Source organism: Callorhinus ursinus, unplaced genomic scaffold (genome assembly GCF_003265705.2).
Source record: "Callorhinus ursinus isolate GAN/ISIS: 27379988/994484 unplaced genomic scaffold, GSC_fseal_2.0 scaffold26, whole genome shotgun sequence".
NCBI classification, from domain to species: domain Eukaryota; kingdom Metazoa; phylum Chordata; class Mammalia; order Carnivora; family Otariidae; genus Callorhinus; species Callorhinus ursinus.
Window position 1 is genome coordinate 275,910 of NW_027397088.1, and position 273,404 is coordinate 549,313.

A 273,404-nucleotide genomic window follows, 5' to 3' on the forward strand; every position below is an offset into this window, starting at 1 on the left:
TTCCATGGCAGGTCAGGGTTCCCAGAGTGTTCGAAGAGACAGGAAGTGGAAGTTGCCTACGTCTGGAGACTGGCTCAGCATCGCTTTACCGATTTTTGTTGATCAAAAAGCCATAGAAGCACCCAGATTCAAGGGAAAGCCCCCTCTTAATGGGACAAGGAGCAAAGGATTTGTGGCCATCTTTAATCTCCTGCACTGCATAGAAGTAGCCCCCTCCCTCCGGGTGATTCCAGGTGAGCTGAGTCCTGCTTAAGCAACAGCACCTATGAAACTAGATGGCTCTGGAGAAGATACCAAGACGACCTCAAACTTGACCAGCAGTGTCTGCCTAGCTGCTGTGAACAGCACACAGGCCTTACTGCTGGGTTTACAAATGCCGATGCTCACACTCAAGAGTCCAGCTGTATTTGATGAAGGAGGCAGCAAACTGGGAGCTCTCAATAACACAAACCCATCTAGTTCATTTCAATTTTTGCAGGAGCTGGAAAATGCGTGAGATCAATGCAGGAAGCCATTAAAAGGGTGAGCAAAAAGAAAAGTCCTTCATGATTTAAATTCTGCTCCCCGACCCCTCCTCTTGAGGAGACAAGAGCGAAGATCTATGAGGAGGACACCGAGGACGGTGAGCACTGAGATGACAAAAGACCACTCCCACTTCCCTCACTCCATTCTGCAGACTCATTTCGAATGCTTACATCTTTTTAAAAAATGATTTACATAAATATAATATACATACAGAAAAACACACAACCGTAAGCGTACAGGACAATGAACTTTCACACACTGAGCACATCATGGAACCAGCGCCGAGATTAAGGAAGAGAACATTCCCAGGATGCCAGGGGCCTCCCTCATGTCCCCTTTTAGTCACTACCCTCCCCAAAGGGTAACCACTCTCCTGACTTCTACAGTCTTGCCTGGACTTGAGCTTTATATAAATGGAACCTACCAATAGGGGGCCCTTTTATGGCCAGCTTCTCTCACTCGATTTTCTGTCTGCAGATTCACCTGTGTTGTCAGAAGTTGTTGTGAAATGATTCACCTTCATCGCTGAGAAGCATCCCACTGCATGAAGCTGCTACAGTTTTTTTTTTTCTTCTTCTTCTCATTCTCTTGTGGAAGGATAGTTGGGCTGTTTCCGGTTTAGGCTGCAGCATGTTCCCCAGTAGCCGTATCTCTGTCGGGGACAGTTCTGCTCCACCGGCCTCTCACTGAGGCAAGGGCACCAGTCTGAGGCATTTGAGACCTGGCCCAGCCAGCAGCACCACACAGTGCTGCCTTCCCAAGGGCTGCAGCCTGCAGGGCTCAAAGAAGCTAGACAGGGGCCTCCCTCCTGTCCCACAATCCTTTCTGGCACTTCTACCACCTTCCCAGGGCTTAGCCCAAGGACCCCTTCCTCCAGGACCCTCAAGTGTCCCCAGGCTCATCACGTCCCCTCTGCCCCTCCAGTCCAGGGGCGCATGTTACTCTTAGTGTCCCCTTCTCCTAAGTCCTGGGCTTTTCCATGAACCCTTTCGTTTCCCTCAAAGGTCCAGTATTTAAAACTCGGGAGCCACGGAAGGATCAGCAGGCCCTATCTTTAGGTCCTTCCTTCCTCCCGTCTCTTACCTGCAACGTGGGCAGCACTATGCAGAACATGGTAGGTTTCCTGGGAGAGCCTGGCATTTTCTCAGCCTGCACCTGAGAATGACAAGCCCCCTGACCCTGAAATTCCCTCCGACTTACTTGACTGCTTCCAACAGTACAACCCCCTAGTGTTTTGAACCCAGGCAGGGGGGCTTGTGGGGCTCTCGGAGAAGCCAGAGTACACCGGTATTTGTGCAGTTAAAGCTGGAAAGGTGGCCGCAGCCTCTCTGCCAGGCCTCACCCCACTCTCCGTGCCAGTTCCTCCCCGGCCCACCTGAGGCCCAGGTAGCCACGTCCCTCCCTCGGATGCGCCCCCGCCCCGCTCCTCGCCCGGGCAGTGTCTTCCCTGAGCAGCCCTTGCTCTGTGCGTCCCCAGCCCCGCCCGCGGTCTCTAGAGCACAGGGCAAGGGCAGAAAGGGGGGGGGCGGGTGCTGGCTCTCCGTCCTGGTGGGGACGCCTGCCTGAGAGCAGTGGAGCCCGCCCACCCACCTCCCTCGCCTCTCTCCTCCCTCTGCGCGGGACTCTGAAGCTTCGGGACGTCCTCGGGACCTCGGTTACCAGGTGCGGTGGACAAAGCTGCACTTGGGGAGTGAAGACGCCGCCCCGGGCCTTCTCTCTCGGCCCCTGCCCCGTGCCGGACCACGTCAGAACTACTCCAGCCGAAGCACGGCGGGACCTGAACCGTGGCAGCAGGTCAAGTTCAATCCGTGACCTAGGAAAATGGAGGCACGGTTCAACGTGTGTGGTAGAAAAACGAAATCACCCCCACGCACCCTCCGGGAGGCTCCACGGAGACCGACCACCGCAAGATGTGCCGAGGGCTCCCCCTGGTGGGCCTTCCAGCCGCTCCTCACGCCACCGCAGTCCCAGCTCGGGCCCCCGTCCCAAGCTGAACAATCTGCCATCTCAGGCAGGACTGGAAGACTTTCATTTGCTGCAGGGCCAAGTTATGACTCCTGGCATCCTCTGTCCTGAAATGACACTCAGTTCCAGGAAGAACTGGCTTCTGGGACAAACTTGCACTGGTGCCCAGTCTGGCCAAGCAGGTAGCCTAGTGTGTCCTGCTCCGGAAGCTGGCCCATGTCTGCTCTTCAGCCCCACTGGGCCTGAGCGCAGAATGCTAGTGGCAAGGGGAGCCAGGGCCTCGGGGTGGGCAGAGGCTGCTCCTTACCGCCCCTGAATTCATAGCCAAGAAGGGACTCGAGCAGGAGCCGGGTCTGTTTATATTGCAAACAAGGCTGATGCGATTCTATGTTTAGATCCCCTTCTGAGCTTTGGACAAAACTGGTGCAGCAGGAAAAGGGAAACAAACTGGGGCCATGCGTGAGCCCTGCCTCCCTCTGGAAGCAACTGGAAATCCCCTGCTCACCCAGACCAGGATAGATCTGGAATATTGGATGATTTACTCACTGGGTCCCAAGGACACGGCTACATAATGCCCCTGATGCATCCTGCTATCACATACACCCATGACATATGACACCTCTGGTTGTCCATCCGGGGACCGTCTCCAGCTTCCAGTGTTTGCTCTCATATACTCCCTGGCACAGGATCCAGCCTGGCTTGAGACCCCTAATGAAATGTTGGCATGGAACCCCAAGCAGAAACCTTCTTCCTGTCCTAAAGCTGCCATCCCAGGGCTCCTTTCATGCATCCTCGAGTTGGGTGGGGGACAGCACCCCCTCCCCCGTCCCTATCTCAGGTGACTACTGTAGAACCTCCTCCCTGATCCAGCCTTGAGAAAGTTAGCAGAATATGCTTGGAGGAACTTGTTAGAGTAGCCCCCTACCATGTAGCATGTACAATTAATGCTTGTACAAAAGACATGGACACGCGAGTGAAACAGCACAGATAGCCCAGAGGCTTCCAATGAAGAACAATGATGTATAAAATATTGGAGAAAAAAAATCCAGGGCGCCTGGGTGGCTCAGTTGGTGAGCGTCTGCCTTGGTCATGATCCCAGGGTTCTGGAATTGAGCCCCACATCGGGCTCCCTGCTCAGCGGGAAGCCTGCTTCTCCCTCTGCCACTCCCCCTGGTTCTGTCCCTGCTCTCGCTGTCTCTCTCTCTCTGTGTCAAATAAATAAATAAAATCTTAAAAAAAAAGAAGAAAAGAAAAAAAATCCATGTTCAACAAGGGGAGAATATCCCCATGGATACTCTCAGAAATGGAATATAAAAGCAAAAAATGAATAGGGCTGAAGCAGAGGCCTGTTGGGCTCTGAGTCTCGGAACAGTCAAGGGCAGCTAGGAATTCAAGGCCTGTCAAGTGATGAGAAAGAACTCAATTGTCTGCTTGAGGTGGGGGACCAGAGTCCACGTTCACTGATCAAAACTCCAGGAGCCGCGTCTGGCCTCTCCCCACCATCTTCAAGAAAATAGATGGATAGGGAGGTCCCTGGATACCCAGATGAGTCTGCACGTGGACCTAATGCAGCCTCCTCTTGCCCGGAGTCACACCCAGGGTCATACCAGGGCAGGAGCCCTGGCTGCCTATAAGACCTTCCTCTGGACAGGCCCCAGCGCCCGAGGGAGAGCAACCACTCAGTCACTGGACAGGAGGATTGAGGAATAGGGAAGGGAGACAGAAAGAAAAAAAACAGGAAATGAACCTGGAGGCGGAGTTCCGAACTACACAAAAACACACTGAGAAAGTCAGCCAGCAGCATCAACACTCCAGAGACAGATTCGTGCCAGATGACGAGAAAAGAGCAACCAGAAAGAGGCTTCAGTATCCTCAAAGAGCCGACTGAACATATAATGTTCATTAAAAAGACAAGCAATTATGAAATAAAACCCAGCAGAAAGGTGCCATTATAAAACATTGAAAACAAAAATATCATTTGATACGAAAAAAATTCCAAATATTTTCTAATCTCTGAAAAGAGGAGGACGTGCTAAGCTGACTGGAAAAAAAAAAAAAGGCCAATAAAAGAAAGGAGTAGACTGATAGATTTAACCATAAAAATGTAATGATTATATTAATAGGGAAAATAAGGCAAGCAAATAAATTAGGGAAATATTGGCCATTTTGTAGTTTGCGCAGGCTTTGAATCCAGACTTTCTGGGTATGACCTGGGGCACAATACTTGATGTCTTCATGTTTCTGTGTCCTCCATAAACTAGATTAATCATTGCACCTGCCTCCTCGTGGGTCAGGACTAACCGACTGACTACATGTGAAGCTCTTCGACCAGTAACTAGCACATAGAAAGCACTCAATAGCTGTTTTTTTATTGTACTATGTTCGGACACAAACAGTTCAGAGCAGAGAAGCCACAGCTAATTAAAAATCACAGTAAAAAATTCAACTTCACCAATAACGAAAAAGTCAAAATAAAATTTAATTTTTACCTTTTTAGTTGGTAAAGATTGTTAAAATGACAATAGAGTATTCCTTCTGTAACCATTCTAAAATTCTCCTTGGGTGAAAGCATTGTGATTAAGGAACTTAGGACTTTATTCAAAGTTTGGCATTGGAGACATCAAAATCTTTAGTAAACCTATGTTCTGGAAAGGCTTTATGCCACCGCACACCCATCAGGATGGCCACAATCATATATGATTTCATGTGTTTGGAAAGGCCCCTCAGGTGGTTCTAGCTAAAAGTTCTAATGTGAACCCATGGGAGACGGTTGGATCTGGGAGGAGCCTTGGCTTCCGCGTGTGCTCTTCCACCATCTTGCAGTTCAGCCTTAGATGAGGGTTTCCATTTCCTGGGTTTTGATTTCCTCCTTTTGCTATAAAATGGAAGAGCTGGACTAAAGTGGGGTCCTCGTTCTATGACAGGGCAACATGACATCTCAGGAAAGAACAGAGGCCTTGCGGTCAGGCCACTGGCAGTGATGTTCTCTCCAGTCATTCTTCCTCTCCCTCGCTGTATATCTGTCCTTCCTACCCTGAAGTCTGTCCCCCTTCTGTCCCCACCTGCCCTTTGGTGGTTATCTTAATTAAAACTTCCATCAGCTCTCATTGAGACAGTTTCAATAGACTCCAGTTATTTTTCCTGATACCAGTCTTCACTTCTCCAATCCACCCCTGCACTGCCTTTTGGTATGCATCTTTCTTTCTCTGTGGTTGAAGTTTCTGGCTTACAACCAGGGCATATTTGCTCTGCTTTATACAGTCATCTTATCAGACCAAGATCCTGGTAATGATCAGGGAGCAATTTATACTTTTGCAACACGGTTCCCATTATACTGCTTTCTCCTTTCTTCAGCAAACCCTCAGTATCTTCCCTTATATAAGAAATAAGCGAGGGGTATGTGCGACTCTTGATCTCCCCGGGGTCGTGACCTCGAGCCCTACATTGGGTATAGAGATAACTAAAAATAAAATCTTAAAAAAAAATGTGCCAGGATGTTATGATGAAGGTTTGCCATTGTAATTTATTCCTCACAATCAACAAAGTTTTTAAAGGAATTTTGCCTTCAGGGGGAGTTCTGTCTCCACCCACACATCTGGGCATTGGGGGTTTCCTGGGGCCTCAGTCAAGAACCTCTCCTGGGATCTCCATCTCCCTGTGGTCTTTAGACCAAAATTAGAAAGTGCCTTAAAGCCTAGAACTCTGCCTTATTTACTATTTATCCTCAACTCCTACACTATGCCTGGTATTTTTATTGAGTAAAAGAATGAATCCAACCACCTAAGATAAATATTAGAAATAATCCTTTAGGGGTGCCTGGGCGGCTCAGGCGGTTAAGCGTCTGCCTTCGGCTGGGGTCATGGTCCCAGGGTCCTGGGATAGAGTCCCTCATCGGGCTCCCTGCTCCGCGGGAAGCCTGCTTCTCCCTCTCCCACTCCCCCTGCTTGTGTTCCTGCTCTCCCTGTGTTTCTCTCTGTCAAATAAATAAATAAAATCTTTTAAAAAAATAGTCCTTTAAAATTCCCCAGGGTCAAAAATGTATAGAAGCACAAAGCCAGCGCTGAACGTCTTTATTTTTCTCAGTTCCCTCTTGCCTTGTGCCTCCTACTCCCACCTTCTCAGCCCCAAAGACCTGTGGTGGACTCTCAGGCACTCCTTACCTTGGACTCTAGATCCCACATGTGCCAAATCCAATCTGGATGTAACCAGAAGAGAGAGGCTAATGTGCAGGGGCCAACTGTACTCATCTTCAGACAGCACAAGACAGTCAGCACTTCTCCTCACAAAATGGGATACGTATTTTAGTCCAATAATACTAATATTAGCAATAATTCCTCACTGACCTCTTCTTCTACTGCGGTATTCAATGGCTCACTGGCGAGCAGTCTATAGCCAAGGGAAGTTCATGTTAGATGCAAATAAAGATAAGCCTGCTTCCAGTTCTTACTCCCAGGTGGCTTTCTAGACACAAGGCAGGGAAGGAAAATCTAGACTAAACAGGGCCGGGAGGCCCTTATCTGTCATTTTAAGGTTAAGAAAGGAATTCGTCTGTACCTTGATGGCAAGAAAAGCACATCAAAATATCAACTGACACTTAGAACAGACACGTGAAATATGCTTTCTTGTGGGCGTTTTCAGCATCGATTACAGGTTTCCCTCCCTCTCCAAAAATAGAGCATTCCTATGAAAACTTTTGGAAGCCAAAATGGCATACAGTGAAGAAACAGCTAACATTAATTTATATGGAAAAAATTTTAACATCCCAAGACCCAAAAAATAATCTCTCTTGGGCTTTTCTGATACCTTAGGGCACATCGTGCTAACGGAGGCACAAAAGAAATCCAGATAAAGCACCTATGCGCACATAGTTCCACGGGGAGATGCTGAGAGGCTGAGTGTAATTCCCCGCGAAGGCGCTTGGTGGCGCCACTCCCAAAGCTCGTGCTGCCGGCAGTTTCCGTAAGGGCTCCCGGGAAATCAGTGCTGACTGCTGTCACTTTTCACTTTTTTTCCACAGAAGCAAATATCCTCTTCAGATTTCTTTCGGTCCGGGAAAGCAGGTACTAATGTAGGTCTTTTGAAAAGTGAAATGGCATAGCTCAAACTTTCAAAAAGCAGGGGTACCTGTATCTAGCGGGATTGCCTCGTGGTGGCTGTTAGGAACGGCCGACTTCCTCTTTTTTTTTTCCTTTCTTAAAAGCACTCATCTGGTGCCATCTGGTGGCCAAACATGCAAGTACCTGGCTTGAGCAGGGCCTTTGTAGTTGGAGAACCTGTGAATGAGTCCTTTTAGAGTTATTCCCCTTCCGTTTTATTCCCCGCCCCCATTTTCCCATGAGAATCTATCAGTCGCCGCATACGGAGCGCCAGGGCATTGAGCTTGATAGTGTCTGGATCCCTACAGGGAAAGATAAGGAAGTTTGCTCTCCGAGGATGTGCAACTGATTATGACAAAAGGACAAAGGACGAAGGGATACATCCCTCACTCATGGCCACTCATAGTGTTCCCAGATTAGAGATGGAGAGCAGAATCCTTTGAGTGCTTCCAGCTTCTCAATAAGAAGCACGGCCTTTGGGGGCGCCTGGGTGGCTCAGTCGTTAACCGTCTGCCTTCCGCTCAGGTCATGGTCCCAGGGTCCTGGGATCGAGCCCCGCATCGGGCTCCCTGCTCCGCAGGGGGCCTGCTTCTCCCTCTCCCACTCCCCCTGCTTGTGTTCCCTCTCTTGCTGTGTCTCTCTCTGTCAAAGAAATAAAATCTTAAAAAAAAAAAAAAAAGGGAAGCATAGCCTTTGAGTGGGAAGGTTGGGATGACTATTGGTAGACAGGGATCAGAACACAACACCTAAGAAAAGAAGGTAAGAGAAACTGTAGCTGCACTAAATGTGTTCAAACTTCCTATTATGAAAGGATTACATGTCAGAGTACACCCCCCCCCAAAAAATCACGTGGATACTCTTAGTATCACCACGTCACCATCAATGATCTTTGAGGAATCATGAAAAGGCAGACAGGTGTTAGAAGGCCAGAGGTACCTTTGACTTCCAAAGATGGACAAAGGTGAATGTTGAAAATTACAAATCGGTGACCTTGACAAGGACCATAGGCAAAAATCCGCAAATGAGATACAAAAAGGTGTCTTGTGAGGCCTTAGGAGAAGTCAGTGGGGCCTCAGGGGCTTGTGGGGCTCAGCAAAGGCAGGTCATGCCAGACTGTCCTCGTTCATGTTGTCTTGTCAGGGTTAAGACTGATAGAAAGAGGCACTATAGCAGACCAAGGGTCTGCATGTGATTAAGGCATTTCATGACATCTCAAATTATATCCTTCTGGAACAAATGGAGAAATCTGGAATTGGTAACTACACAGTTAGAAGACCCTGGAACTGATTAAATGACAGAATTCCAAGGTGCTGAGGGCGTTCTCACTTCAGTCCTGCCCTGCTCAGTATTTATATCATGTCTCATGTGTTACATAAAGGATGTTTAGCAAAATATGAGGATGGCACAGAGTTTGAAGGATAGAAAATCCATTAGATTCCAAAATCTACCCAAAACCCATCTAGTCAGACCAAACAGATTCTAACAGGAAGAAGTGGGTCTTTCTTTTCTCCATCCCAGATCCCATTCTCTTGTTTTATGGGTTTTGCCCATAGTTTCTCCTCTGTATATGGCTCAGCTAAAACTTGCCCTGCTTCCCCCAAATCCTCATGTGGGTGAAAGCATCTTATCCACCTGAACCCCAAGGATTCCTCCTTTCATCTCTCTAGCAATTGATCTTTGAAGTCACTGAGAAGAATGTTCCTCACTTCTTCAACTACCCCCGAAAACAATCTAAATTCACCTGATCAATATGCTCTCAGCCTCGGTCTCAGAGTGGGCAAAATATCCCTCCAATTCCAGGCCAATCACTCTTCCTGGCCATCTTCTATCTTCTCCCCAGGCCTCCCCTATTAACCCTCCTGTCCCCTTCCAGTATCTGCAAGCACTCCCTCTCAGCCTCCTTCCTCTCCTTCCTGCTCTTAAGACAAACAGGAAGAAAAAATTTAGAGACCCTTTTCTCCTTCCCAATAAACTCTTCAAAAGACTTGTTTCCACCCCCCTGTCAGAGGTTGGGGTCTCTGGAAGCAGACACCCAGATGGAATTTGGGATGCAAGATATCGGTTAGGAATCAACCTCCGTGAAGTAAAAGGCAGAACAGGGCAGAAGGAGGCCTGCAGAGTCTCTGATAGCCATGGCCAGCCCCCCAGAGCAAACCAAATTGGGCTGAACCAGCCAGGCCTTTCCAGCCCCATCCTTGCTCAGTCACTATGTGGGGCTGCCCAGAAAAAGGAAGGACCCTGAAGGAGCTGACAGCTGGTGACTGTCACCCTACCTCTGTGTCTACCATTCTCTCTTTGCTTCTCCTTCCTTTCTGGCACCTTGGAAATCCACCTTCTGTCTCCACTTCTATCCCATGCATCCCGTTCCTGTGCCCCACTCCAAATCCAGCAGGTACTTTGTGATTCTTCCCTTCCCAGAAACGCTGCTGCATTCGCTGATGCTGGTTCATTCTCCCTCTCTCTCTCCTCTCAGAAGTCTCAACTCTCGATTTCCACGATAACTTCCTCTCCTACCTAGCCTTAGCGTCTCTGGCTGGCCTTCTCAGGGGTCTTTGTCCTGTACTTACCACGGAAGGGCTGGGACCCCAACCTCCCCTTCTTCCTTACCCTCCAAGAGTGACCTCGCCCACCGTCAGGGTTTGAATCCCCACTGACATGCCAGTGACTCCAAAATCTACTCTTCAGCCCACTCCCTCCCTCCTGAGCTTCCGATTCTCACATCTAATTGGTTGCTAGACATGTCGATGCTAAAACTGTCAAGACGGGGAAGTTCTTTTCCTTTCCTGTCGTGTTCCCACCCCAAAGAAGGCTCTTCTTCTGGGGCAACAATTGAGGGATCCTTTGAGCCTGCTCCTTCAAGTTCCTTTTCTAGGCAGCTACCCTTGCTTTGTCCTGTTTGGGCCTGTGTGTGAAAGTACTCTGAACAACAGCAAGGACTCTACCTATGCAAACCTGCATCGCTGCCATATAAAGAGCTGACGCTGGATGCTGAAGCCGAAAGAATATTCATCACTTCTTCCCTGATCACACCCACTACCTACCTAACCAGGTGTGAACCTCTGACTCAGTGGGTCCCCAGGAAAGAGTTATTCAGAATTTCCTTATTACAGGTGTTGAGAGGTGATAGTGATTTCTTTTGTAGCTTGTGTTTCTCCTGAAGAAGAGTTCTCTGACCAGGTAGTTTTCAGCCATGCCTTTTTTTTTTTTCCCCTTTTCCAGTCCTATATCTGTGTGGCAAAGGCCTGTATAGGAGGCATTTCTCGAGGGAAATGATCTCCACTGTATTTAAATGCATCATGCTTAGGATGTTTGTCTTCTCTTCCCAAGTTGGAATTTCCAGTTGAATTCAATGAATACTTATCAAGCAAGTATAATGTGCCACGGGCAGGGTTAAGTACAAGACAATCCCTGTCTTAAGGAACCTAAATGGTAGTAAAAGGAGTAAGTCTAATCGAGCACATGCCAGTTTGCTGATGATCCCAGAAGCCACGGAAACTAAGTGCTGTGGGGTTCTAGAGAAGGGAAATGTCTCCATCCAGGCTGGTTTCATAAAAGCATCTGAGACAGACCTTGAAGGGTAGATCAAATTTCAGGGAGTGGGCATATGACGGAAATAAGCAAGAAATAATGATGACACAAAAGGAATAGAGAAAAAAAGAACGACAAATGACAAAAAGCTATCAGAAGAATATCTTCAGAGAACTGCAAAATGAACAAAGAATAGTAGTAAGAAAATTTTCTCAAAGCTACGGCCAAAAACTGAGACCATAGAAAATAGCCTGGGAGACAGAGGCAAGGTCATGGAAGAAAGATTAGGACAATATTATTACAAGGAGGTGGGTAAGACAGGCAAGATCACTGGCGCATTAGCCCTTCATAGACCCCAGATGAGACCCAACCTCTTTGGATTTCCCTTTCTCACCTTCGCAGGCAGGATGGGTGTTAATGGCTCAAGACCCCACCTCTATCTGGCTCTCCAAGGAGGACAGCGCTCACCAAGAAAGACATTGCTGCTGCATTGGCCCAATTCTTGTAGCTTGGTAAAATGCTGGGGCCCCAGTGTTGCCTAAGTGGCTACCTCCCACCTATACCAGTCCATCCTTCTGCCTCATGGGTGCAAGGTGGCTGTTCTGCCTGCAGGCTTCACATCCACATGGCAGGCAGAAAGGAAGAGGAAAGAGCATAAGGCATGTTGCAACAGGATCTATCTTTTCTTTTCTTAATCAGGAAAGCAATTGAATTGCTGAAAGCCACACCAAGCGGACTTCTGCTGATGACTCATTAGCCATAGAGCCAGGTGGCCACCCCTAGATGCAAGGGAGTCTGGGGAAGTAAGTGTCTTAAGTAGTACATTGTCAACCAGACAAGATTGAGATTCCATTGAAGAGGATGATGGAGTTTGGGGCAGCAATCAGCTCTGCTGATATCGGAGATACATAGCCCATCCAGATAAATAGCCAACCACAAGATGGAGGAGGCTGCTGAGAAAGGACATTCTGAGTAGATGAGGAGGAGGGGATATCTGAGTAATTCTCCACCGTAGATGCAGGCCCCTGCATGGCTTGGTCTCCTGTTCCTGTGGGTGTGGGCATGAGGCTGACAGGAAGTGAGTGGATTGCTTCACTTGCCCCAGGTCACTCAGATAGTTGACAGCAAAGCCAAAACGCACACCATTTCCCAACTTGGGAGGCTGAGCTCTTTTCACCACCCCATACATTTGCAAACGCTATACATTTGCAAACCCTATACATTTGCAAACCAAGGGTTCAAGGGATCCTTGGAGATCCACAGAAGGGCCTCTAAGGGCTCTAGTGAGTATCCAGATGGGTACACAGTGGGTAGGATTCAACTCCTTGGCCCTCTTCACCCAGAGAAGTTCCACCTCCATGTTTTTCTTATGTAGTGAGCTTCTTTCCCTATGAGATTTAATGTGATAAAAAGGCTAAACCATTATTTTAAAAACCATTCTGCTGCATAGCTGTTGCGTACGTTTATTATTTGGTGAGCATTTTGAGATAGATCTAATTATGGGGTGGCTCACTCAGTTAAGTGTCCAACTCTTGATCTCAGCTCAGGTCTTGATCTCAGGCTCGTGAGTTCAAGCCCCATGTTGGGCTCCACACTGGGCGTGGAGCCTACTTAAAAAAAGGGGGGGGGTCGATCTAATTATTTCATACATTCGTAAGTCCTCTGAGTTCAAAAGTGTGGCCAGTGCACAAGGGGTTCCAGAAACAGTTCATACTTGTTTGGTGCTGGTATCAGAAGACAGCGCTCTCTAAAATGGAATTAAAATGAAGGAGGATGGGGTCAGACACCTGCAGAGGCAATCCGGAGGGAGTCAGTATATCCCCAAGTGTCCCTCAATGGAGTACAATATGGGTTGTACCCCCTGTGAGCTTTGTAGAGGCCGCTCATAGGCAGCAGGCTTGAGCCCTGGAAATCTGAGCAAGGAAAAGGGCCTGTGGTGACCACCAGGCTGAGTGCAAACAGGCCCATCAGGCGACCCACCTCGAAATAGCCAGAAGCCCTAGCTGACCAATGGGCTACTTACACATGGGCACAGGTACGAAAAAAGGAAAATTCCATATGTTCCCACACCTCCTCGGTCCCCCATTAACTGTAGCCCCCACCACTGCCTCCTGGCAGGCAGGCTCTCCTTTGCTGCCTGTCCACTACTCCCTTGCAGGGTATTCAGTAAACTTCTGTCTCCTCTGTCCTGTCCTGGGTGAATTCTCTCACCTTGGACTCAGCGGCTTCCACAGGATCGGTTGGGTAGCCCCGCAAGTTGGCTCCATCTCTCTTGCAGCAGCACATGGTGGGGGGCGGCTTAGCAGAAGGTGATGGTCTGAATTGGAGAATGGAATGTGTCTGTCTTCAGCTTATTTTCATTCAGTAGTCACACACTGACTGGATGGAGGAAAGAAGAAAGAGAAAGAGTCAGGGTTTCAGTGATGACTCACACGCAGATACCTGACCATGGGACCCAGCAGGAGAGAAAGCTGACATCCATACAGGAGAGCTAGCTGCAGCCCGCCTACAGGGAGACTTTGTGTGCGTTTTTAAAAGACTCCCCCTCAGGGCGAATTACATAGGCACAGGTAGCCCAGAGGCATACAAGCTGGGCAACAAGGGGCAACTTTTGTGCAGGTTAGAAAAAAAGGGCCCTTCCTTTGGGGAGGCTGTCTATGCCCTGCTGGGGCATGAGGCCAAGGGAGTCGAGCAGAGGCTGAAAATTCAGCCACACTTACCACCTTTGTGAGCTCATAGGCAGGGCCCGAGTTACCCAATTCTCCCTGTGCCTCAGGTTATCTGTTGGGGTACACAGCCCTGCATTCTACACATTAAAGCATTCTCAGCTCCAGACAACATCTGCCTTGGAAGGCAGGAGGAAGAGACATGGGGAAGCTTCTTTTCTCTTCCCCTTTTTGTCCTATGTGGACACGGGTCTGTGCACGTGTAAACACATGCATACACTCTTGCTTGCGCATGCACACGTGCAAGCACACACAAAGTCAGGGGCCTGTTGGGTAAAGCTTAAGCCACTGAATGTTTCAGAAAGAATAGTGATACCTAAAATAGAATAGTTTGTGTAATAAAGGTGGGGATTATCTTACTATTCATAGTTCTTGGTTTTATATGCAAGTACATTTTAGAAACCCAACAAGTAAATGGTAAGTATGGAATTAAGGAATCACAGTGTAATGAAGTGCAAGGAAGCTGATGTTCCTCACAAGAGTAAATAAAGTAGGAGGCATAGGGCCATGGTAAAGAGCTTCGTGTAGGATTCCTGGAGCTCCAAGCCCTCAGAGTGCATCACAGCCATCTTGCAGAGACCTGATATCCATTCTCTATTCCCCCTACTGACAGAAGCCCAATTTTACTTTGTTTAGCAATACTCCTCTGCTTTAAAAAAATTTTTTTTTCTCAGCTTCCCATGCAGGTAGAAGTGGGTATGTGACACAGGTGAATGGGATGTCCTTCTAAGTCACTAAATGGGACTTTTCTGGAGCTGACTCTACAGGCTTGGGTCCCCTTGGCCCTTTACACTCCCGCTTCCCCTGCCTGAAGCGTCAGCACGGCAGCCTGGCCTCCGGTGGGCATCTCAACAGCATTCCCTCATTTACTCAACAGACACAAGGAAGTTTCAGGGCTGGGGACTCCGCATGAAGAAAACAGACAAAAATCCCTTCCCTCAGTGAGAAGAGTCAGATCATAAACAAACTGCTAGATAGTATGTCAGAATGTGGTAAGGGGTAAGGAAGAAAACAGATGAAGAAATGAAGCAAGACCCAGCCAGCCGTAGAGACCATTGTTCAGGAGGCTGCGGGAGCCAGGTTCCCACTGCACTATCAGGAGCCCTGTTCTCACCTTGAGATTGATTTTTCTTCTTAGAGAGCGTGCACACACTTGCAAGGAAGGGGGGGTGCAGAGAAAGAGAGAGAATTTTAAGCAGGCTCCACACCCAGCGCAGAGCCCGACACAGGGATTGATCTCAAGACCCTGACATCATAACCTGAGCCAAAATCGAATCAGGGACTTAACCAACTGGGCCACCCGGGGGCCCCGAAGTTTGATTTTAAATGCAGAAAAATTAAACCCCTAAACTGTGTATGTCACTATTTTTGAGGTTTCTGTTTCTGTTCTGATAATGATCCTAAAAGAAGACTGTCTCGGGCATGCTCAGTGACAGTTCCTCAGCTCTCATCCATATGAATAGGTTGTTAGCCAGATGATACAAATAGCAAGATAAGTAATAGACTGTCAATAAGATAACTACTCCCATCTATGAACATACACAAGACGCTGCTGTAAAAATACAATGATTTTTCACAGAACTTTTCTGCAGATTGAAGATTGAAAATTTCAGTGGTGGTCCGGAAGTTATTTAACCTTCCGGTGCTGCATTAATACTAATCTTCATGTGTGGGGCGCCTGGGGGGCTCAGTCGTTAAGCGTCTGCCTTTGGCTCCGGTCACGGTCCCAGGGTCCTGGGATCGAGCCTCGCACCGGGCTCCCTGCTCCGCGGGAAGCCTGCTTCTCCCTCTCCCACTCCCCCTGCTTGTGCTCCCTCTCTCCCTGTGTCTCTCTCTGTCAGATAAATAAGTAAAATCTTTGAAAAAAAAAAATACTAATCTTCATGTGAACCAAAGGTGGGAGGAGGATGTACTATGTTAAAAGTGGGGGTGAAGGGAGGGAAATGGGGAGAGGAGGCATGAGTCTTCAATAGCAGAGGTTGCAGATGTCGCCGCCTGCAGAGGCAAAGCAGGAAATGTAAATGCTAAAAGCACTCAGGGGTGAGAAAAAAAAAAAACAAGACTTGCTGTCTCTTTGTTCTCCCACTTTTGAGTAAAGATGTGGGTAGGAACAGAAATTTTTCTGCTAAAGGATAAAAAGCTGCTCAAGCTAATGACATTAAAATGTCAAGTGCTAATTGACATTTTCCCTCAGTGTGAGGGAGGTCAGGGGACACCGAGTAGACTCTGGTGACCTGACGTAGGCAGCTACCACCCAGCTCCACCAATTGTTACCAGCATTCAATGTGGGCCTCATGCCAGAGAGTCTCAATTTTTAAAAGCTAGAAATCTGGATTTTTTTTTTTACATGAAATATCCCATTTTTTAATGTTGGAAATGAATTCAATATTTTTGGTAAACATTCTTTGGCAAATTATGTTTCTGCAGTTATCAGGCAATGGGCCGTGAGTTTACAGTATGCTGAATGGACGGGATAAAAAGCTGTTGCAGTGAAAAAGTGGGAGAAAAGCAAGGAGCTGTCTGATAGTAGGTAAGGTGAGGAGATGGGAAATAAGGTGGAAATGGAAGAAAAGGCCAAAGATGGTGGGATGGAAAGATTAAAAAAAAAAAATAGGGGGCGCCTGGATGGCTCAGTCATTAGGCATCTTCCTTCGGCTTAGGTCATGGGATCGAGCCCTGCATCGGGCTCCCTGCTTCTCCCTCTCCCACTCCCCCTGCTTGTGTTCCCTCTCTCGCTGTGTCTCTCTCTGTCAAATAAATAAAATATTTTTTAAAAAATAAAGTAAAATAGGTAGAAAGGAAAAAAATGTTGAAGAATGTGATCAAGAAGAGATTGGGAGGAAGAAGGTACAAAACGTGGGAGAAGAATGTGTGAAAGGGGAGGAGAATTTGAAGAGGTCGGAAGCAGCGGGGCTGCTCTAGGCAGAGCGTGGGGGTTTGGAACCATCCCCCAGAGACACAGGATTTTGCTGGCACTACAGGGGGAGCAAGAAAGAGCTCCACCCGGTAAAGGGGAAGCCCAGCTTCTCAGCCTCTGGCCATCGCTGTCTTTTGAGAGTCACACTGAAAGAGGACTTCAACTACTTCCGTTGGGACTTCAGTCTCTACTTTCCAATTGATTAAGTTCTTGTTTCCAGCTTCTCTCTTAACTCAGGCAAAAGACCCCGTGGGCAGAGCGGGGGACTGACACTCTCCCCTCCAGCAATAAAAGCTGGCCTGAGCCAGCAAGACCCCGAGGCAATGAGCCATCTGACCTCGGCTGCCTACCAACCTTTGTCCCACATTTTCCCCCTATAAACCTGGAGGCTTTTTCAGCACTTTGGAGATAATCTTTGAGATGTTAGTCAGTCCGCTGCCGTCTGGTGTTGGCCTCACTGAAATGAATTCCTTTCTTGTTTCACCACCACCCGTGTCTCTGCCTTTGGATTTTGTCAGTGGCAAGTGGCTGAACCGGGTCTGTTTGGGACCCCCCGAGCTGGGTGCTCTTGTACCTAGGGGCCCCAGCTACAAAATGACCCAAACCCCCACTTTCCTACAGCTGTAGGAAGAAGTCTAGGACCCTGACCCAGGAAATGCCACCCGGGTCAGTCAGTAGCCCCAGTTGATACCCAAGGTCAATATCACCTCTTGCTTCTTCCTCTCACTACTTCCTGTAGGCATCCAGCCTCTTCAGCCCCTCCCTCCCTCCACAAACTTACACTGGGCTAGGGGGCAACTCAGCTTCAGCCAGAGGCTTGAACCATGGATAGGCCAATCAAGAAGGGGAATTAGAGGGGAGCCTGCATGGCTCGGTCGGTTAAGCAACTGAGTCTTGATTTTGGCTCAGGTCATGATCTTAGGGCCATGGGATCAAGTCCTGCATCGGGCTCCATGCTCAGTATGGAGTCTGCTTAAGATTCTTTCCCTCTCTCTCTGCCCCTCCCCACCACCCCTCATGTGTGCACTCTCTCTCTCTCTCTCATAAAAAAAAAAATAAAAAAAAAAAAAAAAAAAAAATGAATTACAGCCCAGAGCAGGGACATGGTAGAATTCCATAGCAAAGGTGACTGTTCCTAAAATGATTTCTGTCTCAGGGGACCCACTCTGGACATTTCTCATCTCTCTGCTCAAGGAAGACACCCTTTCTTTTCGTTGTGGTCAGCAACGGAACACCTCTTTGATCAGCCTCTCAGTTCAGATTCTGCCTTAATTTCATGTAATCAAAGGATACATTGCAGATTTTTGTCTTACGAAAGAGCAATACTCCCCCAAATTAATGATACCATCATACCCTAAAGCAAAAACAAAGGAAGGATGGAAGGAAGGAAGGAAGGAAGGAAGGAAGGAAGGAAGGAAGGAAGGAAGGAAGGAAGGAAGGTGGGAGGGAGGGAAGGAGGGAGTTACTGTCACCTTCCTCAAGGACAGAGTGGTTTCCTCCTCTGCCAGCCCATAACGTCCCATGGCTGTTATAGCCTGAATGGCACTCCAGCTCCTCTCAAGCCCTTCACAGATCATTTCTTCTTCTTTTTTCTTTTTTTAAGACTTACTTATTTTGAGAGAGAGTGCAAGTTCCCGTGCGCACAAGCATGAGCAGGAGGGGCAGAAGGAGAGGGAGAGAGAATCCCAAGCAGATTTTGTACTGAGCATGGAGCCCACTGTGGGGCTTGACCTCATGACCCCGAGATCCCAACTTGAGCTGAAACCAAGAGTCAGATGCTCAACCGACTGTTGCCACCCAGGCGCCCTCCTCTCTCTCTCTCTTTCTTTTCTTTTCTTTTTTTTTTTTAAGATTTTATTTATTTATTTGACAGAGAGAGACACAGCGAGAGAGGGAACACAAGCAGGGGGTGTGGGAGAGGGAGAAGCAGGCTTCCCGCGGAGCAGGGAGCCCGATGCGGGGCTCGATCCCACGACCCCGGGATCATGACCTGAGCGGAAGGCAGACGCTTAACGACTGAGCACCCAGGCGCCCCTCTCTCTCTTTTTTTAATGGATCTGTTACTTAACTAGGTTCTTTCCAAGAAACTTAGAACACCAGTTTGTGAGGATAAACTCCGTTTGTAAGAGAAAACACAGAGCAGAAACAGCCTCAAAGCTGAGGAACAGCTTTGATTTTTGGCAGAATTTGTGAGTCCACAGCTTCCTGGATCAACCTGGCACTGCTCTATAATTTCACATTTCTCCTTCTCCGTGTTGAAGAACTCACCTTCCTCGTGTGTAGCTTTACATGGCTTCTTCTTCTTGAAGCATCAGTGAGATGTTTTGGTGGGGGTGGCAATGACAAATTTCTGGTGTGTTCTATGCAGAGGATTGAGGGCCAGGGGTCTGGTCACAAGTAACAAGCCACAGCTCAGCTGCTTTAGGAAAACCACCCTCTTCTTCTGTGGCGCCCAGTGAAGATGATCAAAATGGTCCCAGGAGTGACACCAGCTCTCCGTTTTCTCACATGCTGGCTGAAAGGTTTTTTTGCACGGCTCAACAGCTTTTGAGACACATCTTCAGTAGGATGATACCTAGGCCTTGTGCAAAGTTTAACCATTTGGGTACCACCATTCTTGTCCCCACCAGCTGGTTTTGTGACAATAGCAAGAACCTTCTCCTTTTTCTTTTCAACCCCGGATTTAGCTGCTGACTACTTCCTCTTGCACAGAGCTCTTCTGGAATACACACCCGGTGGGGGATGTCTGGGGACGCCTTGGACTGAGACAGGTTATCTCCTGCAGGGGGTCTTCCCCTTCTTTGGTATTTTAGCCTGGAGGTTACTGTCATAACCTTGCCACCAGCATCGGCCTTCTTGGCTTCAGGTTTCTTCTTAGCATCCAGCTTCTCAGCTGTTTCGCCCACCATCTTGCAAGATGGAAAAGAGCCATTTCCTATTTTTCTTACTCACCTGTGTAGCCTCGGAGAAAGGGCTTCCCTGAAGGTAACTTGGGTGTTTCCCTGTTCTTTGCCATCTGACAGAGCTCAATACCTTCTTCACCTTACCTTGTTTGTAGAATACAGTCAGGGTTTGTGTCTGCATGTTTTGTTTCTCAGTTGAAAGACTGAGGATGAAAGTTGAGGATGTTTGAATGTGGAACGGAAATGTTCAGAATCTGAAGGATGGAAGAAGACGTGCATATTCTGCCACACAGAGGGGAGCTCTCTTCAGTCCTGGGCCCACAGTCTAGGTCATTTCCTCATGACCAAGTTGTTAAGAAATTGAAATCCGGGGCGCCTGGGTGGCTCAGTCATTAAGCGTCTGCCTTCAGCTCAGGTCATGATCCCAGGGTCCTGGGATCGAGCCCCGCATCGGGCTCCCTGCTTCTCCCTCTCCCTCTCCTCCTGCTTGTGTTCCCTCTCTCACTGTGTCTCTCTCTGTCAAATAAATAAATAAAAGTCTTTAAAAAAAAATTGAAATCCTCTTTAAGCTGCAAGTGATATCTTGTCTGTGCTTCTAAACAACAGCAACATGGGCCCCTTCCAGCCACCAGCATCTTCAGGCCCCACCGTCTTACCCCCAAATCTGCCTCTCTCCCCCTGTGCCTTCTCTACTCCTGCCCCTTAATCTCCCACACACATTCCTCTTTCCCCTTCTTTTTCATCTATTCAAGCATCCAGCAGATATGTAATCAGTATCTGCCAAGGGCCAGACACCATGCTGGGAACAGAATAAAAGCTGGCTAGCATGGGGCCCTCCTGACCACAGAACCTTGCAACCCAGCATGAGGGCCGCAGTCTAGAGGCAACCACAGTGCCCACATCTGAGCTAAGGGGATCTGGGCAGTGAGTTGGGATGAGGCTAGGGCTCAGATTGAAAAGGAAACCTAACTACAGGGTATTATAAACCTTTTATTATGGGGGCCACGGACTTAGGAGCATTGAGCCTGGAATTTGATGTCATACAGACCGAAATCCTACTACTTACCAACCGTGTGACCTTAACTCTGAGCCTCTTTTCCTTTCTGGCAGTAACAACCTCAGCCAATGAACAGGTCAAGATTGATGCTTTACTCCATTTAGCAGAGTACCTGGCAGTTGGTTGTAAAAATAGCGAGTGGGAACTGGCATTAATGATACAGAGATGTCGGGTAGCATGTGAACACAGAGGAAGAGAGGTTCCAATTTCCGTACCCCATTGCTCCCTTTTGCTGTCCACTTCTCTTCCCTCTGTCTCCAGTCTTCTCCAGTTAGAAAACTGACACTTCCTAACATAGAAACAAGAGCAGGAAGTATCTGGGGACAGGAAACGTGGGTCATTAACAACGGAACTTCCTCCCAAGTGCTCTTTGAGTGAGCACCTTCGCCCTGCTCCCATAAAGCCACTTTCACCTCCAGCAGAGCGGCCTCTGCAGGACCTGCTCCAGCTTGAATCACTCTCTGGACAGATCTTCAGCCCGCTCTTCCTAAAGCCCGAAAGGTCATCACTCCCTTGAGCTGCTGGAAAAACACTGTGCAGAAATCACAGAGTCCAGGAAAGAAAAACAGGCAACAAAATGGAACAAGTGCAGGGAGTTGAACAGATGTTTATTTTGATCCATGTCCAGTGTTGGCAAACCTAGAAAAGAATACAATGTCCAGGAAAAGGCAAGCTGAAGGGAGGGAGGGAAGAGGGCTAATGATAGCAAATCTGAGACTCTACATAAAAAAATAAATTTGATCCATTTATCATAGCATACAAAATGATAACTTCTACATAGGATATATTTTTTTTTTAAAGATTTTATTTTTTATTTATTTATTTGACAGAGAGACACAGAGAGAGCAGGAACACGAGCAGGGGGAGTGGGAGAGGGAGAAGCAGGCTTCCCGCGGAGCAGGGAGCCCGATGTGGGACTCGATCCCAGGACCCTGGGATCATGACCTGAGCCGAAGGCAGACGCTTAACGACTGAGCCACCCAGGCGCCCTACATAGGATATATTTTTTAAATTGAAACTATAGCAGGGCACCTGGGTGGCTCAATCGGTTGAGCATCCGACTCTTGGTTTCAGCTCAGGTCTTGACCTCAGGGTTGTGAGATGCAGCCCTGCATCGGGCTCCCCTCTCCCTCTCCCTCTGCCCCTCTCCCCTGCTTGCGCACTCTCTCTCTCTCAAATAAAAAAATAAATCTTTTTAAAAAATTGAACCTATAGTGGTGCCTGGGTGGCTCAGTCGTTAAGCATCTGCCTTCGGCTCAGGTCATGATCCCAGGGTCCTGGGATCGAGCCCTGCATCGGGCTCCCTGCTCAGCGGGAAGCCTGCATCTCCCTCTCCCACTCCCCCTGCTTGCGTTCCCTCTCTTGCTGTGTCTCTCTCTGTCAAATGAATAAATAAAATCTTAAAAAAAAATTGAAACTATAGAAGTACCAAAGGAAAAAATGGCAGAATTTCTCTATAACTTGAGAGAAGAGAAGACTTTCATAACTATGGCTAAAAATCCAGCTTCAATTGAAGAGAAAGATTGATAAATTTAACTACATAAAAATTTAAAAACAGGGCACCTGGGTGGCTCAGTCAGTTAAGCTTCTGCCTTCAGCTCAGGTCATGATCCCAGGGCCCTGGATCGAGTCCCACATCAGGCTCTTTGCTCAGTGCAGAGACTGCTTCTCCCTCTCCGCGCCCCCCACCCCCCGATCATGTTCTCTCTCTCTGTGTCAAATAAATAAATGAAATCTTTTTTTAAAAATGTAAAAGCAAACACTTTCTTAAGGAAAATATTACCATGAGCACAGTAAAATGACAAACATGTCACAGACAAATGGCTAACATCCCTAATATATAAAGAACTTCTAAAATTAGAGGGAAAAGAACCAAGGACTTTAAGGGGATCAGAATAGGCCACCCCAAAATGTGCCACTTTGGCATGTGAATTATTTTGACCTGAAGGTAATCGACACCCAGCAGACTCAGGAAAAGCTTTTTACCTCTTCTTCAACTGCCTAAAAGAACTTAGATAGGGTTCTGAACCACAAACAGAGTTATTACCAAAGATAACTTCTGTTTTTCAAGTAATCTCTACACCCAATGTGGGGCTCAAACTCACAGCCCCAAGATCAAGAGTCACACGCTCTACCAACTGAGCCAGCCAGGTGCCCTGGTAACTTTTTGCCTGAAAAATTTACCTGCTCGGCAAGGCAAACATATGACTACCAAACATCTGTTCTTTTTATCTTCCTATGAATTGTCCCCCTCCCCCGTGAAGCCCGAAGCCCCTGTTCCATTCCTTAGCTTAGGCCAGCATATAAGCCTCAGTTGCCTGACTATCTTGGAATATCATATTTTTATTGGGCTCTCGTATGTACAAAATTTGTTTTTCTTCTTTAATTTATGTCAATTTAATTATTAGACCAGCCAAAGAGCCTAGAAAGAAGAAGGGACATTTTTTCTGCCCCTACAAACTCAGTTTGAAGAACAGACACCTGAGTGGCTCAGTCAGTTAAGCATCTGTCCACCTCTTGGTTTCAGCTTGGGTCACAATTTCATAGATCCTCCACATGGGGCTCCATGCTCAGCAGTAAGTCCGCTGGAGATTCTCTCCTTCTGCCCCTTCCCCAACCCATGCACATGCATGTTTTCTCTCTCTCTCTCTCTCTCAAATAAATGGATAAGTCTTCGGAAAAAAAAACTGGAAGAACAGGGCACCTGGCAGACTCAGTCGAAAGAGTATGCAACTCTTGATCTTGGGGTTATAAGTTTGAGCCCCATGTTGGGTGTAGAGATTACTTAAATAAATTTTTAAAAAACTTAAAAAAATTTGGAAGAAACATGAACAAACAGTTCACACAAAGAAATGTAAAGGGCTCCGTAACATATAAAAATATGTTCAACTTTGTTTCTAATAAGAAAAATACAAATCAAAACTATACTAAAGTAGTATTTTTTACCTATCAGATTGACAAAAATCCAAAAATTTGTCAACACACTTTGTTGGCAAAGCTGAGGGGAAACAGGCATTCTATTACACTGTTGGTGGGAATGCAGAAGGAGGCAACCCCTATGGAGGGGATTTGGTTGGCAATTCCAACTATATTTGAATATATATATGTTTTTTTAAATTACATATGCATTTCCTCTTTGGTTCAGCAATACCACTTCTCAGAATCTATCCCAAAAAATTAAGGGCAAAAATATGGAAAAATGTTTACATAGACTATTTATTGCAGCCCTGTTTGTAATAGTAAAAGCATAGAAACAATCCAAATGTACAACAATAGAGAACTGGTTGAATTAAACATGAAGTACTATGGAGCATTAAAAAAAAAAAAGGAATAAAAAAATGTCACTATAGGGACACCTGGGTGGCTCAGTCAGTTGAGTGTCTGCCTTCCGCTCAGGTCATGATCCCAGGATCCTGAGATCAAGCCCTGAGTTGGGCTCCCTGCTCAGTGGGGAGTCTGCTTCTCTCTCTCACTCTCCCTCTGTGCTTGCTCTCTCTCTGTCTCAAGTAAATAAATAAAATCTTTAAAAAGAAAGTCTCTACAGACTGCCATGGAGAGACCATTACCATATATTGTCTGGAACTGTATGTAAATAACTCAATAAAATAATAATAATAATCTTTTAAATGAAAGGTGGGGAAAATCACATAGAATGCTACTATATATCCAAGAATAAATGAATATATATATATATATTTTTTTTTAACAATGAGAGACTAAGATAAATCTTTAAAATGTCTGTGGGAGAAGGAGGAAATTGAATAGAGGAGATAGAGATAGAAACTAGGTTTTTCTGATACATTCCCTGCTCAGCGGGAGGCCTGCTTCACCCCCTCCCACTCCCCCTGCTTCTGTTCCCTCTCTCGCTGTGTCTCTCTCTGTCAAATCAATAAATAAAATCTTTAAAAAAAAAATAAACCCATGACTTCATAATGATTTTTTTAATTCGTCACATTTGGAGATTTGTAGGCAGCCAACTCAATAATTTGAAAACTGGTCATAAAGAGAAATCAACATTTATCCTGCCTTTCCTATAGGAACCATACCTGATCACATGGCTGATGAGGGAATTTCTCTTACAGAAATAGTCCAGGTAGTAAATGAAGAACAGAGTGGTAGAATTCCAATACCACCAATTTGCAACCACTAAGAAAATCATGGATTAGTCAATACCTGATAACATAACCAAAAGAGAGACAAGTTGACATTATGCACCTCCTGTCGGAAGTTCACAACATTCTCTTGTGAATCCTGCAAAATAAGCCAAACACAGACTGAGGGAAATTCTATAGGACAAAAATAAAACAATCAAACGACAACAACACAGTTTCTTTAACAAATGCATTACGAGGGGTAAAACAGAATGGGTGAGAGAACTTATGCATTAAGAGAAACATAAAAATAACCAATATAATAATGTATGGCCTTTATTTCAGTCCTGATTCACAAAAACATAAACTCATTTTTTTTAAATGAGACATTTGGGGGACTCTGAAAAAGAATATCTGAGGCTCCTAAATTCCAGGATGTTTCCCCATTGGTCTGAGCCTAGGCATTGCTGCTGTTGTAAGTAAAGACCACTTCAGAGCCCAGAACTAGAGTTGGAACAGCTCCCTCCAACTGGCTCTTTGCTGTCAGAGGAAGAGTCTACATAACAAGGCCACCTCTCTTATTCCCTCTCAGCCCCCCACCCTCCCCCTCCTCCCATATAAAAGCATTCAACAGGGGCGCCTGGGTGGCTCAGATGGTTAAGCATCTGCCTTCAGCTCAGGTCATGATCCCAGGGATCCTGGGATCCTGCGATCGAGTCCTGCATCGGGCTCCCTGCTCAGCGGGGAGCCTGCTTTTCCCTCTGTCTCTCTCTCTCTCTCTCTCTCTTTCTGTCTCTCATGAATAAAGACAGGCATTTTGATCTTGATGGCAGCTTAGCTTTATTAATCCTCAATAAATGCAGATATTTGAAAAGAGACTTGTGAAGCAATTTCAGGAAATATTTTCAGGCAGCTCAAAGTTTCTCACAGAGCAAGATACAAAACTTAAGTGAAAGTAGGAAGAGCAGTTAACTCGTGGTAAAGAGACTGTAAACAGGAAACTAGCAGCTTCTCAACATAAATGCATTTGGGAAAGGTCCAGAAAATCTGGATAAGTATTTATGTATCATCTAATCTGGAGACATGCAAAGATCCCTGGTGCCTCTTATAAAGGTCAAAAGGTTCTGCTATCCTTTCTGCAAACATGGCCACTGGGTGAATACACATCAATCTCCCTTTCATTGCAGTAGCCCTCAGTCAGAACTTTCTGCAAACGGGTTTTGGAGGTTAAAAAATTCTGAACTCCCTGGAATGAGATTGTCTTGGGGGGGAGGAAGGTTGGTAAAACTGCTCCCACACCAAGCATATTGGCCCTTCCCCAAAAGGAAAGACTTCTGATTCACTTTCCAAGGGCCCATCCTCTCTACATAGATATTCCCTAGCACTGCATACACACCCTCTCCTCCCTTCCTCCTTGACTTATTATTCTACTCTTGTCTATCAAATCCAGATTTATCGTGTTTATGTCTTTTAACTACCAAAGTCCTTTTGGATATAAGCTTGGTGTACATGAATAAGCAGTAACTACCAAGTATTATAGCTATTAATTATATTAACAGTTATGATATTAGCTCTAGTTATACCCTATATAATACTGTACTATATACGATAGTTATATTACAGTAATAGTTATAGTATGAATGCTATGGTATACCATAACATTCCAGTTTATATACATTGTCTTGTATACTTACAATGTGGAGAGAGAATTTAAAGAAACAAGGCCCAGGAAACGTGGGCAGCTTGCTCAGATTCTTATAGCTAGTATGTGGTAGATTCAGAGTTCAAACTCAAGTGGGAAAGAATCTGTGTCAGGGCTTGTTCTATTAGTAAGCTGCCCCTAATGGTGCACATCTCATTATTATCACTCTCTTACCTCTCATTAATTACACAGAGCATCAGCAGTTTTATAAAAGTGCTTACCAAGCTGAAGTAAAGGAGGGTTAACCACACAACACACACACACACACACCCTTTATTCAGCTAGACTCCTTCATCCTCTCAACCAAACGTGTCCATGCCTACTGCATGCCAACCTGGCACTAGTCCACAGGTCAGTCATGGTCCCTGCCCTCTTGGAGCCTCCTGCTAATTCGGAACCTCACTACACCCTACACTTTTCCTTCATAGCACTCATCACCCTTTAATTATTTGTTCAGTATCTTTTACCCCGTTGTCCTGTGACCTCCATGGGGGCGAAATGGCTGTCCTGTTCACTGCTATATCCAGTGTCTTGGGTAGCACCTGGCACCTAAGAGAAACTTAATATTTGTTGAAGGAATGGATGTGAACAAGCAGTGGGAGCAGGTTCCCTCAAAGGTTAGAGAAGGTATTTTACCAACCAGGAGTTAGCTGATTATATTATCTGTGCCTCAGGGTGCTAATCTCTGCCTAACAGAAAGTGGCAGCCTCTGAGTTCAAGCCTCCCTCCCTCTGCACACACACCTTCGGGTGTCTGCCTTGACAGTGAGGTCTGCCCAGGCCCGCCCAGCCCGGGAGCTATACCAACGGGTGGAAGCTTGCCCCGTCAAAAGCGCTAATTAATCCTAAAAATCACATCAGTGTCCTAGCTCTGGCCGATCCAATCCCGGTGTCTCTTTGATCACAATCTCTAGCCCTAAGCTGAACCTCAAGAGAGTCTCAACACCTGGAACAAAGGACAACACCCCCCTCTACCCCTCACTGTAGGGGGGTTACCTGCTGTGCCCTGGGGGCTAAGGTCACATGCAGGCAGGATCTCTTAGAGACGGCTATTCTGGCATCAGGCAGGCATAAGTGAGCTGGGTCCAAGGGCAGGGACCTGGAACTCCGAATGGGAGCCTTAAGCAGACATGGGTGAGAATGTGCAGGGGGATTCCTTCTCCCCTTAGACTCAGGGAGCTTCTTTTGAGATGGAGGCAGCAAGCTAGGAGCAAAGGAGGAGCAATTCCTGCAGTTGTCTGTGGGCTGAATATAAATCAGCCGTGTCTTGTGAATCAGATTATCTGGTTGCCTGCTACTCAATTCTTTGATTTCCTTTTCTTAACTCTAGACCTTTAGGGAAGTATTATTTAATTATTCTGAGCCTTTTCAATGCTGATGTGGTTGCTCCCAAGCATAAAGGGACAGGGACAGTTGTGGGGACATGGCAGGGCTGCGAAGTCCCTTCCCCTGCCCATGGAGATGCTCCCTCCAACTGCACCCCCGAGGATGTTCCTCTTCTTTTATTATGGGAGGTGGCTCTTTCTTTGTAGCATCCAGACCAGCCAAGAATGGCCCCTGACTCCAGTCCTCAAATGGAGATGACCCAAAAGCACCCAGAGCTGGTTCTGGAGATTTGTTCTCCTGATGCTTAGTTGTTTTGCTCTTCACAGACTCCTGTAGCCCTGGGTAATCTGGGGGCCTTGATGGAGGAAGGTCATCACCGGGCAAGTAAAAGGATCCCAACTGTAGTCTCAGAGTCAGGAATGTGGTCTACAAATCGCCTCCCACCTCAAGACCTAGAAGCTCAAAGTTGCCTTTCCTTTCACAACCGAGATCTCCCCTCCTCTGTGTTGTGCAGAGCCCCCCACCCTCCATCCAGGGCACTCTTCTAGTTCCCACAAGAACTGGAGCTCCTCTTCCATTGCTCTGAAAGAAACGAACTCTGAATGACAAGTCACCACCCCTCCCCCCGGAAATCCCCATGATTAAAAACGTTGGTATTTTGTTTACATGTGAATAACCAATATTCTACAGCCTCTTTTCTCTCTCCCACGTGTACACATGTTCTCATTTTTCCAACTGATGTGTGTATCCTTTCCTCAGCCTGCAGCTGAAAGTTTGCGACCACTGGGGGTAGGCCCTGTCATCTCAGGTTCTCACTCAAGGCCTCAAAGTTAATGCTCTGTTAGGGCATTTGTGACCTCAGAGGAGAGTTCAGTTACAATGGTGTGCTGATAAACCAGTATGAGTGGTTAGGGGAGTAGAATCCCTGATTTGTAAAGGTTACCAGTTTCCATGATGTAAATATTCCCTTCCACCATGACCCTTTTCCAACTACAATGGTTTAACAACCAGCTTGTAACAGTTTAACAATTGCTCTCACCAGTTGGTCTGAGCTGGCTGAAGCACACCACTGTTCAAGGCATTCTTGGGCCTCAGGAAATGTCTCAACAAAACGAATAATAGATTCAGTGAAAGTGAAGGGAGGAAAGAACCTTCGTGGGCCATTTTTGCCTGCTGGCTCTCTTGGCTCAGAGTACTGGAAAAGGTATGGACTTTAGGGAGTCAAAGCTCTGGGTTCAAATCCTTGTGTAACTTGGGCAAGCTTCAGCTTCCAACTCTGCAAAAGAGGACGGATAAAACCTACCTGTGGGACCACTTTAAGAATGAAATGAGATGCCTAAATGAAATGCCTAATATATAGTCAACTCTCCATAAATATTCTTTCTTTTGTGCCCACCCTTGTCTTGATTTTTTCCTGTAGTTCACATAATTATTTTCCAAGGGGTCCAACAGGGGGAGCCCAAACTCAACACTGTCAGGGTGGGGGCTGGTAATTCAGCCCCACTCTCTCACCAGTCTTGGCTTTAACTGGGGAAGCTTTGAGGAGCAAAGCTTTTTCTCTTCCAGGCTCTCCTGGAAGAGCCTCATCCCAAAAGAGGTGAGTCCATCAAAATGTTTTAGAACCTGGGGCTTATGCCACCTGGCTTCATTCTCCTCTGAGATGGTAAGCTATACCCCGAATCAGAAACCATGGTCCATGAAGGGATAACCACGTCATGGTAAGCTATACCCCGAATCAGAAACCATGGTCCATGAAGGGATAACCATGTCAGGACCAGAGCAAGGGCAGGGGGCTTCACCAGAACTGTACTTCACACAGTGCAGAGCTCATAAAGCTTTCTGCACAGCCAAAATGCCTCCCACACCAAACCAGGTCCCATAATAAACGGTTACACCTAACACTCACGGGGATTTATGGTAAAATTGTGCAGCAGAAGGCTGTGGTCAGATATCTAGAAGAGCTTTCCAGCTATAAAACCACCAAAGAAGGAAGTGGAGTCTTTGTCTCAGTGGCTGGGAAGGGTGGAGAGAGGAGGGGAGTCAGAGTGGAAGGAACAGGAGGCTCACTAGTTTGAGAAGTGTGGCTATTCACAAACAATGGAATTATCCGAATGATACAGAGGGGGCATCAAAGGAAACTTTGAGGAAATCTGGTTTCTTGTGATAAAGAGCTTTTGGTAACCTGAGACCGTTTTGGAAACTTGGAAGCACAAAAATTCTTTATTAGAACTGAAAGGGAAACCTTGGATTTGAATCATGAAGGGCCATTTTCCAAATGACTGACCCATGCAAGTTATTTAAACTCTCTAAGTCTCAGTCACTCATATATTCATTCACTCCACCTATATTTATGGAGCATCTTATATATCAGGGTCTAAATGAATCCTGAGGAGACAAAGGTGAGCAAAACTGGCACTGTCCTTTTTTTCATGGAGTTTACAATGTATTCATCTGTAAAAAGGCGTACTAATACTGGGACAACTAGATATCCACATGCAAAAGAAAGAAGTTGGATCCCCACCTCGTGCCATATATGAAAATTGAGTCAAAATTAGATCAAAGACCTAAATGTAAGAGCCAAAACTATTAAACTCTTAAAAGAAAATATAGGCATAAATCTTTGCGACCTTGAATTAGGTAATGGCTTCATGGATATGACACCAAGTGCACAAGTAACAAAAGAAAAAACAGATAAATTGGACTTTAACAAAATTTAAACTTTTGTGCTTCGAAGGACACTAATCAAGAAAATGAAAAGATGACCCACAGAATGATATAAAATGCTTGTAAATCACATATCTGATAAGTGGCTTATATCTAGACTACATAAAGAACTCTTACAACTCTGGGATGCCTGGGTGGCTCAGTTGGTTAAGCGTCTGCCTTCAGCTCAGGTCATGATCCCAGGGTCCTAGGATCAAGTCCCACATCAGGATCTTTGCTCAGCATGGAGACTGTTTCTCCCTCTGCATACCCACCCCCCCCCGCTCGTGTTCTCTCTCTCTATCTCTCTGACAGATAAATAAATAAATCCTTAAAAAAGTTAAAATAAAATAAAATCTTGGGGCGCCTGGGTGGCTTCGTCATTAAGCGTCTGCCTTCAGCTCAGGTCATGATCCCAGGGTCCTGGGATCGAGCCCCGCATTGGGCTCCCTGCTCCGCAGGAAGCCTGCTTCACCCTCTCCCACTCCCCCTGCTTGTGTTCCCTCTCTCGCTGTGTCTCTCTCTGTCAAATAAATAAATAAAATCTTAAAAATAAAATAAAATAAAATCTTTTAAAAAAGAACTCTTACAACTCAAAATATGGGCAAAGGATCTGAATAAACATTTCTCCAAAGATATACAAACGGCCAAAAAGCACATAAAAAGATGCTCAACATCATTAGTCATCAGGTAAATGCAAATATAAACGATAATGAGATACCACTTCATACCCACTAAAATGGCTAGAATCAAAAAGACAGATTGGGGAAATGGGAACTTTATACACTGCTAGTGGGATGTCAAACAGAGCAGTCAATTTAGAAATAATCTGGAAGTTCCTCAAAAGGTTAAACAGAGGTACCATATGACCTAGGAGTTCCACTCCCAGGCATATACCCATGAAAAATGAAAACATATATCCACAGACATTCTTGTACATGAATGTTCATGCCAGCATTATTCATGATAGCCAAAATGTAGAAACAACACAAAAGTTCATCAATTGACGAATGGTTATATAAACTGTGGTATATACATCCCCAGCATGGAATAGTATTTGGCAATAAAAAGAAACAAAGCACAAGTGAAAGCAATTATGAGAAAGGAAAACAAAGCTGGAGGCATCACCATCTCACATTTCGAGATGTGCTACAAAGCTGTAGTGATCAAAATCATACGGTACTGGCACAAAAATAGACTCAGGTCATGGAACGGAATAGAGAGCCCAGAAATAAACCAGACATGAATAAATATGGTCAATTAATCTACACTAGAAGAGGCAAGAATATACAAGGAGAAAAAACATACAATCCTCTTTTCAGGCAAGGGGCCGAGCTGCAGTCTTAGGACCACCAGGCACAGCTGCCTTAGCCACTCGTGCCCAGCTTTCCCTCCACAGTGTCTTCCACGGCTCTCTTGGCAAAGAAATCCCAATACGTGGCTTTCGCAGAAGGATGCCAGTCATCTATGCGCCACGAGGAGCCTTGTAACACCCCTATCTCTCCGGGGAGGCACCCACGGGAGGGTTAGGGGCGGTACCTGGTGGTGGAGGCCGACTGTGCCAGAATTCTTCGTCCGCCTCTGTCAGCAGCTGGGCGGTCTTCCCCAAATCCTTTTCATTCTTAGATTCCTCACATTGGCTTCTTGTCAAACAACCAAAGGACCAGTATTTGTCCCCATGAATGCACCACGACTTGTGGTGGCACAGCATCTGCTCATAAAGCTGCAGCACCGGCTGCCAGCGGGTCAGCTAGGCAGAAAGCCATGATGGCCACTCACCTCCGGTGGCCACCAGGATCCCTAATATGGTCGATTTTATGTTATGTATATTTTACTACAATTAAAGATAGAAACAAAGGCAGGGCGCCCACACAGCTCAGTGGGTTAAGCATCCGACTCTTGATTTCAGCTCAGGTCATGATCTCTGGGTTGTGAGATCGAGCCCCACGTGGGGATCCGCGCTGGGCGGGGGAGTCCGCTTGGGATTCTCTCTCCCCCTGTCCCTCTGCCCTTCCCATCCCAATTGCATGCATGCATTCTCTCTCTCTCTCAATAATAATAATAATAATAATAATAATAATAATAATAATAAAGGCATAGTAGTAATTCTTACCCCATAGGGTTGTTGTGAGGATTAAATGAGATCAATATTGGGTGAAGGAATGGCTAAAGTGTGTAACATCATTTATGAACCAGGTTTGGAGAGTGAAGTTCGGGATGGTGGAGGGACACTTTAACTTCCTACTTTAATTCATGTGTCTATTTTTCAGATTTTTTATAACTGGTATACTTTCAGAATTAAAAAAAAAAGGAATGAGGGCTGTTTATATTCCTGCATTACTGATTTGTTCAAGACTTAGTTATCCACAAAAAAGTGCATGAGGATTGGGATCAACATTTTATTCTTGGCCTATGTTTGACCTTCTGTGTTTGTATCTTTGTGTGTAATTTTTTCCAGATTTCCTTAGCTTTGCCTGCCTTTCTTCCCCTCCACCCCCAACTTATTTAAGACTCTTAGTCACAGTCTTTTTTTTTTTTTTTAAGATTTTATTTATTTACTTGTCAGAGAGAGAGCACAAGCAGGGGGAACGGCAGAGGCAGAGGGAGAAGGAGGCTCCCCACTGAGCAAGGAGCCCAATGCCAAACTCGATCCCGGGACCCTGGGATCATGACCAAGCCGAAGGCAGACGCTTAACAGACTGAGCCACCCAGGTGTCCCTCTTGGTCAGTCTTAAACCTCCCAGTCTGATCATTGGCTCCTGCCCTCATGCTGGAAGAGAAACCTCAGACCTCAGGTGGGGGTACTCCATGCTCATCCCTAGACAGTGTCTTCTCAACTCCTCTCCCGCGTTTTTACCTCCTTCCCCATAGTGAAACCTTCCCTGAGATCTGATTTTCAGTCTCTCACTGCAAATTGAGAGGTCTGCTGCTCCAGGAAGCCAGAGACGGCTGGGAGCCCTGGCTGGAAGTCTGTTTCGTGGGCAGGAGAAAACTGGCAGAAATCCAGACCGCTGACGTCACCTGATCCGGACGGCGGAAGCCATTGCCCAACCATAGGAAGCCGAAGCCAACAACACATTTCTCTGTGACTCCTTCCCTCAGTTCAGAAAAGCATTTTCCTGGATAGAAGGCAGTAGGAGTGGGAAGTGTTCTGACCTTTGAACCACACAACCACACAACATGAGGCTGGCCAGAGTCTTGACTGACAAATGAGCGTGAGACCTGACCCTGGACTCCTGGCTTGGAAGACGCAAGTCTGAGTTGGCGCTCTGCCCCCTAACTTCTGACCTTTGACAAATCATTCGATTTCCTTGGTCAGTTTTCTTAGTTATGAATAACACTACCTACCTCACAGAAGTTACTGTTGCAAGGCTTAAATGAGGTCATCTCTGTGGAAGATTTCATAAACTTGAAGCAGGATGCCCAAACCAAAGTAGGCTTCTTTGAGGGCCTTCCTGACAGCAGCAGACCCCGAGGAGGCTGGAGGGAGAGTGGGTACAGGCTGATCGGAGCCAGGCAGCCTGCACTGCAATGCCACTGTGCTGCTTAGCGGCCCTGGGACAGGGAGTCATAACTGAACCTCGCAGTGCCCCGCTTCCTGGTGGTCAAAATGGGGATGATAAGAGGACACCTGGGTGGCTCAGTTGGTTAAGCGTCTGCCTTTGGCTCAGGTCATGATCCGAGAGTTCCAGGAGACTCGGGTCATGATCCCGTAGTCCCAGGATCGAGCCCTCATCAGGCTCCCCGCTCAGTGGGGAGTCTGCTTCTCCCTCTGAGCCTCCCCTGTCTCATGCCCTCTCTCTCTCTCAAATAAATAAATAAAATCTTTTTTCAATATGGGGGTGATAAGAATACGCTCATCACAGTGTTGTCAGGAGGGGGAGTAGTTACTCAACATAGAGCACATGGGCACGCAGAACACTGCCCAGCTCATGGCAGCACACATCAAGCCCTGGCTAGGCGGATTATTCGAGAGACCATCTTGTGCACTTCCAGGACCTGGGCTGGGCATTCAGTCTAATCCCAAGAGGTCTCACAAAAAGAGATTCTGCCCCGAATCCACTGTCCACACAGCAGGCAGAGAAATTCAGCTAAAATCTGACCATGTCACTTCTCTGCTTAACTACCCAAATCTGCCCTAGCCAACCCAGTGAAAGCTTTCAAGCCCCTGAGATAGGCCCTTGAGTTCCTCTCCAGCCTCATATCCTGATGCCCACTGCCTCTCATCAAGGTTCTAGCAACCCCAAACTCCCTGCACCTTCTCACTTCCACCCCCTGGCCCCCGTTACCCTTCTGCCCAGCATGCCCTCACCCACCCTGCCTTTGCCAACTGCTAGTTATTCTTCAAGACCCTTAGTTTCATGTCTTCCAGAAAGTCCTTCTTCACTCTCCTGTGCAGGGCTTGGTTCCTTGAAGGCACTTCCATCATGGCACAGGGCAGATTTTATCCCAGTTCTTCATGTGACTGTTTCACAACTGATTGGGGGATTCTTGAAAGCAGCGGCCAGCACTGGGTCGTACTTAGCTCCCTAAACCCAGCACAAGCACACTGCCAGGCACACAGCAGGTGCTCAGTAAACACTGGGTGCCAAGACTGATGGATGACCAGGAACCAATGCAGCTTGTTTGTTCAGCTACCAACCCAGATGGCATTGCTTGCCTGGGGTTGGGCTGAACCTCTCAAACAGATACAGTTTCCATCGGCCTCATCAGTTGTCTTAGAATCACCTCTGCCTGGGTCGCAGGCATCCTCCGAATCTCTCTTCGCCCTTTTATACTTTGTCTCACTTTTTTCACTTTGTTTCTCTTCCTTGTTTTGTGTCATATTTCTTACCCTTTGTTGCTTTGTATCCTTTCCTCTTCTTTCTTTTGTAGTTGAATGGATGTCTGTTCTCTTTAACAGCTCATCAAGCGCTCTGGGCCGTTAAGAGTACCCCCTTGACTCTTCAGAAAGAAAGAAAGAGATTTTGAAAGGAAGACAACCAAACCTTATTATGTCCCCAGAAATTCCATACCTTTTATTTCATTTATTTTTGGTAACATCCATAATATGGTATATCACCCAAAGAAGCTAGGTTATGCTTCTGTAATAAACATCCCCAAAATCTCAATGGCTTTATGCAACGAAAATGTATTTATTGCTCCTGCAGTATGGGTTGGCTGAGGCTCTACTCTGAATCATTGTAGTCCTAACTCCAGGACCCAGGCTGACAGGGCAGTCACTATCTAAAACATTGCCAGTCACCATAAGTACAAGGAGAGAATGTGGAAAAGCACACACTGGCTTTTAAAACTTCCACATAGAAGAGACACATCTTAATTGGCCAAAGTCAGTTACATAGCCATGCCTGGCTAATCGGTAAGAGTTAAATGGGGTGGCAAAGTACAGTCTTTCTAGGAACCTGGAAGGAGAAAAAGATTCATCTGTCTGTGAACAAGCCTGATAAAGCACAGTGGATATTACTGTTCCCACTTTACAGATGAAGTGGCTGAGGTTCCAGAAGTTGATGTAGTCTGCTCAAGGACATTCGGGAAATGTCAGAGAGGAGGGCTGAACCCATGCCTTTGGATTCCTGACACTCGGTTTTTCCCACGTAATTGGATTTTTAGCGTGCCTAGACCTTTTCTGCCATTTTCTACCAAGTTTTTGGACCCGGCATGCCAGAAGCAAGATGATAAGAAACCCTGCTTTGCTCACCAATCTCTGCATCACATCTGGTAAGGGCATCGGCATCTCTCCCCAAAGTGAGGTTTTTGGAGACTTATATTTTCTAAGACAAAACCAAGTAGGTCACAAACCTTGGAGCACAGCCCCATGATGGGTGTAGAGATTACTTAAAAATAAAATCTTTAGGGGTGCCTGGGTGGCTCAGTCAGTTAAGCATCTTCTTTCGGCTCAGGTCATGATCCCAGCATCCTGGGATGGAGGCCCATGATGACAATGATGTTGACGGGCTCCCTGCTCAGTGGGGAATCCGCTTCTCCCTCTCCCTCTGTTCCTCTCCCCCACAACTCATGCTGTCTCTTGCGCTCTCTCTCAAAAAAATAAAATCTTTTTTTAAAGGTTATATGCTACATTGTTCCATTTATGTGACATTTTTGAAAAGACAAACAATAGTCGTGGAGAATATTTCAAACTAGCAAGAGGTTTGTGGCGGATGGGAGGAAGGATGTGACTACAAAGGAATAACAAGGGAATTTTGGGGGACAGTAGAACTGTTCTATATCTTGATGTCAGGCTCCGTGCTGAGTGTGGAGTTGGCTTCAGATTCTCTCTCTCTTTCCCTCTGCTCCTCTTCTCTGCCCGCTCGTTCTCTCTCTCTCTCTCTCTCAAATGAATAAAATCTTTTAAGGCATGCCTGGGTGTCTCAGTCCCTTAAGCATCTGCCTTCGGCTCAGGTCATGATCCCAGGGTCTTGGGATCGAGCCCCGCATCGGGCTCCCTGCTCAGCGGGGACCCTGCTTCTCCCTCTCCCTCCGCTGCTCCCCCTGCTTCTGCTCTCTTGCTCTCTCTGTCAAATAAATAAATAAAATCTTCAAGGAAGGAAGAAGGAAAGAGGGACACATGGGTGGCTCAGTAGGTTAAGCATCTGCCTTTGGTCAGGTCATGATCCTAGGGTCCCGGGATCAAGCCCCACATCGGGCTCCCTGCTCAGCAGGAAGCCTGCTTCTCCCTCTGCCTGCCACGCTCCCCCTGCTTGTGCGTGCCCTCTCTCTCTCTTTCTCTGACAAATAAATAAAATCTTGAAAGAAAGAGAGAGAGAAAGAAAGAAACCAGAAAGGGGGTGCCTGTCTGACTCAGTCAGTGGGGTATGTGACTCTTGATCTCGGGGTCATGAGTTCAAGCCCCATGTAAATAAGTAACCTCCTGGTTCTCCTGCTATGCCAGTGTGACCCACACATCACGTCCTTTAGACTCCAAATCCAGGGGTCAAGGACTCAGTCTGCTTTGCTTACTTTTTTTTTTTTTAAGTAGGCTCCGCACCCAGTGTGGGGCTTGAACTTACCACCCTGAGAGGAGGGGTCGTATGCTCTACCAACTGAGCCAGCCAGGCACCCCTGCTCTGTTTACTTCTACATCCTTGTGCCTGGAAATTAGGTATGAGGTGGGTAGAACGAAGGAATGTTCTAGCACTAGCCCTGATTCATCCTGGGGTACTGCACAGTCTAGTCTGTATTTAGCCTCTTTTCCAGCTGCACTAGATACACCACAGCTGGAAGGCATCACTGGTCCCCTTCTCATAGCCCATAGCAGAATCTCCATCTGTCCGATAGTTTGAAATCTGAAGATATTAGGAATCTGATGAGTTTATTGTTGCTGTCATTTTAATTTTTGAAGTACATTTTTATTATAAAAATAACATCTGTTCAATGTTTTTTAAAAACTTGGTCAAAAAACAACAAATAAGCAGACTCAATCCTACTTCTGAGAAGCCACAACTGTTACTGGTTCCTTCTCTATCTAGAAATATTTATGTGTATGTCCATATACATGTAACAGGTGAGAATGAATTGATCCACAGCTCTTGGGGACAGGTAATGTCTTATGTCTTTATGGACTCATATCAAGTCTGGCTTTAGCCCTGACCATCACAGACTAGAATTCTAGAGTCTAACAGTTTTCAGACTGCCCGCTTGGGTCATACAAGGAAGTCAAGGCTCATGCCATCCTGAGGAAACAGAGGAGAGTCTCCTGCTCTGACCAGGGTGGTCAGCACTGCCTTGTTCCTTGCCCAGGCCTGTGGGGGCCATTAGAAGTTAAGCCGCTCAGTCAAGCCTGGGCACGTCCGAATCACCTACGCATGACACCCACAAAGCCAGAAGAGGGGGGAAAAAAAATAACAACTCTGGAAATAATTTTATATTTGAGAAGAAGGAGGAAGAGGAGCAGGAGAAGCAGATGGAGAGAGAGAAGGAGAACATGAAAGCAGTCACATACTAGGAAAAATCACAAATCTATAGTACACCCTTAAGTTGTTTTTGGTTTCATATAGCTCTTTCATTTTTAATTATATGTGTGGGAACACTGTAAAATTTTAGTGCTTCTCTGCAGTCTTGATCTGGCCTTCCCTGGGGGCTGGGGCCGTTTGCCGAGGCTCTGAAAATGCCCTATCCAGAGCACCCCAGCCCAGCTCTCATGGACCTGGCAGCCAGTCCCATCTGAGGGGCTGCTTTGGAAGAGGCCTGGACCTCCACATGCCCTGGAGAAGTTGCATCCCCTATCTTCTCTCTGAGTTCCTAGAGGTCTAAGAGTCAACCAAGGGGTAGGCTACTAACTCCACACCCTCCCCTCTCAGACCAGACATCCAGTACCTTGCAAAACCAAAGCCCACTTAGGGGTGGATTTCCTTTAGAGTCCCACTCAGCCTGATTCTTTCCTTTCCTTCTAAAATACACAAAAATCCTTATGCTTAAAGGAGCTAGAAAATGAAGAACAAACGAAACCTAAACCCAGCAAAAGGAAAGAAATCATAAAGATCAGAGCAGAAATAAATGATACAGAAACTAAAATAAAAATAAATAGGACAGATCAACAAAACCAGGAGCTGGTTCTTTGAAAAGATGAACAAAATTGGTAAACCTCTAGCCAGACTCATCCAAAACAGAAAAAAGGAAAAGAAAAGAAAAAGAGAGAGGGGGAGAGGACCTAAATAAAGAAAACCACTCCTGAAATAGGAGAAATGACAGCCAACTCCAAAGAAACATAAACAATGGTAACAGAATATTATGAAAACCTATATGCCAACAAATTTGACAACTTAGCAGAAATGAATAAATTCCTAGAAGCATATAATCTACCAAAACTAAAGCAGGAAGAAATAGACATTTTGAACAGACCAATTACCAACAATGAAATTGAATAAATAATCAAAAAAGTCCCCTAAAAGTCCAGGACCAGATGGCTTCGCAGGCAAATTCTACCAAATTTTTAAAGAGAGTTAATACCTATTCTTCTCAAACTATTCCAAGAAATAGAGGAGGAAGGAGAACTTCCAATTTCATTCTATGATACCAGCATCAACATGATATCAAAACCAGATAAACACACCCACAAAAAAAAAAGAAAGAGAGAGAGAACTACAGGCCAATGTCTCTCATGAATATAGACATAAAAATCCTCAACAAAATATTAGCAAACTGAACCCAACAATGTATTTAAAAAATCATAGACCACCATCAAGTGGGATTTATCCCCAGGATGCAAACATGTTATGTCATATCAATAAGAGAAAGGACAAAAACCATATGACCATTTCAATGGATGCAAAAAAGAGCATTAAACAAAGTACAACATCCATTCATGATAAAAACTCTCTGGAAAGTAGATCTAGAGGGAACATACCTCAACATAATAAAAGCCATATATGAAAAATCTACAACTAAAATCATACTCAATAGTGAAAAACTGAGAGCTTTTCCCCTGAGGTCAGAAACAAGACAGGGATGTCCACTCTTACCATTGTTATTTAACATGGTACTAGAAGTCCTAGCCTCAGCAATCAGACAACATAAATAAAAGGCATCTGAATAGTAAAGAAGAAGTAAAATTCTCCTTATTTGCAGATGACATGATACTATATATAGAAAACCCTAAATACTCCACCACAAAACTGCTAGAACTGATAAATGAATTCTGTAAAGTCACAGGATACAAAATCAATGTACAGAAATCTGTTGCATTCTTAAACATTAATAATGAAGCAGCAGAAAGTAAAATTAAGAAAACAATCCTGTTTACAATTGTGCCAAAAACAAAAAAATATCTAGGAATAAATTTAACCAGACAGGTAAAAGACCTATACTCTGAAACTATAAAACACTGATGAGAGAAATTCCAGACAATGCAAAGAAATGGAAAGACATTCCGTGCTCATGGGTTGGAAGAACAAATAATGTTAAAATGTCTATACTACCCAGGGGTGCCTGGGTGGCTCAGGCGGTTAAGTGTCCAGTTAGTGATTTCAGCTCATCATCTCAGGGTTGTGAGATTGAGCCCTGTGTCGAGTCCCAAGTTGGGTTCCCTGCTTAGCGGGGAGTCTGTTTCTCTCCCTCTCCTTCTCCCTCTTCCTCTGTCCCTTTCCCTGCTCTCTCGCTCTCTTTCTCTCTCTCTCTCAATAAATGAAATAAAATCTTTTTTTAAAAAAGATGTCTATACTACCCAAAGTAACCTACAGATTTAATGCAATCCTTATCAAAATACCAACAGCATTTTTCACAGAACTAGAAGAAACAATCCTAAAATTTGTTTGGAACCACAAAAGGCCTTGAATAGCCAAAGCAATCTTTTTTTTTTATTTTTTTATAGATTTTATTTATTTATTTGAGAGAGAGAATGAGATAGAGAGAGAGCACGAGAGGGAAGAGGGTCAGAGGGAGAAGCAGACTCCCTGCTGAGCAGGGAGCCCGATGCGGGACTCTATCCCGGGACTCCAGGATCATGACCTGAGCCAAAGGCAGTCGCTTAACCAACTGAGCCACCCAGGCGCCCTAGCCAAAGCAATCTTGAAAAAGAAAAACAAAATTGGAGGTATCACAATTCCAGATACCAAGTTATATTACAAAGTGGTAGTAATAAAACATTATGGTACTGGCATAAAAATAAACACATAGGTCAATGGAATAGAAGAGAAAACCCAGAAGTAAACCCACAATTATATGGTCAATGAATCTTCATTGACCTCCTTCAACAAAGGAGGAATGAATATCCCATGGGAAAAAGCTCTTCAACAAATGGTGTTGGGAAAACTGGATACCTACATGCAAAAGAATGAAACTGGACCACTTTCTTTCTTTTTTATTTTTTTTTAAATTACTTATTTATTTGACAGAGAGAGAGAGAGAGAGGGAGGGAGAGAGCAAGCACAAGCAGGGGGAGTGGCACAGGGAGAGCGAGAAGGCTTCCCACTGAGCAGGGAGCTCGATTTGATCCCAGGACCCTGGGATCATGACCTGAGCTGAAGGCAGATGCTTAACTGACTAAGCCAACCAGGTGCCCCCAGACCACTTTCTTACACAATACACAAAAATAAATTCAAAATGGATTAAAGACCTAAAAGTGAGACAGGAAACTATAAAAATCCTAGAAGAGAACACAAGCAGTAATTTCTCTGACTTCGGCCACAGCAACATTTTTCTACATATGTCTCCTGAGGCAAGGGAAATAAAAACAAAAATAAACTATTGGGACTATATTAAAATAAAAAGTTTCTACGCAGCGAAAGAAACAATCAATAAAACTAAAAGGCAACCTACTGAATGAGTAGAAGATATTTGTAGATGACATATCTGATAAAGGGTTAGTATCTAAAATATGTAAAGAACTGATGCTACTCAACACCAAAAAACAAATAATCCAATTAAAAGTGGGCAGAAGACATGAACAGACATGTTTCCAAAGAAGACATCCAGGTGGCCAACAGACGCATGAAAAGATGCTCAACATCAATGATCATCAGGGAAATGCAAATCCAAACTACAGTGAGATACCACCTCACATCTGTCAGAATGGCTAAAATCAAAAACACAAGAAACAACAAGCGTTGGCGAGGATGTGGAGAAAAAGGGACCCTCTTGCACTGTTGGGAATGCAGTGGTGCAGCACTGTGGACAACACTATGGAGGTTCCTCAAAAAGTTAAAAATGGAACTACCCTAGGATCCAGTAATCACACTACTGGGTATTTACCCAAAAATACACAAACGTGAATTCAAAGGGATACATTCACCCCTATGTTTATTGCAGCATTATTTATAATAGCCAACCTATGGAAGCAGCCCAGATGTCCATCAATAGATCAATGGACAAAGAATATATATATATATCTTCCATTGTGACACACAATGGAATATTATTCAGCCATAAAAGAGAACAATATCTCACTATTTGCAACGACATGGATAGAGCTAGAGTATTATGCTAAGTGAAATAAGTCAGTCTGAAAAATACAAGTACCATACGATCTCACTCATATGCGGAATGTAAGAAACAAAACAAACAAGCAAAGGAAGGAAAAAAGAGAAAGAGAGAGGGACAAACCAAGAAACAGACTCTTAATTATAGAGAACAAACTGATGGTTCCCAGAAAAGAGGTGACTGGGAGGCTGGGTGAAACAGTTGTTGGGGATTAAAGAGTACACTTACCATGAGGAAAAAAATACAAATAAAATAAAATAATTTAAAAATCAAATAAATAAATAATAAACACACTAAAAAAAGCCAAACTCCTAAAGGGGTCAGGAAACCCACAACTTCAAGGAAACAAAGTCCTGGCTATGCAGAGGAGGGAGAGGAGAATATCTTCATTCTTTTTTTTATCTTCAATAGATTGTTACAATAAATTCACGACAAATTGTCCTGCCACATACATACTCTTTTGAATTTGATCCTTTCTTAGAATATGCTACCTTTTGGGAAAGTTACTGTGGGAAATCAGTTAAGAATCATTTATGAAGGGGCTCCTGGGTGACTCAGTCAGTTAAGCGTCTGCCTTCAGCTCAGGTCCTGATCCCAAGGTCCTGGGATCGAATCCCACATCGGGCTCCCTGCTCAGCAGGGAACCTGCTTCTGCCTCTCTCTCTCTCTGCCTCCCTCTCCCTCTGCCTGCTTGTGCGCGTGCTCTCTCTCTGTGTCAAATAAATAAACAAAATCTTTTAAAAAAATTTCAGTCCAATTTAGACAACAAAATGCATATATGACTATCTGAGAAACTATTTGAGAACAACTCAAGCCAATGAATATTTATGGAGCATCTACTAAAAAAGCTAACAGTTTCTGATAGCCTACTAGGAACCAGGCTCTGCACTAGCCTGGGGATACTGCAACCAAGCAGACAGAGAGGCATCCTGCCCAAGGGAGCTCAGAAGGACAGACATGAAACATACAGGAATGAGGTAGTGATTCCTACAAAAGGGGGAGCACAGGCTGCTGGAGAGCCAGAGGACTAAACACAGGATGGGGTATCAGGGAAGGCTTCCTTGGAAACTGATATTTAAACTGAGACTTGAAAGTAACCAAAATACAAAGACATCTGAGCTGGCAGAGGAGGGAAGCTGAGTTTACTGCTTACTAGGCAAGCGAGAGCCATGTCCCCCAAGAAATCAGTTCAGCTGTCTCTCCAAGCAGAAATTGAAAGGGCAAGATGTAGGTCCGAAAGGGGGAAACCAATAAAGCAGGACTGAGTTCGAGTCGCTGGCTCGAGTGGGGGCTGTACACTGTACTTTGTAATTGGTCCTCTTCGGGTCTCAGTTCTCCAAAAAGCAAGCAGCTCTCACAGAGATCCAAGACAGGTACTGTGATGTCTTGGGAGACTCAGAGCCAAAGCAGGCAAAACCATATCCATTTGCTCCAAGGCTAGGTAGCTCTTTCCTTACAAAGACTAAAAATAGGAGTAGGGCAGGTAGAGAAAGAAGGGAAGGTGATGGAGGGATCAGAGCTGCAGAGAACGGAGCAAGTTCAAGGAACAAAGATTTGAGATACAGAAGCATGGAGTCAGAGAGGGTAGTGGGACTTAGAGGAAGCTCATAAAGTAGGCTAGGTTAAGAAAGGCTTGGTACGGGCACCTGGGTGGCTCAGCTGGTTAAGCGACTGCCTTCGGCTCAGATCATGATCCCAGGGTGCTGGGATCGAGCCCTGCATCGGGCTCCTTGCTCGGCGGGGAGCCTGCTTCTTCCTCTGCCTCTGCCTGCCACTTCCCTTGCTTGTGCTCTCTCTCGCTCTGTCAAATAAATAAATAAAATCTTTAATAAAAAAAAGAAAGAAAGAAAAGCTTGGTAGACCATGTGCTATGAAGGGGATTGTGTGCCCCCAAGATTCATCTGTTGAAGTCCTAAACTCCAACGTAACTGTATTTGGAGATAGGGTCTTTTGTAGGTAATTAAGGTTAAATGAGGTCCGAAGAATGGGCCCCTAATTTGATGGGGTTTGTATCCTTATAAAGGGAGGAGGAGACACAAGGGAGCTCTGTCTTCTCATGAGCACACAGAGAAAAGGCCATATGAGCACAAGGGGGATGGTGACCACCTGCAAGTCAAAAGGAGAGGCCTCTGATCCATTTGTGGTTCATAAGAGTGACGACTGGGTGTTCATGCCATTGTGGGACATATGCCTTTCCCAAACCTTATTACAACCTTGGCATGTTACTGCCTGATGGTGGGGGGGGGAAAAAAGCCTCAGAATTAAACCTGCTTGCTGGCACCTTGATCTTGGACTTCCAGCCTTCAGAACTGTGAGAAATACATTTCTGTTGTTTAAGCCACCCAAGTCTGTGGTATTTTGTTATGGTAGCCTGGGCTAATATACCATATTGGGAATTTTGAACTAAAAGCTCAATGAGGCTTTTTTTTTTTTTTTAAGATTTATTTAGTTATTTGAGAGAGAGAGAGCATGAGCAGGAGGGAGAGAAGGAGATAGAATCCGAAGCAGACTCCATGCTGGCCGATCCCAACATGCGGTTCAATCTCCTGACTCATGAGATCAGGACTTGAGCCAAAACCAAGAGTCTGATGCTTAACCGGCTGCGCCCCTCAGTGAGGCTTTAAGCTGGGGATATACATGCTTACACTTAGGCCTGTGGAGGTTCACTCTGGCTGCAAAGTAGAGAAGGAATCTGAGCAGGACAAGACTAGAAGCAGAGAGACGAGGTCGGAGGTGAGTGTCGGCACCCAGGCTGGAGACAACGGAGGCTGGAAACATGGTGGAGGGGAGCAGAGGAAAAGCAGACAGACCGGACAAACCTGTACAAGGTCAAATCATCAGGACTTGGGGATTAACAGAGTGGAAAGAGCAGGGGGGCAGATTCCAAAGGCCCCTAAGATATAGTTAGAAAGGACTGGGCTGGGAGTCTCAAGATTGAGGCTCTAATCACAGATCTGCCACCAATAAATTACCCGGTGACTTTGACCAAGTCACTTTATTGCCCTTTCACTGCCTTAGTTTCCTCACGTTGCAGGAAGAGTTGGGGCCTGTTGATCTTGCAGTTCCATCCAATTCTACTATCCTAGGATTCTATGAAGTAAACGCATTAACGAGGACAAATTAAAGCCATAGCATCATCTCCCTCAAGGCTAATTTGGGGACGCTTCCCGTATGCTTTACTTAACACTATTGATCATATATACTTATAACTGATCATCAAGGACATATCAGAATCCTCCACTTACTTGTCTGTCTCCCTCAAAAGACTGAGGACTCTTTGGGGCAAGAACCAGGTATCCTGTACCTGGAACCAGGTCTCATATGGTGATTGATTCATTATATTTGTGGCAATCCTTGTATCAGACAAATTAGATTTTAAAACAAAGACTGTAATAAGAGCTGGGGCGCCTGGGTGGCTCAGTTGGTTGGGCGACTGCCTTTGGCTCAGGTCATGATCCTGGAGTCCCGGGATCGAGTCCCACATCGGGCTCCCTGCTCAGCAGGGAGTCCGCTTCCTACTCTGACCCTCCCCCCTCTCATGCTCTCTCTCTATCTCCTTCTATCTCTCAAATAAATAAAATCTTAAAAAAAAAAGACTGTAATAAGAGTTGATTCATTATATTTGTTAAAATTGATTATTTTAAAGTGCCGAGAAGACAGATATATGGTTATTGTCTTAGTGCAATGTGTTGTATGTTTTCTGTGTACGGAGCACTGTGGTGGATGCTAGCATCCACAGAATAAACAAGCAAGTCATGGACCCGACGTCAAGTCAAGTAGCTTAGACAGACATTAAACACATAAAGACAAAAATGATGGTTTATTTCTAGCTGTGGTAAGTGCTACAGGAAAAGTTCTGGATACTGTGAGTGTGTAATAGAGAGACATAACTTGGGGGTAGAGGAAAGATTTCTCCACAAGAATGACCTTCATGATTATACACATGGTTGATTTACTCACAGAATGAAGAGGGAAGAGAAGAGGGGGAGCAGGGAGAGGGGAAAGGGAGAGAGAGAGTGACTTTTAGGTAGAAGGAATAATAAGCATGCACGAAGGCCTGAGGCAGGAAGGAGTTCTGGTGAGGAGAATACTAGAAGGAAGCCCACCAAAATGGTACTGTTAGTTAAAATCAGGTTGCAGAATGTTGGGTACTTTCAATTTTCTTTTGTATACATTTTTCATTTTACAGATTTTCTTTTTTCTTTTTTTTTAGATTTTATTTATTTATTTGACAGAGAGAGAGACAGCAAGAGAGGGAACACAAGCAGGGGGAGTGGGGCAGGCTTCCCGCTGAGCAGGGAGCCCAATGCAGGGCTCAATCCCAGGACCCTCGGATCATGACCCGAGCGGAAGGCAGACGCTTAATGACTGAGCCACCCAGGTGCCTCCATTTTACAGATTTTTTACAACAAACATGTATTGTTTAAATTATCAGAGGGGGAAAAACAACATTGTTAGTTTACACAAAATAATAAATGATGCAGAGAGAATGGGTGTCATGGAGGAGAGAGCACATTCCAGAGGGATTGGTGACATAAGCAGTGAGTAATTCCTATGTGGGAGAGAGCAATAAGCACATTGGTGGGGCCGGAACAAAGCAGCAAGGGTGACTCACAAATGATAGAGCTGAAGCCAGTCCACCAAGGTCCATGAAGGTGAGGCCAAGGAGTTGGGGGTCAGATGAGAAGTGACAGGGAGCTACCTTCAGGGGGCTTGAGTAGGGAAAACACACCTTTTAGCAGAGACAAGCAGGATGGGGAGAAACCAGAGGCATAAAGACCCCCTGCGTGGGCCCTGCAGAGCAGGTGCAGGACAGCAGGGACCTGGTAAGGGCAGTAGTCCTACAACACAGAGCCAGCTTTGGTCCTCTGTTACTTCCCAGGCGTCGAGGGGTTGGGCTGCCCCATGCTTTCTGCCCCTACAGCGGAAGTGGAAACTGTGGTTTCCAAAGGTCCTTCCTGATCTGCAATCTCTGAGAAAGAAACTGCTAGCCCGAAGACATTTCTAAAGAGATAAAGTCAAAGATGGGTTTGGGCGGAAAGGGTGGCAGGGCACAGGCAAGGTCTGGAAAATTGAGACCTGATGTAAGTTCTAAGATCTGATCCCACCCACTCCTGATCATGATAAGCACCCCCGCCACCCCTACAGGATCCTTTGCCAGAGTTTCCCCCTGAGGCTGTGAAGCATGTTTAGGGCTGGGATGTGAGTTGGGGACGGGGGCGGAAATTGGCTCCCCTCCCGTCTCTGAGCTGGACCCACAGGAACTGCCTCAGCCGCTTCCCTTCCAGCCTCCCTGCTCTGCTCTCGCTACGCGGTTACCTCAGATCACCATCTAATTGCTCTACCTGAATGCTCCTTGGCATCTCCCACTCACCTTGCACTCCTGACATGGGTGCTGCCTTACTTCCTGCTAGCACAGAGGGATGAAAAGCAACGTCATCCTGGCCTTCCGGCCAGGAAGTTGAATGCAGCATTAGGGTCTGTGTCCTAGCCCTTGACTGCTCTCCAAAGAGATACAAAATTACATTAAATCATCATATTAAATGGGTGTATCAAATGCAGGACCAGTCAATCGGTAAGTGGCTGAGGGATCTCTGTTGTTGACCCTGAGCAGTTGTGAGGATGGAGGAAGCAGGAGCACTGAAGAAACAGTCCCAGTCTCCACAAGTTTTATTTGCTCTTTGGAGGCATCCAGTTCTTAATAAAAGTAGCATCAACCCAGAAGCCCTGGGTCCATGTCACAGCAGAGCTCTTGCTGAGTCCTCTGGCCTGGCACACTTACCCCTCTAAGCCTCAGGTAGTTCCTTCCATTGCTATTATTATTGACGGTTGTTGAATAAAGGGGCCAGTCATAAGAAGTAAATGGAGAGCTTTGCAGAGTATAGCAGATGGCATTTTCCAAAGATGAGCGGCCCTCCCCTCCCTGCTCTTCTGTCATTTTACAGACTCCAGGGTGGGGTCATGTTCCTTCCCCTTGAATCTGGCTAGGGTTGTGACCGCACTGACCAACGGGGTACAGGAAGAACAATGTAGATCATAAAAAAAGGTGAGGTCATAAAAAGAATACAGTTCATGCCTGCTTCTTTCTTTCAGTAACCCAGCCACCGTGCAGGAAAAACCCAATCTAGACCACCAGGAGAGAAACTGAGGCCCCCAGCCAATAGCCAGCATCGATTGTCAGACATGTGAGAGAAGAATCCTGCAGATGGGGGCGCCTGGGTGGCTCAGTCGTTAACCATCTGCCTTCGGCTCGGGTCACGATCCTAGGGTCCTGGGATCGAGCCCCGAATCGGGCTCCCTGCTCGGCAGGAAGCCTGCTTCTCCCTCTCCCGCTCTCCCTGCTGTGTTCCCTCTCTCGCTGTGTCTCTCTCTGTCAAATAAATAAATAAAATCTTTAAAAAAAAAAAAAAAGAAGAAGAAGAATCCTGCAGATGATTCCGGGGCCCTGCTTTTGAGCCTTCCAGCTGAAGCCCCAGACATCATGGAACAGAGACAAGCTGTGCTCTATCCAAATTCCTAACCCACAGAACCCATGAACATAACAAAGGGTGTCTCACGCTGCTAAGTCTTGGGGTAATCTGTTAGGCAACATTAGGTAACCAGAACATAGAGTGAGCACATATCAACTGAAGCAGGAAGTGCCCTAGAGGAGTTAAGAACTCCTTTCTTATGGAATGGAATGTCATTAAATATGGAAAGCCTTACTAGCTCGCACCACGTGGTTTCTAAGCCAGTTCTGCTGAGAAGTTGTTCTCTCACCAACAACATCTGAACTAACAAAAAATAAAAACAAAACACCTCAACTTTTTCTCCATTCTTCTCCATTGTCTTCTTCCCTTGACTTCCAGTGATAATAGAAGTTCAACTACCACACGAACATACCTTTCTACTGATCTCTGCTTCGTTCTATTCATTGATTCCTCTTCTCCCACCTACCTTCCCTCTAGGGTAGAACCAACTTACTTTACAAAGGCTTACTCCCCTTTCTGTCTCCATGGCCCTCGAGAGCTCATTCTTTCTTGCTGAAACTATTACCTGTGTGCCAGAGTCCCTCAGGCCAGTCTCTGCCTAGCTAGCTCTATTCTACATGAACTCCTATCTGGTAGCTCCCATTTCCCACTAGTCATACACCAATACCTTACTTCTTCACCACCTCAAGTCCAACACACCCAAAATGGACCCACTGAAACAGATGCTGTCTGGGCCTCACTCAGATCCCTTTTAGCAGCTGGTCCACTCGTGACTCACAAGCACGTGGCCTAATAACCACACATAGGTGTCCCCTTTTCTGATGAATTGCCCTGGACCAAAGGGGAGCCAAACTTTCCCCCCTTACACATACTTTGGGCAGGCCTGGGTCAATGACGGCCTGATGTGGGGCTACAAAACACCAGCCCCCTTGCCTCCAGCTGGAGCCCACTCTTGTGCCATCTGTGCCAAGAGCCTCAGCCTCTTCCCGTCTGCCCCCCCGTTTCCCTCACTCTCCTTCTCCTCCCTCAATCAATCCCTTGAACAAAAGTCCCGTGCCAGGCTCTGCTTCTAAGTGACCCAATCAAAATACCTACCAAGGCAGATTTGCTCTGTTTACACTGTCAATGCTGTGTCTTGGCCGTCCCAGCCTGAAACTCCCTACCAGGCCAGACATCACTTTGAACACATTGTCTAGCAAATGCCTCTCAGATGTACTCCTACCTTGCAGCTGGATTGTGAAATCAGACTCCCCTCTGCCCTGCCTGATGCTTCCTGTTTTTCCACCCTTCTTCAACATGTCTAGCATGTAAGTGCCAGATTAAAAATGTTTAAATGCCTCTGATTGTACAGCTCCTCTACCCAAAATTCAATGCCTCCTGTTTCTAATGGTATCAGATAAAGATCCTTTTGTCTGTTTTCCTGGACCCTCACTGAGATCTGGCTTGCATCTTGTTTATTTAATCTCATTTTCAGTATTTCTAATTTTCTATTCCAGCCAACTCCTTCAGAGTTCCACAAACCACACACATTCCTATCACACCAGCAGGACTTTCCCCTGTCATCTATACTTTTCTACGTCCTGCCCATTAATGAGAGTATAACTGGAACCCACGTGAGTTCACTCCTCGGTGAATCAGAAGCTGCACCAGGTTGCCCTACAAAGGAAACTTTATTTGCAGCAACGAAGGAGATCATGGAGAACAGCTTCCAAAGATACGACTCCCTGAGCAAGGGCGACGAGTTCCTTTTATTTAGGGTTAGGATGAGTATTTAGATAGGGAAGCCTTGTCATCAAATGTAGAGGTGGGCATAAGGCCATGCCTAAGCCTTAAGGAAACATGCCTATACATACATTGTATGTTATGTAAATGAGACTGAGGCTCCTCCTTGGGTGGAGGTTTTAGTATTATAATGAGGTAAAGGTAATCGTAGGTCATTCTAGAGATCATTCCATCATCCCTCTGTGGGGGTGTGAGTTGGGGGTTAGGCTCAAACTGGTCTGGGTGGTCTGGGTCAGCAGGAGGTCCCGTCAGGGCAGTTGCTATTGCTCGAGGGCTGGTTTTGCTTTCCATTTGCTGGAGTTAAGAAATAAGCTGGAGGGGCGCTTGGGTGGCGCAGTTGGTTGAGCACCCGACTCTTAGTTTTAGCTTGGGTCATGATCTCAGGGTCATGAGATCAAGTCCCACATTGGGCTCCTTGCTACTTGGGTTTTTCTCTCTCCCTCTCCCTCTGCCCCTTCCCCTGCTTGCGCGTGCACTCTCTCTCTCTCTCTCTCTCAAAATAAATAAATCTTTTTTAAAAAGAAAGAGGGATACACTGGAAAGAAGAGCTCAAGGAAAAATGTGGGACAAAGGTTGGTGAGTATAAGCCAGTGGTCAGTAAATGTCAAGTCCTGGGTTCTAGCTAGAGACAGGAGGGATGGCCAACTGCCTCCCAGTATCCACTCGCTCCTTCTTCCAAGTTTCCAGCTGGGCACATGGCTGCGTGGAGTAAATAAACATGCTCAGGCCTCCCTTGCAGCTAGGTATGGTTAAGTGACATCACCTCAACCTATTTCATATAAGCAGAAATGTTGTGCATTACTTCTGTCAATGGCCTTAATAGAAAGGAGAGTGTGTTTCTTTGCCTTTCTCTTCCCTACTGGCTGTAATCTGGAGTTTGAGCAGTGTTAAGGAGGAAGAATTTCCTCTGCCTTGTAAGGTCCTTCTAGCTGGACTAAGAATCAAATTGATGTGAGAAAGATTAACAGGAGAAAATCAAATTTGATAGCATATGAAATTCCAAAGACAATGAGGCAACATGACACTTACATGAGCTTGGGAGAGGAGTAGTGTCTGAGGATACAAAGGAGTGAAAAACCATTAGCAGGAAGGTGAAAGGAGGTATTTAGAAAACAAAGGTCTCCCTATTTTGCAGATAAGTTTCTTAGGTAAAGAGGAATCTCTGTAAATAGCTCTCTTTGGGACAAAAGAGCTCTCCTTGTACAATCAGGCCATGAGGGAGAGGTGAAGAGCTTCTCCTACTCGGCTGCATTTTGATCGCTTTTAACTCAAAATAATGTTCATGACAAACTGGTCTATCTTGGGGCGGCTGGCCCTTGGTCCCTACAACAGCCGTCTTAGATCATGAAGTAAAAGCCATGTTTTGAGGGTGGTGAGGCAACAAACTAGAGCTGCTAGCCAAGCCCAGACTACGTACCCAAATCTAGAGAATGAACTTATATGTAGTAAACTACTGTTGTTATTGTTGTTTTTACTCAGAGTTGAATCTAAACCTAACTGACACTCAATCCTTCGTGGTTCTACTCACATTTTGTGATGAAAGAAGTGGACGCAGTGGTGTACAGGTAAATGATTAACAACTACCTTGGGCGTAAGGTAGGGGGCAAGTCCTCATTTGCAATATTTCCAATTTCCATGGCGTAAATATTCCCATCAAGGTCAACTTCAAGCTACCAATGTAATGTCAATTGGCTCACAAAAACCCCAAAAATATAACGAGTGGCGCTTGTGAGCTGGTATGCGTGGGCTCCTGCAAACCACTGGGGAAGGGCTGGGCTGGCAATGACATTTAATGGACCTTGCTACATGCTAGGCACTGTAACAGGCATTTTGCATACATTACCTTCTCTAATCCTCCTACCCAACTGCTGAGGGGCAAGGCCAAATTTCTCCAACCATTAATACCTTTTGGGAAAAATTCCAATACAAATGGATTTTTATTTTTATTTTTTTAAGATTTTATTTATTTATTTGACAGAGAGAGACACAGCGAGAAAGGGAACACAAACAGGGGGAGTGGGAGAGGGGAAAGCAGGCTTCCCGCTGAGCAGGGAGCCCGATGCGGGGCTCTCAATCCCAGGACCCTGGGATCATGACCTGAGCCGAAGGCAGACGCCTAACAACTGGGCCACCCAGGCACTCCCAAATGGATTTTTAAAAAACATCTTTTCTATAACCTTGGAAGACATATTGGTCACTCCTATTATGGATAATTGGAAATGGAGGTTAGGAAGAGAAAATGGGGTATGGTGGATATGTTCTGGGGTTTGATCAACCAGCACACACCCTCTCCTCCTCTGACAACAGTCACTGGATTCATTGGGGAGTTACCTCTTTGCGGTCGGTGGTAATGACTATCAGATAAGGTGTCCTTTCTTTCCCTAGCTCCTGCCTAAACTAGGTTAATCAGACTCCGTCTGCTGGGGCTTGGGATGATGAACATGAATGGGAGAGATGGAAAAATCTAATTGTTACTCATTCATTTCAGCAGATAGCAAGGGCAAGACTTGATTCCTGCCACTGAATCCCCTGGAGCTGCATTCATTGCTGTGTTCCCTAAGCCTAGTTCTCTAGCCTTCCTTTGATTCTGTGAGCTATCCAATATCTTCCCAATAATCAACTTTTCTGTTTAAGTTAGCCATAATGAGTTTCTGTGGCTTGAAACCAAAGAAATCCAAAGGAAGAAAGAAAGAAGCTTTAAAAAAAATTAAAGGAGCTGAGGCAAAGTGCACAGAACCTTAGAAAGACATTTCTAAATCACTACCAACAGGAAGGTGGCCATGATTATGCAAGGAGAACTGAGGCAAGCCCAGTCAGAATGCAGGGCAGGAGTTTTATGCATTCTACACTGCAGGAATTATGGGCAGAATTGACATTACATAACCCTGAGTGTTGAGTAGGTGTTGGAGCTATACCACAGGATGCTCATCACAGGGTAATTAAGTAAAGGCAACTCAAATCTTTTTACATCTAGAGGGCTGAAGTTACTCTATGTGTCTAGAATCACATGAAATGTGTGGGAGGTTTGTTGTTGTTTTTTTTAATATGTTGATCATTTGGATGGAGGATCAGAGAGAAAACACAGACCACTAAGCTCTCAGTCAACATTTTATCCTCTAGAAAGTAAAATGAATTTATAATCATCTCATTAAAAACTAGAAGCAATGGAGAATCTGACAAGTTTGTAATACGGGAAGCCAGAAGTTGTATTCGGGTTTGTGGGACTGCCCAGCATTCTTGCTAGTTCTGTGCCTCAACCAAAACTTCCCCCCTCACCCCATCGTGCAGTGATCTCACCCTGCTCTGAATTCCTAGAACGCTTGCTTTCTGTATCAACATTCTATTCATTTGACATTCATCACAGTGATTTGCTGAGGAAAAGCACCTGTAAGCTCTAATATGCCAAACAAATGTTAGTTATTATGCTAGCGTGTGTGTGTGTGTCTACACACATATATAATGTATATAATATATACATATTAGTGTATACGTGTATATATATAATATATAAATACATGTGTGTGTATGTACGGTTTTATAGTTATTATGTGTTTCTCTTGTTTGCCCTTCACTGAGTTATAAGGTTCTTGAAGCATATTTTATCCATTTTTTCTGCTTTCTACTGCTCTTAGTTGGAACACATTTGTCAGTCTACTGATGTTTTGAGTGTGGGGACTTAACTGCCACCATTTCACAAGTCCATGACTTCCGGCCACTTACCTTCCCTGCCCTTCTGTGTCCTGCAGGGCTGCTAGGAGGACCAGATGAAATAACGGGCACAAAGCACCTTGGATGGGTTCGTTTCCTGTGGCCTATGACACAAAGAACACTGTGGCTTTAGTTCCTCCTTCAATCTCTTGTTTTCATTTTCTCAGAAATTTGGGTCATGGATATGATCAGAGATATGTTTCTCAATAACAGATTTCTGAAATGACTCCTAGACCTCTGAATGAGTAGTATGCAACATAATCTAATGAGAGAGGACTGACCTAGGCTGTTTTAAAAGTGCTGAAAGCAAGGTAAAGCCATCAGCCTGTGATAAATGTTTTCCCTATGCACCATTTTTCCTTCTCTCACCTCATCATCTAACCCAGTATTGTCCAATAGAACTTTCTATGATGAGGGAAATGTGCTATATCCACTCTTCCCAATATGATAACCACTAGCCACGTGTGGTTATTGTGTACTTAAAATGTGGTGATGCAAATGAAAAACTGAATTTCAATTTTTCTTTAATCAAAATTTAAATAGTCACATGCTACCCCATGGAACAGCACAGAGCTAAACTAAGAGAATCTGGGTCTCTTTATTCATTCATTCACTCATCATTCAATCAAAATCTGTTGAGTACCTAATATGTGTCAGGTACAGTACTAAGCCCTGACAGTGGGTTGAATGATTGTCTGAAAGAGCTCAAAAATTGTTTAGGGAAAAAAATAATCCTTTGAGATGATCTCAAGTCCTTATCCTCTTGAGGTAAGTTGCTGGAGGAGATTTCTTAGGCCTGGGTCACCCTGCAGATAACTTACCTTCCTGACTTCACCTGCTGGATTAGAATCCTTGTCTGAGCTAGAGGCAGTTCTCAAGGGCTGGTAAGAGGCCAGTGATATGGCCAACAGGGCAGCCCACTAAGGTTATCCTATCCTGGGGGCTGGGTGCACAACATATTCAGAGTTGGAAAGTGAGACACAAGCAAGGATGCAAATGTCAGAGCAGTGTAAAACCCCAAAGACACCAAGAGCCAGGGCAGCAAGCCAAATAATAACATTAATAATGAGGATTGTTAAGGGACAGGAAAACATAGAGGTTGGTTGCTCTGTCTCTGGAGCCAAACTTCCTGGATGGCAATCCCAGCTCTGCCCCTCTCCTGCTATGTAACGCCTCTGTGCCGTCTCTTCACTTGTAAAAAAAAAAAAAAAGATGTTATAATGGCCCTCTTTTCAGAGGCTTACCATGAATACTAGATGAATTTGAACATGGAATTGAACCCAGGTGAAATAGCTCCAGACGCCACTCTCTGGCCAATATGCCATACTGCTGGGCTTCGGAAGGAGGTGGACCAGAGTTCCGATCTAACTCTTGAACTACTTTATAGCTATGCAGTCTTGGGAAAGGGAGCTGCCTCATTGAACCTTTCATTTTCCTCATCTGTAAAATGAGGGTATAAATAATAATAGTGGGGGGGGCGCCGTGGTGGGGCTCAGTCAGTTAAGCATAGGACTCTTGATTTAGGCTCAGGTCATGATCTCAGCGATGTGAGACTGAGCCCCATGTCAGGATCCACACTCAGCAGGGAGTCTGCTGGGGATTCTCTCTCTTCTTCTGCCCCTACCCCCCTCAAATAAATAAATAAATCTTAAAAATAATAATAGTAGGGATTTGTGAAGGCTTAATGAATTGATTTATGTATAGCAGTCAGAAAGAACAGTGCCTACAAGTCTAACAGCGTGGGCTCGTGTTACTGTACATGATGCCATGGGACCTGTGCAGAGCCACGTAGCAGAAACTGAGTGGGGAGCGAGGCAGACAGAGATACTGAGCCATATGGTGGCCTGGGGCGGGGGGGGGGGCAGGCAGGGTATGTTCCTGGAGTTGCTGCAGATCCAAGAGAAACTGCTGCAGCATCCTGAGGACATGCCAGTTCTTTAGGGGAGAGGCTGCTAACCAAGGAGATAGCTGCATTCCGGCCCATCCCTGTACCCTGAGGTAACCTGAGAACCTGTTCTCTAGGAAGAAATAATTTTCACTTGGCAGATTTGGTAGACAGGGATTTTTTGTTTGTTTTGTTTTTTAAGTAAGCTATACTTAGCCCAAAGTAGGGCTTGAACTCACCACCCTGAGATCAAAAGTTGCATCCTCTACCAACTGAGCCAGCCAGCCGCCCCTGCAACAGAGATGTTTTGAGGCAGCTTCCTTAAACAGTTCTGTCAAAGAATAAAGTGGTAAACTGCTCTGGAAAACAACATGGTAATTTCTTTTTTTTTTTCCCATGGCAATTTCTTATAAAGTTAAATCTACACCTAACTATACTACTCCTAGATATTTTCTCAAGAAAAATAAGAACACATGCCCACAAAAAGAGTTGTATAAAACATTCACAGTAGCTTCACTCATAATAGCCGAAAAGAAGAAAAAAACCACAAATGTCCACCAATGGTGAAAGAGTAGCCAAATGTAGTATGTTTATACAATGGAATACTATAAAGAAATTAAAAGGAAAGATCTACTGATTCATGCAAGAACATGGGAGAATCACAGAGATATTATACTGAGCAAAAGAATCCAGACACAAAAGAGTGCCTAGTATAATTTTATTTATCTGACATTTTAGAATAGGCAAAACTACAAAAATGGAAATCAGAGCAGGAGTTGCTGAGGGCTGGGAGTAGAGAGAGGGTATTGACTACAAAGGGGCATGAGGCAATGGAAATACTCAATATCATGATTGTAGTGACATTTGCACAATGTACAAGTTTGTCAAAACTCATCAAACTGTACTCCTAAAAAGGATGCATTTTACTATATGTAAGCTATACTTCAAAATGCTTGGCTTTTAATAAAAAGGCAATATCACGAAGCACTAGCAAATTCTATGTGAAAGAGTAGGAGTCAGAAACAGGATGAACACAACTCACAGGGATGGGTTGAGAATATTGGCTTTATACATTTCTTTCTGATTTTCTTTAAACGCTGACAATTTAATAACTTTTTTTTGCCTTGTCAAAAGTTTTCTGGCATCAAAATGGCTTCATTACAATATCTGGTGGTGGTGACCAGAAAAGGTAATAGAACCAGAAAGATCAATAGACAGGGGCACCTGGGTGGCTTAGTCAGTTAAGCGTCCGACTCTTGTTTTCGGCTCAGGTCATGATCTCAGGGTTGTGAGATGGAGCCCCAAGTCAGCTTCCACGCTCAGCAGGGAGTCTGCTTGAGATTCTCCCTCTGCCTCTCCTGATAGTGCTCTCTCTCTCAAATAAATAAATGCATTTAAAAAAAAGATCAATAGACAAATGACTATAATTGTGTTTGATGCCTCAAGAGGTTTATGTACAAAGTAGGTGGACTAATACTGCATGCGGGAGTCAGGAGACTCAGGAGATTTCTCAGGAGAATGGAGAGGAAAAAGAAGAAACCTCATGTGTGAAGGGTCCAGTGGGTAAGAGTTAGGCACATGTGAGAAAAAGCACAAAATCAGACTTACCGCTGTATCTCGGGCACTGGGACAGCTTTGTGGGAGTTGAGAGAGAAAGCCTGGATGAAGTTGCCCGGATTCAGGTTGAGAAGCCAGTGCAGCCCCACCAGAGAGTTTGGGGCACAGAAGTCGGTAGGCAGGCACTGACTTGGTCAAGTCCATCTTTTAACAGAAAGCTCTGGGGAAGACAAAGAAGATGGACTGTGGGCAGGAGAGTTAGGAAGGTTCTTTGTGGCCCATCCTTGTCATAATTTCCACTGAAATAAAATGTGCCTCTCTGGTAGTGGATTATGCCGCATGCCAAAAGTATTAGGTAAGTCTCAGTATAAAGCAGCCCTGAGGGTAGCTCAGCTGTCCAGTACTTTGGGACCCCCTGTTTCTTTCCTGAACTGGGGAACCCTAGCTCCCAAGCAACCCCTTAGTTCAGGCTCCCAGGGGTAGCACCACTCGGTCTGTTTCAGGGATACAGCGGTTACAGGAGCAAACCCAAACAGTCATGGTTCATGGTGGAGATCAACAGGCCCAAGGGACACAATATTCTCAGCCTCCCCTTGTGAACAATCCCCTTCTATGCTGGGTGGGATTTCCAACCTGAGGAAAAAAACTGACCAATGTCTGGGAAGAGAGACTGTCATAGAAGGGTAGGGTCAGGGCCACCCCGGAGCCAGGATGACGGCAATATGAGGCCCAGACACTCCAGGGAATCCATGAGGCCATGGAGAGAAAACATGAGGGAAGGCAGGGCTACAGTCTGCCCGGCCCAGCTTCCTCTTTCATGAGCTCATGGTGAAAGCCAGGCCAGGCAGGAGGGTGCCAGAGATTGAGCGAGCGTGTTTTTTCCCTAACTTGGTTCTGAGTCACACAGGCACCTACCCTTCCCAGAAAACCACTTCAGGGCTCACCCCCTGGCAGCCAGTCAAGCCCCAGCGCTAACACGCGAGACAGCCAGGCAGGAACTGGAGACCTGCCAGCCGGGAGCACTCATCCCACCCGCAGAGGCCTCTCCCAACCTTCAAAGAAAAGACCCTATGGCAGCCGTGTTGGAAGTAGGAGGGAGACTTAGTTTAACTTTTGAGAACCCATGGGAGATGTTGTTGAATCATGGGGTTGCAGAGGAGGGAGAGAGCCTTTAATCTAAGCAGTTGACTTTACAGATCAACTCATCCAGTAAATACAGGGTGTCTGAAAAAGCAGGACAAAGGGGGAAATACTTTATTTGTTGCACTTTCCCCTCCCCCCCCACCTCTTCTGTGCTTTGAATTAAATCACCATCATACTTTCCAATGCTGATATGGGAGCGCTCTACAGAGAGAGGCAAGCTGCTTCCCATATGAAGTCCCAGCTCTGCAACATTAATGGATTAAAGGGCCCTACATTCCCAGCCTTTGCAGGTGGCTGGTAGTGATGGAGAAGCACAGTTTTAGGCACTGAATACAGAGCAGTGAACAAGATGGTTAAAGTCCTGTTCTCATGAAGTTATTACCCGGTAGGAAACTGAGGCGAAAGGGTGGAGCTACAGCACGGGGCCCTGGGAAGCCAGCGTTGGCAGAACAACAGGCACACTGGGTCCCTTCTCAGCTCCCCCACTCTCAGCAGCCTCCAGGGAATTTGGGTTGAGTTGAGCTGAGCTAGGAGGGGCCAACCTGCATCCCAAGGCAGGGGATACCGTGTTCTCTTGTGACCTTACCTTGGTGCTCCACGCATTCTTGCCTTCCTTTTGCATCAGGGAAAACTGCCAGGAACTGATCTTGACCCTCCTAAGGCCCGAATCGTTGTTTCTGATGGCCATTTATTAACTCGCTGCCAAGAACTCACCACCCCACCCTACCGCCATACCTCTGGCAAGAATTGTTCCAATGAGAACGTGTGCGCATAGGGCCAGGGGAAGGGTATTTAAAATCAGTCACATTGGCCCAACAAGAACTAGGAATGCAGAAGTCTCTGCTTCTTTGGAGAAAAGAAAAAGCCACAAAACCTGCCCTGAGATGGAGAGGGAAGGAAGGGGCGGGGGATGAAAACAGAAAGAGAAATTCTATCTCCTGATGATCTTAGCAGTTGGAGGCTATTTTGTCATCCTGGTCTCCTGCTCCCGGGTTAGCTCACTGCTGCCCACATCCCCTCCAAAGCAGCCCCTCCTCGTATAATACTAATAATGGCCGTCACAGAAGAAGCACCTGCTATGTGCCTAGGAGCATACACTCGTATCCTTAAGCCTCACCTTAAACCTTAAAACCAATATGCCCACTTTGCAATTGAGGAGACATTTTCAGAGAAGTAACTGGCCCAGTATCATGTAGTTAATAGGTAGCAGAGCCGGAATTTAAACCCAGTTTCCTCTAACACCACCAGATTCTAATATGCTCTTTTTTGCTACACCATGTCTCCTGTCTATCACAAATCCATCTCAAGTCAACAAAGTTACTGAGCATCTACCAAATGTCGGGTGCCACTGAGCTTTCAGTCTCTATTTCCTGAGTCCCCTGACTCCAGCCCTCTACCTGTTTCCCTTTTTCAAATGCTCCCACTTCTAAATATCTGTCTCCTTCCCATTACCCTTGTCCCCCATTCTAGACTTCGGTCAGCAATGTAGCAGTACTCTAGGTGGGCCGGCAGGCATGACTCACTCTTATGCTAGGGATTTACAGAGTGAGAGCCAGTGCTTTGCCATCCATCACCTGCTCAGTTATTCCCAATTTAATGGCAGAGCCTCCTGAGCCACAGTTGAGCATCCAGCATCTCCTCTTTGGAGAGGAAGCATTTGGTGGGAGGTGGGTGGGGGAGGGGGAACCTCTGAAAGGACACACACCTGGACAAACAGACACCTCTGGGGGTGAAGGATAGCTCCTCAGAGGAGATGGATTTAAGAATATTTGTCAACCTCCTACTGGGTGAAAGACCAAGTACTGGAGATACCACCAAGATACCATGAGAAAAAGAGCGGACGTCATCCTGTATGTTTATGGAGATTATATTCCAGTGGGGGGAGACAAACAACAAAAAGTAAACAAATACATAAAATGATTCCCCATGCAGCAAGTGTTGTAAGAAAATGAACAAGGGGCTAAGAAAGAGGTTGGTGGGAGGTCAAGATCACAGGTCAAATGAGGGAAAGGAAGGATCACAGCAATCCTGGGGAAGATGGGGAGGAAATGAGGAGCCGTGAGAGCAGTGAAATGGAAAGGGGCCAAGGGCCCGTTTCCCTAGGATTCAGGCAGTGAGAACTGGTCCAGCTGCTGGTCTCAGCCCCTGGCCCTTCCTGGCCTTAACTCATCCCCCAGCACTCACCCCCACACCCTTTCATTGGCTTAATGATTCACTCTCAACCTTTCCCTAGCTTCCTGTATGGGGGGGTGGGGGCGGATGAGGCAGAGCCCTGGGTCTCTGAGGGTGGAGGAACAGGGATGAGATTGGTTGGGAAGGAATGGCGAGTAGTCTGAGTTTTCCGGTTCTTCTCTGTCCTATTCTGGTCTTGCTACAAAGAAAGGTCTCTTTGTGCCAGGAGGACGGTAAAGATAACTAGGCCCAGCTGGAGGCCCAGATTCCAGATGTGGGAGGTAGTGGTGAAACAAGATCCTGACATCCCTCTTCAGTTCCCCTCCCTGCCAAATGCCCTAGAGAAATTTTCCATCATAAACAAGTTGTGCATTCCTGACCTTGGGTGCCCCCCACCCTGCCTCCCACCAAGCCATGTCCTTCCATCATCACTCTCCCCCCCACTCCCAATTTATATCTGTGTGAGCATGTATGTGGGCCCATCCACATATGCAAGTAGTCTTGTATTCGTGTTAACCACTGTGTAGTGTGCAGGTTGCCTTGGAATAAGGGTGCAGGTCGGTGTGCAGGCTCACTGCTTGAGTGTAAAAACAATGATGTTGGCAGGTGTGAAAGGCAGGTATGGGAAAGGGATGTGTCTCTGTAGAGGAGGTGTGTTTTCTGCTGGTCAGGAAGAAGTAGGTAACACATGAGCTTAGATAGCAGCAATGGGTATAAAATAAAGCAACATAGAGGCCCAGGTAGCAAGTTGTATATACAGCAATAATGTATCTATTGGAGTCCAAATGTGGGGATGTCCCTATTTGCATCCCACACATCCTTGCTTGAGAAATGCCATTAGGTGTTCCTTGTTTGGTGTGTAAGAATTGTCCCAGCTGTTCTTAAGATGCTAAAAATCTGTATGTGGGGTTTGAAAGAATGTATCTGTGTCTCAAAGCTTAGGGTGACCCAGCCAGGGTGAGAATACCATATGTGCATTTATCGTTCTGCATTTCCAGCTTTCATTTAACAAGACTGTTGAGCAACTACTACAGGTAAGGCACTGTGCTGGGTTTCATGCAGGGCACAGAGACACGTGTGACACAGCCTGTAACGGAAGAGATCATACGTGTACTCTGCGTGCACCAGGCATAATATGATCTGGAGTAAAGACCTGAGCCAGATGCCTTTCAAATCCCTGGAGTCAGCCTTGATGCCTTCATGCTCTTACTGTCAGCACCCCACTCTCCACACTCCCAGGTTCTAATGATTCCCATCTCATTGCTAACTCGCTGTGGTCTTATGCTAGGGATGTCTCTTACTGCCACCCTGCCTCTTGTTTCCCTCTTCCATGGCCCATCTCAGGCCCTTGTTACCTTCCACCTGAACCCTTCCAATAGCCTCCTATTCCCTGCCTCAGTGTCTCCCCACCCAGGGCATACTTGTCATCCTACTTAGTTCCCAGCTTGAACTACCCTCCTTTTATATCCTTCCGTGACCCACAGAATCCAGCATCTAGAGTCAAACTCAATCTCCTGGCCTGGAGCTTCAGCTAAGCTCTCCCCACTCTGCCCACCTCCTTTCCAGAATCATTACTTCCCACTACTCCTTTACAGGAAACTTACTGTAAGATTGTTTTTCTTGTGATTCCCCAAACACATCCTGTACTTTTCCAGCTCAAGGCCTTTGCTGATTCCATTCTCTTCCTCACAGTCATCTTCCACATCTGACCCTGTGGGATCCCACCCTGTGAACCCACTGTTCAAAGTCATCTCAAATGCCACTCTTCCATGAAGCCTCACCTGATTGATTAGCAGATGGGAACCCTAGTTCCTTTGGGTCTCCCCTTTACACTTAGTGTTCAGCTTCCTTAAGACCCTCAGGAGAGTTCTCCTGGTCGGCGTCCCTCCCCACGCATAGGGTGAGGTGCCGCTGAGTCAGCAGCCCACACACTGAAACCAACCTCAGTATTTTCAACAGGGGCTTTTATTTTTTTTTAGGATTTTATTTATTTATTTGACGGAGACAGAGCGAGAGAGGAAACACAAGCGGGGGGAGCGGGAGAGGGAGAAGCAGGCTTCCCGCTGAGCAGGGAGCCCGATGCGGGGCTCGATCCCAGGACCCCGGGATCATGACCTGAGCCGAAGGCAGATGCTTAATGACTGAGCTACCCAGGTGCCCCTCAACAGGACCTTTAACAGGGTGCCTGGCACCAGTAAATGCTCAAAGGATGTCAAATCGTGTGTCCATGAGCAGCTGTCTCTAAGGCAGTTATGAAAATACACCAGTTCTCTTAAGTTATTACCATTACCACATTTGCATAATGTCTCACAGTTTAAAATGGTCTTTACATAGATAGTGTTATTTTTTCTACTACGACAAGGACAAATCCAGGTAGCTGCTAACCTCTTGCCTTTGTTTTGTGGCACCAGCCTTACGTGAGCTTTTCTGCACACATCTTCGTAGGTAGCTTTATTGTGTTGCCCCTGCGAAGTCTCTGCACTTTTGCTCTGTGTATGTGCACGGCAAAGGGGAGCAGGATAGGACACCCCAAAATGTGCCACCTTGGCATGTGAATTATTTTGAGCTGAAGGCAATCGACACCCAGCGGACTCGGGGACAAGCTTTTTACCTCTCCCTTAACTGCCTAGAAGAATTTAGATAGGGTCCTGAACCACAAGGACAGCTATTACCAGAGATAACTTTTTATCTAAAAGACTTACATGCTTGGCGGGGCAAACATCTGACTCCCAAACATCTGCCGGTGAATTGCCCTCCGCCCTTTTGAAGCCCCAGGCCCCTGTTCCGTTCCTTAGCTCGAGATGGCATATAAACCTCAATTGCCTTTGAATCTCAGGGCTTCTTGGGCTCCTGAAGTACATAATTAAATCTGTTTTTCTCCTGTTACTTACATCAATTTAATTATCAGACCAGCCCAAGAAGCTAGAAGGAAAGGACTATTTTTTCTACCCCTACAATGTGGTGTGTGCTGAGGCGGGCAACATCAGGTCTGTGTGTACTAGTGTGTTCGTTTCTCTGTCTTCTTGGCTATTTCTGTAATGACTTTCCTCTTGGCGTGCGTGTGTTTTCTATGTGTAGCTACAAGTGTATGAATGTGCGTGTGTAACCGTAATTCCTTGACTCTGCTAGGTCACTATTGTCCCAGCATGGCCAGATTTGTCAGTCCGCCTGCCTCCCCAGAGATGGGGCCAGTGGCCCAACCACCTCCTAAGCTCTCTGCTGGCCGCTCTCCAGCTACCGCATGCCCTGACATGTGCCTGCGCCCGGGATCTCACCCACCCCACTCACAACTCACACACTCACAACACACACTTCAGCGCCTAGGTTGCACAGGCCAAGTCACCACCCCCTCTCTTTGCTTAACCGTCGGAATTTCCAGCTTGCTCCGGCCACCGCTCCCAGCGGCGGGTGGAGTCGAGAAGGACCCGCCCAATTCTGGGGCGCACATAATTTGCTCTGCACCGCTGCACGTCCGCAGTCGGCCTTCCGCTCCGCTCGGTGCGCCATGTGTCACTCTCGCAGCTCACTCCCTACCATGACCGTCCTGCGGGCCCCGACCCCAGTCTCCTCCGCCAGCCCCGGACCCCGGCGGGGCTCTGGTCCTGAGATCTTCACCTTCGACCCTCTCCCGGAGCCCGCGGTGGCCCCTGCCGCGCGCCCCACCGCCTCCCGCGGGCATCGGAAGCGCAGCCGTAGGGTCCTCTACCCACGAATGGTGAGTGTAGTGGAAGTGGGCAGCCGGAGGGGCAGGGGGAACGGCCGGACGCCGGGGTCCTCAGCTAACCTGTCGCCTTTGTTGTCTCTCTTCAGGTCCGGCGCCAGCTGCCAGTCGAGGATCCGAACCCTGCCAAAAGGCTCCTTTTTCTCCTGCTCACCGTCATCTTCTGCCAGATCCTGATGGCTGAAGAGGGTGTGCCGGCACCGCTGGCCCCGGAGGACGCCCCCAGCGGCGCAGCTCCCGCGCCCACCCCGGCGCCCCCGGTCCTCGAGCCCCTTAATCTGACCTCTGAGCCCTCGGACTACGCTCTGGACCTCAGCACTTTCCTACAGCAACACCCGGCCGCCTTCTAACCGGGACTCCCCACATCCCCCCACTCAAGAGAGTCCGAAGAACCAAAGAAACACCAGGTGTACCTGGTGCGCGAGAGCGTATCCCAAACTGGGACTTTCGAGGCAACTGAAACTCAAAACACTGCCGCGGAGACGCCAGCCCGAGCCTGGGATGAAACGAGCGCCGACACTCCGCACCGACACTCCCGGGCTAGGCCGCCGTGGGGAAGAGCGTCATTAATTTATTTCCCACTGATCCTAATTAATATTTATATGTATTTATGTATGTCCCCCTAAGTGATGGAGGGGTGTATGTAATATTTATTTTAACTTATGCAGGGGTGTGAGATGTGCCTCCCTGCTGAAAATGCACTCTTGGTATTTGTTGAGCTTTGTGGGAAAGTTGGGAGGCTGGGCGCTTTGGTTCTCTTTCAGAACGAATGGAAAGGTCCTCGATCTGGGAGAGCGCCCGGGCTGAAAGTCAAGGATGGTGGCGGGTCGTAGTTTAGGGGCTAGTATTCCGTCTTCCAGGATTTCAACTCCTTGGATCTACTGCGTGAGGCTTTGGCGGACCATTGGGGATAAGGTCCTTGGCCTTCGATCTTCTCGAAGTTGCCCCCAAGGGGTGGCTAGGGTGTCGAAGGTCGGTGGGCTGTCAGCGGGCGGCTGTGGGGTCGCCCGGTATGTTCTGTGAACACAAATAAAGTCGATTTACTGTCCGTCATCTGAGTGTGCGAATCTTTGCTCGCGGCAATTCCCCACCCCTCCCCGCCTTCCGGCGCTAAGGGCGGGCGGGCGGAGCAGAGGCCACGTCCCCGGCAGGCGCTCCGCCCCAGGTGACCGGATGCGGTCTTCGTTGCCCAGTGTGCGGTTTTCCAGTTACCGCGGGGCAAATCAGAGATGGGTCAATCTCCCCGGCCCTGGGTTGCAGACTCACGGGGGTCACGTCCCGCTTCCCGGGGCGGAGCTCCCGGCCGGGGAAGGGGGGCGGCGGGGCAGCCGGCGTAGGCCCGGCGGCAGGCGGGCCGCTGACGCGAGCGCGGCTTGCCGGGAAAGGGGCGGGGCGGAGGGTGTCCCGCCGCGGGGGGCGGGGTCGCGTCTGCCGCAGGAACAGGGTGCGGCCGAGTGAGGGGCGCGAGTGTCGGCGGGGCTGGCTGGGAGGCCGTCCCCTCCACCCTCCGGACAGCTCCTCCGCTCCCCGACTCGGTGCGAGCCCCGGCCGGGCCGCCGCCAGCGTGCGGGAAGGTGGGTGGGGAAGGGAGCTGTAATCGGACTGCGGAGGAGCAGGCAGGGTGCCGCAAGGTCTGCGGGCCTCTAGGCGCGGGAGAGCTTTATCAGAGGAGCGAGAAACTCCTCACCGAAGGCGGGAGGGGGCAGGGGGGAAGGGAGTGGCCGCAAGCCGGCGGGGGGCGGAGGGAGCCGCTGGGGATCTGTGCGACTTAACAGGGAAATGCCTTAGCGGACCCACGGGTGCGGAAGGGACTGGGCCCTGGTGGCTGGAGATTGGGCGAGACTGACGGGAAAGAGAGAACGTTCACTCCTGTGGACCCCGCCCGCAAAGGCTTTCTCTCCCTTTCCTCCAGCTTCAACCTGAGCCATGTTTTTCACCTGTGGCCCAAATGAGGCCATGGTGGTCTCCGGTAAGTAATGTTCTCTTCTCAGCCAGTGCCCCCCAAACTTGCGGTCCGGCCTCTACCCCTTACCCTTCTCCCTACCAGCTCCCCAGGCCCGGGCCTTCTGTCCACCCCCCACCCCCTCCACACACACACCCCACCTCCATGGCTGCAAGCCACCCACTTGTGATTCCCCGTGCTACCCTTCCAAGGCCCAGACTGCCTCCCCTCCAGCTCCCAGCTTTCCTTGTGGGGATTATCCCCCCCCCCACTCTAGTTTTTCAGTCTTCCATATTCTAGCCCTGCCCCTGCCAGTGCGGTTTACTGCCCCGTACCTTGCAGGTTTCTGCCGAAGCCCCCCAGTCATGGTGGCTGGAGGACGTGTCTTTGTCCTGCCCTGCATCCAGCAAATCCAGAGGTAGGTAGAAAAAGAACCAGGGAAGGGGAACCCCAGTTTTCTCTCTTTTCTTTTTTTCTCACTGTCCACTCCTTCTTTTTCCCATAGGATCTCTCTCAACACACTGACCCTCAATGTCAAGAGTGAAAAGGTTTACACTCGCCATGGGGTCCCCATCTCAGTCACTGGCATTGCCCAGGTGAGGCTTTCAGAGCCTTTCCCCCCTGGAGTCCATTCCCTCATCACCTTCTTTGTCCCCAGACATTAAGAATCTTCTGACCATGGCCTTCCCAACCTCTGGCTGCAGAGAAATGTCTCTGCTAAGTCTCACCTTCTCCAGGGACTCCCAGGGCACTTGACTCTTCCATTCTCTTCCTGCTTCCTACCTGGTTTCATGAGACCTTCACCACATTTTCCCTATCCCTACTCTGGTTACAGGTGAAAATCCAGGGGCAGAACAAGGAGATGTTGGCAGCTGCCTGCCAGATGTTCCTGGGGAAGACGGAGGCTGAGATTGCCCACATTGCACTGGAGACTCTGGAGGGCCACCAGAGGGCTATCATGGCTCACATGACTGTGGAGGTGGGCTTGAGGGCAGGGAAGGATCTGGAAGAGATGTCAGAGTGAGTGGCACCTAAGGACCCTGCTAGTCTCTGGGAGACAGTAGACAGGACTGAGAGCTTAAGTTCCTCCTTCCCACCATTCTGTTACCCTAGGAAATCTATAAGGACAGGCAGAAATTCTCAGAGCAAGTCTTCAAAGTGGCCTCCTCAGACCTGGTCAACATGGGCATCAGTGTGGTTAGCTACACCCTGAAGGACATTCATGATGATCAGGTAAACTTAGGTGGCTGATCCTCTCCAGTTCCCTGCTCCCATCTCTTAAACCCTCCCAAGGATTCTGATTGCTGCTTCTCTCTCACAGGACTATTTGCACTCCTTAGGGAAGGCTAGAACAGCTCAAGTCCAAAAAGATGCTCGGATTGGGGAAGCAGAAGCCAAAAGAGACGCTGGGATCCGGGTGAGAGAGATTCCACTTGGGGGATCACTTGGTCACTGTGGGCTTCTTGGGCATGCAGCGGGAGAGGGGATGGAAGGGGCACAACTGAGTGAGGGCTCATAGAGCCGGGTCGGCAGAGGAAATAGATGAGGCCACATGCAGGGGAGCCTGGTGAGGAGCAGGCTCTCCCTCCTGGGGCCTTCTTCTCCCTGCTCTAATTTCCTCTCTGATCGCCGTGTGGACAGGAAGCCAAAGCTAAGCAGGAAAAGGTGTCTGCTCAGTACCTGAGTGAGATCGAGATGGCCAAGGCGCAGAGAGACTATGAGCTAAAGAAGGCTGCATATGACATCGAGGTCAACACCCGCCGAGCGCAGGCCGACCTGGCCTATCAACTTCAGGTCAGAGCTCTCACACTGGGCAGTTAGTTCCTCTCAAGCCCTCCGACTTAGCCCGCCACACTTTCTCATATTCTAACTCTGATCCCTTTATGCTGGCTCTACATTTCTGACCCAACTCCTCCATATCAGGAAGATTTGAAAGACCTAAGCATTTCAGTTGAAAAGCAAAGTAAAGGCCAAGAAGGGATATGGTCAAGGATGGGATCATATGTTTGGGCAGATTGTCCCCTGGGCAAGGGCACCTGGAGGAGTGGCTGAAGCAGAGCTAAGATCCAGCCCATGCTCCACACTCACCATGCTATGCGAGGTGGCACCTTTTTCTGATTTTCCGTGGCTCGTAGCAGCCCTGGTGATCCAAGAAGGGCATGGGGAAGGAAAACATGGACTTGGGCTTTGAATCCTGCGAAGTGAGATATGGGCAGCCCTTGATATTATAAGGTGGCATGGTCAGTCCTCATTGTTTGCAGATTCTGTATTTGAGAATTTGCGTACTCACTAAAATTTACTGGTAACCCCAGAAACAGTCCTTGTGGCACCTTTGTGATCATTTGCAGACATGCACAGAGCAATGAAAAATTTGAGTTGCCTGATGTGCATTTGAGGTTGAACAAGATGTTCTGCCTTCTTGTTTCAGCCCTAATGATATAGAGTGTCATTTTCACAGTATATTTACTGCTACATTTTTTGATTTTGCTGTTTAAAATGGGCCCCAAACATACTGCTAAAGTGCTAAGTATTCCTAAGTGCAAGGAGGTTATGATATAATTTACAGAGAAATTACATGTGTTAGATAAGCTTCTTTCAGGCATGAGTTATAGTGCTGTTGGCAGCAACTTCGCTGTTAATGAATCAACAATGTATATTACATAAGGTATCTTTAAACAGAAACACATATAGCAAGGATATATACTGGTCTGTCGTGAACAGGGGCTCACAGGAACCTAACCGTGTATTTCCCCTGATAGCAAAATAAGTATTTGCTAATTCAGTATTCATGGCTACTTTATAGAACAGATCTACCATGAATAATGAGAATCAACTGTACTTTGAGACCTTCACCCAAAGGATAGCAATATTAGGAAATTTGTTTTTGCCAAGAGTTGGTATAGCCTTAAAGGATGATGAAGTACAAAACATCTTTAGTTTATGATGTTGAGTTCCTGGTGGTTTGACAGGCAAATGAGTGTGGCATAGTACTTGGCTCCTCAGTGTGGTCTGCCTACCAGCAGCATCAGCATGGCTGTGGAGCTTATTAGATACAAAATATCCAGCTCCAGTCCTACTGACTGAATCAGAATCTGCACTGATTTTTTTATTTTTTATTTATTATTTTTTTAAAAAAAATTTTTTATTTATTCAATTGAGAGAGAGCAAGTAAGAGCATGAGCAGGGGGAAGGGACAGAGGGAGAAGCAGGCTCCCTACTGGGAAGCCCAATGCGGGACTCGATCCAGGACCCTGGGATCGTAACCTGAGCTGAAGGCAGACGCTTAACCGACTGAGCCACCCAGGCACCCCTGCATTGATTTTTTTTTTTAATTTTTTTAATGTTTTATTTATTCATGAGAGTCAGAGAGAGAGAGAGAGAGAGGCAGAGGGAGAGGGAGAAGCAGGCTCCCCGCAGAGCAGGGAGCCTGATGCGGGACTCGATCCCAGGACTGCGATCATGACCTGAGCCGAAGGCAGATGCTTAACCATCTGAGCCACCTAGGTGCCCCCCTGCATTGATTTTTTTAAAGTAGGCTCCACGCCCGACCTGGGGCTTGAATGCATGACCCTGACATCAAGAGTTGCATGCTCTACCAACTGAGCCAGCCAGGTGCCCCTAGAATCTGCATTTTAACAAAATCCCTAGGGGATTCATGTATACATTGTAGTTTGAGAAGCATTAACATAGTGGAAACCATTAGCTTGCGTGGTCCTTAACTTAAATAGACTTTCCTTATCTGTAAATCAAAGGATTGGGTTGGTTTTGGCTCTGTTCCAACTTTTATCAGTTCTTTATTTTGTGCCAGGCTTTGTGCTAGGTGCTTGGGGAATTAAGGATTCATTCAACAAATACCTATTAAGTGCCTGCTATGTGCCAGACATTGTTTTGGAAGTGAGGATGTAAGTATGAATGAGACAGAAAAGATTCCTGCCCTTGTGGAGCATATATTATAACACAGGAAACAGCTAATAAGTAAGTAAATAACTTTCATAGGTTCTAATTATCTTGTTCAAGTGCTATGAAGGAAATATACAGAGTGATAAAAAAACAGTGGAGAGGTACCATATTAGGTTGGGGGCGATCCAAAAAGCTTCAGTGTGGAAGTGATTTATGAGATAAACCTGAGGATGAGAAGGAGCCAGCAATGTAAAGAGTTGTGGGCCAAGAGCATTCTAGGCTGTTCAAATAGAACTTTCTTTGATGATGGAAATGCTGTAAATCTGTGCTGTGATACTGAGTGCGTGAAATGTGGCTTGTGGAACTGTGGCTAGTGAAATGTGACTGAAGACAGAATTTTAAATTTTATTTAATTTTAATTAATTTTAAATATAAATAGCCATGTGTGGTTAGGCAGAGGACCATCACATGCAAAGGCCCTGAGGTAGGAAAGAGCTTGGTGTGTCCCAAGAACAGAGAGGGGGGTTCTGATCTGGTGGGGCTGGTATGCTGTGAGTAAGATGGTGAGGCAGGCAGGGCCAGGTCACATAGGGTTCAGGTGGCCGTGTTGGAGACTTAGAAGAGCATTCAAAGCCCAGTGGAATGCTATTGGAGAACTTGAAGCAGGGAGGTGCCATGGTCTAATTTACATTTTTACAAGGATCAGTCTGGCTGTTGTGACTTGTGTCACAAGTGTCTCTTGTGTCACTTGTGTGACACTTGTGTCACTTGTGTGACTCTTGAAGACAAGAGAGGAAGCAGGAAGATAAGTTGGAAGCTTTTTCAGAGATGATGGATTGAATAAATACAGTTAATTGCACTCCCTCTAAAACCTCACTAAAACCACACAGAGTGATTTTTAAAAAGAAGAAGGAGAAGGCGAAAGCAGATGGAGAGAATAGGATCAGAAGGAACAGAAAGCATAGTATCATTTTGGAAGCCGGAAAGACATCAAAATTGACTAAGCCAGTGGTACTTTATCAGTGGTGGGCACGATGTGACCATTGAATGCTAAATGCTGACAGCCTCCCCTAACCCCCTTACCGCATTTGGCCCCCAGACACTCCCATCTTCCAAAGAAGTCATCAGAAGACTGTGCCGAGGAACATGACCAAAGCGAAAGACTTTTAAGGGTTCTGAATCATGGGTTCCTCAGCAGATGACCTGCCCAGATCACCGTAGAGTAAAGCTTGGAGTAAAGCTCAAACTCAGCAAGCCTCACCCACATGCCCACAGTCACCCACATGCCCACAGTTTCCTTTCACTGTTTAGACCTCCTTCACTGTGAGCAGCCAGCCAGGGATTACCTGATATATGAGGGAATCCTGCAGTGTTAAAGTCTGAGAGTAAAACCACGAACAGCAAAACAGTTTGGAGGATACATACTATGAAGGGAGAAGAAAACTTAAAAATTTTTTTTTAATATTCTTAGTGAGATAAGGGAAGAATTCACATCTAGAAAATCAGGGCATAGAACAGAAAACAAAAAAAGAGCTCTTAGAAATCAGTAGGATGGCAGGAATGAGGGGGAAAAATCACAGTGAAGAAATTCTAATGAATCTATGGATTTATTAATCTAATTCTAATAGTCTAATTGTAATAAATTTATTAATCCTGATCTACAGATTTATTAATCTAATAAATCAACAGAACAAAGAAAATGGGAGGAAAATCACCAATGGAAAACTTTTTTAATGTTTATCTGTTCTGAAAGGTATGACTTTCTAGATTGAAATAGTCCACCAAATGCACAATAAAACAACTACCCTGTGAAATTTCAGAACATGGAGAATAAAGAAAGGATCTAAAAGCTTCCAGAGAGAAAGAACAGATCACAAAGGGTCAGGCATCAAAATGACTTCAGATTTCTCAAGAAGCTTGAAGACTGTGGAGCAATGCCTTCAAAATTCAGATAGAAAATGAATTCTAACAATAACCTGTACTCTGTCATTCAAATAGAAAGAATAAAAATCTCAGAAAAGCAAGATCTCAAAAAACTTATTGCCCATATACTTCTTCCAAGGAAGCTACTGGGGGTTATTTTATCAAAAGGTGGGCCTAAACAAAGGGGGCAGGAGGGGCTCCAACAGAGAGAGATCCTGCACACTGAAGGAGAGAGCAACTAGTCCAGTTTGGAACCGGTCTGAAATTTTAGGGTCAGAGATAGCACAGGGGTGCCATATCCAGAAGCACCTTTCCTCTGGAGTGAACACGTGGGTGCAGTAAAGGCAGGGGCATCATCTCTGCTATTGATAAGACCCACAGGGATGATGGTCCATGGCTGAGCCAGAGCAGTGGAGCAGTAAAGAAGCATGTACCTCTCTGGTACCTCTCCTCACCAAAATCTTGGCAAGAGCCTTCAGATCTCTGTACTCTACAGGAATAAGAATTTTAGTATATGTGCTGCCGAAGCGAGCACTGTACTCTACAGGAATAAGAAAATGAAATATGCCTAAATAGGAGGAATTCTATATGTACTCGTTCTTGTCAGTGTTTAGAATGTCCCCGGAAGAAGAATACAGAAGAAGCTGGTTATAATGGTTGCCTCTGGGGAAAGGAACAAGGTAGTTTGAGGAAATAAGTGGACAGAAACCTTGCTTCTCACTGTTCATGTTTTTTCTTTGAATGTGTACCATTTACAAAAGATAAAAATGAAAAAGATACATACCCACCCACCCCACCCCCCCACCGCCAAACCAGTAGGAAGCTATTGCAGGGAGGGCTGGAGTTGATGGTGGCTTGCAGGAAGGTCACAGCAGCACAGATGGAGAGAAGTGGATGGATTTGAGTGAGGCTGGAGGTGGAAGACGGCCACCATGCATCAGAGCCCTCCAGGTGCTCATACTCTAGAGAGGGACACTGCAGAGAAATAGACTATTATGGGAGCTCAACAGAGGGACATTTAGCCTGGCCTGAGGGAGAACAGGGACCAGATGCCAGCCCTATCCAGCTCTTGATGCCGAGTTGCTTGGAAAATGTCCTACCCTCGATGCTGCCTCTGAGGAGGATCAGGCCATCCCCCAAGCCATGATTGGGATCCATATGGGAAATGGACTCCACTGGGCTGGCTGAGCCCACCAGGGACTGATTTCATGTACCTGCTCTATTTTTATATCTCACCCTGGAGCCCTGGCCCTGGCTTCTCTCCGTGGTGCCTGGGAACTTGCTCTTCAGCTCTGATGTTGAGCATTGCTCCTACCCAGGTGGCCAAAACTAAGCAGCAGATCGAGGAGCAGCGGGTACAGGTGCAGGTGGTGGAGCGGGCCCAGCAGGTGGCAGTGCAGGAACAGGAGATCGCCCGACGAGAGAAGGAGCTGGAGGCCCGAGTTCGGAAGCCCGCGGAAGCTGAGCGCTACAAGCTGGAGCGCCTAGCTGAGGCAGAGAAGTAAATGCCCCCTCCCAGGCCCCATCCTTGTCCTTCACCACCTGGGTGCCCCCATATGAAGAACTGAGGCCCTCACTGCCTGAACTTCTCCGGAACTTGGGTTACAGGGGCCTGTGTCTCTCCAGGGGGCCTGCCTTTCGCCCTTCCTCAGCGCCTCCCCCCCACGTCCCTTTCTGTGCCCAGGTCCCAGCTGATTATGCAGGCTGAGGCAGAAGCTGAGTCTGTGAGGGTGAGTTAAGAGGTGGCTCTTGCTGGCTTGTGGAGTGAGTGGGGGTTGCTGTTTGAGCTGGGGTTTCTTGTCCTCAACTACACCCATCAGTACCACAGTTGCCTGTACCGTTCTCAGATGCGTGGGGAGGCCGAGGCCTTTGCCATAGGGGCTCGAGCCCGGGCTGAGGCCGAGCAGATGGCCAAGAAGGCAGAAGCATTCCAGCTGTACCAGGAGGCTGCTCAGCTGGACATGCTGCTGGAGAAGCTGCCCCAGGTCTGGAGGTTGTGTGTGCACCAGGAGAGAAACAGAACCAGGGATCGTAGGGTGGGGGGGAAATGAGGGGCTTGGGAAGAACCAGGCTAGGGGACTCTAGGTTAGGGGTGGGAATTATAAGCCAGTGACTGAAGTGAGGAAGAATGATCCTTACAAAGTAAAGAAGATCAAGGATCTTGAAGCCCAGGGTAAGGCGTTTTAGGAGGGGTGTGGTCAGGCCACAGGTGCTGAGTGGGCATCTCTCACCTACCAGGTAGCAGAGGAGATCAGTGGTCCCTTGACCTCAGCCAATAAGATCACACTGGTGTCCAGTGGAGGTGGGACCGTGGGGGCAGCCAAGGTGACTGGGGAAGTACTGGACATCCTGAGCCGCCTGCCAGAGAGCGTGGAGAGACTCACAGGCGTCAGCATCTCCCAGGTGAGGGTCTCTGGGGTGGGAGCTGTGGATTTTCTGTGAGTTTCTGGGTTCCTGGGGCATGTGATGCAGCAGGCCTAGTACTCGACCGGCACCAAGGAGGCTCGGGAGCCACCGACATTTTTGCTTTCTCTCTGCTAGACACAGTGCTAAGCTGCTGCTGCTGCTGCTTTTTTTTAAGATTTATTTATTTACTGCAGAGAGAGAGAGAAAGCGTGAGTGGGGGCGGGGGAGAGGGTGAAACAGACTCCCTGCTGAGCAGAGAACCTGATGCCAGGACCCTGGGATCATGACCTGAGCTGAAGACAGACACTTAACCAACTGAGCCACCCAGGCGCCCCCACAGTGCTAAGCTTCTACACAAATGGTTGGTTGTTTTTTTTTTTTAAATCAAACTATCCTTTGGGTGTATGGTATTTTACAAAGTAAAGAAACAACTTTCAATATGTTAAGGAACTGTGCCCCTGTCATACAGCTAGCTGGTAAAGCTAGATTTCAAAAACCCAGGCCGACTGTCTTCTAGAGCCTTGTGGTCACCCCACCAGTACAAGGAACTGGTTGCAGCCTGTTGACAGTTGATTCCAAGGCATATCACGGTCTTTCTTGGTGCCTGTTTATTCACCTATAGATTATGGTAGAGGTCAGAAAGCAGGCTCTGGAACCATACTGTTGTGGTGTGAATCCTGGCTCCAGTGCATGCTAGCTGTGACCTTAGACAAGTTAGCTATTTCTCTGTACCTCTTTCCCCACCTTAAAATCAGGTTAATAATAGCATCTACTCTATTGAATTGTTAAGGGGATTAAATGAGTGAATATTTTCAGTGTTTAGGATAGTGCTTGGCACATAACTATATATGAGTGTGCTTAAAAAGTTATATAGGGGTGGGGCGCCTGGGTGGCTCAGTGGGTTAAGCGTCCAACTCTTGGTTACGGCTTAGGTCATGATCTTAGGGTCCTGGGATAGGCCTGCGTTGGGCTCTACGCTCAGTGCAGAGTCTGCTTGTCCCTCTCCCTCCCCCTATGCTCTTCCCCCTGCTTGTGCACATTCTCTCTCTCTCTCTCTCAAAGTACCTTTAAAAAAAAAAATTACAGGGCGCCTGGGTGGCTCAGTTGGTTAAGTGACTGCCTTCGGCTCAGGTCATGATCCTGGAGTCCCGGGATCGAGTCCCACATCGGGCTCCCTGCTCAGCAGGGAGTCTGCTTCTCCCTCTGACCCTCTTCCCTCTCGTGCTCTCTATCTCTCATTCTCTCTCAAATAAATAAAATCTTTAAAAAAAAAAATTACAGGGGCGCCTGGGTGGCTCGGACGGTTGAGTGTCTGCCTTCGGCTCGGGTCGTGATCCCGGGGTCCTGGGATCGAGCCCCGCATCGGGCTCCCTGCTCAGTGGGGAAGCCTGCTTCTGCCTCTCCCTCTGCCTGCTGCTTCCCCTGCTTGTGCACTCTCTCTGTCAAAAATAAATAAAATCTTTAAATAAAAAAAATTACAAAAGTGAAAAGTGTAGAGCATACCAGTGACCTTAAGCTGGGTTCCTTGGATCCTTCTTGAGGCCGGCATTGAAAGCACTGAAAGATTAGGAGCTAAGGGGGGTCTGTGCAAGCAGGGCTCTAGCCCCCTCCACTCCTTTTTAGCGATTGTTGTTGTATATTGGTCCTAATTACTGCTTGACAAGAGGGTACAGTAGGGCGGCAGAAAAAAAAACATCTTATTAGACTTCTGGAAATGCATGTCCTCCCTGCAGCCCTCATCCAAATGAGGAGCTGGGAGAACAGGGTACATGGTTCCCAAATGTCATCCCTGTTGTCTTTTTACCAGGTGAACCACAAGCCTTTGCGAACAGCTTGAGCCAACCTTCGCCAATGCCTAGCTTCATGGTTGCCAGAATGGTCCCCATACTGCATGCAGAGCTGGCTTCCCTGAGCATGCCCTTGACAGTGGGATTTCACCCCTCATCTCCTTGCCGAATAGCCTTGTGCCTTGCCTTGGAGGGGAAGGGTTACTCTTCCCAACCCCACACTGCCAAGACTACCAGTCCCCCAGGGGTTCCGTGCCAGCCTTCTGATTATCCTACTCACACCCCCAATTTAACTTCCTAATTAGACTGTGTGTACCTATTGTCTAGAATTTTCCTGACCAAAACTGAGGGATGGCCTGGAGGTTCTCAACTTTGTCAAATCAATTGCTGTTAAAAGGTACCAGTGCTGATAAACAATTAACTTAATAAAGCAGAACTCGTTCAAAATGAATGCTGGAATGTAGCTTATTCCCTTCAATAGACTTTTGAGAATGGGAGAAGTTACCTTGTATACTGTTAAAATTGTACAACTTTTTTTCTGCAAAATTTGGTTATAGGCAGAAAAAGCATACTGAAATGGAGGAAGTGGTGAGACGAACTAGTCCCCAGAATTACTGAAAATAGGGCCAAGAAAAATTATAGACTTAAATTTCCAGGGTAGCTCTGAGATTTTGTGTTCTTAGAAGCATGTTGTATTAGGTGGAAGCGTTACTTTAGGATGGGACCATTAAGTGATATCCTCCACTGGTTATCTTTCCCTTATGTTAACTGAGAAAATCCCAAAGAGGAACCAGCAAGATACCATAACCCAGATGAACCCTGGGTGTGCTGCTATACACTGGAAGTGGGGGTAGTAGTAGCTTTCAACTCTGCATTTGCAAGATTGCCCTGGAGTACTGTTAAAATAGATTGCTAGTTAACTGGTTTCTGGTTCAGTACTTCTGGGTAGGCCTGAAGATCTCCATTTCTACAAGTTCCAAGAGAATGTTGGTCTGGGAACCACTTATGCCCTATTTTAACATTCATCTCAATTCCCGCTTCTGTCCGTTGATCCTGTATCTGAGCCTGTGCCTATCCCAGTTATTGAGGCTGTTAGTGAAGGTGGTGGGGTGGTCTGGGTACCGGGGTTAAGATATGAGGGTCAATTAAGTATAAGGATAGTCTCATCAGTTTATGGAGAGCAAAGTTTCTGTGTAGCTGAATGTGAGCCTCATGTACCACTGGTAGTCTTTCCCTAAATGAGCACACATCTCACAACTTTTGTTCAGTTGTCATTTATTTTTGGCTCTTGGGGCAATGTTATCTTTTCAATATGAAAAAAAGCAAGTTCAACACAAAATAGCAATTTGAAGTGCAGGACAGGGTGAAGCTAAGGGCGGGGGGAGGGAATAGCAAAAGGAAGAAATGAGATGTTGCCCAAGATGGAGGGTCTCCTTGTCCCCTCTGTGGAAGAATGATTCAGAAGATTTAGGTGGCAATGCACACCTTTCCATTACCTACACAACAGAGGTACGTGTTTGCTAAGAAAAGGTGGGGAGGGGGAGGGCCTTTCTGGAGGCTGGTCCCGCTTCCCCCTCTTGGCCCCCTTCTCCAACCAGGGGAAAAGGCAGGAATCCAACGTATGAAGGAGGTTATGTAGGAGAGGGAGGATCCTGTTTAACAGAGTGGGGCAGACCCCTGCAAAAAAAGGCTCAGAACAGAGCTTAGAAGAAGATGAAAAATAGAGATAATACTGTCAACACCTCTCCTGAAGCTGAGAGGAGCAGGGAAATTCCTGGAAATTAGAGGACTCAATGGCCTGAATATCCCTCTCCAAAACTGCTCTAGAATAGAAAACCCTACCCCTTCCTTATAGGTACCTCTACTGCTATGAGGTAACTTGGTTTCCTTTCCCCTGGGCTACCACATGGGCCTAGGATGGTGGCCATCTACTGGGTTTCAGCACATGGTTCTAAATGGGATCTGATGAGACCCAGCTTCTTGGAGAATTATCTTAAAAAACAAAGGGAAATATCAACCGGACAGATGGGAGAAGTGGACACCAAAAGGAAATACAGGGCTACCCAGAATGGCAGAAATCTAGGTTTCCCAGAGTGGAAGAGAGGAGACATTCAACAAACAACAAATATTTATTGAGCGCCTATTATGTGCCAGGCACTGTTCTAGGATCCCCCCCTCCAAAAAAGGAAAACAAAACAAAATAAAATGAGACAGAGGCAGAAAATGCAATTCTGAGGGAGAGGACAGGGGCAGCTGAGGAAGAAGGCTGAGGGAACGGAGAAGCCTGAGGTCATGGTGCTCTGCCTTAGGCCTCCTCTTCGGCCTCCTCACCGAAATCCTCTTCTTCTTCCGCGGTGGCGTCCTGGTACTGCTGGTACTCGGAGACCAGGTCGTTCATGTTGCTCTCGGCTTCAGTGAACTCCATCTCGTCCATGCCCTCGCCCGTGTACCAGTGCAGGAAGGCCTTGCGCCGGAACATGGCCGTGAACTGCTCCGAGATGCGCTTGAAGAGCTCCTGGATGGCCGTGCTGTTGCCGATGAAGGTGACTGCCATCTTGAGGCCACGAGGTGGGATATCGCAGACTGCTGTCTTGACGTTGTTGGGGATCCATTCCACGAAGTAGCTGCTATTCTTGTTTTGCACGTTGAGCATCTGCTCATCTACCTCCTTCATGGACATCCGCCCACGGAAGACAGCAGCCACGGTGAGGTAACGGCCATGGCGGGGGTCACAGGCGGCCATCATGTTCTTGGCGTCAAAGACCTGCTGGGTGAGTTCGGGCACAGTGAGGGCCCGATACTGCTGGCTTCCACGGCTGGTCAGAGGTGCGAAGCCGGGCATGAAGAAGTGGAGACGTGGGAAGGGCACCATGTTGACGGCTAGCTTGCGGAGGTCAGCATTGAGCTGACCAGGGAAGCGGAGGCAGGTGGTGACACCGCTCATGGTGGCTGAGACGAGGTGGTTCAGGTCCCCGTAGGTTGGCGTGGTCAGCTTGAGAGTACGGAAGCAGATGTCGTACAGGGCCTCATTGTCAATGCAGTAGGTCTCATCCGTGTTCTCTACCAGCTGATGGACGGAGAGGGTGGCGTTGTAGGGCTCAACCACCGTGTCAGACACTTTGGGTGAGGGTACCACACTGAAGGTGTTCATGATGCGGTCAGGATACTCTTCTCGGATCTTGCTGATGAGCAAGGTGCCCATTCCAGAGCCTGTGCCCCCACCCAGCGAGTGGGTCAGCTGGAAGCCCTGCAGGCAGTCACAGCTCTCAGCCTCCTTCCTCACCACATCCAGGACTGAGTCAACCAGCTCAGCCCCCTCTGTATAGTGGCCCTTGGCCCAGTTGTTGCCTGCCCCGGACTGACCTGGAATGGGATCGGGAGGCAAGCCTGATTAGTAAAGCATGAAAAATAAAGGACCAAATTTCCACCTTTCAACTTTTGGAATAATGTACACAAAGGTGCCTTCTTTCTCACTCACCTGTGATACATCCCTCCCCCATTATTTACCATCTCAGGCAGTCCCTACCAACACCCTGCATTAGAGATTTCAGAATACAGCCCTGGATAAGCACTCCAGTATAACAATAATCTCCTTGCTGTCTCCTTTACCCAAATACGTTGAACAGCACATTGCATATAACTCACCGAAAACAAAGTTGTCTGGTCTGAATATCTGCCCAAAAGGACCTGAGCGAACAGAGTCCATGGTCCCGGGTTCTAGATCCACCAAGATAGCACGAGGAACATATTTGCCACCTATATGGAATAAAGTAGAGTACAAATTAGCAAAGGAGACCAACTGGGGTTGGGGGACAGCCAGGGACCCTAACTTGTGATTCCAAGTGCGGCCACCAGGGGGCATAAGAGCCAGTCTTCTGCCCCACGGTGGGCAATCAAATCAAGGCCTCCTTAAAAAAAAGGAAGGAAAAATCCATCCAAAGGTGGTAAGAAGTACTCCAGGGCTGGAAAAGAGACCCTAGAGAAGCGGGAGAAGAGACCCCAAGCTTCCCCGGGCTCCCAACCTCACCTGTAGCTTCATTGTAGTACACGGAGATGCGATCCAGCTGGAGGTCGCTGTCACCGTGGTAGGTTCCGGTGGGATCGATGCCGTGTTCATCACTGATTACCTCCCAGAACTGCGGAGGGAAAGCAATGAGACTTCCACAGCTCTGGTCCTGGCCAATTATGCCCACCCGACCTACACATTTTAATCCCAGACACACCCGTAGTGAGCCTGGTTCTAGGGCCTGGCGTTCCCTGTCTGCCTGCCACACCCTTCCACCAGACACCCGCAACCCCAAGGAAGCCGAAGCTTTCAATGCTTGGAACGCGAGACGAGGTGCAGCTGAGGAGCGCCGGCGATCGCAGTTAATTGTGGGGTGGGAGTGTGAGGAGAGGGGGAGAAGAGGCGGCCGGCCACACGGGACGAGCACACCTTCCCGCCGAGCACAATGGGTTCGAGAGACTAGATGCTGCCGCAATCGACCACCCCCTACCCTGCCCTCCACGTGACTGCGGGGCCCGCGCCCGCCGTGCCACTGACAAAGGGAGGTGTCGCGCGTGGGCGGGGGCGGGGCCTGAATTCGGCCCGCGAGAGGCGGGGCTCGACTTGGGCTAGGGCGCCCCCAGGCGGTCGGCAGGGCCGCATTGTCCCGGCGCGCCAGGGGCGCCCGGGCCCCGCCCTTCTGCTACAACGTAGCAGCAGCACTTCCTCCCTGCCCTTCCCCCGCTACACTGTAACCGCGCGCAAAAAAAAAAAAAAAAAAAAAAACACACCAAAAAACCCACCCCTTGCCTTGGCCTCGGAATTTTCTTCTTTTGCTAGCTTTTTACCCCTTGCTTTAAATAAGGATTCTCTTCCTTTCTCCCACCGTTTAGTCCTGAGGGACCCTTTAAAGAAAAAGACCCTCCTGCCCTCTTTCTCCATACTGGTTCACGCCCTAAAAGGGTCTCTTTACGGGAGATGAAAGGAAATAAAATTAATCCAGCAGCTATTAGTTTTCCATCCACAAAGAACTACGGAACCGCCCCTCGGGAATCGCGGGCGCGCGAGATGCCTATCTTTTGGGAAGGGTGCAGCGCAGCCCACCCTGGCGCACCGCGTCCCCCACCCCACCGTGGGATCCGGACTCCCTTCAGCCGCCGCCCAGCCTCCCCCCTTCCCCCTTCGGCGAAGCCCAGCCAAGGGGGATGCACATGGGGGAAACCTCGCCTCGCTTTGTCTCGGACCGTTTCCGCATCTCCCTCCCTCCCCGGTCCTCGGACCGTTAGAACACTTTCAAGTAAAATCTTACAGAACCACCGTCTTCCCACCGCCAAACCCGAAAGGTCCTTAACAGTTTCCCCAAAATGAGCCAGTCAAGACTAATTCCCCCGTTTTTCAAAAAACAAATTCTTGCTACAAACGTCTATTATATATGGAAAACTTTTGAGGGGCAAAGCTTGACTATGGATGGTATGCAAATGACCACAACCATTCATCATTTATCTGGATTTTTTTTTTTCTTCTCAAAAGAAATATAGTTAGAAGAAGAGGTTTAAAATCCTTACCTTGGCACCGATCTGGTTGCCACACTGACCGGCCTGGATATGCACGATTTCCCTCATTGTTAAAATTTATTTTTAATTCTTTTGCTCGCCTCAAGGTGTGTACGGGGCAAGAAAATGATAGGGAATTTTTTTTCTATACTGCTAATCGCAGGCTGGAAGGATGGGACGTGTCCCAGAGGCTGGAGCAGCGAGGTCCGAACGCAGAGGCAGGAAGGTTCTGAGAGGGAGAAAAGAGAGGGGAGGGCGAAGGAGGGAAGGCGGGCAGGGCGGGGCGCGCGTGCGCCTAGGCTGGGAGGCGGGAGAACGCGCCCCGCGCCGCGGTCGGGAGACAAAGCCTTACCGAGGCTGGACCTGATTAGTCGATGCCAGTCACGTCTGAGACGTCCATTGGTCTCTGCTCGGATGGACGAATGCAGGCCTCACTGGGAGTTGTAGTTCTCCATTGTTGTCCACGCTGCAAAATGAAGGGAGGGATGGGTGGATACTGGATTTTTGGTTTGGGGTTTTTTTTTTAGTTTATGAAACATGACCTTGCGCAAGTTTTCTTTCCCCTATGCCTGAGTTTTTTGTACTAAAAGGGAGTAGTTTTCGGGGATACAGGAATTGGGAACCCTACGGTGCCAGGCGTTGGAAGGTGGAGTGGGCACGCCCTCACGCTCCCTGCTGCTGTAGCTCTTGGGAAGAGAGGGCTGCTTAGCTCAGCGAAAACTGGGGAGAAATGCAGCACCCTGTTCTGCTATCTAACAGTTGGCCCTTTGGTGACCCAAGACATGAACTCCAGTAAGCCGCTGCTCTCCCAGATAGGAAGAGGAGACTGCCCTCCTGCTGTTTTTTTGGAAGTTTTCTAGTGATAATGTTCAGAAAGAGAAACAAAATTGCAGCAATGGCTTTTCAGAAGAGAGATGTAATTGTCTGAGTCTGAGGGTGTGTTCACAAGAGTAAGTTGAACGGTTTAAAAAAATTGGTATCTGGAAGTCAGAAGTTTCTCTCCATGTAAGGGGTTCCGGGCCTTAGAGAAGCATTGAAGACACTGCTTTTGTCAGAGAACTATGGATGAGGTGCCAGAATTTCAGTGCCTTCCAGCCTGCCTCTCTAGACATTTTGGTGAAAGTGTTTTTCAGTTTGCTGAATTCACTGACTAGGTGGCTGGCTGTTGCAATCTTTCAAAAGCCTCAGGATTGAAACAAAAGAGGGGGGCCCATGGGAGAAAATAGGATGGGCTCAAGTCAGAGTGGCAGCTTCTTAGGGGTTTATTCATTTGACAGATACTAAGTGTCCACCAACCTAGAAGCTGGGGATACAAAATGAGTAAAAATTGGGTCCCCGGTCTTCAGGATTTTGCAATTTGATGGGAAGTGTATAAACAATGGAGTGTGGTAAGCACTGTAATAAGACGTATCATATCAAGGTCATCATTGTTAATTCACAGTGCATTCAACACATTTCTCCTCACCTAAATAAAAAACAAACATCAAGTTGTGTAAGACCTTCTCTACCCACTTAAAAGAGAATATTTTATGTTTCAGGGCATGATCGCAATGAAAGCAATTATTTTGTGGGGGGGGAAGAGTTCAGAATTTAGAATTAGAGGACTTCTTTCATGTTGTTCCTCCCTTACGTTAGCTGTAGGAACCTCGGCAGGTCCTTTAACTTAGCACACTTCAATTCCCTCTGTAAAATCTGCTTTTCCCTATTTGATTGTCGTGGCCGCAAGAAAGTGGGATAATGAATGCAAAAGGCCTTCCTGAAGTATACACATAATCGAATTGTTACTATTCTCTTAGTATGAGATAATGAAATAAGATGATTTTATCAACCTTCCTCAACCTCTTGAAAGACCTCGGTCAACCTTTAAGATAGTTAACAAAACAGTTCTCCCTCTTCGCCTACGGATCCTTAGGAAAATGACCTCCAAATGTCCATCAGGGATGTAGTCTCAGGGAGGAAAGGACAGGGCTTCTACTAAAAGAGCCAAATCAATAGGAGATGGAGTTCCACTGCGATGAGGAGTCCTCAAGCGCCACGCCTACGGGCGGTTCTCCAGACTGCAGCCTCCGGCCACGACTGCAACCCGCACCGCATTTTCATTTCTCATGAGTCAGCGGACTCCATGTCTGGGAGGACCAAGGAAGGGCTCTCTTGGCTGCAGTAGACGCATCCGGCGACGGCTATGGTAAGCCCCTCTATCCGCCGTCGGCACCCAGACTCTGTGGTCGCGGTTTGGAAATCTGCGCGGGACGTGGGCGGTGGGTGGTGAAGCGGTGGTGGGTTGTGCCTCGGAACTGCCCAATCGAAGTGCGCCCTTCTGAGCGCGCACGGTGGCCTCCGATGACCGCCTCACTCAACCAATTTCGGGCGCCCAGGAAAAGCCGCCCCTCTGAGCTGTTGAGGGGGCGGGGTGGGAGCGGGGGCGGGGGCGAGGCTGGGGGCGAGGCTTTGGCTGGGCCTCCGGGTTGGGAGCTTCGTCAATCGTGGGGCAGCAGGGCTGTGAAAGACAGCAGCAGGAGCCAATCAGCGAATCGGCGCCCTCTCGGCACGAGCTCCTGCGCCACTGGGTCGCGGCCGTTACTGGTGGCGCGCGCGCGGGGACTCAAAGTAGGTGAGTTCTGGGGGGCCTCGCCCACGGCTCCTCGGAAGCCATCTTGGTTCTCCCGGAGGGCGGGAGGGGCGTGCCTTGGGTGCGACTGGGCGGAGGATACTTGGAAGTTTGTTTCTCGGGATTATAATACTCATCCTTACTTGACGCCCCTCCCCGAGTTAGGTATGAAGACGTTGGGCCTGGAGGGAACCCCTGGGGTGGAGATAAAAGATGGTGGCCCACTGGATTGGAGCCAAGGGTCCTGGGCTCCCGCTGCGTTCGCCATTCTTAAGGAGGGAGTTAGCACTATCCCCGGGGGCGCGTCCTACTTTCCCTTCCAACAGTTAACCTCTGTGGTGGCATCTTTCTGAGTGAATTCCACCCATACTGTTTGGAGTTTTCATCACCTTTCATTTGTCCTTTTATCAGGAGGGCAGGGTTAATTTTATGTTTGGTTTGTGACTGTATCCCGAGCTCTTTGAACAGTACCAGGTGCGCAGTAGGTACTGTCGAAAGAAAATGATGTGCCCTAGGGGAAAAGACACAGTTTTGCTGGTCCACTTCTCCAGAGGGTCTGTGAAGGCAGAAATGGAAATTAATGGTTACAATATAGTGAGAAGGATTAGGGGAGGTACAAGTTCAGTGACCAGTGGGGACCATGTGGGTACACAAAGAACACCAGAAAGCAGGGAAGATTCCAGGAAAGATCTTATTGAGGAAGTGACATTTGAACTAAATCATAAAATATGGGTAAGAGTTGGACCAGAAAACTAAGAGTGAAAGGCCAAGGAACTGGCTAAGGCATGCAGGTGTGGGGAACAACAGGAGCAGTGTGTTCAGAAATTGGGGAGAAGGTCCCCATGTGGCTGAACCCTAGGCTTTGGGGGAGGGGAACAGGACCTGAGGTTCAGATCATGGAGGGTCCTTGCTAAGGAGTTGAGATTTTATCTTACCATGTGGGCATGGAAAGCCCTCAGATATTAAACAGAGGACAGACAGTATCTTGGTGCTCTTGGGCAGGTTCCTTAACCCATCTCTGTTGCAGATGCTTAATCTGATAAATGGAATATAATAATAGTTTACAAGGTTCTTGTGAGGATTAAGAGTCTGTCATAAAGTAACTAGAGCAGTGCTTCACACATAGCAAGGCTTTATGTATGTCAGCTGTTAGGATTTTTTGCAGTTTAGTTTGATCACACTGTGATGTTCTGGTAAAATATAAAAAGCATGGGCTTTGCCTCCAGAAGCACATTTATTCCTGTCCTTTCCACCTACCTGCTATGTTATCCTGAGCAAGTCATTTAATATTTTTAGCCTTAGTTTCCCAAATGCATGCCTCATATGTCTATTATGCCTGACACATAACACAATGCCCAACACACAGTTGATGCTTGGCAAAGTTTAGCTCCCTTTAAAATGATTTTTTCAAACTGTTGGTTCCAACCCAGTAGTGGATAGTGAAATCAGTTTAGCAGGTTGTAGATCAGCATTTAAACAATAGTGGATGGGGAAAAAAAAGAATGAAAACTATCAGTGTATTGTATACCATAGACGAAGCATTGTTTCTCAAAATGTTTGTCTCTATACGTAAGCGTACTTGGGACCTTCTAATATTTATTCCCTCCCCCATAATATTTATTTTTTATTATAGTCAAGTATTTTTTAAATGTTTCAGAAGGGTAATAACAATGATTGTCAGAAGGAGAAATGTCAACCTCCACAACTCTCCAGATTTACCCCCAGTTACCATCCCCCTCTTTGAGGCTGTGTGTGTGAACCTCTGATAGAGATGATGATAATGTGTTTCCTTCCCAGGTCATGGAGGACACCCAGGCTATTAACTGGGAGGTTGAAGAAGAGGAGGAGACAGAGAGACCCAGTGAATCCTTGGGGTGTAGCTTGGAGCCTGTAGGGCGATTGCATATCTTCAGTAGTGCCCATGGACCAGAAAAAGGTCAGAGGTTATTGGATGTTAAAGTACTGGTACAGGCCTCTTATTTTTGTGGGGAGGTAGTTGGAGGGTTGTAAGAAGCTTATACATGTTCCAAGGAGATCTGAAAAAATTTTTCACTGGTAGTGCAGAGGAGGGGGCTGATTGAGTTGATTATTCTAGGCAAGTGCCCTGGACTCAGTGGGCTCAATTTTACTTTGGTAGGAGATGAAGAGATTCAGATGGAAATCCAGCATGGTCTGGAAGTGGATGGTGGTGATGGTTGCACAACAATGTGAATGTAGTTAATGCTACTGGACTGTACACTTAAAAATGGTTAAATAGTAAATTTTACGTATATTTTACCACAATAGAAAAAATCCAATGTGGATGGATGGGGTATTGACAGTAACACATTGCTTATATTGTTCAATACTTAGATGTCCTACGGTCTTTGTTTTTGTGTGTGAGTAAAGTGATAGTTTATTAAGTGAAGATACAGAAGAAGCTCTCAAGAGTGAGAGGGGTCCCAACAGGGTTGCCCGTCTTTTCTTTTTCTTTTTTTTTAAGATTTTATTAATTTATTTGACAGAGAGAGACAGCGAGAGAGGGAACACAAGCAGGGGGAGTGGGAGAGGGAGAAGCAGGCTCTCTGCAGAGCAAGGAGCCCGACGCGGGGCTCAATCTCAGGACCCTGGGATCATGACCTGAGCCGAAGGCAGACGATGAACGACTGAGCCACCCAGGCGCCCCCGTCTTTTATTTTTCTTATGTGTGTGAGGACCTTGAGTTGGTAATGGGGTACTTAACAGGAATATTTTCCTGATAGCAGGCCAAGACTCAGGCCTTAACCTATCTGCCTCTCTAATTCTTAGATTTCCCCCTGTACCTCGGGAAGAATATGGTGGGCCGAATGCCTGATTGCTCTGTGACCCTGCCCTTTTCATCCATCTCCAAACAACATGCAGTGATTGAAATCTTGGCCTGGGACAAGGCACCTGTGCTCCAAGATTGTGGCAGCCTCAATGGTACTCAAGTCCTAAGGCCTCCTAAGGTCCTAAGCCCAGGGGTGAGTCATCGGCTGAGGGACCAGGAGTTGATTCTCTTTGCTGACTTGCCCTGCCAGTACCATCGCCTGAATGTCCCCCTGCCCTTTGTTTCCCGGGGCCCTCTAACTGTAGAAGAGACACCCAGGGTACAGGGAGGAGCTCAACCCCAGAGGCTCCTGTTGGCTGAGGACTCGGAGAATGAAGTAGGTATGTTTGTGTATCGGGAGGGTGGGTGAGAAGATGGAGATGGTGAGTGTAAAACAGTCAACTTACTCCTTTCTACTCTTGACAGATTCTCCTTCTGAAAGGTGTGTGAAGAAAGAACTAAGGACCTCCCCTTTGGCAGCAGTAGTTCCAGAGAGGTGAGTGCCAAAGGGCCAGATACTTGAGTCTTCAAAAGGAGGAGGAACCAGGGACTGTAGGATCCATCTGCAAGAGATGCTTATCATGGAAATGGGGTTGGGGAATTGCACATACTCCTTTGCTCAGCTGAACTTTTATTGAGCACCTGTGATTTTGCCAAGTAGAGAACTAATTGCTGGAGAGAGGAGAAAAAAAAAAAACAACAGATACTGCCTGTGTCTGCCCTTAAGGAGCTCGTAGTTGAGTGGAGTATTCCATGTTGGGAAATAGAGGCTATAGACTCTTTCCCTTCTCTTCCCTTCACAGTGATGAAGAGGGGCCTTCTCCTGCCCCAGACGGCCCTGGGCCACCGTTCGCCTTCAACCTGGACAGCGACACAGATGAGGAAGAAAGTCAGCATCCAGCAGCAGGAGAGTCCTCCTTAGCTGCCAGAAGAGGCTCCACTGCAGAGACACAACAGCCTAAAGCTGTGGCAACTGAAATCCAGCTTGAAAAGGATCAGTGTTCAGTGAAAGAGAGGAACAATGATACCAAAGTTGAGAGGGATGCAAGGAATGGGGTGGTCCCACTTGGGGCCACTCTGGAGAGAAACCAAACTGCTGGGGAGGACAGTGACACAGATGTGGATGAAAGCAGGCCTGCTGAGGTCCATTTGGAAAGGGCCCAGACTTCTGGCTTCATAGACAGTGATACTGATGTGGAAGAAGAAGGGATCCCCGCAACCCCAGCTGTAGTTCCTATGAAAAAGAGGCAAATCTTCCATGGAGATAGTACAAAGAGTCCTCAGGCACCTGCTTTGGTACATCTACAGGAGAGCCCCGCTGGTAGTGATACAGATGTGGAGGAACGTGAGCTCCCACTGGCAGTCCCTTCGGAGGGAAACCAAGCCTCTGTGGTGATTGACAGCAATACAGATGCTGAGGAAGAGGTCTTAGCAGCGCTCACTTTGGCACGTCTGAAAGAGAGCCGAGCCGATACATGGAACAGAGATACAGATGCGGAACAGGATAGGGCCCAGCCTGTGGCCCTTCTGGAGCAAAGCCAAACCTCTGCTGGGGGAGACAGTGACACAGACGTGGAGGAGGAGGGGCTCCCAGTGGAAAAGAGAGGAACTGTTCCCAAGTGTCATACAGACAAGGCACATTCAGAAAAGAGGCAGTCTCCTCTCCGAGACAGTGATTTAGGGGTGGACAAAGATAAGGGCTCACTTGGGGTCCACCTGGAGAGAAGCCAAGCCTCTGCCACAGTGGACATCAACACACAAGTGGAGGAGAAAGTCCTATCAGGGCCAGCTGTTATACTTGTAGAGAATCATCAGGTGCCTATGGTATGGACAAATCAAACAGATGTGGAAGTAGAAGGGGGCCAAGCAAAGCTGCCTGTGGTGCATCTGGAGGAAGCCCAGCCTCCTCCACCTGGGGACTGTGAGATAGATGCAGAAGAGGGCACATCCTTAGCAGCCTCAGTGGTGGCAGATGGAGGAAAGTGCGAGCTTCCGGCAGAAGGGGATGCTGGGACAGAATGGGTTGCAGCTGTTCTTGAGCAGGAGAGGGCTCTTGAGGCGAGGGCCCAGGGTGAGTCCCTTGTGTCACAGGTGGAACAGGATCTTCTCCCTGTCTTGAGGGAGAACCTTACAGATCCGGTGGTGGACCCAGGTACTTCAGGGGAACCCATCCAGGCACAGAGAGAGGGAGCCCAGACCCCCACAGAAAGGGAGAGAGAACCACATGTGGACAAGACCAAGGACTCTGGGGACAACCATGGGGGTAAGTGCTGGCCTTCCTCCCTTGTCCCCTAAAAGAAAGAATGCCTATAGGGTATCTTAGTCTATTTGGGCTGCTATAAGAGAACGCCATAGGCTGGGTAGTTTATAAACAACAGAAATTATTTCTCATAGTTGTGAAGGCTGGGAAGTCCAAGATCAGAGTGCCAAGATAGTCATGTTCTGGTGAAGCCCTGCTTCCTTGTTCATAGGCACTGTCTTCTCCCTGTGTCCTCACATGACAGAGGGGCACAAAAGGAATTCTGGGGTCTCTTTTAGAAGGGCACTAGTCCCATTCATGTGGGTTCTACCCTCATGATCTAATCATCTCCCAAAGAACTCAGCTCCTAATAAAATCACATTGGGAATTAGGTTTCAACATAGGAATGTGGGTGGGGATACAGACATCCGGTCCATTGCAGAGGGCTTGGGGTTGGGGAGAAAACGGTAGAGAAAGAGTAAGGAGTTAAGCTTCAGATACGACTTTTTTTTTTTTTTTAAGATTTTATTTATTTGTCAGAGAACAGCCGCAGGGCAGAGGGAGAAGCAGGCTCCCCGCTGAGCAGGGAGCCCAATGTGGGACTCGATCCCCAGGACCCTGGGATCATGACCTGAGCCGAAGGCAGACGCTTAACCGACTGAGCCACCCGGGTGCCCCAGATACGACTTTTATTATCTATCTTATATTCTTCCCCTCCCAGATTCTGAAGACCTGGACCTACAGGCTACCCAGTGCTTTGTGGAGAGAGACAATCAGAGCCCAGAAGGTGAGGACATCCACATCATATGGATGTTGGCGCAAGTGGGAGCTGGGAGCCCAGACTGGTGGTCCTTGAAGGTTGTGAAAACAGGCATGGGTGGGGCAGGAGGCCAGGAATGGGACCCAGAGTTCTGTAGAGGAGCTGTGCTTGAGCCAGCTTTTCTTGTGCAGCAGTCCAGAGCATGGAGGATGAAGCTACCCAGGCCTTCCTGGTTACTCTACCCCAGGAGCCTGGCCCTTCCTGTTGCAGTTTCCAGGCCCCAGGTATAAGAAACTCTATCCTTCATGCCCCTAACTTGGCATCATTGCTTTTTTCCTCTACATGTTTCTTTCATAGTCTTTGATTCTTTTGTTAATGTTTCTCCGTCTCCATCATTTTTAAAAAAGCTGCTATGAGAACTTCTATATGCATGTGGGGTCCTAACTTAGAGACACATACTAAATGTTGTGATTGTCCTCTTTATTCCCAACTTTCCTTTAACAATCCACTTAGGTTTATTATTGGTGAATTTTTTCTTTTAAAGATTTTATTTATTTATTTGAGGGAGAGAGAGCACACTCACACAAGTGGGGGGCGGGAGCAGAGGGAGATGGAGAAGCACGGTCCCCGCTGAGCAGGGAGCCCAATGTGGGGCTCGATCCCAGGACCCCGAGACCATGACCTGAGCCGAAGGCCGATACTTAACTGACTAAGCCACCCAGGTGCCCCTGTTATTAATGAGTTTATTTTAATCTTTTCTCAACCTATTACATTTTCGATCTGCATTTCTCTCTCTCTCTCTCTTTACTTTCCAGGTGCCCTGGATGAGCCGTGGGAAGTCTTGGCAACACAGCCATTCTGTCCGAGAGAGTCTGAGGCCTCTGAGCCCCAGCCCATTGCTGCCCATCTTGATGCCCATGGATCTTGCCCCTCTACACCTAAGACAACACCACAAGCCCAACATCCAGAGAGCCCAGTTCATGAAGAGCCACTGGGGATTCAAGGCAGAGGGATGCAGACTGTGGAGAAAGATATGGGTACACCAAGAGAAGCAGCAGAGGGGGTGGCCCCTGAGAGAGGACTATTGAACAGGGAAACCAAGAACCTGCCAGCAGGAGAGCGAGAAGATGTGACAGGAGAAGAAGAATTAATCAGAGGGAGACAGGTGTTAGCTAGAGATAATCAGGGACAAGAGTCTGACCAAAAGGTGAAAAGTACAGGTATTAAAAGGAATATGGAGAGTTTAAACATAGAAATGGAGATACCCAGGGAAGTACAAGAGGAAGAGATAGGAAAGCAGACTCCTGCAAGAGAAATATTTGAGAGAGAAGCAAAGAAACTAGTACTAAAGAGAGGGGGTGAGCCAAGTGTATTAGGCGTTGAGGTACCGGAAGTAAAACTGGAGAGAGGCCCCCAGAGAGGGGAGACAGAGAAAGGGAGCCAAGACAAGGAAGGGCAGGCCTCCAGTCTAACACCAGAGCCTAGAGCAGGGACGGGGGACCATCAGGGACTTGCTTCAGCCCCAGGAGCTTCTGGGAGCCAGTCAGGTGGAGCCCCCATGAGCCCCAAGAGGCAGCAGAGAGGTAAGTGAAGGCAGAGGGAAACCCAAGGCAGTGCACAGCCGTTGTGCTGCCCAACCCCTAAGTGTCTGACTGCTTAGACCTCAGCTCCACTTGTTTTTACTTTCTGTCTAGGCCACTTGACTTGCAAGATGCCACCTGCTGAGAAGGCCTCTGTGGTGAGAGCTGCTTTTTCTACCTCTGTTCACTGCCCCTTCCCCTGACCTTGCTTTAATCTACTCAATCTTCCCAATTTTCTTCGGTTGTCACCACTCCTTAGTTGGCTTCTGTGTCTTTTCTTTCACCCCTGTCATTTTCCATATCTGTTTCCCAAGTTCTGTCTGCCTCTGCCTGACTCAGAATGTCCATTTTTTCATGTCTTTTCCCTCTTTTCCAACCATCCTCTTACTACCATCAGCCATCTGTGGAGAACACTATGCTGGCATGAGGAGAGGTCTGCGGGAGCGAGGACTGCTCCCACAGGAAGTTCCCAGTCTCATGGAAGGGAGGTCATAGACAAGTGAAATGCCAGGAACACACTCTAACCATGCCCAAGTATTAAGAACATATCCAAGTACTGTCTCTCTTCTCTCTGCCTCTTCCTCCCTCACTTGCTTCTATTTCTCCTCAGGGTGATCAGGAATCCGCAGATGCTTGTCTGCCTCCTGCAGTGCCTGAAGCCTCAACCCCACACCACAACCCCCTCCTCTCTCAGAGTCAAAAACATCCTGTGCCCCAGCCCTTCCTTTCTCCCTCTCCATCTTCTTCAGAGCCCATTCCCGGGACCAGACAAAATGGGAATCAGGAAGTTCCAGAGACTCCCTTGTCCTCAGAGATGGAGCCTCTCCACCCAAAATCCAAAGTCAGGCTCCGAGGGTCCTCCAGGAAGACACCCTCTGCAGTTTCTTCTTTAGCCCTTGAACCTCACTCTACCATCCCCACAGACCAGCCCCTCAGTCCTGAGCTCCCATCTCGGGTCACTCGGGGCAGGACATGTAGGTCCTCTGGCAAGACCCCTGAACCAGTTGTCCCCTCAGCCCCTGAGCTCCAGACTTCCACCTCCAAAGACCAGCCTGTTACCCCTGAGCCCACGTCGCAGGTCACTCGGGGTAGGGCACATAGGTTCTCTGTCAAGAGCCCTGAACCAGTTGTTCCTATAGTCCCTGAAGTCCAGCCTTCCACCTCCAGAGAGCAGCCTGTCACTGCTGAGCTTCTCTCTCGGGGCAGGACCCGTAAATCTGTCAAGACTCCTGAACCGGTTGTCTCCACAGCCACTCAGGGCAGGGCACATAGGTCCTCTGTCAAGACTCCCAAACCAGTAATCCCCTCAGCCCCCAAGCTCCAGCCTTCTACTTCCACGGACCAGCCTGTTACCCCTGAGCCCACATCGCAGGTCACTCGGGGCAGGACACGTAGGTCCTCTGTCAAGACCCCTGAACCACCTGTCCCCACAGCCCCTGAAACCCAACCTTCCACCTCCAAAGACCAGCCTGTCATCACTGAGCCCACATCTGGGGCCACTCACAGCAGGACACACAGGTCTTCTGTCAAGACACCTGAACCAGTTGTCCCAACAGCTCCCGAAGTCCAGCCTTCCGTCCCCACAGACCAGCCTGTCACTCCTGAGCCCACATCTCGGGTCCCTTGGGGCAGGACACGTAGGTCCTCTGGCAAGACCCCTGAACCAGTTGTCCCCTCAGCCCCTGAGCTCCAGACTTCCACCTCCAAAGACCAGCCTGTCATCCCTGGGCCCACATCTGGGGCCACTCACAGCAGGACACACAGGTCCTCTGGCAAGACCCCTGAACCAGTTGTCCCAACAGCTCCTGAAGTCCAGCCTTCCGTCCCCACAGACCAGCCTGTCATCCCCAAACCCAAATCTCAGGGCAGGACATCCAGGTCTTCTGTCAAGACCCCTGAGCCAGTTGCCCCCACAGCCCCTGAGCTCCAGCCTACCACCCCCAGAGGCCAGCCTGTCACCCCCAAACGTACATCTCGGGGCAGGACACCTAGGTCTTCTAGCAAGACCCCCAAATCAGTTGTCCCCACAGTCCCTGAGCTCCAGGCTTCCACCCCCACATACCAGCCTGTCACCCCCAAACTCACATCTCAGGCCACTCGGGGCAGGACACAAAGGTCCTCTGTCAGGACCCCTGAGCCAATTGCCCCCACAGCCCCTGAGCTCCAGCCTTCCGTCTCCACAGATGAGCCTGTCACTCCTGAGCCCACATCTCGGGCCACTCGGGGCAGGACACAAAGGTCTTTTGTCAAGATCCCCCAACCAACTGAGCCCACAGCCCCTGACCTTGAATCTCTCACCCCCACAGATCAGCTGGTCACCCCCAAGGCTCAGGGTAGTCAGGATAAGACACTGAGGTCTTCTACAATAAGTGCTGTGCCAGTTCTTACCACCCCTGAATTCCAGTCTTCTGTCCCCACAGACCAGCCTATTCCTCCTGAGCGCATCCCTCAAGCCAGTTGCGGCAGGAGGCTGAGGGCCGCTAGGAAGCATGAGTCCCTCAGAGCTCCCATTGTCCGTGAGCCCTACTCTGCACTCCCTGAACCTAAATCTCGGTCCTCAAGGAACCAAAGACAAGGAGCAGTGAGAGTAGTTGAGTCCCTCAGGACCATTCCCAAGCCTGCCTTTGCCCAGCTTCCTGAGGCCCCCACTCATACTACCCAGATCCAAAAGGTAGAGGCGGCAGGAAGATCTGAGTTCACCCCAGAGCCCCTGCCTAAGGCCTCTCAGACCCGCAAGAGGCCTTTGGCTACTGTGGATTCACCCCCACTTCAAAAACGGCTCCAAAGAGGGGAAGTCACCCAGAAGACAGTTTTCCTCAAGGAAGAGGAAGGAGATCCAACGGAGAGGCCAAGGAAGGAGGAGGTGAGGAGAGGGCCGGGGCCGTGAAGCTAGGAAAGGGCTTAGAGGCTCAGAAATTCCCAGCAAGATCTTTCTCAATCCCAGGATGTAGTGGTTCCAGGACCAGGCAAGAGAAAGAGAGACCAAGCAGAGGAGGAGCCCAAGGGAATCCCAAGCCGCAGCCTTCGACGGACCAAACCTAACCAAGAGTCCACAACCCCCAAAGTAGGAGAAAAGGGGCATGGGGCTTGGTGGGAGACAGACATGGGAGGATGGGAGGAGACCTAGGGGTTTGGAGACAGGCACTGAGGGCACGGGTTGCTGTGACCAGCTCAGGTTAACCCCTTCCACAGGTACTCTTCACAGGAGTGGTGGATGCCCGTGGAGAGCGGGCAGTGCTGGCCCTGGGAGGGAGTCTGGCCAGCTCAGTGGCAGAGGCTTCCCACTTGGTGACTGATCGAGTCCGGCGCACGGTCAAGTTCCTCTGTGCCCTGGGGCGGGGGATCCCCATCCTCTCCTTGGACTGGCTGCACCAGGTGAGAGTCTAAGAGGTGACATACCGTCAGAGATACTGATGGCGAAAGACTACTCACGTGGTGCTCTAGAAAGTAGTGGGGGGAAGGGGGTACAGGAAGACAAGGGTGGTGAGTGAGGCAGAAAGCTTAATTCAAAGAACATTTCATAAGCTCCTTCCAAATGCTAGGCAGAAGAGCTGGGTGGTGGGCTGGGCTGAGCTTTGGTGCTGACTGCTACTGTCCTTAGTCCCGCAAGGCTGGTTGCTTCTTGCCCCCGGATGAATATGTGGTGACTGATCCTGAGCAGGAGAAGAACTTTGGCTTCAGCCTTCGAGATGCCCTGAGCCGGGCTCGGGAGCGAAGGTTGCTGGAGGTGAGAGGCTGCCTTCTGCCCCATGCTTCAGCCTTCCCTCCAGAGGCTCCCCAGCTGTTCATGGCCTCTCAGTGCATACATTTATGGCCTCCAACATTCTCTTCCTCTTAGGGCTATGAAATCCACGTGACCCCAGGAGTCCAGCCACCGCCACCTCAGATGGGAGAGATCATCAGCTGCTGTGGAGGCACTGTTCTACCCAGCATGCCCCGGTCCTATAAGGTATGGGTAGTATGTTTTGGATCTGGTGAGGTGGCACTTAAAGAGGTGGCTGGAATGGGAAAAGGTTGGAGAACCAAAGAGGTATGGATGGGAACATGGGAGTAGTGAGAGGGTGAGGGGAAGCTTTGTAGTGTGTAAAGGGATAGGAATGAAGAAGTCTGCTGATTCTGAGTGGATTTATTTTCATTTTGTATTTAAAAATTTTTCAAATATCCACAAAGGGAGAGAGAATCTCTATTATCAACGAACCTCCATATATCAGTCATTCAGATTTATTTTTTTTTATTTTATTTTTTTTTAAAGATTTTATTTATTTGACAGAGAGAGAGACAGCGAGAGAGGGAACACAAGCAGGGGGAGTGGGAGAGGGAGAAGCAGGCTTCCCGCCAAGCAGGGAGCCCGACGCGGGGTTCGATCCCAGGACCCTGAGATCATGACCCGAGCCGAAGGCAGTCGCTTAACCACCTGAGCCACCCAGGCGTCCCAGTCATTCAGATTTAACAAGGTAGTTTAGACTTTGCTACATTTTCCTCATTTATTGCTTTTTTTCTTTTTCTTTGCTGAACTATTTTAAAGGAAACTGCAAACATCATATTTTTCCCCCTACATACTTAAAATATACTTCTCTAAGAAATTGTGTACTTTTTTTTTTTTTTTACATAAATGCCATTATTGATCCATAACAAAATTAACGATAGTTTCTTGGTCATTTTCTTACACTCCATTAGACAGATTTCTCCAGTTGGCCAAAAATGTCTCTTTACGGTTCAAGTCAGGATTCAAACGAGATCCATGTATTGCCACAATTGCGTATCTCTTAATTTTCACTTACTCTAGAAAAGATCTCCCCCAACCCACCCAGCCGTTTTTTTTTTATTCCATTGACTTCCTACAGAAACTAGGTCAGTTGTTCTTTAGAATGTCTCAGTCTGGGTTTTTCTGTTTGCTCCTTTACTGTGCGATTTATCTTGTTCTTCTTTTACATTCCTTGTAAACTATAGTTAATTCTAAAAGCTTGAATAAATTCAGGGTCGGCTTTTCTGGCAAGAGTACTTCTGACAAGTATGCTTCATATCAGGAGGTCTATTTTAGTGATGCTGAAACTGATTAGTGGGTTCTGAACCTATTTCTAGGATTCTTTTTCACCCCTAACCTTGTCTTTGCTCTCTGTCTGTCCCCAGCCACGGAGAGTTGTGATTACATGCTCCCAGGACTTCGCTCGATGCTCTATTCCATTTCGGGTTGGCCTGCCCATCCTCTCACCTGAGTTCCTGCTGACAGGAGTGCTGAAGCAGGAGGCCAAGCCAGAGGCCTTCATCCTCTCCACTTTGGAAATGTCATCCTCCTGAAAACGTCACCACAGTACTCTTTACCCTCCCAGACCAGTAAATGAAGTGTTAGAAAAGATTTGGAAGAAAGAACCTAGGGCTTTAGAAAGGATTGGGGTATACTGACCTGATTTGTCTTGGAACATGGGTGGGGCTGAAAAGGCTTATGGGTAAACAAAAAGATAGGGAGAGTTGGAGCCACTGATTTCTTAAAGGGCCACTTAGAGTTGGGTAATCCCATACTCAGATATCTTAAGTGGCTACCCTTAGCAGGACTGATGTCTTCACTGCTCTGTGGCACACACAGTGTCCTGCCTCTTGTTTGGAAGCCATTTCTCTTCCTCTTTTACTGGGATTCTTACTCGTCCTCTGAAGGATAGTGGAAACAATTTTAGTATCAAGAACTTGAAGGGATGCTTGGAGTGGGTAATTTTGAGGTTGGAGTTGTGGAATACTCTAAAATTTTTTCTTTTTTTTTTCACTCCATCTTGATAGAAGTGTTCTTTAGCTTTGAGCAAATCTCTACACTTTTCTGGCCTGCTTTCCCAGTATTTATAAAATTAGAGCTTAGGTTTAACCTCTGATAAATAAATATTCACTCTGTGCCTTATGGTGTAGTGCAGTTTTTTTTAACGTATTTGAAATTTAAATTTTACTTATTTTTTTATTTTTATTTCTAAAGTAAGCTCTGTACCCAGCGTGGGGCTTGAACTCAGAACCCTGAGATCAAGAGTCTCACGCTCCACCAGCTGAGCCAGCCAGGTGCCCCTTAAATTAAAAGTTGGTTGATTACAATGATGTGGAGAAATTGGAACCCTTATTAAACATTGCTGGTAGGAAGATAAAATGGTTCAGCTGCTGTGGTAAGTAGTCTGACAGTTTCTCAAAAAATTAGACATAGAATTAGCAAATTAGACATAGAATTACCAAATTACCATACTAATTACCATTAGTAGGCATACACCCAAAAGAATTAAAACTTGTGTTCAAACAAATACTTGTACACAAATATTCATATCAGCACTTCACAAGAGCCAAAAGGTGAAAAGAAAAGCGTCCATCAGCAGTTGAATAAATACATGCAGCACACCCATACAATGGAATATTATTCATAAAAGGGGTTGAAGTACTGATTCGTGCTACAGTGTTTTGAGGGTGAACCTCAAAAGCATTATGCTAAGTGAAAGGAGCCAGACACAAAAAGTCACCTTGGATGACTCTACTTACATGAAATACCTGGAATAGGTAAATGCATAGAGACAGTAGAGTGGTGGTTGCCAGGAGCTGGGAGAAGGGGAAAATGGGGAGTGACTGCTTAATGGGTACAGGGTTTTATTTTGGAGTGATGAAAATGCTTTGGAACTAGATAGAGATGGTGATTACACACATTATGAATGTATTAAATGTCACTGGATTTTTCTCTTTAGTTAATTTTATGTTATGTGAATTTCACTTTAATAAAAAATGGGTGATTAGTTTGTGACTTTTCTGCAAGTAAATTATACTTTAGTTTGTGAAACTTTGGTGTAGTAAAATGAGTGCAAGCTTTGCTGACTTTTAACACTGCTGACTTTTAAACATATAAACATGTCTTAATATATATTAAGCACAGCCATTGTAGGTGTGGCACATGGTAGGATAAATAAATGTTAGTCCCCTTGCACAACTCAGAGCCTGTACTGTGTGAAACCTGTCTATGGCCTGGAGGTCCAGGGGATTCCTTACAGTACCAGCTGTCTCTATATCCCCATTTAGCACTCATGTGCACCCTTACTTAGTGACATGGAAATGCCCCAGTTTAAATTTCTGGAGAACAGAGACCTTTTCTTACACTTCCAATAAATACTATAGCTTGTAGCACAAAGAAGAAGTATCTCTGTCACTCAAGGTCCTAGCAGGAAATGATGGCACAGTCGAATTAGGGTAATTTGGAGAGAGTTTAATAAAGGGAAATTTACAAAGAAGTTGGGAGAGTGTAGAGAAATCCTAATGTTGCAGTACTCCAGTACCCACAGCTCTACTGTGACCACCTCTAAGTCCTAAAGGTTGAGAGGAGGGAGCAATTTTGCAGAGAGGGCTTCCTCAATAAAAGCTGTGATTTTCATTGATATAGGCCATTCAGGACAACCTCTTGAAGCAGAAAGCAGGGTGGAGGTTGCACCTGGAGGGGAAAATATGTCTGGTAACAGTTTACAACAGCACTGATTAAGAGGAGAGTAGGAGTACTGAGCCTGTGGGAGGAGGAATGTAAAGGCTGTGGGATGCTGCCTGGCAATTTTTTCATTCATGAGCCCACAGGACTAGAAGCAACTTAGTTCTCATCTTGGTAAATTTTCTTTGTATTTCTTCTGTCTGTAAGCCAAGGGATTTCACTTAATGATGTCTAAGTTCCCTGCTATGGTCATAGCTACTGTGACTAGGTCCTTAGCAACATGATCTTTAATTCTGACAGAGGAAAACCTTACTTTTACTTTGCTTTTCAGATATATTAGTCTAGGTATTACAAAGAGGTCTGAAGGAAAAATGTGTTCAGACAAAAGGTCTTAGTGATTTCTCACTACTATGTGGGGTCAGACTAATAAGCTTGCAGAGTGAAGTCATAGTGAATTATCACAGGCTTGGATAAAATTAGCCTGCTACAAAGTTTAACAACAAATAAAATATTCTCTCATAAATATTTTAACACTGTTACTCTCATGATTACAAATCAACAGCCTTTGGCATTATTAGAAATAATCTGTGTCAGAGAAGTTTTCTGTCCTCGGCAAGTGGAGAGAGTAAGTTATGGAATAAACATTACTTTATGGTAAAATAGTCACTAACTCTTTAACAAGATGTAATAGGTGATTCAGAGCTTTGGGTTCTCAGCCTAGGTCAACAATCTTCCGTTCTCTCACCGTTTACTATTGAAGTGTTAACTGAGGCTTTGTAACCTCCGACTCTGGCTAGGTTTTCTGGCTAAGGTTACAGAAAAGGGGACTCATAATTCTCGGTTTCTACAAGAACCCTGAAAGAGAGGAACTGTCTTCATTTTAGATGAGACAACCAGCCGAGCTGCGACTCAACCCACACGAGTGGCTGCAGAGCCGCTGCCCTTTCCTCTTGTCACTCGGAATTCTAACTTTCCCCTCTGTGACGCAGCGACTGCTGGCTCCGTAAAAGCACCCGGACCCGCCCTGCGGGCAGAGAAAAGGGCGCGCTGCGGGCGCGAGCCCTGGCATTTGAGCGAGGGCGCTCCGCCTTCCTGGGCAGGGACCCTGGGAGGGGGCGGGGGCGGGGCGGGGCCTGTGGCCGCGGGAATCCCAAGCCCGTCCCCTTCCCCACCCCTCCGTGTGTCGCCATGGCCCCAGCTCTGCTCCTGATCCCTGCTGCCCTCGCCTCTTTCATCCTGGCCTTTGGCACTGGAGTGGAGTTCGTGCGCTTTACGTCTCTTCGGCCACTTCTTGGAGGGATCCCGGAGCCTGGTGGTCCGGGTGAGCGGGAGGGATCGAGGATGAGCTCTGGGGCTGGAGGTGGAGCCGGACGAGAGGGAGGGAGGGCGGGGCCTGGAGACAAATGACAGGGGAAGTCCGGGAGAGGGAACTAGAGCCTGAAAGCCGGAGAAGCCGGAGAAGCTTCAGGGCAGACCAGAGAGCTAAATCAGGAACTCAGGGATTAGAGGTTTGGAGAGGCAAGAGAGTGAGGACTGAGTGGGGTGGAAAAGGGCCATAAGCGGAGGAAAGGAAAGTGCTTTTAAGGAGAGGACTATGGAGCGGAGAGTGTTCAAAAGAGGGAGCGTTTGGAGTACCGAAAGAAGAGGGTCAGTCCAGCGGTTGCCTCTCCAGCCGTGCTTTTTGTGACTATATAGGAATCCTCCTCCCCACTCTGAAGGAGGAAGAAGCAGGGAATGGAAAAGCAAGGTGGGCAAAGCCTGGAGAGGAAGCATTACGGGGACATGGCCTGGGGCCCCAAAACGAGAGCAGGATTGGGGGTGTTTCCCACAACCCTCTTGATCTTTTGTCCCTTTCTTCAACTCCCCCTAGATGCCCGCCAGGGATGGCTGGCTGCCATGCAGGACCGCAGCATCCTTGTCCCCCTGGCCTGGGATCTGGGTCTCCTCCTACTATTTGTGGGGCAGCACAGCCTCATGGCAACTGACACAGTGAAGGCGTGGATGTCTCGATATTTTGGGGTCCTTCAGAGGTCACTGTATGTCGCATGCACTGCCCTGGCCTTGCAGGTATGAGGCTTTGGCCACTCAGTCCCAAGGGAAACTATCTGTGAGAAGAGTGTCCTAGATTGGAGGGGCAAGGACCTTGGCCTTCTGAAAATGTGGGTTTAGGACAAGAACGAGGGTGTTCAGGACTCTCATCTCTGCTTCCATTCCTCCACAGCACATATCCTCCTTATCAAGAATGGTGTACCTTTCCTCATTCCCCAAGCAGATATATGTGCATTCTCACCTTTGCAACTTTGTTCATGTTGTTCTGCTTGAGATCCCCTCGGTAACACCTTTTCAGTGCTACCCTTTCTTCAAAACCACTTCCCTAGGTTTCAAGAGAAGGCTTCCCAGTTAGCATTCATTTGTCTTCTCAGTGAGTGCTTGGCATAAGCTACTTTATGTACCTATCCAGTCATCACCCCATCCGTTCTGCAAGTCCTCAGGGTAGATACAGGTCATCCTTACATCCTTGGGACCCCACCTAGCACCCTCTCTGTGGTGACTGTTTGTTTGTGATGCTCATGGTGGAGGTGCAGAGAGGTGCAGACCAGCCTGGGGTGGGGGCAGCCTCTGGGTCTAGGTCTTTCAAGGGTAGGCTGCTGAGATACCCAACCGCTCATCGTTCCCCAGCTGGTGATGCGGTACTGGGAACCTGTACCCAGAGGCCCTGTGTTGTGGGAGGCTCGGGCTGAACCATGGGCCACCTGGGTGCCCCTGCTCTGCTTTGTGCTCCACGTCATATCCTGGCTCCTCATCTTCAGCATCCTTCTCGTCTTTGACTACGCCGAGCTCATGGGCCTCAAACAGGTGAGGCTGCCAGATTCCTACCTGAGACCTATGATTCCTTCTAGAATGCCTTTTTCCCTTCTAAGGCTTTCCCTCCTCCTTCTCCCATGCTCTTCCACCTTCCTCTTCTTTCAACTCCCTCACCTACTTCCCTTTCTTATAAGATAGTCTCCCCTCAGCTTTCTGTCGAAAACCTGAAACCATGGGCTTCCTGGGACTGGGGAAGGTTCATGAGCCAGAGATGAGGATCAGGGGCCCAGGTCTCAGAAGGGTGGTTCTTGGGCCTGAGTTACAGAAGGGAAAGTTCCCTGGAAGGGGAGGAAAGAGGTAACTAAGTTGCAAAAGGGGCTTGATCCCATTTCTAAGCTGTTCTCCCTCCTAGGTGTACTACCACGTGCTGGGGCTGGGTGAGCCTCTGGCCCTGAAGTCTCCCCGGGCTCTCAGACTCTTCTCCCACTTGCGCCACCCAGTGTGTGTGGAGCTGCTGACGGTGCTGTGGGTGGTGCCCACCCTGGGCACTGACCGCCTCCTCCTTGCTCTCCTCCTTACCCTCTATCTGGGCATGGCTCACGGACTTGACCAGCAAGACCTCCGCTACCTCCGGGCCCAGTTACAAAGAAAACTCCACCTGCTCTCCCGGCCCCAGGAAGGTGAGGCCGAGTGAGGAGCTAACCTGGTTCCAAGCCCTGCACTTCCTCTCCTTTAACATCCAGGCCCTGGCTGCTTCAGACCAGAGGCCCAAATCTATGGACTGAAGGGGCTATCCCTTCCCCTGCTTGAGCCTCCACTCCTTGGGCCCAGCTCCATACCCTAAATTCTGAGTTTCAACCACTGGACTCCAAGATCTACTTCTTACCAGCCAGGAAGAGGGGGTGGGGAACTTATCTGTCTCCTCACAGTTTAGGACTTGACTCCCCCCCCCCCCACCTTAAGAACCTCCTTATAAGGACAAAGGGTGGGCCTGACCACTTCCCTCCCACTGTTACTCCCTTCTGCACCTCAGGGATCCCCTTCTCCTCCTCTGGCTTCCCTTTCTAGGAGTGGTACTAGGGTCTGCAGGTTTGATGGTAATGCCTGCCCTTCCAGGCTCCAAGTGCCAGCCCCCTGGCTAGCCTTGCCATCTCCTTAGGCCCTGGCCCTGGGCTCTGTCCTCTAACCTAGTGGAGAGGATCCTCCCACTCTTCATTTTGGGTGACTAAGAGCTCTCTGCTGTCCTGAGGAACACGTGCAGCAGAAAAATAAAATTCAGCCTGTTTTTTCTACATATGATATGCAGTCTATCAGTGTCTCTGTAGCTAGAGGGTTGACTTTGGGAAGGAAGGCTAGCGGAGCCCGGGCACGCCAAACTCGAGTCTGGGCAGCCACCGCGCCCTCTGGCGACCGCTGGGCGGCGGCCACTCTGGCAGACCCACCCCCACCTCCCCAGGGCGGCCCAGTCCCCCTTCCTCCAAATCCCCCAGTTTCCCTCGCTGCAGACCAGGGGACCCATGGGAGACAGGTTGAAGCTAAAGAGTGGGGCAGCGGCTCAGGTGGGGGAGCCAGTTTCCATGGCCGTTGGCTTCCGAGTACCTCTCCTGCCACCCCGCTCTCCACGGGCCCACCACAGCCTGGTGGCGGCCCTGGACCCCGCAGTAACAAAGGCTGGCCGGGGGAGGCGAAAGCGTGGGGAGGAGCGGCAGGAGATGGGAAGGGCGGGCCCGGCTGTAGCAGCTGCTGCTTCCTCTGCAAGTCCCTCGAGGGGCCTGAGTCACGGGCGGCTGCCTTGGGTCGGCGAGCTCGGGGCGAGGGTCCGGACACCTGGGTTCTCCAGGCTACCGAGAGGGAGCGGGGTGGGGTCCCCGGGGACAGAAATGGAGGGCCGGGGGTTGAGGCGGGAAAAGGGGAGTCCGCGACCTTAGCCCCACGCGGGGGTCTCTGCAGCAAGGCCCCGCCCCTCGGGCCCCGCCCCGCGCCCCCTTCCCTCTCCCCATTGTCCTCAGACAAAGCGGTCGCCGCCCCCCGCCCGGCCCCCAGGTCTCTGTCTGCGTCCCTCCTCCTCGACTCCCTCTCTCCCTCCTCCTCCTCTCCTTCCCTCCTCCCCTCCCTCCTGTCTCCGGATCTCCCTCGGTCCCACTCTCCTCCTCTTCCTCTCTCCTCCTCCCTCCGGACGCCAGGCTCCTCCGCACCCCCTCCCCTAGGAGCCCCGCTGGCTTGTGAGTTGACTGAGGGGCTTCAGACTTGGGGAGGGGGTGTCTCCTGTCTCCTGTCCCCGGCCCGGACCTTGGGCTGTCTCCTCTTTGTGCCGAGATTGCCTGTCTGAGCGGTCCGAGCTGGGTGGGAATGGCCGGCTATGTCAGGGTTCCCTGAGAGCGGAGACCCGGGCATTGGACTGGCAGGCTCGGGAGAGCAGAGCCGTGGAGCGGGTCCTCCGCACGCCACGGCCCCGGGCCCGGCCGGTGGGAGGCAGGCGGCGGGGACGGGACGGGGTGGGGGTGGACGCCAGGGTTCTGGGAACGTGCTGGCAGCCCAGACACCCGGGTTCCGAAAGTCCCCAAGGGAGGGTAATCCCCCCCCCCGCCCCGAGCTGCCGGGGGGCGGAGTGCCGGGTGGTGGCTGGGGGGCCGGAGAGGCGTGGCCGGAGCGGAGCTGGGAGGGGAGCCGGGACCTCCGGAGCCCGCGCTGAGACGCGCCCGGGCGCCCGCGGAGCTCCATTTCCCCTCTGCCCCCCTGATTCCCCTGCTCCCCTAGACCTCTCCACTCCCCGCCCCTCCTCACCTCCCCGACACCCCCTCAGGTCCCACCACCCCCTCTCGGGCGGGATTCCCTGATCTCCCTTCCCACTCTAACCGCCTCTGGGGTAACGGTGGGGAAACCTCGCCTGAACCCTACCCCCCTCACCCCCGACCTCTCTTTTCTCTCTCCTCTCTCATTACGACTTATTTTTCCGCCCTCCTCTCCTCTCACATCCTTGGGACTGTCTCTGATACCACTAACCCTGCGCTGCCAAATCTGACTCCTGCCTTTTTGCCCCGAATCTCTATTCTTCCTCTCAGGGCCACGACCCCACCCCCACTTGGCCCACAGCTTTTTCACTTTCTGTTTTCCCCTTTCTTTGCCCTCCATCTTCTCACTCCTTCCGTCTGTCTTTACCCTCAGCTCCTGTGCCCATCTCTGTGTCCCACCTCTCCCCCTCTACTTCCTCTCCCCCCACCCCCAGTCTCACCCCCTGGAGCCTCTCTTTCCTGTTGTCTGGCCCCAGCACTCCCCACCCTCACCTCAGCGCGACCATGGCCACCATCCCAGACTGGAAGCTACAGCTGCTAGCCCGGCGCCGGCAGGAGGAGGCAGCCCTTCGTGGCCGGGAGAAGGCAGAACGGGAGCGTCTGTCCCAGATGCCAGCCTGGAAGCGGGGGCTCCTGGAGCGCCGCCGGGCCAAGCTTGGTCTGTCTCCTGGAGAAGCTAGCCCTGCACCTGGGACTACAGAGGTTGGGCCTCCAGACCCAGATGAGTCGGCCGTCCTCCTAGAGGCCATTGGGCCGGTGCACCAGAACCGATTCATTCGGCAGGAGCGCCAGCAACAGCAGCAGCAGCAGCAGCAGCAGCAGCAGCAGCAGCAGCAGCGGAATGAAGAGTTACTTGCAGAGAGAAGGCCTGGGCCTTTGGAGGCCCGGGAGCGGAGACCCAGCCCTGGGGAGATGCGGGATCAGAGCCCCAAGGGAAGAGAGTCAAAAGAAGAGCGGCTCAGTCCCAGGGAGGCCAGAGAGAGGAGGTTGGGGATAGGGGGAGCCCGAGAGTTGAGCCCCAGGCCCTCAGAGGCTTTGGACTGGAGGCAGAGCCCAGGAGAGGTTGGAGACAGGAGCTCCAGACTGTCAGAGGCCCGGAAATGGAGGCTGAGCCCCGGAGAAACTCCAGAGTGGAGTCTGAGACTGGCAGAGCCTGGAGAACAAAGCCCCAGGAGAAAAGAGGTGGTGGAAAGTAGACTGAGCCCAGCAGAGTCTGACAACCAGAAGTTGGGGCTGACAGAGTCCCATAAATGGAGGCTTGACTCTGGAGAGTCTCAGGAACAGAGTTTGGTACAACTGGAGGCATCAGAGTGGAGGCTGAGCTCAGAAGAAGAAAGAAAAGACGGTTCAGAGGAATGTGGGAGAAAAGAAGAGAGACCAATTCCAAGGCTGGCCTCAGAAGAGGTTACAGAGCTGCCAGAGACCCTGACAAGGGAGGCTCCAGACAGCAGCTCCGGAGCAGTGGAGGCAGCAGAGCAAAGGCCCAGCCCTGTGGAGGATGGTGAGAGGGGCCTGAGGCTGACAGAAGGATGGAAATGGACCCTGAACTCTGGAAAGGTTCGAGAATGGACACCCAGGGACACAGAGACTCAAACTCAGAAACCAGTCCCCCCAGAGTCTGCTGAGAAGTATCTGGGGCCTCTTGGTACCGAGGCTGGAGAAGGGGAGGCTGAGAAGGAGAAGGCGGGGGCTCAGGGCAGGCCTTGGAGAACCCTGCAGAACTACAGCTCTGTGCCCTCCCCCTTCCCACCAGAGCACGCTGGGACTGGAGGCTCTAGAAGGCAGGAAGAGGAAGCAGTGGATCTCCGGCCCCCACCAGCAGCCCCTCTGTCTCCCCCACCCCCAGCCCCACCTGCCCCCCAGCCCCCTGGGGATCCCCTCATGAACCGTCTGTTCTATGGGGTGAAGGCAGGGCCAGGGGTGGGGGCCCCTCGCCGCAGTGGACACACCTTCACAGTCAACCCCCGGCGGTCCGTGCCCCCTGCAGCCCCCAGCACTCCCACCACCCCGGCCACAGCTGATGCGGCAGTCCCTGGCGCCGGGAAGAAGCGGTACCCGACTGCCGAGGAGATCTTGGTTCTGGGGGGCTACCTCCGCCTCAGCCGCAGCTGCCTTGCCAAGGGGTCCCCTGAAAGGCACCACAAACAGGTAGGGAGCAGCCAAGCCAGACTTCTCAGAAGTCCGCTCCTCAGTTCTCTCTAGCCTGCCTCCTTTCTTTTTTATATCCCTGTATTCTTGCCCTCCTCTATTCTTTCTTGTTAATTCCTGCCACCACCCTTCCTCCTCTACACACACCCTTCCTTCTTATAGAGTTCATTTTCCATTCATTTCCAAGCCCAAGGATCCTGCCCCAAATCAAGGGCTGCCCCTGGGTGTGTCTCACGGGGTGTGCCCAGGCTGCTCGCTCTTCATTCCCTCAGGCTCTGGGTCCCACCCTCCCCGCCCCCTCAGCTCCCCCCACACCCCCTCCCGCCGCCCCGTTTCTCCCCTTCCTTTCCTCTGAGTCTGTGACCGAACACAGCCCTTCTGGTGGGAGACCTGAACCAAGGCTACAGCCTAGAATCTATGAGAGCAGGGTCATCAGGTTGAAAGCACATACAGCCTTCCAAGGGAGTGAATGTTGGGGCAGGAAGCCTCAAGAGGCACACGGGGGTGGCTTTGGGGTTCTAGGGAGAAATGGCAGGGAGAAGTGAGTGGAGGAAGGTCTCAATCCCAAGGCAGAGAGAGGCCAGAGCTGAACGAGGAGACGTCCTAGGGTGGGGGCGGGGGAATGGAATAGGGCTGGAGAGCAGAGAGAAGACTTTTGAACCCCGAGTCTGCTCCATGGGAGAGGCGCACACAGAGGCCATTTGAAGTGGGTGACCTCAGGGTTGCACACCCCCAGCTGGGCCACTGCTTTAGACAGTGCTCCCTTCTCTCTTGGGACAAGAAAAGCCTTCTCTTCTTCCAAAATACCCCCGCTCCTTACTCCCCTTCTTCCTTCCTCCCTGGGCTTCCCCTCGCTCCCCAGGACTGGCTCAGCAGTTGGTTTTCCCCTTTTCCCCCTCTTCCTGCTGCCCTGGCCTCTCCCTCCCTTTGGGGTAGCAGAAGAGAGAAGTGAATTTGGAGGCGCGGTGCTGAGAGCAGGGAATACAATGGGAGTTGGGGACAGGGGTGGGGGCTGAGGCCAGCAGAAGGTCAGAGGTTAAAACTGGAAAAAGGACAAAGTGCAGGAAGTGGGAGCAGCCAGGCTTCTTGCCCTGGCTTCAGCCCAACCCCTTCCTTACACACCAACTAGTTTCCAGCTTGAAAATCTCTAAGGAGAGAGAAGTCCCTGCACCTAACACATCTCCCCAGGGACTGGGAAGCCCTTCCTGGTCGCCAGTCCTCATCTCATCTGACATCCTCAGATTTGGTTTTTTTGTGTGTCCTGTCAGTGGGAAACCACAGGGACCAAAGACCTAGATCGAGCTTGCGGGTCACTTGGTCCCCCAATTCATCTTCATGGGAAGCTCACGCTCCCATCCTGAGCCATGGCACCAGAGTCTATCCTGAGCACTCTGACTGCTGCCAACCCTGTCCCCTTCGGGCTGGGCAGGTGTAAGGAGGTGGGTCCGGAGCTGCCAGGATGAGCTGTTCAGACAAGTCACTTGCTACTGAGGTTGCCCTGTGCCTTTGGGGAGGAAGAGCAGAGGGAGGCATGAAGTTTGGGGCCCAAAGCATATGAGTGCAAGGCAGGACCTGTGACAGTGACCCTACCTAGGTCAGGGAGTAGGGGAGCCGGAAGCAGATCACCCAAACAGGAAGCCTGGGGGTGGGGGCCGGAAGGCTGGTAGGGCTGAGTGGGGAACCGCTGGGCCCTGGGCCTGCCAGAACTGCTCAGGATGTGGTGAGAGAATAAGGAAGCCCTGGCTGCTCTGGGGGTGGGGGTGGGGAGAAGCAGCACAGAGTTTTCGAGACCCAGACACCTCCCCCTCCACCCTGTGTCAGGCCTCCTTCCCCTCTCTCTGCACCCTGCTCAGCAGGGACTAGCATGCCTTGTCCCAGCTCTGACCCAGCCCACTTGCTTGGGGACCAGAGGACCGCCCCCCCTTCCCTAAATAACTTCTGTTTGCAAGCTAATGCCATCAAACATATCCTTGCCACGGAGAGAAATCCCAGCTCTGCCCTGTGGCTGGTGCCCTTCCCCAGAGGCCCTTCTAGCTGAGAGATGGGCTCCTCCCCTCTCTGGCCCCCTTGTGACTTTATATAGCTGATGGGAGAGGAGCAAGTGAGTCACACCCCTCTGTCCCCCCCCCGCCCCCCCACCCCGCCCCAACTCCCATGCAGTCTGTGCATTCCTGAGAAGCCCAGTCAGAAGTTGGGGCGGGGGTGAGGGGTGGAAGGGGGCGGTGAGGAGAGAAGCAGGGTTGGGGAAGAAAGAAAACATGACTGAGAGCAAATAAAATGAATCCTTTTTCAGAGTGGATAATAAACTGTGGAGCTTGTTATCCCAAAAGGGGATGTGAAAAGAAAACAAATGGGTCCCCAGAAGTTTGGGTAAATCTGTCAATGACAGAACCAGAAGGGATCCCTTTTGAAAAGCTGGGATGTAAGGGGTCTGGTTGCTGTCCCTCATTTCTACCAGCAGCTCCACAGACAGACTGTGTACCTCCCACATTGTTCCCCAGTGTGGATTCTCTCTGGGGACCACATCTGAGGTCTGGACCAACCCTTCCTTACTCCCTATAGCAACTTTCATGCTCTTATGGCCAGCAGACACAAGATCACAAATAAGTAAGTTCTCTGGTATGTTAGAAGGTGGTAAATGATTATGGGGGGAAAAATTAGAACAGGGTAAGTGGAACCTTGAGGGCCAGAAAGTTGGGGGAGTGAATATGAACTTTAAATAGGGTGACTGGGAGACAGGGAGCCATGGAGCTATTTGGGGGAAGAGTGTTCCAGGTAGAAGGAATAGCCAGTGCAAAGGCCCCAAGACGGGAGTGCCCCTGCTTCGAGGAACCTTGACCAGGGTGGCCAGAGCGAGAGCAGATGAGAGGTGAGGTGGGGCATGGCACAGTGGGACTACCCTGTGTACCTTAGTCAGGCTCTGGCTTTTCCTCCCAGTGAGATGGCCCTAACCAGCCTTCCGGCCCCCACCGTGGTTTGGAGCCTCAGAGTTCCAGCTTCCCTTGGGGACCCAGGTTTCACATTCCATACAGCCCTTAGCATCCACCTGTCCAGCCACCCTCCCGGCTTCTCTCTTCTCACACCCCAGCCCATGCAGAGATGCAAGGATGCAGGGCCCAAGCCTTGAGTTTCCCAAACAGGTGCCTGGGAAGGCCTGAGTAGATCATCCGGACCTTTCCAAGTAGTTCACATGGAATCCTTCTGTTTGTCTCCTTAATCGCTTTGGCTCCCAGAGTTAATCCCACTCTGCCCCTGCCACCTGAGCTTCTTAAAAGGGCAAAGGGGAAGGGTAGCAAGGCAGTGAGAACAGCTGGGGCTCGCCTGCTCTTGGGACAGTGTGTTTGTGGATTTTCTGCCCCCTCCAGGTCCCCTCTGGCCTTTTGCCTGTGTCTCTGTATGCCTCTCCTGGTGCATTCTCCACCCCAACCTGTGTTTGCGTGGACTTTCCTCTCTGCCCCTGTCACCTCCCCCAGCTGTACCTTGCAGGGACTCAAGGGCCCATCTCCCCTGTGTGTTAGGGGAGAGTTGTTTCCTCTGGGCCTTTTGGTAGGTCTCTTCTTCCCTCCCAGGCCCCAGCCCCACTTTGTTGTCGGTCCACTCCAGCTATAGAGGAGTGAGGCGAGCAGGAGGGGCGGGTGTCCAGGGTCCTGGGTTTCCCAGGAACTTCAAGGGACTGAGGGTGTGGAAACCAATATGCTTGGCTTTGCTTTTGCCTGGGACTCCCTCCAGCCAGCTATTTCCTGCCAGCTCAAACTTCCCTCCTCCTCCAGGAAACCTTCCTGGTTGCCCTCACGATGCCCAAAGAGTCAGTTCTGATTACAGGAGTTATCTCCATGTATCTTCATTTCTTTTTACTCTTCCACCACCCACAGTCTAAAGAGTAGGGACCCGAGTCCTGTATTACCCACCTCTGACACCTTTGCCAAAGCTCAGGCCAAAGTCTGATGTTTTGGAAATATGATAGAAGAGGGAAATTCTGGGATTAGAGAGCCTGTGTCAAAAGGAAAACTGGACCCCTAGGTCCCAGAGTGGATGCGGAGGGCGAAGTCAGTAGGGTGCCCAAATCCAGCTCCCCTCCCCGACCTTGCATGTCCCCCCCCCCCCGGGAGCTTCCCCAGGCTAACCTCGGGGGGCCTCCCCATTTCTCTTTCCACTCTCAGCTCAAGATCTCCTTCAGCGAGACAGCATTGGAGACCACGTACCAATACCCCTCCGAGAGTTCGGTGCTGGAGGAGTTGGGCCCGGAGCCAGAGGCTCCCAGTGCCCCCAGCCCCCCAGCGGCCCAACCCGACGATGAAGAGGATGAGGAGGACCTGCTGCTGCTGCAGCGGGAGCTCCAGGGCGGGCTGCGCACCAAGGCCCTGATCGTGGGTGAGCGAAGGCTCGGCCTGGCCGAAGGCACCCCCTGGTGTTCATGGCAGACACTGCGGTCCAGGAGGGAAGGGGAGGAATTAATAACGTTGGTGCTTGGAAGAGACTTGACCTCTAGCCCCACCCGCTCCTTTACAAGTGGGGAAATCGAGGTCTTGGGAACTGAAGTGCCCAAGGGGTCTCCAGATTTCAAAACCAGGACTCTTTCTGAGCGCTCTAGTGTGGTTAAAAACACAGGGTTTGGGTCAGACAGGCCTGCATTTGAATTCCATCTTGTGGTGTATGTAACCTCCAGGAAAGCACTGACCTCTGGTCTCCGTTTATTAATTATGAAATGGGGTTAATAATAACCACCTCCTGGGGTTTACTGAGAGGGTTCGGTAATTTTTGTGAAGCACCTTGGAACTATGGCTGGTCATCAAATGACTTCGCCTCATCTGGGGTTATTATGGGATTAAACAAGTTGTAAGAAGGCCTGGCGCAGAATGCAAGCTAAATGGGTGATGGCCGCTGTCCCTGCAGTGGCCTTCCAAGCGCTCGGCATGGAAGGTCAGTGCAGAGAATAAGTGGGGAAGATGGGGGGCAGAGGCCCTCACTCATTCTCTATCATTATTGCCTCCTCTCCCACAGATGAGTCCTGCCGAAGGTGACCCTCTGTCAACATAGGGTCTATACCCACCCTTTCCCAGAACTGAAGATCCTGGAGCCCAGAAGATTGAGAACAGAGAGACCCTGAACATGAGCTTGGCCAGGAAGGGCAACCAACATCTTCCAACTTGCTTTCCTCATCCTGTTTATGGGGGCAGAGCTAGTCACCCAGTTTCCACCCTCACCAAAGGCCCCTGGTATGAGTGTGTCAGACGTGCTGGTGGCATCCTAGGTGATTCAAAAGTGAGCATCAAGTCCCGAGGAGGATCACAGTGCTCACTGGGGCTGGAGGTGGAGCACCTCCTCCAACTCCACTGGTACACTCTCCCTTCAGCTTCCCTTGACTCCCTACCACCCCCTGGGGGCTCTTAGGATTTAAGCACTCATCCTGGATAGCTTGCCCCCACTCCATTTAGAGGCCCCTCTCCTTCCTATTCCTTAGGCCACTGCCCCTTTGTTTACACCTCCTGCCTCCTCTCTTGACCAGCAGCCTGGTTTACAATCCCCATTAGCTCCCAGCCCCCACCTGCCAAAGTCCCAGGTTTACAACCACACCTACTTGTTGAGTCCATGTGGAACCCTCCCCTCTGTCCCCGGCAGCTGCCTCATTGGGGGTGTGGCTTCCTCCACTTTTGCTCAGTATTACTGTACCTCAGTTTTCCCCAAGAAGGAAGGCTGGGAATCTTAGCCCTGTACCCCCATCCAGTTATTTAATTCTGTTCCTCCTAGTGGTCCACAATTGAATTGAATTGCAAGGGTGAGGGGTGACTAACAGGGCACCTCAATTCTTCTTCCCCATTTCTCCTTCCTTATCCACTGCCTGTTTGTTTTTTAAGTTTTCCATAATAAAATGGAGATCTCTCCAATTCTCCTGCTGCTTTTCCTTCTTTAGCAAAAAAAGTGCTGGTGGGGGAGGCTGTGTGTTCCTCGTTCCAAGCCTCTCCCATCTTCCTATTGGCCATGAAGAGGTAGTGGCCAGGGCTGCAGGAGGGAAAAATGATGGAGATGGAATAAGGACTCAGCGTTGACATCATGAAAGGGCTCTGGGAGAGCCCCGTAATTGTTTCTCAAAGGATGAGCAGGAAAAGGACTGATCTGAGGGAGGGTAGGAGGAATCCGCTAAGCTGGGAGTCCTGCAAGAGCACACTGTCCGTTGGGTTTAATGAAGCATCCCCACGCCGCACAAAATTATTCCGAGTACACTTGCAAAGTGATTACTAGAATGAATGAATGGACAACTATATGAATAGATGAAAAGAGCTAAAATACTGGAAGCAGAGGACACTCTGACTTCAAGGATTCCAGTATTTATTTAGAAGCCTGCTAGAAGCAGCCGGCTAGTTCGTGTATAACAATGGCTAATCTAGGGGCATTTACTCCAAGACTCAGGACCATAATATAGAGTATATGCAGTTTCCTGAAAAAGAGTCTCTCACAGACAATGGGTTTTATATTCCTAAAGGTTTAACTAAGAACTGTTGATAATTCATGGCTTTGTTGCCCAACTATAGTTAATTGGGAGATTTTCCCATTTCAAAGAATTTCTCTCTTTTACAAATGTGGCAGGTCTATAGTTTACTTATCAGGTCATTTTTTTTTTCTTTTTTTCAGTTTGCTAGGGTAGTAAAGACATGTTTGAGTAGTTATTCCACTACAGGAATTTTTCTCAGCTTAGAGGAGACTCCCTTTTACTAAGTACAAAATAAATAAGACAAATTGATCTTAAACCTATATCAAAGTCTTTAATTTACTAGCAAAGGAACAACGAAGGTGTTAAAACAATGAGCCAGTTTAGAGAGTGTATGAGTATGGAGGGAAACAATGCTTACACTACTAGCTAATTAGGTAAAGATCCTAATCAGTTTTGACCTAGGAAACCAGAGAGGCTGGAAGCTCTGAGATGCCAGGGGTGCCCACAGTCCATCTCAGAAACAAAACAATGCATCTGAGAAGTCAATGCTAAGGAGCTATTGGAATAGCAATATTTCATTTCCCAACAGTAGTGTCTGATAAGTCCAATTACTCATGGAAGTATGAAGCGGGGTCAAATTGACATCAGATAAGCAGAGTAGGGTAATAGGCTCTGTTTTTTTTTTTTTAAGATTTTATTTATTTATTTGAGAGAGAATGAGAGAGAGAACATGAGCAGAGTGAGGGGCAGAGGGAGAAGCAGACTCCCCGCTGAGCAGCGAGCCCAATGCAGGACTTGATCCTGGGACTCCAGGATCGTGACCTGAGGCCAAGGCAGACGCCTAACCGACTGAGCCACCCAGGCGCCCCAGCTCTGCTTATAAGCACCACCAGTGAATTAATCAAGCTGTTAGCAGAAACGCAGAACACAGTTTACACATTCCATAGTTGGAGGTTTTGAAAAATAACCTTCTGGGGCGCCTGGGTGGCTCAGTCGGTTGAGGTCCGCCTTTGGCTCAGGTCATGGTCCCGGGGTCTCCGAATGGAGCCCCAGGTCTGGCTCCCTGCTCCGTGTGGAGTCTACTTCTCCCTCTGCCCCGTACCCCACTCGTGCTCTTTCTCTCTAATAAACGAATAAAATCTTAAAAAAAAAAAAAAAAAAAGCACCTTTCTGAGAGCACCAAGAAAAGAGGGCACCTTTGGTTTTTTCCCCCAGACCCTGTTTCTTCCTGCTTGGAGGTCTTCGATTACGTCTAACCTGTATTCATTCCTGCGGCAGGTGCCGGTACTAGCAAAGGTTACTCCTAATCAGCATGGGCTAATCTTTCATCAACATGGCCTTAACCTTCCAATTTGAGATATAATCTCCCCCCAACACACAAACCTTGCATTATTTTTGGCTCCATAGGACTTACATGTTTTATTTATTATGTATCTTGTCTTCCTCCCTCCGTTCCGTAAGGGATTTTTGTCTAATTAGTTCCTTGCCATATCCCCAGCAACTAAAAATTGTGCTTAGCACACAGCATTATGTTGAAGGAGTGAGTGAGGTATCCACAGACCGGCCATCAGAGGGCGACAGAGAGACTTAACTGGAGGCGGAAATAAAATGTTTTACCCCGAGCTTCACGAGCGGTTCCGTTAAGTTTGAACTGGCTCGGCCACCGTAGTGCTTAGGCCGGAAATGACCGGCCGTTACCGGCCTCCCCGATCCGGGAAGACGGTTTCGGGCTGTCGGAAACCGAACCCCAAGGTCCTAAGGCAGGTACTTTGCGGAACTCAGACTCCGGCCCAGGGTTCCAGGCCTCCAGGCCTCCGACGGGCCCAGCCACCAGCGTGGCTACTCGAGACAGTTCAGGGCCGGAAACGGGGCAGCGTGGGTCATCATGGCGACGCCGGCTGGGCTGGAGCGCTGGGTGCAGGACGAGCTGCACTCGGTGCTGGGGCTGAGCGAGCGGCACGTAGCCCAGTTCCTGATTGGTACCGCGCAGCGCTGCGCCTCGGCCGAGGAGTTTGTGCAGCGCCTGCGAGACACCGATACCCTGGACCTCAGCGGGCCAGCGCGGGACTTCGCCCTGAGGCTGTGGAACAAGGTGTCGAGAGGGGCGGGGCGGGGCCAGGCGTGGGAGTGGCGGGAGAGGAGGTGGAGCAGGGGAGGGGCCCCAGGTTATTTGTCCAGGTGAGGCTGGGCTAACTGTCTTTCCGGGAATTAAGCAAGTTCAGTTCACAAGCACGTAGCTTTTGTCCGTTGTCGCCTGGGTACTGTGCTACGTGCTGGACGTCCAGCTCTGGGAAGAAGTTCAAGGAACGTTAAGTGTTATAGAGCAGTGTTTCTCGAACTTTAATATGCGTGCGACTCATCCAGGACCCTTATTAAAATGCAGATTCCGATTAGGTAGTTTCGGGATGGGATCTTAGTTTTTGCATTTCTAACTAGTTTCCTGGTGAATCCCATGGTCCACAGGCTACACTTTGACTAGTGAGGCTATAGAAAAGATATGTGAGAAGTGCTGTGGAAAAGGCAGAAAAGGTAGGCGTAGTGATCAGGGGAAGCAGCCCCAAAGAGTCCCCAAAATCTGTCTGGTAGAGAAGGGAGAAGGAATAAAGCTGTAAAGGTGAGCTCCTGGAGAACAGGACTCTGTATTTCTTGTCTTTGCATTTCTCCCACCTGACAGCACCTTACAGAACAGGTGCTTAGTTAGGTATATGGAAGAGAGAAAGTGTTCAGCATGTTCATAGAATGGCAAGTAGCCTGCTTTGGTTGTCACATCTGGTGCCTGGCGGGAGATGAGTTTAGAACCTAAGTGGTATGAGCATAGGGACTTTATGTATATCTGTTTAGCATGTATCCTGGAATCTGGTATAGTGCCAAGCTTATGACAGGCCTCTGCAAACCAGTCCTTGTAGCATATCAGTTCTTGCATTGGGATGACTTAGTCGTGGGGAAGAACAGAGGCTGAACAACTGAGAATTGGTTTTGAGAATGTAAAATAAATTCCATGAGGGCAGGGATTGTTGTCTTTTGGTCCCTAGTAAGTACCTGGTGCATCAGACAGGCTTCATTAAATGTTTGTTAAGTGAATGACTGCAAGGAGATTCAGAAGCTGAGAAGCCCAGTTCAGGCTGATTGATGAACATGGTGTGAAGCCATGGGGAAAAGACACAATGAAGGCTGGTTTAAGATCAGGTCATTCCTTAAATTCGGAATGGGGCAAAGTAGGTTGGCAGAGATCAGGAGTTGCTCACATCCCATTATCTTCCCTTCTGATAGGTACCACGGAAGGCAGTGGTAGAAAAGCCAGCTCGGGTGGCCGAGCGAGAGGCACGAGCCCTGCTGGAGAAGAACCGATCCTATAAGTTGCTGGAAGACAGTGAGGAGAGCAGCGAGGAGACCGTAGGTAGAGCTGGGAGCAGTCTCCAGAAGAAGCATAAAAAACGGAAACACCTCAGGAAGAAATGTCAGGAGGAGGAAGAAGAGGAGGAAGAGATTTCTGAGAAGGGGAAAAAAAAGACAGGGTAAGTCAGAAGCAGGGTGAGAAAGGATGGGACGGGATGAGGGGGGCGATAAGCCTCGTAGGAGGCCTTATCTAATCCTTCGGGCTGGGCTGCAGGGGGAGTAAACAGCAGACTGGGAAGCCAGAGTCGGAGGATGAGTGGGAGCGGACGGAGCGAGAGCGCCTTCAGGACCTGGAGGAACGTGATGCCTTCGCTGAGCGGGTTCGGCAGCGGGACAAAGATCGAACTCGAAATGTCCTGGAGCGGTCAGACAAGAAGGTACATAAGAGCAGCATGTTCTATAAATCCGCAGGAAGATCCCTGGGTCAGACCTGAGGTTGGGTGTGATTGCAGAGATATTGATCTCCGGGAAGACCAGGATGGGCTCTGGTGGTGTTCATCTCTATAGTAAGAGGGCCTTTCTGGGTCCTCTGGCTGTGGCGACCCTCTGCCGAACCTGTAGCCCTTGAGATTCCTCACTGAGAAGGCCCGTTTCTTTATGCAATGGTAAATCCGAATGAGCCTTGTGATTCTAGAGGGGGAGTGGCTGTGGGAGATTTTGGCCTTACAGCCCTCCACTTTTGGTTTCTTCTCCTAGGCTTATGAAGAGGCTCAGAAGCGCCTGAAGATGGCCGAGGAAGACCGGAAAGCCATGGTGAGTCCTAGTGCCCAGGAAGCCAACTGTAAGAAGGCAAAAGAAATAATTTTCTGATGAAGTGGTTTGGGGTAGGGAAAAGGGACACAAAGGAAGTACAGTGGGGATGCTGATGGGCTGTCAGGTCTGTTTTGACAGGAGCTTGCCAAGGACTTACTTAAGTTGTAGTGGGAAAGAAGCTGCCCACAAACCGTCTTACTCCTTAGGATCTGAATCACACTGTGTTCGTGAGGGAGATGTGAGCTTTCCCTGAGATTTAAGGAGATGTAATCAGAGGTCAGCTGGAACATCCAAGGGGCTGGCTGGAGGATGGGGGCAGGGCTGCCATCCCACTGCTGAGGTGTGTGCTGTCTGGTCAGCTTGGGCACACCCAATTCCAAATACCTTCCTACCACCTAATCCCTCCATCCCAAACATGGTCTAGTGATCTTCCTCTAGTTTCCTGAGTTTCTTCTTTCTGAATGGGGACACAGCCCTTGTAACTCATGAACTGAACTTATCATGGTGTGAGTTTTGGTAGGGTAAGCGGTTTTCCAAAGGCCTGGTCTTCCCAAGTAAGGTCACACTTCGGATTCTCAAAAGAATTTTGAGACCCTTGATATCCTAAAACTGGCCTAGTGGAACTCAGGTCTCTCCTGGCCAAGCTATCTCAGGACCCACCATGGTCAGAGACTTCTGAGCCATCTGTCAGTATGGGCGCAATGTTTTTATTTGCCAGAATTTATTTATTTTTTTCCTTTTCAATCGTGAAAACGTCCAAACAGGAAAGTTAAGAGAGGAGTATAATAAACTCTCATATAGAAACTACTAAGATTCAGAAATGGCTAATATTATGTGTAGTATTTGCAATGGCTGTGTAAATGTGGGCTTTTTTTTTTTTTCTTTCTCAGCTTTTTAAAGGAGTTTAGACATCATGGCATTTTATCCCATCAGTATGTCTCTCCTAAGAATGAAGACTCTGTCCTCTAAAACCACAGTGCCATTGTCCATACCCCAGAAGATGAACAGTAATTCTCATGTATCAATGAGGAACCCGTTCACAATAAAATTTCCCCAGTTACCCCAAAATGTCTTCAGTACCTGCTCTTTTCAAACCAGAACCCAGTCAGGTTTCATGCATTGCATCTGGTGGTTGTCTCTTTTGTTCACTTGTTTCCCATTTTCTCTCGCTCTCATCTTGTACCATGCCCCACATTCTGGATTTATCTGACTCTTTACCTTATGGTGTTGAGTTCTTCTATGCCCTGCTTCCTTTAAAGTGGAAGTTGGGTCTAAATCTTGCCTCAACTCAGATTAAAAAGTTGTGACAGAACACTTCTTGGGTGGCGATGTGCACTTCATATTACACCACATCGGGGGGACGCACTGACTGTGTACCTGTTAGTGCAGGTAGCGTTTCTGCCAACAGCCCTTCATCTACTGGTTTTTTTTTTTTTTTGACAGAGAGGTAGCGAGAGCAAGAACACAAACAGGGGGAGTGGGAGAGGGAGAAGCAGGCTTCCCACCAAGCAGGGAGCCCGATGTGGGGCTCGATCCCAGGACCCTGGGATCATGACCTGAGCCGAAGGCAGCTGCCTAACGACTGAGCCACCCAGACGCCCCATCTAACGGTTTTAGTATAATCACTACTAATCCTTTCCTAAATCTGCTGTTTCACTGGGGATTACAACAAGGTGATTTTTAGAGCCTGACATTCCTTCTACATTTATTGGCTAACCTTTTTATGTAGAGAAGAACGTTTCCTTAACAACTAGGAATGAGCAGGGCGCTTGGGTGACTCAGTCAGTTAAGCATCAGACTCTTGATTTCGGCTCAGGTCATGATCTCAGGGCGGTGAGATCCATCCCCACATAGGACTTTGCCCTCGGGGAGAAGTCCGCTTCTCTCCTTCTCCCTCATCTTCTTCCCTTCCCCTGCTTGCATTGCTCTCTCTCTCTCTCTCTCTCTCTCTCTCTCTCAAATAAATAAATAAGTCTTTTTTTTTTAAGATTTTATTTATTGAGAGAAAGCACAAGCAGGAGGAGAGGCAGGGAGAAAGGGAGAAGCAGACTCCCCCCTGAGCAGGGAGCCCAATGTGGGGCTCGATCCCAGGACCTGAGATCATGACCTGAGCCAAAGGCAGCCACTTAACCATCTGAGCCACCCAGCTGCCCCAGTAAATAAGTCTTAAAAAAAAAAGAAAAAAACTAGGCATGAGCTACAATTCCTTCTTAAAAGGCAGAGCAAGTGGGCCACCTGGGGGGCTCAGTTAAGCATCTGACTTGATTTCAGCTCAGGTTATGATCTCAGGGTTGGGAGATTGAGCCCTGCGTCGGGCTCCAAGCTTGGCACAGAGTCTGCTTGATATTCTCTCTCTCCCCCTCACCCCCTTCCCACTCATGCTCTCTCTCTCTGAAAAATAAATAAGCAAACAAACAAGTAAATCTTAAAAGGCAGAGCAAACGTTTAATTACTAATTTTGAGAAAAAGGAGTTTGATCTAATAGTCACCTCACTGGTAACAAAAGCTTTTTTCCCATTTTTTGTGTGTATGTGTGTCACATTAGACTCATGAATTTTTATTTCTCAATATTTTATAGTTGCATATCATTTTTTTTTAAGATTTATTTATTTATTTGAGAGAATGAGAATGAGAGAGAGTACATGAGAGGGGGGAGGGTCAGAGGGAGAAGCAGACTCTCTGCCGAGCAGGGAGCCCGATGCGGGACTCGATCCCGGGACTCCAGGATCATGACCTGAGCCGAAGGCAGTCGCTTAACCGACTGAGGCACCCAGGCGCCCCTCGTTTTTCTTTTTGATACTCAAATTGCCCTGAGCTGGGTTGTTTTGGTTTGGGGGGGTTTTTTTTGGTGGTTATTTATTTTATTTTTTTTTTAGTAATCTCTACACCCAGTGTGGAGTTCGAACTCAGGACCCCAAGATCAAGAGTTGCATGCTCTTCTCACTGAGCCATCCAGGTGCCCTTCACATTGCCCTGGTTTTTTTGCCCATATTTTAAGAGAACATCCATCTCCTCCCTCCATCAGGTTGAAAGAGTATTTGATTGTGGTACTCAGATTAGATCATGAGCATAAGTTCCTTTTAAGTCTTCATAGAACAAACAAGAAAAGCCAAGCAATTAAATAGAATTGGGGCTCCCAAGGAGAGGGCTTGATGAGGTTTTGCCACCACAGTAGAGGAGGTTGTTTTGATCAAAGGGAAGACACTGTTGCCACAGTGGGAGGGCTCATGGTGAGAGCTGAGAAAGGCCTTAAGGATGTGGCCAGTCTTTTACTGTCATCCATAATGTGTCCTGAAAAGCTCCTGTCAAAGGAAACATGTAGAAGCCAGATGACACATTGTATGAACTGGGGAGAGGTTCAGAGGCTAAGCATTTCTGATTACATCTTGCCTTACAAAAACACTCTCTGATGCTATACTTCCAGTTTTTTGTGTATAGTGTATTTTCCCCCTTTTCCCAAACTATAGTCATTTGATTTCAGACCAGGGAGCATCTAACTGAGGCTGAAGATTACCTCCTGTTGGCACATCCAGTGGTTTCCAATAGTCTCACTTGTTTTCAGTTTGAGATCTGTGCTTCTAAATGCTGGTATTAGCCCTTTTGTTTTCCTCCTTTCCACTAAGTTGAATAAAATAGTAAGAAGAAAATCTAAAATATTCAAATAATTGCCCTAGTGTATCTATGTTGACAAAGACGGTGAGGCTGTTCAGAAGGACCTTCCAGCAGGATTGTGCTGCTAGAAGATAGCGTGTAGGGTCAGTGTGTGGCTTTCACATGGGCCCGGCTTAGGGCACACCATTAGTCAGGTTGGACATTGCCAAGGGACACTGCTGGCCTGTCAGGGAATTTGTCACTCTTACGGATAGGTAAGGAAGGGGTTGCTGTCCCAGCGAGGTGAAGATTTGGCTGCCCTGTCTTAACCCAGGTCCCTGAGCTGCGGAAGAAATCCCGCCGAGAGTACTTGGCTAAGCGGGAGCGAGAGAAGCTTGAGGACCTGGAGGCAGAGCTGGCTGATGAGGAGTTCCTTTTTGGGGATGTGGAGCTGAGCCGACACGAACGGCGGGAGCTCAAATACAAGCGGCGAGTTCGTGATCTAGCCCGAGAGTACCGGGCGGCTGGGGAGCAGGAGAAACTGGAGGCCACCAATCGTTACCACATGCCCGAGGAGACCCGAGGCCAGGTGAGGCAAAGCAGAGTCCACTTCAGCCCTGCTCCCCAAGCTGAGGGGCGGGAGGTCTTCAGGACCCTGGACAGTGCCTTGGCTGACCCCAGTGGGTGGGGGTAGTGACGGGGAAGGAGAGGCCTGGGGAGAGGGCATTCCTCTGTCTTCACGTGCCCTTCTTTCCACAGCCAGCACGACCTATGGATCTAGTGGAGGAGGAATCAGGCGCCCCTGGGGAGGAGCAGAGACGCTGGGAGGAGGCCCGGCTGGGGGCAGCATCCCTGAAGTTTGGGGCCCGAGATGCTGCTTCCCAGGAGCCCAAGTATCAGCTGGTGCTGGAGGAAGAGGAGACTATCGAGTTTGTGCGGGCCACTCAGCTCCAGGGCGACGAGGTGAGTGGGAGAACTCTGGGACGTTCTAAGGAGGTCGGGAAGCCAGCCCTGAAGCTCACGCCCCTCTTTCTCCTCAGGAGCCATCAGGCCCACCGCCCCCAACCCAGGCCCAGCAGAAGGAGTCCATCCAGGCTGTCCGCCGTAGCCTCCCAGTGTTCCCCTTCCGCGAGGAGCTCCTGGCAGCTATTGCTGATCACCAGGTCCTCATCATCGAGGGTGAGACGGGCTCCGGGAAGACCACCCAGATCCCGCAGTATCTCTTTGAGGAGGTACAGTCATTCACACCCTCCAGGTTGCCGAGCACCGACCCTTGACAAGCACAGTCCTGTCAGACCTCCTTTTACATGTTGTTTGGAGTAGTCACTTAGCTTCTCCATCTTTAGTCATTTAGTCTTTTCCACTAAATTGTGAGTTTCTTAGGAATAAGGACAAACCCTTTTCGTTTTTCTGTTCTCGCTTCTGCCACCGTGTCTGTGTCTAGTTCCAACGTTCCCTTTGGAAAGACCTGTAGACGGATAGATGGTGGGCTGGGGACCTTCCCACGCCAACCAGCTCGGCCATCATTCCTCTGCAAGGGCCAAAGAACGAGTCAGAGGACTCGGTTTCCTGCCTTTTCACCCTTTTTTGTTCCCCTTTGCTTCTGGGTCTGCCCCAGTGGGTCTGTCCTTTTCCAACTCAAATCTAGGTGAGCCGGAATGTGATTACCCAAAAGGCTGGGACTCTCAGGGCTGGGTGAGGATGCCCTTGAGGGCCCTAGGGTCTGCCATCCTTATGTCTGCCCTGGTGGTCTGCTTTTCAGTTTCTGTTCCCTCCTTTTCCCCTGCCTTGTTGTACATTTACACCTTCTTTCTCTGAATTATCTTGGGCCCCAGGAGCATATTTATTTATTTATTAAAGATTTTATTTAGGGCGCCTGAGTGGCTCAGTCGGTTAAGCGACTGCCTTCGGCTCAGGTCATGATCCTGGAGTCCCGGGATCGAGTCCCGCATCGGGCTCCCTGCTCAGCAGGAAGTCTGCTGCTCCCTCTGACCCTCTTCCCTCTGGTGCTCTCTGTCTCTCATTCTCTCTCCCTCAAATAAATAAATAAAAATCTTAAAAAAAAAAAAAAAGATTTTATTTATTTGAGAGAGAGAGCACGAGCCGGGGGGCAGGGGGGCAGAGGGAGAGGGAGAAACAGACTCCCCGCTGAGCAGAGAGCCCGATGCAGGACTCGATCCCAGGACCCTGGGATCATGACCTGAGCCAAAGGCAGACACTTAACTGACTGAGCCACCCAGGTGCCCCCCCTACCCCCCAAGGAGCATGTTTAGCCAAGGGAAAGCCTCTTCTCTTGTCCTTCAGGGTTACACAAAGAAGGGAATGAAGATTGCCTGTACCCAGCCCCGGAGAGTAGCAGCCATGAGTGTGGCTGCCCGGGTGGCCCGGGAGATGGGTGTGAAGCTTGGGAATGAGGTAAGATCTATGGGGACTGAGCAGGGAGGGGAGCCTCTAGGGTCTGAGACGTACTCCACACTGTGCAGGGCTTCACACCACAGGTCCAGGCACTGACCCCTCATCCCCTAGCCCTGCACTCCTTTCAGGGAGCACCAGTCCAATCTCGATCGCTAATGGCCCTTTTGACAGGTTGGCTACAGCATCCGCTTTGAGGACTGCACATCAGAGCGAACTGTCCTCCGCTACATGACAGATGGGATGCTCCTCCGGGAGTTCCTCTCTGAACCTGACCTCGCAAGTTACAGGTACACATAGGGTTCCCGTCTCCCACGAGAGAGCCACCAGCTTCTCTTCCACCCAGTCTACTGCCTTCCTCCCCTTCAGCACCTTCCTGTAGCTCCTTAAATCTCCGGCCTTTCTCTCCTTTCTTCTCATCCAGCTAGTTTGGCCTTTGTCTTCTGACTAGCCCACCAGTTCTTGAATCTTTATGGTGTGGACGGTCCTAGGACTGACCTGCAGGTGCCATGGAGATGAGGTAGAAGAGACTGCAGAGAAGTTCTCTCCCTCGCTCCCCAGAGTTTAGAAAACACCAGGATGGTAGAGCGGTGCTGTGGAGACTTAAAAAGCCACATGAAGACCCTTTGAAGAAATTTAGAATGTTCATCTTAGAGAGGAGAAACTCAGGGGAGACCTCCTGGTTCACATGGACAAAGAAGTCAGACTTGTTTCACATGACCCCAGAGAGCGCAACTAGCAATGATGAGAGAGGTTACAGGGAGACAGATTTCAGCGCAGTACTACGAAGCCGGAGTGGTGGAGATTGGAGGGGCTGTCGGTGTGCTGGGGCCCTCACTCTTGGGCCTCTGGCCCAGGTCTTGGAATGGCTTGGTCTGTGAATAGTGAGTTCTCAGTGCTGGTGTTGGGCAGGCAGGACTCGGACGAATGTGTTTAGGAGGAGAGGGGGTCTGTGCATGGCCTGTGGTGGGGTCACGCCAGCCGAGCAATATGAGCTTTCTCAGCTCTTAGGAGGCTCTGACGTTCTGGTCTTAGAAGATCACAAATGGAGGGGCGCCTGGGTGGCTCAGTTGGTTAAGCGACTGCCTTCAGCTCAGGTCATGATCCTGGAGTCCCGGGATCGAGTCCCGCATCGGGCTCCCTGCTCGGCAGAGAGTCTGCTTCTCCCTCTGACCCTCCCCCCTCTCATGTACTCTCTCTCTCTCATTCTCTCTCTTTCTGAAATAAATAAATAAAATCTTTAAAAAAAAATTCACAAATGGGGCAATAGGACAAATATGATTTGAGCCTTCACATGCCTTGCAGAAATCTCAGAACCCATAGAAGGCTAGCCAGTGCAAGAGTGTTTGGGGTGTAGGGCTTTCCTATCAAGCCAGCCTGCTTTGTAGAACAGCTGGGGGCTTCAGCAGCATAGTCGGGGTGAGCTCCTGCAGGCTTGGCTGTCACCTCGAAATCCAAAGACTTGAGCAAGGATAAAGAAGACGTGGCACTCAGGTAACTAAGGAGGAGACCAAAAATCCTGCAGGGCCCTCTAAGCTTGGGGCAGAAAGGCTTGCCCGGTCCCTCTCCCTAGAAGGAGGCAGCAGGGCCAGCAGGGACAGCCTCCTGGGCTCTTCGAATCATGGTGGCTCAGGTCTGGCTGTTCATTCCCAGCCAGCACGGGGAGCCAGCCTTGTTCAAAGAGGCCCTGCTCTCACTTTTTTTTCCTCTTTAAAACAGATACACTTACTTCTGTTGACTCTCACAGACCCGTGACTCTGACCCAGAGAGGATGTCTGACTTGTCCCGGCCTTGGCTTCCAGCCTCCAAATCTTGGCTGCTGTCCTCCCAGGCTGGGATAAGCTGCAGGCTTCGGGGTCTTGGTCTTCTTTAACTTTCTCTTTGTCTTCCCTGACGGGGGTGATTGGCTTCCCTTTGGAACCCCCTCCTCCCACATTCACCCTCGGGCTCTTTGCTTCCCTCTGTGCCCTCGCCCAGGGGATCCTGGTGTCCTCTCCTGGCCAGCTTTCCTGGCTCACTGCTCCCCTGATCTCTCCCCAGTGTGGTGATGGTAGATGAGGCTCATGAACGGACCCTACACACAGACATTCTCTTTGGGTTAATCAAAGACGTTGCTCGCTTCCGGCCTGAGCTGAAGGTTTTGGTGGCTTCAGCCACACTGGACACTGCCCGTTTTTCCACCTTCTTTGATGATGCCCCTGTCTTCCGAATCCCTGGACGCAGGTTTCCAGTTGACATCTTCTATACCAAGGTGCTCCCCTCAGGGAGGGTGGGCTTAAGTGTGAGGCAGCAAAGCCTGGGCCTTTGGAGAAGGTTGTCCCAGGGAGGGAAGGGGCATTGGAGAGTCCAAAAGGGACCTGGGATAAACTGGTTATTGAGCTGGGAGAAGAAGAAGTTTCCCAAACAGATGGCCTTCCTGTGACCCCTTTCCTCCTCCTCCCTAGGCTCCAGAGGCTGACTACCTGGAAGCTTGTGTAGTGTCTGTGCTGCAGATCCATGTGACCCAGCCCCCTGGGGATATCCTGGTGTTCCTGACGGGACAGGTGTGAGAAGCGGGGGGAGGGGCAGTGATGTATCCCAGGGGAAGACAGAGCTGGCAGGTGGGCCTTAGGTCACTCCGGGGCCTGTGCTGCTCTCGCCATCCCAAATCCAGGAGGAGATTGAGGCCGCCTGTGAGATGCTTCAGGATCGCTGCCGCCGCCTCGGCTCCAAAATCCGGGAGCTCTTGGTGTTACCCATTTATGCCAACCTGCCTTCTGACATGCAGGCTCGTATCTTCCAGCCCACACCCCCTGGGGCACGAAAGGTCAGTTGGAGAAACCCACATTCTTCACCCCTATAGTTCACACAACTAGTAGTGAAAAAGAGAGTATGTGCCTGCCCTATGCAAGATATGTCCTGGGCCCTGCTGCAGCCACAAGGCTCAGTAGTAGTCAGTCCCTCGCCTCCGGAGCTGGGGAGAGGATGAATTCAGCATGAACTGAGACACAGCCAAATACGTGACTGGGTAAGTCAGCACTGTGGGGGCGCAGAGGAGAAGGGAAGTCCTTGGTGTGCCAGAAGGTGGGATTTGATCTGGATCTTTTAAGAAAAAAGGTAGGGAATTCCAGAGCAAGGCCTAAGGTATGTTTGAGGTCAGAGTGTAATCTAGAAGGTTGAGGGGATGGTCCACATGGTGAAAACAACTCTGGACTGAGATTAGGGAGGGCCTTTGATAGCAGTTGGAAGCATTTGGACTTTAGACGATTGGGTGGCAATCAAAGGGTTTTGAGCAAAGACGAAACTTCCATTCAACAAATATTTAACGAGCCCCTCCCACATGCCGGGTGCTGTTCTAGGGAATGAAGATACAATGATGAACAGAGCAAAGTCCCTAGCTTCACAGAGTGTACAGTCTAACGTAAGTTAGGAGGCAGTGGACACGTAAATACACAATGCTGATTTGTGACCAGTGCCATGGAGAGATACAGTGCCACATGGGGAGATGGAGACTGACCCCAGGGGAGTGGGAGTGCGGAATGGCAGGAAGGTATTTTCCTTGGGGTCTAGGGAAGGCCTCTCCTTCTCCAGTAAGGTGAAAGGGAAGCTGAGGCCTGAACCCAGTGAGGGAGGGAGCCAGGCTGATATCTGGGAGGTGAGTGTGTCCAATAGAGGGGACAGCTCATGCCAGGGACCCGAGGGAGGAGAGTGCTCTACCCAGCCAGGGAGCAGCAGTGTGCAGGAGTGGAGCGAGGGAGCCCGTGATGCTCGGAGGTGAGGGCAGAAAGGTAGCCAGGGCTAGAGGACTCAGGGCCTTAAGGGGCTGGAATATAATTCTCAAGGAGGACGGGAAGCCACTGCTGGATGGGGTTAGTGATGTGACAGGTTTACATTTTTAAAGGGCCATCTGGATGCCAGAATGATGCCAGGTAAGCAGGGCCAGGAGTAGAGGCAGTGAGACACACGAGGAGGCTATTGCAGCAAGTCCTGGATGAGGATGCGCGTGCAAGTGCTGGTGGGAAAGATGGAGGCAGGGACCTGGATCCCCTCTCCCATCTCTGAAAACAGTTCTAACCCTTCTTCTCCCATTTCCTTTCCACGTTATGTCCCTGTTCATCCCTCCTCTCCCTCGCTCCTTCCTGGCCTTGTCCCCCTCTCCTGACTTTAGACGTGAATCCCCTCAGCTCCTGTCCTTTATCTGCAGCTGCTTCTCTACTCGAATCTTCCAGGATGGCTTTTCTAGGTCACGCGGTGGGTGGGGTCTCCGGGTGACTCTGCACCCTCTCACTCAGGTGGTTGTGGCAACAAACATCGCTGAGACGTCACTCACCATCGAAGGCATCATTTATGTGCTGGATCCAGGGTTCTGTAAGCAGAAGAGCTACAACCCTCGCACGGGCATGGAATCCCTCACTATCACGCCGTGCAGCAAGGTCAGCCTGACCGGGCTCCAGCAGGGTCTCCATGGGGAAGGTTCAACTCAGAAGCCTGTGGGAGCTTCTTAGAGGACAGGGAATAAGCAGCCTACATCCTCTCAGATTTCTTACATCAGTATTGCTCTTTCCCTTTTCCCTCTCCAATTGTCAGCAGGCCTGCCTCTCCTTCCTTTCCAGGCCTCAGCCAATCAGCGGGCTGGCCGGGCCGGTCGGGTGGCTGCCGGCAAGTGCTTCCGCCTGTATACTGCCTGGGCCTATCAGCACGAGCTGGAGGAAACCACCGTGCCGGAGATCCAGAGGACCAGCCTGGGCAATGTTGTGTTGCTGCTCAAGAGCTTAGGTTATTTGGGGTCCCCCAGTCCTCCTGAGAGAGGAGGGTCGTGGGGCTAGAGTCACTGATCCCTGCAGAGAAACTGTTCTAGCCCGTCACATCTTTCCTCAGGGATCCATGACCTAATGCACTTTGATTTCCTGGACCCTCCACCGTATGAGACCCTACTGTTGGCTTTGGAGCAGCTGTATGCTCTGGGAGCCCTCAACCACCTTGGGGAGCTCACCACGGTGAGGTGGGAGGGCAGCATGGGCTGGGGCAGGATGAAGGGGTTGGGGTGACCTCTTGAGTGGTGGAGGGACACCTGAGGGAGGACTGGCCTCAACTCTTTTTCCTCTCCTTAGTCTGGCCGAAAGATGGCAGAGCTACCGGTGGACCCCATGTTATCTAAAATGATCTTGGCCTCTGAGAAGTAAGCACCACACCGCACCCCCACCCCTGCCCCCTGGGCCGGGCCCCCGGCACACCAGCTGGCTATGGTGCCGTCTTTGTTACATTGCTCTTTTTCCTCTTTTTCTCCCTACTGTATCATTCTTTAACAAATAAGTTATTAGAAAACTCTTAACTGCCCCTTTTGAGGCTCCACAGGGGCAGTAAGACACTTAACCAAATGAGTAAGATTGACAGATAAAATTTGGGGGCATGAATGGATGTGGAAGACTTAGCACCTGTGAGGAGTGCTGTGTGGACTGGTTTGGAGACTTTCTCCTTCCTAAGGTTTGGGGCTCTTAACATTGAGACGTAGTTGCGGAGGGACCACCTTTAAATGCCATTCCGCTGCCGTAGTTGAGGGCAGAGGTCATTACATGAACCTGAAGTGCCGTCTTTCCCTGATGCACATGATACACCCCTTCCTCCTGCAGAAATCCTTCCTACCCTCGGAAGTCCCCAGCGCTTTCCTGCCCCCACCTCCACGGATAGCCCACCTCCTCGACACCCACCCGTACTGCCATCGCCACCACCAGAATCTAGCCATTGTCCCAGCGGCAGTCTCCGTGTGAGGACACACCCACACAGCGATCACTTTTCCCCTTCCCGCGTGTCTGTTCCTGTGTGTCTTCCTTGGAGCCCTCACGCGTCGCCCTTCCTGCCCCAGGTACAGCTGTTCCGAAGAGATCCTGACGGTGGCTGCCATGCTGTGTGTGAACAGCTCCATCTTCTACCGGCCCAAGGACAAGCTTGTCCATGCCGACAACGCCCGGGTCAACTTCTTCCTCCCTGGTGGAGACCACCTGGTTCTGCTGAACGTTTATACGCAGGTCACGGGGCTCGGGTGACGACGGGAGGGACAGAGGCCTGGGGGAGAGCTCTGTTTCTCTGTACACTGACCTCCCCCTTTTTTGGTAACCATCTTCCCAGTGGGCTGAGAGCGGTTACTCTTCCCAGTGGTGCTATGAGAACTTTGTGCAGTTCCGATCGATGCGCCGAGCCCGGGATGTGCGGGAACAGCTGGAGGGGCTCTTGGAGCGCGTGGAAGTTGGTCTCAGCTCTTGCCAGGGGGACTATATCCGTGTCCGCAAGGTCAGCGCTTGCCTGGTCTCCCTGTCGCCCACACCCCCTCCGCCTGCAGAGCAAAGCTGCTCTGGGGGCCTGCAGCGGTCCCTCCAGCCTGAGGGTGTGCCCTGTTCCCCTGTGGAAGGTGTGCTCTTCTGGGCTGTCTTCCCACTGAGGAACTTCCCATTGAGAAGGAACCCCGCTGAGGGGTTCCTTCTCAATGGCTTCTTCATGTATTCCTTACCTATCTGGTTCTCCAGAAGCCTGAACTAAAAAGGTAGTGAGTGTCAGTGTCGCCAGGTGTGTGGCTTTCCAGGTGACTGTCTTTCCTGCCCGCCCCTCAGGCCATCACCGCTGGCTACTTCTACCACACGGCTCGGCTGACCCGGAGCGGCTACCGCACAGTCAAACAGCGGCAGACGGTGTTCATTCACCCCAACTCCTCCCTCTTCGAGGAACAGCCACGCTGGCTGCTCTACCACGAACTTGTCTTGACCACCAAGGAGTTCATGAGACAGGTGAGGGGACCTTCCCCTGCCCAGGACAGTGAAGATGGGGGGCGGGGATCCTAGCAAGCTAAAAACCCAGGTCAAGTTGCTGAGACCAGCAGAGAAACAGGCACACACATTGGTGTAAGGTAGGATGAAATAGAAAGGCATTGTGTCTTGACAGCTATGTCAGCATCTGCTAAGACTGAAGAACTGCATATTCATTCAGTGCATATTTGAATGCCTATTATGCTGGTGTTTCAGATGCTGGGGTGAGAATGGTGAACAAAGCAGATGGGATCTCTGTCCTGAGTGTACTTTACAGTCTTTATGATCAGGTTTTTTAGGGATAGTTTACTGGGGATTCTGAATGACGTGTAGAGGTGTGTCTGCCCTTGGGGTATATAGTAGTAGAGCCTGGCACCTTTCCCCTAGCCCTGTAGTCAAAGGTGGAAGAAAGAAACTCTTTTGATCACACATACATTAGAGTCTAGGTTGGAAAAAGGGGAATCCTACTGATTTTTTCTCTCCTCTTGTAGGTATTGGAGATTGAGAGCAGTTGGCTTCTGGAGGTGGCTCCCCACTATTATAAGGCCAAGGAGCTAGAAGATCCCCATTCTAAGAAAATGCCAAAAAAAACAGGCAAGACACGAGAAGAACTAGGGTAAAGGGGAGGGGACACCATCAGAACCCAACACCAGCTCCTTTTCCTTCTGTAACATTATTTAATATCTATTTTTGGAATAAAGCTTGTGGGAACTTTTTTATTTATTTTTTAAAGATTTTATTTATTTGAGAGAGAGAAATGGAGCGAAAGAATTATTATTTTAAGTAGGCTCCGTGCCCAGCATGGGGCTTGAACTCACGACCCCAAGATCAAGAGTCGTTTGCTCTACTGACTGAGCCAGCCAGGTGCCCCAAGCTTGTGGGAACTTTTGAGATGCAGAGAAGGTGACATGGAAATTCTCATATATTCACTTGGACTTTATTATTTACAAGTTAAATTACACAGCAGCTTTACACAGCATGAGATGGCAAAAAAAAAGAATAAAGAGGGGAGGAAGCTGGCTCCTGAGATTCCAGGTCTCCACCTCCACCTCTTCCTCTTGTGCGTATAGAGCAAAGTCTTCAGTGCTGCCTCCACCCCAGTTCCCGGATCAGGTCTTGGAACACAAGTGTAAGTTGGGTTCTGGCTCTGACAGTCCCAGAGCCACCAAGGCTCCCACTAGCAGCTTCTTCACAGGCGTTGGGGCCGAGTGTGAAGGCATCAGCTGCAGGGACAGAGGTTAATGCCAGCTGGTGGGATGTTCTACACCTTCACCCCATCCCCACCCAGCCTAAGGACTCACTCTGTCTAGGCGATGGCGACAAATGAGGCCGCTGGAATTCAGGTAGAAGGTGGAATAGGCATCATAGGTCCTGGTGAAGGGAAAAAGAGAAGCTTACTGAGGGAGGTGACTGGTCCCAAAGTTTAATTCAAGCATTTGTTTAAGCCAGTAGTTCCTAAATTTTGCTGCATATCAGATCACCTGGAGAACTCCAAAAACTCCTGATGCCCAGGTTGTACCCTGTCCCACTTAAATCAGAACGTCTGGCACCAATATTTTTTAAAGATCCTTAGATGATTCCACCATGCAGCAAAGTTTGAGAATCACTGGTTTGGGCTGAGCCTAACAATTTCCTGGGATTCTATTCTATGCGAGAAATTTACCAAATACTCTACCTAAGGTTGCGAGGCTCAACTTAGTAGCCAGGAATTTTCATCTGTTCACTAAACACTTGAATGACTAGCATGTGCCACATAATGTACAAAAAGAAACTGAGTCTAGAAGTTTCCTAACACCCTCAAAGTCCCCGATTTCTGTTATGTTAAAATAGAGAAAATCCCTGCCCTCAAGGAGCCTGCAGTCAAGTCAGGGTAGATCAAGGATTGTCTGGAAGACTAGCCCAGAGTCCTGAAGGCAGGATTAGGAAACCGGATCTTTTCTCCCTTCTCTTACCGATAAAGCTCTTCCTTGTCACGCTTGTAGAAACGCAGAAAGAGCATGTGGACGGGCAGCCCCACAAGCCGCCAGCGGGCTTGCAGGGTCCAATTCTCTGGGTGGCGGGTCAGCTGTAGAACCTCCAACCGAAGCTGTGCAAAATAGTTCCAGGCCAGGAAGCGGCACAGGGTCAGCGACAGAATGTACCATGTCCGGCCCCTGCGAAGAAGGACGGGAAAGATCGCTCACGATGGCATAATCAGAAAACCAAACTGGCCTCTGTCTGGGGAACGGGAAACAGTTGCGAGAAGTGGCAGGACCTTCTCTGGTAAATGAAAAAGATCAAGTAGAAAGCACGTGGTGCTTTTCCTCCCCAAGGCCCTACCCGTGCCTGGATTCTCACTTGGTACGGATGTTCAGGATCTCATTGATGAATTCCACATCCGATGAGTAGAGAGTATAGTCGTGGGAGTGAAGGAAGAGATTGGGAAGCTAGGTGGAAGAAGAAGGCATCAGCCCAGGAGGAAAGAAAAGATGATCCTACTTGTCAGTTTTCTCTTTTTGATGCCTCCTTACTCCCCTCTGAGTAAAAAGTCACGTCATTGCATGTTTAACTTCCCTTAAATCCAAACTGAAGAACATCTTTTCCTGCCTTGTTAATTCCAAGAAAATCCAGTTGACTAACCCTCTACTTCCAAGTATTACCTACATCCCTTCTCACTGCAGATGAAAGCCACTTTCAAGCTGACTTACCTCTCGTCTCAGTCTCTCATACATGACAGCCAGGTGTTCCTCCATACTCGGATCTCCTGGGGGAGTGGCAGGGGAAGGGCGACAGGTCCCAGGGGCTTGGAAAGGTATCAAAGCCCCAGGACAGGGGCAGGGAGGTCCCTCAAATAGGCTCCTAAGCCCATCCAGGCAGCCACTATGCAGCTCAGGTCCTGGCCCCTCCTCCCCCTTTCCTGTCGGAAGAACCACCCATGGTGAGCTGAGGGCCTGGATCTGAGGGAGAGGTAGTGGGGGAGCTCGAGGCAGCAGCCAGAGGGGGGGGGGGGGGGGAGACCCGAGAAGAGAAGATGGAGAAGTGGTTGTTGTGGAGGGGGGCCAAAGGGGTGGGAATGGTAGAGCCCGTGGAGAAAGCTGGTCCTAAGGAGGAAGAATAAAAGGGAAAAATGTAAGAATCTAGCTGCCTGATGCCCCCTCCTCTAAACTCTTCATTAATATGCTTCCTATCCCACCTGCTCCTCCTGGGAGGAGGAATTTGGGATGAATTCATCTCCATCTCTACTGAAAACAGGAGGAAGCAGGTACAAGTACTTCCCCAGAAACGTTAGTAAATACCTTTACATTTGTTTAAGATCCCAACACTGTTTGCGGGCAGTTACACCTCTCTTACAGAAAGAATCCTGATATTTTGAAAAATGAACAAAGGAACGGAGCAACAGATTTTAGTGTACTGTGGATAAAATGATGTAGCCCTCAACAAAACTCCACCACTAAGTGTGTGATAGAAAAAAACATCCAACTGTAAGAAGACATTTCTCCTAGCTCTGATTACATTGTGACACCTTAGGCACTCTCATTCCCTACGCCTGTCTCTTATAAATGCCCTCTTATACACGAGCACGGTAAAGCCACACTGAATTGTTCTGAGAACCATATGACATAATAAATGTAAATAAAACTTCGCCATCCGTAAGTTGTATGCAAATGTAAGCGACTATCATTTCGGGCTCCTCTAATGACACAAACAAGCCCAGGAGGCCGTGAAAGGTTGGGCTTCATTCCTCTGGTTTACCGACGTTGAAAGTGCGACGGGCGGGAGGTCACCCAAAGTCAGGCCTAGCCCGAGTCCCTCCGCTCTCAGGGAGCTCCTGGGGGGCCGGGGGGGGGTCTCACTTCCGGGAAGGCTGGCTGGCCCTGCGGGTACCTCGGTCCCTGAAGAGCCGTCTCCGCCGGGGGCGTGGCCATTTTGCCCGGCCCGGCTCAGGGACCCGAACCGGATCCAACCAGGCCGGCCTTCCTGCCCAGACCGCTATGCCGGTGTAAGATGCGCCGGCTGCAGAGGGCGGCCCGCAGGTCTGTCTGGTCGGGACCTCGGAATGCCGGGGCGGCTCCGCGGCCAGGCTGCGAACCTCTCCGCCCCCTGTCCTTCAAATCACCTCCAGGCACAGGTAACCGCGGAAACGCCGGCGAAATGCGGCCGCGCCCCGCCGTCCCTGCTTCAACCCCGCCTGCACGCCCTAGACCGGGGAGAACACCCCGTGCACTCCACGCCGCGCTGCGCAGTCCTGAAGTCCCCGCGACCCCTCGCCCCTCCACGCACCGCCCTGCATAGGTGAGAAGGGGCGGTAGGACGCCACTGCGCTTGCGCCTAGGGGCGCGCGCTCCGCCCCGCACGCCGGCTCTGAGGAGGGTCTCTCCCCGCCCCCTCTCCTCCCTTCCCGTTTACCCCCTGCTCTCACCTGGGGGCGAGCCTGGTATGTGCGGAGGCAGGGGCCGAGACGCCGGGCCGCCCCTCGACTGGGCTGGTACATGATCTAACGGGAGCGGAGACAGCGCCTCCAGTGTCCGGCCTCCGGCCTCCTCACAGGGGAGAGCGCGCCCCGGAGCCGGCTTCTTGAAGGGGAAAGGGGGGGGTGGGGGTGAAGGGGCTGAAGGGAGGGAAACAGAGATGTTGCGCGCTTGCGCACTGCAGCGGGTTCCAGGGAGGCGGTGAGGCACTTGTCTGCAGTGAGTGCGCCTGCGCTTGCCGGCTCGCGAGGCCGTCTCAGAGCGCTTGCGCAGTGAATTAGGTCCTGGCGAGCGGGGGCCGCGTCACCCGTGGCGCTTGCGCAAAAACCTGGGAGAAGATGGGCCCGAACCAGGTACAGCGAAGAGCGAGGGGTGGGGTCGAAATAATGACAATCAACTTCCGGTAGCTCTCGTGATAAAAATAAATACTTTTATTACTCAGGTTAAAAATAAAATACAAGTGACTTGGCATTGTTAAAGCCTGTTGAATTAATGAATGAATGCATGAATACATCCATTATGAGGGCGGGCTTTGGCTACCTCCTGTAGTGAGAATAAGGACTTCGAAGATGTGTGGGGGGGGGGGTTGCGGTCACCAAGGCCTGGTGCTGCGACGGTCCTGCAAGTTTCGAATGAACCTGGCGTTGAATATGTCCCCACCCATTGTCCAGGCCTGGGCCTGTGGGGGAACCGTGTGCATGTGTTCCTCCCCAGAGCCAGCCTGTGACAAGACCTGCTCCTCGCCGGCAGACCTGGTAGGTGGGAGGGAGATGGAGAGTGGGTTATAGGGATATTAAAGTGGCAATTAAGAGCAGAGGCTCTTCAAGGTCTGTCTGGCCCTGATGTAGAGTAGGACATATGATGGCGTATGAGGCTGAAACCGTTAGTGCTACGTCCAAATTTGAAACCCCTCAGTACCAAAGGTAAGCACGAGTTGAGCCTATGGGGAAAGAGGGTTTCAGGATATTAGGATGTTAGGCAGAACAGTTTGTGGGAGGAGCTGAAGTTCAGAGGAGAAAGGAGCTGAGAGTGATGTTAGGAAAAGGAGTCAGAGGTGGTGGGAGGCTGGTGGAGGAGGGGCTCAGACCTCACCTAGTCTCTGTTTCCTGCTCCCCCTGCTTCGATTCTTGGTTGCCTATGGAAACACCAGGCACGTGCATGGGAAGGCTGGAGTAGGTAGAGAATATGGCCTATCCGATTTGAGGGTAAGGAGGGATGAATACTTACCTGTATTGGGGGAGGGGGAATTCAGCCCCCCATGGCGGCTGTAGCAGCAGCTTTGGGCTACCAGCCCCGGGGGAGCCCCCCTGTAGAAGAAATGGGAGATGATGGGGAAGAGGCTATAGGAAGAAAGATGAGTGGGTATGGAGGAATCAGAGGAGAGGAATGAAAGGAATAGTACAGGAAACAGAGAAGGGTAATTACCATTCCTATGGGGTTTTAAACTAAGCTGTGCCTCAGAAAAGGGAAGGGAGCTCATTTTAATACCCCAAGATTTTCTGGAGCAGTTCTGGTTTGTTGCTGTTAAGGTCTAATGTGTTAAAAGTAAGGCTAAATGTGATCCAAGCTATGTCAGAAAACCAGACTCAGGCAAAAAAATTTGTTGGAGCAGGTGCCCTGGTGTTTGGTTTAGAAAACATGGTTACTTTAATTATAGGATACATCAGACCAGAGGGAAATAGGGAGTGACAAGGCTGAATTCAGGAGGAAAAGGAATTGTCTTGAGAGAGGTCCAAGGGTGGGGGGAGCGGGCAAGAAATCAATGGGAAGAGGAATCCAGGGAATAGTCAGGAGGCAATGAGTGGATCTCAGAGATGTGGGTAAATCTTGACATTTCAGCAACGGCTGGCCTACGCTAAAGGGTAGAAGTCACTGGGAAGAGCTGGAGTTTCTGGAGGGAATGGGGGAGTAGATCTAGAAGCCTATACAGAGGGATCCAGTGACTGACAGGAGACAGAATCCGCAGAAGATCCAGCAGATCACAAAGGTAAGGAAGATCAGAGGACTAGGGATCCCAAGGAAAAAAATCAGGTGACACACAAACGAGGCTGAGACCTAAAGTTTGGGGTTTTTTGATTTTTTTTTTCATTGAAAATGTCCATTTAAAAAACACAAAAGAATGCACACTTTATTCAGACAACACTGAAAAGGAGAAGGAAAAGGAGTTGGGAGAGAGGGAGATCCTGCTCCCAAGTACTGGGATGGGGGAACACAGTGGGGGTACCTGATCTACCACACATTCAGAGTAGGGGGGGAAGATGGTCCATACCCTGGGTATGGAGCAGGGAAGGTTCTTGCTATGGAGGAAGGCCAGAGGAAAGAGTTCCCCTATCACCTCGAAACAATCTCACTAGACTGGAATATATCATCACCTAGCTACTGGGGCAGGGTGTATGCGAGAGGGGATTCCCAGAAGCTAACGGATACTTGAGACTCAGGGCTTGTCTTCTGAAACATGGCTAAGAGTGATCCCAGGATACTCAGTGGGATCTACTGCCAAGAAACAAACTCCCTCACAGAATCTGGATCTGGGGGAAGTGGTGGTATCTTTAGAAGTGTGGGGAATCTTGAGAGCCTCAAAGCAGACATCAGCTTAGGGGTTCCTGGACACATACACAAAACATGGGGAGATTAAAAGTTTGGCAATGTTGAGTCGATCCCTTTGGGGACCCTGTCCTTTATCATTGAACTGCTCTGAAGCAAAGCTCGTTGGCTGGCTTCAGCAGGCTGAGAAGATAAGTGTGGTAGGCAGCACAAAATAGTATTTGAGCCACCAGTAACACTGTAGAAGGACTATGGGATTTACTCCATGGACAAGACTCCTTAAAAGGTTTCCCTGGCATAGGAGGCCCTTGGACCTTCCTAAGCTGTTCTAGATTCTAATAGCAAGCAAGAGTGTGCTTCTCTGGATAATGAGTATGAGCCCCCCAACCAAGGGATCTGGCAGCGAATCAGGCTATCTTGTGGGAGTGTTCAGAGCCCACTTAGGAAAGAAGGCGTGCTTTCTACAGTAAGAAAAGCTACAAAGTATTAGGCCATCTGGGACCCTGACAACACCTTTGCCCAAGAAAGAGGAAGAGGGAATCCTACGAGCTCTGTCAGGTTCCGCTGGAACCTGGGGACTACAATGGAAAAGTGGACCTGGGGTTCTCAGGGAGAAGGGGCTCTGCCTACCCCAGGTCTCCCAGGGAAGGAAGGGGGGGGTAATTATCTGTCAGTATCGACTCTCATCAGAACGGGGAAGGGAGCTGTGGAAGGGTGTTATGGACAGGAGAAAGGGAAAGGGAAAATGGGGGAGAGAGAAAAACAGAAAGAGAAGTCAGAGGTGAAGAGAAAGCTAGGGAGAGAAATCAAGGAGATACCCACTCCATTTGCTGGGATGGGTTCCTGCTATACAAAGCACTAACATGAGGCCAGTGGCTCCCCAAACTGTCAGAAACATTGCATCTTCCCAGTAGGCATTAAACCAAGATTTCCCCAATATGAGAGACTCAGTTCGCCCCAACCCAATGGATCTGTTATTCCAATCTTTCTCCCACCTCTCACTTTAAAAACGAGAGTCCCTAGACGCCATATAAAGTACTATTCTACTCCTTCACGTAACTGCTTTCTAGACTGCTCCCACAAATCTGGTCCAATATATTCTTCTCAAAAGGTGTCAGGACTCTCCAATCCCCCTGTCCTATTGCTGCTCATCTCTGGCAGATTCAAACTGCCCTTTGCCATTGCTAACACCCTCTTTGACAGTTCTGAGGCTCCCTAACCCTCCAACTCCTATTACCTGGTGCGCCGACGTTGGGCTGGGCTGCCCCCAGGGTCGGTAGCAAGCAGAAGGCGGGCGGTAGGGTGTGGGGGGCAGAGGCGCAGGGAACGCAGCAACTCCTGCTCTGGCACAAAGGGGCGGAGGGGACCCCGTTCTGGTGAGTTTCCCAGGCTGCTGGAGCGGGGGGGTGGATGGGCTGGAGGCGTAGCACGGCGAGGGGCCCTGTTTAGGGGCCACGGAGGTTCCACAGCTACCTTCAGAACTGGCAAGAGGGAAAATACACAGCAAGATGGAGAAAGAAGAAAAAGGAGAAGAGAGTGATGACAGGAAAGATTTGGGTAGAAAAAAAGAGAAATCAGCGCCTTTAGAGAGAACTACTCCTTGTCCTGGGTTAACGCCCCCAAGCCCAGCCACCCTACCCCAGTCTTACATTCTCGGTCACTAGAGGAATATGGCTTAATGTCTCCCTCTGCTCTCTTGGGTGGCAGCTTTCTTGCTGGAGCTGACAGTGGACAGGACACAGACAAGGTAAGCATTAGAAGATATACTTTGCACCCCTCCTCCCAGCTACTACCCCCTTGACCCCAAACCTCTGCTCCCTGACACCACAGTTCCTCCTGGGGAAGGAGAGAGTTCAGTTCAGCTCCATCGCAGAAGAAGCCCTGTGGCAATGCCTTCACACCAAGAGGGAATTCAGGGGAAATGCTGGAGCACTTGTGAGGGGAGCCAGAAGGAGCAGGCCAAATGCAGAGTTGGGGGAAAAGTTCTAGGGGGAGACTCAGGCCTGGGAGATGCAGGAGAAAGGCGGCTAAGGGAGGCAAGCTCTTACTGTCAGTGGGTGCTGTCAGGCCCCCCTGGTATTCTGGGGCAGTGGAATGGTCCCAGCCAGGCCCTCTAGATGAGATGGACAAAGTCCTTGGTTAATTAGGAATTGCTTTGGAGAGATCAGGGGAGGTTAGGGTAGGGCAGAACCTCTCCTTCTAGAGCAAGATTGAAGCTTTATTAGGAAAAACAAAGTATGAGGAGAAAACAAAGACATTTGGAGTTAGCAGAGTAAATGGGAGGCTAACATACTACCCAAAGCTCTGCTTCCCATGCCCTCGCTCTTCTATTTGCTCCCTCCCTTTCCCTCTCAAGAGGTTCTCTACTGTGTGTGGCAAAGGAGAGATTTCTCAGCAAATCCACTTAAGCTTTATCCATGGTCCCCTCCCCTGTGGGCTTGGGCCCTCACTGCCCTAGGTGGCCCTCACTCTCTCTCACAGCCTGTAGCCCGCAGGAGCTGGATGGGTGAGGCCGTGGCAAGCAAAGCGAGTCATGGATATGAATTGCTTCCCAGTGCCTGACACTGGTCAAAGCTAGTAAATGGTAACAGACTGTTCTCTGGGTAGTGGTTACTCCCGTTCCTGGCCACGGAGGAGGGGAGAGCTAGCCACAAAGCCAGCTAGCTCAGCAAGAGGGCACTTCCATGCAAGCTGTGGGAGGCAGTGAGGAAGGAGGCGTGGGGCTCAGACTGGCAGGGAATATGTGTGTTTGAGGATGGAATGGGGAGCTTGGGCAGCATTTCAGTACCTCCTAGATTTGGTTTCTCCAGATTGATTTCATTATTTGGTGGGAAATATAAAATCTGAGCGTTATTTTCTAAAACTCATATTTAAACTTTGGACCATTCATGTCACTATTCTATGACTGGAAATGGAAGGGCTGACCGCACTTGTCTGTCCCTTGACTGACAGAAACCTGAGGGGTCTGCAAAGGAAGGTGACCCTGGCCTATTTTGATGGGCCTGAAGCGACAAGAGACCGCACCAATATCAATCACCAAACAGGTCCCAACGAGCTCACTTAGTTAAAAGTTCTGACAAGCGTAAGATGTACTAAGCTCATGAGGGCAAAAGCAGATGGGTAACAACTGCTGGAGACTTGGGCTGCTTGAGAATTCTCCCAAATTGACCACAATTGCACTGTGCCCCCTGTGGCCTCCAGAAGAACTAGCCACCATGGCCTACAGTTCCGCCCATTCACTGCAGCTTTACCAGCGGGTGTAGGATCAACCGTGGCAGCCCGAGAGTGTCGAGATGCCCTCAGGGAGGGAGCAGGGGGCCCTGTGAGGAAGGAAGCGGCGGTGCCCCTCAGTGAGGGGGCCAGTGGGATCAAGAATCCACCTCTTTCCTTCCCCTCACCCCAACTACTTGGCCAACACACACAAGGTGACAAAACTTACGATGCTGATGGGCAAAGAAGCCTTCGAAGATCACAAAGTTGTTGACCTATGAGATGAAACAAGTGAAATATATGTTGTTCATTCAGCTATTCACCACCACATGGGGACAGAACCTGGTCCCATAAAAACCACAGCGGGAGGAACAGAAGCCACCTTTCCTGTCCTTGTTGACAAACTCAGTCAAAAACTCAGACCCTGATAAGCTGATTCTAAAAGTTGATATGGAATTATAAAGGACCTCAAATAGCCAAAACAATCTTGGGAGCATTCACACTTCCTGATTTCAAAACTTACAAGGTATCGCAATCAAAATGGTATGGAAGAGGCCTGAAGCTAGACATACAGACCAATGGCATGAATAGAGTCCAGAAATAAACCCAAATGTCTATGGTTAATTTTCAACGGAGGGCCAATACGATTCAATGGGGGGAAAACAGCTTCTTTAACAAATGGTGCTTGGACAACTGAATATTCACATGCAAGATCATGAATGTGGACCTCTACCTCACATCAGACAAAAAAAATTTTAACTGGGTCAAAAACCCTAAATGTTTTGGGTTTAAAAAAATTTTTTAAGTTTATTTACTTAAGTAATCTCTGCATCCAATGTGGGGCTCAAACTCACAATTTGGAGGATCAAGAGTCACATGCTCTTCAGACTGAGCCAGGCAGGCACCCCAAAGATCTGTCAAGAGCTAAAACTATGAAACTCTTAGAAGGAAACATGGGGGGGGGGTGCTTGGGTGGCTCAGTCAGTTGAGTGGCTGACTCTTGGTTTCGGCTCAGGTCATGATCTTAGGGTCATGAGATTGACCTCCGCATCAGGCTCTGCACTCAACTAGGAGTCTGCTTAAGATTCTCTCCCTCTGCGCCCCCACCCTGCTCATGCACTCTCCCTAAAAAAAAAGAAAGAAATGGGAAAATCTTCATGCCTTGGATTAGGCAATCGTTTCCTAAATATGACACCAAAGCACAAGCAACAAAAGAAAAAAAAAGAAACTGGACTTTGCCAAAAGCAAAATCTTTTCTACTTCCAAAGACACGATCAAGAAAATGAAAAAACCCACAGAATAGGAAAAAGTATTTGCAAATCATACATCTGTTCTATATCTAGAACACATAAAGAACAGTTACAACTCAAGAACAAAGAACACACTTTAAAAATAAGCACAAGGAGGGTGCCTGGGTGGCTCAGTTGGTTAAGTATCTGGCTCTTGATTTCAGCTCAGGTCTTGATCTCAGGGTCATGAGTTGAAGCCCCGTGTTGGGCTCCAGGCTGGGTGTAGCGACTACTTAAAAAAAAAAAAAAAAAAAGGGCATAGCACTTGAATAAACATTTCTCTGAAGATATGCAAATGGCATTTGAAAAAATGCTGAACATCATTAGTCAACAAGGAGATGCAAATCAAAACTACAAAGAGATACCAGTGCATACCCGCTACCATAGCTAATTAAAAAAAAAAAAAAAAAGGTGGGGCGCCTGGGTGGCTCAGTCAATTAAGCTTCTGCCTTGGGTTCGGATTGTGATCCCAGGTCCTGGGATTGGCCCATGTCAGGCTCCCTGCTCCACGGGGAGCCTGCTTCTCCCTCTCCCTCTGCCTGCTGCTCCCCCTGCTTGTGCTCTCTCTCTCTGTCAAGTGAATGAATAAAATCTTAAAAAAAAAAAAAAGGAAAATGACAAATGTTGGTGAGGGATGTTAAGAAATTGGAATACTTATACATTGCTGGTAGAGGATGTAAAATGTTGTAGTCATTGTGGAAAAACATTGTGTCAGTTCCTCAAAAAGTTGAAGAATTACCATATGACCCAGTAATTCCACTCTTAGGTATATACCCAAGAAAACTGAAAAGATACGTGCAAACAAAATCTTACAAATATTCATCACCAAAACATGGAAACAACCAAATGTGAATCAGCTGATGAATGGATAAACAAAATCTAGTATATCCATATGATAGAATATTATTCACCCATAAAAAGGGATGTGGTACTAATACATGCTCCAACATGGATGAACCCTCTGAAAACATTATGGTAAGTGAAAGCCAAACAAATTGTAGGATTCCATTTATATAAAATGTGCAGAATAAGCAAATTGCCAGAGAGAGCAGATTACTGGTTGACAAAGGCTGGGGAAAGGGGTATGGGAAGTGACTGCTTAATGAGTTCTGGGTTTCTCTTTGTGTGATGGAAAAGTTTTGGAATTAGCACGGAAAATCAGACAACACTGTGAATATACTAAAAACCACTGAACTGTGTATTTTAGATAGTTAAAAGAGTGCATTTTATCTCAAAAACCAAAAGTCTGTACGCTACTTTTTAGTTCTCCCAGAACCCAGGCTAATGGAGACAGAGCGCACAAAACACCAGGGAAGAAGAGGCATCCAAAACTTTCAAAACAGAAGCTTAAACATACATACATATACACACCAGGCCAAACGGCTTAAGTATACAAATACTGAGAAAAACTAAGCTTTAAGTAGGGTTCAAATGGGTGGAACTGTCAAGGGAAGATATGCTGGAGAACAGGGTGCCACTTTGATAACTAGTAACTGACTTAGAGTGATTTCATTATATTATCATATTCAATTTGGCCTTCACAACAATCCTTGGAGTCCCTGCGTTAAAAGAGTAAAGGCTTGGAGACATGGCCTGCCCAAAGCCAAGTAGCTAACAAGTGACAGAACTGGGCCTCAAGCCCCAGACCCTAGCTGTAGCAGTTCAGCCAGGAATAATACAGTGTAGTCATCAAGAGTGGGCAATGGGTTAATTGAATTTAAATTTAAAAAATAGCAATAAAGAAATAAATAGGGGCGCCTGGGTGGCTCAGTCTGTCAAGCGGCTGTCTTCGGCTCAGGTCATGATCCCAGGGTCCTGGGATCGAGCCCCGCATCGGGCTCCCTGCTCCGCGGGAAGCCTGCTTCTCCCTCTCCCACTCCCCCTGCTTGTGTTCCCTCTCTCGCTGTGTCTCTCTGTCAAGTAAATAAAATCTTAAAAAAAAAAAAAAGGAATAAACAAATAATAAATAAAATGTTTAACATTTTTTAAAAAAAGAGTGGCAATGGGTTCAAATTCTTGCTCTGCCACTTACTAGCCATGTGAACTTGGTCAAATCACTAATCTGTATAAACCCCAAATGGAGTCAATAAAAGTACCCACCTCAAAGAGATGTACAAGGATCAACTGAGATGATCCATGTAGCTAGCACACAGAGCTCATGAATCATTGTTTACATGATTACTTATACTCTATAATGTTTTGGTCTTATAGGTTACCTGGCTATGCCTAATACTTTGCTCCTTCCACTGCTCTCCACTGCCTCTTAATGGAACAATGTACTAGGGGAGGACATTCTAAATATAAATAGACCCTGCCTGTTTCCTGCCTTGACCCTGTCCAGCCACCCACCCTCCTCCAGAAACAAGGACAGGCCCAGCGCTCCTGCCACACCAAACTGCCTGCAGTACCCCAGAAGATAATTGAATACCTGTCTGCTTTTGCTCATGCTGGTTCCTGTATATGAAATGCACTTTAGCCTGCCCACCTGTCCACTATCCCCATGACATTCACCTTTCAAGATTAAGCTTAAGTCAAGCCTTCCTTTACCCAATTCCCACCCCAAGGGTAGCACTCACCACGTCTTTATGCCTCCTTTGTAAGCACATCAATCAAATCATATTACAGTGGATTAAGTGTCCATGCTCTGAATCCAAGGCAAACTTGTCAACCCAATCCCAACCCCTCCTGCCCATGACATTGCTTCAGCAAATCTCCTCACGTTCTCTGACATCATCACATTTTCTCTCTACCGAGTCATTCTTATGCTGTTGGTTCTTCCAACTGAAAACAATCAACCCTCTCTCAATCCATTTTCCCCTCTAGCTCTTGTCTATTTCCTTGTTCCCCTTAAAGCTGCATTTTTTTTTTTTTTTTTAAGATTTACTTATTTGAAAGGGGAACCTGGGTGGCTCAGCCAGTTAAACATCTGCCTTCGGTTCAGGTCATGATCCCGGAGTTCTCGGATCAAGTCCTACATTGGGCTCCCTGCTGGGCAGGGAACCTGCTTCTCCCTCTGCCCCTCACCCCGCTCGTGCGCTCACGCTCTCTCTCAAATAATAAATAAAATCTTAAAAAAAAAAAATTTACTTATTTGAGAGAGCATGAGCTTGCAGAGCGAGTGGGGGGAGGGGCAGAGGGAGAGGGAGAGAAATCCTCAAGCCGACTCCCCGTTGAGCATGGAGCCCGACAGACACTGGGCTCAATCCCAGGACCCTGAGGATCATGACCTGAGCTGAAATCAAGAGTCAGACACCTCACTAACTGAGCCACCCAGGTGCCCCCATTAAATCAGCATTTAAAAGACTGGCCTATTCTTGTTATCTCCACTCCTAGCTTCCCAATCTCCTAAAGCCCAATCCATTCAGACTTCCACCCACCACTGCAGAGAAAAGGCTGGTTAGGATCACCAGTGATCTCAGGTAACTAAATACAACGGTCACCTCTCAGGCCTCTTCTGAACTCACTGATCAGCAGCATTTTACTCAGTAAGCCACTTCTGTCTCCTGGAAACACCTTCTTCACTGGCCTTCCAGGGCACCCTACCTAAAAATTTTCATCTAATTCACTAGTGCTGTTCTCCTGGTCCATGACACCTCTTAAAAGAGTACTGGGTGGCTCAGTCGTTAAGTGTCTGCCTTCGGCTCAGGTCATGATTCCAGGGTCCTGGGATCGAGCCCCACACTGGGCTCCCTGCTCAGCGGGAAGCCTGCTTCTCCCTCTCCCATTCCCCCTGCTTGTGTTCCCTCTCTCGCTGTGTCTCTGTCAAATAAATAAATAAAATCTAAAAAAAAAAAAAAAAAAGAGTACTCAAGGGCTCCAGTCCTTGAACCATTTCTTTCTCTATACTCACTCCTTGGTGACCTCATCTGCCTCACTGCTTTCAATACCCTATGTATGCAGAGACCTTTCTATTCCAAACCTCTTCAAAATCAAAGTGGACTCCTACTATATCTTCCCAAGGCTGCTCCACCTACCATCTCAGTTACATAAACTTCATCTGTCCAATGGCTCAGGCTGAGTTTGGGATCATCCTTCACTCCTTCTTTCTCTTTCTCCACAGATAATCTACCAGGAAATCTTATTTACTTTAACTTCACAATATTTAAAATCTGACCACCCTTTACCCTCTCTTCTGCTACCATCTTGGTTTGAGCCACCACCATTTTTCATCAGAATTGTTGCCTCCTAACTGGTCTACTTGCTTCTATCCTTAACAGCCAAAGTGGTCTGGCTAAAAGTATGATGATATCATCCCTCTGCTCAAACACCCACTATGACTCTCCTCTTTCCACTCAGAGCATAAGCCAAAGCCTTTACAATAACCTGTAAGGTTGGAAATATTATTCCTCCCCCGCTGCTGCCTGATCTAATCTACACACTCCCCTTCACTCCTGCGGCTGTAGCCACACCGCCAATTCACTTGCTCAGGCACATTCCTATCTCATGGAGTTTGCATGAGCCATTCCTTTTGCCTGGGATGCCCTCTCTGCACTCTCCATTATCTGACTCACAACCCCATGCACTCCCATCCCCACGGCAGTACTCGCAAGCCTTCTTAGTGGCTCTCATCTTTCTAGAGCACGTATCATCAACCATACTACATAGTCATATATTATGTTTGTCTCACCAACTAGGATATAAGCTCCACAAGGGCAGAAACTTTTATCTGTTTTGTCAAGTATTCCTAGTGTCCAGAACAGTGTCAAGTGCTCAATAAATAGCTGCTAAATGAATGGATAGCATTAGTAACGTTATACCGTATTTACTTACACACTAACCACATTCTCCATATAAGGCCAAAGCTCCCGAAGGATAAAAAATATATACTTTTCTGGGCCTTAATAAACAGTAAAGGCCTCTGTAAAAACAAGGAGGTGCAAATGAGCTGGCTATTTTTGGGACACAAACATATTACTGGGTATACAGAACAGCAAAAAATTAAAACAGATGATAATGAATAGCTGCAGAATGAAAGATGTTACCACAAAAAAAGGGGAAAAAAAAGGAAGAGCTTAACTGTATGAAATGAATCCTATACAATGGGGAGTAAGAAGTGCTTGGAAGATGCCACTTCTTTGCTGAGCATTAGTAAGGATCAGTAAGGATCTACCCTCTGAAACCTCTAACCTGTGGAACTGTGGTCTCCAGGTTGTAATGTTTATTCAGGAACTTAAGCAGCTTCGGTGAGGGTCGGTCAATAGCCAGTTGGTGTGGTTCAACTCGCTCCTTCTGCAGGGAACAGGAGACTCAGGGTAGGAGAAGGTGGGGGGAGAGCATGCCAACAGGAACCCAGCAGCCTGGGAAGGGAATAGGAGGATATGGGAACATGGCAGGCAGGAGGGTGGAAGGCAGGGCCTCTGGAAGGGCTCAGCGCAAAGGGGCCTTTGGTCTCTATTTTGGATGGACTGGTGAAAAGATAAGTGACACCTGCAACATATAGTGGAAGAGTTCTCGCCCATGGCCATGGCGCTGAAGTGACTCATGGATGTAAAAGTCTAGAATGCACAGTGGTTCTACCTCGTTGTGAGCCTCACGATCATCCTAGGAGGTAAAGAAAAACAAGTACCTTTTAGGACCCAGACATCGTTGCCGCCTCCCAACTCCCAGCACTTTTATTCTCAGAAGCCAAGGCATGTGAACTCTCAGCTTCCAGTAACACTCACCAGTACAAAGAGTTTCTTGTATCCAACTTTAAGGAAGCCGATAACGGCTCCTTTTCCAGCCCTGTAGGATGGGGAAAAATAATAAAACAAGCTAGTAGCAACTATTTGTAAGGGAGAGTCAAAAAAGGAAGAGGGGGTAGGGGAGGAAGGAATCAAGTATGGGATGGAAGGGCATTTGGAACTCACGGTCGCGCTGAAGTGTCTTTGAGCACATACATGACATGGCGGTTACTCTGCATCCTTGATGCACTGGTGATGGGAGCAGGAAGATGCTGGGCCTGCCGGGAAGATAGACAGACTTTCTGCAAGTCCATTTCAAAGGACCTATGCCTCCCTTATCTACTGGCCCCAGAGAGCCCCTCCATCTAAAGACTCCCCAGTACCTTGGCAGAAGCCTTGCCCAGTTCATCTACAATGGTCATAATTTGCTGCTGCAGATCAACACTACAGAAAAAAAGAAACAAAGAGTCAGATACTCACTGAATTAGAAGGTCCTGGGAACCTTGGCCACAAGCTCAACCCAGGTTCGGCACTTAAGACTCTCTGACCTTACCTTGGAGACCTCTGATCTGATTTTCCACCCCACCATTCTGGAACCCAAACTTCTGCCCCACCTCTTTTCAATACATTACACTCCCCCCTCCCTGAGGTTATTGTGGGGAAGCAGGAAGGGCGGGTCAACCACATCCTTTGGTTAGAACAAATCAGGCCAAGGAGTGAAAGGTCACAGATGCAAGTGCCCATCAACTCCACTAGGTCTAGGGTCAAAGGTCACCAGAAGGGCGAGCCAGAGCAACAAAAGGAGAGGTCACTAGTCGGTGAGAAGGGGGCGTGGTGCCTGGACCAGGTTTTTGAGAAGAACAAGGAGATAAGGGCCTTGGGGCGGGTTTGAGAGGTCACCGGGCCGGCGTTGTGGTTCCGGGTCGGCGGGCTGGGGGTCGCAGGTGCTGATCCAGCACCGTGATCCGCTCCGGGAGCAGCGCATCCACATCGAACGAGAACTCCATGGCCCATTGTGCGTGGACGGACCCGCCCCGTGCCACGTCACTTCCGCCCCTCCCTGAAAGGCGGAGGTTGGGGGACGGAGAGGAAGCACTTCAGGGAGCCTTTATTTCCTCGCTATGCAGGAGGGGCTCGGGGGCCGCCCCTGGGGGGGGCCGCCCTACCACCCCGCCCACCCCCCCTCATCGCCCCCACCCCTCCTCCTCCCCTAACTCCCGCCAGGCCAGTCCCTTAACGCCATTCCCCCGCCCCCGCCCCCCACCCCGCGGGTGCCATAGCAACGCATTTTTCCTAGCCTACTGTCCCATTCCCCAGCCCTTTCAACTGCCCCTCCCCACACCCCCGCCCCAATCAGGAAACTGCTAGGTATGGTGAGGACACTGCCACTGCCTTGGGCACAGGAGGCCAGAAAGGTGATCCTGACATAATGGCCCAACTGCTCATATCTGGTGGCTTCTGGTCCCGAGAATCACTGGCCAGTCTGGCTCAAGCATGACCACTCCTCTCCCCACAGCAGCACCCATTCCCCAACTCCCCCACCCCTGACACAAATGGCATTAATCTTGGAAACTCAGCCCAGAGACAGGAGATACAGCTTTATTGTGGCAAAGCCAAGTTAGCAGAAACCTGAAGCAAGTACAGAATGTTTATAGCCTGTCTACTATTCACAACATACAGGGTTTGGGGTTTCCCATACACATCTGTCCTGCCCTCCCCTAAGCCTCAGAAGCATTTATTCCCTTCAGCAATCATTACTTCTCTCTGGCCCTGGGCCTGCCATTGGCCACATACAAACACAACTCTTCAGAGTGAAATCCCATCATGTAATTCCTAGGCACTATCTCTTTTTTTTTAAGATTTTATTTATTTATTGACAGAGAGAGAGATAGTGAGAGCAGGAACACAAGCAAGGGGAGTGGGAGAGGGAGAAGCAGGCCTCCTGCCGAGCAGGGAGCCCAATGCAGGGGTCGATGCAGGGCTCGGTCCCAGGACCCTGGGATCATAACCTGAGCCGAAGGCAGACGCTTGACGACTGAGCCACCCAGGCGCCCCACTAGGCACTGTTAATTCCTTCCCAGTCTACAGCTCCTACAGAGCACTCTGGGGCTTCTGCTCAGTGGAGGAGGCTTCAGCTGGGGTTGTGGGCAGCACCTCAGGCATTGACTCAGGTGGGGGACCACTCTCTTCTCGGAGATGTCCCTGATAGAGTCGTCGAAGGCGGGACAGCTCTCTCTCTGGTGGCTGTTTCCAGCCATACCATGGATACCAGGGGTCACCTGCAACGAGGGTGGGGGCTGGTGGAGTAGCACTCACAGCTCCATGAGAGGTACTGAAGTCAAGGTCCCGAGGTTCAACCTGAGGAATGTGGTAACTGAGGAGACCTAGGGAATTAAAAAAAGAGAGAAAGTGAGGGAGGGAAGCAAGGAAGGGTAGTTTGGGTTAAGACAGTATGTAAAATGACATATAAAGGGAGGCAGGAACCAGTCAGAACCACTGAGTATATTTATGCATGTTCTACACTGCACAAAGGCAACTGGCCAAGGGGGCAATGTGGACTGACATACTGCTGGGGCTTTTTAGTCTGCCAAGCTGCGCAGCCCTGCCCCAGGGCTACAAAGCTGCATCTGCCCTAGCAGAGGCATACCTTTTTTAATTTCTGCAAAGGTGTCATGGAGCCCAGGGCCAGAAATTTATACAAAGATCTCCCATGATCTGTCTCTGGCATTGGGACTGATAGTTATAAAAGGGAAGAAAAAGGACAGAGGATTACGGAAACAGGGCAATGACAAGGTAAGAGACTCAGGAAAGAGAAAAAGGGACAGTGGAGTACTGAAAGGAGATTTGGATGCCACCTCCTAAGACACGTAGGAGTATTTATATCCGCTCTCCAGCCCTAAATCACCTTCATTATGGGTAAGAAAAATGCACTGGACCCCTTCTCATGCTCACCATGATCTCTGGCTTTCTGGATGGCCTGGGTCAACTTCTTATGTTGCTTCATACAGACCCCTGTAGGGAGAAAAAGAAAACTCAGTGCTCATTCTACACTTGATCTTGCCAAAAGGCCAAGAAGCAATACTCGGTGCTCATTCTAGAAAGCACAGTAAACAAGAGTATACAACTGCTTCTATATGGTTATAAAGAGCTGGGTTTGGAAAACTTGCTCTACCTAATAATCCTAGTTCTCTGACCCTTTGATTGGCCTAAGTTTCCCCATCTACCCAATGGGAAGAATCCCCCCTCTCTGAGAGCTGAGATTAAGACCTTAGGAGGGTCTAGAGGCGCCTGGGTGGCTCAGTTGTTAAGCGTCTGCCTTTGGCTCGGGTCATGATCTCGAGGTCCTGGGATCGAGCCCCACATTGGGCTCCCTGCTCCCCGAGGAGCCTGCTTCCCCCTCTCCCGCTCCCCTGCTTGTGTTCCCCCTCTCGCTGTGTCTCTGTCAAATAAATAAAATTTAAAAAAAAAAGACTTTAGGAGGGTCTAGCCACTACAGAAAAGCTATTTAATGGTAAAACCTCCAAGACAGAAAGCAGAAAACAATTCAAAGGGCAAGTGTGGTTAATTAAAGGTTTGGGTTGAACAATCCATAGAGAAAGATTCAGTAAAGGAAGAAAGGGCTCCCGATCTGGAGAAGGTGATCTGAGAGAGTAGGAAAATAGTTCCTTTAGCTTTTTATAGCTTTACTATAAAGCTTTTTTTTTAAAAAAGATTTCATTTTTATTTAAGACAGAGAGTGAGAGAGAGAGCACATGAGAGGGGGGAGGGTCAGAGGGAGAAGTAGACTCCCTGCTGAGCAGGGAGCCCAATGTGGGACTCGATCCTGGGACTCCAGGATCATGACCCAAGCCAAAGGCAGTCGCCCAACCAACTGAGCCACCCAGGCGCCCAAAGCATTTTTTTTTTTTTTTTAAGATTTTATTTATCAGAGAGAGCGCGCACAAGCAGGGGGAGCTGCAGAGAGAGAGGGAGATCTCTCCCCACTGAGCAAGGAGCCTGACATGGGGCTCAATCCCAGGACCCTGGGATCGTGATCTGAGCCGAAGACAGACACTTAACCGCCTGAGCCACCCAGGCATCCCGGCTATAAAGGTCTTCTTCAAAACTCCCTGACAAACCAAACTCCACTGATCATGCTGCCATCCCCAAAATAGTGGATTCAGATTATTCTTTGCAAATTTATCCTGCTTTAGAGCATGGGTTGGCAAAATTTTTCTGTGTAGGGCCACATAAATTTTAGGATCTGCAAGTCCTACAGTCTCTGTCTCAGCTACTCAACTCTGCCATTGTAGCCTGGAAGCCGTTACAGACAATATGAAAATAAATGGACATGGCGGTGTGCCAGATTTGGCCTGTGGCCTTCATTAAGGAATAGATGTAATCTTGAATTGTTAGGATTATAACTCCAAATATGGAAGATCTGATTGGACTGTCGATGGCAAAAAGAATTTACAGGACAGTCAATTTGCTAGAAAGCCTTTTGCAAGAGCAAACAAGACCCTACAGAAAGGAAATAATTACCACCACTTCTAACAGCTACATTTAGGTAACTTACTTACATTGGTACTTACTTGTATCTTTTGTCCATATGTGAATATATCCATTAAGGCAAGATTTCCAAAAAAAGTTCATTCACACTTTTTATGCCTTACGTAACGGCCACCAGATAACTGTTGTATGACTGAATAAATGAGGAGTGCTCCAAGGAAAAGCTATTCTGGTGGTGACAAGGACGATAGACTAACCTGTATATGGAGCATGAAAGATGATACCTGTGTGGGCGCAGACAAACTGTTCCAAGAGCTTCACGTTCTGTGGAGGAAAGTGGTGGGGAAATATAAGAGAGGGCAGGGAGAGCAGCAAGACCTTGAGATCCTAAAAGTGCACAATCCCTACATGTGTGCATGGACGCCCTTAACTCCTCTGTGTCTCTTCAGGTGCTACCCTCCTTCAAGTCCCAGTTTTAGCCCCATCAATTTGCTGAATACATTCTTGAAAACTCCAGCAAACATTTCCTCTTTCTTGGCCTTGCAACCATTTCACATGCACACCCTACATTCTGTCACTGAGACTCACATAGAACCCTCTTCTACAGGGATTAGGTTCTAAAATCAGCCCTTCGTGCAAAAAACTGGGAAGAGTCAGCTGGCAATCCCTGAAATCACATAAGAAAATATAATATGTGTTTATAAGGTGCATATATAAATACGAACGTATATGATAGTATACTACATGTAACATATACATCACTAATGTCAATTTTAGAGGTCTAATTATGTAGAATGACTATCAGCCAGCAGGTTAATCACAGGAGATGGCACCCATGGAAAAAAGGAGATGCACTTGTGGAGTAAAAGAGCAAGCAGAATCATATGCACTATTCAATTTATAATCTTTCTTCCTCGGTCATGTAATTGATTCTAAACCGTATGCAACTGGTTATGTTCTATTTTTTTTCTTAAAGATTTATTTATTTGAGAGGGTGTATGTGTGAGTGAGTAAGGGGGAGGGGCAGAGGGAGAGGGAGAAAATCTCAGGCAGACTCCCCGCTGAGCATGGAGCCTGATGAGGGGCTCACACTCACAACCCTGAGATCATGACCTAAGACGAAATCAAGAGTCGGACATTCAACGGACTGAGCCACCCAGATGCCCCTGTTCTATTTTTATAACCAATCATACACAGTTGAAATGGAGACGTTATCTATCTATGGGACCCTTGTACAGTGGTGTCAGAAGGCACCTGAGAGCAGTCAGACACCCCAATCTGCTGACTGATATACGAATTCCTTCCAACTCCCCTCATGACCAATCATTCAGCTTCTGCTCCAATACCTTTACTGCAAGCTCAGAAGAGCATTTTTCCCATTATTATTTTTACATGCTTTTTGAACTCTTTAAGGAGCAAGTCCTGCCCATCCTTGCAATAAACGCTTTTTTGAAAAATAAGCTCTGTATCTGGCTTCATGTATCTGCCCTCCAGCCTTAAATCTTGGCATGCCACCAAACATCAACATGACAAAAATTAAAAAAAAAAACAAAAACAACGACAACAACAAAACCTCAGGGGTGCCTGGTGGCTCAATCTGTTAGCATCTGCCTCCGGTTCGGGTCATGATCCTGGGGTCCTGGGATCAAGCCCCACATTGGGCTCCCTGCTTGTCGGGGGGTCTGCTTCTCCCTCTCCCTCTGCTCCTCTCCCGCTCGTGCTCTCTCTCCCTCACTCTCTCAAAAAAAACAAACCTCAGGAAAAAACTAACCCAACCTACTTGCTAATAATTGCAAATGGATATAAATAAACCTTTGGATATTGCTCTCCCATTAGAAATACACATTTTTCTGGCCACGCAATTTAGACTGTAAATTTCATAGGTAAAAAAATGAAGATTTTTAGTACGAGCCACAGTGAAGGACAAAAAGCTGGAAAGAGGAGTGTTTTTATATTACTAGAAAGTCAATGCAAAACGGACCGCAGGGGTGCTAAACTAATTTATGAAGAAGAGTGGGACACCCATGGTAATCTCTTTAGCACTACAAAGAGGCTCCAAATCCTTATCCTGGAGAAAAGACTGTCCTTACCCTAAAGTCAACATGCAGCTTGTGATCCCGGCAGATGGGGCAGGGATTCCCAGCAACTTTATCTTTACGCTGTGGAAAAAAAAAACTAGTAGGTGAAGGATGGTCAAAGTCCTGTGAGAAAAAGTGCTACTGCCATTGTCACTATGGCGTCCACCCCCACTCCACATCCCATCCATGTACCACCTGCAGAAACTCACAATACATGTCTTTCGAGTCCGCTGTGGGGGTATTCCACCTTTGTGGTTTCTACGGTAGTCAGCCCAGACGGGGCGAGAGCCATAGCGGTTCTGGTATTCTGAAAGACCACATAAGTTATTCCTGGTGGGGATAGTAGAAGTGTCTCTGTCCATTTATTTCAGATTCCACATGATCCTCCCCTTTCCCATTCAGAGGTACCTTCTGAGTCCAGATATTTCCAGGGTTCATTCTTATAAGGGGTTATGGGAACTGGGGACAAAGAATCTTCCTCAGGGGGTCCTTTGGTGCAAAGAGTCTGGAGGGGAACCTATAAAGGCAAAAAATGAGGAAAGGAGTTCAAGGAAAGGACGTGATAGTTTCACTGCCCATATGTTAGAGACAAGAACATGCCCATTGTATTAATGGAATATAGCAGGAATACATATAGAAAGTAGCATTTTTCTTAGGGTTAGGGTAAAACTTAGATCAACAACCACTCTTCCTGTCTCTGAGTGGATCCTGAAGGAAAAGCTAATGTGAGAGGGTAACTAGGATAGGTGACTGGGAAGCAGTCTTTTTTCTTTCCTTTTTTTTTTTTTTTTAAAGATTTTATTTAATTTTGACAGAGTGCACAAGCAAGGGAAGCAGCAGGCAGAGGGAAAGGGAGAAGCGATGCGGGGCTTGATCCCAGGGCCCTGGGACCATGACCCAAGCCAAAGGCAGACACTTAACCGTCTGAGCCACCCAGGCGCCCCAGGTGACGGGGAAGCAGTCTTATTTGAGAAGACACACATGATGTGTTCGTGCTTTTGAAGATGTACTAAGAAAAGGGAGAAGAAAGGAATAGGGAGGGTGTCTAGCTTCTTGGAAGGAAGATGTCTGGTGGGGAGAGAATGCATGACAGGTGAGTCTCCAACCCAATCCAACCCTGAATCATTGAACTGCCCAGCCTTAGAAAAGTTGAAGGTCAACATTCCACAGGTCAGAACAAACTTGAGTCCTAACGCTAGCTTTAAAGCTACCAGGGCTGTTATTAACTCTGTAGTGACCCCTGTCACCACTGTTAGGGAGTGGCAGCTGTGAAAGCTTTCCTAGCTCACCGTGCCCCCCCAAGAACCTACCCTGCCCTACCAAGAACCTCCAGTGTGGTGAGTACATGAGGCTGGAGAGAAATCTCAATCTAAAGGACTAAGTTAAGGTCTCATGTATGCTCTGATTAAAAAAACAAAACTAATTTAGTGACAGAAAGAGAGCTAAGAAACTGGTCCCCAGGTCGTGAGAACATATCCTGGCTTTACCGGGAGATAGTTCAGCAGGTAGAAGTTAGTGTCCCTCAACTCAAGGACACTCCAGGGCATCACAGATTTAGACATTACATGCATACTTAAGAGCTGGTTGTGTACGACCAAGAGGCCCAATCCTTCACCTAATTCTTTAGCCGAGTGGGTAGCTTGGAAAAGAATATCTAACTCTTTTCCCTTGGCCGGGGATTAAAAATCCGCGCAGTATTGAGGAGGATGAGGGGAAGGGAAAGGGTGGTGGAAGCAGTGTTGCCTAGACAGCCAAGGCATAATAAGCACTTGGGAAAGTCTCCGCTCCTGGATTCCCAGCAATGGAGCGATGACCTAGAGAAAGTATAACTAAGTGGCGGTTGTACAAAATGTGCTCCAAGGAGTTACCTGAACTCCGTAGGCACCTCTGAAGAGCGAAAAGCTAGGAATGCGCCTCAGCAACGAACGCAATACGGAGGCCGCCATCTTGACGTACGCCCAAGGCAGGAAAGGCCGGAAAGGCAGTTGCGCATGCTCCAAGAAACTGGCTAGGGTGGGCCAAGGGCGAGCCCGCAGTGCGGGAGGCGGCCGCGCACTTGCGTCAGTACGGAAGCGTAAAGGGGGGGGGGCCTGTGGGGAGAGGCCAATTTCAACTGCGTCACAATCGAATTCGGCCTCAAAATTGAGTTTTTCTCAAGCCAGTCACTACGACTTCTAGATCTCATACTTAGAGCTTGCATTTTAAGCAATTTTGAAGGGGATTTCTACCGACATCTTCTCAATGCGCATGCGCCGACCCGGTTCTACCAACCAGGGTGAGAAGTGTTCTCGAGGACGGAAGTGGTGGAAGCAGAGGAAAGGGAGGTGCTAGGCTCTTCGGTCACGCGCTTGTGGGGGGGGCCAGGAAGGAGGCGGAAGAAGGTACTGGGGGGAAGGGGCTGAGCGAAGGTGAAGGAAGGATAGCCAATCATCTAGCGAGTTGTCTTTCGGGTTGGCCAATGAATTCACGCCTCGCGCACAATGTCTCGCGACAAGGGCGTTTCACTAGCATGTTTGGGCGCGTTGGGCGGCGTCTGGGTATAAAAGACTCCGCCCGAGCAGGCAGCCGCCATTCTGGGGTTCGTTTAGAGGTAAGTTTGGGTGTTTTGTCGGTTGGAGGGTAAAGTTTTGTTAAAATCGTTGGACTGGGGCAGGGGTTAGGCGTGGGTTCTGTTAAGGACCATGGCTCATAGAAGGCGGCTGTGTTCGGGATGGGACATGGAGGTGTTCGGAGACAACAAATATGGTACTTAGGGTGTTTAAAGCAACCCGTCTTGATTACATCTTTCTCCCTTGTGTTCCTTTTATCCCAGGTTTGAATTTTCTCGGAGAAAGACAGGCCGGCCACGAGGAAAAAAAAGAAACAAGCCGCAGCACCATCTAAGCCCTTGAAAGGATCCTGAGAGGGGGGAAAGGGAAAACAGCAGCCACCAGCCCAACCACTTGTGTCTTCTGCCCCTTCCCACCTATCTTGCCCACCCCACCAGCCCACGCTGCATGGGACTTGAAATCTGTGGCCGAAGGACCGTCACCACATAACTTCAAAAATAATCAACCACCCACCCATCCCAAACCCACCCAAATTCACTCATCCAGCGTTTACTTTTTTGAATCCACTCAGAACTTTTTTTCTACGACCCCCCTCCCTAAATGGAGTTGGGTGGGGGGAAAATGAATACTGAGTTGGCCTTCATTTTTTTAAGAGACTTTTTGATCCAATGAGGCCCCCCAAATAATTGAGTTTTGGGTCCTGGTTGGTTGTTTTATTTTTTTTCTCCAAAATTTTAACCCCCTCCCCCCCTGAGCCCGAGGTGCTGACGTCGCAAAAAAATTGGATAGTAAGTGTCGAATTTTCCAAAACCAGCCTTGCAACAAGAAATCAACGTTTCCCGTTGTGAAACCAAAAATAATGAGAGGAAGAAATGAGCCAATAGAACAAAATAGAACTGGAGAAGGACCAAGCCGGTCACTTAATCTCCATTAAAAAAGGGCCTTTGGTCTTAAAACAGTCTTGTTCTCTCTCCCCTACCACCTACCTTCCTGCCCTGCTGCAGGAAAGGAAAGGGTGGAGGGAGGGCCAGCAAGTGAGGATTTTGATGGTTAACCCTTCGTAATCCAGCCAATTTCCAGACTGCCAAAGCCATAAGTGTTTGCTTTTTATAAGGAGGAATGGTTAACTTCCTCTTGTTAGCAGTCTTCAAAAGGGTTAATGAGCTCACATACAAAAGATGGTGGATCTTGTGGCCCAGAAGTCCCACTTCTTTGTGTGTGAGACAAGCAGGGCGCCTTTCAATTTGCCAGATTAATAAGCAATCTGTACATAAAGATTGCAGGGTAAGGAGATGGGCAGAGATAATAACTGGCTATGACTTTTTAAATGATTGTTAAATCCTCTCAATTTTAATGTAATTTGCTTGGGGTATATTTGTGTGGTTAAAATAGGTGGCAATCTAGGAATAAAGATTGCAAGACACTATTCAGTACAAAATATAATCTTAGTGCCAGTACATAAAAGATAATGGGGAGGTAAAGAATGTTTTGTAATTGTTGCAGGTTGCATAGGTTATTTAAGAGCAAAATGATTAACATTTTAACTTGATACGTATTGGTGGGTGGTAATACAGTCTGATAGGGGGTGGAAAGGTTGGGAAATGTGGAATTCAGGAGTATAATTTTAAAAGCCATTTAGTGCAATTGAATGCTAGCTTTCTAAAAGATTTGTGTCGTTAAAAGGAATTTTTTTCTTCCCTGCTTCAATATGGCGACTTTTCCTTGTCCTTTTGTCTTCCAAGCGGCGTTGCAGGTTGTGTCTTGGCCCATTTTTCTCCTGTCCTCCCACCTCAACCCTATTTGTTGAGAGGGGTCCAAATCCTCCCCCCTTTCCCTTTATAGGGAGGATGGGGGTGGTCGATGGTAGCAGGTTGAACCTCAATTGCAAATTCAATTCTTCCCCGCAGAAAGTTGTTCTTTTAAATATTTTAATTGGTTTTATTTTCACAACTCTCTTACTCAAATTAGGTCAAAGACCATTCAGGATGGGTGCTGGTTTGGGGTATTTTACTGAAAAGGGGTGTTTTTTTGATGTAACTAGCTGCCGGCAGTGCCGGGGATAGCTTTTTTTAAGTTTTCCTCTTCTCCATTACAAAATGGCGTCGTCCTGCTTCTTTGTTGTTTTTTTCTCCCCCTTTTGCCATCCCGAGCTTAGGGCCGCCCTAGAAACTTGGTCAAGGGGGAGGAGCAGCATGGAAAGGTGATGTAATCAGCTTTCTTCCTCTCCACCCTCTTGAAACTCCACCCCTGAGCAGATGCTTTCTGGCCTCCTGTGCACGCTGCTGCTAGACAGGAAAAGACCTTTTCTTTAGACTATCTTTTATAATCTTAAAGGGAAAAAGCTTATAGGAATTAGGTCTTGAAGTTGTCCATCTCCTGGGCAGCTCTAGTTTTTATATTTAACAATCAGAGCCTGTTGCTTTTAATTTCACCTTCCTTCACTCATCACAACTGCTTGGAAGTTTTCCCCGCTTCAGTTGCTAGGGGTGGAAAACAGTCAAACCAACTATACTTTAAGACTGGGAGCCTTCTGGGGTGGGTGTGGGTGTGTGTGTGTGTGTGTGTGTGTGGATCTGTGCGGGGGGGGGGATAGTGGGGAAAGGAGGACTTGGGAAAGTGACTTGAATAGACAAATGGGGCCTAATGACACTGAATTGTGCCATTGCTGCTCAGGAACTAGTCCTTGGGCCTGCATTCGGTCGCTTTGTATAATGAGACTGGGGGAGGGTGGGTACTTCAGGACTTCTTTTTAAATCACCCTTATTCCCACCTCTGGGTTTGGGGATAAACTCTTTGTGTTCAGTGCTGTGTCACGTTCTCCAGTTGCGTAGCTCCTCTACATTGGTACTAGGATGAGAAGTGAATAGGAAAGGAGGCGGCAGTTGTAAACTCAAGGCAGGGGGATGCGAGCTACGGTGTCTGGTAAGCAAAACCTTTCTGGTATTACATTTCACAACCTTCATTTCTTTTTTCCAAAGAACCACCTTTTTTGAATTTCTTTTTCCTTCCCTTTAGAAAGAAATTCTTTTAAAAACATTAATGGGAGAATAATAATGTCTTCTTCATTTTTTAACTCGTGCAGTGCTTTGGCAGTGGGTGCATGTTCAAGCCATGCCCAATCTGAGGGTGGTATTGGGTGTCTTGTCCCTTCTCTATCTTCCTCCAACTTTTTCAAAGTCAAATCTTTGTCAGACTTTCCATATACTTTTCATTTTTTAAAGTCCTGATTTGAAGTGTGGAGGTTCTAGGCAGAATTGGAAAGCCATTTTGTACAGCTGTCCTTTGGTGACTTGGTGAGACTTCAGGGCTAATTTTCTGCTGGGTACGGATTCTCAAATTAGTACTTCTGAATTGGGTGGGAGGGACTCTTCAACATGTCTACTGACCGCAAGTTTTTTATCTTTTAAGCAGTTTGCCATGTGCCTCTGCAGCATACCTTCCTTGGGAGCTGACTGTTCCACCCATTGGGGTTCCTGATCTCTAGTGAACGGGGGACTAATAAGATCTTCCTTAACATGGGAGATGGGGAAACAAGGTCTTCTAGGGAAACCACATCCATCCAGAGAACCTCGGAGAACCTGATCCTTATAGTTTGTGGCCAGTTAAATTCTGGGATCTCTCGCTGGGGCTGGGGGGGCGCTGGTGATTGTACATTCTCACTGAGAGGCAGATAAGGTTTTGGGGAGATCACTGTACCAGGTTTTCAAAATGAGTTTGAGGGATAGGGGCTTACTCCTTAGGAGAGGTAAGACCTTGTGCATCACCTGAGAGACCTAATTCAGTCCACTGAGTCATATTAGGACATAACCTCAAACACCCAAGAAAAGGAAGTGGAATGTCAGGGGTCAGGTACAAAGCATTTTCATTTCCCGAAGTGCTAAGGCTTCTAAGTTAAGGTAAATTCAGACTCCTTCCTCCTTAGTTACAAGAGTGTTAATGATTGTTTTTAAAAGGGCTCTGATTTGCATAGGGATTTTGTCCTGAACCAATTAAGTTATTTTTTCTTGGTGATGGGTATGGATGACCAAGCTAGATGTTTTTCACCCTGTTAATTTAATAACCCTCAAGTAAAATTCATTTTGGAGGCAGGAGTTGGTGTCACTTAAGAACTTTAAGTTTCTCTCTGGTAAGAAATGTAGAAAACTCCCCAGTGCCTTGTGTGTGTCAGTAGTGCTCATCTCTACAAAATCCTCCATGAGAAGGAACACACAGCTTAGGACGAGCTGGAGATAAGGCTGGGGTGGTTCCCCTCCCTCCCGCCCCTTCTGTATGTTCTGTCTTCAAGGAAATTAAAAGCAAACATACCATGCCCTAGATTATTTTTGCTTCCAGAAAGCTTCCTTAAGCATTCGTTCCAGGCTCCAGATAGCACTAGGTAATGTTGACACTGGGTTACTGCCCCTCCTTCCTGGTCAACTCTGCCTTTTCCACTGTAGGCCTGTGCCAGGAATTTAGGCTCTTCATTCCTTTCCACTCGAGTGCCTTGTAGCTTCTTTCAAAATGTACTGGCTGCGAAGTAAGGAAATTTGGTTGTAAGACACTTGGAGTCCTTAATTTTAAATGAGTCAGAACTAATTTGCCTTTAGGAAAGCCATGAAAAAACCCATTTACATTTTGTCACGATTGGTACTTGTGAGATGAAACTTAGTTCTATTAATTGTATTTCCAAAATATAAATAATAGGAAAAATACTAGTGGGAAATGAATATTTAACATTTCTGCTTTGTCTTCTAGCTTCCCCTGACTATTCTTGCTTGTGAATGGGAATGAAAAAGTTGTCCCTGGGTCCCATTCCCAGCAGACGGCACTGGACAGAATTTAGCTTTGTACTCATTGGTCTCTTTCTGGGGATGGTTATTCTTCTTTCCCACCCTCTTACGTGAAGAGGAACATTTGAGCTCAGGTGACACTTCTTTTGAGTTTCTGAAGGAAGTAGGGGTAGAGGTCCTTTTGGCTCAGCTCGTACTTGGATATGCAAAAGGTAGTTCTCCAAGGTGATGTATATCTACTCTGGGTTTGAATCAGGTCAGCAGTATTTGGCCTGGTGGGGGCGGTGGTGCTGGTTTGAAGTGATGTTAATTTAATTGAAGTCTTTTTGTCACATTGTGTATATTGTGGTTGCTGATGATACGTATTATTTAGAGTCACTTACTGCTTTTCCAGTCTCTGATAGATGGGAAATCTGTTTTATCCCTTTGTTGTGTCTCTGTGTGTATCTCTTGGTATAGTGTCTATATTATATCCCTTTATGGTGTCTTACTACATGGGAAGAATGCCTTTCTCTCTGTGTCTGTCTCTAAGAATCACCACACTTCAGTGGATTTGGCCCATGGGCCTCTAATCTTATCCAGTATTCTACTTCAGTATTTCTCCTCTGACCTCAGGTTCTCCCTGTCCTTGTGGAGGTTCCATAGCAGCCGCAATAGCACACTTAACCCAGAGTTGCCCACCTCAGCATTTTTTACCTCATCTCTGTATTCAGCCCACAGATCTCAAGAACCAGCCTCTTCCCTGCTGCTGCTTCTGCTTCCCTAGGTGGTTAGGGTCTATCTCTTTAGAAATTTATTGGCCTTTTTGTTGGGAGGACTAGAAGGTTGAGATTGTTATGCTTGTTTTTCTTTTTATTTGAGAACAAATAGAACAAATTTTTGTTTGTTTTATAAGAAACTTGTTCTCTTTCCTGCACAAAACACAGCTTGTAAAACACTGATTTCCCCACCCTTCTACTGGGATCATGTCTGTTATCTGTACTATAAGCAGAAGGCAAGAAATTGTTTTTTTCTTGCCTCCTTTCTACCCAGCATTAATCTTACATTCCAAACGCAAATATTACTGAGGTAGCTTGCTTTTTCGGTTCTCAGAGGCCTGTGTTTAGAGGCATAAAAATCCTAGTCAGAGCCACATTGATTGTAAATTGCCTTGGGTTTTGGCCTAGAAATTGCTTCACACTTTATCCCATAACAGGAGGTTAGCTTTTAATGAGCTCCTTTTCTAACCTGGTCTAAAGTAGCTACTTAAAATTTAATGGCATTTTTCCAGCTTCCAGTTTTATTCCATTCTTTTTGGCTCCGTGGTTTCTAATTTCAGGCCTTTCTTTTGGGGATCTTGGATGGTAGTGTGATTTTGGAGAGGAGTAGTAATCAAATTCGCATCTTTGCTTTTGAAATCACAAACCAGTCTTCCTCTTAACTTTAAAACAATAAAATTTGTGCAGTATTTGGTTAATGAGTGACGATTCTGTTCATGGCTTAGGAGTACCTGCTTGATTTTCTTTATATCCATTTGTTTCCATTTCTGGGAGCTACCCACAACTCTCTTGAGGGAAAGATTATGTTTTCAAGTTTTTATCACTTACCACTTCAGCTGATTGTCTCCTGGTGCAAACAGCATATTCTGCTTGAGGTGACTGTTACTCTTAACAGACTAAGATAAAAAGGAACTGACTAATCTTAGAAGACGTTTAGCCCAAGTGTCCAAGATTGTCCCAGTTCTTATCAAGCTATAGGCTTTTTTTTCCCCCAAGCTTATTTATCAGCAGCTAAGAAGAAATAGGACCTTAACAATAAGCAGAAATACCTTGGAATGTTGAGTGTTTTGTTATGGGAACTTGACTCAGCTCTAATACAATTTAGTGAAGTTCAGCTATCTAGAAAGGATGTAACTGGGAGGGAGAGAGAAAGGTGTGCTGCCCAGTCCTCCAGTCTAATTGTCTTCCCATTCAGTCCTGTATTAACACCGTGCTTAAGTTGCCAGGGCTTTTTTTCGTTTGTGGTAGTGATGGTTGATTTTTTTCTTACCTAGGAAATGGTGAGTGTAGTTGAATATAGATCGAATAATTAGTCACAAAATTTTGTCAACTGTAGAAATGGAATTTATTAGAGGGTATAGTGGGACTGTGCTTGCCACCCATTTAACCTGTGGGTTTATTTTGTCCTTGTCTTAGAAACCTCGATCATGGGTTCGGGTCCCATAGATCCCAAAGAGCTTCTCAAGGGCCTGGATAGCTTCCTTAACCGAGATGGGGAAGTCAAGAGTGTGGATGGGATTTCCAAGATCTTCAGGTGAGTCTGCTTATCTTTGGATTCACTGAGCAGAGGATACTGTATGTTGTAATATGACTTTAAGACTGACAAGAATGAGTGTTTTTGGAGGGGAAAGAGTGGACTAAGATTGGTATCCAATAATTTTAGCTAGGAAAAGGTGATCCCTTGGTTCCTCGCCATAATGGAATCGGGGTTTCGGGGTTTCGGGGTTTGGATATCCACAGTCTCGAGGAAGTCATGCTTTGGAAGGAAGGGAGCAGGGGAGCCAGGTGACAGAATTCTTGGTTCTGTTTTGGATCACATTCCATATAACCAAACTGCCGTCTTCCTTCAGGGATCCTCCAGTTTCCCAGGGGAAGGCAAAAAGACTAAGCCAGTCCTGAACAGACTATGAATGGATGGCTGTTAGTGCTAGGATACTTCACTGGGAAGCAGAATCAAGTGTGGCCTGTGGGTTAGAGAAGCAGTGATGCTCACCTCCCCAGATCAGAGACTTCAGTGTCTCCTCAGTTGTCTTCCATCCTCTCATAAGATTCCATTTCACTCTGGATCCATCCCATCCCCCGAGAGGCTTGTGTGACCTTCCCACTCTGTGGCAAAGTCCCAAGTCATCAGGGATTTTTAGGCACTCCCACAGATCAGAGATGCTTCTGCTGAAAGAAGAGCCTCTTGCTCCATTTCTAACCTTAATTTCTCTCCTACAGCCTGATGAAGGAGGCACGAAAGATGGTGAGTCGATGCACTTACTTGAACATTCTCCTGCAGACCCAGTCACCAGAAATATTGGTCAAGTAAGTGGGGATCTGAGTGGCTGGGCTGGGAAGATGTACTTAGAAGGTGGGTGAGGGGAGGCATGGGGTTCCTAGGTCATTGTTGGGGGACTAGGATTATGGGATATGGCACTCCAAAACCCAGGAAAGGCATTACAGATTCTCTTACCTGCCTGCAGGTTTATTGATGTTGGTGGCTACAAGCTGCTTAACAATTGGCTGACCTATTCAAAGACAACCAACAACATTCCCCTCTTGCAGCAAATTCTGTTGACCCTGCAGCACCTCCCGCTCACTGTGGACCATCTCAAGCAGGTACCTTAAGTCTCTACAACACTAGTGCTTTCTTTTTGCTTTAGCCTAATAGATAAAATACACGGACTGTGATGTGGTTGCATTCTTGAGCCTGTGCAGGAGAGTGGTAGAAAGAATAGGAATTTAGAATCAGAAGACTTGGTTTATGTACATTAATAGGTGTGTGGTTAGGGCAGTTCGGGTATTTGAGCCTCAGTTTTCTTGTCTGTCGTTGGGAATGATTGTACCTATCTACATTGGTTGTTTTAAGGTTAAGATTGTGCCTACAAAGGTTTTGTAAATGGTAAAGTACTACAGTAGTGGTGGCCGCAGTTAGGGACCATTAAGAAGTTATGGGCGGGGCACCCAGCTGGCTCAGTTGGTGGAGTGTGCGACTGTTGATCTCGGGATTGTGGGTTTGAGCCACACGCTTGGGTATAGAGACGACTTAAAAATAAAGTCTCACAAAAAAGAAATGGTGCAGGAATTTGTGCAGTTCTTAGCTCCGAGAGGACTCATTTTCCTCCTTGTACTTAACCTTTCTCCCCATCTCTCGTAGAACAACACAGCCAAACTGGTGAAGCAGCTGAGCAAGTCCAGTGAGGATGAAGGTAGGGGCCATCCTTCCTCACGACTGCCTCCTCATTATCTGCCTTGAACTGCCCGTCACTCCTCCTTACCTCACTTTACTTTCCTCTTTTAAAAATGGAGCCTCTCTAACCCGTCACCCTTTCCTGTTCTCAATTCCGAGTGGGATTTGTCCATTTCTCTGCTACTGAATGTGAGACAAGACCCCATATTTTAACAAGAAGCTGATTCTTACTATCTGTTGGTGTAAAAGGTATACACTTAAAATTCTTTGGAGAAAATAGTGTCATCCAAGAGAGTGTCATCATCATTTCCTTTTGTTTTTCTAAATAAATATAGCACATTCTGGGACCTTCAGTGTGTGTTTTCCTAACAATAGACATAAAGTTTTACCAATAAACACCTTCGTTTAGGACATGGGCAGAAAGATTCCTGACTGCTGGAGTAGATCATAGCTTTGGTAGCAACAGAGTCTTTCTTTTTCTTAAGACAAAGCGTATCGGAGCCCTTGGCAGGGGCCATACAGTTCTGGCTTAAAGACAGGGCCTGGCTTCAGAAAGTCACAGCCTTTTCTTTAGTGAAGAAAAGGGTTTATACCCAGGGCACAAACCACTACTGAAGACACTAGTGGGCCACAAGTGAGCAGTATTCTAGCGGAGCTGATCCCCTGATCAGAATACAGGCTTACTCTTTTGTCTAAAGGGAATGGCGTGCTAGGTCCTTTTGGAAAGAGGCTTTGGCAGTTTGGTGTGGAAGGAGCATGTAGGCCTGGGTAAGCCTTTCTGAAGTTCCTTTAGCTGTAGGAGAAAACACTGGGAATATTTACCAAGATAAAGTGTTTAATTCATAGTGTTTAAGTGAAAAAATATTTTCTAGCTTTCTGTTCTTTTAGTTGTATTCATTCTCGGTTTTAGGTCTTTTTAGATACTGAGCACTTCTGTATTTGTGACGTTACACAGCATCTTGAATAATAATTTGTAATGTAACACATACTATAGAATTTCCTATTAAATCATTGCTCGTCTCTTGTTTCTTTATTGTTGGGTATAGTGTCCCTTGTTTTCCAGTTAGCTCAGTTGTGCTGCCACCTTTGAATATAGATTTAATTGTTCAGTACTTCTTTGAATACTGAAATTTGTACATTCCTTATAGACCTTAAAGTTTCAATAGACCATAGTATCAATTGGTCCAAAAAGATTTTAGGATATCCCTGTATTGGGGATGCACTGGAGTTCATGTTGCCTTAAGTATAGAAATTGCTAGTTGTGGTTTAATGTTTTCAACAATTTCATTATTAAATGAGTCTATAAGTGGAAATGTTGGCAAGAGGATGGATGCCATAGATAAGAGATGTTATTTGCCAAGTACAAAAGGCAAGAGCTATAAAGGTTTTTGTTCTTTTCTATATATTTGGAAAAACATTTTGTCCTTTATCTTTAAATTCTCTACCCATCTTTTTTATCCAAATAAACAAAGCCTTCCCCATCCCTAAAGTGGTCTGCTTTAAGCTCTTCACCTTAGCTACACTTAATTGTTGTTTTTTTTTTTTTTTAAGCCATTATCACTAGTAGCAATCTAGGAAGAAAGGTGGCTTAGAAAATCTTTTGTAAACTGGATCTAAAAAAAAAAAAAAAATGGATCTAAATCTGCCTCCTTGAAACTTTGTTTGCCTTTAGGACAACATAGAGTGATACTGTTCTTAGCTTTTCAGATACTTGAACCCTGCCTGCCTTTTTCCTGATTTTAGTTTGGCACTGGCTTCATTCTGCAGCTTTCTAGCTTTCTGACTCTGATCTTTATGCTGCTGTCTGTCTATGAAGGAGGAATAAAAATCTTCAAGTTATAACAGCCGCATGAAATACATGTAAAAAACTGTCAGTTTCTTTTAATTTAATTTTAATTTATTAACACTGATGTAGTTTTTTAATAATGTACTATGTATATAATTAACGTCCTCCCCCCTGCCCCCAGTTGGATTGGAATAGAAGACTGCTATGTGATTCATTGTTCCATTTTGAAGAGTTTGGTTTTTGAGCCTGTGTCATGTTCTTAAAACTCTTGGTTACATTTTCTGTTACATAGATGTTCACAGTGTATCTTTAAACATCTCTGTTTTCTGTTATTGGAAGAATAGTGTTTTTAGCTACTTAGGCATTTCCCTTATATTCTTACCTGCAGAGCTCCGGAAATTGGCTTCAGTCCTTGTCAGTGACTGGATGGCTGTCATCCGCTCCCAGAGCAGTACCCAGCCTGCTGGTAAGCTCCTTAGTCTTTTATCCCTCGTATTTATTTCTTTCCCAGTGGGACATGGCCTTCAAGTGTCTTTAGCCTGCTTCACCTCTGACAGTCTTTCTCTTTAAGTAAAATCCTTTTCTACTTTGTTTTTTCATAACAGAGAAAGATAAGAAAAAACGTAAAGAAGAGGGGAAGAGTCGAACCACCCCTCCTGAGCGACCCTTGACTGAGGTGAAGACTGAGACCCGGGCTGAGGAGGCCCCAGAGAAGAAGAAAGAGAAACCTAAGTCTCTCCGAACAACGGCACCCAGTCACGCCAAATTCCGTTCCACTGGTAGGGCTGTTTACTGGTCTTGGGAGGGTCTGTGGGCAGATGTACACCTAGGACCTTGTAGTAGAATAGCTGATTTATGATAGGGCACACATGTGGAAGAGGGAAGATTGGCGGGTGAAGCTTGGGCTGGATGAAGATTTAGGGTTGGACCAGGGAGGAAGAGTTAAGAGAGTGGGAGTGAGTTCAACCCTAACAGCATGTTTCTTCCCACAGGGCTAGAGCTGGAGACCCCATCTTTGGTGCCTGTGAAGAAGAATGCCAGTGCAGTGGTAGTTTCTGACAAGTACAATCTTAAACCCATCCCCCTCAAGCGTCAGAGGTATGGACCACCTCCTGGGTTTCTGCATGGGTTAGGTCTGTGGACATGAGGGAGAAAGAAGGGGTGAGTCAGAGATGTTGACAGTTCCTCTTCTGACAGCACCACAGTTGCTCCAGGAGATGCTGCACCCCCTGCAGAGAAGAAATACAAGCCGCTGAACACCACACCGAATGCCACCAAAGAGATCAAAGTGAAGATCATCCCACCACAGCGTGAGTCTAAAGTGGAGGAATACACTTCGGGAGCAAACTCTTCATGGGAGTGAATGTTGGGGGGTGGTAGGGGACGGATTTCTTGGTGTCTTAATTAACTTTTGCACCTCTGAAGCTCCCCTTTCATAGGATTACTTAAAAGTAATTTTAGAGATGAGGGATGGAGGTGTGCTATTCAGTGACTGATTTAGGGGTACTCCCAGCTTTGGGATATTCGGTCCTGTCCACGGGGGCTGGCTTCTTCAGTTACCTGAGCTCTGATTCATACTCAGAGCCTCAAGTTGCCTGCCTTTAAAAGAAAGGGCACCTGGCTGGCTCAGTTGGAGGAGCATGCAACTCTTTTTATCCAGGTCGGGAGTTCAAGACCCACATTGGTTGTAGAGATTACTTAAAAACAAAAGAACAACAAGAATTTCTTGTATGAATCCAGCATATGCTTCCTGGTCACCTTGAACTTACTGTGTCCTCAGTTGGGGCAGGGTCTCCATTGGCCCACTTACTGCCCAGATTTTGTCTATAGGAATAAGATTGTGAAAGAGGTCTGATGATTCCCTTTTATGCTTTTTCCTTTTGTAGCGATGGAGGGCCTGGGCTTTCTGGATGCGCTCAATTCAGCCCCTGTTCCAGGCATCAAAATTAAGAAGAAGAAGAAGGTGCTGTCACCTACAGCTGCCAAGGTATGAGCCCTGGGCTGTAGGTGTCACTTGACCGGGTGTCAAAACTAAAGTAGAAGGAAGGGTCCAGCAGCTACGAGTGTTTGGGGAGGACAACAAGATGTGGACTGGGGTGGGGCGGGTGTGGGGCGGCAGTGTGGGGGGCAGAGTCTTCCTTTAGAGGAACTCATGGGGAATCCTGTCTAGGACCCTGGACCAATTGCCTTACCTTCACCTTGGCTTTCATGTCTGCTCATTAACTTCTTTTTCTTTCTCAATAGCCAAGCCCATTTGAAGGCAAAGCGAGCACAGAACCAAGCACAGCCAAACCTTCTTCCCCAGAACCAGCACCTCTTTGTGAGGCTATGGACACAGACCGCCCAGGCACCCCAGTTCCCCCTGTTGAAGTCCCAGAGCTCATGGATACAGGTAAGTCTAGAAATTGGTTTAGGTTTGGGTGTTTTCTAAAAGGAAGGACCTGGGCGCCTGGGTGGCTCAGTTGGTTAAGCGACTGCCTCCGGCTCAGGTCATGATCCTGGAGTCCCGGGATCGAGTCCCGCATCGGGCTCCTTGTTAAGCAGGGAGTCTGCTTCTCCCTCTCCCTCTGCCTTTCCCCCTGCTTCTTCTCTCTCTGTCTCTCCCGCAAATGAATAAATAAAAATCTTTAAAAAAAAAAATAAAAAAAAAATAAAAGGAAGGATCTGGGTCTGAAACCTCTCCTGCTTACAGCCTCTTTGGAGCCAGGAGCGCTGGATGCAAAGCCAGTGGAGAGTCCTGGAGAGCCTAGCCAGCTGACCCGGAAAGGCAGGAAGAGGAAGACTGTGACGTGGCCGGAGGAGGGCAAACTGAGAGAATATTTCTATTTTGAACTGGATGAAACTGAACGAGGTTAGCGGTCAAGATTCTTGTGTAGAAAGAAAGTGGGTATAGAGAGTTTAAAAAGGACTGGGTTGTGTTTATTTTTTCTCTTTTTTCTCCTTGCCAATAGTAAATGTGAATAAGATCAAGGACTTTGGCGAGGCAGCTAAGCGAGAGATACTGTCAGACCGACATGCATTTGAGACGGCCCGGCGTCTGAGCCATGACAACATGGAGGAGAAGGTGCCCTGGGTGTGCCCACGGCCCCTGGTTCTGCCCTCACCCCTTGTCACCCCTGGAAGCAACAGCCAGGAGCGATATATCCAGGCTGAGCGGGAGAAAGGAATCCTCCAGGAGCTCTTCCTAAACAAGGAAAGGTGAGCAAAACATGGTTCACACCCTGGGCGGCATGAACCATGTTTGTGTTAAGTGCTTGGACCCTTGAAGGGAACATGCCCTGGGTAATTCAGACACAGGTGGAGGCTAGGAGGGAATGTGAGGGCTTGAATAAGTAATTTGACTGTCATTCTTTTTTTTTTTCCTCCCCATCACCTGTGACATTCCTGATAGTCCTCATGAACCTGATCCTGAGCCCTATGAACCTGTCCCCCCGAAGCTCATCCCCCTAGATGAGGTGAGCACACGCTATGTGGTGATGGAGATTGTGATCGATTTTAATGAGTCTTTCAACATTTCATTTCCATTTCTAATGGAATGTCTCTTCATTCTTTCAAGTTAGTCCTGATTGTTCTTCTGTTCTTGCAGGAGTGTTCCATGGATGAGACCCCATATATTGAGACCCTGGAGCCGGGAGGAGCTGGTGGCTCACCTGATGGGCCAGGTGGCTCCAAGTTGCCTCCTGTCCTGGCCAATCTCATGGGAAGCATGGGTGCTGGGAAGAGCCCCCAGGGTCCTGGAGGAGGAGGCATCAATGTCCAAGAGATCCTCACCTCCATCATGGTATGAGCATGCCTTCCTCTTCTCCACTTTCTCTGGAATCTGCCTCTCTTTTTACCCCAGTACTCATCTTCTCACTTACCTTCTCATCTGGCTCTTTTGCATTTTATTGACCTTGCTCTTTAATCATCTTGCCTCACAGGGTAGCCCAAATAGTCATCCCTCAGAGGAACTGCTAAAGCAACCAGACTATTCAGACAAGATCAAGCAGATGCTCGGTAATCACCAGGGCCAGCCCTGGGGCCCGGGGGAGGAAGCCTACTGTGGAGTTGGGGGTGAGTGGGAAGCCAGGGGTATTGCTGCTGGGTGGGAGGGCAAGACTGGACAGAGCATTGCTCTGCCAAGTTGGTCTGAGAGGGCCAGAGAGGCACATCTAAGTAGGAAGTCATGCCTCTTCTAGAATCCTCCTGCTCTACTTTTTTTTTTTTTTTTTTTTTAAATAGTGCCACATGGACTCTTAGGCCCTGGTCCAATAGCCAATGGTTTCCCACCAGGAGGCCCTGGGGGCCCCAAGGCCATGCAACACTTCCCCCCTGGGCCTGGGGGACCTATGCCAGGTAAGTGGTGAGAGGTTGGAATGGGTTTACCTGCTTTAATTTTGGCCTGGTAATAGTGTAGGATTGACCCAAAGGTGGGAGGTGGTTTAGGCTGGGAGACGCCGTCCCTGAGTGTAACAGGTAGCTGATATTGTCTCTTTTTTTCCCTCACAGGTCCTCATGGAGGCCCTGGTGGGCCAGTGGGTCCACGTCTCTTGGGTCCCCCACCCCCTCCACGAGGGGGTGATCCCTTCTGGGATGGCCCAGGTGACCCCATGCGGGGTGGCCCAATGCGGGGGGGTCCAGGACCAGGTCCTGGACCATACCATAGAGGCCGTGGTGGCCGAGGAGGAAATGAACCACCTCCTCCTCCTCCCTTCCGGGGGGCCAGAGGAGGTCGCTCTGGAGGAGGACCCCCAAATGGACGAGGGGGCCCTGGTGGGGGCATGGTTGGAGGTGGTGGGCATCGTCCACATGAAGGCCCTGGTGGGGGCATGAGCAGCAGCAGCGGACACCGCCCCCACGAAGGCCCTGGCAGCGGCATGGGTGGTGGGCACCGGCCCCACGACGGCCCAGGCGGTAGCATGGGTGGAGGCGGGGGACATCGTCCCCATGAAGGCCCTGGTGGTGGCATGGGCAGTGGAAGTGGCCATCGACCCCATGAAGGCCCTGGCAGTGGCATGGGTGGAGGCAGTGGACATCGCCCCCATGAAGGTCCTGGTGGAGGAATGGGTGCTGGAGGTGGACATCGCCCCCATGAAGGCCCTGGTGGGAGCATGGGTGGAAGTGGTGGACATCGCCCCCATGAAGGTCCTGGACATGGGGGGCCCCATGGCCACCGGCCTCATGATGTCCCTGGTCACCGAGGCCATGACCATCGAGGGCCACCACCTCATGAGCACCGTGGCCATGATGGCCCTGGCCACGGAGGAGGGGGCCACCGAGGGCACGATGGAGGCCACAGCCATGGAGGAGGTGAGAATGGTTCCTGCTCGGTACTACATGGCTTTTGGTGTCCCCTGCAAGTGTTGGGGGAGCATCACTACCCTGGGTGTGCTAGGCCAGACATGAAATCACCCTGTGTTCAGTATGCCTGGCAGTTGCTACCCTTGGCCCTTTCCTCAAATCCGTAAGATTCCATGTCTCCCTGAAAGATAGTTTTCAGGATGCTATGGACGGGGTGGGGATGGGGTGCGAGGGTGGCATCAGCCTCTTAGCCGTGTTCTAACGACTCCGCCCTCATTCCCACAGACATGTCAAACCGCCCTGTTTGCCGACATTTCATGATGAAGGGCAACTGCCGCTACGAGAACAACTGTGCCTTCTACCACCCGGGTGTTAATGGGCCCCCCCTGCCCTAGGGACCGCCGCCTCTGCCCCACCCACACACACCCCTGTGGACTGCAGCCTTGCTCCTTCCACCCTGTTATGGCTTCTGTGAGGCCCACGTTCCCCTGTCCCCAGCTGAGGAGGAGCCGGCCCCCTCAGTTCCCACCTGCTTGGGTTGCTGGGGGTTTTCTGATCACTGGTGCGCATTGATGTACATACTTTCCTCCAGTCTGAGGAGGAGAGAGACTGGCTACATTCTGTACCCTGGACTGCTGAAGAGAAGACCCAGTTGGCTTCATTTTTTTGAGGAGATGTGCCCTATAACCCCAAACCCCTTTCCAGTATTACCCTTTATGCCTGAGAACCTAAAGCTGGTTATCCTGGAGAACACCTCTACTCTCCTATTGTGGGTCCTCCACATGCACACAGAACTGACACGGGATCAGCTGCACTTATGAAATCATCCCAGCCAAGTTCATTCTTCTCATGGGGTGGGGAGATGGTAAAAGGGGTATTAGATATCCCACTGCACTGAGAGGGCTCAATCAGGCTGGATTTGAGTTCTGGAATACATCATCCCCACTTCTGCCCTGGCACAGGCTTTCCATTGAGTCTCTTCTCAAGTAAGACTTCGCAACCTTCTGTGAACACCCAGGTCTGCGTCATGGGTCTGCTAGGTTCAGTGATGGTCAATTCACGTCTGCATCCAGTGGAAGTTGCAGCTGGCACGGGTGAGGCTAGTGGTGTCGGCCCACCCTTGCCTGCAGCTCATTCTGGAAACTGTAAAACACTTCAGTGAGACCAGCTTTCCATCAACTTGGCCACATTCTGGGCCTGACAGTCACACTACACGCACTGCCTTCAGGAGCTGGCGCCGCTCTGCCCCCACCTGGAGCCTTGTCGGTGCGAGGCCTCTGGCTCCCTTGCCCTGTCAGCCACCTCTGAGTCCCACCAGGTGCCTTCCTGGGTGGGTGCCGCAAGCTGACGTGCCCTTCCCCAGCCCTCTCCTTCCCAGGTCTCGGCATCAGTTTGTTTTCTATGAAAACAGTGGATTGGTTGGCTTTTGTGCAGGGTCTTGGGTTAGAGCCACGATGGATTTGAGGGATGAGTATTTTTTTTCTTTTGGTTTTGTATATTTTGTACATTAATAATAAACAGTGGAAAGAGAAGCAGCTTATTTAACCCCTAGTGTGTTTGGGCTCTTTGTTTAAAAAAAAAAACAACCATTCTCTGCTGCCTTAAGTACGTTAGTACGACCCTCTGTGGAATCCGTTACTCAGTCCCTTTGAGTAGCTAACATTTGTTTTGCTGTGAGGTCAGTGTGGGTGTTAAGTGAAATACTGGTGAAGGAATACTGTGAACATAAAAGACCACAGGTACAGGGTAAATCTCATGGGTCAACATTCTTTGAGCAATCCTTGGGACCTAGGGAAACAGCTTTTCACAGAATGCTGGAGCTGCTGATGGTGTGGGTGGACATTCGTTCCACCTCTAGTTGAACCTACCATCCCCGTGGAGTTGCCTAGGAAAGGAATTTAAGTGAGGGTGGGTGGAAGGAGGGAAAACTCCGAAGAGCAGTTTCTGGGGGAAGGAAAAACTGGTGGCTCCTTTTAAGAGCAGTTTCAGTGGACAAAGAAGAAAAGCAGAACAGCGTAGGCTGCTCTTCCCCCCAGAAAGTGGCTCTGCGGAGCAGACATCACTAGGCCTACTGCCTGATGATGTCGGATTCTTTTTTTTTTTTTTTTTAAAGATTTTATTTATTTGAGAGAGAGAATGAGAGAGAGAGAGCACATGAGAGGGGGGAGGGTCAGAGGGAGAAGCAGACTCCCTGCCGAGCAGGGAGCCCGATGTGGGACTCGATCCCGGGACTCCAGGATCATGACCTGAGCCGAAGGCAGTCGCTTAACCAACTGAGCCACCCAGGCTCCCTTTTTTTTTTTTTTTTTTTTTAAAGATTTTATTTATTTATTTGACAGAGAGACAGCAAGAGAGGGAACACAAGCAGGGGGAGTGGGAAAGGGAGAAGCAGGCTTCCTTCCCACAGAGTGGAGAGCCTGATGCAGGGCTCGATCCCAGGACCCCGGGATCATGATCTGAGCGGAAGGCAGATGCTTAACGACAGCCACCCAGGCACCCCATGATGTTGGATTCTTAAGGACAGGTGTTAGTTGTGTAAGGTCTTGGAGATAGGTTTTGGAGATCAGAACATGGATAGGATTAACTTCAAATAGGAATTTCTGCTATTCTTGAAACTAGAAATTAGAAGGATAGTGCATTTTGGGGAGGAAGGTGGGGGGCTATGGGGGCATGGGTTAAGAAGAATGGTCTTCAGGGGGCGTCTGGCTGGCCCAGTCAGTAAAGCATGTGACTTGATCTCTAGGTCAGAGTTTTGAGCCCCATGTTGGGTTGGGTAAACAAAAGACTACAAACAGCTCATTTTGGGGCATCTGGCAGGCTCAGTAGCATATGTGAGACTCGATCTTGGGGTCATGAGTTGGAGCCCCATGTTGGGCATGGAGATTACTTAGAACACAAGTTTCTCGACTGCTGTTTCCAGAATTGGCCACAGGAGGGCAATAACCTAAATTTCACAGGCCTCCTTTACATTGAGCAAGGCCAATGGAGCATATTTTTATTTTCCCTTTGCCCAGCCCGCCCAGACTATGCTCAGTCCGCCTATAGCGGCTCTGTGCACTCAGGACCTGAGAAGAGCACCTAACGTAAGAGCCAAACTAAGAGGTAAAATATGAATGAAGTAGTGGTGTCTGGCTGGCTCTGTCAGGGGAAGGTGCGACTCTGGAGCTTGGGGTTGTGAGCTGGAGCCCCACGATGGGGGTAGAGATTACTTAAAGTTTAAGAAAAGTTTTTTTTTTAAAAAACAGGCAGTACCCATCTCAAGTGGAAAAAGTGAACAAACATGTCACGACCTAGTGGGTCATTCTCTGACTTGTGTTTCTATCTCTGGCATCAGGCCACAAGAACCTTTAAAGAGAACTCAAAAGTTTTTTCTATTTTAATTTAAAAATGAGTTCAGCCATTTTTCTTTCAAATTCTGCATGAAAATCCAAAGTAACCTGTTAAGAGTTTTTTTTTTTTTTTGGACAAGGCTGATCATCTACATTTCAGCCACTGGCCCATTTCCACACCTTCAACAAGTCCCCACAGGCACTTCTCTCCGTTGCAGCTGGTCTGTTCTTTCTGCTCCCATCCACCCCCGTCCCCTCAAAATACCCTTCCCGCTGTAAACATTCTGTCAATCCCTCCCCAGGCACACCAGTTCCATCTCCAATTCTGGATAATCATTGCTCTAGTTCTCCCATTCCTACTCTTGGGCGGTAAACCTAATGTTGCAAAAACACGAAATCCTACCATCCTGGCTCAGTACAAATTGCTAACACCAACTCAACACTTACTGCTGCTCATCTGGCACCACAACTCCTGAGTGAGCCCCATTCAATGTGAGCACCATTTCCCCTTCACCTGAAAATATGAGTCTACATTTTCTTCCTTAGAGGAAGAAGGGTAGCTCTTTTCCAAGGCTCAACCCTTCTCTCAGTATCTCCTGTGTCCTCCACCCAGCAACCAGGACAATTTTTGTAAAAATGAGAACAGATCAATTCTCACCACCGTGCAGATGCCAGTGGTCTCCTGTTGCTCCTCAAATTGTGGCCCACCCCCATCAAGGCTTACAAGCCTGGAGTGTCCTGGCCCCCCTGCTTAAGTTCAAGCCACGTATCTTGCCTATGTCAAGCTCCTCCCAGCTTCAGGGCCTCTGCACATTCCCTAGGGCCCTTCTTTCCCACTCACCTAGTTTCTTCACCACCTTCGGGCCTTGGCTTTAACATTACTTCCTGAGATGTCTTCCTTATTCACGAGATTTAAAGATGACCCCCTACTTTCCTAGCACCATGTTTCCTTTGACATGCTCTAAAGGCACCGGAGTTCCTATCTTTGCACTAACAGACTCCCAGGTGATGCTCATGCTGCTGGCCTGGGACACTTTGAAAACCACTACCCTAGAGCAGCTAGTTCAAGTGTCTCCGACGTTGCACTTAGCACTGGCCACACGATGGCAATTTCAGACACTCCCCGGCCTCCTCTGAGTGCTGGATGGCCACAGGGCTCTCTCCTGGTTTTCACTTTTCCAATTGTAATATGACACTATTCCCTAAAACCCCCGTGTGTTCCTAAAACAGTGCTATCCTGGTTCTCATGCCCCTCCAGGACTCATGCTTTGGTCACCTTGTCCACATTTTACACAAAGAGCGAAGTGGTCCAGGATACTGGAGTCAGATAAATAAGGGCCATCATAAAAACAAAAAAACATACCAAAAAAACAGCCATCATATCAGCAACAACCCTCTCTGTTGAGGGTGGGTCACTGTGGGCAGGTCACTGTCCTCTGAGTCTTCATTTCATTAGGAAGGTGTGCAGAAGACTCTGCTTTTCAAAAACATTTCTATGGTACTTATTATGGACATTAGTGCATGACTTATAGATAACAAAAGTTGCTTATGAATAAGAATATTTAATTCTGTTAACGAAATTCCATTTTCCAGGCTTTGGGTTACCCATATATACTGTACCATGTAAACTGTGTATGTTTTTAAAAGATTTATTTATTTGAGACAGAGAGAAAGACTGTGCACTTGTGTGTGCACACACAAGCAGGAGGAGGGGCAGAGGGAGAGAGAGAATCCCAAGCAGACTCTGTGCTGGGCGGGAAGCCCAACGCAGGGCTCGATCTCACAACCCTAAGATCACAACCTGACCCAAAATCAAGAGTTGGACATTCAACTGACTAAGCCATCCAGGCACACCGTTTTTGTTCTTCTTGCATTTAATTTTTCTTTTTTGCTTTTTTTTGTTTTGTTTTTGAATTTAATTTCTATGTTGCTTTTTTTTTTTGGAGGAGGAGGAGGGGCCTTTGGCCCATATTTAAGTGCATTATTAGTAATTCCATTATTATGTATATTGAAGGAAAAAGTGCAATTTGCATCCATGGACAGGAGCTATTTTGGAGCATCTGAAGTACTTGTAGTGAAATTAGTGATCAAAAACTTGAAATGCAAAATTTCAGCATTCATTTTATAAATAACAGTCCTACGTATTTTACGTATCATCTCCTCTAGACTAGTGAACTGAAAATTTTAAGTGTAGCATGTAACGTGAAGCGTGTAACAAAAGCAAAAAATTTAAAGCATTTTACAAAATAATTACATATCTAATCCCTTAATAACTCTATGAGATAGGTATTTTTTATCATCTTCATTTCACAGATGAGGAAACAGGTGCCAAGAGGTGAAGTAACCTGTCCAACATCATGCCATTAGTAAGTGGACTTGAACCCTGGCTCCCACTGTCCTGTGACAGATTTACTTCACAGATGTGTGGAAATTACTTTACATGAAACATCTCACTCAGGTGCTTGGTTCAAGACCCTGATTTTTTTCCCCTCAAATTCCATAAAAGGGATGGTTCCCCTCTAATTTGAGACGTTTCCCAACAATGGTATCTCCACACCAAACCTGCACTTCCAATATAAAATCTGTCCTTCAGGCCCATTATTTATTCACTTGGTCAAAAAACAGTTCACCAAAAATAGGTGTTCACGCTAAGTCTTAACCAAACAGCTCCTCATATTCCCTCCAGAGCTGGACACATCAGCTCACTCTCTTCTAGAATTCTCCCCAGTCCCCACGCCTCTCCCCCGTCCTTTCCTCCCCATCCCTCCCGCAGCCCACTTCAGCATTTAGTTACCTCACTTGCAACAAGTCATGGGCTCCACTTCACACGCTTCTAATAGTCACACCACCACCTAAACCCACCTAAACTCACCAACCACTCACCACTGGTTATTTTCCAAAGCTACCTCTCCGAACTAACTCTAGCAAGAAAAATGGCCACACCAGCCATTCTTTCTCATTAACTCCCAAAATAGTTTTTTCTTCTTTCCAGGCCTTCAGTCTGCTCTTTTCCTAGATTCTAAAAATGGCTCCCTGTTCTCTCATTATTCAAATTCTTCTTTTTTAAAAGGCCCACCCTGGGCACCTGGGTGGCTCGGTTGGTTGGGCGACTGCCTTCGGCTCAGGTCATGATTCTGGAGTCCCGGGATCGAGTCCCGCATCGGGCTCCCTGCTCAGCGGGGAGTCTGCTTCTCCCTCTGACCCTCTTCCCTCTCGTGCTCTCTCTTTCTCTCTCTCTCAAATGAATAAATAAAATCTTTAAAAAAAAAATAAAAATAAAAGGCCCACCCTGAAGTGATCCTGTCAGTCAAATAATCAAGTTCTGGATAATCTTTCCCTTCTACGAGCATTTGGCAACTTATAGAATCTAGAGTACCACACATTTGGCAACTAACTAAATCACCTTCACGCTCAAGTCTCATTTTCTAAGTCTTCTGTAGCCAGACTACTGATGGACGCAGACCTTGTCTTTTCCTTTTTGTATACCCCACGGTGCTGTACACGATGGCTGACTCAGAAACTTTAGAGAGGATCGGTGCTCTGCCACAGGGCACAGCTTGGACAGTGAGAGGCCCAAGAGTCCCTGATGGGAGAGATGAACCTTTTCCTTCCTGTCTGAAGGGTTGGAGGAAGGGAGGGAGGCCCCTCAAACAGCAAGCACCATCTAAAATGCATTAAGACTGCAAGTTAGGGCCATCGGTATTAGTGGGGAAGAGTGGATACCGAATGCTGCCAGGAAACAGACCAAAAGCTGTCCCAATTCCCACGAAATCTCCAAACAGCGATAGGGTGGCAACAACTCCTTTATTTCTTCCCCTTGTAAAGGGAGATTCAAGTTGAGTGGCAATTCTTTCCTGCCCCCAAGTCCCCAACTGGACAAGTGACTGCAGGCACCAAACCCTGGGCTGAGTAATAGCACAGGCCTCAGAACCTGCCTCCAGCACTGCACTGAAACAGCTGTCGGTGTCCGTGAGTCAACATTAAATCCACCAGAAATGGGCAGCGCCGCTCAAAGACCAGGAGGCCAGCTGGGCCTGAAGCTTTCAGGTGGACCAGAGGCAGGGTTCTTAATGATAAAAGCATCTCGAGACAACTGGCTACTTAAGCTTGGCTGGATGAGGCCTACACAATGCAGGTCACCTCTGTGTATACGGAGGGACGTCAGTGATAAGGCTAGCTTAGTTATCTGAAGAAAACTGAAACAGACTGGTCTTTCAGAGACAAGGAACCGATCAAAGTGGTACCCTGGTCACATCAAGATCATGCTCCGCCTTCCTGTGCCTGAGTGGCTGCTGGGTCAGCTGCAGACCAGAGGAAGGTGTCCAAGCGGAGAAAGGGAGACAACAGGGGACTTGTAGGCCACGCAAGCTTGTCGTTCAGGAGACTTCCAAGAAGGAAAACTCACTCTCGGGGTCTGTTGACCATGACTTCGCCCAGGGCCTCCAACACTTCCCGCTTATAGTCCTCGAAGTCACCATCGATCTGGCTAACACTCTGCTCCTCCACCACCCACAGTTGGCAGTTGGTTTCTGTGATGAGTCGGGCATCGTGGCTGACAACAATCACAGCTTTGAAAAAAGATGAGAGAATGGAGGGCAGGGAGGGAGGCGGTAGAGGGGAATCAGAACCTGAAAGAAGGGAGCTCTGGCGAAAGGACACTACAGCCTGGTCCCCAAGGAAAGGAAGAGGGCGCACCCTGAGCCAACTTACCGCCCTTGTATTCATTGATGGCTTCCCCGAGAGCATCAATAGACTCGATGTCCAAGTTATTGGTGGGTTCATCCTACGGAGGAGACGTTCCATGACCAAGCATTACAATTCCTTTCATTACTGTCACATTTAGCCCCTCCTGCAGTCCACCTCACTCACCAAGATGAGGACATCAGGCTCCCGACAAGCCAGCTCAGCAAACACAACTCGGGCTTTCTGCCCACCTGTAGCAAAGGAAAGAGGAGGGCCATCACACTTCACTGCCTTATGTTTCTGAAGGTAAGCTGAACATGTGTATGCAGAGATTCCCCAAGTCGTAGCCCCTCCTCTCTTCTGACTTGAAGTATAGTCTGGAAGTGTGAAAATTAAGGGGGACGACACCTTCCCTAGCCCGCTACAGTGGTACCAGAGAGTTTGCAGATCTGGATGGTGTGGGCGTGACTCTCAAGGCCAAAGCGGCCCAGGCACTTCCGGGCATCCTGGTAGGGCAGGTTGAAGCCCCGCTGCAGATACTCAGTGGGCGTCTCCTCCATGCGCAGCTGCTCTGCGTACTGCTGGTTGAAGAAGCCAATTTTCTGCCCAAGAGAGGGGAGGTGGTCTGTGAAAATCATACTTCCTCTCTCAGATTCTTTATTCCTTAATTTCCAAAGCCAACTTACCAGCCGGTGGTTCTTTCTCATTTCTCCACGAGTCTGCAAGGAAAAAATACGTGGGAAGATAAGGGAAAGGGGAGAGGTGCTGCCGCTCCACATCCCAACTTTTCTGGAGGGGAGACAGATACCAAAATCGGTAGTCCATGCAGGAAAGGGAACCCAGATGTTCTCCCTAATGTGACAACGGCACACCCGGGAAAAGAGAAGAGTACAGAGCCAAAGAGGAGTGAAGGGAGAATAAAGAGGGGAGACAAAAAGCACAGATTCAGAACCAGGAGGGGACTGACCACAACCAAAGAACACCCCCTTCCCACCCAGGAAGACCCACCAATGGCATCTTTTTCAGCCTCAAATAAGGGTTAAGAGACAGTTTGTGAGAGGACCTAAAAACACCCTGTGGTGTGTGAAGAAAAGGGCCCTTCTCAACACTTTCCTGGAGGGAGTAGAGAGGGCCACAACCAATCTAAAACATGGTATGGCAGTGTGCTGTAAAAGTGCTGAAAGCGAATCTAAGGAGGATATTCTAAAAAAACACTACGTTCATGAACACATACACTAAGAGTATTTACTATACAACTGACCTTCAGTGAAAAAAACAGAAATGATCGAAGTGACTGACATCAAATAAATCATAGCAGACCCACAAAAGACGCAGATAACTACTGGCATGGAAAAATGCTTAATGTACGTTACCTGAAAGAACTAGCTGTAAAACAATTCATCTGAGAGCCCATTTTGGTTAAAAAAAATTATATGCACATTTGCAGAGGAAAAAGAAAAAGCAATCCATCAAAATTAATACCAGCGATCTCTAGAGCTTCCTCTGACTTATGCAATTTCTAAGCATTCTACAGTGGACTTGCATTTCTCGTGTAACCAAGACACACATGGGGGAGGGGCACCCCCAGTCCAAGCCCTCCCCTGGCTCTCCCCCACCACGCCCATCTACGGCGTTCTCCTCTGCAGCACCTCTCAGGACAGTGAGGCCTCGGTGAGGAGTGCTGTATTAAAATCTCCAGCACAGAAGGGGGCGCCCTGATTCTAGCACCTGGTGAACACCGCCTTTTCACACCTGTCCCGGCTCCAGGACTTACTGGGGTCAGCTTGCCTGTCAGCAGCAGGAGCAGGGTGCTCTTCCCCACGCCGTTGGGGCCCACGATGCAGACTGCAGGGAGGAAGACAGGGAGTTAAAGAGGGCCCCAGAAATTGTCCCTGCGGTCCAGCTCCCCATCCCCAAGCACCCGACACCAACTCACTCCTGGAGTCCATGTCAATGCCAAAATCCAGATTCTTGAAGAGTGGTTTCTGCCCCTCATAACCAAACGTGACACCTGAGAACCAGGAAAAGAAGTGATTCACTTCCTGTTCAGGGTTACCCTGAAGGTCCTGTCCTGGCCTTGGAGAAGAGGAATGACTCCCATGCTGGGTGGAGGACGCGGGGTGCACGTGCTCGCGCCCCGTGCTGCCGGACTCTGCAGCCACTCACCGTGCAGACCCAGCACAGGAGGGCTGAGCGGCGGGGGGTTGGGGAAAGTGAAGCGCACAGTGTACTCCTTGGGGCGCTTCAGGAGCTCCGGAGCCTCTTGTGATTCCTCATCCTGGTTTTTCCTCCGGCATTTCTGCTGCTTTCGAGTCAGGGCTTCCTTTGTCTGCTTTTCCTGGAAAGGAAGGGAAAAAGGAGAAATCCGCACCCTTCACAGCAGTCCCTGAAATGAAGGGCGGTGTCCCAGAGGCCCCCCTTTCTCTGTGCTGAGAGAAGAGCCCCTCCCCAGGCCAGGATGATCCTCAGGTGCTCACCGCCTGCTTGGTGGACTTGCCGCCTGCCTTTAGCTCCTTCAGCTTTTTCTCCTGCTTCTCGTACTGCTTCAGCAGTTCTTTCTGCTTCTGCTGATACATCTTCTTGAAGGTCACTACAGCAGAAAAGGAGGATGGGCATCAACCGCTGTTTTTCTCCCGAGCAGAGGGACAACTGGGACCAGTAAGGACAGACGGGGGCATTACTGTCTAGACTCTGAAGACTTAGCTTATCACCACATCCCTAGGCGGCCTTCCTCTGAGGCCTTTCCTTGAGGCCTCATCTCTTTCCTCCTCCTACAAATGATCCTACTTACTGTAATTGCCCCGATAGTAATGGAGCCGCTGGGCATCAAGATGGATAATATCGGTGCAGACATCATCCAGGAAGCCCTGGTCATGGGAGACGATGAGCAATGTCTTCCGCCAGCCCTGGAGGTAGCTGGGTTTTAGAAAAGAGTGTGGACATGTCACAACGGTCAGGTTAGGGTTAAGTCAGGGGAAGCAGACAGACAACGAAAACAGGGAGGAAAAGAGGAAGTGCCAGACGGTAAGGATAGAGTGTGAACAGCGAGAGGAGACAGGACAGGATGGGAACCAAGGGTACGAGGACTGTAATCGAGGGTGACGCACTTATTGAGCCAGATGACAGCATTGAGGTCCAGGTGGTTAGTGGGCTCATCCAACATCAGCAGCGTGGGTTCCATGAACAGCGCCCTAGAGGGTGGGGTGGCAGAATGTAGGCTCGGGGTAGGAAGGTCTTTGCTCAGAAAACCCCACAAAAGCCTCTGGTAGGTGAGACCATGAACACTCCTTCCCCATCTCTCCGCAGAGAAGCTACTGTGCAGGAGATGTCGTTGAAAATGTACTACCAGGTAGGGAGGAAAGATCTTGAGTCTGACAATGCAGACGATATGGGAGGAAGCAGAAAGCCTTAAAACTCCCTCCTGGCCTTAGAACAGGAAGAAGGGAAAGCCCCCCAGCAGATGGAGGCTGGAAGGGGGAGGGTGGTGATGTGGGTGGCCCACCTGGCCAGGGAGACACGCATGCGCCAACCCCCCGAGAACTTCTGTGTGGGCCGATTCTGCATTTCAGGGTCGAAGCCCAGACCAGCCAGGATCCGCCGGGCTTTGGCCTCTGCAGCTGCTGCCCCGGTCGCCCGCAATTCCTCATACACCTGGAGGAGGGAGAAGAGGACACATGTCCGAAGGTTCCAGAAACCCCCAAGACTTAGCCCATGTCCCCTGCGCCATCTCCTCTACCTTCTCTAGCCTCTCAGCAGCTGTGTCGTCTCCCTGCTCCAGCTGCCCCTGGAGCCGTCGCTCCTCTTCCAGCAGCTTCAATCGCTTGGTGTCGGCTCGAAGAACAGCCTGCACAGCTGGTGTCTCATCTGCTACCACCTCTGGGGGGTAAGGGGAGAACCATGCGGGGTAAGGGGAGAACAGACAGGTCGCCCAGAGAGCCAAGACTCCCATTCCTTCTTTCCTTCAGCTCTATTTCTGGTTTGCCTGACCGTGCCCAACACTTTGTACTTGTTCCAAATAAAATATTCTCTAATCTCTCCTCTCCTTAGCATCCATCTCCCTGTCCCCAATCTCCCCCAGAGCCCTTCCCACTCCATAACCACAATTTCTTCTATTCTTGGTTGACTCTTCTCCCCCAACTGCCCACCCTTCAGACCCGTTTCACCTCCCCCACCAGCCCCTGTCCCACCACTGGCCTCACCCTGCTCACACAGCAGCACGTCGATGTTGGGAGGGATGCTCAAGGCCCGGTTGGCGATATGCTTGAGGAGAGTGGTCTTGCCCTTGCTGGGGAATGAGAACTACTGAGACCAAGCCACCCCTGAAAAATCTCTTACTTTCCTTCCAGCCCCTTCCCCTTTACAGCTCCAGCCCCTCTCCTCACCCATTGGGCCCCACGAGTCCGTAGCGGCGGCCAGCTACAATGTACAGGTCTGCGTTGACAAATAACTCCTTGCCGTGGGCCGAGATGCTGAACTTTTCCAGCTGTAGTCATCAGGGAAACAGTGGCAGAGGGAAGGAACAAGTATACGAGAGCCCCCCTCTCACACAGCAGCTGCAACTTTCTCTCTGCTGGGAAGCCTCTGACAGACAGCTGCAGCACGACCCTCTCCTCACCACGCTGGTCTCCTTCCCGTCCACTGCTTTGGACAGGAGTCTCCCAGATTCTAAGCCAGTCTAGCCCATCCCACCCTACTTCGCCCCCGAGGGGGGGCCCCTCTATTTCTGTTGGTTTTCTTATTTTCTCGCTGAAGGTGGCAGAACTCAAGGTATGGAACACACCTCCAGGCTTTCTTCCAGTGGACTAAGCCACTCATACCTTACTCCCTCGGCTGCCATGGCCGCTCAGGGAAAGGTGGCACTTCCCTGAGCAAAATGGTTGGGTGGGAGCCCCCTCAGGCCTTACCTTAATGTCAGATGCATTTTCTAACATGGCTTGGCGGGAGGACATCTCTGCTTGGGACACGGAGAAATCATTTTCAGCAGCATTGGCTGCTTTTAATGAAGCCACCTGGCGCTCGTACTCCATCTGAGAAGGAAGGAAATCACTTATGAGGCCACTGTCTGCCAGTTATCCGTCACAACACAGCCACATGTCATCAGCCACCAAAAAAAAAAAAAAAAAAAAAAAGCTAACAGGATACACTTCTTTCCTTACTCCAATTGTTTTTCTTGCAGTAACCCCCGAAGCTCTCTTTTCTTGCCCTCCCAATTCAGATGTCCCCTATTTGAAAATACATGTTTCTAAAGATTTTAAGTAATCTCTATGCCCAAGGTGGGGCTTGAAGTTACAACCCCAAGAACAAGAGTCGCATGCTCTAACAACTGAGCCAGCCAGGTGCACGACTCAACCCCACTGAAATATTAAAAAAATCAAATGCTCCTAACTTAGACCAAGGTCTTACCTGTTTCTTTAGCTTTTTCTTCTCCTTTTTGCTAAGGTGAGCATAAGGATCATCAGCCTTAGACTCCCCTTCCTCTTCTTCCTCTTCTTCTTCCTCTGAACCCTGTGAGAACCAGGGGGTGATAAAAAAAAAACAAGAGACTCCTTCTAGAACCCAGATTTCATGTCATTCACCCAGTCCCACAGCTTGTTCCTTCTCCACCCACGTCCTGAAATATCTTGCTGGGTCCTCTCGCTCTCATACACACCCCTGGGCTCCCTCGAGTCCTTCAGCCACTTCTGCCACCAGGAATAATATAAATAAATGGTATGAACGTGCATGTATAAAATATTAACAATTCTACATACCTACAAATTTAACTACCCATACCACTGGGGGGGGAGAGGAATAAATGAAACAGGTTCCTTTCTTCATGTATCAAATGAGTTTCTGTGGCTTACATGCTAACATGCAAAGAAAAGGTCCAGGAATCCTAACATACAGCACCGAGTAATCTACGTGAATCCAGAATCAGAAAGTGCTAGAGGTGCAGGGACCTCAGAAATCACTAGATCACACAGACAACTGCGCCCCCCCGCCCCCGAGGTGCAAAGGTCACACAGCTGGTGAATGGCAGAGCCAGAACCCAGATCATCTGAGGCTAACACCACGGTCCTTTCCTCTCTGAATCAAGAGCTGAATGGGGCATGGGCCAAACCTTACCTGATGCCTATTTTTATATGGCCTACAAGCTAAGAATGGTTTTACATTTTTTTTTTAAAGATTTTATTTATTTATTCATGAGACAGAGGGGGAGGGGAGGGGGAGAGAGAGAGAGAGAGAAGCAGAGGGAGAAGCAGGCTCCCAAGGAGCAGGGAGCCCGATGCGGGACTCGATCCCAGGACCCTGGGATCATGACCTGAGCTGAAGGCAGACGCTTAACCACCTGAGCCACACATTTTCAAAGAGTCGTTTTTATTTTTTTTTATTTATTTTATTTTTTTTTAAAGATTTTATTTATTTGAGAGAGAGAGCACACGAGAGGGGGGAGGGTCAGAGGGAGAAGCAGACTCCCCGCTGAGCAGGGAGCCCGACGCGGGACTCGATCCAGGGACTCCAGGATCATGACCTGAGCCGAAGGCAGTCGCTCAACCGACTGAGCCACCCAGGTGCCCCAAAGAGTCGTTTTTAAAAAAAGAGTATGCATCAGAGATTGTACGTGGTCCACAAAGCCAGAAATATTTACTACGTAGCCCTTTACAGATGCTTGTCAACTCCTGTAGTAGTAGAAACACCCCCAGATTCTCTTCCCCTCCCCAAACCAAGGGCCACAGAGTGCTAGTCCCTCAGCTCATCTTTTCCCAACACCAAAATACACACCTGCTCTGCTTTCTTGGCCTTCTCCTTCCCCTGTCTGGGTGGCTCCTTCTCTTTTGTTATTTCTTCTTCTTCCTCCTCCTCCTCTTCATTGTCCAGAGCGGCAAATTTACTGTGAGGCTAACAGGGAAGACAGTAGGTCTGATGAAATGTTCGAATTCCTGAGACCCAGCAGGGGACCCTCCTCCTGCCAATGCTCCCTCACCTTGGCCTTCCCCTTTGACTTCTCTTCCTTGCCCTTTCTGCCCTTCAGCCCAGGCTGTTGTTCCTCAGATACAGCCTGGAGAACACACACAGACAGAAAATTAATTTACTACCTTGTTGTTTACTAAGCATTTCTAAGGAATCTAGAACTGGGAATTAACTATACCGAGTGCTGCTGAAGACAAAACGAGCTCTAGGAAAACCCTAGCTTCCGGCTTCAGATGAAACAGTGAAGAGCTAATTAGATGATGTCAGCAAAGCTAAAGGACCGTGAAATCAGGAAAGCAAGCAATGTGGGTGGGGTGGCACTGGCACTGGAGGGCTTTGGGAGGGCAAATTTTGAGAGGAGATAATGGATGCTGAGCTTGGAAAAGGCATTCAAAGGAAAAGGGAAGACACAGCATAAAGAACAAAGAAAGGCTTCAGGGCGCCTGGCTGGCTCAGTCGGTAGAGCACACGACTCTTGACTTCGGGGTTTTGGATGTAATTGGATGTAAAAATTACTTAAAACAAACAAAAACCTCCAAAAAATGCTTCAAAAGACATAGAAATGAATGCTGAAGCATGAACAGGCTGATCTAAAACATACACATGGAAGAATCCCAAGTAACCCTGCAGAAGGGTCCAAGTGGAAGAGCAAAGACTTGAGGCCCTTTGTTTCAGATTTTGAGTCTGAAGGCCACAGAATCATTACAGACTTCTGAGTGATGAGAAGAGATATTAAAAAGCTAATTTGATAGTGTCAGTGAGACAGACCTAGAAGATCTAGTTAGTTTGTATGTATGTATGGATGTATGTATATATTTATTTACTTATTAATTAGCAAGATTCATGACCAGTATGGAGCCCAAAGCAGGGCTTGAACTCACGGGGCTTGAACCCACAACCGTGAGACCAAGACCTGAGCTGAGATAAAGAGCTGGATGCTTACCCAACTGAACCACCCAGAAGTCCCTACAAGAACTGGTTTAAAGCAGGAAAAGGGGGGCCTGGCTGGCTCAGTCAGTGGAGCATCTGACTCCTGATCTCAGGGTTGTGAGTTCAAGCCCCACTTGGGTGTAGAGATTACTTAAAAATAAAATCTTAAAAAAATAATAATTTAAATAAATAAAAGCAGGGAAAAAGGCAAGGGAATTACCACACCACAGCCAGAAGGCGCTATATGGGGTGGGAGTGACCAGCAGAGCTGCCAGTTTACCTTATTGATCCGATTCTTCTCCAGCTTGGCAGGCTTAGGAGGATGTTTTTCTTCTTCCTCCTCACCCTCACTCTGATCCTGAATCAGGGCTGCAAAAACATTACCAGCCTAGAGAATGAAAGGGCCGGAGAAGTCAGTGGGATGGTCAAGGCTGCCCCCTTGGGGTCCCTGTTTACAACACAGATGGCTTACCTTAGTTTTCTTCCCTCCTCGGGGTATGGGGGCAGGGACTGAAATGATAAGGGGAGACGATGAGGTAGGAAATGATTATAATGTCTGGTTCTTCAGTCTAATCCAACTCAAAGATCAAGGAACGAGGCACTTTACTATTCATGATTCAGGGATTCTGAGAACCCATTTCTCCTCAGGTCATTTACCCTCATCCTCCTCATCACTGGCTGGCACAGAGAGTTTCTTAAGACGCTCCATGAGCTCTTTCTCTTCTCCATCATCATCCACATCCTTCTTCCGCCGGCCTTTTCGGGTGTCTCGTTTCTTTTTTTGCTGCTGAAAGGAAAACAGAGTAAGACAATGAAGCCCAGTCCCCTGCTGCATCTCTGCCCCAGAGTTCCCCATGAGCTCAGGGAACGAATGTGAGCTAGGCAGGGGTTGGTGGATGGATCCCCTGACACTTGAACCTGCTGTTGCTGTTGCTCCTTCTCCTTGAGCACTTTCTCTTCTTCCCCAGCCTGTTTGTCTTCTACAGCTAGCTCCTCAAAGAACTGCAAAGGAATTTAGATATAGGTAAATGTGTCTCTGAGACCAACCAAGCCCTTCTCTGCCACACACAGGCCCAATGACCCTCCAGTCCACTCTCACCTTCCTTCCTCTCTTGACAAAATCCTTCCTCCTCCCTTGAACCCCCCGCCTCCTTCACATGGCCATATTCTTTTTTTTTTTTTTTTAAGATTTTATTTATTTGAGAGAGCAAAAGTGAGAGAGATCACAGAAGGAGAGGGAGAAGCAGACTCGCCGCTGAGCAGGGAGCCCGATGCAGGACTCGATCCCAGGACCCTGAGATCAACATGACCTGAGCTGAAGGCAGATACTTAACCAACTGAGCCACCCAGGCGCCCCACATGGCCTTATTTTGATTGGAAACACCCATGGTCATTTCTCACCCACAACCCTCATTTCCTCACCGTTTTTTTGGTCTTTTTGTCCTTCTTCCCCTTCTTCACCACTCTGTCTAGAAGGTTAAGCAGACATTGTGAATGCTTATCTACAAATTCCAAAGCAGCACGACCTTCCCTGCAAAGCTCTCAGTGACTCCACCCTATTTTACTATTTTCTATCATTCTCTAGGCATCTGCACTGTCCCACAAAAGACAATGGTGCCTTGGTGGCAGTGGAAGGGAGAAGGAGAATTCATATGGCAGAGACAGAGGTGGGAAGCAGTCACAATATTCAGAGTGGACTCCTGTGTTTTTTGTTTTTTAAAGATTTTATTTATTTATTATTTTATTTATTTTTAAGTAATCTCTATACCCACCATGGGGCTCAAGCCCACAACCCCGAGATCAAGAGTCCTACACTCCACCGACTGAGCCAGCCAGGTGCCCCAATGACTCCTATATTTTTAGCTTGGCAAAATTAGTTGCACTAGTGGTACAATTTATTAACTCAGAATATACTGGAAGAGAAGGTCCCCTCTCCCCACCCCTGCCACCCATGAGGAGAAAAGTAGGACAAAAAATATTATAAATTCAGTTTCCTGTATCATTTGTGAAAAGCACAGGATCATGTAAACAGAGCTCTCTGGTAAGTAAACAAGTATCTGGGTCTATGCCCCACCTGCTCTGCTCACATAACATTCTAGCACAAATCACACTGCGTTTTATTTAACTGTCTGTACATCAGTGTTTCACCCCAGAGAACAACCTGACAGACTGTCTGGCTTGGGTTCCCATGGACCAAAGTGGGATGTCCTATATAAAACCTGACTAACTGAACAAATTCCAGCCCCTGCGTTCTATCCAACCCTGTTTCCCTGAAGGCAACTCCCTCTACTACTCTGCCTAACTTCCTCTCTCCCTGCCCCCATCAGACAGGGACGCAACCAGGAGCCTCACAAGTTCTCTTCCTGTCCAGGCCTACCCACCATCATGTTCCCCTCCAAACAATCCCATCCATCCACTGGTATCCAGTTCTATCCAGGAGCGCTCCTGTAATCATTTAGCTAGAAAGAAAGAAAAAGAGAGAGAGAGAGAGAAAGGAAGGAAGGAAGGAAGGAAGGCTTTCTGCTACCAACCACATTAAGTATTTTTCTTTTTAAAGATTTTATTTTTTTATTTGACAGAGAGACACAGCGAGAGACGGAACACAAGCAGGGGGAGTGGGAGAGGGAGAAGCAGGCTTCCTGCGGAGCAGGAAGCCCGACGCGGGGCTCAATCCCAGGACCCTGGGACCATGACCTGAGCCGAAGGCAGATGCTTAACAACTGAGCCACCCAGGTGCCCCAGCTCTCTTTTTTTTCTTTTTTAAGGTAGACTCCATGCCCAATGTAGGGCTTGAACTCCTGATCCCGAGATCAAGAGTCACATTTTCTGCCAACTGAGACTGCCAGGCGTCCCCCACATTAAGTATTTTTAGGCTAAAATTCCATATAGTCCATATAGTCCATACTAATCCACTATTCAGGATTCCTCACCATTTTAGTGAACATCTACTCTACCTAAAACTGGAGTCATCGAAGGACAATCCCTGTAATTTAAAGCTTTGCAAACTAAAAGGGTCCTATTCTATCTTTTCTGCTATGTTTCCCTACCCACACCTATGTTCTGGACATTAACCTCTCCTTCCCAGGCATACGTAGTCTGTCTTTGCTTAATCTGTGTCTTCCATCCAGAACATATTTCAAAATTTGATCCCCACATCATGAGTTGAAAAGATGTGCAGAAGAAGTAATGAAAGGTTGAGGTTCTTTCAGGTTCCTGTCTTCTGTCCTCTTTTGGCTTCAATCTGCATACTCTCCCTAGCAGACTTCTCTGCATCCAACGTTTCAACAACACACCTGTATCTTTACTTCCAGCCTAAGATCTCTCTTCTTGCCATCTGCTTTTAGAAGTTTCCCAGAAATCCCCAACTTGGCATTCAAAAGTTGATCTTACCTCTTCCCACTCCCAATCCTACAGCCCATTCCTGATTTCAAGCAATAGTCTACTACCCACTGAGTTACTTGAGTGTCATTCTTCTTCTTCCTTCATTCAGTTCTCAGACCTGCTCAATATTATTTCCTCAGTAACTTTTTTTTTTTAGATTTTTATTTATTTACTTGAGAGACAGAATGAGAGATAGAAAGCACGAGAGGGAAGAGGGTCAGAGGGAGAAGCAGACTCCCTGCTGAGCAGGGAGCCCGATGTGGGACTCGATCCCGGGACTCCAGGATCATGACCTGAGCTGAAGGCAGTCGCTTAACCAACTGAGCCACCCAGGCGCCCTTTCCTCAGTAACTCTTTAGTCTTCACTGCCTTGGCTTACTCTCTTACTACTTCTCACCTAAATCATCGCCAGAGCCTATTCTATGGTCATCCTGCCTCCAATCTTGACCAATTCAAGCCATTCTCCACTGCTCAGTGTTGTCAGGATGAGCTGATCAGATCAGATGTCTTTAGGATTAAAGTCTTTGGAATAGTGTATGAAGTCTTCCATTATTTGTCTCCCGCATATCTTTCCAACCCCATCACGTTAGTCACCCAATACTGGGAACCAGCCAGGCTCACCTGTCTTTACCTTTGCACAGACTTCTTTCTCTGCTTGGAATGCTCCTCCCCTGGCTAACACACACTGATCCTTCCAGAATCAACTCAGCTACCACATATTCCTGAGAGGCTTTGTGGACATTCCTACCCTATCTGTCTGAATAGATGCTTCTCCTCTCTGCTCTAGTCTCACAGCATTCTCAAGCACGTTCATCACTCTGTCAACTACTTTCTGATTAATGCTGTCCCCTCCATTAAACTGGGTGCCCCTTTGGGGCAAGTCTTATTTTTTATCTCTACTTTCCCAGTTCTCTGTACAGTACCAGGTATACAAGAGGCACCCAATGAATGCTTGAAAAATTAGTCACTGTGTACCTAGTAATTATTTGTATCCATTTTCTCTCCCCTTGGAGTGCCTTCAAATTTGGGAGCATGTCTTCCTATTTTTTTCTCCCCGCCCCCCAAGCACAATATATATCGTGATTAAAAGCAGCTGCTCAACAAACATTCACTACTTTTAAGTAAACCTTAACTCTCATTCCAACACCCAGTAGCTAGCTATACCACACTCTTGCTCCAGATGAGCCTGATGTGTATTATGCAAGAGCTCAAGAGGAAGTCATCCTCTCGCTCCGGAGCGGGTATAGGTGGGTGGCGCGGTATGTGTGCGTGCGTGCATGAGCGCGCACTGGGAGGGGTATCGAGGCACCGCTTACAGATTCCTGTGGAATGTGGAATACAGTATGGTGGGGAAGATGTCCAAAAGAGAAGGAGGACTTTCTCATTTCTCCCCATCTCTCCCAAGGCACCATATGCTTTTCCTCGTCTCTTGCCCAGTCCCACTGCAACTCGTTCGCGACAGCCCGGCACTTTTTCTTTCGCTCCCACCCAACTCCCCCCGGCCTGGGTAAACGCTTTCCGGCCCCATTATACGCATGCGCAGTGGCCCTCCTCACGGCCCGGTCTGTCACACACCCCGTAACCCCTTCCTAAAACACGCGTACTCTCTTCTCCCCTTTTCTCCCTCGTTGGTTCTCTGCCTATCAGCCTCACCTGTGGGGCTCGTACTCTCCCCATCCCCGATCCATTCGGGTTCCGGCGCCTGCTGCTTGGGTCCCTTCGGCATCGCGGTGGCAGTTACAGCTACTCTGGAGACGCCGGGCGCTATTTCCGCTTCCGGCAGCGTGGGGTCCCGAAGGGGGCGGGCTCTCCACTGCCGGCCCTGTACTTCGGCAGTGCACGTGCGCGCCGCGCCGTCATCTCGGGGGCGTGCCTGCGGCGACGGGGCGGAGCCGGTGTCCGCCTAGTCCCACAGCGTCAACAAAGCGCTTAACGGCTGTCGGGGAATCCTGAGCCGGTGACTCCACGACGCTGCATGACTAAGTACTGAACATAGTAATTTCGGACTAGTGCGGAGGGGCAGAGGCATCCATTTTTCCTTTTTGTTTTTTAAGTAGTAGGAGCAGAAAGACGCAGTCCATCTGCTTAGGAAGAGGCCTGGTGTTGAGATATGTTGCAAGGCCATAAAGTGTAGAGTCGTAAACGATGAACTGTCCCCTAACAGAGTGGTGAAGCTTGGGTTCATTTTGGGGGTTGGTGGTGGGGCTAACAGTTTTTCTGAGGTATAATTGATACACAATAAACTGCACATACAGTAAATTGTCAGGGAATAAACTGCAAAATGTACACTTGGATCAAAGTTTTGACATATATATAACCATTAAACCACCACCACAGTCAAGATTTGGGTTTGCTTCTAACTGTACCACTTAATAGACGTGGGAGCAAGACGCTCCCATAGCTCTTTCAGCTCCCGTTCTCCCCTTAAACCATTAAAACCATGCTCTTGTCTCTATACCATTATGAGTCCATTCTTGCCAAGATCAACAGATAGGGGGCCAATTCTCTGTCCTTATCTTACTCTCCCAGCAGCATTTGACACACATACATGACCACTCCCACTTCCTTGTTTTTTTTTTTTTTTTTTTTTTTTCAGGGACCCTGCTCTCTGTAGGTTTCCCTTCCATTTCAGTGGCTGCTCCCTTTCCCTCCTTTCCTGGCTTCTCCTCAAGTCTAAATGTTTTGAGGCACATTCTTTGACATTCTCTATTCTAGACTTAGCACTCATGTCTCATGACTTTTTTTTTTTTTTTTAAGATTTTATTTATTTGACAGAGAGACAGCGAGAGAGGGAACACCAGCAGGGGGAGTGGGAGAGGGAGAAGCTGGCTTCCCGCGGAGCAGGGAGCCCGATGCGGGGCTTGATCCCAGGACCCCAGGATCATGACCTGAGCCGAAGGCAGACGCTTAACGACTGAGCCACCCAGGCGCCCTGTCTCATGACTTTAAATACCATCCATAACTGATGAAGACCCCCAAATTTCTCTCTCTTTTTAAAGATTTTATCTATTTATTTGACAGAGAGAGACACAGAGAGAAAACACAAGCAGGAGGAGTGGGAGAGGGAGAAGCAGGCTTCCTGCCAAGCAGAGAGCCTGATGTGGGGCTTGATCCCAGGACCCCAGGACCATGACGCGAGCCGAAGGCAGACACTTAACAACTGAGCCACCCAGGCGCCCCCCAAATTTCACTTCTTGACCCCAACTTCTGCCGTAAGCTCCAGGCTCACAAATCCAACTTCTTATTGGACGTCCTGAGATCTCTAATAAATATCTCAAATTAATATGTATAAAACCGAGCTCTTGTTTTTACTCCTTAACCCTGTGTCTCTTCCAGGTTTCCCATCAAAAAATCATACCACCTTTCATTTAGTTACTTGGGCCCAAACTGAAAGGTCATTCTCTTTCTTCATTCCCCCTCATCAGCAAGCCATGTCTACTTCATTTATTCAAAAAATATATTTATTAAGCAAAGAGAAGACACGACACTCTTGAGATATCTCCCCAACCCCCTCTGGCCAACCCTCCCCCCTCTCCTTGTTTCACCCTCGTTCTTGCTTGGCCACCAAATGTCAGCCATCCTCCAGGCTGTTCTGGGCCCTCTCTTCCCACTTGACATTCTCCTCTCAGGTGACTTTAACAACGGATTCCTCAGAGAGTTCTACCCAACCACCACATCTTAAGTAGCCCCCAACCATTATTCTCTATACAGTACCTCATTTATTTCCTTAATATCATTAATCACAACCTGTAATTATTCATGTGTTCACTTTTGAGAAAAACAGCCCCTGACAACTGGGAATTGGCCTGATTCTAACAGCTTGGCCATGGTGCTCAGGTTGAACATAATCTCACAGAACACCAATGTCAGACAAGGCTACTGTGACTGTCATGAAGACAAAGTTCATAATCTTCTCTAAGCACAAAGATAAGGTCACTCTGCAAACATCATAAATATTAAACAGCCCCCTCTCCACTAAAATGGTGGCTTTTTTTGACCAGCTACACTTTTAGCCATGTTTCATTCCTCTCTCCTTCTATATGAGATTAAGATGTGCAATTGTAATTGCCCTCACTTTCTGATAGCACCCAACCCAGAACAATTTCGCTTCCCTGAACCTTCCCCCCAAATCACCTAGCACAAACCCTAGTCCTGTCATTCCTAACTTCTTCTAGTGAGATAACCTTCGCAGAATTAGTATACCCAGTTGCTTGACTATGGGTGTGTTCCTGGTGGTCTTTGGCTGGAGGGCATTGACACTTTTAGTCTTATTCTCTACTGCATCCTGAAATTTTAGCAGAGGGGCTGATAAAGGATGTTCATCCTGAAAGTCCAGTATTTTGCTTAGCACATAGCTGCTTTAATAAAGATCACTTATCCAAGCTTCAGTGGCAGCTACAAAGACTAGTTATTACGGTCAGTGGCATAAAGTTGAAGAGCTGTATTAGCTTTGAGGAAATCTCCTCCAAGACAGCTGGTGTCCTCTGCCCTTCCTGGTCCATATTGAGAATTGGAACATGGATAAGCTATCTTTACTTCCCAAACCATGAATAGGAGGATCTGACCCCAGTAATTGTGGAGCTGAAACCTGGGGGGAGGGGTTCTGAATACCTGAGGTGGTGGCCTGATACCTTGGGCTGTCTACCTCTTGAACTGTACAAAATAAACTTATATTTTGCTTTAAGACTACCTTTGGTTTCTGTTACAACTGAACTTAAAAGCTGATAAACTGGGTCATAGTAGGTACTTAATATTTAGTGTTTCCATGCTCATGGTTTACCACCTATATTGTAAAACACTCAGATATGCATTAGACATTTCTGTCCCTAGTTTTAATATGAATACCAAGCCTGTATACCCACCTATTTTCTCTCTCCTACCAGAGATCTTAAAAGGCAGCTCAAACTCAGTAATTCCAAACAAATTCCTAGCATTCTGTTTTCTCCCTTTCTTTTTAAATGGTAGTTATGTAAGCCAGAACTACCCTGATAAACCTAAAATACTTTCATTTTGATCTCTTTTCAAATACCTACTTTTCTCCTGTTCCACTACCCAGTCTATACCATCATAACCCACCTGGACTACTTAAGTTACCTTTGAAGGCACTTCCAAACCTGGTCAGCTCCATACAGAGTCAATCTTGTTGAAAACAAATCTAATCCGTATCAACCTGCCTAAGATCCTTCAAAGGCTTTGGTATTAAGAAAAAGACCCAAATCTTTATGTTCTGCAAGGCCCTGAGTGGTTTCGCTCTTCTTCCTTCTGCCTTGTCTCCTATTCTTCCCATCTCTTAGCAAACACCTTTGCTTGGACTTTGCTCTTCCACCTCAGGCCTCCTGCTTCTCTGTCAGAGCTTGTCTCAGATGTCACCTTCCTAGTCTCCCTTTATTACAGACTCCCTTTTCATTGTCTCACTTTTGACAGGTGTGACCTTACACATATTCGTGATTTTTTTGATAAACATATCTCCCCTGTAGATTTAAATTCATTGGTTTTAGTTCTGTTATTTCTAGTGTCTAATATATTGTCAGGCCCGCAGTCAAATCTACAAATATTTGTTGAAAGGCCGTTTTAGCCATTACAACTCTAAAAACATCAAACCTACAAAGATGGGTAGAATATTAAAAAATTACTCCATGGATAGTTGGCCTTTCCTTTCTCCTCTAAAACCTTACCCTTGAACGTCATGCAGCCTGGTGTGTTTTATGCTTATAGGTTAATGGGACCTCGCTTGTTCCTTCGGACTGAAAGAAACTCAAGCTTTTCCCTTCTCCATCACCACTGTGTATGAACAAATGGAAGAATAAAGTGACTACAAGAAGAACAGCCTTATCTGCACCTCCAGAGATGACTGGAACACAGGGATTGAAGAAAATGCTTGTTTCCACTGCATTTATTACTAATATAAAAAAATGTTAAAAAGAAAAAAAAAATTCATTCTCAGTTCTCCAACGGCTCTCATCCTTCCATCTTGCCCACACAACTCCTGACCCATTTCCTCAGGGCCAGTTCAAAACCGAACCTGTTCACTGCCGTTTTCACAGAAAACAACCAGTGCCAGGGATGTAGGGAAGAAGCTTAGATGAGGGCGACAGTACTGTCCAGGTTCCACCCAAAGGTAGGCCGGGTGGAGATTCACAGAATTCAGACGAAAGGGCTGGTCGCCTCACAATGACGTACTCTAACTAAAGTGGGCTGGAGAGCAAATAGGGTAGCCCGTCAGAGGCTTCAGAGGACATCTCATGGGCTTGTGTCAAACCCAGAAAAACTGACACCAGGAGAATGGGGAGACCAGGGAGGCAGTCTTGTGGAAAGTTTCACATTTCTCCCATGTTGGGAGGTGTGGAAAGTCTAGAGGGCACCAAGAGCCTCACTCATTTTGGCAGAAAAACTTACTCTAGTGTTGGGAAGTCACAAAGATGCCACGGACACTGAGAAAGGCTACGTACGAGGGGATACACAGTTTCACAAAGCACAGTGATCACAGACCAGAGCGGTGGGGATCATGCTACTGACGTAGAAACTACAAAATCCAAAAGCAGGGAGAGTGGCCTTTCAGGGAGTAACTCTGCACCAGTCATCCATACTTGACCCCAGGTCAACCTGGTGAGTTTCACAGAGCAACTGGCAACTTTGGGGGTAGGGGCTGTCACATAAAAAGGACTTAAAACAAGCAGCTAGAAGAAGGGAATGGTAGGAAACTGCTCCAGGGCTCTCAGGAATCGAGGGCAGTACTGGGGGCTGGGTGGACAGATGCACAAGAAACAGCACCAAAGAGGTTTCCTGTTCAGCAGTCAGTTGGCGAGGGGGAAGAGGATCCAGGAGGCAGTTGAAGGGAGCAAAGATGGGGTCCTGAAGGCGAGTCTCTGGAGGCTGGATCAGAAGAAAGCCCACACACTGGGTATCAATGATGAAACACAGCTCTGGACCCCAAATTGGGGAGGTGGCGGATGGGGGTGGGTGTCACTGACTGAGGGTGGTGGGTGGAACAGCCTCACAGTAGCCATCACAGGGCCACAGGGAAACATATGGCCGCTAGGTCAGAGGGCTCCTTCCAGCCTCGATGGGAAGGCACAGTCTCACAGAGGCGGTCCATTGACGCCTGGGTGGTAGAAGGCACAGAGGTCCTCATATCGACAGTGGCCCTTTTTGGCAAAGTGTCGGCAGACAGGGCGGTTGGATTTGTCTGTAAACAAGTGAAAATTGGTATATTTAAAATATAAGAAAGGAAACACGTAACAAAAAGCAGAGATAGAGAGGGCAGTCAGATTTTCTACTCCCTACCATTTCCAGACATTTTAGAATGGTAGACTCACAGGCATTCTGGGAGTGATGGGTATTAAATGTGTATAGGCATTAAAAAATGGACCTCACCTTCCACAACTTGGGGGCCATCCTTGGGCGGGCAGGTATTTTTGATAAGAGACCAACTTTTGAGCCTTCGAGGATTTCTCTGCTCTTTGTGAAAGCCTCCCCTGGAAGGACCCCCATGGCCTGGTCCAGGAAAAGGAGGTTCAGTATTGGCCCCCCACCAACCACGACCATATGGGCCACACCTGGGGCCTAGACCTCCCCGAATTGGGCCTCTGCCCCGGGGAGGAGGTGGGAGACTCAGCAGTGGTGGAATCATTGGTCCCCTTGATCCTGGAGGACCTCTGTGAAGAGCTGGAGAGAAGGAGAGAGACAGACAGACATGGAAAGGTGATCAGTGGCCAGTTTAATCCGGATAAGGAAGCCCTGTGTTTTTGTTTTTTTACTTTTTATTGAAGTACAATATACATACAGAAAAATACACCAGTTTTAAGTGTACAACTCAATTACCGTCAAAGTAAACACACCTGTGTTTTTACCACCCAGGTGAAAGGATAGAGCCTTCTTAGCACTCGCCAATTCCTCCCCCCTCTTTGTGCCCCTCCTACCCCACTATTCCACCCTCCTCCCCAAAGGTAACCACTATCCTGACTTCTAGCACCATAGGTTAGTTTTTGCCTGTTTTTGAACTTCGCATAAATGGAATCATACAGTCTGCATTCTTTTCTGTCTGGCTCCTTTCGCTCAACATCGTGTTTGTGAGATTCATCCAGGTTGCCTGTAGCAGGAGTTCGTTCATTTTCATTGCAGTGTAGTATCCCATTGCATGCACACACAACAACTTATTTATCCATTCTACTGATGGTGGACATGTGGGTGGATTCCAGTTTGGGGCTATAACGAAAAATGCTGCTATGAACATTTTTATACATGTCTTTGTTACACATATGTATGCATTTCTGTTGAGTATAAACGTAGTAGAGGTATTGTTGGGTCCTAGGGTATATGTATGCTAAAGTTTAATGAAGTCAAACTTTTTTAAAGTGGCTGTACCAATTTACACTCCCACCGGCAACTGTTCCATAGCTTTGACAACACTTAGTATTGTCAATTTTTTTCATTTTTGCCATTCTGGAGAGGTTTTTTTTTTTTTTAAATTGGGGAACATGTAACGTTAAATTTGTACATGTAATATAACGTAAAATCTGTTTTGTTTTTTTTTTAAAGCAAACTTTACGCCCAACGTGGGGCTCGACCTCACAACCCTGAGATCAAGAGTGGCATGCTCTACCGACTGAGCCAGCCAGGTGCCAAAGATTTGCCATCTTAACTATTTTTAAATGCATGTTTTAGTAGTGTGAAGTAAATTCTCATTGTTGTGTAACAGATCTTTAGAACTTTTCCATCTTGCAAAACTGCAACTCTATAGCTACTAAACAACTCCCCTTTTCCCCCTCCACCCAGCTCCTAGTAACCACCATTCTACTTTGCTTCTATGAATTTGACTACTTTAAGTACCTCCTAAGTGGAATTATACATTTGCCTTTTTTTGATTGGCTTGTTTCATTTAGCAAGATGGCTTGAAGGTTCGCCCATGCTGTAGCATGTGACAAGATTCCGTTCCTTTTGGGGGTTGTATAATACTCCGTTGTATGAATATATATTTTGTTTATTCATCTGTCAATGAACATCTGGGTTGATTCCAGCTCTTAGCTATTGTAAATAGTGCTGTTATGAACACGAGTGTGCAAATATCTCTTCAAGATCCTGCTTTCCATTCTTTTGGATATATACCCAGAAGTGGGAATGCTGGATCACGTGGTAGTTCTATTTCTAATTTTTTTTGAGGAAACTCCGTAGTGTTTTCTATAGAATCGCTCCATTTTACAATCTCACCAACATGCACAAGGGTCTTAAGTGTTGTGTTTTCATCTTGCAATTATTTAACAACTAAAGATACTGAGTTTTGTTCACATGTTCTTGATCATTTAGAGCTCAGTTTTTGAGAGAGTTCTGATACTTTGCCCATTTTTCTAACAGGTTGTCTAAAAGAGTCCTGTGTATATCCTAGATACGAGCTGTTTATTGGTTCTATTTATTTCAACTATTTTCTACTCTATGACTTCCAATTAATTTCTTAATGGTGTCATTTGATTAATAAAAGTTTAATGTAGTTCAGTTTATCAATCTTTATAATGTTTCTTGTCTGTTTAGGAACTCCTATCTCCTCCAAGACCATGAAAATATTTTCCTTTACCTTTAACACTTAGATCTACAGTTCACTGAGTTGATGTTTACATACAATATGAATAGGAGGTCAGAATTCATCCCCCCCCATGAATATCCAATTAATCCAGCATCATTTACTGAAATGACCACTATTTCAGTTCCATCTTCATCATAAATGAGGTGTCTACGTATGTGCAGGCCTGTTACTGGACTTTTTGTACCGGGCTATTGACTTTTAGGTCTGTTCTTGTGCCAATACCACACCATAACTATTATAGTTCTAAATGGTGATATTCAGGGTAAGTCCTCCTACTTCAAGATTGTATTTGCAATGTCTCAGCCTGATCCTTTGCATTTCCGTGTAATAACATAGAATGCTTATTTCCATTATAGGGACTGTAACTGGAAATGCATTGAATCTATAGATCAATTTGGGAATAAGTGACATTTTTACAACATTGAGCTTTCCAATCTGTGAATATACAACATCTCTCCATTCATTTCTGTACAGAATCCCTGATCTTTTGGTTTTAAGTCCTCCTGGGTTTTAGCCATTCCGTTGCTCCCTTCTCCAGGACCTAATCAAAGAATCAGAGCCCCCTCATCCTCACCTGACTTGGGGTCACCAGGCTTTCCATTGGCCATGGGGGGAGGGCCCAGAAGGCTGGGTGGTCCTAAGAGTAGATATGAAAGTATAGTCATCAGAATGGACTAACGTACCGATGATCCTATGTTTTTCTACTACTCATTTCTTAATTCAATCAGTAAAGCCTGATACATTCTCAGCAGTGTTAACAAGTTCTCAGGCAAATCTCCCTGCTCTTTCTTCAAAAAAGCGATTCGTTTGGGGGAAAAAAAAAAAAAGATAATGCGGGAAGGGTATCTTTCTCTTTCCCTTACATAGTTGCTACCCAAAACATCCCAGGTGATTCCAGAAGTAATCCAATCCCTCTCTTTAACTGTTGGCCAATCAGAACGATCCCCCCCGCCCCAGAGTAGTTTAGAGAAGGCAGCACTTCTACCTTCCCTGTGCAAGTCTGGTAACAAAGTGTTATCCTAGTCATCGCAATCTGCAACCTCTCTAGGGCCCCCTCTCCCTTGCCGTTCTGCGACTGCGCACACGAGCTTTTTATCCTCTCCTCCCCTGCCTTCTTCAGAAAGGTTAGAGGCCGGACCGAAGTTGAGGGGTCAAGGAAGAGAACTCGCTCAGGGTTCCACACCGGACAGCCTCCTATCCCCGCCCCAGCGCTTGCGCCCTTCCTCCTTCCGTTAGAGCCCCCTCCCCCGCACCTTTTCCAGACCTTAACCCCTCGCCTCGACCAGCTGACAGGCATGTGCACACCCCTCCCGGGCTCCTCACCGATGGGACTCCCATCCTCCTCGTCTCCAATCTCCTCCCGCTCTGGCAGCGGGGGCTGCTGCGGTGGCGGCGGCTGCTGCTGATTCTGCTTCTTTCGTTTCGGCATCGTGGTTGCGGCAATGGCTGCAGCGGGATTTGGAGGGCAGTGAGGAAGGGGCACGCTGGGATTCTATTTCCGCTTCCGGGAGGTGGATGGAGAGGCTGAGGCTCCCGCCATTTCACTTCCGGAAGGCTCCGAGGCGCTTTTGTGCGGCTCATTCTCTCATAAAACGTCTCCCTCGGTCTCTGCCAGGCATAGAGGCAGTCTCAAGCCTTCTTTTTGTTGCGTTCCTATAAATGCCTTGAAAAATTCCTCTCTTCGCCCCTCGCTGAAAAAAATCCCACAACCGGCTCCTCATTGTGTGCCATAGAGTCGATAGGCTCTCGGGCCAGAGGACCTGAGAGAGTTGTCGCCCCTTAAGATCGCCACATCCGGTTCCCGGTTACTATGGTAACGGCTGCAGGCACAACTTCATGCCCTCTGACCTCTCTCCAAAAATCCTTGTCCCACCTGGGTTTCCTTCCTCGCCTGCGCGTGCCCCTATGATCTGTAAACCTGCTCTTTATCGCTCCCACAAGGAATTTGGGTCCCAGGACTCTTCAGACCGCTACCCGCCCCCCAAGACGTCTGACCCCGCCCCCAGCGTAGACGAGCAACTGGACTTCATTCCCGGGACGCGCAGTCCCGTCTTTCCATTAAGGTCAAGCCCGGGGTAGGGGTGGGTAGAGTAGGTTCAGCGCATCCACGCTCCTCTTTCTCCCAGGTGGTAGGACCCGCCCTCCGCTCCACCGCCCCCTCCAGGTGAGTGGTAGCTTCCCTCCCAGCGCGCAAGGTAGCGGTGACACACGTCCCCCCTCCTCCGAACGCGAGTTGGTAGCGTCCGTGACGAAGTTAGCTTGATCCTCCCACGCGCGCCTCCTTCCTCGCCGCCGCTGCGCCCTCTCGGTGCCACTGACTCTCACGTGCGGGTAGCCCACCCCGCATCCTCGTCTGGCCTCGCTCGCATAAGGAAGTGGCCGTATTTCCTTCGCCTTCACCCAGGCAACGGGGGGCAAATCGGCCAGGCCCGCCCGCTGACGTCACCTCATAGCCCCGCCCCCTCTAGGGTCCCAGGCCCTGGCGGCGGGGGTTGCCCGGGGGGGTGGGGGGGAGTCAGTTGAGGCGGCGGGAGCTCGGCGGAGGGTGGGCCAGGTGACTGGTCCAGGCCATGCCGAGAAAGAAGCCCTTCAGCGTGAAGCAAAAGAAGAAGCAGTTGCAGGACAAGCGGGAGCGGAAGCGAGGTCAGTGCGGTAGTGAGGGGAGGGGGCGGGGCTCGGGCTCCCGCACCTCTGGAAGGAGGGGTGTGCCCGCCGCATCCCCGCGGGGCGTGGGAGTGGGTGTTGGCAGCGCGCCGAAGATCGCGATTCTCTCTCACCCCAGTCTCCCTGGAAGGGGTGGGAAAGGATGGAGAATTGGGGGAGGGGAATCCCTCCAGCTCGAACGGGGCGCCATCCCCGCAGGTCCCTGGAGGAGGAATGACTCCCCCCCACGCACATCCGGTAGGGTCTTGGGCAGGATGGTGGAAGGATCGGGCCTCAAAAGAAGTGGGGTGGTGTGAGGGGAAGTCACACAGACCGGGGAAGGGGTCTTACGGCCCCTTAGAGCCGTCCCGTAGTGGCGTCACCGCCTCCTCCCCGCAGGGCTCCAAGATGGGCTGCGATCCAGTTCCAACAGCCGCAGCGGGAGCAGGGAGCGGCGGGAGGAGCAGACCGACACCTCGGACGGGGAATCTGTGACCCATCATATCCGCAGGCTCAACCAGCAGCCTTCCCAGGGGCTGGGTCCTCGAAGCTATGACCCAAATCGGTGAGAGCAGGCAGGGGGCGCTGGCTGGGGCATCCCCGCCTACCCGGAAGCGAGAGTGTTGGGGGGAAAAGCTGGCTGCTGCTGGTGGAGGAGGTGGGACTGGTATGCCGAGTCTCCGCAGGCAGCTGGCTCACCGGAGCGGGCCACAATCCTTCCTTCCGGAGGGGCTGGAGAGAGTTCCTGGCTTTTAAAAGGGCGAGGTTTAGGGGAAGGCCGAATGTTGGGGGAGAGGTACTTGAGGGAGAGTCGACTGAGAGGAGACTTGAACAACTCTGGAGAGAAAGCTCTACGAGGTTGTCTGCCCAGGAGGGGAGTTTGTGGCCACGGGATTGCAAGAGATGCCGTGGTCCCTGTCCCATTAGATACCGGCTGCATTTTGAGCGAGATAGCCGGGAGGAGGTGGAAAGGAGAAAGAGGGCAGCCCGCGAGCAAGTGCTACAGCCGGTCAGTGCTGAGCTGCTGGAGCTGGACATCCGGGAGGTCTATCAGCCTGGCTCAGGTGAGAGCTCAACAGCTGGATGTTTGGGAGAGGCAATGGGCTGGGGGAAGGAGGTTGGAAGAGGAAGAGCTGACTGTGAGGGGTGAGAGGTCTGGGATCCACTCTTGAGCCCTGAAACTATTCTCAGACTTACTTGGTCTTTTTCTTAACTTCCCAGTCCTGGACTTTCCCCGACGTCCTCCTTGGAGCTATGAGATGTCCAAAGAGCAGCTAATGAGCCAGGAGGAACGGAGCTTCCAGGAGTATCTTGGGAAGATTCATGGGTCTTACACCTCTGAGAAACTCAGCTACTTTGAGCATAATCTGGAGGTGAGAATGGAGTAGGGACAGGAGTCTGGCATAGTGACCCTTGGTCAAATTGGTCTGGGGTCAGTCAGGAGAGGAATTCTGGCCTTAGGTACTCTTCCACTGATCTTGCCTTTTCAGACATGGCGGCAGCTGTGGCGTGTGTTGGAGATGTCTGACATTGTCTTGCTTATCACTGATACCCGACATCCAGTGAGTACTGGGGGTGAGGGTGACAAGGGGGATGGGGGAGGAGGATTCTTGTGGGGTAAAGGGCAGAGGCAGGAGTTGGGAGATGGAGAGGTATCTTTCTTTTCTAGTCTTCTCTACCTCGTAGTGATGTCTGCAGTCAGGAACTCAATACTTTATTCATCAGTGTCGCAGCTTGTCACTCCTGCTCTGGTTAACAGACGCTCTTCTTTACTTCCTTTGGTGAAAAACTGTGTATCCCGTTTTCATTCCACCATAACTAGGCCAGTAGAAAGTTCTAGTGTGGTGCTTCAGGGGATTCTGTGAAGGCAACTGAGGGCTTCCCCCGCCCCACCACATCAGCCTTATGTGGAAGGCTAGGATAGTGGTTAAGGCTCTAAACTTGGCTGCTGGACAACCCTTGTGTTAACCTGGCTCTACCACTCCATTGCTGTCCTCTAGTGGGAGAAAGGGAGGTCTGTGGGGACATTTAGGTTGGAAGTCCTTAACGGCACGTATACATACACTTCTACACACACAGACGGATGTGTGTGCTCATATGCACTCACACAGCCACACATGCTCATCACAAACCTGCAGACACGTACATGTGCGTACATGCACGTATATACGTGTAGATAGTTGTGTGCACACAAAAACAGGTATTAAGTTTTATCCTGACCCCAACCTTTACACTAGTATACTAGGTATCACTGTTTTCTTGTCTTGTTTTTGGCTCATTTCTATCCCTAATCAGGACCTGTAAGAAGTCCCCCCAAGACAAATGTACAGGTATTGCTTACTGCTGCTTTATTTTTCTAGTTCGGTTTTGCTGATTTACCCTTTTGCCCCAGAATCTGCTAACCACCAGTCTTGTCTCTGAGTGGTGCCTGGTGAGTGGGGAGCTGGAGGCAGAGAACTCTGGGTTGACCTCTCATTGCTCTCTCCTCTCACCAACCCTATCCCAGGTTGTGAATTTCCCACCAGCACTTTACGAGTATGTGACTGGAGAACTTGGATTGGCCTTGATCTTGGTCCTGAACAAGGTGGATCTAGCCCCACCGGCTCTTGTGGTTGCCTGGAAGCATTATTTTCACCAACACTATCCCCAGCTCCACATAGTCCTTTTTACCTCTTTCCCTCGGGACCCCCGCACCCCACAGGATCCTAGTAGCGGTGAGTGGGCAATGAGGAAGGCAGCATGGGAGAGGTGGGGTGGCAGGGGACAACAGGGAGAACAGAGAGCCTTGTTGACAAAGGAGTCCTGATCTTGGGCCTAAGGGTGGTGGGTGAGGTGGGATGCATAAGCCCATGCACTAACACTTGTGCCCTCTGATCCCAGTGTTGAAGAAGAGTCGGAGGCGGGGGAGAGGATGGACTCGGGCCCTGGGGCCGGAGCAGTTGCTGAGAGCCTGTGAAGCCATCACTGCAGGGAAAGGTATACACTCTTAAGAGGGGAGCTGTGGAAGGATATGGGGGCGACCCAGGGCCTGGAGTCATTTTGCTTACCTTCCCTGAAGTTAGTCCTTTCTATTACGGAGGTAGGTGAGCAGCCAGGGGGAGGGATAGAAGAGGGAGCAAACTGACTTGGCGGCAACAAAGGCAGCAGGTAGGCAGGAGCCCCAGTGGTCTGTTGTCTTCAGTCTTCCCAGTATTTTTCTGAAACTCAAAAACTGACATGATTTCTAGGTGGGGTCAAGTGAAGGCTAGGGACGATCTGTCATGTAGGTTGGCACTCTCCAACTCCAGAGGGTGCCAGTTAGGTCAGCTGTGCCGTGCGTAGTCTGTGCAATCATCTGTGGTGGCCCTGGGGAGAACCTTCCTCAGCTTCTCCTTCCCTGACAGTGGACTTGAGCAGCTGGCGGGAGAAGATTGCCCGAGATGTGGCAGGGGCCACGTGGGGAAACGGCTCTGGGGAGGAGGATGAAGAAGAGGATGGACCTGCCGTCCTGGTGGAGCAGCAGACTGACTCAGCGATGGAGCCCACCGGCCCGACCCGGGAACGCTACAAAGATGGGGTGGTGACCATTGGCTGTGTGGGTAAGGAAGTGGTGGCCCATGCATGGCGGCCTCCTCTGAAGTACAGAGTTTCAGAAAAGGAAGGTGTCGGCAATAGTGGAAAGATCCTGGCACCCTTGAGTTAAATTCAGGCTTTTCTTAGCTCTTACTGTTATTTACCCACTCTGAGTCTTAGTTATTTTGATTTTTAGAATGAAGATGCTGACACACAATTAGAAGAACGGATGTGAGGAATGAAGAGACTAGCATAGGGATAGCCTAATGATGACTGACAAATAGTGTTAATAGTAATGATCACAATTGTTACAATTTAATATTTACATGGTGCTTACCAGGTACCAGGCGTTGTTCTAAATGACATCCATCTTAACTGTTCCATGGTATTCGTCAGTTTGTAGTAGAGAAATCACTAAGTCCTAGCAGGAGCTTAGTTAGCATTAGTATCTTTCTGAGACTTACCCTTTAAGTCTGTCATCAAGGAGAATCTTCCCTGAATTAAGAGCCTTGTCTCTGCTCTTGGTGGGGAAGAAAGGAATGTATGATTCGGGCCCAGGGCCTCTTTCCTTTGTTGGTGGCAGAGGTAAGAAGCGACTTGGGCAAAGTTGTGGCATCTTGAGGTGATAGGGGAATCAAATTAAGGGGAGTAGAGTAGTTAGTTGGACTCCTTGGAAACGCTCCTGACTTAGTCTCCTTTTTGTCCTGGGAACAACCTACCTGACTGCTGACGGATGGCACCCTTTCCAGTCCTTTCCTCCTGCTTCTCCCTGGCAAGGGTGGGAGGTGGGGTGTCCACTCCTTTAAGCATCTACAGTAACTTCTCTGTGTTCACAGTTATGTAAGGGAGAGCATTTTCTGTGGCACAGGCAGTGCTGAGCTTAGATTTACTAATAGTTTTCGGCAAATATTTACTAAGTGCCAGGAGGTGTTCCAGGAGCACATTATGCTGTCATGAAAGTGGCAGGAAAGTCCCTACTATCACAGAGCTTATTGCCTTGGAAGTGAATTGATTCATGATTTGAAATCATATTATTTAGCGGCAACGAAAGGGAGCAGAGAGTGACGCAGAGAGGGGGATTCTCATGGAAAGCCCCCTCTGAGAAAACCTGGGATGTTGAGAGGAAGTAGCCATTTGGAGATAGGGGAAAAGGGCCTTCCAGGCCAAGGGATCAGTAAATGAAAAGATCTTGATGTGGGAGTGAGCTTGGTGATTATGGGACAAGCCAGAGTGTCAGAGCATTGGGAGATGGGAGCCATGGGAATAAGTAAGGCGGAGGAGAGGCGCACGACTTGGGAGTTCATGGTCTGTGAAAGGGGCTGGCTGTAGAGCTGGGTCGTGGTATCTCAGTTGGGTGAGAAGGGAAGTGAGGACAAGAGTCCAGTATGGAATAGTGAAGATTTATTGGAACTGAGGAACAGAGTAAGTGAGCTGGAACGATAGGATATCAGGGCAGAGAGTGGTGCTTGCAGTTGAGATTTTGGAGGTGTGAATTGACCAGATCCAGGGTATGACCACGGTAGTGGGTAGTTGGAAATGACTTTTGGCAGATAGATGCTGGCACCGAGAGGCCAAGGTGCTAAACAGGCCACCTGTGCAGATACCAAAGTCACCCAGAGTGATGGAGGGGCTCCTGAAGAGAGTGACAGTGAGCCTCAGAGTTTTCAGTCTTCTCCGTGGAGAAGTTTCGATGATTATGAGCTGCATGTCTCACTTGTTTTGGGCATTTAGTGTACTGCAGGCAGTGAACCACACAGTCATCTTTAATCCTGACCACTTTGAGCTTGAAGGTATCTGCACTTGTAAAATGAGGAACCAGAGGCTCAGAAAATGAATTGCTTTGAGGTTACAAAACTGATAAGTGGAGAGGCCAGGATTCAGCCCTGGTGGCCCAGAGTCTGATTTGAAATTTGCACGGTTATATTGCTTCCTTAATTTCTGTGCTTTACTTCCCTTTTTATCTATGGCTACAGCACTGCATCCTGCCTGTCGCAGAGTAGGGAACTGTCCGATGTTAGTTTTTCTTGCCTTCCTTAGGTTTCCCCAATGTGGGCAAGTCTTCTCTGATCAACGGGCTGGTGGGCAGGAAGGTTGTGAGTGTCTCCAGAACTCCCGGCCACACCAGATATTTTCAGACCTACTTTCTCACCCCCTCTGTGAAGCTCTGTGACTGCCCTGGCCTCATATTCCCATCCCTTCTGCCCAGGCAGTTACAGGTATGCAGGCGGGGTGGGGGGGAGGTGGGCAGGAAGGGAGAGGAGGCAGGAGGTCAGGAACAGACCGAGCATTTTGTTTCCCCTCAGGTTCTGGCAGGGATCTACCCCATTGCCCAAATCCAGGAGCCATACACTGCCGTGGGCTACCTGGCCACTCGAATCCCTGTGCAGGTCCTGCTCCACCTGCGCCACCCAGAGGCCAAGGATCCCTCAGCGGAACACCCCTGGTGTGCCTGGGACATCTGTGAAGGTGGGCTCCATGTCCCTGGTTTCTCCTCCCCTTACCCTGAACCCTGCCATATCTCCTCACCTCTCCTCAGAGCTTCTGCCATTGATGAAGCACCTGGCTACTCATGCCTGGATTTCTGTCGTGGGGCCTGCAAGATCAGTGGCCTGGGATGTTCTGGAGAAAACTGGAAGGGCTGTGTTATGGGAATGGGGTGGTGGTGGTGACTGGGCCCAGTTAATGGCTTCCCTCTGCACTATTCTCTTCTCTCTCTCCAGCCTGGGCAGAGAAGCGTGGTTATAAGACAGCTAAGGCAGCGCGGAACGATGTGTACAGAGCAGCCAATAGCCTCCTACGGCTGGCAGTGGACGGGCGCCTCAGCCTGTGTTTTCATCCCCCGGGCTACAGTGAGCAGAAAGGTCAGACAGCCAGTGTTCTTGTGCTGTACTGTAGGCAGAAGGGTGTGGGCTTTGTGGCCACACAGAACAAGGGTCAGGCCTGGGTTCTGTACCTGTCGGCCCGCCCTGTGTTCCTAAGCGTCTTTGAGACAGTTTCCTGATCTGCAAAGGCAGGGTGGGAGTTGCCCCCTGGCCAGGCGGCGGTGCAGAGCTCGTGTAGGCGGAGCTGCTGTTCAGTGCCCGGCACCTGGGAGTCTGAATGAATGAACGGGCGGATGCTGGCAGCTGCAAGACCAATTGTCACTTCTTAGTCTTTGCCTCTTCCCCACCTTTCTTTGGCTGTAGTTCTTTGCTTAAAACTTTCCTTTATTGTTTTCGTTCCCCAGGCACCTGGGAGTCCCATCCGGAGACCACAGAGCTGGTGGTTTTGCAGGGCAGGGTGGGGCCAGCAGGTGACGAGGAGGAGGAGGAAGAAGAAGAGCTGAGCAGCTCCTGTGAGGAGGAGGGAGAGGAGGACCGGGATGCGGACGAGGAGGGGGAAGGGGATGAGGACACCCCAACTTCAGCTCCAGGGTCCGGCCTGGCTGCCCGAAACCCTTACGCCCTACTGGGAGAGGACGAGTGCTGAGTCCCTGCCCTGCTCCACCTGCTCCCCCCAGCGTCTCTGCTTCTGGACTGACCTGGGGGTACCTCCCCTCTGCTGCCCCAGTTGTGAATAAAGATTGTCTGCTTTGTAGCCCCTTCCCCGAATGGACTGAGGTGAGAGCGGCTGTTTTAGCCACCAGCTGCAGGAGGCCTCTCTCCTCTCCTCCTTTCTTTCCCCTCTTGGGGAAGGAAGAGTTCTCTTAGGGGTTAATTCACTGGGTTGTAAGGCCCTGAAGTCCACTGTCTCTGCTCACTCTCCCACTCTGCACCGTATGAATCCCATTATCAACATGGGGAGGGGAAGTCACTTGAGGCTTTGAGGCCTGGTCTGAATCCAACCCTCTTTCGGAGTTTGTGCCATTCCTTCTCTCTTGTATGCCCCCCTGCTGCTAGACCTGGGTCTACTAAGGTCTACTAGTAAGGAGCTTTTTGGAGCAGAAGTGATAAGAGGTGGGACAAGCTGATGTCTCCGTGTGAGCTTTTTATAGGATTTATTCAAATTCAACAAATACTTATCAGGGACCGACCGTGTGTCTGGATCTCTGCTAAGCACTGAGCATATAAAGATGCGCAGACAGGGCCTGACCTAAATGTGCATGCAGCCTGGCCATGATTAAGACCCCGTTCTCAGGCACCCAAGTTTTTGGATTAAGAAGGGTGTGTGATATTCTCCAAATCTTTGGGGCTCATACACTATAATTTTAGGACTTCCTGTTGATAGAAATTTTTAGTTAAGACAACGTTTGTGGAAATGGTGATTAAATGTGTACAAGTAGCATCTTAATTACTGGCAAACAACTAGTGTGCACATTTATGATTTAAGCAGACCAGCCCCTTAAGTACAGTGTTAAGCTTTATTATTTAAAGGCCCACATGCACTAAAGGTCTATGAGATTCATAGGAGAGGGCACAGAGCCAGTGGTTTGTTTTTTGTTGTTTTTTTTTGTTTTTGTTTTTAAAGATTTTATTTATTTATTTGACAGACAAACACAGCGAGAGAGGGAACACCAGCAGGCAGAGTGGGAGAGGGAGAAGCAGGCTTCCCGCCGAGCAGGGAGCCCAATGTGGGGCTTGATCCCAGGACCCTGGGATCATGACCTGAGCCGAAGGCAGACGCTTAACGACAGAGCCACCCAGGCGCCCCGAGCCGGTGTTTTGAATCCCAGTTAGCCTGGTTTGGGGACGGAACAGAGATAATCAGTGCAGGGTCTGAGCTAGAACTCAGCAGGTGGCCAAAGCTATCTTATGGAGCCCTGTGTATCTCAGCAGCAGTCAGTTATCTTGTGAGTCAGGGCATCTGAAGACTTTCTGTACTTCTTTGTTAAGCAGGCAGCTAGACTCCTAGACTTAATTATTGGAGGTAAGAGGGAAAATGGGATTTGTTTTGTTGGTTGCCACAGTGTTGTGTGAGTTAAGTGGTAGCAAAAAGTGTTTTCAACAGGTTGACAAACCTATACTGTTAGGTGCAGGGGTGAGGAGAAGATGGAGTACCAGATTCCTTCTCTTCCCTGTAAAGCATCCCCTGCAGGATCTGGGTCCCTGGGCAATTTTCTGTAATGCCAGTAGAAACCTGGTCAATCCAGAAGTGAAGGAAACAAAGTATATTTAGGAGAGGCTGACATGTTTGGCTTTTGAGTCCTGGTCACATTTTCCCAAGCTCACCGTCTGCTGGTCCCAGTGAAAACATAAGTCCTGGAATTTCTAGTCCAGTGCAAAGATAAAATACCATCAGCATGTGAATGTGCTTGAAGGTTACTCAAAATGTGTGGTAAAAGAAAAAGTCCCAGTTAGAGAAAAGCCCACCTATCTCCCGTCTTGGGCTCTTGAGCCTCGAGGCTGACTCTTCTGGTGGAAGAAAGGAGCTAAGGCTCAGCTTCCTCTGAGGGTTCATGATGTTTAGGGAAGCAGCGGATTTATCTGCTTCTAGAGGTAGGGACATTGGAGTGTTCTCAAGAAATGGAGGAAAAGGAGAAAATCAGAAATCCACCTGTCCCCTCCCCACCTCCTCTGCAATGCTGCCTCTCTCCACTTTTATCTCTTTGGTGTGTCATGAATTTTACCAGGGCTATTGAGAGAGTCTGGGTGTGGGGATGAAAAGGTGAGACCTGGAGCTGAAGGGGAAGCTGAAGAGTGGGGATTTTTTTTTTTTTTAAGATTTTACTATTTATTTTTTTTTATTTTTCTTTTCTTTATTTTTTTTTGCTTGTTTGTCAGGGAGAGAGAGTGAGAGAGAGAGAGATATCACAAGGAAGGGGAGCGGCAGGCAGAGGGAGAAGCAGGCTCCTGCTGAGCAAGGAGCCCAATGTGGGATTTGATCCCAGGACCCTGGGATCATGACCTGCGCTGAAGACAGATGTTTAACTGACTGAGCCACCCAGGTGCCCCAAGAGGGGGGATTTTTATGCTGAACACCTAGAAGGAGGTAACATCCCCCACGGGCTATACTGTAAATGATTCTTCCCAGGCACCTGTCAGTGACTCACTCACTGTAGCAAAGAAAGACTGGGAAAAGAACTATCTTAGCATCAAACAGATTTCAGAGAAGGACAAATAATACCCCAATACCAGTACCTGGGGCTGAGAGTTGAAACTAAAAGGGACAAAGGAAACCAGGGGTCCAATCTCCCTTCCATGCTGAAATATCCAAGACCCCTGTCCTCACATTCCTTGGCCTACATCACATCTACTATGAGGATACTTGACCATGGAGGTCTGGGGCCCTGGCAGTTCCCATGGCTTCTGGCCAGTGTCTCTGTCTCTCTCAGAGTTTATTTATTTATTTATTTATGCAGTCTCTACACCCAATGTCGGGCTTGAACTCATGACCCTGAGATCAAGAGCCACATGCTCTCCCGACTAAGCCAGCCAGGCACTTCTCTGGTGAGTCTATTGATGGAGAGAACTCAGTGCTTCTTTCATTCATACTGGCATTCTATTTAGACACTGAGGAACTTCCTTCCAAGCGTCCCTTTTTTCAGACTGAGTTTTTTTTTTTTTTAAGATTTTATTTATTTGAGACTTATAGAGAAGAGAGAGCACCAGTGGGTTGGGGGTGGTAGGAGCAGACAGAGAGAGAGGGAGAAGCAGACTCCTCACTGAGCAGGGAGCCCGACGAGGGGCTCAATCCCAGAATCCTGGGATCATGATCTCAGCCAAAGGCAGATGCGTAACTAACTGAGCCACCCAGGCACCACGTCAGACTGAGTTCTAATCCTGCTTCTGGGACAATGTGCAGTCTCGGGTTGTTCAATTATCTGGGCCTCTGTTTCTTAATTTCTTATGATCACTGATACAATCAACAAAAGTTGGTTGAAAACAATATGTGCCAGGCATGCTGAGTTTTCTGGAACAAAGAAATTGAATAAGGCATAGACTGTACCCTCAAGGACTAAAACAGCTAGATACTAATAATACAATGATTCTATAGCACTATGTAAATTAATTACATGTGTCCATTGAACTTCATAACTAAGCTGGCTAGAACTATAATCACCCCAAGAATTCATTCACCCACTGAACATTTGTTGAGCAATCATTATCTGCCAGTTGCTGCTAAGTGGTAAGTGATGTAGAAGTGGTCCTTTGTGGGGGCGCTTGGGTGGCTCAGTTGTTAAGCGTCTGCCTTCGGCTCAGGTCATAATCCCAGGGTCCTGGGATCGAGCCCCACATTGGGCTCCCTGCTCCGCGGGAAGCCTGCTTCTCCCTCTCCCACTCCCCCTGCTTGTGTTCCTTCTCTTGCTGTGTCTCTCTGTCAAAAAAATAAAATAAAAAAAAAAAAGTGGTCCTTGGTGGGACTCACAGTTTATTGGAGAATGGAAACAAATAGACAATTACAAAAAAAGTATAATAAATGCTGTGAGAAGGGTCATACAGGATCCCATGGGTTAGTGGTGGCTCCATGGGGGTGGGGGGTGTCTTGGATGCTTATCAGGAAGAAGTGGTGGACAGGGCTGGAAGCTGTGTTTGTATAGCAAGTTATGTAAGACTGTGAAAAAAAATCAGTAGTCTATGGTAAATAATTGCTATGAAAATACTCAACAGGGGCAGCTAAACTAGTCTTGGTAAGTCAAAAGAAGCCTAGAGGAACAGAGGTCCAAGCCGAGGCCTGAAGACTGATTAGGAGTTAGCCAGGCATTGAGAGGGCAAGAGCATTCCAAAGGGGACAGCCAAGGTTAAGGAACAAACACATGACAAACTGGGAAGACCAATGTATTCAGTGTGACTTAGGAGCTTATGGTACAAGGGAGAGGTGGGGGAAGGTGAAGCAGGAGAGGGAGGCTTGGGCCTTGTCAGCCATGCTGAAGATGGAGGCTTTATCCAGAGGAATAGTGAAGAACTTTAAGCCTAAGAACAAGGAGAGATTTGTGACCTAGATCACTTTGCAGTATAGAGACTGGTTTGGAAAGGGGAGAGAGATCCAAGGCTTTTGCAGTGATCCCAGGGGGAAGAGAATGGAAACTGGAATTAAGGCAGTGGCTGATGGAAAGAAGAGAAGTAGTTTTATGGGGTGCTTAGGAGGTAAAGTTAATGTCTGGGGAATCGTTTTGCTGTGTGGAGGAGGGAGAGAGACAAGTCAAGATTGTGTACCCTGTTTCTGACTTGACAACTGGGTGGGTGGCACCATTTTCTGCGACAGTGGAGCTTGGAGGAAGGGGGGTCATGGCTGCACACAGATTTGGGTGGCATCAACACACAGCGGGAGGAGAGTAATGGAGATAGCCCTCAGAAAATGTGTAGCATTAAAGGAGAAGAGAGCTAAGGAAGAAAATAAAGAACATACACCAAAGGGAAGGCAGGGCAAGAGAAGCCAGCTGACAGGGTGAGACCGGGAAAGTGTGGTGCGGTGGAAGCCCAGGTAGGAAGGCGAAGTGTGAGATGCGCCTGGGGAGTGATGACACCAAGAATGAGGAGTGGCCACTGGATTTGGCAGCAAGGAGCCTTGATGGTATTGGTGGGAGCAGTTCGATTGGACGGGTGAGATCAGAAGCCCCAGATGTCAGATGATAGAGGAATAATTTGGAGGAAGGAAATGGAGGCAGTGGAGGAAAGGATACAATTCTCAATAAATTGGGCCGTATTTGCAAGGGAAGAAAAATGGAGGGAGCAGAGTATATAGAATTGAGGAAACTTTTTTTTTTTGGTAAAGTTTTGAGTGTTTTAATATGCTGTTAAGAAGAAGGATCAAGTGAGGCAGAAAAGTTGGAAATGCGGGAAAGTAGGAATTAGAATGGGACAAGCCCTGGAGAGCAGAAGCTGGTGGTACTGAAAGTTCCGGTGCGGAGTACCCTCCTGCAGGAGCCGAGTGGCTGCTGTCTTAATAGAAGGAAACAGCACTGACATTCAGCTGGTCTGCACTGGTACGGCTCAACCAGTTAGAACACTTCTGTACCAGTTAGTACGTAGTATAAGTAAGTGCAATAAGCGGTAAACATAATTAATAAAATAAATTTGATATGAACTCCTCGATTCAAGCTAATTAAGAGCTTGCAACAGCTATTGGTTAAAGGGTTTGCAGCGGCATCTAAGACGCTTAGCAGCGTCCTCTGCCGGTGTGGCAGCACCACTGCAGGCGGAGAGTGGCTTTGTACATATATGAAGCACTCTTAAAATTGCCTGTTTAAATTATCTTTGAAGTACGGAGTTGCTACTGCTTCTAAATAGTTAGCTTCTATTTTTATTTTATTGCTAGCACATTGTCATTCTTGTGCCATTAAGTTGCAGTGTTTTAATATTTACAAACTCAAGAATTTTTAATAAAATATTAAAACCAAACTTGGGTAAAGAGAACAAAGTTTGGATATGTTTCTTAATGTGTCTTTTGAAATATCAAAGTGAAAATCACTTGATGCCTGAGGAGAACAAAAAAAATAATATTAATGGGATGCATCCTGGAATATGTAAAAATTACTGTGTGAAAATTAGAATAATATGAACATTCTTTCCAACTTAATTTTTTTTAAATTTCTTAAAAAGATTTTTTAATTACTCATTTGACAGAGAGAGCACAAACAGGGGGAAGGGTTGGAGAGAGAGGGAGAAGCAGACTGCCTGCTGAGCAGGGTGTCAGACTCTGGGCTCGATCCCAGGACCCCAGTGTCATTACCTGAGCTGAGGGCAGGTGCTTAACCCACTGAGCCACCCAGTTTTATTTTGAAAACTAACATACAGAAAAACAGAAAAAAGAGATGATAAACACCCAAACACTAAATACAAGGATTCAGCAACAGCTCTTTCTGCTGACAGGTCCTGTCCCCATGCTTTAATAAAATCACCTTTTTTTGCGCCAAAATACATACATACCTACATACATACATACAAGGATTCAACAAATCTTAATATTTTGCCATATTAACCTTATTTGTCTGTATCTTTTCATCTCTTTGTATAGTTATCTTTCTTTTCCTGAACTATTTGAAAGCAACTTACAGACACCATCACCATTCATCCCTAAATCTTCGGTATATATCTTACACAACCACAATGGAATTATATGATGAATTAATAATTTCTACTATCATCTAACATTAATCCATATTCAAACTTTCCCAATTTAAATGTCTTTTATAGCATTAATTAAAAAAACCCACCAGGATCCAGTCAAGTTCCATACTTGTACCTTCTATCTCTACACTGAAGAATTTTAATCAAGAAAGAATACTGTACTTAGTCAAATGCTTTTTCTGCCTCTATTGAGAGGATCATATGGCTCTTGTCCTTTCTTTTATTTATGTAGTGTATCACATTGATTGATTTGCAGTTGTTGAATCACCCTTGCAGCCCAGGAATAAATCCCACTTGGTCCTGGTGAATAATACTGTTGGATCCTATTGGCTAATATTTTGGAGAGAATTTTTGCATCCATGTTCATCAGGGATATTGGTCTGTAATTCTCCTTTTCGGTGGGGTCTTTGTCTGGTTTGGGGATCAAGGTAATGCTGGCCTCATAGAAAGAGTTTGGAAGTTTTCCTTCCATTTCTAGTTTTTGAAACAGCTTCAGAAGAATAGGTATTAATTCTTTAAATGTTTGGTAGAATTTCCCCGGGAAGCCATCTGGCCCTGGGCTCTTGTTTGTTGAAGATTTTTGATTACTGCCTCGATTTCTTTGGTGGTTATGGGTCTCTTCAGGTTTTCTGTTTCTTCATGGTGGTTCAGTTTGGGTAGTTTATATGTCTTAGGAATGCATCCATTGCTTCCAGATTGCCTAATTTGTTGGGATATAATTGCTCATAATATGTTCTTATAATTGTTTGTATTTCTTCGGTGTTGGTTGTGATTTCCTCTCTTTCATTTATGATTTTATTTATTTGGTCCTTTCTCTTTTCTTTTTGATAAGTCTGGCTAGAGGTTTATTGATCTCATTAATTCTCTCGAAGAACCAGCTCCTAGTTTCATTGATTTGTTGTACTGTTTTTTTTTTAATTTCTATATCATTGATTTCTGCTCTAATCTTTATTATTTATCTTTTACTCCTGGATTTAGGCTTTATTTGCTGTTCTTTCTCCATCTTCTTTAGGTATAAGGTTAGGTTGTTATTTGAAACTTTTCTTGTTTCTTGAGAAAGGCCTGTATTGCTATATACTTCCCTTTTAGGACCACCTTTGCTGCATCCCAAAGTTTTTTTTTAAGGTTTTATTTATTTATTTGACAGAGAGAGAGAGCACAAGTAGGCAGAGCAGTAGGCAGAGGGAGAGGGAGGAGCAGGGTCCTCATTGAGCAGAGAGCCTGATGCGGGGCTTGACCCCAGGACCCTGGGATCATGACCTGAGCTGAAGGTAGATGCTTAACCGACTGAGCCACCCAGGGGCCCTGTCCCAAAGATTTTGAGCAGTTGTTTCTTCGTTTTCATTTATTTCCATGTATTTTTTAAATTCTTCTTTAATTTTCTGGTTGACTCATTCATTCTTTAATAGGATACTCTTTAACCTCCATGTATTTGTGTTCCTTCCGAATTTTTTCTTGTGATTGAGTTCAAGTTTTAAAGCACTGTGGTCTGAACATATGCAGGGAAGACAGGGAATAATCCCAGTCTTTTTGTACCAGTTGAGACCTGATTTGTGACCCGGGATATGATCTATTCTGGAGAATGTTCCATGTGCACTCAAGAAAAATGTGTATTCTGTTGCTTTAGGATGGAATGTTCTGAATATATCTGTGAAGTCCATCTGGTCCAGTGTGTCATTCAAAGCCCTTGTTTCCTTTTTGATCTTCTGCTTAGATGATCTGTCCATTGCTCTGAGTGGAGTGTTAAATACCCTCCTGTTATGGTATTATTATCAATGTGTTTCTCTAATTTTGTAATAATTGGTTTACATATTGGGTGCCCCAAGTTAGGGGCATAAATATTTATAATTGTTAGATCTTCTTGTTGGATAGACCCCTTTTATTATGATATAGTGTCCTTCTTTATCTCTTCCTACACTCTTTGGTTTAAAATCTAGTTTGTCTGGGGCGCCTGGGTGGCTCAGGCATTAAGCGTCTGCCTTCGGCTTAGGTCATGATCCCAGGGTCCTGGGATTGAGCCCCGCGTCGGGCTCCCTGCTCCGCGGGAAGCCTGCTTCTCCCTCTCCCACTCCCCCTGCTTGTGTTCCCTCTCTCGCTGTGTCTCTCTCTGTCAAATAAATAAATAAAAATTCTTTAAAAAAAATCTAGTTTGTCTGATATAGGGGTTGCTACCCCTGCTTTCTTTTGATGTCCATTAGCATGATAAATGGTTCTCCACCCCCTCACTTTCAATCTGGAGGTGTCTTTGTGTCCAAAATGTGTCTTTTGCAGACAGCATATTGATGGGTCTTCGTTTATTCTTTTTTCCCCCAGATTTTATTTATTTATTTGTCAGAGAGTGAGAGAGAAAGAGAGTGAGCACAAGCAGGGGGAGTGGCAGCTAGAGGGAGAAGCAGTCTCCCGCTGAGCAGGGAGCCCAATGTGGGACTCAGCCCCAGGACGCTGGGATCATGACCTGAGCTGAAGACAGATGTTTAACTGACTGAGCCACCCAGGCATCCCTCGTCCTGTCTTTTTTGATCCAATCTGATACCCTGTGTCTTTTGATTGGAGCATTTAGCCCATTTACATTCAGAGTAATTATTGAAAGATATGAATTTAGTGCCATTCTATTACTTGTAAAGTCACTATTATTGTAGATTGTTTCTTTCTGGTCTTTATTACTTTTGGGCTTCTCTCTGCTCAAAGGATCCCCTTTACTATTTCTTGCAGGGTTGTTTTAGTGTACACAAATTCCTTTAGTTTTTGTTTGTTCTGGAAACTCTTTATCTCTCCTTTTGTTCTGAATCACAGCTTTGCTGGATAAAGTATTCTTGGCTGCATATTTTTCCCATTTAGCATAGTGAGTATATCATGCCAGTCCTTTCTGGCCTGCCAGGTCTCTGTGGATGGGTGTGCTGCCAACCTTATGTTTCTACCCTTGTAGCTTAAGGACCTCTTGCCCCGAGCTTCTTTCAGGATTTTCTCTTTATCTCTGATATTTGCAAGCTTCACTATTATATGTGGAGGTATTGATTTGGAGGGGGGTTCTCTGTGCCTCCTGGACTTGAATGCACATTTCCTTCCCCAGATTAGGGATGTTCACAGCTATAATTTGTTCAAATCTTTTTTTTTTTAAAGATTTTATTTATTTAAGAGAGAGAGAGAGAAAGAGAAACAGCATGAGAGGGGAGAAGGTCAGAGGGAGAAGCAGGCTCCCTGCTGAGCCGGGAGCCCGATGTGGGACTCGATCCCAGGACTCTGGGATCATGACCTGAGCCGAAGGCAGTCGCTTAACCAACTGAGCCACCTAGGCACCCTCAAATAAAGCTTCTGCCCCTCTCTCTCTCTTCATCTTCTGGGACCCCTATCATATGGATATTATTTCGCTTTATGGTATCACTGATTTCAGTGTCTGCCTTGGTGATCCAGTAGTTTTTTTCCTCAGCTTCCTTATTTTCCATCACTTTGTCTTTTGTATCCTGACTCTCTCTTCTGCCTCATATATCCTACCTGTTAGAGCCTCCATTTTTTACTCCATTTCAGTAATAGCATTTTTAATTTCAACCTGATTAGATTTTAGTTCTTTTATTTCTTCAGTAGTGGTTTCTCTAGGGTCCTCTATGCTTTTTTAAACCCAGCTAGTATCTTTATAATCGTTGTTTTGAAAACTAGTTCCAACATCTTACTTATATCCATATTGATTAAGTCCCTGGCAGTGAGTACTACCTCCTGTTCTTTCTTTTGGTGTGAGTTCCTCGGTCTCATCATTATGTTGAGAAAAGAATAGAAGAAATAAAGAGAAAAGACAAAAATAACAACAGAAAAAAACAAACAAAACAAATCAGAAGAAAACGAAACAAAACAAAATAAGAAAAAAATCAAAGAAGAATAAAACAGAACAAAACAATAAACTAGATCCTGGGTGTATTTTGGTCTGTTTGTTAAAAGAAACTAGACACCAAAATTGGAAAGAAAAATTTATGTATATACAAAAATAAAATAAAATACAATGACAGGAAACGTAAAATGAAAATATATATAATGTATATATAAAAATAAAAATGAGTAAAGAAAAGAATTGAAAAAAATAAGAAAATAGCTGAAAAAAAAATTGGAAGACTAAGGAATAATAAAAAAAAAAACCCACGAATGGTATACACTGTTTCCCCAAGAGCTGAAGTTTTGCAGTTTTCTATTATCAGTAAGCCTCATGCTAGTGAGTTGCTCATGCTAGTCTTCTGGGGGAAGGGTCTGTTGTGCTGAATCTCAGGTGTCTTTGCCCTGGTGGAATTGGGCCTCCCTTGCAAAGGGGCTGGGCTTAATGTAAGAAGCTCTGGATTCCATCATGTGGTGCTATTTTGCTCCTTGAAGGCTTTCAGCATTGATGGTGAAGCTACAGAGAAGGTTCTTGTCTCAAGGAGTCAAAGACTCAATCTCCCGGATAAAGGAGAGTGAGTAAAGTGATAGAGTTTTAAACAAGGATACAGAAAAACCTCCCAGGAGTGAGAGGAGTTCAGACAGGGTTGCAACTGAGGGCTTTTACGGTTTTTGAAGGCTAACCAGGGAGGGAACTTAAATCTTTTCGACTTCTCTACTGGCAGCACCAATGATTAAGGACTAGTGATAACATCGTTAATGGCTTACTTCTTTTTAGGGTTTGGTTATTTTCTGTTGACCACAGGAGACTGTCATAAATAAGACTTCCCCCTTGGACACCTAGGGCAGGGTGGTCTGGAGTGTTCCCTTGTCTCTAGTTTCCTTCCGCTTCTGCATTTTTGGGATTTCTGTGAGCCTGATCACATAGCCCCCATCTCTCCCTACCTAGCCCCGCCTGTCCCTTACTCAACAGGGGGATGAAAATGGTGGCACCAGGATCTCTAGCATGGAACTGAAAGTTCACGTCCCCCCACTCTTCAGTGAGCCTTCACAGAAAAACAGTCAATCACCAATTGTCTCCCTGGTTTCCGTCTGAACTCTGTTCACTTCACCTGTGACTGACCATTTTTATCTCAGGAACGTGACCCAGTTTCAAGTCTCTGAACTTTACAGGTTCCTGTGATGTGGACCTGAGCCATTCCCAGTGGGGGACTGGTGGAGAGGGAGAGAAGTCTTTCCAGGCTTCTGCCTTGTACCAGGCACCTACCTGGAGTGCAGTTGTGCAAGTGTAAAGCCTTCCGTGATTTATGACAAAACTGAGCAGGAAGTTGGCACCTAGACTCACTGTGTTCAGCTGGCTTCTCTGCTCTGATGCCTGGGAGTTCCGCCACACTCAGGCACCCCCCGTTCTTCTTGTGACCCCGGGAATCCTGAGACCACGCTGTCCCACTTGGAATCTGCCCCACTTTGCCACCTGAGCACCACTGGAGCAGACTTATAGAAGTTCTGATTTTGCACTCTGCTGCTTGTAGTACTTTGCGGTGGCCTCCTTAGGCAGGCTCCCTCCCTTCTGCGGTATCCTACATATTGCCCCTGATTCACATCTCCGCACCACCTACCTTCCAAAAAGTGGTTGCTTTTCTTTTTTCTTTCTTTCTTTTTTTTGTTTTTTGTTTTTAAGATTTTATTTATTTATTTGACACAGAGAGAGACACAGCGAGAGAGGGAACACAAGCAGGGGGAGTGGGAGAGGGAGAAGCAGGCTTCCCGCGGAGCAGGGAGCCCGATGCGGGGCTCGATCCCAGGACCCTGGGATCATGACTTCGATTTGGTTTTGGAATGTAGGTGAGGTTTGGTGGGGTGGGATCCGGAGCCGATGACCAAGAAAGAACTCTTGAGACATCTGGTGCAAAAAGGTGGTTTTATGAAAGCACAGGGACAAGGACCCGTGGGGAGAAAGAGCTGCTGAACTGGGGTTGTGAGGGGTGGCTGATTCTATATTTGGGAGTTGGGGGAGGTAAGGAAAAGGGAGATTTCAGAAGGATTTTCATATGTTAAAGTCTCACAGGATACTGCAGGCCTTGCCATTGTCAAGTTAAGGTTGTTTTCCACTCTAGCAAGGCATTACCATTAAGACAGTTGGGAGCTTCCTGGATGAATGTCACACATACCCCTTCCAGGAATGGGGAGGTAGGTTGTGGGGTGTCAGCTTGTGCTTTGTCCTTAGCTTGCCTTCTGCTGCCTCATCAACCTCAGCCAAAGGCAGACGCTTAACCAACTGAGCCATCCAGGCGTCCTGCACCTTGCTTCTGATGAGGAAGCGGAAGCCAAGCTGATGACGAAGCACAAGCTGACACCCCACAATGCCCCTCCGACCCAGCCCCGCAGGATATCTGTTGATGTAGGAAAGAATGTTAGGTTTCGAAGCTGACGACCAAGAAAGAATTTTTGAGACGTCTTTGGTGCAAAAAGGTGATTTTGTTAAAGCCCAGGGACAGGCCCCGTGGGCAGAAGGAGCTGCAATGGGGTCATGAGGAGTGGCCCATTACATACTTTCAAGTTGGGAGGGGGTTAGGGACAGCATTAAGTCTCTAAGGAATTTTGGAAACGAGGTTTCCAGGATCCTGAAGGAGCTAGCTATTGTTGGGAAAAGGTCATTTATTAGCATCTAATAAAGCCTTAGACATGAGACCCTTCAGATGTATACTGGTGGGCCATACACTTGGGGGATGATTGCCAACACATATCTTGGGGGGTAGAGATAAAGGAAGTTTCCAAAGGAATTTTTATATGTTAAAGTAAATTTAGGGGCGCCTGGGTGGCTCAGTTGGTTAAGCGACTGCCTTCGGCTCAGGTCATGATCCTGGAGTCCCGGGATCGAGTCCCACATCGGGCTCCCTGCTCAGCAGGGAGTCTGCTTCTCCCTCTGACCCTCTTCCCTCTCGTGCTCTCTGTCTCTCATTCTCTCTCTCTCTCAAATAAATAAATAAAATAAAATCTTTAAAAAAAATAAAAAATAAAATGTAGAAAGTAGAACAACTTGCATATACATAAAAATGAAGTAAAATAAAATTCAATAAAAGGAAACAAAAACTAAAAAATAACATATATATAATTTGTATATAAAAATAGAAATTTAGGGCACCTTGGGTGGCCTCAGATGGTTAAGCATCTGCCTTCAGCTCAGGTCATGATTCCGGGGTCCTGGGATCGAGTCCCACATCGGGCTCCCTGCTCAGCGGGGAGTCTGCTTCTCCCTCTGACCCTCCCCCATCACGTGCTCTCTTTCATTCTCTCTCTCGAATAAATAAAATCCTTAAAAAAAAAATAGAGTAAATTTACAGGATCCTTGAGGCGGAGGGGTTGGGCTAGGGTTGTGTTTTGCCCTTAGCAAAGTATTAACAGCCGGGCAGTTGAGTCCCTAGAGGAATGTTGCTGTGCCTGTTTCAAGGACTTGTCAATGGACTGTAGATAGTAAGGAAATTCAATTATTTCTCTTCTGCCTTTGTTTCCCACATCAGCTTCTGTCACTCAATAATATATCCTGAGGATTGCTCCATATTAGTTATGCAGGTCTTTTTCATTCTTTTTACAGCTGCATAGCATTGTTGTCTGGACATACCAGTTTATTCAGTCTCCTACTGATGGACTTGTGTCATTTCCAGTGTTTTGTTATGACAAATAATGCCAAAATGAATACCCTCATGCATGTTCACCGTGGAAATATATACTGAGTAGATAATTAGAAATGAAGTTTCTGAGTCTAAGGGTAATTATAGATGTAATTTTGTTAGATGGTGCTAAATTCTACTCCACGGGGATTCTATTAAACGTTTTGCCCCCAGTCAGCAATGTTATAATGGGACTGTTTCTCCACAGCCTTACTAACAGGGTGCTTTGACAAAGTTTGGCACTTTTGTCACTCTGATCAATGGGATATTGTTATCTTGGTATAGTTTTATTTTATCATGAATGCAACTGAACATCTTTTCATATGTATCAAGGCCATTTGCCTTTCCTTTTCAATGAAATCTCCACTGATGTCTTTTGCTTAAAAGTTTTCTTTTTTTGGTGTTTGTGTTTGTGTTCTGGATTTTTAAGAACTGGAGCAGGAAGATAAGCTACAAGTTACTTGTACTATGTTACACGTCTTTGTAATTTGTCCTTTGATTTTGTCTATTTTTTTCCAAAACACATGTATTTTTACTGTTATATAATGTTTGTTAATATTTTCTTTTATCTGTATTTTGAATAATAATTAGAAAGGTCTTCCCAATCCACAGGTTATAGAGGAATTAATCAGTGTGCTCTTTTAATACTTATATGGTATCATTATTTATATTTAAATTTCTGATCTATTGGAGTTTATTCTAGTGTGTGATGTGAAGTGTGGCTCTAATTTTATCTTTTCCCAGAGGCTATCCAGTTGTTCTAATGCTGTTACTTAAAAAGCCTATCTTTCCCCCAGAGATTTGAGATTCCACTTTACTGGCATACCAAATTTTCTTATTTACTCGATTCTATTTCTTCTTCTTCTTCTTTTTTTTTTAAAGATTTTATTTATTTGAGAGAGAGCACAAGCAGGTGGAGCAGCAGGCAGTGGGGAGGGAGAAGCAGACTCCCCACTGAGCAGGGAACCCGATGTGGGGCTTGATCCCAGGAACCCAGGATCATGACCTAACCTGAAGGCAGATGCCCAGCTCACTGAGCCACCCAGGTGCCCCAGGAGACTCTTAACTACAGGAAACAAACTGAAGGTTGCTGGAGGGGAGGTCGGTAGGGTATGGGGTAACTGGATGATGGGCATTAAGGAGGGCACTTGATGTAATGAGCACTAGGTGTTATATGCAACTGATGAATCACTAAGCTCTACCTCTGAAACTAATGATATACTATATGTTAATTAATGGAATTTAAATTAAAAAAAAAGAAACCAAAAAGGGCATACATTTTGTTTGTTTTGGCTTTTTAAAAATACTTTCACTTAAATTCTAGTTAACATATAGTGCAATATTGGTTTCAGGAGTAGCATTCAGTGATTCATCACTTATATACAACACCCAGTGCAAAGGGCACACATTTTGAATTACTAAATTGTTTAGAAACATTAAGGAAAGCTATTGCATACTAGGATTTGATTTCCTTGTTACAGGGAGTCCACTTTTGCATATATTGACAACTATCTTATTATAAGTAAACATGAGAGGTACCTGGCCTGCTCAGTGGAGCATGTGACTCTTGATCTCGGGGTTGTAATTTCGAGCCCCATGTTGTGTGTAGATTACTTGAAAATAAAAAATCTTTTTAAAAAGATTTTATTTAGGGGCGCCTGGGTGGCTCAGTCGTTAAGCCTCGGCCTTCGGCTCAGGTCATGATCGCAGGGTCCTGGGATCGAGCCCCACATCGGGCTCCCTGCTCAGCGGGAAGTCTGCTTCTCCCTCTCCCACTCCCCCTGCTTGTGTTCCCTCTCTCGCTGTGTCTCTTTCTGTCAAATAAATAAATAAATAAAATCTTTAAAAAAATAAAAGATTTTATTTGAGAGAGACTGCAGAGCTAGAGAAAGAGCATGAGTGTGTGTGGGGGGAGGGCGAGGGAGAAGCTGACTCCTCACTGAGCAGGGAGCCTGACCCAGGGCTCAAGCCCAGGACCCTGGGATCATGACCTGAGCTGAAGGCAGATGCTTAAACAACTGCTTAACCGACTGCACCACCCAGGCACCCCCAAAATAAAAAATCTTAAAAAAAAAAAGTAAACATGAAAAAGGACAGAGTTTAGAAAGGAGGAATAGGAGTATGCCTCTAGTTAGAAGAATCTATACTGATAAAAACATAAAACAGTTGAATGAACCACAAACTCCTAAGTGAACCACATTCTGCATTGTTTCATCTATTTTCCTAATTGGGACATTCTTCCTATAGTCTCCCATATGAGAGGTATCACTTTATGATTCAGTCACTAAATCAGAACTCACAAGTTCCCCCATTACTATCCCACTGTGGGCATGCATGTTCAGTCATGTGCAACCAACAGCACACTTAAAACAAACTTAGCCAAAAATCAGGTCTAGTGTGCAAGAGCCAATGAGCTCAGAAATGAGACTCATGGGTGTAGCCAAGGAATATGAACTGAAGACAAAAAGGGTCCAGATCTACCCCGACCCAGGTAGACATTATCTCCAGAAATAAGTGATCAAAAAGTAATTCAGAAGCATTTAGTTACTTGCACACTAATTACTATTTTTCATGCACCTAACTTATTGACATATGAAGCAATCAGTAGAGAGACTGAGTCAGGGATGAAGGCAAAATAAAGATGTGGTAAATTTCTACATTGGTGGTCCCCAGGGAATGAATGAACCTCCCAGTATTCATGCCCCATAGTAGCCCCTTACATGTTGAGTCTGAGCTTGGTTACCTGACTTGCTTTGTCAAGGGGACATTAGCAAGTGTGATGAATATAGAGGCTTGATAAGTACTTGCACCTTGGAGCTTGTCCTCTTGAAATGCTCTCTGTGGAAGCCAGAACATGTAAGAGGTTCAACCACCCTGAGACAGCCATGCTGTGAGGACCTCAAAACCAGCTATGTAGCTAGGCCACACTGAAAAGCAATAAGGGGCAAAAGAAGCTTCTTGGGTCTTCCAGATCAGGTGCCACAGCCACTAGCTAAATGCAGCTGAGTGACTCCAGCTGACGACATATGGAACAGAAGAAACTACCCAGCCAAGCTCTCAGACAGTTTAGTCCACAGAATCATTGTTGTTTGAAGCCACATTATGTGGTGACTTTTATGCAGCAATAAATAAGTACAACACAGGATTTATAAGAGAAAGGGACCAAAAAAAAAAAAAATACTGCATTCTGAGAACAGTGAATTTTATTTGTATGTTTGAGGTAAATTGATTAGCTGGCACCTAGCAAAGTGGTCAGTCTGAAATTTTATCTTTGAATAAGTTTCCTAGGGATAGCAAATAAAACAATTTTTGTTATTTACTCATTCTCAAGAAAACCTTGAGGGTTTACCTATGGGGCATACTTGTGTAGTGTCCACCAGTGTCCTTTCATTAGCACCTTTGACCTTGTTAGTTCAGATTTGTACAATTTCCCTTGTTAGGTTTTTATAAAAGAAAACCGAGAGAGTGGGAAAGGCTGAGTGAGTCTGGAGGATCTGAAGCCACTCTGACCCCCTAAACTTTTTTCCTTGTTTAAAAACAACACCAGAGGGCACCTGGGTGGCTCAGTCGTTAAGCGTCGGCCTTCGGCTCAGGTCATGGTCCGAGGGTCCCGGGGTCGAGTCCCACATCGGGCTCCCCGCTCCACAGAGAGCCTGCTTCTCCCTCTCCCGCTCCCCCTGCTTGTGTTCCCTCTCTCACTGTGTCTCTCTCTGTCAAATAAATAAATAAAATCTTTAAAAAATAAATAAATAAAAACAACACCAGGGACCTGGGTGGCTCAGTCAGTTAAGTATCTGCCTTTAGCTCAGGTCATGATCCCAGAGTACTGGGACCGAGCCCCAAGTTGGGAATCCCTGCTCAGCAGGGAGTCTGCTTCTCTCTCTCCCTCTGCCCCTCCCCTCCTACCCCCACTTCTGCTCTCTCTCACTCTCTCTCTCTCTAATAAATAAATAAAGACCTTAAAAAAAAATAAAAACAACACCAGTGGCATCAGTAGTCTGTCTAGCCCTTTAGTCAACAGTTAGGGCTACCTAAATAAAAAATGCTCTCTGAAGGCTCAAGCTCTTACAGACAACCCTGGACCATGAGTTCCAAATGTGGCACTGTACTGAGGAAGCAGGGATGAAGGAACACTGGGGTCAGGGCCCTGGCAATGGAAGCTGCTTAGTGGTGTCAAGTGGTCTATGGAAATCAGGATCTTCCTTAATGGTAGGAATATGAGCATGGGTAAAAAGAGAGGTTAGCCAGTGACTGAAAAATACAAACTGAAACAGAGGAAAATAAAGGGCTGAAATACTCACAGAAGCACACAAAGTGAAACACAATTATACTTTATTTATTTGAAAGATAGGGTGAATCCATCACTGGTGACTGGAGCTCTGAGGCTACACTTTCTCCTCAGGGAGGTGGGCTGGAACGGGGTGAGCTGCATTTGGCAGGGGCTGTCGTGGTTTGAGATCTGGGTAGATGAGAATTTGAGTTTTTTAAGATTGTGGCACCTCTCACACCAATCCAGAATCCACCTGTGTGTTCTCTTCAGCTCTATGCCCCCCATCACGCCTATCTTCCTGGGGCATCCCCAATTTTTCTCTACAAACCTCTCACCTGCCTGGCTCCCCAGCTGGGCCTCAGGCCGGTCTCCCCAGAGTAGATGATCAGGATCATTGAGGAAACGCTGGCTGCGTTGGCAAGTTAGGCAAGTCTGTACTGTCCAGCGCTGTCCCCTGCAGCCTGGGTGAAAGTGGGGAGGAGGAGGGAAGTGCCGAGGTTTAGCAGAAGAAAAGGTCTCCTGCACCCAGTTTTGCCTCCACTGTTTCTCAGTAAGAATTCCAACACTCCCCAAGTTTGAATACAAATTTGAGGTTTCTTACCTCTGCTTAAAGTCTGTCAATTTCTTGGTATCCCTTAAGATAAAGTCCAAACTCCCTAACAAGCCTCTTCAAGATCTGCCCTGTTTCCTTCTTCAGCCTCATGTTTTGCCCTGGCCTACCTCAAACTCCAGGTTCCTGAAGTCTGGTCTCCTTGACAGCACCACAAGCTCTCCTGTCTCAGGGTCCTCATACAGGCCTAGAATTTCCATTTCTCACTCCTTTTGCTTATCATGAACCGCACCACTATTAGTATAAGTAATTTAGCATTTTACTTCCTCAAGTAAAGCATTTTTCTACACTATCTTGTTTCTTAGTCTGTCCTATCAGGCTATAATTTCAATGAGAATAATGGATCTTGTACAATACTTGACTCATCTTAGAAAAATATTTGTCGAATGAATGAACGAATGGTGATGTGAATTCTGTCCTCCACCATGCAAAATAACATCTATTAGTATGTATGGCTGGGTTACGTCTTATGGCAACATCATTTCCCTACTGGCTTTCCTTAGTTGGTCCAAGTGAAGTTAGCAATTCAACCCAGAGTTGGAAAAAGCCGGCTGCTGTAGATCCCACGCCAGACGCCGGTCTAAAGCGAGGAAGGGGGTCTCCTCCCCAGCCCACTGGTGCTCCTCAATCACCCCCACATCATCAGGAGCACTCACGTCTCTGGCGCTGGGTGCAGGTGAGGCCCGGGATGAGGAGGGAAGAGCAGCCACGACAGAGGGTCCTCTTCACCGAGGGGTCCCTGCGGACGGAAGGGGATGGTGGTCCGAGCGCCCGCGCTCCCTCTCCCAATGCTTCCCACCCGCCGCCAGGTTCCCTGAGCGTCTCACCGCCGCAAGACCAGCCGCTTTGCGATGGTCCTCTCCGTGTGGCAGTAAAACCTCGCCAGCGCCTGGTTCGTGGGGTCCTGCGCAAGGACACAGTGGGCGGCCTGGGGGAAGGAAACCATTGCTTCGTGGCCGGCCACATCCGGCCGCCTCCCCGTACGCCCCCCGACACCGACTCACCTGGTACAGGAAGCTGAGCCTCTGAAAGGCCTCGCGGTCCTTCACCGGCCCAGCCATCTGCGCCGCGCGAGTGCCTCACACACGACAGTCCGCAGGTCCCGCCCCTCCGATAGCCCCGCCTCAGGCGCCCGCGCACGGCCTCCTGGGAAGTGTAGTTCCTGGGCCCGCGAGCCTCTCTCCGCGATCCTTACTCCGGCACTACCCTGCGGCCTCAGGGACCCCAGTTATTTGTAAACCCACACCCACCCCTGCAACCCAAGTCCAGGGTCCCTTTCTGAGTTTTGGCTACCTTCTAGTCTTCCTCAAGCCCATGATCAGTTATACTAGGTAGGAAAGTCTAGTGAACAGGAGATGATCTTAAACTGCAAAACATTTTTAGGACATAAGACTGCTCTCTTTATGCAGATAGGTTGGGGAGATGCTTATGTGCAATTTATACCCAGCTAGAACTTCTGCCCTACGCTCCTGAAGCCAAAGGCAGATGCTGAAAGATCTAAGATCTACAGACTGAAGGAACAGAAGTTATACATTCAAAAAAAGCACTGGTACCAGTGGGAGTGAAATTGGAAAGGATCATGAGGGTGGTCAAAGGAAGGAAGCACAGCTTATTCCCATTCTTTTCCACTTACCAAAAAAAAAAAACCCAAAACCCCACTTCCTATTATGCAGTGCTGGACACACAGTAGGTGATCCTAGCTAACTTCTAGTCTTAGGTACTGGAGCACAGAAACTTTTGACATCTCCTGCCCCTGAAACTCACCCCTCCCTCACCTCCCCTATTCCAATCATATACTTCACATCCCTTACTCTGACCTGTCTCCCATTTGTCCTGTTTGACATCCTGTGTTTACTTCTGCCTCATAGTTAATGACCACCAGTTCCTGAAGTCAGAAGTAGAGGGATGTGAGCTGGAGGGGCAGAACATGAATGAACCTTGAGAGAGGGAGAGGGCAGCATTAAGGAGAGAATAAGGCCTCTCTCCCTTCTCAAACCCCATCAGGCCAGGCAGGGAACCAGGCCTCCAGCTCAGAAGAAATGGCCAAAACCTCCTCTGGGATTAATTTCACAAGGATCCCTAAATTCAAATGAGGAGTATGTTTAAAATGTAGACATCCAGGCCCACCCCAGACCTTGATTAATCACTGAGGGCGAACCCCAGGATCATGCATTCTTAACACCAGTGATTCTTACACATCAACACAAGGCCATCGTCAAATTACCACACAACACAGAGATCACTTCAGTGGATCCTTTGTTCCATATTGTTTTACCAACCAAAGCATCTTGCCACAAAGAACCACAGTCAAGGCACAAAGGTAAGAGGAGAGTCTGGACAAAGTCCTGTTGAGGTGGTAGGAGGAATTGAAACACCCTCAATAAACTGCGGTTTCTCGTCCCAATCTTCTGTGAACCCCTGATCACCCAAATAGCAGATATTCCAAATCATTTTAGTTCGGTTTGGCATGCATAGCTTTAACCTTTTTTGACAACATATGTACCCTACAAGTTGTTTATTTTGGCCTAATGTTAAAATGATTTACATTCTCTGATAGGGGAAATGGCAAAAGGTGAAGGATGGCAACAAATAAGCAAAAGACTGGCTCCTGTGAACACTAGTTCCAGGCCATATGCACACAGGCTAAAGGAAGTTGCCTATCTTGCCCTTCCCTCCACACACCCTCTCTTCTACCCTGTCCTCAGGGTGAGGAAGACTCTACTTCCTTTCTCCCTTTTTGGCTTGGAGACCTTAGCCAAGGAACAAGGCTGACAACTTGGGAGCAGCTACTTAGTAACATTCTTTAAGGCCAGGGCTTTGGATAGAAAAACCTTTCTCTTTCCTCTAATACCTGACTGTCCTTTCCAGGTTCCCTTGGGAAAGCAGTGAAAGGGCAGATGTGTCTTAAGGGGTCTCTGGTACCTCATCTCTGCAGGAGAAAGGTGACTGACCGACATCTTGGAGACAACCAACTCAAAGGAGGCAGGCACTAAGCCAGCTTTGCTGAAGGCTGAGGCAGGGACCTGAGCTCTCCTCTCCTTTCTTCTCACCCTTTCCTCCCCACATTCCTACCTCTGGCCAATCCTACTCATAATGGCAACTTACTCTGGGAATGGAAGACCAAAGAAACCCCTTTCCCCTTCATTAGTCACTAGGAATCTGTTCCTTTAGCCCCTTTCCCGACTTTCTTTCTAATCTTGATGCTCAATCTCTGCCCTCAAAAAAAAAAAAAAAAAAACAACTCCTTAACTTCTAGACCCATAAGAGCAACTATCATTCATCTTTATTTTAGTCTAGAGGTACACAGACCCCTTTGATCCTCCTCAAGAAATAAGACCATTCTGGGCCAAAGAACCCCCTAAAAGGATGTACAGGGGTTTCTGTTTCCTCTTCTGGTTTTGAGCAAGTCAGACCCTCCCACAGACTTTCTGTTTCCGGAAAAGCCTCTCCTTCCTTCCCAACCTATCCATGTGCAATAGGAAAACCTGATGGACTTCAGGGGAGACAACCCCTGGGAACTAGCTCCCCACCCTGACAGAAGGGAGTCACAGCTGTGCTCTCATCCCAGACCAGTCCTATCTACTCCTCCATATAAACCATTCTAGAAACCAAGATGCCTCTCCTAGACAGTGCAGGACTGGAACCAGGCAGACACGAAGACGTTCCAGCAGGTCACAGGAAGGAAGGCCCATAGCTCTTGACCCTGACTCACCCCAATTATTCCCACATCCCTACCTGTCACTCCCAATCTGTTGGGGGCCTGATGGTAAGTGGTGCAGCATTCTTCCGACCAGCCCGGATGCCTGGATAGAAGAGGGGCCAAAGTTTCTCAGTAAAAGTATCAGTAAAAGTGTAGATATGAGAGCGGTCTGTGACATTGTAAAAAGACAGTGTGCCGGCCTCATAGTCTAGGAATATGCCCACCCGCTTGGGTTTCACCTTGATGTGCAAAGGGGTAAAAGGCGTGGTGGTGGCTGCATATTTGTCCCCATTCCACAGCCGCACCCGCCAGTAGCCAGTCTCAGGGAGTGGAGTCAGCTCGCCCTTTCGGCTCACGGAGTCCCGGCACACGCCCACTGCCCAGTGGGTCTTATCACCCACCTCCACCTCCCAGTAGTGTCGGCCTGAGGTGAAGCCCTCAGTAGCCAGGACACAAGGGTAGAAGGTGAACCGCCGTGGTGTGTCAGGGAGATCCCGGAGTCTTGTCTCCACAAACTTGACGCTCTTACGATCTTCTGACAGGACTAGGTTAGGGTGAGCAGTCTCTGGGTCCAGGGTCACATCCGCTGGCGGGAGAAGCCAGAGTGGGGAGCTAGATGAGGATGGGAATAGCTAAATGCCCCTGCCTCACTCTTCCAGCCTGCCTTTACACAGCCTGCTTACTTAACGGTCCCCAGAACACCGTGGTTTGGTTAACTTTCTCAATCCATGGTCTCACCTAAGGGAGAGGAGGGAGCAATGGCTTCCCTTCTCACCCTGGCCCTAAAGTAAACAGCTAATGATCTCTTGATTCTGCAAGGGCTGATGGTTTAGGCTCCTGCCTGATCCCTTCTCCACCACCCTGTGACATCATCTCACTATGTGAAGAAGCACAAGTCACAGTCTAAGGGCCAGAAAGAACAGAAAATGTTAAGAAGGATACACACAGCAAGACAGCATTATGGTCTAGGGATAGGGTGACTATGTATCTGAAACAGTCCTGGTTCACGACTATTTTCTCTGAGTAAATATTAATGATACTCCCTTTCACTCTCAAGTGGGGGGAGACAAGTTTAGGCATATTATTTAACCTCTCTGGGTGCCTATTTAGAAAAGTGTGGACCTAAGAGTAGATGACTCCTAAGCTCTGTTACTCACAGTGAAACTGAAAGCCAGGTAAAGGGATAGGCACAAAAAGTGACAGATGGGGGATAAGTTAAGCCCAGATAATGTGGGATCTAAAGACTTTCTTCTCTGCTGATTCCCTCTGCTAGTTTACTTTTGGGAACAACTCACCAATTAGCTGTTTAAGGATTTTCCTTAGGGCAAAGTACTGTCGGGGGAAATTGCTGAAGTTCTTTTCCAGCTCTATAGACACTGAAGTCACCTCCATGGTCTTCACCTTCTCACATCTAGGAGGGATAGGGAGATAGGGGAAGAAAGGGCAGGGTCAGGGGCAGCTCCAGCTGAGTGAGTATGCAGATATTCTCTTTAGGGAGAAACTAAAATTCTCCATCCTCCCACTTTCTCCCTCCTCTCTGAAGACAAGTACTCACTTACTGCTTTCTTTTGCCAATCTATGGAGAGCCACATGGCTCCCTGGACAGAGCCTTATTTTAAGAATGAGTCTCAGAACTTTCTGGGGGTGTGACTATATTTCATGCAAGTAGTAATCACTCTCCCCACTCTCCCAACCCCTTCCTTTGTCTGTCTTGTTTGGACACATTTCCACCCACAGGCACAGGGAGAATCTGGTTCTACATTACCTTGGTATCTTCCTTACCAGGTTAGTCCTGATGCTCAAAGGGGAAAAGGTAATGGACTATTACTCCCAATGATTTGCTCTCTAACTGGCTTCAGGGATGCAATGAATCTTCTCCCACATCCTACCCAGACACTGCGTGACTTTCCTATCCTCCCCTAACTCCTTACTGTACTCCTGGTCTCTAAGCTAAGACCTAACTCACTCAAAGAGATGCAAGAATCACTTACTTTTCCAGGGTACTTTTGACATCCTAGAGGGAAGGAGAAAAGAAAGCAATATTGGTCCTGGTAGTCAAGGGTCCTACAGGCAAAAGGTTCCCCCCTCCCCAAAGTCCTAGATCTATACAATAGGAATAGGGCAAACTAAGGGTCACAATGCAAGGGGAAGAGCTCCAGAGGGATCTGAGTACATCTCTCGACCTGATCCCTATTTTCAACTTTTGGTTAGCATGAAGCTTGGTAATTTTTATCACTTCCAAATGGTTTCTTGTGTCTTTGTCTTGCTCCTTAAGGACACTGGGAGCTCAGTGCAAAGGACATTTGCATTGTCTACTCTTTACTCTGTCCCCCAAGTACCAACCACACACCTGTCTCCTTGAGGATCAGTATAGACTGGTGGCATAGGAATGAATCACACTTTCCTGTTGTTGTTTGTTATCCCTGTCTGGTACTGGTTAATAAATATTAATAACTGTGTGCCAATCCTGATTTGTGAATACTTGGGGTCCAGAAGACAAAGAAGAGAAATCTCTGCCCCCCAAGGATTTCCCAGTTTAATGTGGAAGGCAGAACACACATACATGAAGGGACACAAGAATAAGTACCAAGCAATACATAACATGCAGATAAATGTACAACGAAGCCTCACTGATTCAAATGTTGGTAATCTGATCTCTAAAATAAGAGACATATTTCCTACAGCTTTGCTAACACCATTCATCTGCTTAAAAGAACAAATTATTTCAAACATTTTAGAGGCATTATTTACATATCAAAAGTAATATATTATTTATACATAATTTCAAGTGTCCTTCAAACTAGGTTTGTATTTTTTTTAGCAGTAGGTAAATCAAGTTCCAGGACCTAAAAGTAATGGCAACTACATTTACATAATTTTTAATGTATAGTTTTTTTCACTAATTCAGACTCAATTTCCCTCCTTTCAAAGGGAATTCTTTTCCTTTGGTACAAATTAAGCACATAATTGTTCACAAGACATAAGAACACAGAAATGATTAGAAGGGGATGGGAGAAATCAGAGAAGCCTTTCTATAGAAAAAGATCCTTTGAGTATGTCTGGAATAAAGAACTGGTTAGAGAAGCAGAGCAGAAGAGTGAGCATCCCAGGTTGACAGAATGGCCTGTGCAAAGCTATACTGCACTTGACCTGAGGGGCTATGCAGGGGCAAAGGTCGAACCTTAAGCATCTCGAAGCCTGACTGTAAGCACTTGCCCTCCACCTCAGCAGCCAAGTGGGCCAGGTCCCGGCGCTTGTCTCCAAGATGAGCAGCATTTTCTCGGAGGCGCTGTAGAATGTCTTGTTCCTCCTCCTCCAGTCGTGAAAGCAACATCTGCTGCTCTTCATCCAGCCGCCTATGAAGCTCTTCAAATTCCTTTAAGATCTGCTGCCGGCGACACTCCACTAGTCTCTGAGAAAAGAGGGAAGGTGTTATATTTAGCAGGGCCAGCGGGGCCTTTTCCTACCCACCATGTGTATGAATTAACACAGACTTCCAGTGTCAATGGAAATAGCTTAACAGGATACTCATGTTTCTCTCCATTGAAATTTCCTTCTGTAAGTAATGGCTCCTTCCCCAATGTCACCCTTACTGATTACTCGGGAATGAAGACCACTGGGGAATTTAAAAAAAATCAGTGTTTAAAAAAATTTTAATTTTATTAACTTCTAAAAAAAGCTGTACTTCTATGGTTTAGTGAAAAAAAAACAAGATATAAGAACTCAATAATATAATGACACCTACTATTATGGATACAAGATATATCTGCTATTCCCAACTCTAAAGTTCTAGCTAATGCAATTTATCAAGAAAAGGAAAGAAATAAGTACTGGAGAATTAGAGATGAGATGGTGATCATTTGTATATTACCAGACATCTACCCTCTAAAAACCAGAGAACCAACTGGAAAACTATCAGAATCAGCAAGATTTTAGTAATGGGTTGTTACAAAATACATACAGTTGACTGTTGAACAATACAGGTTTGAACTGTGAGGGTCCATTTATACATGGATTTTTTTTCCATAAATAGGGTATAGTACCATAAAGGTATTTTCTTTTCCTTATGCTTTTCTTAGTAACATTTCCTTTTCTCCAGTTTTTATTGTGAGAATACAGTATATAATACAAATAACATATAAAATAGGTGTTAATACTGTTTATGTCATCACTAATGCTTCTGGTCAACAGTAAGGTATTAAGAGTTAAGTTTTTCAACGACATAGATGGAACTAGAGGGTATTATGCTAAGTGAAATAAGTCAGTCAGAGAAAGACAAATATCATGAGATTTCATTCATATGTGAAATTTAAGAAACAAATCAGAGAAGCATAGGGGAAGGGAAGGAAAAATAAAATAAGACAAAATCAGAGAGGGAGACAAACCATAAGAGACTCTTAATCATAGGAAACAAACTGAAGGTTGCTGGAGGGGAGGTGGGTGGGGGGGATGATGTAACTGCGTGATGGGCATTAAGGAGAGCATGTGATGTAATGAGTGTTGGGTGTTATATTCAACTGATGAATCACTAAATTCTACCTCTGAAACTAATAAAAAAAAGAGTTAAGTTTTTGGGGAGTTGAAAGTTATATGTAGATTTTCCATTGCACTGCTAACCTTGTTCAAGGGTCAACTGTATATAGATTTCAGGGAAGAACCTGTTAAATAGTTTCAAGTCACTTCAGAGAGCTGACAGTTCCCATCCCAGGAATAGGTTCCAAAAGTTTGTGAATTAATTGTTGAAATTTGAAATATCTTTTCTCTCAGCTACCACACAGAATTAAACCTCTAACCTTCTGAAATTTGATAATATAGTACTAAAACACCAGCCATAATACTTTCTGAAAGGTATCACCTAGCATTTCCTTCCTTTTGTACCTCCACTGCAACAAATGATCTGCCCAGATGGAGTCTCCCAAGTGTCACGTGACTGATGGGGAAAAGTAAACCCAAGAGGGAAGTAAAAGAGAAGCAGAGACAGGGAATCTGGAAGTAAAAAGTAGATAGGGACTGAAAGGCAGGGCTGAGGGTGAATAGAGAGGGGCTGCAAAGCCAGTGTGGGCCTTCGAAGCCTGGTGTTTCTGGATTTCAAGCTAGTTCTCAGCAGAGGCTGGCTAGCTCCAGTTCTGGAGCTGCTGCTGCTTCCCATTCCACTGCTGCCTTCTCAGGTGCACACTGGAACAAAATATATTCTTACAGCATTTACCCTGTGAAAATTACAAAAGGAAACCTCACTAAAATGGAGTCAGGACGCCAGCAGGGGGAGCACTCACACCCTACCGCTGGTCAATCGTAAACCCAATTGGAAGAGATGTACCTTGTAAGTCCATACTATCTTAACCACCCCAACGGGAGGAAGGAAGGTTTCTTTTTGCAGGGCAACAAGCCCAGCCAGTGACAAACTGTCACAACCCAGCCAATGAAAAGTCACTGTACTCTGAACTCTCAGGTCACTTCAAGGACTTTTCATTTATAAGAGCCCCTCCCAACTACCTCCTTTCCTCTTTAGAAGAGTGGTCCTCTCCTTTGTTCTCTACACTTGCCTATGGATTTGCCTTAGCTTGCTTGTCCTGAATTGCAATTCTCTGCTATTCCTGAATAAACTCATTTATGCTGGTAAAGTAACTGAATTTTATTTAACCCCTAAGTAAAGTACAACTTTTTTCCTTGTGTGTGTGCACACACACGTGTGTGTTGGTGTATGTCGGAGAGGTGATGTATAGGTAGAATTTAGGATTCATAACTGTGGTAAATAGGAAGCAAAAGGGCTGTCTTTTATATAATCCCATAATCCCTTCTCTTTTTTTTTCACTCTATATATGTAGGGCAGTGGTTCTTAATGAGGTTCTTACTTCCCACTAGGGATATTTTGGAAACGAGGGGCATTTTTTTGTTTGCCATAACTGGGGGTACTCTAGTAAGGCTGCTAGCACTCCAATATGTGAGATGACTCTGCAACATGCACTGTCCTGCACCATTTTCTATGTTCTGCTGTATATTTAAAAACATAGGCCTGGAATTGAATGTCATTTTATACATAGTAATTTAAACAGAGTTAATCCGTACCCAGTTTTAATATACCTGAATTTTTCAGAAATGGCTGAATAAAACTAAGATTTTTTTTCTTAGAACTTTACCAAAAGTTACTTATCATTTTGAAAAATTATGTCACCAAGAGCTAAGCTCCTTGTGGTGCTTGTCAACATTACTATGCAATTATTTCAGTCTGAATTTGTATTTGCTGCATTGTTGATGATGTCACATATAGGTACAAGGATAAAACTACATTGTGGTGTCTTTCAGGGTAGTTGTGCCCAAATATTTACATATCAGATTTTATATAAATCACTTTCCTTTATGTCGTGTGTGTGTGTGTGTATTTGGGCATAAGTCTCTTTTTAAAATTATGCAGATAAGTTATTTTATCTATAATTTTCCCTTCAGCATGGTTAATTACTAATTATGTTTAAAAGGGGCACTGGGTCTGATTTTGGAAGTAGGGATGAGGGAGAGGTAGGAAGGAGAATTTAAATGGTCACAAAAGGAATGTTGGTGGTAGTTTCAGAGACCACTGAATTTTTAAAAACACCACAGATCTGTTCAAGCATTTAGAAGGTTTTAAAAAATTTTTATTCCCCTCTTTATCCTTTACCTTTAAGAAGGTGATCAACAGGAACAGGAAAGTTAATGACTGGGAATAAGCTTCGTTTTCACATATTTTAAGTTTCTCAGGAGCCCTCCAAAAGAACAAAGAACTTTTTTTTAAAGTTCACCTTTGCAATCAAAATTAGTTATAATTTTAAAAAACTCAAATGCTCGCTTTATTCAAATATATAAAGGACTAAGGTAGTACTTAGTAATACTTAATAATACTTGCTTTCTATCAAAATGTTGTCATTGTTAAAAAATTAGTGTTTCTACTATTTTCAAACTTGTGTTTAATTTCTGGTGATCCCTAAATCTCAACTCCAAAAATTCATTATTTCTTCTGGAAGCTTTTAATGAGGTCAAATTTCTATGTTGTCTTCTTATGAATTTGCAACTGTGCTTTTTGTGCCAAGTCATTATCTATTTTCTCCACTTGACTGTAAGCTCAAGTAGGACAGGGACTGTGTTTTTGCTCATCATTGTTCCCCAGTGTCAGAATTTGGCCTATACTGGAAGTTTAATACATACTTATGGATTCATGCAGAGCTAGTACCCCTGATTTTGCTACATATTGGCTGTGTGATCTTGGACTAGATACTTATTCAAGTTTTGTTTCCTCCTGTGATAACTGAGGGTAATAATACCCACTTTTACAAAGGTATCTAAGTTCATCTTTGCAAAAGATGACCTCCAGGACTCCCTTTCCTTTGTCTTATAGCTCCTCTAGGTCCCACATGTTCATTGGCCTGAACTCTTAGAACTCTAACCTGGGCAGAACCTTAAAACCTAATGCAACCCTGTAAGTTTGGAATGTCATGGCACCCAATGAATTCATACACGGGACTCAATAAATACTTAGTTATTATTGCCACTATTAAAAATTGTTCACTGTCCAGTAAAATAAGACAGATACCAAAATATCATTCTACAAATATGGTAATGCTATGAAAGAGAAGCAAAATTATATGCAAATTAAGAAAGTTAATTTCTGAAGGGTCAAGGAAGGCTGCATAGGAAGTGGCTTTTATCCTGCATGAAGGATAGATAGGATCCTATAGATGTAGGATGGAGAGAGCAACAGTCTAGGAGAACCAACATCATCTAGCATACCTGAACTTACTTAAGAGAATGTGGTCCTAAAGTCACTGGGCAGTTCTGGGAGCTCTTTTGTTAGCTTCTTCCTTCTTTCTCCCCAGTGAACCTTCCAAATTCTTCTCTCCTCAATCTCTCTAAGAAACTCCTATTCCTGCTCTCTCCCTGCTTTACAAGAAAAAAAGGAGACCAATGGGCATGAACTCCCTCAACTTGCCACACGTAAGATGCCCTGTCTGTCCTTCCTTCACTTCCTACATCCTTCTCTTCAAAACTTAAATCATGACAAATAATTTAAGTACAACGTATAATGACAAAGAAGCCTAATAAAATACCATTGTTTTTGAGAGAACAGCATTTTTCGAATGAATCAGAACTGGTGGATTAAAGAATGTGTGGTTAATGTGTGGTTAACTGCCTGCAGAGCAGCCCAAATGGAATCGTCTGCCTTTACCTTGAGCTCTCCAGGCTTCTTCTCCTCAGAGGACTTGCAGCGGGTGATCTCCTGCAGCTTCTGCTCCAGGGGCTCCAGGCACTTCTGCAATTTTTCCTGAGGGTGGGAAGTGGGAGAGGTAGCATTTGGGGTTGGCTGGTACATCCTACATTCAGAGGTTAACCCATTTACTTTAAACCATTATTTGCTTCCTATCCATCTCATCACCTCTTGATCCCACTCCCTTCCTTGCCTGTCATTTGGGGTGTCAATTTCTGGTCCTTCCTCCTGCCGCCAGCCTGTCCCCATCATCTTCCTTGCTCTCCAAACTTTCCTCTCACTGAATCTCACAGTTGTCCAGCTGTGTCCTTCCCCAGTCCTATCATTTTCTTACTCAAGTGACTGCCTATTATGGTCAAAGTGACTTTCTGTACTCTGATGTCCTTCTTTACACTTGTCCTCCCATCCAACTCAAACCACCTACAAATATAATAAAGTCTTTATTACTTATACTGTAAACAACTTTAAATCTTGTGTCCAAGATTTTATTAACATAATTAAACAAAATACTTGATCAGTGCTAAGATATTAAAATCTTTAGTTCCTATTACTCGAACATTTACCCTGTGTCCCAACAGTAATTAAATCCGATGCCACATTATCTATTATCTAGGCAGATACAAATGGCAGACAAGTTCAGCTTAGTCTGGTGGGGATCAGTCTAAACTAATGTTATGTATTCCCAATACCGATGGGAAAATAAGGAACATTCTGAGCAGGCGGACAGATTGAAGAAATCAGACCACTTTTCAGTTCCTCCTAAGTTTGACCATCTCCAAGTGGTTTCATTCATTTATAAAAAATGATACATTATAAGACCACACAAACCAATATTCACCCATGAGACTCAAATGATGTTAGGAAAAGTCAGAAAGCAATTTTGAGGCACTCCTCAAAACTGCTCTTCTTCATGCTTGAGGATAACTGATCAGATGTACTGTGTGCCCTCTGTGTATATAGCTCTGAGGTGACTAGAGAGTAAGGACCAGGTACAGTCGCCCTCAGCTTAGGATCCTCTACCCAGGGAGTCTCCCATCCTCTGTGCTCCTCTCTCTTGCCCCACCTTGGCATCATGTGTCTGGTTCCCCACCTTGTACTCCTGTGTGGCATCATCCAGTGGCACGACGGTGTGGGCCCGGTGGGTGTGGGAAATTGCACATATCAAACATACAGCCTCCTGGTCCTCATAGCAAAAGAGGCTGAGGGCCTCATGGTGCTGGGGACAGAGGCTTTCATCTCGGATCTTCCGCTTAACAGCCTGGAGCTGCTTGGCAATTTCCACCATACTGCCTAGTTGTCGATTAGGTCGGAGACTGCGGTAGCGGGATGTTTTTCGACAGACAGGACAAGGGAAGTCCCTCTCTAGGTCCTCCCACCAACGGGTGATGCAAGCTTTGCAGAAGTTGTGTCCACACTCAATGATGACAGGCTCCTTCAGATACTCCAGGCACACAGAGCAACTCGCCTCCACCTGTAAGTTCTCCAGCGCTGCAGCTGTGGAGGCTGCAGAGGCCCCAGCATCTAACAGACTTGTCTCTGCCATTATTTAACTTAGGGATGGAAAGGGAGCAGAGAGAGAAAAATATTAGTTGGAGGTTTAATTTCTTTGTACCCCTGGCCTGACATTTACTCCCATGATAAGTCCTAACTCCAGTTAGCCCTATTTTGGTATTTTACATCTTCTCTTCCACTAGATTCAACTTTTTTTTTTTTTTAAAGTAGGCTCCATGCCCAGTGTGGAGCCCAAAACAGGGCCTGAACTCAGGACCCTGAGATTGAGACCTGAACCAAGGTCAAGAGTTGGACGCCTAACCCACTGAGCCATCCAGGTCCCCCTCAACCTCTTTTATGTTTCTGTTTCCAAAACCTGTGACTCCCAGCCATCAATCTATTTTTTTTTTCCTCCTCAGCACACTGACACCCAACCACCAATCTTTGTCTTTACCTCTGCTTTCTCTTTAGAGGCTTCCTTCAATGCTAGTCCAGCATACTTCTCCTAATCCAGACCTATCCCATATGTATCTTAAAAACAGACCAATGTATCCCTAGTTTGACATATCTTTCTAATAGATAAGAAAGGAGCTTGGCAAACTGAAAAGTGCCATAAAAGTCAAAATATTAATTAAGATTTCTTAAGTATATTTTAAAGTTTAATATTACAGAAAAATTTTTATTACAATAGCTCTTTGAAGCATAAGCTTCTCTGCCACTGTTCTGTTGCTCTTTCAAAGGGTAAGAAAAGGAATAAGTTAGGCGAGAGTAAACAAGCTCTTCTTTTCAGGAAAATTTGAAATTATTCTTTCTTTCATCAGACTAGTCTAGAGGAAGTGTGCCTTCTTGGAATGAAATGACTCACACAACATCCCATTTCTTTGTGTGCATTTGGACATTTGGAACTGCTGAAAAGTGATAAATATTTGGCAACTACACTAAAGTTTATTAGTATATACTTCTCGAAAAATATACGCTTTTTGAAAAGAGGGCTGACAAGTCTTTTCTAAATATTCAGCAGTGACTGGCGTCTTTTGAAAGAGCTACTGAAAACTAATTCCTTGGAGGTACTGTGCCTCCAACTAATAGGTGCTGGAGTGGTTGGGAATTAGAGAAGAAAAAGTAAAGAGTCAATCAAAGTCTCTCTCAAGTGAAGGCTCAAAATACTGGAAATGCATCAAAGGGATTTATAAAGCAGAAGGCTGGTCCCCCACTCCTTCCTTAAAAATCACCACTTTTATCCATGAAATAGTTGATTTCTCTATCCACCCTCCTTCCCCTCCACACCAAGGGACCCAACAGAAGAAAGGAAATTTAGTAGGTCTAAGTGCTAAGAGAGAAGTGGCCATGTCATGAGTTGGGTTAACAATGATTATTGTATATACTGATGGCACACATGAAAAGTGTTTTAATTTGGAGTAGGAGCTGATAATTTATTTGGACCTGAATTCTTCCCTCAACCAGGAGAGAAGTTCAGTCAGATGATTCTTCTTCACCGAAGGGAAACCAACTTTGACTAGTGAACCTGCCCCTTTCTTCTAGAAATAAGGTGGCCTTCTCACCTGGGGTGAGTTGAACTGTACGCAGATTTAGGGACCAGGATGGATCTAGACTGGCAAAGAAGTGGTGTGAAAGAGAAATGGGGAAAAGGTTAGGGAAGCAGAGAGAGGACTTTACAGCCATAGTGAGGCCTCGGGTGCCTCTGGGTTGGTCATTTCTTTCCCTCTATTCCTCGTGTCTCAGTAGAAGGGCAAACTTCAGGGACGTCCTCATTTTGTTTCTACCACTGTCCGGGGTCCCACCTTGCGACCCTCTCCTGAGCGTCGTCCACAACTCAGTCCCACCCTCGTCTCCATCTTCTCTCGCCAGATCTGGCGTAAGGGGATTGGAGACGGGGAGAGGAAACGTCGTGGTTGACAGGGAGGGAGGAATGCGTGTCCAGGTGAGGAGAAGGTGTGACGTGAAGGTGGGATGCCCGCCGCTATGACGCAGCCGAGGCCCGCGGTGACGGCGTCAGAGTTTCACCCGGGGAGGCGAGCGGCAGCGGGACGGGGGAACGGCGGGGTAGCCAAGCAACGCCGGACGCGCTGACGTCGCCGGGGCGGCAAAACGTCCGCCCGGGCCTGAGGCGGGCGGAGGCAGCTGTGGTTACGTGCGGGGGGCCGGTGACGCAGTCGCGGGGCGCTGGGACGCGGCGTGCGGAGCCGGCCGGCAGGGGCAGGCCCCAGGGCCCGGGCGCGGCGGCGGGACAGCACCTACCTTCCCGGCTTCAGGTCCGGGAGTGCGGGGCGCGGAGCCGCCGGAGCGCTGCCTCCCTCCTTCCTCCTCCCCCCGCCCCCGCCCCGCAGCGCGACACACAATACTCGCCGGAAGCGGAAGCCGCGCTGAGAAGCTCGTGTCAGTGGAAACCCGGGTGTCGGCTCGCTGCCGCGGGAAGGCCTAGCGGTGCTTGCGGGAGGAGAAGGAGGGGGGCCAGAGGTGAGAACCAGCTGGAGGAGTCAAGAGCGAGAAGGGACCGGGAGGGGCAGGTGTCTGAAATGTGGTCGTCCAGGTGACCGGAGGAATCCTCTGGAGAAAGAGGGCCGCGCATGCGCCTGGTTGAGCGCTGAAGCCCCATTGCCCGCAGGGCGCCGATGGGCGCCAGGGACGGTGGCTGCTCCGCCAGGCAACGGGGCCCGGCCGTGGCCACGCTTGCTGGTCCCGGGTGGGGCCGGGAGCCGCTGGGGCAGGGCAAGGGCGGTTGTGGACTTCGAGCTACACTTATCCTCTCTTCAGGCCAGTCCAGAGAGAAGGTGGCGAGCTGAGGCGGCCAGTTACGTGGCGGACCTGCGGGTCTCAGCTGGCACGTCACTTCCGACTGGTTGAGTTTTAGCCTTTTAACATTCCAGGATTAGGTAAGTTCTCCCTGCCGTGGGCTTCAGATGCTCCTCGCCCTACCCTCGCCAAGCGGGCTTAGACATTGTTTATCTTCCCCGGTGGAGTGGAAGTCCTGCCATTCTGTTGGCGCACCTTTTTATCCTCAACTCCTCACTCGGCCCCCACCGCAGGCAAGCTGTTAAAGTGGGTGCTAGCTAACGCCCATTATTCCCACTTTGGGGGCTGTGACTTGAGATTGTCCCAAAGAGCAGATGATGCTTGTGTGGGGACTCAGACTTTTGCCTGCTTTCCTCTTCTGCTACTGGAAGTTTTGCAGGTCTGTGACTTTGGAGGAAGAGCCTGCTGAAAGAAGTGTGTTGAAATAGGGAGGTGGTGCTGAATAGAGGTGATGGAGCTGGGGAGGACCTAGTGCAGGGTAGAGGTGTGATGAGACTGGGGAGGAGTTAGTGCTAGGAGTGTCTGATACTGTTCATGGAAAAGGCAGCTTGTCCCACACCTTCTCTCCCGCAACACTTGGCATGCGGAATGAAAGACATGGGCAAATTTTGGTGTACCCATTTCTAGGAGGAAATGGCCTAATGGCCCATCTTGTTCCTGTGTAAGTTGTGATGTTGTTTATAAACACAGTGCAGTATTTAACCTTTCATCCTAGGAGCCAGAAACTATTTACTTGCAGAAAATACCAAATGTGTGAGGTACAGGGATTTAGGATCAGGTATACTGATATAATTGGTCTCCTTGCCCCCTTTTTTTTTTTCCTGGTGGCCAATGATTTGAAGAGGATTAAACTTGGGAAAATTACGTTGTTTTTTTTTTTCCTCATTGTTCTTTGACTGTTAGGAATTTTAGCAGTGGTAAAATTTAGTTGACAAAACGCCTCAATTTTTTTTTTTTAAAGATTTTATATATTTGAGAGAGCACGTGTGAGAGAGGGAGAGATCGGGAGCAGGGCAGAGTGAGAGGGAGAAGCAGACTCCCAGCTGAGCAGGGAGCCCGATGAGGGACTCGATCCCAGGACCCCAGGATCATGACCCCAGCGGAAGGCAGAAGTCTAACCACCTGAGCCACCCAGGTGCCCAAAACACCCCAGTTCTAAGATAGGGTAGTTTGAAAGCCACTAACTGGGGGGTCAACCACTTTAGCTTTGCTTTGGCGGGACGGTGGTGATGGTGAGGTTTGGTTCTGGTTTTGATTTGTTCATTTGTAACTTTTAAGGTGTTGCTAGCATTCCATTCTGGCTTTCTGTTTGTAGGTGACCATTCTGAGGAGGAAGTGTGTTTCAAAGGTCTGTTAAGAATGTTTTTTTGCTTGGAGACTGATTATTAACAAGATTTTATGCTGAATATGGAAGGAAAGGTGAGAGAATGTTTAGATAAAAATATAAAATTATGTAGGTAATGTACTATGATATAGAACAGGGGTTGGCAAACCTTTCCTGTAAAGAACCAGGTAAGCTTTATTTTCTGCTTTGAGGCTCATACTCTTCCTCTGTATTTGTATTGTGAAAACAGTGTTAGACAATACATAAATGAGAATTTTGTTCCAATAAAATTTTTTGTATGGACACTGAAATTTGAATTTTATATGTCATAAAATATTTATTTTTCTTTTGATTTAACCCCCAATCATTTAAAAATGTAAAAACCATTCTTAGACCGACCCCTGACATAGAACAATAGTGAAGTACCCAGGATGTTTTAAGAGAGAGTAATTGGGAACAAGGGTGAACCAAATGCTGTGATATCTTATTTCCATCTGTCTATATAATAATACACAAAATAATAAAGGAAATCTTAAATCTTAACCCACATTTGTTATTATGAGTTGTGAAACTTGGTAAGTTGAGATTTATGAATGTAGTAGGATACAAATATGTTCTCTAAACAAAGTGTATTCCTTGTTCAGAATTGAAAGGGATTGTAGTTCAGGAGATGTGGAATAATGCTGAGTTGTAATGTTGATTTATTTATATATAAGGGATTTCCACCACGGGAGTATGCAAAAATGCATTACAGTAATGAGATGAAGGAGAATTAAAGATAAAAACATATATAAATTGTAATATATTTTTTAAAATTTATACTTAAATTCAACTTAATTAACATACAGTGTATTATTAGTTTCAGGGGTAGAATTTTGGTGATTCATCAGTTGCATGTAAGACCCAGTGCTCATTACATCAAGTGTCCTCCTTAATGCCTACCACCCAGTTACCCTATTCCCTGCCTAATTCCCCTCCAGCAACCCTCAGTTTGTTCCCTGTAGTTAAGAGTCTCTTATGGTTTGCCTTCCTCTGTATCTTATTTTTTCTTCCCTTCCCCTATGTTCATCTGTTTGTTTAGAAAATTCCACATAGGAATGAAATCATGTGGTATTTGTCTTTCTCTGATTGACTTGTTTGGCATAGCATAATACCATCTAGTTCACTTTGTTGCAAATGGCAAGATTTCGTTCTTTCTGATGGCAGAGTAATATTCCATTCTGTATATATACCACATCTTTTTTTTCCCCTCTATAAGTGGAAAGCCAAATTGGGCTTTTTTTTTTTTTAAAGACCTTTATTTTTGTGAGAAAGAGAGTGAGCATGCCAGTGCGTGCATGGAGGGGGAGGGGCAGAGGGAGAAGCAGATTCCTGCGGAGTGGGAGCCTGATTCAGAGAGAGCACGAGCAGGGGCAGCAGCAGAGGAAGAGGGAGAAGCAGACTTCCCACCGAGCAGGGAGTCTGATGCAGGACTTGATCCCAGGACCCTGGAATCATGACCTGAGCTGAAGGCAGATGCTTAACCGACTGAGCTACCTAGGCACCCTGGGTTTTTTTTTTTTTTTAAATTTAAAATCAATTTAATTAACATATGGTGTGTTACTAGTTTCAGAGGTAGAATTTAGTGATTCATCAGTTGCATATAACACATAGAACACCCAGTGCTCATTATATCAAGAGTCCTCCCTGATGCCCATTACCCAGTTACCCCATGCCCTCACCCACCTCCCCTCCAGCAACCCTCAGTTTGTGTCCTATGATTAAGAGTCTCTTATGGTTTGTCTCCCGCTCTCATTTTGTGAAATCATATGATATTTGTCTTTCACTGACTGACTTATTTTGCTTAGAATACCCTCTAGTACTCGGGCGCCTGGGTGGCTCAGTCAGTTAAGCAGATGCCTTTGGCTTGGGTCATGATCCCAGGGTGTTGGGATCGACCCCGCATTAGACTCCCTGCTCGGTGGGAAGTCTGCTTCTCCCTCTCCCTCTGCTGCTCCCCCTGCTTGTACTCTCGCTCGCACTCTCTGTCTCTCAAATGATTCCAAAAGAAGAAAGAAAGAAAAACATATATATATATATACACTAAAAATAAAATGAAAGGAAACCAAAAATAAGAAACATATGTAACATATATAAGTAAAAATTTATTTATTTATTTATTTATTTTTTTAAAAGATTTTATTTATTTACTTGAGAGAGAGAGAGAGAGAGAGAGCAGGGTCAGAGGGAGAAGCAGACTCCCCGCTGAGCAGGGAGTCTGATGTGGGACTCGATCCTGGGACTCCAGGATCATGACCTGAGCTGAAGGCAGTCGCTTAACCAACTGAGCCACCCAGGCGCCCTATATAAGTAAAAATTTAAAAAAAATTAGAAAGAATTGACAAGTTAAGAAAATAGCTGGAAAAAAAAAAAACAGAGAGACTACAGAGTAATAAAAAAACCCACAAATGCTATATACTGTTTTTCCCAAGAGCTGAAGTTTTGCTGTTCTCTATGATCTATTTGGTGTTAGCTGGTTGTTCCTGCTGGTCTTCTAGGGGAAGGGCCTATGTCCTTGCCCTGGTGAAATTTTGCCCCCCCTTGCCAGGGGCCCCGGGCTCAGTGTAAACAGCTCTGGATTGCACTGTATGGCACTGTTTTGCTCCCTGAAGGCTTTCAGCACCACTTGGGGGGATGAAAGATGGCAGTGCCCCGATCTCTAGCCCCAGAGCTGAAAGTTTGCACCCCCACTCTTCAGTGAGCCTTTACAGAAAAGCAGTCAATCACTCTGGTCTCCCTGATTTCTGTCCTGTGTTCACACAGCCTTTGACTGAGCGTTTTTATCTCAGGCACATGACCGAGTTTCCAGTCTCCTAACTTTATGGACTCCTGTGGTGTGGACTCATGCCATTCCTCCTGGGTGAGAGAGGGGGATCTTGCCAGACTACTGCCTTTAACAAAGCCCCTGTTTGGAGAGTGGTTGCGTAATCGTGCAGCAGTTCACGGTTTATGGCAGCATGGAGCAGGAAGCTGGCATATAGACTCGCTGTTTTAGCCAGCTTCCCTGCTCCGATGCTTGGAAACTGTGCTGCACTTAGGCACCCCTGGCTTTTTCTGACACCTGGTATCCTGCCACCACGTTGTCCCACTTGGAATCCACCCCGCTTCGCCACCTGAACAACTTTAAGCCAGGATCACCTCCAAGTGTAGCAGACTTCTAAAACTTATGATTTTGCACTCTGCTGCTTATAGTACTTTCTGGTAGACACCTTAAACTCCCTCCTCTTCCTGGTTTATCTCCCACTATATCACTCTGGATTCACTTCTTTGCACTTCCTACCTTGCAAAAAGTGGTTTCTTTTTCTGTTTGTAGAATTACAGTAATTCTTTTCTCAGATCTCCAATTGATTTCATAGGTATTCAGAATGATATGATAACTATATAGCTGAATTCTAGGGACCAGACAAAATTAGGATCCCCTACTCCTCCACCGTCTTAAATCCTGCTGACCCATTTATTTTTTAGTAGGATGCTGTTTATCATCCATGTATTTGTGGTCCTTCCAAATTTTTTCTTGTGATTGAGTTCAAGTTTTAAAGCATTGTGGTCTGAAAATATGCATGGTATAATCTTTTTTTTTTTTAAGTAAAGATTTTATTTATTTGAGAGAGAGAGAATGAGAGATAGCACAAGAGGGAAGAGGGTCAGAGGGAGAAGCAGACTCCCCACTGAGCAGGGAGCCCAATGTGGGACTCGATCCCGGGACTCCAGGATCATGACCTGAGCCAAAGGTAGTTGCTTAACCAACTGAGCCACCCAGGCGCCCCGTATAATCTTTTTTTTTTAATTTAAATTCAATTTGCCAACTTATAGTACATCACTAGTCTTTGATATAATGTTCAATGATTCATTAGTTGCGATAATCTTAGAAGAATGTGTATTCTGTTGCTTTAGGATGAAATACTCTGAATGGGGCGCCTGGGTGGCTCAGTCATTAAGCGTCTGCCTTTGGCTCAGGTCATGATCCCAGGGTCCTGGGATCGAGCCTCGCATTGGGCTCCCTGCTCCGCGGGAAGCCTGCTTCTCCCTCTCCCACCCCCCCTGCTTGTGTTCCCTCTCTCGCTGTGTCTCTGTCAAATAAATAAATAAAATCTTAAAAAAAAATAAAGTCCCCTACTATTACTGTATTAGTATCAATGTGTTTCTTTAAGTTTGTTATTAATTGGTTTGTATATTTGGGTGCCCCAAGTTGGCATAAATATTTACAATTGTTAGATCTTTTTGTTGGATAGACCCCTTTATTATGATAGTGTCCTTCTTCATCTCTTCTTACAGTCTTTGGTTTAAAACCTAGTTTGTCTGATACAAGTATCAGCTGCCCCTTCCTTCCATTCCTCATCTGGGACCCCGTTATACGAATATTATTTTGCTTTATGGAATTGCTGAGTTCTCTAAATCTCCCTTTGTGATCTAATAGTTTCCTTTCTCTCTTTTCAGCTTTTTTATTTTTCATCATTTTATCATCTATATCACTGATTTGCTCTTCTGTTTCATTCATCTTTTTTTTATAGCCTGCACTTGAGACTGCATCTCTGTAATAGCATTTTTAATTTTGGCCTGACTAGATTTTAGTTCTTTTATTTTTACAGTATGGGATTTTCTGGTGTCTTCTATGCTTTTTTCAAGCCCAGCTAGTATCTTTATAATCATTGTTTTAAACTCTAGTTCAGACATTTTACTTCTATCTGTATCGATTAAATCCCTGACAGTGAGTACTACCTCCTATTCTTTCTTTTGGGGTGAATTTTTCCATCTTGCCATTTTGTCTAGAAAAGAAAAAGAAGAAAGAAAGAGAAAAAACAGTAAGAAGAACAACGACAATGGAAAAAACCAAAACAAAACCCAAAACCAAACCGAAATGAATGAAAAACCAACAAAAAACAAAGCAAAACACAAAACTAGATCCTGGGTGTGTTTTGTTCTGCTTGTTAAAAGAAACGAGATTCCAAGATAAGAAAGTAGAACAACTTGGGGCGCCTGGGTGGCTCAGTTGGTTAAGCGACTGCCTTCGGCTCAGGTCATGATCCTGGAGTCCCGGGATCGAGTCCCACATCGGGCTCCCTGCTCAGCAGGGGTTCTGCTTCTCCCTCTGACCCTCTTCCCTCTCGTGCTGTCTCTCATTCTCTCTCTCTCTCTCAAATAAATAAATAAAATAAAATCTTTAAAAAAATAAAAAATGTAGAAAGAACAACTTGCATATACATAAAAATGAAGTAAAATAAAATTCAATAAAAGGAAACAAAAACTAAAAAATAATATATATAATTTGTATATAAAAATAGAAGTTTAGGGCACTTGGGTGGCCTCAGATGGTTAAGCATCTGCCTTCAGCTCAGGTCATGATTCGAGGGTCCTGGGATCGAGTCCCACATCGGGCTCCCTGCTCAGCGGGGAGCCTGCTTCTCCCTCTTCCACCCCACCCCCGGGCTTGTGCTCGCTCGCTCGCTCTCTGTCAAATAAATAAATAAAATATTTAAAAAATAATTTAAAAAGAACAAAAAAGATTGAAAAAATAGGAACATAACTGAAAAAATAATACTGAAAGCCTAAGGGGTAGAGAAACAATGTTATACACTGTTTTCCCCAAGAGCTGAATCTTTGCAGCTTTTTGTGATCAATAATCTTGGTGCGAGCCAGTTGTGCTGTGCCGATTTTGAGATGTACTTGCCCTATTGCAAATGTGTTTCCTTTGCCAGGAGGCTGGGCTCCAGTCTAAGTGGCTCCAGATTCCACGAGGTGGCACTGTTTTGCTCCCTGAAGGCTTTCAGCACCCATACACAGGATGAAAATGGTGGTGCCCCTCTCTCTTAGCCCTGGAGCTGAAAGTTCGTGTCCCCCACTCTTCAGTGAGCCCTCACAGAAAAGCCGTCAAAAGCTCTTATCTCCCCGGTTTCCATCAGAACTCTGTTCACCCACCATGTGATGGAACATTTTTATCTCAGGCATGCTGTTTCAAGTCACTAAATTTTACAGACTCTTGCTGCACGGACCCGCACTGTTCCTCCCCGCAGAGGGAGGGGGGTCTTGCCGTGCTTCTGCTGCTTGCTGGGTCCCTGCGCAGAGAGTGGATGCATGACCGTACTGCAGTTCACAGTTTATGGCAACACAGAGCAGAAAACACACCTAGACTTGCTGTTTTTGGCCGGCTTCCCCACTCTTATTCCTGGGAACCTGCCACACTCAGGCACCCCCCGTTCTTCTTGTGACCCTCAGGGATCCTGAGACCACCCTGTCACACCTGGGGTTCTGTCCCACTTTGCCACCTGACCAGCTTTAAGTCAGGGACTTATGCCACTGTAGTTGACTTCTAAAAGTTCCAGTTTTGCACCCTGCTGCTTATAACACTTTGTGGTATCCTCCTAAAGCACATTCCCTCCTCTCTGCTGTATCCTCAGATATATCACTCCAGATTCAAGTGTCTGCACTTCCTACCTTTCAAAAAGTGGTCGCTTTTTATTTGTAGAATTGTAACATTTCTTTTCTCAAATCTCTGAATGATTTCTCAGGTGTTCAGAATGATTTGGTAACTAACTAGCTGTATTTGTGGGACTAGACAAACTTAGGGTCCTCCACTCGTATACCATCTTAACTCCCCCCCTAAATATTTAAAAAGATGGAGTAAGTGGGCCGCAGTTGAATTGGCAAATGTAAAAGGAGTGTGCTATGTTTGTGTGTGTCTTTCTGGGTGGGTTCACAATCCTGTAGATTGGTGTATGGGTATTTGTGTATGGAGCTTTGTATATATGTGTGTAATTGAACACATAGGAGCATGTACGGTTTGTATATGTGTGTGTACATGTGTGTATATGTGTGTGTGTGTGTGTCGCTCTGAGAATTCCTCATCCTTGCCTCAGGCCATTTCATGGTTGCCCCACCCCCACTCCATGGGTTATAAGGGACAGAACAGCTCTCCATCTGCAGGAAGTGAGGGGTTCGGGGTGATGAGTGATGGGGAGAACTGGTACTCTTCATAGTAGTCAGAAGAAAACAGGAGCTAAATTGGTGGGACTCTTCCTTTCCTGGGTTCTGCTTAATAAAAGTGTCAGACATTGTTTTAAGGGATGTACATGAATTGAATTATTTAAAACCTTATAATAACCCTATGAAATAGGGATTGCTGTCAACCCCATTTTACAGTTAGGGAAAGTGAGGTCACTCAGAGGCTAAGTGACTTAATTGGTTGAGCCATGATTCTAACAAAATCATCAGGCTGCTGAGCCCAAGTGCCCACTGTTTGTTTGTTTTTTTTGACTCCTGTATACTGTTCACCCGCCTCATTAAGGGTCACCTCCTTCTGAGGCTCTGGCAGCTTCTCCTTCTCCAGCAGTGAGTCTGGTCAGGAGTAGCCATTCCTCACTGTCCCTCTAGGTGAGTCCATGGGGTTTGAAGTGACAGGAGAGCTGCTTGTACATTGGCTGCAGGAGTGTGTTTGCTGGAGGTGGCAGGAAGGGAGGTCACATCTGGGCTGTAGGGAATCAGTGGTGTCTGCATCTGGGCTGTGAGGTGGGCTGTGCAGAATGCGGAAAGGTGGAGACCAGCAGCGGGTGGGCGGGGTTCATTCCTCACTGTTCTAGTCACAGTTTGCAAGCACATCCTGTGTGGGCCTGAGAGACACTGGGGTGACCACTCATGTCCTTCCAACCCTGCTGTCCCTGATTTGCCTTCTTCTAACTGACTTCCTGGTGACGCCTGCTCTCCAAGGTGAGAGGGGAAGCGAAGTCTAGCCTCACCCCTGCTCAGGGCACTCCTCCCACCCTGCCTATAGCGCCCTCCTCGGGCCTCGCAGTTGGAGTGAGAGGAAGGGAAGTAGGATGGTAGGAACTTGACATTCATGGTTTTGTTTTTTTTTTTTAAGATTTTTTATTTATTTATTTGACAGAGACACAGCAAGAGAGGGAACACAAGCAGGGGGAGTGGGAGAGGAAGAAGCAGGCTTCCCGCTGAGCAGGGAGCCCGATGCGGGGCTCAATCCCAGGACCCTGGGATCATGACCTGAGCCGAAGGCAGACTCTTAACGACTGAGCCACCCAGGCGCCCTTTGACATTCATGTTTTAAAGAGAAAATAAAACAGATGAACAAAGGAAAGGGAAGGAAAAATAAGATAAAAATACAGAGGGAGCAAACCATAGGAGACTCTTAGCTATAGGAAACAAACTGAGGGTTGCTGGAGGGGAGGTGGATGGGGGGATGGGGTAACTGGGTGGTGGGCATTAAGGAGGGCACTTGATGTATGGAGCACTGGATGTTACATGCAACTGATCAGTCACTAAGTTCTACCCCTGAAGCTAATAATACACTATATGTTAACTAAATTGAATTTAAATTGAAAAAAAAATACGATGTCTTCAAGAAAGGGAAGGACTACCTTATGGGGAGGACTGAGTAGTTCCCTGTGAGCTGGTGGACTGGAGGCTCAGTGTCTTGCTGGATGTAGGCAGGAGGCTGACCTCAGTTTCTGGTCTTTTCAGCACAGCTTCTTGCTTCAGCAAAGCTTGCAAGTGGAGAAGATAGTAGAACGCCAGCTGGCAAAATGGAAGTCATGATTGTTTATATTCCAAGATCACCACTGCCACATTTTATTGGTTGGAATATATTCCAGGTCCCACCCACATTCAGTAGGAGGAGATTCCACAAGACCATGTGGACCAGGAGTTGCGGACCATTGGCCTTATTATAGACTCTGTCTTCCCAGGTTGTTGCAGGTGACATGGCAGGAATGGAGGGTAGCGAGGTCTCTGCATTGCATATGCTCATACGTAGGCTGCATAGTCACTGAACAAGGTAATTATCACTCTGGGTTCCATGTTGGACAAGATGATCTGCAGGCTGAGCTGTGTTATCCAAGCAGGGTCCTAGATACAAGAATCACGGCTGTCATTTGGGAAGGTCTGTCTCAACTTTGTGGAACCTGAGAGGTTGTCCTCCCTGAATATTTCCCCCTTCCCTTGTCAGACCTTCTGAATCTCTAGGAAGGCACCATCGCTAAACTGAACCATTTTTTTGCTTTCCTGTGTCATGTTCCCAGGTAAATCCTGGTCTCCCACTATCTCTGCCAGTTTGCCTCCGACGAGATCCTGCAAAGTCACTTCTTGTGATTCCACTCGGTTGGTTTTTTTCCTTTCATCCAGGTTATTTCTTAGTGATTTTCTCTTGTATTCGTGAGTCAGTTACATTAGGAAGTCAGTATTCTCTAACTTAACCTTTCCACTAATTTTTGGACCAAATGGGCAAAGGTTCTCTTTCCAAGTCTCAGCCCCTTCCCACACAGGGACAAGACAGTAGTAGGGTTCCTGGAGAGTCAGCGATTGGCACAGACCCTCATCAGCATGAGACAGGTAGGTCACAAAGGTGTGTACCTGCATCTTCTTTCTGTCCCTAGCATGTGGTGCAACACCTGGCCCACAGTAGGCACTCAATTAGCTTCTGTGTGGAGGCTGTTTCCCCAAAACTCATTATAATAGTTGCATTTACCAGGTTATTCACCCAACTCTGAATTCCTTCATGTTTCTCTCACTGAGCCTAGCAGAGAGCCTGACATCTACTACTGCCTAATATGTGTCTGCCAAATGGAAGTGGGACTTTGGCAATTCAAAATTTTTTTCAACTGACTGATATATGCACAATGTTTGAAAAATTTACATAACATGAAAGTATAGAGTGAAAAGTAAATTTCATCCTCCATCCCATCCATAATTCTTCCAAACTCTCTCCCTGGACATAACAGCTGTTAACCAGTTTCAACAGTATTATAGGAAGAGATTTCCATTTTAGCAGGTGGTACTTTTTAAGATTTTATTTTTTCTATTTGAGAGAGAGAGAGAGAGCAGGGGCAGGGGAGAGGGAGAAGCAGGCTCATGGGGCTCGATCCCAGGACCCTGGGATCAACAACCTGAGCTGAAGGCAGACGTCCAACCAACTAAGCCACCCAGGCGCCCCTAGCAGGTGGTATTTTACCAAGTTTTCTATCTGCATCTTTGTTCTAAATTATTATATCGTGAGACTTTCTCACTATTTACATACAAAGTGGTTCAAGATTTGATATTGATAATGACAGTTCTGTAGCTGATGATTTTCAAAACTTTAAGTGAAGCAAAAATCATCCTCATTCCATAGTGACAGAATTTCATGGGAGCACATGGTCACTTAGATTAAAAATAGCCTCATTCACCAGCCTTCCAGGAGGCTACTTTTGTCTGTGTGACTACATTCTGGCCATTATGGTGATGCAGAATGAGGTAGTAGGTGTTGCCCTTAGAGGAGGGAAACTTCCTCTTTTTCTGCTCTCCCTGCCCTGCTCACGGACCACGGACATAGTCTTCGGTGCCCTGGGTCATGCTAATAAGGGAACTTCCCAGGGCATCGGCACCAGCCCTGTGGTGCAGAGCGGCCCTACAGCCCCGAACGGCTCGCCTCACACATGGGACACGCACACACAAGCTGCTGTCCCGCTTACACCACTGTTAGCTGGGTTTCTGCTGCACACCCTGAACTAATGCTTATGGAGAGGAGAGGACTTCCAGGACGGGGTGGCCATGGTGGTCTGTTCTGGAGATGAGCAGAGATAGACACCAGGGGGCAGCACCGTGGGCTCCCTGGACACTCTCTGTGTTGGAGGAAGGGAGAGCTGGGCCCCAGGGGCAGCCCAGAGAGACTGGAGACTGTTCTCTCATCTTTGTAGCCACGGGGGTGCCTGGAGGCATGGGGGGGCTCACCAGCTGTTATATTTGGGGCCCTGTGTTTCTTCCCTTCCCTTCCCGTCCTTTTCCCAGAATTCCTCTGTTCACTGCAGCCAGGATGAGAATCCCTGCTGGTGACCTTTCCTCCTCCTCCTCCTGGCTGAGGGTGGTGGCTGTGGAGGTCGAGATCCTGAGAAGAATCCCCTCATGGAGAAGGAACGCAGGGTCACTTGTCATGGGGTTCCGGCAGAAATCCGCTCTTAGATTTCTGTACGTCCGAGGCTGCCTTGGACGGCGCACCTTGAGACAGTTGACTCCAGGTCCCTCATATCTTGTCCCCTGGTGAAGTCACTGCATGACTTCACCCTATTCTATGTGTCACCAGCAAGTCACTATGTCCAGCTTCTGTTCCCAAAGTGGGTATTACACAAGGGCATGAATACTGGAGGATGGGAACACTGGAGCCATCTTGGAGTCCGCCTGCAACAGGGGTGACTTTGGGAACCACCTGAATGCGTGGCCTTTCGCAGGCCTGTGGCTAGAAATGCAGAGACCAGACTGAATGAAGAGTTCAAGTCCAAGGGTGTTGGTCACTCCCCAGGAATCCAGATCAGAGTCGGGATGTCACACTTTGTTGCAGGTGGACAGGGCCTGAGGCTCCACCAGTCAGGTGAGCACAAGCCAGACTCTGACCCAGGATGTGGTGACACAGAAACTGGGACAGTGCTGCATGCATTTGGCACAGGTGGCATGAGTGGCTGTCATGTCATCCAGCTGCCAGGAGCGGCAGCGACAGCAGTCCTGGCCTCAAGGTGCAGTGATGTTTACAGCGGGATCTGTGCCCAGCACCGGGGGCAGTGATTCCTATTTGGGCCTTGACCTAGGGTGGGATGGTGGATTCTGTTCCTGGCTCTGCAGCCTCGGGCCTGTTCTGTGGCTTTCCTTGAAATAAAATGAGGCCCAGTACTCTCTATCTATAGTATATATTTTCCTATTCATGTAATTTATATATTTCATATATTTTAAAATATGCTTTAATGTTTATATTATTCATACTTTATATTATGTATTTATAATTTATATTATAAGATACACATTTCTCTGTAAATATATGTAGTTTCAATTAAAACAACTTGGAATCTGTTGTTCAAAACAAGGAACAAGAAATCCATGAGGGAATACTTTCAGAGAGCAGGGATTCGGAAATTTTTTCTAGTTTTATTGAGAAATAATTGACATAAAACATTGTAGGTTTAAGTGTACAACCTGTTGATACATTTATATACTGCAAATTGATTACCACCATAGCCTTGGCTAACACCTGCATCATGATACATATAGTTCCTTGTGTGTGTGTGTGTGGTGGGAACATTTAAGATCTACTCTTAGCAATGAGAGTTTTTCTTTATGTTGAGCTGATAATCACTTCCTAAATCTTTCATCTGGTTTTACCCCATGGGAGAGAAAATACGTTTCTCCCAGCATGTCTTGCATTTTTCTTCCTACAAAAAACCTTTATTTTTAAGATTTTATTTTTTGACACAGAGACAGTGAGAGAGGGAACACAGGCAGAGGGAGTGGGAGAGGGAGAAGCAGGCTTCCCGCTGAGCAGGGAGCCCGATGCAGGGCTTGATCCCAGGACCCTGGGATCATGACCTGAGCTGAAGGCAGACGCTTAACGACTGAGCCACTCAGGCACCCCACAAAAAAACTATTTAAATGTGTCTGTAAGACCCCGTCCCACAATGAAGGCTCTCATCAATGGCTTCAGTGCTTCCCTATGTGTGGAATCCCATGATGGCTTATGGCTTTGTTACCAAATACTCAGGCCTCTCCCCAGACCCACCAGCTTAGAATGTTGGACGTGGGCCCAGGAATCACTTTATAATCCCTACAGGAGAGGCTGATGCACGGCCATGTGGGGATCCTGCTTCATGTGCTTGCTACTCAGTGTGGGATCTGAAGACCAGCAGCATCAGCACCAACCTTGTTATCAACCCAGAATCTCATGCTCTACTCCAGACTGTCTAGATCTTCATAGTCCAGGAATTTCCTGTGCACACTGAAGGGTGGGCCTCCCTAGTCTTTGTGTTTTCTAGGTGCAGAACCAAACTATGCGGTACACTCTGGGTGTGTGCTCTGATCAGCTTGCAAACCCTTAGCCAGGGTTTGGTCCTGTTCCTTTCTCTTCTATCGCCCTCACCCCCTTAGGGACCTCATCTCTTCATCTCTAGTAAAGGCTTTAAACCTAGTTTATATGGCATGACCTCCCACATCTATTTCTCCAACCCAGATATTTCTCCTACCCTGAACTCTATATCCACCTGCTAACCTCACCTGCGTTTCTAAGATTTGTTTATTTTAGAGAGAGTGGAGGGGCAGATGGAGATGGAGAGAGAGAATCCTAAGTGACTCCCTGCTGAGCAGCGGAGGGGGGTGGGGTTGTCTGATGCAGGGCTTGATGCTATGACTCCAAGATTATGACCTGAGCCAAAATCAAGAGTCGGATGCTTAATCAACTGAGCCACCCAGGTGCTCCTCACTTGTATTTCTAGTAGACATCTCAGATTAATCATTTCCTAAATTGGATGCTTGTGATGCTGCTTACTCAAATATGCTACTTCCAGACACTTCCCCATTTCCACTGAAGGCACTCACATTTCTACTTGCAGTCTGAAATACTGGATGCCCTCCCTGATTCCTCGTTCTCTCTCCCTAGAATTAATCCATTAGGAAATGCTGCAAAGTCCATCTTTAAATATCTCCAGCCCCCAATCACTTCCTACTATCTTCCCTTCTCAACCCCAGACGTACAGCCCACATCCCCCACCTGGGACACTGCACTGGTTTCCTACAGATTCTCTGCTGGTCACTTGCCCTGCACCGCTCAATTCTGCACAGCAACAAACAGATGCTTCTAAGGAGAGGTGGTACTGGGTGGATCGTCTGTTTAAAACCATCTTGTAACTCCACATGTTACTCGGAGAAAGCTCAAACTGTTCTAATATCCTAAGGCTTGGACATCTGATGTCATTTCAGCTGCTCTCTGCTCCAGCCCAGTGGCCTCCTTACCCTTCTGTAACACAGGACAAGCTCCTGCCTTAGTGCGTGTGCACTGGGGGTTCCCTGCCTGGAAAGAGCTCCCCCCAGATCTCCTCTTACACAATTCCTTCATGACCTTCAAACCTCTCAAAGGCACCTTGGTGAGGCTCCCTCTGATCGCTGTAGTGAAGTAGCCATCGTCCCCTTTCCTGGGGAGTGACCAACACCCTTGGACTTGAACTCTTCATTCAGTCTGGTCTCTGCATTTCTAGCCACAGGCCTGCGAAAGGCCACGCATTCAGGTGGTTCCCAAAGTCACCCCTGTTGCAGGCGGACTCCAAGATGGCTCCAGTGTTCCCATCCTCCAGTATTCATGCCCTTGTGTAATACCCACTTTGGGAACAGAAGCTGGACATAGTGACTTGCTGGTGACACATAGAATAGGGTGAAGTCATAGGTATGTCTCTGGACCACCTTCCACAGGTACTTCCCAACCTCTAACACACACACTTCCCTTAGTTACTAGCATACAGTCTGCCCCTCACTCCAGAACATATGCCCCACAAGGTAGTCAAATTTTGCCTGTTTTTTACTTGAGGTGTCCTAGATGTGAAAATAATGTTCCTCTATCTGATAATTACCAGTTGAATGAATGATCTGCATAGAGCACCTCTCTCTTCTAGATGAGACTTAGGCCATAGCTGTTCGTGGTAGCTACCACTTTTCTCCCCCTTGCTGGTCTCCCTGCTCCACCCCCATTGCCTCCTTCCCACACCATCCCTCCTGCACAGCACAGGAAACAATTACAGTTCTCCATTCAGAAAAGTTGTACATAGGCTTATGGGTCATATTTTCCAGATAAATGTGAATTCAAATTACACACTGCTTTATAACTATGAATTAGGATTGGAACCAGAACGAGGATCACTAGATCTAAGGGCAGGGGGGCAGGTAAGTGAGCAGAGAAAACAAACTGAAATTTAATAAGGATGAGAAACGATCAGATCCTGTCTCTAACTCCAGAATCTGCTTTTTAAAAAAAGATGGGGGGAAGATGGGAAGAATGATTCAGAACAGCTGTAGAAGGAGAAGAGATGGGTCTGAAAAAATTCATCTTGCAATACCAGAGACTCTTGTGTGCAGGGGCTCACTGGGCCTTGTGGGAACAATGAGAAGCCATAGGACCCCTGTGGTGGTCACAGACTAGGGGACACCAGAGGAACATAAGACCAGAACTCGTACACAAGAATAAGAATAGGCCAAATTCTGTATATAAACCACCCAAAAGTTGGGGGCTGAGGGCCTGATCCAAGCTGGAGCCTAGGCTGACCTGGGTGAGGAAGCTCTTGATGCCCATGGTCCTAGACACAGGTAATGTCTGAGTCCCTGTGATCACAGGTCCTGGTGGAACAAGTTCCACTGAAGGGACCAGGGAATAGCGAAGACGACTCAGCTGAGGAGTGACCATGTTAAAGCCCACAATGCACTGAGTACTAACCAGGCACAGTTCTGACCACAGTTGGCTACTCACAGCCTCTCCTGCCCCACCTATAACAGCACAGCAATCAGGCAGCTTCTGGAAGGTTCTCCGCTTCCATTTATTTCCCATCTCAACTTTAGGAGTCTTCTCCTTTACTACCTTTATTAACACCTTAGTCCTATATGACAAGAACAGAAAACAAATATCCAGATTTTCAGTAGAGAAGTAAAATATTACTTCTCAAACATGAAGTAAAGACAGGGATGGAGATGACCTAGTCCCATCTCTGCTGGAACAGGAAAGCAGATCAGGGAAGAGAGCATAGGTCATTTTGGGGAGAGGTAATGATGGGTAGGGGTGGGCCAGTTTCCCCACTCCTCACATTATGCTAATAGGAACACAGACACATTCAGACACCGTTAGCAGATAGAGACATTCCGGGCTCTTGATGTCAAAAAAAAAAAAAAAAAAAAAGTAGGAGTGTGAGGCACTTGGGTGGCTCAGATGGTTAAGCGTCTGCCTTCGGCTCAGGTCATGATCTCAGGGTCCTGGGATCAAGCCCCGAGTCAGGCTCCCTGCTCAGCGGGAAGTCTGCTTCTTCCTCTCCCACTACTGCTCCCTCTGCTTGTACTCTCTCACTCTCTCTGTCAAATAAATAAAAAAAAAAAGTGGGAGTGTGAACAAATCTTGCATCACTCAGTCCCCCACAAGGCAACTGGTTCACACTGTGAAAGAAAATAATCATGAACAAATTCAGGTCAATCATGTAAATGTTGACGTCTCCACAGCCCACTAAATGCTATACTGTCCCATTCAAACAATCCTCATAACCCAGTCATGTCCCCTCGGCCCCAACCCCTCCCTACTTGGGGCCCTCCAGGGTCTCACATTTAGGAGCCATGAAAGACACATCAGAGCACAGAGCACTGTCATTGCCTGGGGTAGAACAAACAGGCCGTGGTCAGAGCCCACCGGAGAGGAGACTAAAGGAGGAGCTACGGGGTGGGCGGGCTCCCCGTCGGGCTCTGTCTACACTATCTCAGGGTCTCAGGGATCACTCCCTCCACACTTACCTGCAGCATGAGAGTAGCCTGGTCCTTTCCCTCCTGTGGGAAGAAAACATCATGTCAGAGGCCAGAACAGGGCTGGGCCATGAGATCCTAGAGGAAGCTCCTAGTCCTGGTCCTAAATGAAGTTTGCAGAACTGTTAACTGAAGACTCATGGCTGTATCAGAAAACACGAAGAAAGGATGTAGGGGCACTGGACCGACTGTCTTCTGGAGGTCTGTCTACATCAAGGAATTGACCTGACCTTCAACTGCTGGGGATGAGGTCCCCAACAACAGAATATAAAGGTAAAAAACTTGTCCTTCATTTGCACAAATCTTTACTAAAGTTAATGTTAGCAATTGGCTCCAGAGTGGACAAGCACAGGTATGTGGATGGTACTTCTCATTAACAAGGCAGGACAAACTACTACCTCGGGCTTGAAACCTCTCAGTGGGACGAGAAAACTCAAATTCCCCTCCCACTCCCTTCCCTACCTTAGTGCTTCTTCCTCCACATCAAAGCTCCCACCACCACAGCTCCAGTGACCACAAAGAGAACCAGGCCAGCAATGGTGCCCATGATGGGGATGGGGGCCTCAGGCGGCAGCTCTAGGAAGGGGGAAGGTGAGGGTCTCAGACCTCAGGCTTGAGTCATAACCTTGCAGATGTTTTGCAGAAGAGCTACTTTCTCTGCGAAGAGGCTCCACCCCAAACCCCTCCTTACCCCATCTCAAGGTGATGGGCTTGGGCAGCCCCTCATGCTGCACATGGCAGGTGTATCTCTGCTCCTGTCCAGGAGGCACCTTCACAGCCGCCCACTTCTGGAAGGTCCCATTTCCTGCAGGCCTGGTCTCCACAAGCTCTGTGTCCTGGGTCAGGTCCTCCCCATCGTGGTGCCAGGTCAGGGTGATCTCCGCAGGGTAGAAGCCCAGGGCCCAACACCTCAGGGTGACATCATGGTCAGAGATGGGGTGGCGGGTCACATGTGTGTCGGGGGGTTCTGAGGAAGAAGAACCAGAAAGTCCACACTTTGGGTTACCTTCATGGGTCACTATAAGCAGCCCTCGTGATCATCCTGAGGATGGAAAGGACAAATGGTTTAGAAGGGAAAAGCACAAAACCCTGACAACAGCCTAGACTCAGGGATCTGAAATAATGTTTTAGAAGCAGCGAGAGATCCCAGGACAGGCGAGATGCACGTCTAGAGTGGGGAACACACTAATGGTCCTGACTGTGGTGGAGCATCAGTGACTCAGAAAACCAGGAGTCAGACCTCCAAGGATGTTCTCAGATGGAGAAAAAGGCTTTCAGAGGGAAAGTCATGGTTTACAAGGTGATTGCCAAGATGGAGGGGACCGCTGATGGGTTATTTTATTTCAGGGACGGTCTCCACCTGCCTCCGGGGAGAGACTGGATTGTCCTTTAGCGAGAAGCGGCCCTCTGGGTGAGGCCCTCCCTCTCTAGTAGGGACATGAACACGCGGGCGGATCTCCGTCTCCCCACCCGTGGGAGGGCCGCTGTTCTGACACTGAGTCCATTCTCCCTTCCTGGTGGGAAGCCAGCCCCCAGTGGAGGGGAGATCGGGGAGGCCCCGCGGTCCCTGGTACCTGCGCGCTGCAGCGTCTCCTTCCCGTGCTCCAGGTGCCTGCGCAGGGACTCCACGCAGGTGCCCTCCAGGTAGTTTCGCCACCGCTCCGCCGCATCGGCCGCCTCCCACTTGCGGCGGGTGATCTGCGCCGTCGTGTCCGCCGCGGTCCAGGAGCGCAGGTCCTCGTTCAGGGCGATGTAATCCGCGCCGTCGTAGGCCTCACGAAAGTACCCGCGCAGGAAGCGCCCATCAGGCCCCACGTCGCAGCCGTACATTCTCTGGATGGTGTGAGACCCTGACCCCGCCCCACCACGACCTATCGTCATTAAAGCCTAAACTGAAAACCAAACCCAGTAGACTCCGCAAGGGTTCTTCCCCGTTCGGGGTACGGCGGTGTCCCGCAGCCTCGGGGTGGTGCTCGGACACGGAGACTTGGGGCGACCCCGGCCCGTCCGTGGGGATGGGGATCGTGATCTGTCCCCTGCCCGCGTCGCTCACCTGCCTCGCTCTGGTTGTAGTAGCCGCGCACTTCGTTCAGCTTCCCTCGGAGAGTCTGTGCGCTGTCCTTGGCGTTCCGCGTCAGCCGGTTCCAGTACTCCGGCCCCTCCCGCCCCCTCCACGGCGCCCGCGGCTCGTACCTCAGACTGACAGAGTCGCTGTCGAACCGCGCGAACTGCGTGTCGTCCACGTAGCCGACTTCCACGTACCGGGGCTCCCCGCGGCCGGGCCGGGACGTGACAGTGAGCAAAAACCTCAGGGAGTGGGAGCCTGCGGGCGCGGAGGGGTTGAGATCCCGCCCGACCCCCCTCCCGGCGCGGGACCAGGGCCCAGGGGGAGGCGCCCGGGAGGGCAGGTGGCGAGGGTTCGCGCGACGGAAAAGGGGCACTGGGTCGGAGAAGAGTCGGGACCAAGGCGTGGGTGGGGCGGAGGTGAGGGCTCCGAGTGCCAGGCGGCGGAGCGGAGCAGCGCTTGGGTCCGGCAGCCCCCTCCCGCCTCCCACGCTGAGGCGGTTTCTCCCGCACTCACCCGCCCAGGTCTCGGTCACGGCCGGGGCCCCGGAGAGCAGCAGCAGGAGGAGGGTTGGGAGACGCATGACTGGCAACCACCTGTTCCGGGGAGAAGCTGAGTCGCCCCGCGGCCGGTGAAAACACCGGAACGCTGATTGGCTTCTCTGGAACCCCGACACGCAATGGGAGTGCGAACTGGGGTCGCGTCATCAGGATCCAGGCAGGAGGACCGGACAGAGGTTGTGAGAAGTGAAACCAGGGGAGATGCGGACCACCTAACACTGAACTTTCCCGCCCAAGATACCGCCCTCGCGCGGGGACGCTGAGAGATGCGCCCAGGATTTGTGACTTTGTCCTGACCCCACTTCTCCTGCACTGAGTGGTCTTGTCACATTGTCTCACTGCTGAGCCAGTGATTCTCAAACATTTTGTTTTCAGGATATCTATACAATCTTACAATTTAGTGAGGACTAATCATCCAAGGATAATTTTGTGTATTTGGGTTATACCTATCAATATTTACCATACTAGGAATAAAGGGGTTTTAAAATTTTTTTCATGAGCTCATTTGAATGATATTAATAAACGATTGCATGTAAACAAAAAATTGTTTTGTGAAAAATAACTATTTCCCAAAATAAACAGAGTAGTGAGAATATTGATCTTTGTACATATTGCATCATTGCAAGTCTCTCACATTAGAAGACTGCTGGATGTTCACATTTGCTTTCTTTTTTATTTAAATTCAATTAGCCAACGTATAGTAACATCATTAGATTGTAATATAATGTTCAGTGATTCATTAGTTGCGAATAACACCCGGTGCTGGGTCCTTAATGCCCATCACCCATTTCCCCCATCCCCCGCCCCCCTCCCTTCTGAAACCCTCAATTTGTTTCCTGGAGTCCAGAGTCTCTCATGGTTTGTCTCCCTCTCTGAGTTCTTCCCAGTTTTCCCTCGCTTCTGCTATGGTCTTCTGTGCTGTTCCTTATGTTCCACATATGAGGGAAACCATATGATAATTGTCTTTCTCTGCTTGACTTGAACTTAGCATGACCCCCTCCAGTTCCATCCCTGTGGATGCAAATTGTAGGTATTCATCCTTTCTGATGGCTGAGTAATATTCCATTGTATATATGGACCACATCTTCTTTATCCATTCATCTGTTGAAGGACATCTCGGCTCCGTCCACAGTTTGGTTATTGTGGACATTGATGCTATGAACATTGGGGTGCAGATGCCCCTTCTTTTCACTACATCTGTGTCTTTAGGGTAAATACCCAGTAGTGCAATTGCTGGGTCATAAGTAGCTCTATTTTTAACGTCTTGAGGAACCTCCTACTGTTTTCCAGAGTGGCTGTACCAGCTTGCGTTCCCACCAACAGTGTAGGAGGGTTCCCCTCTCTCTGCATCCTTGCCAACATTTGTTGTTCCCTGTCATGTTAATTTTGGCCATTCTAACTGGCGTAAGGTGGTATCTCATTGTCTTTTTTTTTTAATTACCGTGTTCAATTAGCCAACATATAATACATCATTAGTTTTTGATGTAGTGCTCAACGATTCATTAGTTGCCTATAACACCCAGTGCTTATCAGATCATGGGCCCTACTTAATACCCATCACCCAGTTACCCCATCTCCCCACCCCCCTCCCTTCTGTAACCCTCAGTTTGTTTCTCGGAGTCCAGAGTCTGTCATGGTTTGTCTCCCTCTCTGATATCTTCCCCTTCAGTTTTCCCTCCCTTCCCTTTTGGTTCTCAGAGCTATTCCTTATATTCCACATGAGTAAAACCATATGATAATTGTCTTTCTCTGCTTGACTTATTTCACTCAGCATAATCCCCTCCAGTTCCATCCCTGTGGATGCAAATGGTAGGTATTCATCCTTTCTGATGGCTGAGTAATATCCCATTGTATATATGAACCACGTCTTTATCCATTCATCTGTTGAAGTACATCTCAGCTCCTTCCACAGTTTGGCTATTGTTGACATTGCTGCCATGAACATTGGGGTGTATGTGCCCCTTCTTTTCACTACATCTGTATCATCAGGGTAAATACCTAGTAGTGCAATTGCTGGGTCATAGGGTAGCTCTATTTTTATTTTTGTTGTTGTTGTTGTTTTAATGAGTCTTGTTTTTTAATTCACTCTGTCACCCTGTGTCTTTTAATCAGAGCATTTAGGCCATTTACATTCAAAGTGATTATTGATAGGAATGTATTTATTGCTATTTGGTTGCTCTGGTCATCAGTTTGGTGGCATTCCCCTGATGGAACCCCCTGAATCCTCACCTCTCATTTGTCATCTTTCAAAGCTCCTGACAGGAGCCTTTGTCAGGGAGCCCTATGACATAACCAAAGCACAAGATGGTGGAAAAGCGTAGAGCTACTTCAGGGGCTACAGATCTGTGGGGTCAAGCTCAGCAATTTAGGACAAGTCAGTGTTAAGTGTGTAAACTGAGACTGAGGGTGTGATTTGGTGAATGTCTGAGACTATGGACATCAGAACAACATGGACTTAAAAGTCACCTTGGCCAGCAAGGAGAGTGTGGGGGTTTCTTTGGTCAAGAATATGGACCATTATCCCAGCAAGAGAGAACCAATCTCTGATCCATCAGGTCCCAGCCAGGGAACAGTGGCTACCATTTATCTGACCAAGAGGCTGGGCCTTGAGGGAATTTCTGCCTTAAAAATAACTGCACAAGGAAATGCTGGAATGCTGGAAATCTTAGCTCATATGTAAGCATAGATGTTAATGGAAACAGGACCAGTTGTGGTCTTAAAGGTACACTGAACATCTTTTCCCCTACATACAAAACAAGGAGGAAAAGGTATTCAGAGATCATTGACAAGCATCCCAGGAGGATTCTCATCTTGGTAAAGATTGAACCTGGAGCCCTTAGATGAAGATTGAGGATGGGAAGTCCTGTGTGCCCTTAATCCATCTGCAAATTATCTTCCTTTGGCCTTGTCCCTTCCACATGCAGGATTTGATCTCTGTACATGTTTTTCCCACTTAATGCTGATGCAATTCCAGAGATTGAACTAGAAAACTACAAATTCCAAATACTGGGTCCAAACAAAACCAAAACCAAAAACACCCCACATAGGGGCGCCTGGGTTGCTCAGATGGTTGGGTGTCTGCCTTCGGCTCGGGTCATGATCTCCAGGTCCTGGGATCAAGCCCCACGTAGGGCTCACGGCTCGGCGGGGAGTCTGCTTCTTCCTCTCTGTCTGCCTCTCCCCTGCTCATGCTCTCTCTTTCTGTATCTCTCTGTCTCAGATGAATAAATAAAATATTAAAAAGAAACACCCCACATCGATAAAAGAAGCAAGAAAAAGTCCTCCTTCCTTTAAAGTGTAGAAAGGCAGCCATGGTCCTGGGGTAGGAGGTAGTTCTGGCAAGTATTACTCTTTTTTTTTTTTTTTAAAGATTTTATTTATTTATTTGACAGAGAGAGACACAGCGAGAGAGGGAACACAAGCAGGGGGAGTGGGAGAGGGTGAAGCAGTCTTCCAGCCGAGCAGGGAGCCGATGCGGGGCTCGATCCCAGGACCCTGGGACTATGACCCGAGTCGAAGGCAGACGCTCAATGACTGGGCCACCCAGGCGCCCCTGGCAAGTGTTATTCTTAAAGACACCCAATTTCAGTGGTTGTTGCTATTCCTGTGAAAGGACCTGCAACCTCTAAATCTCAAGAGTTCTAAGGGGCTTCCTCTGCTGTTTGCCCAAATTCGTTATACTGAAATGAATCTGTCCTCTGAGAAAGGGGGTCTTGGGGTGCTTTTGGTAGCTGGGGAGGAGGACTGGCTCTTCTCCTTTCTCCCACATACAATAGCTGATGACTCTGTAAGATTTCTTAGTTCAAGAATGAATATGAGAGTCTGTACATCTTTTAAATTACTGTAGGAAGTAAAAGAACCCAACCACACTCCTGGGCTCTAAAAGAAAACGGGCTTTAATATAATAATATTCAAACCTATCACTTACTATTTAAGACAATTAAATATTGCCCCTCCAAATAAGTAAAGAGATGGGAGGAAGAGGTGTCGAACAGATGGGGCGCATGCACCACAAGTGCCCCAGCTGCTGAGGAAACCTCGCACTGCCACTGGATATTCGCTCAGCCCTGAGGTTGCCTATGGCCACTTGTTCTTGAGTGCTGCCGGTCAGCTAGGACCAGGGCTCCAGCTGGCAGGACAAGATGTAGCTAAAGACAGAGTGACACCTGTGGGTTGACCAGGAGCTTTAGTTCAGGAGTCCTTCCCACTGTTTTCCCCGTAGCTTGAGTCTGGTCCCCCGGCGAGGCCTGAGGCTGCCCAGGGAGCCATAGAAGAAAGATCCCTGGAATGGCCACCAGAAAGAGTCCACCCTACCCTAACCAGCTCCTGACGGGCCTCACCTCTCACCCTTGCCAAGCCGCTCCATAGGCTGGAACCAGGCCCGAAATGGATCCTCAGACTCTAGGTTGTAATTATCTGCAGCTGCCTGGAGCAGCATGATCTCTGTCATTCTTTATTATCAAACTATCCCAGTAAATGTGAGATGGAGGGGATGGAGGCAAGGAATGTTCTTCCCAGGGACATATCGGATATCCATTCTGTTACACTTCCCTACAGGAAGTGATACAGATGCTCACCTTATTCTTCTTCTGGTGGTTGATCTCATTCTCCTGGAAAGCAGACAACCAAAGTCCATCAGAAAAAGCCCCTGGTTATTACTAGCTCCTTATACCCACCACTTCTCATGCTGCATTAAGGCCAGGACACATGAGGGGGGCCGTGCATACACAGATAACAGGACTGGGACCTAGGCCAGGCTCTGGGGTCCAGCAAAAGGAGGATATGGGGTGGACAGTCTGGCACCCTGTAGCACAACCCTCTCTGATGACAGAAGGGGAGGCCAAAGCCTCAGGTAGGAAGGTGCTGCTAGGCTACTGAAGTGCTTGCTGATGTGGAGGGTCCTGACTTCACTCTCCTCCCACAGGCAACCTCAGAGGGAAAGGCTCAGGTCAATTCAGACAAACCTGGTGCAGCTTTGCATTCAGGCAGCCTCACCCGTCTTGGGGACCGCAAGCTGTGTCCTAAGAGCAGCCTCCCTTCACTCATCACTGAGATGGGCAAGAAACCCCAGCCCACAGGGGCAGCTGTGAGGCTGTCATGAAGGGAGGGTTGCCAAGTCCTGAGAGCTCAGGGCTCAGTACAGGGGCTCTCTGCTCCCAAACCTCAGGATTGTGGTCCCTCCTCCACAATCAGGCTCACCCTCCTCCAGATAGTCCTCCATTGCAATGTCCAGCATCACCACGTCAGTGAGGAAAGTGCCAAGGAAGGGGGCAACACCCTGTGTAGGTGGGGTGAGTCCCTGCTCTCTGGTGCCCATAGGAACCCCCCCTGAAAACATTTCAACCTCCTGGCCCACCCCAGGTTCCCACATGGAGCGGCCTAGGGCCCTTAGCAGCCTTCCCTCAATTCCCCTGCCCTTCACCCTCCAAGAACATCAGACTCCTCCTAATCACCTCCAGGGACTGCTTTTAGAAAATCAAGGGTAAGGGTGCCTGGGTGGCTCAGTCAGTTAAGCATCTGCCTTCAGCTCAGGTCATGATTCCAGGGTCCTGAGATTGAGCCCTGCATCGGGCACCCCGCTCAGTGGGAAGCCTGCTTCTCCCTCTCCCACTGTCTACTGCTCTCCCTGCTTGTGCTCTCTCTCTCTCTCTATCAAATAAATAAATAAAATCTTAAAAAAAAAAAGAAGAAAATCACAGGGTATGTAGCCCTGGGCCCCTCCCCACCCGCTTTCTTCTGCAGCCTCTTCTGGATTCTCTGGAGGTCTATCATCAGGGTGGCAAATTTAGATTGCTGCTCCTGCAGGACGAAGGACAAATTCCTTGAGACCATAATACCATCAGTCTACTTCCCTCCATCATCTTTTACTTCAGACCCTGGACATCTGACCCAAATCAGCTGATACCAATGCCACATTATCCTTAAGCATGACATGAGTGATTCTAGAACAATCTCAGCTCCAGCATTCACTCCACGTGTGATCTTGAGTTTGCAGCCTGGCTTCCCTGAGCCTGTTTTCTCATCAGGAAAAGTGAGAACCCACCTACCGCCCATGGTCTCCTGAGGACTTAGTGTCATTGTTCACATCATCTTTGTGGCCCTCAACCCATCCCAACCCCATCCCTGAGCAGAGGCCTGTCCTCTGGGCTCTCAAGGTTTGTACTGGCCCCCATCTGGACCAGCTGTTGACACAGAGAGACAAGGTGTGCAGGCTAGGAAGTCTGGTTGAGCAGCACCTGATGAGTGGAATCTTCAATGGAATCTTCCCACCAGGTTGTCACCACATTCATGCCAAAGGCTTCCCCTCTCCAAGGAATGCTTCAGGCCATTCCCTACTTCATCCACTCAGGACCCTGTTCCCTGCTCACCCTTCCTCTCTTTCGAGACCTGCACATTTCCTACTCTGTGAGCTGTCTTCAATGCACAGCATTTTAAATTTTTGAAAGCTCTTCCTGAATAGGGGGAAAGAAGGCAGGATCAGTGTAGGAATA

The 273,404-nt window shown here is 47.8% G+C and overlaps 18 protein-coding genes, 2 long non-coding RNA genes and 1 other non-coding gene across 63 annotated transcripts in view; 10 read left to right on the forward strand and 11 right to left on the reverse strand.

Moving 5' to 3' along the window:
- The window catches only part of DDR1 (discoidin domain receptor tyrosine kinase 1), a 49,200-nt gene extending 48,116 nt beyond the window's left edge, over positions 1–1,084 (reverse strand). The window contains exon 1 of the mRNA XM_073877480.1: positions 950–1,084. The gene's annotated coding sequence lies outside the window, so the exon portion shown is untranslated. The remainder of the gene's footprint in view (positions 1–949) is intronic.
- A 4,945-nt stretch (positions 1,085–6,029) lies between these two features.
- On the reverse strand, positions 6,030–57,668 carry LOC112838229 (uncharacterized). The gene is made up of 10 exons (XR_012373777.1): positions 57,521–57,668; positions 55,233–56,587; positions 54,424–54,515; positions 35,373–35,482; positions 21,131–21,356; positions 20,933–21,006; positions 20,727–20,829; positions 13,326–13,493; positions 11,509–12,861; positions 6,030–7,763 (listed from the first exon to the last, which is right to left on the reverse strand). It is a non-coding gene; the product is annotated as an uncharacterized lncRNA (long non-coding RNA).
- LOC112838436 (small nucleolar RNA U13) lies at positions 44,584–44,686 on the forward strand. The gene has a single exon (XR_003211993.1). It is a non-coding gene; the product is annotated as a small nucleolar RNA U13 (small nucleolar RNA).
- Positions 57,669–64,566: 6,898 nt separating the features above from the next.
- IER3 (immediate early response 3) lies at positions 64,567–65,942 on the forward strand. The gene is made up of 2 exons (XM_025891235.2): positions 64,567–64,883; positions 64,979–65,942. The coding sequence occupies exons 1-2, from the start codon at positions 64,674–64,676 to the stop codon at positions 65,237–65,239; spliced, it is 471 nt and encodes a 156-aa protein (XP_025747020.1). The 5' UTR covers positions 64,567–64,673; the 3' UTR covers positions 65,240–65,942.
- A 362-nt stretch (positions 65,943–66,304) lies between these two features.
- On the forward strand, positions 66,305–77,298 carry FLOT1 (flotillin 1). Of its 3 annotated transcripts, XM_025891272.2 has the most exons (13): positions 66,305–66,463; positions 66,802–66,858; positions 67,174–67,249; positions 67,337–67,427; positions 67,667–67,810; positions 67,945–68,064; positions 68,153–68,248; positions 68,473–68,625; positions 73,974–74,155; positions 74,339–74,384; positions 74,502–74,639; positions 74,893–75,057; positions 76,868–77,298. In XM_025891272.2, the coding sequence occupies exons 2-13, from the start codon at positions 66,816–66,818 to the stop codon at positions 76,895–76,897; spliced, it is 1,284 nt and encodes a 427-aa protein (XP_025747057.1). In that variant the 5' UTR covers positions 66,305–66,463; positions 66,802–66,815; the 3' UTR covers positions 76,898–77,298. The 3 variants fall into 3 exon arrangements, with proteins under 3 accessions (XP_025747057.1, XP_073733588.1, XP_073733589.1); XM_073877487.1 differs by lacking the exon at positions 76,868–77,298 and having other exon boundaries at positions 74,893–76,128; XM_073877488.1 differs by lacking the exons at positions 66,305–66,463; positions 67,337–67,427 and having other exon boundaries at positions 66,798–66,858.
- An 807-nt stretch (positions 77,299–78,105) lies between these two features.
- Positions 78,106–82,644, reverse strand: TUBB (tubulin beta class I). Of its 2 annotated transcripts, none has more exons than XM_025891271.2 (4): positions 82,398–82,644; positions 80,875–80,983; positions 80,493–80,603; positions 78,106–80,210 (listed from the first exon to the last, which is right to left on the reverse strand). In XM_025891271.2, exons 1-4 carry the CDS (start codon positions 82,452–82,454, stop codon positions 79,153–79,155), a joined length of 1,335 nt encoding a protein of 444 aa, XP_025747056.1. In that variant the 5' UTR covers positions 82,455–82,644; the 3' UTR covers positions 78,106–79,152. The 2 variants fall into 2 exon arrangements, with proteins under 2 accessions (XP_025747056.1, XP_073733587.1); XM_073877486.1 differs by lacking the exon at positions 82,398–82,644 and adding an exon at positions 81,071–81,089.
- Positions 82,645–84,219: 1,575 nt separating this feature from the next.
- Positions 84,220–98,286, forward strand: MDC1 (mediator of DNA damage checkpoint 1). Of its 6 annotated transcripts, none has more exons than XM_025890959.2 (15): positions 84,220–84,570; positions 86,791–86,929; positions 87,781–88,161; positions 88,247–88,316; positions 88,624–90,083; positions 90,781–90,846; positions 91,011–91,103; positions 91,635–92,402; positions 92,514–92,557; positions 93,010–95,262; positions 95,344–95,463; positions 95,592–95,774; positions 96,001–96,126; positions 96,238–96,348; positions 97,530–98,286. In XM_025890959.2, the coding sequence occupies exons 1-15, from the start codon at positions 84,568–84,570 to the stop codon at positions 97,695–97,697; spliced, it is 5,985 nt and encodes a 1,994-aa protein (XP_025746744.1). In that variant the 5' UTR covers positions 84,220–84,567; the 3' UTR covers positions 97,698–98,286. The 6 variants fall into 6 exon arrangements, with proteins under 6 accessions (XP_025746744.1, XP_073733584.1, XP_073733585.1 ...); XM_073877483.1 differs by lacking the exon at positions 84,220–84,570 and adding an exon at positions 84,619–84,992; XM_073877484.1 differs by lacking the exon at positions 84,220–84,570 and adding an exon at positions 84,619–84,992 and having other exon boundaries at positions 91,014–91,103.
- A 2,728-nt stretch (positions 98,287–101,014) lies between these two features.
- Positions 101,015–103,929, forward strand: NRM (nurim). 3 transcript variants are annotated; one of them, XM_025890879.2, is made up of 4 exons: positions 101,015–101,149; positions 101,699–101,895; positions 102,508–102,684; positions 103,046–103,929. In XM_025890879.2, the coding sequence occupies exons 1-4, from the start codon at positions 101,017–101,019 to the stop codon at positions 103,325–103,327; spliced, it is 789 nt and encodes a 262-aa protein (XP_025746664.1). In that variant the 5' UTR covers positions 101,015–101,016; the 3' UTR covers positions 103,328–103,929. The 3 variants fall into 3 exon arrangements, with proteins under 3 accessions (XP_025746664.1, XP_025746666.1, XP_025746665.1); XM_025890880.2 differs by lacking the exon at positions 101,015–101,149 and adding an exon at positions 101,254–101,575; XM_025890881.2 differs by lacking the exon at positions 102,508–102,684.
- A 736-nt stretch (positions 103,930–104,665) lies between these two features.
- On the forward strand, positions 104,666–113,458 carry PPP1R18 (protein phosphatase 1 regulatory subunit 18). Its single transcript, XM_025890878.2, has 4 exons — positions 104,666–104,855; positions 105,902–107,573; positions 111,734–111,944; positions 112,575–113,458. Exons 2-4 carry the CDS (start codon positions 105,930–105,932, stop codon positions 112,592–112,594), a joined length of 1,875 nt encoding a protein of 624 aa, XP_025746663.1. The 5' UTR covers positions 104,666–104,855; positions 105,902–105,929; the 3' UTR covers positions 112,595–113,458.
- A 2,196-nt stretch (positions 113,459–115,654) lies between these two features.
- DHX16 (DEAH-box helicase 16) lies at positions 115,655–131,654 on the forward strand. The gene is made up of 20 exons (XM_025890976.2): positions 115,655–116,095; positions 117,274–117,518; positions 117,614–117,776; positions 118,096–118,152; positions 122,078–122,332; positions 122,503–122,706; positions 122,784–122,975; positions 124,048–124,158; positions 124,330–124,445; positions 126,196–126,406; positions 126,600–126,698; positions 126,809–126,961; positions 128,427–128,567; positions 128,748–128,910; positions 129,013–129,131; positions 129,246–129,313; positions 129,998–130,160; positions 130,261–130,422; positions 130,740–130,913; positions 131,423–131,654. The coding sequence occupies exons 1-20, from the start codon at positions 115,889–115,891 to the stop codon at positions 131,549–131,551; spliced, it is 3,132 nt and encodes a 1,043-aa protein (XP_025746761.1). The 5' UTR covers positions 115,655–115,888; the 3' UTR covers positions 131,552–131,654.
- A 198-nt stretch (positions 131,655–131,852) lies between these two features.
- Positions 131,853–135,567, reverse strand: CUNH6orf136 (chromosome unknown C6orf136 homolog). Its single transcript, XM_025890919.2, has 6 exons — positions 135,331–135,567; positions 133,619–134,011; positions 133,269–133,357; positions 132,884–133,084; positions 132,233–132,302; positions 131,853–132,154 (listed from the first exon to the last, which is right to left on the reverse strand). The coding sequence occupies exons 1-6, from the start codon at positions 135,400–135,402 to the stop codon at positions 132,041–132,043; spliced, it is 939 nt and encodes a 312-aa protein (XP_025746704.1). The 5' UTR covers positions 135,403–135,567; the 3' UTR covers positions 131,853–132,040.
- A 220-nt stretch (positions 135,568–135,787) lies between these two features.
- Positions 135,788–149,136, reverse strand: ATAT1 (alpha tubulin acetyltransferase 1). Of its 8 annotated transcripts, none has more exons than XM_025890916.2 (13): positions 148,986–149,136; positions 148,469–148,529; positions 148,272–148,363; positions 148,086–148,146; positions 147,850–147,963; positions 147,550–147,651; positions 141,363–141,408; positions 141,175–141,243; positions 139,573–139,644; positions 139,161–139,404; positions 136,607–136,686; positions 136,472–136,514; positions 135,788–136,131 (listed from the first exon to the last, which is right to left on the reverse strand). In XM_025890916.2, exons 1-13 carry the CDS (start codon positions 149,090–149,092, stop codon positions 135,972–135,974), a joined length of 1,251 nt encoding a protein of 416 aa, XP_025746701.1. In that variant the 5' UTR covers positions 149,093–149,136; the 3' UTR covers positions 135,788–135,971. The 8 variants fall into 8 exon arrangements, with proteins under 8 accessions (XP_025746701.1, XP_025746698.2, XP_073733590.1 ...); XM_025890913.2 differs by lacking the exon at positions 148,986–149,136 and adding an exon at positions 148,639–148,917; XM_073877489.1 differs by lacking the exons at positions 141,175–141,243; positions 148,986–149,136 and adding an exon at positions 148,639–148,914.
- Positions 149,137–149,663: 527 nt separating this feature from the next.
- On the reverse strand, positions 149,664–156,675 carry MRPS18B (mitochondrial ribosomal protein S18B). 2 transcript variants are annotated; one of them, XM_025891219.2, is made up of 7 exons: positions 156,520–156,675; positions 155,060–155,168; positions 154,861–154,958; positions 154,664–154,732; positions 152,858–152,897; positions 151,038–151,097; positions 149,664–150,469 (listed from the first exon to the last, which is right to left on the reverse strand). In XM_025891219.2, the coding sequence occupies exons 1-7, from the start codon at positions 156,595–156,597 to the stop codon at positions 150,177–150,179; spliced, it is 747 nt and encodes a 248-aa protein (XP_025747004.1). In that variant the 5' UTR covers positions 156,598–156,675; the 3' UTR covers positions 149,664–150,176. The 2 variants fall into 2 exon arrangements, with proteins under 2 accessions (XP_025747004.1, XP_025747003.1); XM_025891218.2 differs by having other exon boundaries at positions 152,831–152,897.
- Positions 156,676–157,119: 444 nt separating this feature from the next.
- PPP1R10 (protein phosphatase 1 regulatory subunit 10) lies at positions 157,120–174,510 on the forward strand. Of its 2 annotated transcripts, none has more exons than XM_073877494.1 (20): positions 157,120–157,241; positions 157,464–157,988; positions 164,144–164,261; positions 164,948–165,034; positions 165,193–165,328; positions 165,867–165,918; positions 168,074–168,151; positions 168,291–168,464; positions 168,678–168,783; positions 168,883–168,995; positions 169,572–169,672; positions 169,930–170,077; positions 170,378–170,536; positions 170,637–170,883; positions 171,077–171,140; positions 171,272–171,466; positions 171,606–171,738; positions 171,907–172,020; positions 172,174–172,974; positions 173,251–174,510. In XM_073877494.1, exons 3-20 carry the CDS (start codon positions 164,155–164,157, stop codon positions 173,358–173,360), a joined length of 2,925 nt encoding a protein of 974 aa, XP_073733595.1. In that variant the 5' UTR covers positions 157,120–157,241; positions 157,464–157,988; positions 164,144–164,154; the 3' UTR covers positions 173,361–174,510. The 2 variants fall into 2 exon arrangements, with proteins under 2 accessions (XP_073733595.1, XP_025746743.1); XM_025890958.2 differs by having other exon boundaries at positions 157,121–157,241; positions 171,606–171,681.
- Positions 174,511–180,079: 5,569 nt separating this feature from the next.
- Positions 180,080–194,048, reverse strand: ABCF1 (ATP binding cassette subfamily F member 1). 3 transcript variants are annotated; one of them, XM_073877495.1, is made up of 25 exons: positions 193,893–194,048; positions 190,281–190,327; positions 189,777–189,860; positions 189,516–189,642; positions 189,331–189,368; positions 189,139–189,246; positions 187,942–188,016; positions 187,740–187,856; positions 186,381–186,482; positions 185,882–186,004; positions 185,360–185,460; positions 185,177–185,262; positions 184,714–184,853; positions 184,480–184,628; positions 184,085–184,168; positions 183,769–183,893; positions 183,455–183,567; positions 183,144–183,315; positions 182,914–182,988; positions 182,752–182,822; positions 181,664–181,696; positions 181,411–181,579; positions 181,164–181,228; positions 181,005–181,077; positions 180,080–180,862 (listed from the first exon to the last, which is right to left on the reverse strand). In XM_073877495.1, exons 1-25 carry the CDS (start codon positions 193,963–193,965, stop codon positions 180,696–180,698), a joined length of 2,517 nt encoding a protein of 838 aa, XP_073733596.1. In that variant the 5' UTR covers positions 193,966–194,048; the 3' UTR covers positions 180,080–180,695. The 3 variants fall into 3 exon arrangements, with proteins under 3 accessions (XP_073733596.1, XP_025746640.1, XP_073733597.1); XM_025890855.2 differs by having other exon boundaries at positions 189,516–189,645; XM_073877496.1 differs by having other exon boundaries at positions 189,516–189,645; positions 190,281–190,323; positions 193,893–194,033.
- Positions 194,049–198,104: 4,056 nt separating this feature from the next.
- PRR3 (proline rich 3) lies at positions 198,105–204,331 on the reverse strand. Of its 3 annotated transcripts, XM_025890858.2 has the most exons (5): positions 203,140–204,331; positions 202,391–202,453; positions 200,262–200,444; positions 199,614–199,904; positions 198,105–199,425 (listed from the first exon to the last, which is right to left on the reverse strand). In XM_025890858.2, the coding sequence occupies exons 1-5, from the start codon at positions 203,243–203,245 to the stop codon at positions 199,319–199,321; spliced, it is 750 nt and encodes a 249-aa protein (XP_025746643.1). In that variant the 5' UTR covers positions 203,246–204,331; the 3' UTR covers positions 198,105–199,318. The 3 variants fall into 3 exon arrangements, with proteins under 3 accessions (XP_025746643.1, XP_025746644.1, XP_073733598.1); XM_025890859.2 differs by lacking the exon at positions 200,262–200,444 and having other exon boundaries at positions 203,140–203,320; XM_073877497.1 differs by lacking the exons at positions 200,262–200,444; positions 202,391–202,453.
- GNL1 (G protein nucleolar 1 (putative)) lies at positions 204,323–211,587 on the forward strand. Its single transcript, XM_025890856.2, has 12 exons — positions 204,323–204,459; positions 204,859–205,024; positions 205,387–205,523; positions 205,681–205,832; positions 205,950–206,021; positions 206,966–207,173; positions 207,340–207,435; positions 207,843–208,037; positions 210,049–210,227; positions 210,315–210,477; positions 210,732–210,872; positions 211,238–211,587. Exons 1-12 carry the CDS (start codon positions 204,387–204,389, stop codon positions 211,477–211,479), a joined length of 1,824 nt encoding a protein of 607 aa, XP_025746641.1. The 5' UTR covers positions 204,323–204,386; the 3' UTR covers positions 211,480–211,587.
- Positions 211,588–229,445: 17,858 nt separating this feature from the next.
- On the reverse strand, positions 229,446–267,019 carry LOC112838208 (HLA class I histocompatibility antigen, A alpha chain). Of its 5 annotated transcripts, none has more exons than XM_073877502.1 (7): positions 266,870–267,019; positions 266,342–266,611; positions 265,863–266,138; positions 264,980–265,255; positions 264,751–264,864; positions 264,281–264,312; positions 263,662–263,852 (listed from the first exon to the last, which is right to left on the reverse strand). In XM_073877502.1, the coding sequence occupies exons 1-5, from the start codon at positions 266,934–266,936 to the stop codon at positions 264,752–264,754; spliced, it is 1,002 nt and encodes a 333-aa protein (XP_073733603.1). In that variant the 5' UTR covers positions 266,937–267,019; the 3' UTR covers positions 263,662–263,852; positions 264,281–264,312; position 264,751. The 5 variants fall into 5 exon arrangements, with proteins under 5 accessions (XP_073733604.1, XP_073733603.1, XP_073733602.1 ...); XM_073877501.1 differs by having other exon boundaries at positions 263,662–263,931; positions 264,280–264,312; XM_073877503.1 differs by lacking the exons at positions 263,662–263,852; positions 264,281–264,312 and adding an exon at positions 229,446–229,461.
- RPP21 (ribonuclease P subunit p21) lies at positions 229,842–231,549 on the reverse strand. Of its 3 annotated transcripts, none has more exons than XM_025890997.2 (5): positions 231,411–231,549; positions 231,234–231,334; positions 231,063–231,145; positions 230,132–230,257; positions 229,842–229,985 (listed from the first exon to the last, which is right to left on the reverse strand). In XM_025890997.2, the coding sequence occupies exons 1-5, from the start codon at positions 231,465–231,467 to the stop codon at positions 229,912–229,914; spliced, it is 441 nt and encodes a 146-aa protein (XP_025746782.1). In that variant the 5' UTR covers positions 231,468–231,549; the 3' UTR covers positions 229,842–229,911. The 3 variants fall into 3 exon arrangements, with proteins under 3 accessions (XP_025746782.1, XP_025746783.1, XP_025746784.1); XM_025890998.2 differs by having other exon boundaries at positions 230,125–230,257; XM_025890999.2 differs by having other exon boundaries at positions 231,234–231,310; positions 231,411–231,534.
- On the reverse strand, positions 231,515–246,199 carry TRIM39 (tripartite motif containing 39). 10 transcript variants are annotated; one of them, XM_025890995.2, is made up of 9 exons: positions 246,090–246,198; positions 243,430–243,889; positions 242,301–242,396; positions 237,288–237,518; positions 236,098–236,120; positions 235,402–235,517; positions 234,508–234,692; positions 234,142–234,209; positions 231,633–232,291 (listed from the first exon to the last, which is right to left on the reverse strand). In XM_025890995.2, exons 2-9 carry the CDS (start codon positions 243,880–243,882, stop codon positions 232,258–232,260), a joined length of 1,206 nt encoding a protein of 401 aa, XP_025746780.1. In that variant the 5' UTR covers positions 243,883–243,889; positions 246,090–246,198; the 3' UTR covers positions 231,633–232,257. The 10 variants fall into 10 exon arrangements, with proteins under 10 accessions (XP_025746777.1, XP_025746780.1, XP_025746779.1 ...); XM_025890994.2 differs by having other exon boundaries at positions 231,633–232,318; XM_025890992.2 differs by lacking the exon at positions 231,633–232,291 and adding an exon at positions 231,515–231,620 and having other exon boundaries at positions 234,142–234,692; positions 246,090–246,199.
- Positions 246,171–259,666, forward strand: LOC112838210 (uncharacterized). 5 transcript variants are annotated; one of them, XR_012373782.1, is made up of 5 exons: positions 246,171–246,308; positions 246,606–246,724; positions 255,588–255,708; positions 256,477–256,789; positions 258,778–259,666. It is a non-coding gene; the product is annotated as an uncharacterized lncRNA (long non-coding RNA). The 5 variants fall into 5 exon arrangements; XR_003211927.2 differs by having other exon boundaries at positions 256,701–256,789; XR_012373780.1 differs by lacking the exon at positions 258,778–259,666 and adding an exon at positions 247,960–248,156 and having other exon boundaries at positions 256,477–257,269.
- Positions 267,020–273,404: the final 6,385 nt, after the last annotated feature.

Bases quoted from the DNA above. Each gene is read 5' to 3' on its own strand.
- FLOT1 (XM_073877487.1), top strand. From the start codon at position 66,816: ATGTTTTTCACCTGTGGCCCAAATGAGGCCATGGTGGTCTCCG. The intron at 67,428-67,666 runs GTGAGGCTTTCA...CTCTGGTTACAG, and splicing joins CAGTCACTGGCATTGCCCAG to GTGAAAATCCAGGGGCAGAA. The intron at 68,249-68,472 runs GTGAGAGAGATT...CCGTGTGGACAG, and splicing joins AAAGAGACGCTGGGATCCGG to GAAGCCAAAGCTAAGCAGGA.
- PPP1R10 (XM_073877494.1), top strand. From the start codon at position 164,155: ATGGGTTCGGGTCCCATAGATCCCAAAGAGCTTCTCAAGGGCCTGGAT. The intron at 165,329-165,866 runs GTACCTTAAGTC...CATCTCTCGTAG, and splicing joins CTGTGGACCATCTCAAGCAG to AACAACACAGCCAAACTGGT. The intron at 170,537-170,636 runs GTTAGCGGTCAA...CCTTGCCAATAG, and splicing joins ACTGGATGAAACTGAACGAG to TAAATGTGAATAAGATCAAG.
- IER3 (XM_025891235.2), top strand. From the start codon at position 64,674: ATGTGTCACTCTCGCAGCTCACTCCCTACCATGACCGTCCTGCGGGCC. The intron at 64,884-64,978 runs GTGAGTGTAGTG...GTCTCTCTTCAG, and splicing joins GGGTCCTCTACCCACGAATG to GTCCGGCGCCAGCTGCCAGT.
- MRPS18B (XM_025891218.2), bottom strand. From the start codon at position 156,597: ATGGCGGCCTCCGTATTGCGTTCGTTGCTGAGGCGCATTCCTAGCTTT. The intron at 155,169-156,519 runs GTAACTCCTTGG...TTGCCTTTATAG, and splicing joins GAGGTGCCTACGGAGTTCAG to GTTCCCCTCCAGACTCTTTG. The intron at 152,898-154,663 runs GTAAGGACAGTC...TTTCCTCCACAG, and splicing joins AGCTGCATGTTGACTTTAGG to AACGTGAAGCTCTTGGAACA.
- NRM (XM_025890879.2), top strand. From the start codon at position 101,017: ATGGCCCCAGCTCTGCTCCTGATCCCTGCTGCCCTCGCCTCTTTCATC. The intron at 101,150-101,698 runs GTGAGCGGGAGG...AACTCCCCCTAG, and splicing joins CCCGGAGCCTGGTGGTCCGG to ATGCCCGCCAGGGATGGCTG. The intron at 102,685-103,045 runs GTGAGGCTGCCA...TCTCCCTCCTAG, and splicing joins AGCTCATGGGCCTCAAACAG to GTGTACTACCACGTGCTGGG.
- TUBB (XM_025891271.2), bottom strand. From the start codon at position 82,454: ATGAGGGAAATCGTGCATATCCAGGCCGGTCAGTGTGGCAACCAGATC. The intron at 80,984-82,397 runs GTAAGGATTTTA...TTCCCTCCGCAG, and splicing joins GCAACCAGATCGGTGCCAAG to TTCTGGGAGGTAATCAGTGA. The intron at 80,604-80,874 runs GTGAGGTTGGGA...TATTCCATATAG, and splicing joins GTACTACAATGAAGCTACAG to GTGGCAAATATGTTCCTCGT.
- ATAT1 (XM_025890913.2), bottom strand. From the start codon at position 148,829: ATGGGCACTTGCATCTGTGACCTTTCACTCCTTGGCCTGATTTGTTCT. The intron at 148,530-148,638 runs GTAAGGTCAGAG...TTTTTTCTGTAG, and splicing joins TCAGATCAGAGGTCTCCAAG to TGTTGATCTGCAGCAGCAAA. The intron at 136,132-136,471 runs GTGAGGTCTGAG...CCCACCTACCAG, and splicing joins GAGCAGGAAACAGAGACTAG to GTCTGCCGGCGAGGAGCAGG.
- PPP1R18 (XM_025890878.2), top strand. From the start codon at position 105,930: ATGGCCACCATCCCAGACTGGAAGCTACAGCTGCTAGCCCGGCGCCGG. The intron at 107,574-111,733 runs GTAGGGAGCAGC...TTCCACTCTCAG, and splicing joins CTGAAAGGCACCACAAACAG to CTCAAGATCTCCTTCAGCGA. The intron at 111,945-112,574 runs GTGAGCGAAGGC...CCTCTCCCACAG, and splicing joins CACCAAGGCCCTGATCGTGG to ATGAGTCCTGCCGAAGGTGA.
- GNL1 (XM_025890856.2), top strand. From the start codon at position 204,387: ATGCCGAGAAAGAAGCCCTTCAGCGTGAAGCAAAAGAAGAAGCAGTTG. The intron at 205,524-205,680 runs GTGAGAGCTCAA...TTAACTTCCCAG, and splicing joins GGTCTATCAGCCTGGCTCAG to TCCTGGACTTTCCCCGACGT. The intron at 210,873-211,237 runs GTCAGACAGCCA...TTCGTTCCCCAG, and splicing joins GGGCTACAGTGAGCAGAAAG to GCACCTGGGAGTCCCATCCG.
- MDC1 (XM_073877483.1), top strand. From the start codon at position 84,726: ATGACCGCCTCACTCAACCAATTTCGGGCGCCCAGGAAAAGCCGCCCC. The intron at 90,084-90,780 runs GTAAGTGCTGGC...TTCCCCTCCCAG, and splicing joins CTCTGGGGACAACCATGGGG to ATTCTGAAGACCTGGACCTA. The intron at 91,104-91,634 runs GTATAAGAAACT...TTTACTTTCCAG, and splicing joins TTGCAGTTTCCAGGCCCCAG to GTGCCCTGGATGAGCCGTGG.
- TRIM39 (XM_025890992.2), bottom strand. From the start codon at position 243,882: ATGGCAGAGACAAGTCTGTTAGATGCTGGGGCCTCTGCAGCCTCCACA. The intron at 237,519-242,300 runs GTAAAGGCAGAC...CTCTTTTCTCAG, and splicing joins AGAAGCCTGGAGAGCTCAAG to AGACTAGTGGAGTGTCGCCG. The intron at 234,693-235,401 runs GTGAGTTGTTCC...TTCTCCCGCCAG, and splicing joins AATCCTTAAACAGCTAATTG to CGGATGTGACCCTGGACCCA.
- CUNH6orf136 (XM_025890919.2), bottom strand. From the start codon at position 135,402: ATGTACCAGCCCAGTCGAGGGGCGGCCCGGCGTCTCGGCCCCTGCCTC. The intron at 133,358-133,618 runs GTAAGTCAGCTT...TCTTCCACCTAG, and splicing joins ATGAGAGACTGAGACGAGAG to CTTCCCAATCTCTTCCTTCA. The intron at 133,085-133,268 runs GTGAGAATCCAG...CCTTCTTCGCAG, and splicing joins ATCCTGAACATCCGTACCAA to GGGCCGGACATGGTACATTC.
- LOC112838208 (XM_073877503.1), bottom strand. From the start codon at position 266,936: ATGCGTCTCCCAACCCTCCTCCTGCTGCTGCTCTCCGGGGCCCCGGCC. The intron at 266,612-266,869 runs GTGAGTGCGGGA...CCGCGCCCGCAG, and splicing joins CGTGACCGAGACCTGGGCGG to GCTCCCACTCCCTGAGGTTT. The intron at 266,139-266,341 runs GTGAGCGACGCG...GGGCGGGGTCAG, and splicing joins CTACAACCAGAGCGAGGCAG to GGTCTCACACCATCCAGAGA.
- PRR3 (XM_025890858.2), bottom strand. From the start codon at position 203,245: ATGCCGAAACGAAAGAAGCAGAATCAGCAGCAGCCGCCGCCACCGCAG. The intron at 202,454-203,139 runs GTGAGGAGCCCG...ATCTACTCTTAG, and splicing joins GGAGGATGGGAGTCCCATCG to GACCACCCAGCCTTCTGGGC. The intron at 200,445-202,390 runs GTGAGGATGAGG...TTTTCGTTATAG, and splicing joins GCCTGGTGACCCCAAGTCAG to CCCCAAACTGGAATCCACCC.
- DHX16 (XM_025890976.2), top strand. From the start codon at position 115,889: ATGGCGACGCCGGCTGGGCTGGAGCGCTGGGTGCAGGACGAGCTGCAC. The intron at 117,777-118,095 runs GTACATAAGAGC...TTCTTCTCCTAG, and splicing joins TGGAGCGGTCAGACAAGAAG to GCTTATGAAGAGGCTCAGAA. The intron at 128,911-129,012 runs GTTATTTGGGGT...ATCTTTCCTCAG, and splicing joins GTTGCTGCTCAAGAGCTTAG to GGATCCATGACCTAATGCAC.
- RPP21 (XM_025890997.2), bottom strand. From the start codon at position 231,467: ATGGCTGGGCCGGTGAAGGACCGCGAGGCCTTTCAGAGGCTCAGCTTC. The intron at 231,335-231,410 runs GTGAGTCGGTGT...TCCTTCCCCCAG, and splicing joins GGCTCAGCTTCCTGTACCAG to GCCGCCCACTGTGTCCTTGC. The intron at 230,258-231,062 runs GTGAGTGCTCCT...ACTTTCACCCAG, and splicing joins CTGCACCCAGCGCCAGAGAC to GCTGCAGGGGACAGCGCTGG.
- ABCF1 (XM_025890855.2), bottom strand. From the start codon at position 193,965: ATGCCGAAGGGACCCAAGCAGCAGGCGCCGGAACCCGAATGGATCGGG. The intron at 189,247-189,330 runs GTAAGCCATCTG...TTCATTCTCTAG, and splicing joins GAGGAGGGAAGAAAACTAAG to GCTGGTAATGTTTTTGCAGC. The intron at 182,989-183,143 runs GTGAGTGGCTGC...CCTGGTTCTCAG, and splicing joins TCCTGTGCTGGGTCTGCACG to GTGTCACGTTTGGTTATGAG.